Source organism: Lepidochelys kempii, chromosome 1, assembly GCF_965140265.1.
Source record: "Lepidochelys kempii isolate rLepKem1 chromosome 1, rLepKem1.hap2, whole genome shotgun sequence".
Lineage (NCBI taxonomy): Eukaryota > Metazoa > Chordata > Testudines > Cheloniidae > Lepidochelys > Lepidochelys kempii.
Window position 1 is genome coordinate 23,730,191 of NC_133256.1, and position 288,358 is coordinate 24,018,548.

At 42.5% G+C, this 288,358-nt stretch overlaps 3 protein-coding genes across 8 annotated transcripts; 2 read left to right on the forward strand and 1 right to left on the reverse strand.

Annotated features, from left to right (window-relative positions):
- The first annotated feature begins 83,635 nt into the window (after positions 1–83,635).
- LOC140908865 (glutamate carboxypeptidase 2-like) lies at positions 83,636–139,133 on the forward strand. Of its 4 annotated transcripts, XM_073336796.1 has the most exons (20): positions 83,636–83,835; positions 84,077–84,207; positions 86,771–86,879; positions 90,859–91,045; positions 92,589–92,690; positions 105,720–105,845; positions 107,897–108,083; positions 109,226–109,319; positions 112,440–112,538; positions 114,876–114,961; positions 116,334–116,453; positions 118,365–118,447; positions 120,726–120,789; positions 121,372–121,439; positions 127,535–127,626; positions 129,016–129,106; positions 129,681–129,945; positions 131,433–131,514; positions 133,300–133,392; positions 134,482–139,133. In XM_073336796.1, the coding sequence occupies exons 3-20, from the start codon at positions 86,839–86,841 to the stop codon at positions 134,669–134,671; spliced, it is 2,070 nt and encodes a 689-aa protein (XP_073192897.1). In that variant the 5' UTR covers positions 83,636–83,835; positions 84,077–84,207; positions 86,771–86,838; the 3' UTR covers positions 134,672–139,133. The 4 variants fall into 4 exon arrangements, with proteins under 4 accessions (XP_073192897.1, XP_073192906.1, XP_073192889.1 ...); XM_073336805.1 differs by lacking the exon at positions 84,077–84,207; XM_073336788.1 differs by lacking the exons at positions 83,636–83,835; positions 84,077–84,207 and adding an exon at positions 84,440–84,740.
- Positions 139,134–141,899: 2,766 nt separating this feature from the next.
- Positions 141,900–197,224, forward strand: LOC140908873 (N-acetylated-alpha-linked acidic dipeptidase 2-like). Of its 3 annotated transcripts, XM_073336829.1 has the most exons (20): positions 141,900–142,192; positions 144,188–144,299; positions 147,694–147,880; positions 150,619–150,720; positions 151,611–151,736; positions 152,781–152,967; positions 153,635–153,728; positions 154,245–154,343; positions 160,286–160,371; positions 161,188–161,307; positions 161,798–161,880; positions 164,823–164,886; positions 167,769–167,836; positions 173,951–174,042; positions 176,441–176,531; positions 177,087–177,242; positions 178,941–179,205; positions 185,459–185,540; positions 186,737–186,829; positions 188,325–197,224. In XM_073336829.1, exons 1-20 carry the CDS (start codon positions 142,111–142,113, stop codon positions 188,512–188,514), a joined length of 2,379 nt encoding a protein of 792 aa, XP_073192930.1. In that variant the 5' UTR covers positions 141,900–142,110; the 3' UTR covers positions 188,515–197,224. The 3 variants fall into 3 exon arrangements, with proteins under 3 accessions (XP_073192930.1, XP_073192949.1, XP_073192940.1); XM_073336839.1 differs by lacking the exon at positions 177,087–177,242 and having other exon boundaries at positions 141,914–142,192; XM_073336848.1 differs by lacking the exons at positions 154,245–154,343; positions 177,087–177,242.
- Positions 197,225–202,807: 5,583 nt separating this feature from the next.
- Positions 202,808–229,746, reverse strand: CHORDC1 (cysteine and histidine rich domain containing 1). Its single transcript, XM_073336861.1, has 11 exons — positions 229,545–229,746; positions 223,064–223,113; positions 219,651–219,707; positions 218,160–218,320; positions 216,159–216,259; positions 214,780–214,838; positions 213,169–213,239; positions 211,774–211,879; positions 208,940–209,059; positions 208,178–208,240; positions 202,808–207,392 (listed from the first exon to the last, which is right to left on the reverse strand). Exons 1-11 carry the CDS (start codon positions 229,606–229,608, stop codon positions 207,240–207,242), a joined length of 1,005 nt encoding a protein of 334 aa, XP_073192962.1. The 5' UTR covers positions 229,609–229,746; the 3' UTR covers positions 202,808–207,239.
- Positions 229,747–288,358: the final 58,612 nt, after the last annotated feature.

Genomic DNA, 288,358 nt, shown 5'->3' on the forward strand with positions numbered 1-288,358 from the left:
GAGAAGTTATCCAGCATACTTTAGGCAGGATGAGCAATAAGGCCAGTTCACACTGCTGAGGGACTTTTACTTTTGAATGGCCTTGCTTTTGTTAAATTCTCAATTGGAATAGATTTTCATTTAATTTCATTCTTTTAAAGAAAGCGAATAAAACTTTTAACATGGAAAAAAATAAAAGAAAGGACCAGGGTGCACGAACAATTTGTATAGTGGGGGTGCTGAGAGCCATTGAACCAAACTCTAAACCCTATATATAATGGAAACCACTTCAAGCCAGGAGGTGCTGCAGCACCCCCAGCACCCCTAGTTCCAGCACCTATGGAAAGGACCTGTACATTGATCTGACACTTCTTTTCTAACAAGTTCATCTGAAACAGTTTGTCACTGTTTATATTCTTTGTGTCTTGCTCTCCCATTTCTCCAGGTAGCCACCACAAGCCACCAAAGCACCAATCAGCATCCAGCCCCCTCATCATTTGTCCCTTTTTCTCCAGAGTCTCAAACCTTAAACCAATTTTCCTCATCATTCCTTGTTGAGACTCCTGATCAGAATCCCAATCTTCTGGGCAGCAACCCCTCCAAATCCTCATTCATTTGCTCCCTATCACCTCCACCAGCAGCAACCTGTCCCAATCAATTGCCCTCTTCACTTCTGCAGGCAGTCTCTGCCAGTATATCCGCCACCTTCAGTAGCAAACTTCTCAGCTCAGCATATTTACTGCAGCCCACTTTACAGTGACTTTGGCAGAGGCTACACAACACTCTCAGCAGAAATAGTCATTGTGGGAAGTTAGAATAACTTGATTCAGCAGGTAGCTTCTTTCCTTACAACATAGGGCTCCTCTGTCTCCCATCACTGGACTTATTGCTTCTCTTCTTCCCTCCTTGAAAGGCTCCTAGCCTGAAATGAAACATACTCTTCCCTACAATGAAGCAATAAATATCCCCCTTCTTATCACCCTGGTGCATATGCACTCACTCATGTGACCGGTCTCAATTGTTTTGGCTGTGAACGCCAGCAGGGTAGAAGAAAGGTTGACCAACACCAAAAAGAGATATTTCAATTTTGCAGAAACCATATTTTCTGTCGAAAGAATTCAGTGGAAGATTTCTGATCCACTTTAGTCCTTACTTTTGTAGAGCCAACAAAACTTCTCATTGTGCCATGCAAATGGCTCCGTCTGTGCAGCTCTTTACAGATATAATGCAGGTAAGATTTTAGGGAAAAGTTTTACAAACTTGGAACTAAATTCTGTTCTCATTTACATTGGCATAATCCAGAATAAAATTCGCCATGTCAGTGCATTTCACTGGATAACCACAGTATAACTGACAACATAATTTGACCCCTGGTGCTCAAGTTGTGTTTGCAGAATAGATTTGCTCACAGGTCCTTGTTCATCCAAACCTACCTTTGCACTTGCAGAAAGGATAGGTGCACATGCAATCAGATACTTGTAGGTGCATGTAACAGTTTTGTATGCCCTAATGGAAGTTTTGCACACACAATTATTTGTGATTAGGTGCCAGCGTTTGAAAATTAGAGAGATATGGCTGAAGTAAAAAAGTAATTTTTATTGGACCAACTTCTGTAGGTGAGAGAAGAGCTTTCGAGCTACACAGAGCTCTTCTTCAGGACTGGGAAAGGTACTATATCTGGCTATGTCTACACTACAGAGCTTACAGTGTCGCAGCTGCACTGATGCAGCTGCGCTGCTGTAAGATCTCTAGTGTAGCTGCTCTAAGCCAGCGGGAGAGAGGTCTTCCATCAACATAATTAATCCACCCCTAATGAGCGGTGGTAGCTTTGTCAGCGGGAGTGCCAACAGTGCTGTCCACACCAGGACTTATATCAGTGTAACTTATGTTGCTCAAGGGGGTGGCTTATTCATACCCAAGTGACATAAATTGTACCGACATAAGTGGTAGTGTAGACATAGCCAGAGTGTCACAGCTAAATTCAAGGTGGAACAGATGATTGAGCATAAGTAGTTAACACATATGCTAAAGGAGCATTCAAGGTTAAGAACCCTGTCAATTGTCTCTTGAATGGTCTCTTAGCATATGAGCTAACTACTTATGCTAAACTAGCTGTTTGACCTTTTATTTAGCTATGACATTCTGAAGACCTTTCCCAGACCTGAAGAGCTCTGTGTAGCTCGAAAGCCTGTCTTTCTCACCTTCAGAAGTTGGTCCAACAAAAGATATTATTTCAGCCACCTTGTCTCTCTAATATCCTGGGACTGACACGGCTACAACAATACTGTATACAGCCTTTGGAAAAGTTACCCTGAAATCACAAACGTCTCACAGCACATTCTCTTCTCCAGTAACAAAGTCAGATATCTACATTTCATGGAAGAGCTTTGTGTTTCATTTAAAGTTTCTAGGTTACCCCAGTTTAACAATGGTAGTGACCATTGCTTTTCTGAGGTAAATCACCGAGAAGGCTATAAAACATAATGGATGAATGTTTCCTTCCAGCCCAGATGTAAAGAGCAGTTAAACAAGCCTACACATTATATCTTAAAGTGCTTTCCTTACAGAAAGACTATATAACATCCCTGGGAAGTCACAAAAGGGAAGAAAAATACTGCTTTGCAGCAGCTTCAAAAAGGGAACAGCTGTGCTGCAGAGATGTAGGGATGAAGAGTCTTTAGAAATAGGAGAACAATAGATACATTTAGGATTGCATAATTCATACTGTGATAGATTAAAAGCACAAATACCACACAGGCGGACTATGAATCTGAATGAATGCAAGCTTATATATAATTATTTTCACTCAACTGTAGACTTATTGTTAATTATATAATTAAGGAGAGAGATTGTCACTTACTCCTCTGTATGAGTATGCAGACAGAGGAAGGGAGTGGAAGTTTCTGACTTAGTCCCCTTCCTGGGCTACCTGTATCATAAGTGGCATGAGCTCCAGGGGCCTGCTACCAATTTCTTGTGCATATATGTTGGGGAGGGGAGGACAGGGGGTAGACGGAGGCCTGGTTTCCATTTCTCAGTCCACAACACATAAGCCAGAGTAGCTGAGCCAGGGCAGAGAGGCAAGAATCTACCCCAAGTGTGTAGCTGGTGCAGTTTACTCTCCCTGGGGAGAACCAGAAACCTGAATTATGCAATTATAAAAATAACATTAAATTTTAGGCTTCGTCCTTCATTTCTTCTGCACCAAGTCCAAGTCGTTAAGAGTTTAGGGTGTACAAGTGTAACCCTTCTGCCAGGTGCAGCCGGCAGCAACTAGGGCCGGGTTCAATATCTAGGGGTTCCTTTTCAACAATACAACACAGAACCGGCTCGAGCCCCCATCCAGTAACCTGGGAAAATTACACACCACCCCTGGGCTCCTGTGAGAGGCAATACTTCTCCACACACAAGCACAGAGTCTGAGTGTAGCAAAGAAATTTTAATGAAAGGAGGGAAGTCACCAGGCATTAATTAGGGAAAATGACACAAGCAGGATTCATAATCATAAAACTGTGAGCAGGGCATCCACCCCGGTGTGTGTGGGGCAGAGTCTTCTGCCTCAGGTTCTTGAGTTCTACAACCAAAAGTTCCTTTTCTGTGCCTCTCTCTGCTCCCTCAGCACACCCCACTCACAGTGGCTGTCCTTGGTCAGTGAGGACCCAGGGTTCAGAGGTGCATCTGTGTGAGTTCCCCTCCCAGCTGAGGAAGAAGGCACCTTGTTTGCTCCACCATCTGGGCACTTGCTTGGTTGGCTGCCCCACCAACCGTGGTTCCTCTCCTATGGCCAGCCCACCAGCAGCCACTCTGCTCCCACCAGCTGACTGCTTGTTCAGCTCTCTCTGACCACTTGTTCGTTGCTCCGGCCGGCCGACTGCTCGCCATTCTCACTGGCAGTCCTGCTGCTGCTACCTGCCTCTCTCCTATGACCTCTGTAGGTCAGTCTCTTAGCGATTGTCAGCTTATAGCAGGCTGGGCAGAAACACTGTCCCCCCACAAGTAATTTCAGCTCTCATTTTAAACATTTAAATCAACAAAGGCTCCTAATAGAGCCTATTTAGCGCTATCTTTGAACAGTGAGGAGGATCAGGTTAAGCCAAACCAGGGACCCTTAGGGAGAGTCCACACCCCTCTTATTTTCACAGGGGTCTGGCATTCAAACACCTGGTTTAATGAGGTCCTTTCAGCTGAGGGTGACCCCCTCATTTTGGGACAGGTTAAGCACAGTTCTGCTCCCCTTTATTCATACACAAAAGACCACAACATTGATAACAACATTTCACTACCCATGCATTCAGAGATTTGTAAAGGGATTTCTAATCCAACACCAGCCAAAGTTGATCATTTTGAGCCATACTATGCTATCTGCTCGATATCTAAGCAGAGTAGGTGTGTTCATGTAAATACAGTTTGCTCCTGAACTCTCTCCCCCTCCCAGCTAGCTCGCAGGGGAGAGTTCATTCAGACCCTGCTTACACAAGGAAGGCTGGATCAGATCAATATTGTATATTTTAATGTAGGCTCATATCTTATTTTTACTGACGTAAATTCTCAAGCTCTGTAATATCTCTTAAATACTAAAATATTTGAAGAGAAAAAAAACCATGTATGAAAAAAGTGAGACTCAACATTCCCTTCATAAAGATGTCCCTGTTCATTAATATGATTTCTCTTGGCAACCAGATGGGTATTTGAACTTGAACTCAGAGTATTTATAAACAAAAACATATTCACTTGAACAGCCTCTAGTATCATCAGCATTGCTCAGTTACTTGTGAGCTGATTTTAACTATAGGCAAAGGGCATTTTGTGTGGGTGTGGAGAACTTTAACTTTGCTTTGCTTAAGTTTGAATATCTTTACAGTATTTCAAAGAAGGAAGTTCCAGCAGTGTGTAACAGGGATCAACAGTAGCACACGGCAGCAGAGCCTGGTGGACAGAACACTGGGCTTGGAACACAGGGGGGGCTTGGTTCTATGCCCAGATCTGCCGTTCACTCTCCATGAGACTGTAAACACATTATTTCATCTCTCTGTGCCTCGGTTTCTCTCTGTCAAAATGAGACCAATGACATTTATCCTTATTTAAACTCAATTTGAGTTCTGAGGGTGAAAAATGCTGTAACTACTAAGTATGTTATTATTCATGCCATATTTAGTGAATCTGTGCCTGGCCCAGCACAGTTTGTTCATGATCCTGTTGCTACCTCTGATACCTGAAAATATTTTGATATTATCGGATGTTGGTTCTATTGTTTGCTCCTCTATGACCTATCAAAGGGCACACTTTGCATATGCAGAATATGAATAGGAGGGAAATCAATTTCCATCTATTTTATAAAGAGGACTTGGGCCAGAATCACTGCTGGCCTTAGTGAATCTGCAGTCAATGGAGCTGGGTCAGCTTAAGCCAGCAGTGAATTTGGCCCTAGGAAGGCTGTATGTAAGTAAATACTAGAAGCTGTATTCTTCCAGTTAGGGAACAGATAAATCAGGAGAAATCCATAAAGCAAACAAGTGTAAGTAGGTACCATAAGCTCTTTGGGGCTGAAACGTTCTTTTTGTTCTGTGTTTTTACAACATCTAGCACAACAGGGTCTTGGTCCAGGATTGAGGGTCCTACAAGCAACTTAAGTACAATAATAATGAATGAGAGAGGCATAATCTACCTCAAAAAGAACAGGAGTACTTGTGGCACCTTAGAGACTAAGAAATTTATTTGAGCATAAGCTTTCGTGAGCTACAGCTCACTTCATCGGATGCATCCTTTTACTCCTTTTCTTTTTGCGAATATAGACTAACATGGCTGTTACTCTGAAACATAATCTACCTCGTTTCTGAAGTTTAAGTATACACAAGAAATAATCCTGATCACCAAAACCAGAGGAGAAATTTCAGTGAGGTTGAAGAAGTGTGGGGACTTGTTACTATTTAGGGGAAATATGAGTTTAAATCCTGGCACCTGACTACAACGAAAGTCTTAAGGAATCATTGAAAGTTAGGAACACCGGATTGTTCTCTTCTTCCCTCCTTGACAGGCACCTGGCCTGAAACGTACTCCAGCCTACGGTGAAGCAACACATATATTTCCTGCTTGTCTTCCTCTTGGTACTTGGTGATCAAGTTCACTGCCCTGCTATCGCAGGCAACCCCATCATACAATCCCATTCTATTTTTAAAATGGTTCGGATAAATAACCTGCCAAAGCCCAAGGCCCAAACAGGGGCCTTAAACCTTTAGCCTAATGCTATTTTTTTTTTAACCCCTGTGCTCTCTTTTACTACAATTTAACATTGTTTTGTCTTTTCACAAACAAGGGGAGAAAATGATCAAACCCAAGGTCAGGCTACTAAATTCAAATGCAAGAAGAGTAACAGAAGTTTCTTATCTTCAGAGTTCAGGTCAATAGTATCTGCAGGCGTTCAACATCTTTGAAAGTCATGCCAGCGCTCATACTTGGAGCAGCTCCCCAAATACTTTAAACTTTAGACATGCTCACCAAATATGCTCAAGCCAATAGGGTTCCAGAGCATGCTGATTTGGGGGAAAATACTGGAGCTATCAGCCTGTGGTGCACAGAGCCTCAGACACTCCCAATCAACACCAGAAAAATCCATGTTTAAATTGGAATTATTGATTTAAAAAGAATCTGGGGTCAGACTGTGACTGTAAGGCAGTGGTCTTGTTCTGTGGGGTGGGAACGAGGCAGACAGGGTAATGGAAGTTCTCTGAGGAATTCTGGCTGATTTACCAGGAATTCTTGCAGAAGCTCTGGGGAAGTGTGTGCCACCCTTTTGAAGGATAAAGCATGTGCTAATACACACATTGACCCAGCTCTACTGACCACTACAAAGAGGAGTAAGTTTATATTCCAGCTTCCTACCACTGCTTTGGGGAGATTAGTGCCATTGGCAGCAGTAGCTTCATGCATGGCCCCACCACAATCATGGCCTGGGGCACTGGGGCACAAATGATAGGGGAGAAGACTCCTTGCTCCCTTTCTACCCTAGCACACCAACACATGGTCAGCCAGGCTCCAGCCTTCAGTATTTGTTGATTACCTAGTGTAGTGGTCCCTCAGTCTCAATGGCTCTGCTCTCCACCCCCAAGGTGGGGCAGAGCAGTCAGCAGCGTTTAGCCTAGCCTCTTAGCTAGGACAGACAGCAATCACAGTCTGGGCCTGAGGGCCTACAGCAAGTGTGTGGCCAATCCTCATCTGTGGGGTTGGCAGCAAAGGGGAAAGGGTAGTGGGACACTTAGGGTGACCAGATGTCCCGATTTTATAGGGACAGTCCCGATATTTGGGGCTTTTTCTTATATAGGCTCCTGTTTCCCCCCACCCGCTGTCCCGATTTTTCACACTTGCTCTCTGGTCACCCTAGGGACACAGGCCCACCTTACTTGACCAGATCCCAGCCCAAGCCCTGTTAGTGGCGGGTAGTCCTACCACTGGATTGGTGGCCAAGCCAAACTCTGCTGCCTCATTTCCTGGCAGCATAACCTGACCAAAGTCTGGTTCTCTTGGGCTACTTCCTACCACCCTCCGTCAGCATGGCTTCATAGTCAGCAAGTCCTCAGTTGCTTCCAGGTAGACAGGCAGTGGCAGTCCTGGTAACTCCTCCCTGCTCTTGGTCTCCTCTGGTGGCAGGGCATGGCACAGCTCGGTGCCTGGTCCAGAGTCCTGCAGAGGGCTCAGGATATCTGCCTCCTTCCCTGGCTCAGCCGCAACTGAGCAATAGGACCCTTTTTTTTATACTTTCTGTCCTGCTCCTGCACTTCCAGCATGGGGAGTGGGGCTGGTTCGGGGGGGTGTAGTGGTCACTCGGTCTCAGGCTTGGAGGGAGGCTACTCTGCATCACTACACCTGTATATACAACATGTCATACAGTTTACTTGTCTGAAGTGTTAAGATTTGCTGTGGGGGGGAAATACATGAATAAGACTAAGTTACCATACTGCCACACCAGAATCAGTGAAAGCTGGCTTTAGGTCTCAGCATTAGATGGACGTGACTGAGGATTTTTGTGGAGGTGGTTGGGGAGGGGGAGGGGGGAACAGATTATTATATTTTATTAACAGATCAAAAGCTTTTGAACATGAAGAATTCCATTAAGTAACCCCACAAAAGAGAGTGGTATGTTTTAGTGATCTGGACTAAAACAAAAGAGACCCAGCATTATGGTAAGTGGTGTCTGCAGAGGTCTGTTCATATTCAGATTAAAACTATTTAGCTAGGTACTTAATTCACTCTGAGTCCACTTACACGATTTCACTAGGCAATTACTCGGGCCTTGTAACTGAGCTAATGACAGGTTAGATTCATGCCCAATGCCATGCACACCATCTACCTCCCAAAGCAGCAGTAAAGTTTTATGCATTTTTTCCTGATGATCAAATAGAATTCCACTGAAACAATACCTATTCATTGGGTCCAGTCCAGAGGGGGGCCCCAAGGAACATTCAAAGAAGTGAGGACTTGGGTATTCATTATTGTTGCCATTTGCCTTTCTTCCACCCCCACCAATGGAACGATTTTAGTGCGGGAAAAAGGTACAAGGCTGACGGTTCCAGAGTATGAAAATCTTTATGTACAGGATGGGTAGTGATAACATTGCAACTGAAGGACTGGTCTAAGACTTGGGTTCAATTTCTGACTCTGCCGCAGACTTCCTATGTGATTTTGGGCAAGTCCGCTAAGTTCTCTGTGCCTCGGGTTCCCATTTGTAAAATGGGAACATTAGGTCTTTCTCAGGTATTAATATTGTCCCCCTTACTGTAGTATTTGAGCCCTTCAGAGTTTTAATATAGGTATCCTGACAATACCCCTCTGAGGTAGGGCAGTGCTAGTATCCCCACTGTGATGTGTTCAAGATCATGCACAGAGTCCATAGTGGAGCAGGGAATTAAACCCAGGTCTCCTCTGGTCTAGACAAGCACCCAAACCTTTGTACCACCCTTCCTGTCACACAACTGATGCACTTCTTAGGATGGTGCATTTCCTGCTTCCCTACTTCACTTGGGTGTAACAAGGATCAACCCATGAATGATCATGATACAATAAAAAGTCAGACACTATAGTGATGGCAACTGTGACAGGTTCCCCCCAGGGTGCCACCTAGAGCTGAGCCCTCTGACCCACCAGCCTGGGCTCCCTCTCACACTGTACTGCTGTGACAACCTGCAAAGCATAGGAAGGCTACAGCCAAGGCAACTCCCAGCTCCCCAGGCATGCACCCTCTCGGAGTATAAACCCAAAATTATACTGTCTTGCACTGCACGGGAAACTGTACAGAGTAAACTCATAAAGTTCACCCCCTCCCTCAATGTGGAGAGGAATATGCAACAGCCTTTGCCCCTTGCTACGATTCCCATACACTTCACTCTAACTCACTAGTTTAGATAAAGCAAAAACGAGTTTATTAACTACAAAAGATAGATTTTAAATTATTCTAAGAGATAGCAAACAAATCAAAGCAGATTACCTAGCAAATAAACAAAAAATGCAAACTAAGCTTAATATACTAAATAGGTTGGATAGGATGAGAATCTGCTAATTCATAAGAGATGATACAAGCAGGCTGCAGATTCTTAAGGGCAAGCTGCACTTGCTTTACAGCCTGGAATCCCCAGGTGTTTCATTCACAGGCTAGAAATCCCTTTAGTCTGGGTCCAACACTTCCCCCAGTTCAGTCTTTGTTCCTCAGGTGTTTCCAGGACTCTTCTTGTGTGGGGAGTGAAGAGCCAGGTCACTCCCTGCCTTATATAGCTTTTGCATATGGTGGGAACCCTTTGTTCCAAAGCTTGGTTCCCAGACCAGTCTGTGGAAAAATATTGACATCCCAAGATGGAGTCCAGAGACATGTGGTCTGATCACATGTCCTTGTAGAGTCATAGCAGCCATTACTTACAGGCTGTTTGGAGCGTTCTTGGGAAGACTCACCAGGTGGGAGATAAGCTTCTCCTAAGGCCTATTGTTTTTCCTAGTGGCTCATTTCCCTGAGTATGCCCTTCCCAACCAGCTATCTAGACTGAAAGTATCTTACTACCCAGGTGTAACTACATTTGAAATCCAAATACATAGTCAATATTCATAACTTCAGATACAAAAATGATACATGCATACAAATAGGATAATCATATTCAGCAAATCATAACTTTTCCAGTGATAACTCACATGACTTATCTTGCATAAAATATATCATAATTATGCTATAATCATATCATAACAATATCACTATGAAGAATTGGGGTGCAGTGTCACAGCGATCATCTAAACACCTAGACAAATAAGTAAAAGAGCCTTGAACTACTTCTTCAACCTACTCTATCAGTGACCCTCAGCCCTGAGCTGCAGAGACCACACTTGGTGTTACTCCCTGTTCAAGCCTTGACCTCTTTTTTTACATGGCTCTCACAAGTTCATTCACACTAACTGCAAAGTGGTAATGTCTGCGAGGGACACCTTCCTTCCAAAGAATGCCTCGTCACCAAACCTGTGCCTCAGTGTTCTTGTCATGGTTATTAACTTTCAAACATTTAAAAAAAACCCAAAACCTCTCTTGCTCGCTCTCTCATGCACACTTTTTGTTGTGGTTACTGGCTAATACTTTATTAAACATAGTTAAGTTAGGTGACTTTCTCGGGAAAACATGCGTGGATGTAACCACAGTCACATGTTAATAGCCTGAGGTTTTCAAATGGCTAGTTGATCTTCTTGCAGTAAAATGATTTAAAAAACTAGATTGAAGAATTGTGTAATTGTCTTATACATAATGGTTTGTTGTGGTGGTACCATGCCATTCAAAAGAGAATATAGCAAGAGAAGATGACAGACTATTGATGGTTGATTGACAATATAAAAAGTCTATTTTCCTTGTAATTTCTACATCAAGTTTTTCTATATATTGCTTGAAAAGAAATTATAGCTGCCCCATTCATATCTGCCTGCAACATAACAGTTACTTCACGTGATACAATCTACAGAATGTTTCCTTGCAGAAGGCTCATTACCACCATGCTTTCTGAGAATACAATATTTGTCTTAGAAATGTAAATATATCTTTCTTATAGGACCTTTACTAAAATATGATGAGAGACAGAATAAAGTAGCCTTTAGGCTCCAGGTTAGCCAGGTAGTTAAACTTGAAGCATTTGAGGTGTTCACTGATGTTACACACTGTTAATCAATGGTGCTTCCAATTAGGCACATGTGTAAGTACCTTGACAAATCAGGGATTTAATAAACAAAGCAGCAGTGAGAAGAAAATCAACTGCCCAAGTGATCAATTTGTAAAGTTTTGGGATGCAACAGATGGCACTCTTACAGATATTTTCCATGGTCTGTTTAACTGAATGAATAGGCAACTAGATCTGAGAGAATACACAGTTCTTTCCCTCTCGTAAGCACCAAGTCTGCATATGAAAACAAGGGGCAAATTCTATTAGGAGAAAGAATAGAGCGTCAGCTTGGGAACACACAGCAACAATATTTCTATCTGAAAGATAAACTCTCCCATGGTAACTTTGGGAGTAGACAATCAATGCTGTTTCCCACCCTCTGGTGTTAACATCTAATAAGTAAATGGCTTCTCTCTCTTCTATCCAATAAACCCCACTCAAGGTTTTGTATGAGTGGGTAGCATAGTCACAGACTTGTGAGGGTCACTCTAGCTGGCCTATCGCCAGGCCCTTGGAAAGTGCTGTCTGCTCCTGTCCTGAGGCTTCACTACCTACTCAGCTATAGTAATTTCAGTTTTATTTAGTGGCTGGGTAGGAGGAGCCTCCCCAGAGTTCAGTCAGGTCTGCTGGTGTCCTCTGTGACTTTGATGAAGAACTCTGTGTTACATCACCTCAAAAGCTCTCACAGCAAAGTCCTCAGTCTGCCAGTCTCTCCACATAGAGTTCTCTCAAAAGGGCAGGACGTTCCAGGGAGAAGAACTAGTGGAATATAAAGCCCTTAATTGGACACACCCTCCCCCCTTTCAGTTCCACTACCACACCAGTTCAGACCATGTCTATAGTGATGGTGACTCCCAAAGTATCGCTACAGGAATTCTAGGTAGAAAGCTTAGATATATGAAGCTCTCCCTGCAGCCATACTCCCCCACACCTAGGAGGATTTGTAGGACTTGAACCAAGGTCCGCAGCATTACCACACTGCTATCAAGCAGCCTGGGCACATCAATGCACCACACATTCTGGGAGACCAATCATTGCAGGAAATGCTGCCCATGGTAGAGATGACCAGCAGCCCCTCCCATGACATCTGTTTGACCCAGATCTACTATTTAGACCTGAAGAGAGAACCAGGAAGTCATCTGTACAACAAGGCAGATCCCTGACCTGCTGCTGAGACAGACTCTGCTTTGTTCCTGGTTCCTGCTTTCTCATCTTGTTTCTGGTAACTTGCACCTGTCTCCTCACCCTGCCCTCTGATTGTTGGCTATTGGCTCTGCCTTGACCCTTGGCTTCAGCCCTTGACTATTGATTCTGGCCTGACCCTTGGCTCTGGACCCCACCTGCCGACTTTGGCTCAATGCCTCAGGCCCAACTGCCTACGGCTCTAACCACTGAACCTGACCGCGCATGGCCCAGTTCTTGACACCCACTGTTCACTAACAGATTGTGGTAGAAAGACCCTTCTCCTCTGGAGTTTCTCTATGGCTAGCTAAGTAGCTTATGCAGATGAAGCAGCTCTGTGCCTGTCCTTCCACTTGCTCACCAACAAACAGGAGCAGAAATACCCTTGCCCTCTTGAGCTTCAGGCCACAGGGCTTATGTAGAAATCTTGCCATCTGCAAAGCAACAAAAATGTGATACTGAGTTTTTCCTCTTCCTCTTTCTTACCTATCTTATGCACCCAAGTGGTCTGGTTCATGAATTAAAAAAAAACAATCAAAAATTTACATTTAAAATGACTGAAATCTTACCCCCATGTTCATGCATATTCAGCAGAAGAGGAAAACCCAACAGCATGGGATTACTGAAATTCAATATGTTCCACCAACAATAAAATAAAAATCAAAAGGAAGTACAGGTCAAGTGTATTTATATATGCTGATTCAGTTTTTAACACTGACAGTTAATTCATTATCCAGGGGAAGATATTAGTCGTTCTCCAAAAATCTTTGATCATCCATTAGCAGCATGCATCATTAAAGGATGAGCATATGATATTATCGTCAGGAAACGCAAATGGCTATGCTAAACGAGCAAAATCACCATTTGATAGGTTAAACACCGCATCCAGAGTGCTGGGAACAATATCACTATGACACCGAAGCAGTAACCTTTTAGTACAAAGGACAGGTTCGTACACAAGAGTTACTGGTATAGTTAAAGTGATACCACCGCCCTAGGGTGGATGCAGTTATACAGATGTAAATGTGATTGGATTGGTATATGTGTTCTTATACCAGAATAGCTGATTCCTGAACAGGAAGGGAAATAAGATGTACAGGTACAAAGCACCTTTATATTTGTATAACTGTGTCTACACAAGAAGAACTATCTCACTAATAGAGAAATAAATAAATATCACACCCTTAATTAACATAGTTATACAGGTGGAAAAAGACCAGACATACAAAAAGAGATACATAAAGGATAATATCGAGCACAAAAATGGAGAGTATGTGACATTTAGGAATCAAATATGACATATCAGGTTCAGGATAAGGAAACCTTAACTCTTGGCTGTTGTGTCCTTTGCTTGTTCCCCCTCTGGCCAGGGGCTAGGATGACGCATGGACCAGAAAGCATAGACTGGGAGCCAGGAAGCCACAACATTTTGATATTTTGGGTTTGGGTCCACACACTCTGCTAGGATCAAGAACATGTGTCTTTATTTCTCTTTAGCTTATCCCAGAAAGAAGCAAAGTTACGCATTGATTGATCCATTGGCATTATTCTGCACTTTTGCTCTCAGATGGTTTGGTTAGAAAGTCATTCCAGGGAGAGTCTTTCCTCGAGTTAACACTTTGGATTGGGTTCCACATGTTCAACCAAAAAGGAAAATCCACAGGAAAAACAGTGGCATGGACATATGGAAGGGGAAAGTATCTGCAAGGAATTATTTCCTCTATGTCCATCCTATACCACTATCTTTCTCTCTTCCCCCACGACATGCCATGCAGAAAAAGGGGCAGTGTTCAAAACTGGGTTGACTGATAGATAAAAGTCTGTGGAAAGGCCCAAGCTGGCATTGATGTCTATTGAATGCTCTCTTGGTATCTCTACACAGCAGTTGGGAGGTATGATCCACAGCTCAGGTAGACATACACATGCTAGTTCTGCTCAAGCTACCGTGCTAACAATAGCAGTGTGGCTGTGGTGGCATGGGCAGCAGCTCGGGCAACCTGCCTGAGTACAGTCCCCCCAGTCCCCAGGGCACATACGTGGGCAGCTAGTTCAAACCACTGCCCAAGCTGTCGTGGCCACACTGCTATTTTTAGCGTGCTAGTTCAAGTAGAATTACTGCATATACATGTACCCAAGCAGGAAATTACACCTGCCGTTGTTGTGTAGACATACCCTCTGACTCTCCTCTAAAGCATCGCAGAGCACAGCTAGAGACTGGTGACCAACAGCAGCATGGTTACTTGTGCTGTACAGGTGGGAACGGATTAATGCAGTGAAGGGCAGAGAAAGAATCCCTCCATGCTACTGGTTATGTTCCACAGGTTTGGGTAATCCTTCATTGTCTTACTAAGCCCTGTCCCTGGGTCTCATGGAACTGGGAGTTGTGGGCTAGAAGATTCTGACTGCTGTACATTAGTTTCCCCTCTCGTTCTGTTTTGTGGGAAGAGAATCTGTGGGCCATAGTACTACATATAATTTATACATATAATTAACTAGTTATACTTTCCTAAAATCTATTTTTAATGACATTGAGCACTGTTCACACACTTAAAATACCTTCTGGGTAATAACAATAAATTGTCTTTAAGCATTATATAAATGAAGACTGGAAGCAACTGCATAGTTATAAGGAAAACCTCACATTAAAATGAATGTGCAAGGGGCTACTCTAAACTGCAAAAAGTACAGGATAATTTCTGGGTAATGAACTAATCCACTGTTAGAGGGAAAAAGCAGGCAGCTTTTTGCTGGGCAGATAATATAGTGGTCTACCACATCTACTGTAGTTAAGGAAATTTTAGCTGCATTGTTGTGGTTCAAATACAAGACAGAACAAGGTTTAAGCAAGCAAGCAGGCTGGTCTGCTGACAGGCTGCTCTCCTGTCAGCTTTCCATCCTCTCTTTTATTCTTTCTCTCCCCCTGCGCATTACATACTCCAACAGATAAAAGGAATACACTGACTTTGTTTAATATTCTTATTTACCAATATTTATCTACCACATTCCTTGCTCTCGGGCCTTAAGCCCAGTCCTGGGAGGCTTCCCACAGTTCATGTCATCTGGGCGAGATTCCAAGGTTCATGCCCTTGAGAGGAGCCATGTGTGCACTGCTCCTACACAACACTCAGGGTGTGCCCTGAATGTTGCCAAGTGCATGAACCTTGCATGAATGCTACACTGCATAATTAAGAGGAAGTCACTGTGGGCTGAGATCCCTCAGAAGTTTTAAATTGTGCACCCCTTAAGTCCAATGGTGGAATCTCCTCAGTGGTAGTTGCTAAGCAAAATATTATTTGTATTATGGGACCCCATTATCTTTGGCTGTACAAACACAGAGCAAAACACAAAGCACTTACTGCTAAACAGACAAGGGATGGGAGGGGAAACAGAGACAAAGGCTAAGTGACTTGACCAGAGTCACACTGCAGGTCCATGACAGAGTATTAAACATTCTACAGGCCAAATCAGTGACACCTGTGGAACCCCTGTGCCTTTACACAAATGTAACCGAAGCTCAGTACAGTAGAACTTCAGAGTTACAAACACCTCAGGAATGGAGATTGTTCGTAACTCTGAAATGTTGGTAACTCTGAACAAAATGTTATGATTGTTCTTTCAAAAGTTTACAACTGAACATTGACTTAATACAGCTTCTTTACTACGCAGAAGAAAAATACTGCTTTTAACCATCTTAATTTAAATGAAACAAGCACAGAATCCGTTTCCTTACCTTGTCAAATATTTTTTTAACTTTCCCTTTATTTTTTTAGTGGTTTAAGTTTAACACAGTACTGTCTAATATTTATTTTTGGGGGGTCTCTGCTGCTGCTGCCTGATTGCAGACTTCTGGTTCCAAATGAGGTGTGTGATTACCCGGCCAGTTCATAACTCTGGTGTTTCACTATACATAATTCTCTTGATGTACAAGAAGAAAAGAGACTCAGCTTGATCCCCCTTGTTATAAAAGAGAAGGGGCAGCAGGCAGGGCTTTCTCTGTGAGGACTCCAAGACTCTGCAACTTGCACCCCTGCTTAGTCTGAAATAGCCCCCATTTGGTGACTTTCTGCGCATGCTGTGAAAGACACCTGCGTGGTAGGATCTCTGGAGAAGGCTGAGGGTGTACTTCTGAGATAACAAAAGGGGGTAAGTGACCGGCTGGCTGAGTTCCTGTGGAACAGATTTTAATGCTGCTGAGACTAAATTTAATTACATTCATTGTATGTTGAGACACATAGATTTAAAATAAGTTGCCCCTCCAAGGCTCTAAGTAAATAAAAATAAATACATACCACTCCATTATGGACTGACTTAAAACCCATAGAAAAGAGCCTGATTCATACTGTTTTATTCCATTTTTACACCAGTGTCACTCTGTTGATCTCACTGGAATAACACAGGGGCAAATCATGGCCGGTGTTCTCATCTAATATTACTATTAGCCTCAACAAATGACATCATAATAACAAAACATGCCCTATAGCATAGATTCTGCATAATAGAAAGTAGCTTGAAAATCCCACTTCATAACTTAATGTACAACACTTGCCTTGAGTTTCAGCCACTTCCTTTCTGAGGTTCAAACACAGTAGAAGCCATTTCTAACCTGAATCTCTCAGGACAAGGTGAAACAAAAATCCATTTCTCGACTATGTTCCCTGGTTGGTTAATGCTGCAGCTGAAGCTGTATGGAAAGAGCAACAACTGTAAACAGAGAATTAGGCTGTGAAGGATTCTGGATTTACAGACAGTGGCACATGGTGTGAACAAAACTAAATAGTTAAGTGCTCTATTCATTCAAGAGATCCTTTGGCAGCTATTTCACAAGGGGAGAGGAGAATCAAGCCATGTCAACTAATTAAGTCTCTAAAGAAAATCTTTTCCTTGGCAAGTTTTCTGCTTTTAATTCACACTGTAGCACTGACAAATTTTTGAATGGCACCTCCAACTCCCCAAATGCCTTTTCGTCTTTTCCCGTTCCTTGTCCATTTTCTGTTGACTGCTCTGGCACAAATAAGCATTGCCAGGTGCTACTATAGTGTACATTACTAAAACAAGCCATTCACACAAGGAATTACAAGATTAGTAACATGTATCAAAACATTGCTAGAATAATTTTGCTTAGGCAAATAGGCCATTGTTGATAAAGGAACAATTCTCTCTCAGCTCATATCTGATCCAAAATCTATATACTGAACTCACTATCGTCTCCGTCAGCTTACTGAAGGAAATGCAGCAGATTGTTATTACAGTCTTTTCACTCCATATTTGCGATATACAGTTCTATTCTTTTATTGATCTTCACTAAATATTCAGGTCTAATTTTTTTTTTTAAGACGTAACTAGTGATTTTTGTTGACTCAGTTTCTGAGTGTCCAGGAAGGAACATCTTAAAGGACTCTGACTTTCAGAGCGTGCTGAGCACCCCCCCTCTGGAATCCGGATCCTTACAGTGGTCAAGTTGGGCATCCAAGAAACTGAGGACCCCCCCCCAAAAATCACTAGTCACTTTTGAAAATATAGGCCTAATACCTGGAAACCTGTTGAATGTCAGATGCCATTTCTCATTCTTTCCTTTACCTGCAGTTCTTTTTAAAGAGTTTTTTTTTAAAGAGGGTGGTTAGGAAAGGAAAATGAAGGACGTGGAAGGGATTTGGAGACAGTGGACCAAACTGAAACATGTTCTAAGCACTTTATCCAGTTCTAAATGTGCCCCCTGAGAGGAAGCATAAGGAGAAAAGATATACACATTGAGCAGAGCTAATTGATTCCCTCTCCCCCCCCCCCGAGAAGTTTTTGAAGAAAGCTACTTGCTCATTTTGTTCAATTTCCCCCCCTCCATTTTTCAATGAAAAAAAGTATAAGATGAAATAAAAAATCTCTTTCCCTTTCAAAACAATTCATAAAACATTTTAAACCTAATAAAAATACCCAATGATAACACTCTGCTAAGACTTACCATTACTGAGGGACACAGCTTCAATTAAATATATCTGCAGTGAGTAATAGCAGACTCTTTGGAAGGAACCCTGGAAGGAGAGAGGTCACTAATGAAAGGCCTATAACAACAGACTACAACCAGATCAAAGAACAAACCTGCTCCCTAAGGTGTGGGGAAGAAAAGGTTTTTCATGCTTGATCTGCAAGCTCTTTCTACATGACTTAAACCAAGCAAACAATGGCAACAGCACAACATTGTGATCCAAAGATGTCAGATTTCAAATGAAGAAAGTCCAATTACAGAATGAACACAGTTCATAGGAGGGTACCCCATTAAGATACTTTCCGCCCCTTCTTCCTTGCCAGTTTGTTGTTCTGTGCAGTCAAGCATGCAACGTCTCTAAACATTCCCCTACACATTTTTCCAGTAGGTCAAGAAATAATCCTCAAAGGAAATGACCTTTCATTAGGAATCATAAACGCAGTCTGGTGATCAGAGCTGGCATTTGAAATCAGATACTGGATCAGACCTAAGAAAAACTTTAGATTTACCAAAGATTAGACTGGTGCAATTTATAGAGGCTAGAACAGTGGGCATCATGCCAACTCCTATTCATCAACAGCATTGTTGCTTCTTACACCAGAAGAGAATGTAGCTGTTGGAATGCAGAGACTCCTGGGTCTCGCCACAGACTTGTTCTGTGACCTTGGCCAAGACGCTTTGTTTTCCTGTGCCTCAGTCATTTGGCAAGAGTGCTGGGAGGCTTAATTAATGGTTGTGAAATACTTTTTGAGATGCCTGCATGAAAAATGCAGCAGATTGTTATTACAGTCTTTTCACTCCATATTTGCGATATACAGTTCTATTCTTTTATTGATCTTCACTAAATATTCAGGTCTAATTTTTTTTTTTAAGACGTAACTAGTGGTTTTTGTTGACTCAGTTTCTGAGTGTCCAGGAAGGAACATCTTAAAGGACTCTGACTTTCAGAGAGTGCTGAGCACCCCCCCTCTGGAATCCGGATCCTTACAGTGGTCAAGTTGGGCATCCAAGAAACTGAGGACCCCCCCCCAAAATCACTAGTCCCTTTTGAAAATATAGGCCTAATACCTGGAAACCTGTTGAATGTCAGATGCCATTTCTCATTCTTTCCTTTACCTGCAGTTCTTTTTAAAGAGTTTTTTTTAAAGAGGGTGGTTAGGAAAGGAAAATGAAGGACGTGGAAGGGATTTGGAGACAGTGGACCAAACTGAAACATGTTCTAAGCACTTTATCCAGTTCTAAATGTGCCCCCTGAGAGGAAGCATAAGGAGAAAAGATATACACATTGAGCAGAGCTAATTGATTCCCTCTCCCCCCCGCCACCCCGAGAAGTTTTTGAAGAAAGCTACTTGCTCATTTTGTTCAATTTCCCCCCCTCCATTTTTCAATGAAAAAAAGTATAAGATGAAATAAAAAATCTCTTTCCCTTTTGAAGAGTTTTTTTGTTTGGAATTCCCCATCCCCTGCAATTCCTACATTTTTACATTCACCCTTCCTTTTCCAGGGCAGGCTGTAGGGAGGAGAAGGAAAAAGTAAAGAAGATTTTTGTCTCACTTTTTCTTTTGTCTCCCCTTTTCTAGTGGGGAAGAGAAGAGGGGAAAGTAAAGGTATGTCCCACTAGGCACTCTACACACGTCTAGCAGTGCAGTTACCCCCCTGTTGTTCACACTCAATCCCCTAAAGCACATCTCAGTGTGAGTAGATGCCATACTAGCTAGCTCACTGAAGTGTGGGTAAAGGCACATGTTAGCTGTGGCTAGCCCCATACCTGGCCTACTTTGCTGTGTGGAATGGGGAGAGGAGTGGGTCCCTAGTCTTGAGTTTCAGTAGTTCTCCATTCCCATTGCCACAATGTACTGTACCCATTTCTTCCTGAGCCTCAGACAGTCTATAAAGGTCCGTTCCTCCTGTATGCCATGGTAATTGTGTGCTGCGCTGACCAGATCTCACTTGCATTCTGCTGCAGCCTGGAAAGTTCACTATGACAGATGAAAAAGGCTACAGTTCTGAGGGCAACTATCTGGCTCCCAGAGCATACCGGAGTTTCAATAAAAGTCTGGGTAGAGTACAGCATCCTGCATGATTTTGGCTATAGCAGCAGGAACATCCACATGTACAATGACACTGAGGGAAACTGGAGGAGTCGGGCATTCACCAGACTGGTATTCAGTGCCCGGAACGGATGAAGCACCGAAGGAAAGCCCATGATGCTACCACTCAGTCCACGAGGGCTCATGCCACATGCCCGTTTTATGAGGAATTGGACCATGTGCTCTCACGGGCCGCCAGTACTGAGCCCACCGCGGCTCACTCTCCCCTGCTGAACCCAGCCAGGCTGACCATCCGACAGGACTGTGATGAGGGCGAGGGTGAAGAGGAAGTGGGGAACATCAAAATCCCGGAAGGTGAGGAAGAGGTGATTCTTCCCAGAGGTGCAAGTTGAAGAAACCCTCAGTGAGAACCCTGAAAAGGGACTGGTATCTTGACAGGGACCAGAACCCCACACTGGTAAATTGGAACAACCTACCTCCACCCTGCCCCCAAACTCCTGCCTTGTGTCGGTGGCAAATTTCAACTTTTAAAACCAAGGGTATTTGAATTTATGTGCACACTTTTTCCTCCCTGGATAATAGGCCATGCATTGCTCTGTGTCTCCGTGTATATGCAGTACAGTGCTGAAGCCACGCCACTGTCCCACCCCATGCCCCTACAAATCTCCTCCACCGTTCCCCCTTCAGTCAGCCCCTGCTACACCGGGCCCCAAAATGATCCTCCGGCAAGACAGGTTTCTCAAAGACTTCTGAAGAACCTCAGTTACAGGGTAGGTGGCTTGCCTTGCAGACCACATTATGTAAATACTTTGGAAAGGAAAAAGAAACAACAACAGTGTGACTCTGTGTCTGTCCGTTTCTCAGCCACCTGTCAGGCAGCAAGAGTCTCAGGTGTGTGGCTTAAGTTTGGACCTTTAGAGCTGGCTGAGGGAAAGATTTCCACTGCCGTTCTGGGTCACAGGAAAGTTAGTAAAGTGGCAATGTCTCACCCTTCTATTCCCTTTCCTTCCTGGCAGCAAGGCAGGCTTCTGGGGCCACGTGGAGAAGGGGAGTTACAGTCCAGTCTCATGGTGAAGCAGAAACCAGGGTTTAAAGCTGTCTGAGGGGAAGTTTTGCAGCACTATAATAACTGTCCTGGGACCCAGAAAATTTGCAGTCTGTCATCCCTTTCCTCTCCATTTCTTACAGTGGTCAGTCAGGCACCCAGGCAGGGATCTCAGGGATGGGTAGGGGATGTGTGTGGGTCAAGTCTCCTCTTGGATGAAAGCCCCCCATCCTAGTGTAACCCACACACCTTCTGGGTGTGGTGTTCTGTCCCATCTAGTGGCACCAAGACCACTTAGAGTGAGATTAATGAGTCTGCTCTACAGCCTTAGGTAACAGCCATAGCTTTTAGCTCATGCAGTAGAGGTTCATGCATTTAGCTCCAGAGGTCCCAGGTTCGATCCTGCCTGCCGATGATGGGGGTCTGTCAGTGTTACGCTAGCACAAAATTATGTTGATTTCCAGTCTAATTTTCTCCCAGTCCTGGAAGCCTGATCAAGCAAATTTTCATTCAGCATGAACTCTTAAGTGGTCCTGAAGGGTCAGTGGGAGGGCAGAACTGTTTGGGTACCTTTATAACTCATCAAACCTCTCCATTCATTAACATGTAATGAGGGGAACATTCTCACAAACATCTTCCTGGCACAGATTGGGGGATCCCCACCACAGGATTTGAACAACCACTTCTGTTTTCCATTCAGGTATTTGAAATAACACTGTATCCTCCAAAGGTAGAGCAGCCTTATAGGGAAAATATTTAACAGGTAACAGAGCCCCAGGAAGGAATCATCACCCTCCACCCCTGACCCCAGCACCACCACTCCCCGATGATATGGTGAGCATTTAAATTTGTTAAAAATTCAGCGTGTTTGTATCTCATGAGCAGCCACAGCGTTCTAAGGATCAGGGCACAGATTGTGGAGATGGATTGCATTCCTTAAATGTTTAAAGGTATCAAAATCGTGGTTTCCTAAAGCAAAGTTAAGTTATATTAACATAAGCGGCCATACTGGGTCAGATCAAAGGTCCATCTAGCTCAGTATCCTGTCTTTTGAAAGTGGCCAATGCCAGGTGCCCCAGAGGGAATGAACAGAATAGGTCATCATCAAGTGATCCATCCTCAGCGCCCACTCCCAGCTTCTGGCAAAAAAAAATAAAAAAAAGTCCTTAGATTGTTGGAGAAAGTCCTTAGATTTACCCCAGCCCAAAATATAACGCTCTCTTTCTTATTCAATTGGCAATGCCTTCAACTCCTGAAAGCGAAACCATCCCACCAACAGGGCAGGAGCAGAACTCCAGAGAGGGCAGAAGACGACATAGAAGGGCCATGTTTACTGCGATAGAGCAGAGAAATCAGGAGCGGTTTGCGTTCCTGAGGGTAAGAAGAGCCGGTTCTGCAGCAGAAGAAGAGGTTTGTGGCCGTGGAAGAGGAGAGGCCACGTACAGAATAGGAACATACTTTTATGTAACGGCTAATTGGACTAGGGTGACCAGATGAAATGGACAAAATACCGGGACACCTGGGGGAAGGGAAAAAAAAAAAGCTGCCAGAGTTGCCAAAACAAAAAAAAAGGGGGATCCGGAGCCGAGTTGCCAAAGGAAAAAAAAAATGCCGGAGCGGCCAAAACCGCAATATCAGGACAAATGGCGTCCTGATCAGGCGTCGGTCAGGACGCAGGGCAAAGAACTAAAAATCGGGACAGTCCCAGTTTTATCGGGACATCTGGTCACGCTAAATTGGACTGACGTGCAACAGAGTCCAGTATCTGCTTGCTAAGGCCCCAGGACCAGCTCATGAGTCTCCTCTTCCTCCTCCTCCATTTGCAGGCCACGTTGCAGCTGCACTAGGAGCTCTGCAACCAAACCTCCCCCTGACCAGGCAGGAGGACAAAGCTGGGCCTGCAGATGTGCTAGAAAATCCACAATTACCAGCATCTGCAGTCCCTTTTCAGAGACTTCCAGAGCCATCCTGCCTCACCATTCTCCCAACTGACTAGGAGGTTAACTATTCAAAGAGATTAAAATTTCAGGGCAATTCTCAGTTGATATTTTTCTCCTTTGGAAACGAAGCAACATAAAAGTTCTCAAATTCTTGACTTCTGACACAGTGTACAGAAAACTGCTTGTGAAATTGTTTTGTTGTTTTTTTAATACGCTGGCCTGAGAAATATTTTGCTCTCACTGGGACATCTGTGTGTTTGTGTAGTATTGTGATATCTTCTGCCTGTCAAGATTGAGTTGTACACAGAGGTTCTTCTACTTATTCGTCTTACATCTTTTTTTTAAACTAACACATTTGACCATCTACCTCACCGTTTCAGTAAAATTTATTTCACTGCGTGTGTCTTTTCTGTCTTGTGTATGGTGAACGGATGTCCTTGGTTGTAGAATGAGACTCATTGAATGGTAGAGGAAATTTTGCTGGGATGACGGTGGAAATCTCCCCCAAAGTTGAGAAATATCTTAGGGCTTGTCCACACTAGCACTTGCTTTTGTATAACTTAAGTCACTCAGAGGTGTGAAAAAGCCAGCCCCCAAGTGACGTAAGTGACACTGACCTGGTGTAGTGTACCACTAACACCGCTACAGCGACACAGCTACGTCAGTATAGCTGCACTGCTGTAGCAGTTCTAGTGTAGAGTAGCCATTAGTGATACACATCAGGGATGGGGAAAGTTGTGGGTATGTTTTCTGTGCTGGAACACACCCTACTTTTCAGCAGAGCTAATGTCCACCAGCAACTTTACAGAGTTTGCAAATCAAAGTGTGCTGAGCCTACTTGTCATGGAAATACTCACCTTTACCTTCACAGATGTTGTGCAATGCTAAGCACGGTATAAACAGAGCTCTCCACGTTGCCGACAAACCCCGCCGGATGCCAATGCCAATGAGGCTGGAGCCTGCCAAATGTACACTCCACCACCATCCGACAGCTACCGAGCTTGAAAGTGAATTTTCTTTATCCAGGATTACCAACGCAGAGGTATGTTTCCATGAGTAAGCAGGGCTTAATAAAAAATAAAAGTTGGCACAGATACACCTTTCATCACAATATCATCTCTGGGGAGTAAAGTCCCTGCTTCACCCTTCAAGTACAGCCTGACCCCCTCCGCGCCCTGGCTTTCCTGTGCTCCTGACAGGTATTCATGAATCTCTCTGTGATCCACCACGCCTTGCAGAATGATGGTAATGAAGCCTTTGTGGTTCACATGCTCACGGTCTTGACTGGGACAAGGGTGATCAGACCAAGAGTAGAGGATCAGGCCATGTCACGTACCAGGAGGTCCAAGTCCAAGACAGGCCATAGGGCAAACCGAGAGTCAGGCATCAGGAGGCAGGCAGGGTCAGGTTATCAGGAGATCAGGAGATCAGGGCTAGGTGCCAGGTTACAGACAACAATCAAAGAGCAAAACCAAGGACAAACCAGGGTCAGAATCCGGAGTCTAGGATCTATTGTGAGCAGGGTCTGGAGCAGAGACAGTCAGGCAGTCTGCATTGTTGCTCAGACAGCTTCCCATCATAGCTTTCTGGTTTAAGTATTGATACCAACCAATCAGTGGGCTGCAAGGGGCTGCCACTCAAGTCTTGCTGGGTGGTACTTTTCACTAAGCCCAGCCTAACATGCTCTCCTGTGGGAGTCTAGCCTGAGCCTCCACTGGTGATGTGGTACAGCGGTACAGAACCCTCATAGTCTCAGGTTCCTGCCCTGCAGATTCTTACACTCAGCCCTTACAGCAGACAAACTATGGACACACGAGAGCCACTGATGACCCCTGCACAGTTCGGGAACCCCATACTCTGAAAACCAGTTATTAGTTCAGGTATGTTTCTTATGCCAAACCACAGTGTTAATTGCCTCACAAACCTCCACAACCGCAACTCCAGGTGATTTGTAACAGACCTGCAAGCTCCCTGGTGTAGCTAGCTTTCACAAGGCAATAGCAACCCACTTCTGAACTGGCCTGGCTTCCCTAAATTGAGTGTTCCAACACTAGAGGCTTGGTGCAAAAGCTTCACATAGCTCCATGAAGGTCTGTTGCCTCATGCAGAAGTTCCGCAGCCACTGCTGGTCATCCCAGCTCTCCAGGATGATGTGATCCCACTACACCCGTACTAGTTCTTCTGCGCCAGAAGCTACAATAAACCAAAACAGATTCCATTACAGTAGCGGCGTTCAACATATCTGTCCCACTGTGTGATAAATGAATTTTCTTTCTCCCTCCAGGAATACTGACTTGGATGTGTCACAAAATGCTGCTGAAATGCCATCCAGTGTTTGCTGAGCACCTAGTCCACTGCATAAACATTGTCCTGAAATACGGAGCAGGACCACATCATCCAACTGATCCATGACTTCAACTCACCTTTGCACGGTTAAAAGTGAGGGGCAACGTGATCCGGAGGTGTCAACAGCAAATGTGTGAAGGCAGGGAAGAGTATCAACAACACACCACAAAGCTGTTCCTAGAGTGTCTCCATGTAATGCACAGGACACTAGGATATGACCTCTGAAGAGGTAGCACTAACCTCGCCTACCTAGAACAGCAAGTGGGAAGACAAGTGTACACAGTATTCTGTGTGTTTAGCAAAGCAAACCAATTGGGACTCTCAAGGCAGGTTTGGCTGGCATGAGCCAGCACGAACATAGGCTAGCACTCGCATACATGCACCAGTGTAGACATAGCCTTAATGGAAAGGAAATAGGAATTCTGCTCTTTGGAAACAAAATTTTCCTTTCAAATATTTTTTCTGAAAAAATAATTCACAATAACTTATTTCAGAAAAAGTGTTTGAACCCCCCATTTTTGGTGGGAAAAAATTCGGATGAAAAAATTTCAAGCAAATCTAATATTAGTGAGTAGAAGAAGAAATTGTCCCAAGGGTGGAGCTCCTTCAATTTGTTTTCCTGTAGCTGTGCTTGCCATGATGTTGCTTGTGAGAATGTGTTCTCTGAGGTGAGCCAACATGTCTTAGAGCTAACATAGTGATTGGTCTCTTTTAGTTTTCTCTCTATGACCCTATCATGTCAATGAAGGACGAAATGACAGGATCCTGAAAAGATTTTAGTTTCCAGTTCTACTGCTCAAAGTACTGGTGTAGGTGCTCAGAGAAGGGATGAGATGCTTTGGAACTTCCCCCAGGAGTGACCCTTTATGGAGGGAGTCACCAGTTGGAGCTGTTACACAGTCTTCCAAGTTCTTTATCTTAGTATCAAGGTTCCTTCCCCACTCTGAACTCTAGGGTACAGATGTGGGGACCTGCATGAAAGACCCCCTAAGCTTATTCTTACCAGCTTAGGTTAAAAACTTCCCCAAGGTACAAACTTTGCCTTGTCCTTCAACCCTATGCTGCCACCACCAAACGTGTTAACAAATAACAGGGAAAGAGCCCACTTGGAGACGTCTTCCCACAAAATATCCCCCCAAGACCTACACCCCCTTTCCTGGGGAAGGCTTGATAAAAATCCTCACCAGTTGGTACAGGTGAACACAGACCCAAACCCTTGGATCTTAAGAACAATGAAAAATCAATCAGGTTCTTAAAAGAAGAATTTTATTTAAAGAAAAGGTAAAAGAATCACCTCTGTAAAATCAGGATGGTAAATATCTTACAGGGAAATCAGGTTCAAAACATAGAGAATCCCTCTAGGCAAAACCTTAACTTCCAAAAAGACACAAAAACAGGCATATACATTCCATCCAGCACGGCTTATTTTACCAGCCATCAAACAAAAGGAAATCTAACGCATTTCTAGCTACTTACTAACTAACAGTTGTAAGGCTGCATTCCTGATCTGTTCCCGGCAAAAGCATCACACAGACAGACCAACCCTTTGTTCCCCCTTCCCATTCCAGATTTTAAAGTATCTTGTCTCCTCATTGGTCAGTTTGGTCAGGTGCCAGCGAGGTTATCTTAGCTTCTTAACCCTTTACAGGTGAAAGGGTTTTACCTCTGGCCAGGAGGGATTTTATAGCACTGTATACAGAAAGGTGGTAACACTTCCCTTTATATTTCTGACACTTAGTGTGTGAGCAAGTTGTTAGCCTTGGAAGAAATGTTCATGGTGATGCTAGATTTTGTTTGTACAGCATTCTGTGTAGTGGGAGCTGTGTGATCAGCAAGATATTGTTCTCTGACGCTTTCTCTGATTGGAGTCAATTCTTGATGCTGACTTGCTCCCTAAGAATCAGGCAATGGTGTTGGGCTGAGATTCCTGAAATAAGGGATTTCCCTGCATATTTTTGACCACACCTCTGCCAGGACTGAGAATGTGTGTGTATTTGTATGTGTGTAAATAAAAACAAGATATACTTAGAATATACGCAATCTGTGCATCACCAATTTCTCTTCTAGTGGGAAGCCAACCTGCAATGCCCTGGACATCGCTTATTGCTTGGCAGAGGGTGATCACACTGGAAAAAGGAGCAACCGACCCTACTCGTGAGTGGCACAAAAGCCAAGTGCTCACATTCAGGCCAGTGCCTGTTATGACTGGAGATAATAAAGCTACCTTCTCTCCTAAAAAAATATTTTCAGATAGAAACTGACACTTCTGAATTTAAAACTGACCCCTTTGTACCTTGCTGGTATTAAGCTATTCTATTTGTGCTTCATTTAACATTGGAATGTTTCTGAGGCTAGTCAAGAATTTCGCAAGTTCATTACTCTTATCTGGCTCTTCTTGTTCTTCTTCACAAAGTATCTGGTAAAATGTAGCAAACGCTTCAGTAATTTACTTACTGTCTTCATGAATTTTAAATGATTTAGGGAGTTTTATTTTTACCATTCTATAGTTCACTTGCTTCCTTTTAGTAGACCAGGCCCTTCTGCCTTTGTTGCTATATTCAAAATATCATTGTTTAGCATATCGGAGTTGTTCACTTTTATTGTTTGATATAGAGAAGAAATGGTTTCTGTGTTTAATATAAGATTCTAAATGTTTCCAGGTCTTTTTGGTTTCTGATCCCATAATGTTTTTCTGATCCCATAATGCCCCCTGTCTGGAGGCATAACTAGTTAGTCCACCCCTTAACATAGCTTTGAGTCCTTGACATTACTGATAATGGTCTTTTTTCAGTTTTTACAAGTTTTTCTGAATTTTTTTTTGTTCTAATGAGTTTAAGTGCCAAGATTTAGTTGTTGATTTGAATTTGGTCATCAAATTGAGCAAGCTCTTTAGGGCACAGATTGTTTTTTGATTCTGTGTTTGTACAGCAGCTGGCACTTTGCAGTCCTGGTCCATAACAGGAGCGCCTAGGTGCTACCACAATACAAATAATATTAATAAGATAACATATTTATGATCTGATAAACCCAGAGACTACAGCTGTACATTCTTCCACTCCAGATTTTGTTTACAAATATCTGAAAATAGTTTACCCTCTTGGGAGTATTATCAACTATTAAATTAAAAGATGGCAAATTCAAAACTGATAAAAGGAAATACTTTTTTCACACAATGTGTAATTATACTGTGGAACTCATTGCCACAGGAGGTTGCTGAGGCCAAGAGCTTGGCAACATTCAAAAAGGAATTGGAGATTTATATGAATAACAAGAAGACCAATTTATTATCATTATAAAATTTTTCAATAGGATATTAAACCTTGTGCTTCACTCTCTAATTATTAGAGACCAGGATGAGACCTAATGTGGGAGCAGATTATCCCTTGTCTGCCTAGTGCAGGCTTCTTATACCTTCCTCTGAAGCATCTGGTGCTAGCTGTTATGAGACAGATACTGGATTAGAGGGACCTTGGGTCTGATCAAGTGTGTCAGTTCCTATGTTCCTATTCATAGTTTATTTTAGAAAGCTTCCTGCCTCCAGTTATCAATACAACCTACCAGTTATTGTGCAATTACACTGAATAGGATTTTGAAGGAAAATGCGATGTTGATTGGGACTGGTCTATCATTAAATGTATCTTACAGGGGAAAAATCATTCTTTTGCTAAACACCTACCCAAGGCACATGCCCTACTGAATTCCCTTTGTGTGCTGCAGCTTCTGCAAAAGGGGAGGTTTCACCCATAGAAAGCGTTATTATTTGTTCATTTGAAATTATCCAGTAATTATTCTGGGCTGTTGTTGCACTGTAAGAATCTACATTTGGGCTGGTTGAAAATTTTCCACCAAAATTATTTAGACAGAAAAATTGGGGTTTTGACTAAACTATTTTATTTTATTGGTGAAATGTGTCCGCTTTCCATGGGAAGTTTCAACATTTTGTTGAAAAGTGAAAAACCCCAAACATTTGGAGGCTTTGGCCGAAAGCTGAAAAAATTTGATTTGGAAATGCCAACATGGTGCCTCTTGGGAGGTATAATTCAGATGCCTCATGCCCACATTCCCCTCTTTGGACCCGGTTCCCCAGCTGAACTACATCTCTCATGAAGTACCATGGCCACAGACTCTCATGATATATCTGGGTGTTTCAGCAAGACAGTGGTGGATCATGGGAGATGTAGTCTGGCCACAGAGGAGCATAAGGTGCCCAAACTTCAGCTCCCATGAGGCACTGCAGCTGCATTTCTGAAAATAAACTTTTGATTTTGAGACCAAAAAAATCAACATTTTCCACTGAAGAAAAACCCATTTTTTCAACCAGCTGTAATCGACATCTTGATCCGTCATTGAAATCCAGAAACTGATGTTATAAATATAGTGGGATCAAATTTTTAAATCTATAATGCATAGGGCATTGGTATATTCATCTGGGAATCCCTTTTTGGGGCTCTTCTTTAGGGTTCACAATTGGTAGCATCCCATGATATTTAAAAAATTAAAAAGGAAAGTGATATTTTTCTTTCTACCATTTTCTTACAGTTTGTAATTTTCTTCACATTTCTTTCTTCCTTTGAGAAGAACCATACAGACAAAAAACAAAATTTGGAATAAGATAATAAAACAAAGTACAAACTCAATTTTTTCCAAATCTCTTTGCCTTCTTCCTGCCTATTCCCAGTCTTTGAGCAAGCTTCTATTTTTGCCCCTTTTAGCCTTATTTATTTTATTTTTAGATTGGGATTCTAAATATTATCAGAAACAAAAACAAAACCCTAACAAAGGAAACTAAAGTATGTCTCAAACTCAAGCTTGATAAATTACAGACCACTTTAAGTAACCTTATAAAGATAATTCCATGCTTCATCTTAAAATAGAAACATTAGAAGGTATTAACAAAAAACCTCAATTAAAAAACAACCCTCAATATACTCAGACTAGCTGAAGGACCAAAAGCCATGTGTCCTTCAGAGATCCGACCTGTCATCTTTGAGTCTGTAGTTCAATTTCAGTTTATCTAACTCAAGAAAATAATGGAGGCATTTGGCATCCCACTAAATCCATCATGAATCTCTCTACTGTGGGGGAGGGGTAGCTCAGTGGTTTGAGCATTGGCCTGCTAAACCCACATTTGTGCGTTCAATCCTTGAGGGGGCCATTTAGGGATCTGGGGCAAAAATTGGGGATTGGTCCTGCTTTGAGCAGGGAGTTAGACTAGATGACCTCCTGAGGTCCCTTCCAACCCTGAATTTCTGTGATACGTACTCAGAAATTAAGTGTCTTTCTATTTTATTATTGATAGAGACCAGATATTAACTCTGGTTTGAAAACAACATAGTAGCTTCAATCAGTGGTAACAAATACCAATTCCTTCCCCAATTTAGCAGGCCTGCTCAAATCCACTGAAAATTGACTAGTGGCCCTTGAAATGGAATTGGGTTCTCATGAAATGGATATAGGGGCTTTGTTTCTGGTGCAGCAATTCTTTCTCACATTGTTTATCCTTTTCATTCCACAGTGTGGTCCATCATTTCGGAGCTCCAGTAATTCCAGTCTTCTGAGTAGAAGGCAAGGTATGGAGAAAATCTGACCAGTGCTAATAATGGCTAATCCCTGCAGACCTAACAGAGGTAAAATTCCCATTGGAGACCTGATGATGTCAGTACAGAAACTAAAATTAGTGTAACTGCTAATATTGCCATTAATCATGGAAACTTCTCACAGGCTCTTTAGCAGCTAGTGTTTGTGGGCTAGATTCTCAGATGGAATAAATCAGCATAACACCACTGAGGTTAATGAAGCCATGCTGATTTACTACAGCTGATGATCTGGCTCTATGCACTTATCTGCTGTAGTTATGTTCTGAGTGCTAATCAGAAAACTACATGAATGCAGTGGGATCAAGAGAGTACATAGTGGAAAAAATAATTCAAGAAAGAATGGGAAATAAGGTCACTGTCCTTTGGCCAAATAAAGCAAGCAGTAAGAAGGATTGGAATCTTTCTTCCACTCTGTTTACATAGAACTAGATACACATAGTAGCCATTTTTTCCTTTCATTTTTCCTTGTATTCCAAGTTCTTCCAATAGTATCTTGAAGTCCATTTTAGTCATATGTTCTCTTAGCACTAGATATAAAGTACAAATCTCAAATCTCTAAGTAATCCAGGATCCTAAATCCCATTTTCAGAAGTGATGTTATCACGTAGGAACCTAAGTCTCACCGAAAGTCAACGGGACTTTGTGTGTCTGAAGTGCCTGGGTCACTTCTGAAAAAGGGACATAGGCATTTTTGAAAGTTTTATCCATGACAAATGCATTCAGAAAAGTCAGATGGTTTGCAATACATCTAGGAGAAGTGTTCACAATCAGACAAACCTCATTGCACCTGCTTTCAGATTCCTGTGTCAAATCTCAGACGATGTATGTCAAACAGTTCATTAAAATTCCCCAACTTTCTGAGTGCACCTGGGTCCAATACTGAGTGCATCTGGGCTCATTTATGATTTTGCATTAAATCAAGGGACACTTGGCAGTTCTGCTTGAGATTTTGATTTTGGATTTGAGATTATTTGAGCACCTCTGGCAGCATTCAAAAGAGAGTTGGGTTGTAATTTTAAAATAGATGCTTTAAAAGAACTAGTAATTCTATGGGCCATATTCTGCCCTCATTTATGTCAATGCATATTCATAATGACTCCTTTGACTTTGTGTGGAGTAATTTCACTGCCCACTGGATTAAGCAAGAGCAAAATTTAGCCCAAACACAAATTTGTAAGGGGCAATATTTTGTTAACTTTTCCACTATGATAGAAGAGAGATTATTAAAGTCACCAAACCTCTGCATACACTAATGCCCGGACTTGCAGATGTGCTGAGCACTCGACTCCAGTTGAAGTCAAGGACAACGAAAGCTGCAGGTGCTCTGAAAATCAGGCTGTAAAACGTTGGCGGTTCTGCTAACATTACACTACTGGAACACTGCTCTCCTGGATTGATAATGAAATCACCAAACCCCAGGGAGGGAATCTGAGCCTTGTTATGCATGTGGGGCAAATCAGTCCTTTCACTAATGTATTTAGAACATATGATGTAATGACCATGCCTATTGTCACATCATCCATCAAGAAACTTGAAGCATCACATTAAAATAGAGCATTGCTCAGACATCTGTAGACTTTATTTTAAGAAAAAAACAAACCATTTTCTGAAAGATTTGCCTAAGTGGCAGATCTTAACTGTTTGGTTCTCAGAGATGGGATTTCTGGAGGCAAACTACCAAAGTGAAACATTGGTAGTAGAGCAAGACTAGCAGGTGCATCTCTGGGCTGAATATTATCACTAGCTTCACTGCATATTTTCTCAGTCCTCCTCCCTTTCAAAAAAGCTGACATCATAAATAAGCCCCATGTTGAAGACATACCTATACTTTAAAAAAAAAAAAGCCCACGTGTTCAGATATTAGCTTAAACAAAATAATAAAAGGACTGCGTTTTTAAAAGATGATATGCAAACAGAAACGCTTGTTCTTAGTGACGTCAGCACAGGGCTGGGAGGCAGAAACTCCTGTGTTCCATTTAGAGCTGGGTGAATAATTAATTTTTTAGTTGAGTGGCAGTTCCAAAAAATGTGGGAAAAAAATTGGTTTGGGCTGAACCAAAATTGAATTTTTAAAAAATATTTGGTGAATCAGAAAAGTTCTTGTTGTGTCAGCTCTAGAACGGGGATTCAAACCTGCCTCTGCGACAGCCCCCAGGCATGCCCTACCCCTGGGGCTCAGGACTATGATTCAGGGGGAGGGGGAGGTAGAGCAGCATCACCATTTTGTGAATGGTCAGAAATACATATACCAAATTCATGAATAGTTTTGGATTGACCAAAACTGCATTCTTCAGTGAATAAACTATTTGTCTGAAACATTTCACCCAATTCTAGTTCAAAATACACACTCTGACTTCCTATTGACTTGGGCAAATCATTTCACTTCCATCCCTCCATTTTCCAGTCTGGAGAAGGGCTATCGTAGTGCTTGCTTAACTTCCTCACAGGGGCATTTTGAGGATTCATTATTTAAAACAAAGCATATTAAAATATTTGGGGAGCTAATGTGACATTTGACAATCTCTTTGTATTTCCGTAGAACCAAAAATGGCTAGAAGGGACTTGAGCAGTGGCGGATTTAGAGTTAATGGGGCCTGTGCTCAGATTCATTTTTGAGGGCCCCCCACGGGACTCAGCCAAGAAAAAGAACATTCTCTCTTATCTCCCCCAACCCCTTGTTTTTCATACTTTTTTCTTCATCCTCCTCCTATATTATAAGTAATAGGAAGTAAATGAAAAGTGAGGTACCTTGATTGTTTTTGTAGTCTAATTTTTTTTCACAGACCACTTGAAAAGTGCTGAGTGTCTCGGCCGACCACTTAATGATCTTCTCAAATATTGTTTGTACCGTTAGCTATTGTAAAGCGCTTTCGATAAGAGTGCTTTATAAAATAAACATCATAACCTTTCCTCGGTCCACCTAAATGGAGTTCTCAGACCACATTTTGAGAACTTCTGGTCTAGATGAAAGCTCGTATTTGCATTACAATAATGTGAAAAATGTGTAAAAATAAAAAGTATAGATGATGTATGAACGGAAAAATAAAAGTTAACTTCCTCTGAAGAAACTTATTCAATTTGAAAAAAAAAATTTACTTAGGTTGCTTTTCTATACTTTTTCTTACAAAATCATCAATTCAGTCATCACAAGTAATATTTTGTAAAGAGGCACTTTCAGTTGTATCTAGCAAAACCACAGCTTGTGTAGTCACGGCAGAGGGCTGGGAGAGAGCTCTCCCAGTGCTCTAAAAAGCCCACCTCCACGAGGGGCGTGGCTCCCAGCGCTGATGCTCTGTCTATACTGGTGCTTTACAGCACTGAAACTTGCTGCACTCAGCGGGGTGTTTTTTCACACTGGTTCCGGCGGCCAGCCCCATCCCCTGGCTGGCCCACCCCGCTCGCGGGCTCTGTGCCAGTTCCGGCGGCCAGCCCCATCCCCCCGCCACCTCCCACGTGGCGAGTGGCATGAACACAGACTCGAGGACTCAGGAGAAGCAGGGGGCAGCCACACAGCCGGTGGCTGGAGAGAAGCAGCTGTTTCCCCTTACTGTGTGGCTGCCCTGTGCTCCTCCTGCATCCACTGGCCCACGTTTGTGGCACTCACCGCCACCCATACCTCCCACCTGCTCCCCGGAGGCTGCAGGTCAGCCTCCCTCCCTGCTCTCCTGCCCCCCACAGCTTCTGCCCCTGCAGAGTGGGCTGCCCAAATGAATGGCCAGGCGCCCCCCTGTTGTTGGGGGCCCCTGTGCCAGGGCACGGTAAGTTTCACGGTAAATCCACCCCGGGACTTGAGAAATCACCGAGTCCAGCCCCGAGCACTGAGGCAGGACCAAGTAAACCTAGACCATCCTGATGGGTGTTTGTCCAACCTGTTTTTAAAAACCTCTAATGATGAGGATTTCACAACCTCCCTTGGAAGCGTATTCCAGAGCTTAGCTATCCTTATAAATAGAAAGTTATTCCTAATGTCTAACCTACATTTCCCTTACTGCAAATTAAACTCATTACTTCTTGTCCAACCTTCAGCTGACATAGAGAACAATCGATCACTTTTCTCTTTATAACATTACTCAACATATTCAAAGACTGTTATCAGGTCTCCTCTGAGTCTCCTTTTCACAAGAATAAACATGCCCTGTTTATTTAACCTTTCCTCATACATCAGGTTTGCTAAACCTTTTATCATTTTTGTAGCTCTCCTCTGGACTGTCTCCAATTTGTCCTCATCAGCCTTAAAGTGTAGTGGCCCAGAACTGGACACAATAATCCAGCTGAGGCTTCACCACTGCCAAGTAGGGTGGGACAATTACCTCCTGTGTCTTACATACAACACTCCTGTTAATGCATCCCTTTTCTCTACCCTTTGTCTATCTTGTATGTTTAGACAGTAAGCTCTTTGGGGCAGGGATCATCTCTCACTACACATTTGCATAGTGCCTAGCCCAATAGGATCCTCATCTCAGTGGGACTTCTAGGCATTACTGTAATAATAAATAAAGTAATGTTTGCAAAGCACATCTAACTCAATATGCAAGAAAACCATATGTGGTATAATTAGAGAGCATCTTTCATTGCTTGGTCATTATATGGCATGTACTGCTGCTTTCCTCAAAATGCCCAGACTAAGTTTTTAATCACTGAAAATAAGAGCTTAAGATGTAAATGAACTCAAGTCAACCATATGTTGCATTTGTAACCCTTCTGTCCATCAGAGTTGGCATCAACAAAGGCCAGGTTCCGTATCTAGGGGTTCCATTCCAATAACACAATGCAAAACCGGCTTGAGCTCCCACCCAGTGACCTGGGACAAATATATACTATCCCCGCTGGGCGCCTCCAAGAGGCAATACTTCCCCTCTCGCAAGCACAGAGTCTGAGTGTAGCAAAGCCTTTTAATAACAGAGAGAAACAATGCGGCATTATGTTGGGGAAACACCACCAACAGGATTCATGACACAACCCATGAACAAAAAACCCACCCCAAGCAAACTGGGGCTTGTCCTTTCCCTTTGGTTCTTGAGTCCAGCAACCCAAAATCACCCAAAGTCCCAAAAGTCCAACACCCCAAAAGTCTCTGTCCCTGGTCAGGGCAGCCCCAGAGTTCAAAAGTTTATCTGCAGAGTTTTACCTCCCAGCCTGGGTGGAGATGAGGGGAGGTTAAGGTGCACCTTACATGGTCCAAAGCCCATTCTCCCTCCTCTCCATGGGACTCTGTTCCGCTCCACCAGCCGTTCCACGAATCGCTCCACTCTGACAGTCCTCCCATGAGCTGCTCCAGCCGTCCCGCAAAATACTCTACTCCAAGAGCCGCTCTGCTCTGCCAGCTGTCCCACAAACTGCTCAGCAATATATCTTCAGGCTCCCCCACTACTTAACACAACACTCAGTGATTTCACCTCTTAGTAAGTTTAGCTCTTCTGTGATTTCAGCTTGTAGTAGGGGAGCCTCAGTGCTGGTGCATCATTGGCCCAAAGTGAATTCAGCTCAGCAGCCTGTAACTAGATTCCTAATGGAATCAAAATTAGCTCTGATATTCCACAGTGGAGAGAGGAGGAAGTGCACTTAGCATTTCAGCCCTCACCATGGGGCCCATACCACCAGGTATTAATACCTATCCCCAGCCTCTCTCAATTCACTGAGTTTCGGAGCCTAGCGAGTGCTATTTAGTTGATGGTGAGTCCCTCCATCATAACAAAAGGCCAAGTACAGTTCCGCTGTCCTTGATTCACATAATCAAGATAATAACCATTTATTCTTCCTGCCCCAATAACAGAGAAACTGGGGATCCCACAGCAGCCAAAGTGACCATTTGGGCAGCTATGGGCTCATGCTGGGTGGGGTGGGTGTGCCTATGCAAATGAGATCAGCCCCTGAAGTTCTTTTCCACAACTTGGCACAACTCACCACCAGATGTCAGGGTGGAGCTCATCCTGACTCTGCTTACACATTCATTACCTACCATATCATTACAAACCCTACATACCATCCTCCCACAGCTTTTGTCTAAAATCTAATCTAGACATGGACTAGAACCATGAAGTTCTGGCTTGATCTAAATTGTAAGGTTCAAGGCTGCCTGGATAGAGGGAGTTGGTTTGGACCACGCACTGTTTAAAAGAATTTGATATAAGTATTTGGTTCCATGACCAAGTTACTTAAAATTGGCAAACTGGCATTGAACAAAATACTCTCATTGACATTCGGTAGCACTGTATAGCATAAAGGAGAAAATGCAGAAGCATGAGAAGTGATGAAGGAAGTGGAAAATCAAGATAATGATGCTACATCCTCTCAATGCAACCCCTGCTCTATTCACACTACAGAAAGCAGCTAATACAAAGTGTGTTCTCGCAGATGACTCTGCAGTGGCATGTGTACAGCTGTCCAGATCTGACTGAGGGGTTTCAGCTGGTATTTCTCAGCCAGTTCTCAGAGCTCTTGCTGAGAAAAAATATTATGCGTGATATTAAGGGAACGGCTCTTGCCGGTATCACTGACTTCACTGCTCCACTCTGCCCATAAACACATATCTTAAATCATTACCCGATTAGCTATCCTTAATGGGCAATCTGCAGTCCCAAGTGGGCAGTATATCATTAGTCTGCATGACATTTAGAGCCCATTTGCCTGACTGATAACACAAGCTCTGCAGATCTTGCCAGCTCTTCATCTGCTGTTAGTCTTTAGATAGGCTGTTTAGTGACAGGGAAAGAGTGATTTGAGCAAAGCTTGGGAACCAGAACTAATAGGCTCTCTTCCTGGCTCTGTGGCCTTGAGTAGGTCACTTAACTTCTAAAAAGAAAAGGAGGACTTGTGGCACCTTAGAGACTAACCAATTTATTTGAGCATAAGCTTTCGTGAGCTACAGCTCACTTCATGGGAATCTTTCTCTGTTTGCTGTAGAGGATGTTGATCAGGTGGTTCTGCAGTTTCTTTGAGAGCGTGTGGCACAAGCTGTCAGCATAGTCTGTGTGGTATGTAGATTGTAATGGATTTTTTACCTTCAGTCCTTTTGGTATGATGTCCATCTGTTTGCATTTGGAAAGGAAGATGATGTCTGTCTGTATCTATATGAGCTTTTTCATGAAGTTGATAGATTTCCACTCCATACTGCTAAATTCCGTGCCTTGCATAATGACAGGTTTCAGAGTAGCAGCCGTGTTAGTCTGTCCGCAAAAAGAAAAGGAGGACTTGTGGCACCTTAGAGACTAACAAAAAAGCAAACAGATGGACATCATACCAAACGGACTGAAGGTAAAAAATCCATTACAATCTACATACCACACAGACTATGCTGATAGCTTGTGCCACACACTCTCAAAGAAACTGCAGACCCACCTGATCAACATCCTCTACAGCAAACAGAGAAAGATTCCGATGAAGTGAGCTGTAGCTCACGAAAGCTCATGCTCAAATAAACTGGTTAGTCTCTAAGGTGCCACAAGTCCTCCTTTTCTTTTTGTGGATCCAAACTAACACGGCTGCTACTCTGAAACCTGTCACTTAACTACTGAGTCTCAGTTCACCTCTCTGTAAAGAATGTACAATATCATTTTTACTGGGGGAACCGAGGCTGGATTATTTAATATCTCTAAAGTGCTTCAAAATATTTAGATCAACGGGGCTATGTAAGTGTATAGTGTAAGTATAAGTGTACAGCGCTGTATTAAATGTAAACTACTAAAAAATTAAGGGAAAGCAGAATTTGTCTTCTGCATTGTCAAGTTTAAAAACTCTGTTAAGTCAATGTTCAGGTGTAAACTTTTGAAAGAACAACCATAACATTTTGTTCAGAGTTATGAACCTTTCAGAGTTGTGAAACGTTACCTCCATTCCTGAGGTGTTCCTAACTCTGAGGTTCATAGAATCAGAAGGGACCTCAGAAGATCATCTAGTCCAAGCCCCTGCTCAAAGCAGGACCAATCCCCAATTTTTGGCCCAGATCACTAAATGGCCCTCTGAAGAACTTAACTCATAACCCTGGGTTTAGCAGGCCAATGCTCAAACCACTGAGCTATCCCTCCCCCTGATAGGTTCTGCTGCATTCTGTTTTCATTTTGACTAAGCTTTGCTATGTATGTCCTTTAGAATGTGAGCATAATTTGAGGAGGCAAGATTTTCCTTAGCTGTAGAAACATGAGTCAAATGTTGATGTGAAAAGATTTTTATTGATACCTTGTGATTCATCTGAACCAACCTTTATCCAAGACAGCCAGATGCCCAGCAAGAATAATCCTCTTTGCCCCCTCCCACAATGAGAAATAACAGAGTCCTCCTTACCTACAACTCTAGATTTCAAGGCCAGAAGGAATCAATATAATACATATTGTCCAGCTTCCTTCACAGAATTTTACCTTGTAATTCCTGTATGTAGGGACATATGAGTGAGAGAGAGAGAGAGAGAGAGAGAGAATACATATTTTCACAATAATTGGGGACCAGAAATATCCACAGTATATATCACAAACAAGACCCAAATCTCTGCGCTGTAACTCTATTGAAATCTCTGTGCTATGTTGTGACAAGAAGGTGCATTCTATAATGGCAAGGTAGGGATGTGCTAAACACGTGCAGATCCCATCTGCACCATTTCCACCATTATTAATACTTGGTGTGTACATTTACTGTGCACGCTTACTTGTCCCGGGAGTTTCATTTCCCTAACAGCATATTCGCCAGATATGGGTTGGTGCCACACAGTAAGGAATGGGACATTACTCTCTTCTCTCTTTCTCCCAATAGCATCACCCTCACCACTGGAAATCAAGTCTCATTGTGCTAGCACTGGCAAGTGAGGCAAGAGAGGAGATAGTAGGTGCAGGAAAGAGCATAGAGAGCAGCTCAAGCTAGAGGAAAGCAATCTTGTTCTCAGGAAAGGCAGTGATGCTGCTCAACATTTTGCAGGCACACAGTGAAGTACTGTTGTCCTCTTTAAGCTCCCTATACATTTGTAACGCTGTAGTCTTCTTTCTCTATAGCTTAAGTAAGAGACAATGCTCAATAGAGATTTCCACTGAAGCAAACTGTCATATTTGTAAGCCTCTATACATCCCGTCTCTTACGGTTGGTAACGGTAAAACAAGAGTGTGTACTGTAGCTAACATAGTATTGCAGTTTGTAATGCTGCTGTAGCTGTGTGAATCCCAGGATACTAGAGTGACAAGGTGGGTGAGGTAATAGCTTTTATTGGACCAAGTTCTGTTGGTGAAAGAGACAAACTTTTGAGCTAACACAGAGCTCTTCTTCGTGTAGGATGGAAAGCAGATGTAGTAGAGAACCTACACGTGGGCTTAGAGAACATCATCGAGGTTTTTTAAGATTGTTCAAAATATGAGGTTCACAAAAAAAAGCCTAGCATAGTATTGGAGTATTTATACTGTTATCCATATTGTGACTTCCAGTTCATAGATTACATTAATTATAGTGACAACAACAAAGCCTCCTTGGCGCTATTTATGCACAGCTTGATTTAATTGGCACCAAGCCGGCAGCAACAACAGTGCTTCATCCAAAGTATAATTTAATGTTTTGACTCTTTGATTTCAAGACTCCCCATGAGTGAAGGAAAGAGACAGAGTGAGTGAATGTGTGTTAGCAGGGGGCCATTCTGCATAATAGCCATGAACTTCAGCACATAGCTGTCTAATTAATTCTCATTGTCTTCAAATGTAATCATGCAGAAGCACTAGATAAAACACCTGTTCTGTATAAGCAGGAAAAATATTTATATGGCCAAATTCTGTTCTCAGTTACTATGATGTAACTCAATAGAGTTACTCTAGATTTACATCAGGGTAAATGAGACCATTGTGTCTGTTCAGTGCCATAGGGTTTATCATGATGTGAGTAGAATATAGGTTTTATGTTGCCTCTCTGTAGCAGGTGAATTTCACCATGAGAGTTTACTATGGCAATCATGAGTGCTGGTGGTGTCTTCTCTCCATTCCAGTTTGGACAAAAAATAATATACACAGTTTGCATTTAGTTACCCTAGATTAAAAAAAATAGACTGGAGTTCGTTTTATTTTATATTGATTCAACGAGATCTTTCCAAGACCTTTATTCTAAATTGGCTTTCTGATTGTGGCCACAAATCAGGTAGAGGTGCAAACTGTCTGATTTGGATTCGCATTTTTTTGTATGTGCATCGTAACAAAATACCCCAGGGGGAATTATCAGCAGCAGCGATTGAACTAAAAAGCATAACCTCTACTGCCCAAGCTACAAGATCTATGTTACAGCTATGGCTAGAAGGTTTTTAAGGCCTGGTTTGACAAAGCCCTGGCTGGGATGATTTAGTTGGGGTTGGTCCTGCTTTGAGCAGGGGGCTGGACTTGACCTCCTTAGGTCTCTTCCAACCCTAATCTTCTGTGATTCTATGATCAAAGGCTGTATAGATTTAAACCTCTATATGGGCCAGTCTAGCACTCATTGGGATTTTTTCCCAACATATTTTCATCTGAAAATGTCTCTTTGTTGAAAATGAACCTTTTGGCTGTAGCGTGTCATTCTGACAAACTTTTCATTGTGAAGGTTTGTAGGTACAGGATGGAATTTCTGGTGAGAGAGAGAGATAGAGATTGAGTGAGCAGGCACATGCCTCCCCCTGCCCTCAATAGTCCAGATCACTCACCTGGGAAGTGAGGGACCCAAGTTCAATTTCCAGCCCCACATCAGGCGAAGCAGCAACTTCAACAATAGAGTCAGACAAAAGAACATAAGAACGGCCAGACAGGGTGAGACCAAAGGTCCACCTAGCCCAGTATCCTGTCTTCCGACAGTGGCCTATGCCAGCTATCCCAGAGGGAATGAACAGAGCAGGCAACCATCAAGTGATCCATCCCCTATTGCCCATTCCCAGCTTCAGGCAAACAGAGGCTAGGGACACCATCCCTGCCCACCCTGGCTAATAGCCATTGGTGGACCTCTCCTCCATGAATTTATCTAGTTTTCTTTTAAATCCTGTTATAACCCCAGTCTCTCAATCTCTTATGTTGAACTGTTCAACTTTTTTATAAAGTGAATATTCATTGGTCCAGAGAGACTGACTCGATAGCCTGAGCCGTAGGGTGCTGTAGAAGACCCAGATTCAAGCCTCTGCTCTTTCACAGCTTAGGTGAGTGCCCCAACCACTTCGCTTTTCTGGGGTGAAGGTCAGTGTCGGTCTCTCTCTCTCTTTCATTTGTTCACAAAAAAATTCAAAAAGTCATTTTCATTTTGATGCAGAATGAAAACCAGATTCAAAAATCTAAGGGGCAAGTTGCAAAACAAAATTCTTGTTTCCCACCTACCCGTAGTCCAGGAATCCATGGGAGACAGAGCACCACACTGTATAAGCCTGGGTTACATGCAGGAATGCAGGTTCAAGTTGCACCTGTGGAAAGGGAGACCAAACCTCAAGTGGCCTTGTGATGATATATCCTTTATATCTAGAGAGTGTAATATCATTCTCATTATGACTCTTTTATTCATTTCACTTTCACATAAACACAGGCAGTAATAATTCATTTCATTGCAGTGTTGTTTTTATCCTTTGCCAGGACATGTTACATACACTCAGAGTGGTTTTTCATACAGCCACACAATGTAAGAATGTGGTTTTGATTTTGATAGGTTCCAGCCCTTGTACATTTCCATTTTTGAGAGTGCATGGCTGTCAAAGACAACACCTTATTCAGCCCAGTTCTCTTATCTTTGTAATATGATGCAGTAGCCCCTATGGTCCCCAGAGCTGGATAAGATCCATCATATTAACAATTACATAACAAAAACACTGTGCCTGCCCTACAAAATTTACAATCCTAATGTAAACTGGTAGGTGGTTTAATCAGCCAGGGAATGGAAATAAGATTGTGTTATTTTTCACAGCATACAAACAGAGATGTTAAAGAAAAACCTAAATACTCTTTCTGAAAGGTTGCAAGATAACACTACTTTATTAAAATCCATAACCTTAACACACAAAGAACCAAAACCAAACAGAGACAAAGCAGGCTGCTCCTTAAAGCAGAGAGGCATGACTCAACCCATCTTGTTCTAGGCTGGATCTTTGCAGCCTGACTCAGACTGAACACTTTTCTACAGAGTCCACTAGCCTGTAAGCAGGACCAGGAAACACCTTACATTTGAAGCTTGTAATTTTTAACACAGTTTACAATACACTACAGGTTCCATTCCTCAGTCCTTTTAAGGCCCTTTCCTCACAGGGCAATAATTCCCCAGAGGCTTTCCTTGCTTTAGCCAGCCTGGAGAGGAGAAGGTACACCTTACCCATTATGCCCCTTTGACCCAGTTTCCCCTTCCATTTACACTCTGTCCTAAGCAAACACGTGACCAGCTGGGACTTCCTAACCCTTTACAGGCTGCAGCTTCTCTACCTTGTCACTCTACTGATCTCCCTTCTTACCGGTTTTCCGTGAAGGTTTCCCCATTGGGCTCAGTTGAATGACTCCCAAACTTACACTGATGGGAGAGGAGACTCAGGCCCCAGAGGTTCCATGTGGCTCACAAATGAGTTCCAGGTAGATGCGCTCTGACTCAGGGGAGAGCACATCCCAGTTTGAGCTTCAGGGATCAAACTGTCACTTGTTCTATTGCACGTGGAAACTCAGCAGCTTCTCAGCTTTTCTTGTTAATTCAACCAAGTTAATAAGTAATTATTGCAAATCAGAAAGTTCTCCTCCCCCTGAGTGGGATGCATCTCATCAGACTGCAGAACTTTTAAGATAAATCAGGGTAAGAAAACTAATTCTTTCGCCTTTTAACACATATTGAAGGAAAACATGGCTTTTCACCAGGGGGCTAATTCCACAGTCGTCAGCTCATGAGCACATTGCAGAATGGACCCAAACTCCTCCAAGACATCTGAGGAATACAGATCCAAATCTGGCTATTCCTATAGTGTGTAGCAAAGTTTAATTTTAACATGACAGTGCTACATAGTGTGCTATTTTCTAGCAAAAGTATTATTAAGTTCTTTATTTCACTTCTTAAAGAATTTATGCTGCATTAAAACAAAATTTACAAACATTTTTAGGTTCTTTACAATAATAGAGTAGTGAAAACTCCAAAAATTAAAAAATCATGAGTTAGATCCCCAAATCTCATGAGATTGTCTTAACAATAATGAGATTTTTTATTAAATGATGAATCTGGAGCCCCTTTTGTTTGCCTTCTGGGTTTTTATGAGCTTCTAAGGCACACACTCGTCATGTTTTCAAGCTTTCCTCTGCAACCATAAGGGCTAGAAACATCTTTAAAAATGGAAACAAAGACGTGGGAGGGATAGCTCAGTGGTTTGAGCATTGGCCTGCTAAACCTAGGGTTTTGAGTTCAATCCTCACATTTAGGGATCTGGGGCAAAAATTGGGGATTGGTCCCGCTTTGAGCAGGAGGTTGGACTAGATGACCTCCTGAGATCCCTTCCAGCCCTGATATTCTATGATTCTAATGTTCACATAATCATTTGACACCAGGAGTTGGGACTTCAGGAAAAACACCAAATATCCATGTAACTCAGGATAAAATCATGAGAGCTTGCAACATTGTAGCAGGAAATACAATCTAGGTACAACTATGGCCCTCCATTCCCACAGAAACAAAGTATTCCACAATGTTTGATATACGTATCCTTACAACACTCCTGTGAGATAGGGAAGTAATTATCATCCCCGGCTGACAGAGGCACAGAGACTAAGTGAGTTGCCCAAGATCACACAGAAAGCCTGGTGGAGCAGGAATTAAATCCTGGCTGCTCAGGACACAGACCAGCACTCTAACCACTGTTTCAGAGTAACAGCCGTGTTAGTCTGTAGTCACAAAAAGAAAAGGAGTACTTGTGGCACCTTAGAGACTAACCAATTTATTTGAGCATAAGCTTTCGTGAGCTACAGCTCATCACATCCGATGAAGTGAGCTGTAGCTCACGAAAGCTTATGCTCAAATAAATTGGTTAGTCTCTAAGGTGCCACAAGTACTCCTTTTCTTCTAACCACTGTGCAATTCTTACATTCTTCAGCTGCTTCCATTTTTTGACCTCATAGCATTAAGCCAGGTTTCACATAAACCTGGATCCTGCAAGTTGCTGAAACGGGGGCACAAAGATAAAATGAATTTCATAAGAGCCAGGGCTAGAGCCCTGGTATTCTGCCTCTCACTCCTATGCTTTTAAACCACAAGACAATCACTCACCCTACAGCAGGAGCAGAGCAGGAGTGACATGAAGAAAACCATGTTCTAGTAAGAATATATGCATGACTTAAGACTCACTGGGTAAAGTTATGGGTCTCCAATTGAAGTTCCTGTTAAGCATATGATATTACTCTGTATGGCAGCAGCTTTCAAACTTTTTGAGCTGAGCCCCCACTTTGAGTTACAATTTTTGGTTGCCCCCCTCCGCCCTGAACACTGACAAAAATAGACACATGCAAGGCTGTATGGCCTGCTGAGGTGGGTTGGAGGTGAAGGTGGTGCTCCCTCCCCGAACCCCCACCCAGAGTCGCTGCTTGCCCCCCACCCCCAAGCATTCCTCGGCACACCCCTAAGGACGAACAGTCCACAGTTTGAAAACATCTGCCATATGGAAAGCCCCTTGTGTGAAAGCAGAGTGTGATTCAGGCAAGGGCGAAGGTGTATGGGCCAGATCTTATAAAGGGAGGTGGCAGGGAGCTAGGAGATCTTGTTTCCAATTGCAGCTCCAACACCAGCCTCTGGCATGAGCTTGTGCAAGTCACTCATCCCCTCTGGGCGTCCATTTTATCACCTATAAAATGACACTTTTACAAAGTGGTCCAGGATCTATGGATGAAAAGTGCTGTATAAAAGAAATTAACATTTTTAATTATGAAAAAAACCTGATTAAAATAGTTCAGTCATCAATAAAAGTGCATCCCATGGTCAAAAGAGACATGGACTATCATACATTTAACCACTTTACAGAGTTTACATTCTAAATATTAAGATTCTTATAGGATGATTACATGGGATAAGAATGTGTAACCCAGTGCCTTATGGATAATTATATTAATTATGAATTTGAAAGATTCTGTAAGTCTGCAATTCATTGTTTTGAGCTTTTGCTTTCAGTTTGTTGCATGCCTCCTTGATTTACAAGTGGTATTTTATATTTTATTTCTCTGCCTGCAGAAACATAATGGACCCCTCCAGGGTCAGTATGTTCATATCATGAGAGTATTTATATTGAAGCTGACTGCCTATAACAGTCTGGTCAATTGTCCTGGTAGCTGAAATGGTCAAAAACTCCTCTGCCACTGAGGCAAAAATGACCAATGAAACCTTGTGAAAGGGCCATTCCTGTGTGTTGGTGGCAAATGTAAAATTGGTACCTAGCACATTTTAACAATTATCTGGAACAGCTAAAGCTGTCTTCCCTACCAAGATGAGGAAATTGGTACCTTAACACCAAGCAATCATTGCCATTAGCACTGGTTTGGTTTTGGTGGCTTTCTTGATATAGCCATACCATTAGAATGTAAGACCAACGAATTCTGAAGCACGTGAACCAAGGAAGGCCTCTGCATGGCCAGCAATCATGTGGATGCCAAAAGCTTCAGGAGCAGAACAGGCTTGCCAGTGATTGAGAGAAATTGAATATCCAGCCAGACCACCTTAATGACCTAGCGAGGGATCGATCCCGGTGGCACTCGAACTGCAAGGAGGCCACGTGCCTCTGGGATTTGCCAGGATAATGATAAACATAAAGGAAGAAAACAATTCAGTGCCCGTGCATGCGTGGGGTATAAAAGCAGGAAGATTTTGGTTTTGCTGGCAGGAAGATGAAACATTCTCAATGCAATTTGCAAATAGAGACATTACAAAGGTAATTAGGTAAAAACTGTCTAGAACTTTTGCTTCATTAATTGCTTAATTATCCAGAAATAATTTGGAAACAAGCAAACGTAAGAGAATGTTTCCCTAGTGCTAAACTGCAGAAACCCTCTGGTAATTCACACGTACATATTTTCCTGGTCTAGGTCTTCATGCATCAAGTACATTGAAACAAAATATTATTGCTGAATAAAAAGGAGGACATACTTTTTGAAGCAAGTGTTTACTATACATGAGGGTCTGCTGTTATTGAAAATGATGGGTTTCAGAGTAACAGCCGTGTTAGTCTGTATTCGCAAAAAGAAAAGGAGTACTTGTGGCACCTTAGAGACTAACCAATTTATTTGAGCATGAGCTTCTTTTACTGTGTTCAGTGGGAGCAAGCTTGGGCCATTATGCTTTGATCCCTCAAACACTTATGCGTGTGTTTAAAATTACTTATGAGCAGTAACACTGTAGTAAATGTGAATGCCACATGAGTGTTTGCAAGATCAGGATCTTAGAATCCAAGGCCAAAATTACCCAGAGCAGTGTGTAATTTTGAGTGCCTGCTTTTCAGAGTTGACGAGGGTCGGTAACTCTCCTTGAAGTCAACAGAAGCTGTGAGAGCTCAGCACCTCTTGAAATCAGTCTAAAGTGCCTGGAGCATCCCATAAACAGAAGCACCCCAAAACTAGAGGTTACTCTTGAAAAGTCGCCTTCGGGTACTAGATACGACATTTTCTTTTCACTTCAGAGACTGTTAATAGGACCCAGAGCCTTTCATCGCTACGCCATCCATTCAAACCCAGAACAGAGAGGCAGGAAAGATGGATCTTAAGTCAAAAGTAAGTCTGAACATTCCTGTAGGTCTGCATCACAGACTTGTTCAAAGACGTAGCATCAGAAGAGGCACTATAAGGGAAGTGGGAGATATCTACAGCTGCCGCATGTGCCATGGTAGCAACCAACCCTCACCTCACATTGTGTAAGGAGCTGCCTGTTTGTTTCACCAGAGGCTGACAGCCCAGAACTGTAACACACCTGTACAGCAAACTCTTATGCCTTCGCCAAATGCAGAGATTGTCTATACCATCATGAGTCACCTATTACCCTTTTACTTTGCATTAACCCCAGGCTCCCTCTCTGGCACAGCCAGAGCTTGAAGGGTAGCTTGCGTCTGTTTGCTTGCTTGATTTAAACTTGAAAGATGCCTCCCTGATCTAAATCGCCAACAGTTATTTACAGCCAAGAAATCCAAATGCCAGCAGAATTGTATGGACTGTCTCAGGAAAGAGAGGGTATGAATATCAACGGAGAGCCCTGAAGTATTATACCCAGATTTTAGTTACAAATGGCAGTAAAACAAAGATGTCCCCAGAAAGAATGAATGTATGGAATAAGGCTATGCAATTAGTATAATGACAAGCATAAGTGAATGCAAAGAAAGGATACAAATAATTATGTAGGAGTCAGGAGGGGTGGAAAGTAAACTTCTGAGCATCATTTGTTGTGAAACTGAGACAGACACAATGCAGGAAAATGATCATCTAGAAATATTTGTACTTACTTAAGGAAACAGCCAACACAAAAACACTTAGAATAAATAAAAAAGACAGTAGCACAAAATCTTTAAATGAAAAGCGAAGTGGGACTGATGCAAATAACTTGGTCAAATTGAAAGACCCCTTGTACCACAAATCAGTAAGTGCATCATGGTACATAGCATGTGTCTGTGAGGGCTTTAAAATAACAAGAGCAACAACTAATTTTAAATTAACCATCATGAAGGAGTATCATGATCCCTGACCTGAGAAAGCCTTTTAAAAAGGAGGAGGCTATCACAGAGCCGTAGCTGTAAACTATGGCTCAGCACAAGAGTTAGCAATGTTAAATATTGTTCTGCAGTCCGACTACTCACTGCAGAGCCGATAGATTGCCATAGAATCTTACCCATACTTGACTGGTTAGGTATGCTTGAACGGAATAATAGTCACCATCCAGAGTTGCTCTGATGTGGCTAGATAGAGCATTTCTTCCATTATACGCAGTACATCAGCAAGGACATCATTGGGCAAATGGTTGATGAACTTGTTGGCCAAATTATGCTCATATTTATGCTGGATTTATGCCAATATAAAAGGAGAATATGCCCTATGTTTCCATGCAATATTCAGAGCCAGGAACTCCTCAATTCCACTCTGAAATACATGGATGCAACTCCCACTACAGTCAATAGGAACTGTATCCATGTAACCAAGAGCAGACTTGGGCCTCTGCAGTTTGCAGGGGGCTAGACTGTGAGCTCCTAACGCACAGTGTGTAGTACCTTACTGTACAAGTTGCCCCATCGATTTGAATGCCATGACTCAGGGGGCAAGATACTATTCAACATGAGTAAGGGCGTTATAATCTGCCCCAGAGTAAGCTCACTATAGTGTCCTATCCCATCTGTAACAAGCAACTTGTCTGTTGGTATTACCACCCAGATTAGAACACCATTAACTGACGGATAAAGTTATGCAGACCAAATCCTCCAGAAGAAACAAGTAAGAACTGGATTTCATTGTATTCCTGTCAAACAGAATAACCAGTCCTTAACCTTTTCATCAAGAGTATATCACGTATACAGGGCCAAATTCTTTTCTCCGATATACCAGTGTAGATCCAGGGATATCAATGGCATTATTCCAAGTTTGCAATGGTTAAGCCTGGCCTCTAGTATTCAGAGACAGCACGAGTTTTGGCAAGTCTAAAAGTTTCCACAAATTTACAGTAGGAGACTGTCAGTTGTGACTGCAATGCCAGTAGTCATCAAATCAAGACATTCAAAGGTACATCACTTGCCAAAGCAAAACACTTTCCTTTGCACAAAACCAGAGAGAGGTACGCTCCAATTGGCCAGACCCCAATTATCTCAAATTTGCAGCTGAAACAATAGCAAAATAAGCTCATTTATTTTCAGTCACCTCCCTTCATCTAATAATGGGAGCACTGATTTCAACTATTTTTTCCTGAGTCTGATACAAAATGCATGCCTCAATTACCTTGTCATTCAGGGCAGAAAGTTTAAGTTTAATATGATACATGGAGGCAGCATAGGGTGACCTGCAAATGAACCAGATGTTGCTGGTTCATGATGATCACTGTGCAATGTATTTGTATATGGTTCTCATTCATCCAGCAGCAGCTGGAAAGAACAGCTGGTGCTGGGAATTCATCAGCCAAATGTCATCAACACACTTTCTAACAGAATGTTACAGGACTGACTGTGAATGCTGATAGGTTTTCACTGGAATTAAGGGAAACTACAGTAGGTAACTGGAGTAGGAGCAGACAAAGATTAACCAAGACCAATTAACACAATAAAAAGATAATCCTTCCTAGTGTCTTGAAAGAAGGAAGTAGAAAGATTCTTTGAGCTGAGGGGTAATTATTGTGAACCAATTCCACATAAATAACCTCAGCAAGTCCTCTAACTGAGCTAAAAGAAATAAAGCAGAAAACACAGTGATCTAATGGCAATCAAAGCTTTACAAACAGCAGTCAAGAAACATCTATATTAAAGCAGGCCTCGGGCAATACTGTCGCTCTGGTATTAAAGGTATAAATGTTCCATCATATTTTTAGGAGGTAATTATTTGCTAGAGAAGCCAAATATATGACTATGTAAAGTGAAGTCTAGTTGCCTATGGGCATAAGAATAAAGTTTCATATGCACACGTAATAAAGAACAGTGTGTGCATATATATAGAAATATACAATTAAGTGTGTAAACGGTCAGACATTCAAATCCAGCCATGCTACAATTTACACACACACAATTTTAACTCTGCTCCCTTGTAGAGATACATTTCAAGAATCTTCAAACATATGATCACATACTGCTTCACAACCAGAAGTAGCCAAAGCAGGGACTGCTACACTGGAAGAGTGGTGGGGGAATGGGTCCTAGCCAGAGCCACCCCTCTCCATACCACCCCCTTAGATCTAGAACCCCAATGCTGGCCCCAGACCATTTCTTAAAGCTTTGAATACCTTATTTTTTGTTGCATTTGTACTGCATTTCATAGATATCATAGATATCAAGGTCAGAAGGGACCATTATGATCATCTAGTCTGACCTCCTGCACAATGCAGGCCACAGAATCTCACTCATTTCATGACTTTGATGTACGATTTGCATGCATGATTTATCCCTGTCATATAAGACAATAAAGTTGCACGCTAGGGTCTGTAAATCTGTGTTTATTCATGACATATATAAGCAAATAAAAATTGTTTCCTGTAAGCGTAGAGAAACTTTTTAATTTTAAGAATAACTGAAATGTACTAACATGAAGAAATTGAACTGTGCACCAACATTGGGTAGACCAGGATTACAGTAGGTGACAGCCTTAGAATGTTAACCCTAGTCCTTTAGTTCAAAAGGTTGCTTTTTTCGCCTTTGCCCTCGCAAACTGAAGCACTGCATCAGAAAGATCCAAAAACTGGCCAATGACATTTTCAAGTGATAAAATAGCAAGCGACGTCAGTCTCTCCTCAGCCATTGTCTATCAAAGGTATGTTTTAATGAGCCTGAACTTTGGAAACCTGCGCTCGCCACTCAAGGCTGTGACCAGCAGCATGAGCTGAATCCTCAAAGCTATCCACACATTAGGAAAAGTGTCCTTCACCTCTGCATCATGAATGAATTAGAGAACTCATCATAAATGAGCGGAGAGCGCTTCCCATGTGGCAAAATGTGAGGGATGTTGTCCAGTTCAACGTGGAGGTGTTTATCTTTGACGTCCAAACATTCCCCATGTGTCAGTGTCTGGTTAAGGTCCATACAATTGTTCAAGAGTATTTTCCTTTCTGCCAGCATCTTATTAAGGTCATACAAAATCTCCCCTCCCTCCCCCTGGTCTTTTTATGGTGCATCATTTGTCTGAACCTTTCTTCAATGGATACTTGAGCAGTCTCAATGAGTGAGCAAAAATCTCCCTCTTAAATTTGTCTTCCGAGCTTCCCTCACCTCATCTCTGCCCTTGTAACCAAACTGCCACTTCTTCCAATGAATACAAGTTTCCGTGAAGACAGGCTCAACTCCTAAGTTTTCCACCATTTCTTTGGCTGCAGTGGTGGCAACTTTGAGTCCATTAACTTTGTAGGCCACAACGAAATCGAGGAAGCTTTTCATCAAAGTAGTAGCAGCCACAAGGTCCATCCTCTGAGTTTGTAATGCCTTGCTTACAACATTTAGTTGAAACAGGATATCATTCCAAACCACAATTGAGATCAGAGATGCTGAATCTAAAGAAGATGACGCTGCATCTGACTCAACCAGGTTGAGGGAATGGCAGCCATAAGGCACGAAGAAAGCTTTTGGATTCAGCACAAGAATCCTTGCCTGGACGCTACTGTTCCTTCCCTTCATGTTCATGCCATTGTTGTAGCCTTGGCCGCAGCATTCCTGAAGCTTTATTTTATTGTCATTCAAAACATTCATAAACGGTTCTGTTAGGCCTTTTCCAGAAGAGTTGTCCACAGACCAGAAACAGATAAAGTGTTCCTTTACTTGGATATAACCATCTTTGTCATGAACAAATCTTACTGTAAATGATATCTTTTCACTGAGACTAATGTTAAAAATGCAGTCCGTTATTACGGCATAGTACTTTGCTTTGCCGAGCCGCATCAATATGCTATTGAGTACCTTCCTTGCCATAGGCTCAATCAATTCGTTTTGAATTGTGTTGCTGCAGTAATGGCTCATAGCTTCTTTATGAATTACTCGACAAAGGGGAGCACGCATGACATTGTCGTATTTCCCCAGGAGCTCTACCAAACCGAGGAAATTACCGTTATGTTCAGTAAACAACTTATCAGACAACCCCTGGAAAGCCAAATTATTCTTTGCAAGGAAGAGAGTAATATTCTCTTTGAGCTGGGACTCAATTTCCATCAATTTGGAGTAGGCCGTAAAATGGCCAGGTGACTTTTTATGCTGATTCATGTTGATTCAGAGCATCAGCTAAGTTATGCCAGTAACTGTACCTCAAAAGTGCAAGCAACGACTTGGCATTCTTTTCAAATATTTTGCAACAAAACCAGAACACTTTGTCAGTTGATTTTGAGTAAACTAGCCAACGCCGATTCAGTTTCTCACCATTCTCGAGCACTCTTTTGCAGTGTGACTTTGGGAAGTGTCACTTCTGCTCATTTACTGGAAACATCATATCTTCCATTTAGCCCAACCCATTCAAAATTGCATGTTTAGGCTCACCGGCCATAAAGCAGGATCTGATCATTGATTTGTGGTGTGCAATTTTTCTCACTGCTGTTTCTGTCATCTGATTCTTCTTTATCGTTTCTCTCCTTTTCATGTAAACCAGATTTTTCTTTGTCATAACTCTCCTTTACAGAAAATACACCAGGAAAACTGGACAATTTTCCACCATTTTCCTTATATTTCCATTCCTTATCTTCAGATAAAGTGGCTAGTTTCTTCATAGTAGGACTTACATAGTTTATATTTCGCTCCTCAATTTCTTCTGCACTGGGACAATCGCTACTGCCTAAAGCCTGTATATGTTGTTCTGTTTCAGATATTTTTCCATCAAATTTGCCCCTTGTTGCAAACTAGATTGCAGTTGAGCTTTTTGCATCCTATACTGAGCTCCTGAAGGCTTCTTCATGGGGCATCTTTTATTTTCTATAAGGGGAAACAGACCGTATTAGGGAGAGCAAAAGTTTATGTTCTGCAGTCTTAGAAAGTCATCAAACATTATGTGTTAAGCATGGCAAAAGAAGTAACAGTATTTCTTTTATGTTGTTGCATAGATAGGGGTTTGATAGGTATTGTGGTCAGATGTTGGCTGTGTGTGTGTTCATTCAGTGTGCTATCCCAGCTCTGCTCAGATAGAGGAAATACCAGACCTCAATTAAACTGCCCAAAAAATCCACAGACTCGGTTTTACGAGACGGCACCCAGCCAGGTTTACTGTCGATGAAGCATGGTAATAGCACCTGGCAGACTCTAAGAGGATACTAAAATACGTATGCCCATAACAATGGACAAAGCTCGGTCAGTGGCGGGACTTTCCACTGCTCCTTAGGCTGGCTAAAGATACTCCCTCTAAGATACATCTTTATACCCTGATGCAAACAAGTTACATATTGTCATCCTGACCTTATCTTTTAAGAGGGGTCAGTGTGTATCCTTGGGGCATGTTTTTGTACCATCCTTGATATTGGGATGTTCTGGTACCACTTAATATTGGGATGTGTTTGCGTGAGTACTTTGTGACTAGCACTTCTTAGGAATGTGTATTTCTGCAATATCAGCCCTGTTCTTGCCAGATTCTGTGAGCAGGTCCTGCCTCATATCAGGCCTCTAATACAAGAGCTTATGTCTCAGGCTGTTTTCCTATTAAAGGTGTCTCTGGTGTCTCATTAAATATGTCCTTTATTAGTTGCTACTAACACTCTTCAAGTCTTAAAACACAAGTACACTTTCACAATTACACAATAAAACAAGGTTCACAATATCGCAGCTTGGCTCTCACTTCACTTCGTTCTTCTATCTCACTGACTGATTGGCAATGCCCCGTCCCTTGTGAGGGCATAGCTGACAACATTCTTGGAAGTTTGAAGAAAATGTAGTTCTCAGAAAGTGTGGACAGTTTCGCGAGATTCTACAAAGGTCCAGAACATTCTAGGAGGTTAGTGAAAAATGAATCCACATACGGAATACCTGGAACATGTTACTTCAAACATTCTATTTTCCCTTTTGTCGCTAACAACAAAAACAGCACCCCAAGCCCAGCGCCCCCAACGCCTGGCACCCCAGGCAGTCTCCTGGGTCTCCTGCCCCTAAATCCGGCCCTGCAGAACCCCTCCACTCTAAAAGCACTAGAACCCAGGTGGTATCTCCCCTCCTTCCCATTGCCATGTGGCCTTGGAAGAAAACTGCAGAAAGAAGCCAGCGAGAGACGCCAGTCGGTAGAGGAGCAGAAGCAGACAAAGCAGGGACATCTAGATATTCAGAGCACTTGCTGCAGTTGTGACTGGTCTTGATCTGCCCTCTGCTGGGTGGCTGATGCTCCTTTCCCCTCCCTCACAGTCTCACTCTACACCTGCCCCTGCCTCCACCCCTTTCCCCTCCTTTCCCTTTTCTTTTCATTTAGCTGATTTCACATGGTGCTCCTGTTTCATGTGATTGATTAACACAACGAATGTCCTCTAAAGGCTGCCGGACATCGATTTGTCGATCTCGCGATATAATTAGCAATGTGAAATTTGTCTGAATATTGCTAATCACCTCTCTTGCCATACAAAAGAAGAAGATAATCCCCTCCTAACCAAACCCACCTTACCACCAAAAATACCCTGCAACTAACATAACGTTTTCCACCATCACTGTGCTTCCTCTGCTTGTGTATTAGACCCATTTTCCCACCCTTTGCCTGTCTTGTCAATGTAGATTGTAAATTCTTTGGGAGCTGGGACCGTTTACTACTCTGTGTTGGTACAGTGCCTAGCACAATGGAGCCTCATTCTTGGCTGGCCCTTAAGCACTCCCATAATAAACATGGTTAATGAATTAATTCTCAAATGCAATATTGCATAATGCAATCTTTTCCCATCACCTTACATACACGTTTCTCAAATGTATTAGACAACTTTATCTCCCCCGAACCCTGCACAGTTGGACTCATGTTAGCTGTTTTTTCCATACAAGCAATAAATCCCCACCCCCAAAAAGTAAAGCAACTTTAAAAAGATTTCCCCCTGTAAAATAAATGGTACAATCTCCTGTATGTAAATGTGCAGTATCAGTTTTACCTCAGGAAGGGAGGGAGCCATGACTCATAAGAAATTAAGCCCTCTTGTGGGTTATGAAACTTATTTTCCCCCAGGCACAGAGGATAAATCTGGTATAACACTGCCCACAAGACACATATATTGTTTATGCTAGAGGGAATTCTGAATCATTGCTAACAGCAAGAGGTTCTGCAGTAACGCTACTGTGGATGGTAAATCACAATCATTTTGGTTTTAATTAATTCACAAATAAGTTATCAATCATCCTGCCTATCACAGTCAAGCTTACGGCACAGCATCCCAGCTGACTAACGGTCTTTTCAATCTGAATGACAGCCAATTGCACCTGTCCAGACCTTAGTTTATATCTTCCACATCTAAGGACCAAACTCTGTTTTAACTTACATCCCACGTAACTCTACTGAAGTCAGTGGGATGCCATGTGGTGAAGTCAGGGCAGAATCTGGCCCCAATAATTTAGAATTCAAGATCACAGTGGGCCAGAGCCTCATATTTAAAATCCAGTCATAGACTGATGCAGTTGTCTGACAGTGATTGACAGCCTTATGGGCCATCTCTGCTTGGGTGAACCTCAGCACGACAGCTAGCTGGACTGATGGAGTGCAGTCAATGATTGTGCATGCATTTCAACTTTACGTACACATGAATCTGAATCCTTCCTGCACTGTCTGATGCCACTTAGGGCATGAACAAGGTTCCACCATCCCCATCTATCCTAAGCCATTCTTCGCTTGTCTTTCGTGTTCTGAAGTCCTATAAGCTTTCTCTCTCTAAGCACCGTTTGACAGGAGGATTGTTTCCGTTGGCCCCTATGGCCTGTTCCTCCAGCTGCAATGGCAGATGCTCCGACTTCATTCTTAGCATGTCCCAGCTATTCCCATCTTCTTTTCTGAATAATTTTAGAGATAAGAGGTTGTGGAATTATCTGCTGAACCTCAGCGTTTGTTATGAATTCATTCCATTTAATAACTAGTATTTTTAAGGCATTTGCTTTCAAAGGCATTTTGATATCTGTCTGTACCTTTTGGTGGATTTCCAGCTTTCACATCCGTAAGAGCTGAAGATCCATAGTTTGATCATTAATTTGTAGATTTTCAATCACCAAATCATGTTTCAGCTGGTGAATGCAGCTGCTGTCTTACCAGTTCATGACATAATTTTCTTCTGGACATCCCATTTGGCTTGCAGGTTCATATACGTACACTTATATATGAAAAAACTCAACATGGCCTTGTCACAGAGTCATGACAAGTGCTTTTGTTATACAGTGGTATATCTAGCAGCAGCTAGTGCCTGAAAAACCATTACTCCATGTACAAAGCAGGGCAGTTTTGAGTAGACTGGAACAGAGATGTACTCAGATGCTGGAAGCATGAAGCAGGAAACTCTTAAGACACTCAGTGCTGTACATCCTACTCATTCTGATACTTATCTTAACTCGAAAAAAACTATTTGTTTGTAGTTTTAGTCCCAGAACTTGGAACACAAGCCTTATCCTCATATTTCTAGTAATCATACATAACACTCTCACCAGCAGATGTTATCTATCCTGACAATGGGATGGATTCTTCCATCCACGAAAGCTACTTTGTGCTGCAAACATAGGACACGGTGGCTGGAGAAGGTCAGGGGAGGATTCCTCCTGTGCAGTTCTGCCACATTCCACACCAGCTACCTCTCCAATGGCATAAGGGAATGGAGAGGGATGTGGCAGGGTTATGGTGGAGCAGAGCTTTGCTATGCCTGATCGTCCACTAGTGTAAGGTCCATACTTTGGATTGGTCCTAAACAGTTCCTAAGTTCAGGAGCCACAACCGTTCCCTGTGGCCACCTCTGCTAGGAGTGCATGGAGAATCACATGTGCAGAATGTTACTAAGTCAGGAAAAATATACTGCACTAATATCTACCATAATCAATGCGTAGTCTTTTCAGCCCCTGGAGGCCTTCTCACTCTAATGGGCACCCTCAGAAATAGTTTTTTGTTACTATCAGATTGGGCATTCCAGGACATTTGGAGAGGGAGCCTTATCTGTAGAACATGGGACTGGGTTTCATTCCTAATTCTGCCACTAACTAGCTGTGTGACCCAAAGCCATTTAACTTCTCTGTGCCTCACTTTCCGTGTACATTCATGGATAATTATTGGTGATGACCAACTGAGCAGAATGTCATTCACAAGAGTAAGACTGGTCCACACCCAGTTTGTGTACTGGTATAGATATGTTGGTTGCGGGGGGAGGGGGTGATTTTTTTCTACCAAATGGTCATACCAACACAACCCCTTGGATGGAAGCAATTATGCAGATAATCAATGTATTTATACGGTATATATAAATGTATAGCTTCTTCCCCTTCCCATACAAAAATAAGTTGTACCAGTAGAAAGCACCTTTATACCTGCATCCCCACTGAAGGGGAGTGTACCACTTAAACTATACCAGCATAGTTAAGCAGTACAGTTTTTATTTAGGCCTTAGATTTTCCTTTCACCCATTTTACCTCCATGCTAATCTTCCCTGCCTAAATTCTGGGTATATCAGACTTTAAAATATATCCCAACTGTATGTCTTTGACAGAATAATACATGCTTTCCAGCTACAGAAGCAATTATCTTGCAATTCCCACTCTAGCTATCATCTCTCATTCACTACAGAGATGTTGACTTCTCTGACTGGCCAATGACACCAGCCTCCATTGTTTATTTGTTACATTTTCAAATGAGCACCATTGTGCTTTCTCTCATGCTGCCCTCACGCTTGGGAGAAACCCCTCATAAACATCTGCAAAGCGACCTCATTATCCTCCTAAAAACTCTCCTTTGCCATCATGCCTACAAAAAGCCTGACAGTGGTTAGTCCACAGATATGCTGAGATGACCTCATCATGCTGACCAATATTGTCTCATGGTTTCCTTGTACTCTCCCAGCTGTTTATCTCATCAAGTTTTGTTTCATCTTACACTTTGATATCTAAGCTCCTTGGGGCAGGGCCCATCATTTGTTCTTTTCGTACAGCGCCTGGCACAAAGAGGTCATGGTGCATGGTTAGTGCTCCTAGGCTCTATGGGGAATACAAATAATGAATTTGTAATTTCTCATCTAAATCCCAAACTGCCAAATTTCACCTGAATTAGAATTTGTTATAGGAAATGTAAATCTGCTCTAGTATTTATATTTCATGTAGTAGAAAGAGAGAGCCTGAAGCATGGGCCTGGTGCAAGGCCTGAGGCCTGAACCAAAGTCAGCAAACGTTATGCTCTGAGCAAGAGTCAGGCCCTCCCAAAAGCAGCTGCTTGCCTGTAAGTTAGGGTCCAGTACACGGACCCGGCACCACCATTGCTAGCATTGCTAAAACACCCTGAATATGTGTGACCACATTCGGGCAGGCCAGCACAAGCACACCCCGCCCTAGCACACGATAAAATGCTCTGACAAAAGTGAGGAATAGGTATAGTTTGTCTGAAACATCAGGAGAAAAGTACAAGGGAAGGTAACAAAAGTCATGAAACGCATGAGGTGATACGTAAGTTGTTTATCCCAGACTGTTTGTCTCCGTCTATAAATGCTGAGATATCTCGCTTTAACCCTTCGTCTGACCTAGGGGCCGTGGAAAGTCCCACCGGTGACTGAGCTGGTCCATTGTCAAGGGCATATGTGTGTTAGTGTACCTGTAACCACTGAGCTGGGGCATTAGCCCCGTGCTTCATTGGCAATAAACCCGACCGAGTTCCTTCGCGACTGAACAGGTCTGTGGTTATTGGGTAGTTCGACTGGAGCCTGCCATACGGGCTATCTGGCCAGAGCCAGTGCAGCAAGCAAAGAGAATGCACACAGGCAGCCAAACATCTGACCATGCGTACCTGCTTCACCATAGTGTTTTGTGTCTGCCCTAATTAGTGTTTAGAAGTGGCTCGAGACCCTTGGATGACAACGGCAAATTATGATTAGTTTCTGACTCTATCAATTTACACCCAACTGCCTCTTTGCAGCGGTGCAGAGGAATGATGCCTTCACAGAAAATATGGAGAGGCAACCCAGGAAACAGGTTCATCTGCAGCCCTCTGCTCCCGGTCAGGAGGATCATAACCAGGTACAGTGGAGGAACATAACCCACAAAAGCACCACATGTCCCTCCAGTTCGGAAGCCAGCGAAGCTAGCCAACATGGATGATTTTTTAAACTGAGCAGTGAATTCAGAACTGATACCTAACAACCTAATAACAATGTCCAACCAAGAGGGGAAAGCAAGCCATTTAAGGCCTACTGTAAGTCTTTCCTTTGAAAAAGTACCAATTTAGACAGCTAATGGTTGATTTTCCAGGGTAAGGTAGCCAGCGGGATGATACAATATGTTGTATTATTGCTTGATCAATGAGTGGTGAAGTTAACAACCTGTCCAATATGGGTTTAAAACATATAATGACCAGAAATACCTCAATGCCTGACTAACACGGAAAGATGACAGCGTCTATTTTGCAGATAGCCATGAAGAAATACAACCTGCAATGGTATTGCCATCATCAGGTCAAGGACCCCAAGAACATATATCTTTGTACTGTACAAGTGACAGGCTGGCAAGAACAAGTAATTGCACTGGGCACTGGAAAATTTGCCTGCACAAAAATATCCTAATGAACAAGCTTTTCATTTTCATATGTGGTCAAACAACTGAACCAAAAAAAAAGTTTTCTTGACGTTTGATTTTATACACTTACTAAGGACTCTTGTCAAAGGTTTAGATACTAAATTTGATCCACATTAAGACTGTTAGAAGTCTTGTTTATTTAGTATTATAGACTATCCATTTTATTTAAACTACCTTTCTGATAAATCCAGTTCTGGTTACCTGGTGCATTGTTTTTGTTGGGTCTATATTATTTCAGGGCTTAGGTTGCAATTTCCTTTGGCAAGGACCACATCCTATTTTGTACAATACAAATCACTGTCATCATTCAATAAGGGCTGGATTGTGTCATTTAGACAGAGCCTTACAATTTTGTCTAATCTTCAAGCCCCACTTTGGAGTCACTGTTCGCCCTCATGAAAGTTTGGATGAATCTACATAGGTAAACGAGAGAAAGGGTGGTCCAGTGGTTCAGTCACTAGCCAAGGACTTGGTAAACATGGGCGCAACTCCTTACTCTGCCACAGACTTCCTGATGGACCTTGGGCAAGTCTCTTAGGACCAGATTTTCAAAGGTATGTAGGTACCTAAATATGCAGCTAAGTGTCTAGTGGGATTTTCAACAGCCCTGAAACAGCATAGGTATTGCTTAGTCATTTTTGAAAATTCCTCTGTCACCTGTCTGTGTTTCACCCTGGTGACAGTACAAAGTCCTACTACTTTAGAAAGAGTAGCCAGCTTAAGATCACTATTCCCAAAGCCATACTTTCAGTGTGGATGAGGCTGATGCACAAACAAGAGGGTTTTGGCTCAAGTGGGTGAATCACTTCAGATTTAAAGAGACACAAATCTTCATCCACAACTCACATTTGAAAGCACCAGAAGGACAAGAAATGCATATGACAAAAATATCAGGCAAGAGGCTGAGTTGGGATCTTTCCAGCTCAGCTGGAACCAGAAGAATCTAAACATTAATGAAAAAGCCTATTCTGGTGAATTTTCCTGCCTACTACTACTTCACATGGGGCCCAATCCTGCAGTCCTTGTTCAGGCAAGTATTGACTGGTGTATAAATAGTGCACCCTAAGAATATTGTGGTGTGTTAATTCCACTCGAAATAATGCTAACTACTAGAATGGGTCAAATTATTCATTGAAAATAAATTATCCCACAAAATTAGCTATTTCTCTGTTTGCAAATTGTATAAGCTGAGCCTGATTTCAGGACTTTAAAAAAGGCGATGTAATTATAATGTGACTTATTTGTGTACTACTGCATTCTTTTGGAAGGATGCGGGTATCATTCTTTTACCAGCAAAAATGACAGAAAGGGAATAAACAATATTTGCAAAAAAACTCGCTTAAAGTATCTGATAAACTGGGACCTAAGCACATGCCCAGTTTCAAGCATGAGTAGCTCCATTGGGCCATTTGTGCTTAAATTTAGGCACCTGCTTAAGCACCTTCCTGAATTAGAGCCCTAAAAAACAACTTCAGAACAGTTCGTCCAAGGATTTTATTATTAGGTGCAATGCAATGTATCCAGTGAAGAGTGTTTTTGCTAGAGCTGAAGAGAGTAAAGAAAGAGAACATGCTTTTGTGACCATTGTCAATTGTTCTGAGGATTTGTCTTGACTAAGGGAAAGGCTTTGGTTAGAAGGGGTTAGCACATGTTAGCTAACTAATACATTCTAAAACTCGGGAGTAGACAAGTTGTACTTTAGCAAGTCTTAGCTGGTTGAGTTTGAACCGAGGCTCATTAGGAAAGGAGGCACAGAGAAGTTAACTGACGTTCCCAAGGCCATACGGTGAGTCACTGATAGAGCCAGGAATTATACTGAAGGCTCCAATATTGATAGATGTGGGGCACGGCAGCACATTCAACAAAAAGAATACAACAAATTACATCTAATCCACTTACCAAAAAAATTTGATAAATCACACCAGAAACTACACATAATCTCAGAGAGCAGGGGTGGGAACTTAGTCGGAAGGGCATAATGTGATAGCGATGGCATGCTCAGTTTTTGGGTACACTGAAGAAAGAGTGGGGTTGGCCTTCCAAACCAAAAGTGTTGCCAGGGACAAATCTCTGAATCAATATTATCCTTTCCAGGAACAGTGTAATAACAGGAGCATGTTAGACCTTCTGGAAGCATTTTTCACTTGCACCTTTGCCACCTTACATGTACAATCCCACATGATGTAATATAAGGCTTGCCCAATGGATGTCACATTGTTTTAATGTAACATATTTCATAATGGAATCTGTATACTTTTAGATGTGGGTGGCTGTGTGTTTAGGTGTATCAGGGACTTAATGTGGGGCAACTGTTTGCATAGCTCAGGTTCACCTCTACACGGGTCATACATCCATTACAGATACCATACCTGTTCATTTTACCATGTTGCCAATTTCTTACTAAGGCAGCCATGTGCTTCATTACTAACAACATGTGTATCAATTAGAAAGACACTGCAGATAGGCAAATATTGTACTCTGGGTGCAGCACTATAAGACATGATACACAGCATTGTCTGTATACATTGACATCCAGGTCAGATGGGCATTTCTTCTATACCTCTGATGTGTTTCAGTTTGTTATAGGTTTTTCTCCTGGTTCTGATTTGCATTTCCATTGCCTACTTTGCTTTCACCCCTGTACTGTGTGTTTACCTGCTTCTGCTGATGCTATCAGCTGCCACTTCGCCTGTACTATGCACAATAGATATCTCTGTGATGGTTAGAGAATATGCAATAAGTGCTGGTTGTCCAGGAGTGGCAAAGGATGGTGCTTTTGCAGCATGTTGGTAAACATTGTTAAATGTGGAACACAAACCTTCATCAAAGCCACCGTCCCTAGTTATTACTGGATTTGGTGGGATGACAAGATGGATTTCATATTTTCCTGTTTTGGAACACATAGGAAGGATAGTCAGGCTCTAGGAGTTCCTGATTCCCAGTCTCCTGCCCTAACCATTAGATCACATAGTTCAATATGTAAATATTGGCAGTAGAGTTGACTATGTCCTGTGTAGATAGCCATTACTATAAAAAGACCCAACCTCATTTAAACCTGGGAACTAAACCAGATTTCTAACGATCGAAACCATGTCCATTCACTGACTTACTAGTAATAGAGAGACAGACACCCAAATGTACTTCGCTTAATTTTAACCAGAGAAAAGGGTAAAAGAGACCACTGTGGTTAAATAGGGATGTAAAGAGTACAGTAAGCAATAAGCTGAAGGCTTTTTAAAAACCCAGCTATCTAGTATAGAGCAGGAGTGAGGAAAATCCATATATAAAGCAAGAGTTGACAAGGTTTTTATTACAGAGAAAGAAACCCTACACCATGAGTGAGAGAGTGTTTCAATCAGCATCATGAATCTCAGACAGTCGCTCAGCCCTTTAATTTTGAGTAGAAGTTACCTTGAATGGTTGCATGAAGGCTATAAAAATCAGCTGTTCCATTGTGACTCTCCAGGTGCAAATGAGGGGGGAAAAAAACTGGAGAGAGAAGAAATCCAGAGATCAGGCAAATCCCGAGTCTGACTGTCTTTAGGGAACACAGCAAAACCTTCTAAAAAGCCTTTCCACCATAAGAATGACTCACAACACTGCCACCATCTCCTGCTTCCCTAGACCCGTATCGGCTGACACCCTTCCCTCTCCAAAAAGAGAGAAAATTAATTTTTAAACATGTAAATAACCTCTGCCAAGCAGAGTTTGGACCCCAAATGGGAAGCTGTTCCAGAGACTCCATGCAAGCTGTTGATTTTACATGGAATGTGCCTCCTGTACATTGCACACTGTTAAATGTCACCCAGGTACCTCTGTATTAAGTCCAAAGACTTACGGCCAAAGCATTTCTTTCCTCAAGAGACTAAACTATTGCATACCCGGGGCAGAGAACAGGAAAGACCAAGGTGACCTCAATGTCTGAAGCCTCTGCAATGACAGGAATTGTTTTGGTGAGATAAACCTAGATGATCCCAGCATGTGAACCCCACCCCATGCTGTGGACAGGGCTGCATTGTAACCCATCTCTGGACCCGAGGCAAACATACGGTTTTGGACACTTCGACTGGCCAACTAAACTAGATGCTCCCGCAGTATGGATGCTTTTATATTAACCCTGCTCTGGCCAGGCAGCTACTCTAGGGATCTATTAATGAAAGCACGCCTGGCTCCCACTACAGCGATGTTGCTTAGTTAACCCTTGCCTATCCAGGTCACAGAGGGTACGTCTATACTGCGAAAAACAAAAGAAACTGAAAATACAAAGCATTGGAAGCTATTCCAATTAGAGCTGGATGAATTAATGTTACTATTAATTATTCATCATAATTATTAGACAAACAGTAAATTCACCAAAACATGCATTTTGTGGGGGTGGGGGCACTGAAACTATTTGCCAATGGAGGTTGGATTTGGCAAATAGTTCCAGCTGAAAAATAGTGACCTAAAATGAGATGGCAGCTCCCCTCAGCGCTGGGAGCAAAGGGCCGGCGCTTGTCACATGATGGAGCACACGGTGCTGCTGGGAGCGGGCACAAAGTGCCAAAGGAAGCATGAGAGTCCCTGGTGCAAACTAGAGGTGTTGCCTCTGGAGGCACCCCAATGAGAACCTTCATGCAAATCACACCAGTAGGAAAAAACCAAAACCCCGAGATCTGAGAAGTCTACAGTCAGAACATGAGTCAGGCTTAACTTTACGTAGAAATCGCATCTCTCGTGATAAATTTGCGAGAGTTGGCGTGTCTGCAAAGACCTCATGACATGACTCAGTGCGGCTTGGCCTGCTGCTAGAATCAAGCCCCTCAGCAAAGGGTCCTTCGCTCAGACTTCTCCTTGGGTCTGACAAAGCCCAAGCTTCAAGGTACATGGCAGTGATTGCTTATTCAGCCAGTCTCTACAGAACGGGGCTGGTTTCTTATTTATTTTTGTTGACATGGGGTTGCTGTGTTGTATTTATTATTGGTTTAGCTGATGTTATTGATTGTAAATGTATATAAGGGCTGCTTGACAGGTCCAGTTTACAACTGGAGAAAACTAAATAGTTAATTGTATGGGATTTAGTAAGAGAACTTCATGGGAAGCAATAGATTCTTCTAAAACCATCTAGAGTGCATGTGATCTTTCTCATCGTCGCTTTCTTTGAAGATACGAGGCTTTTATCATGGTTAAAATCAACGATGTTACTCCAGTGTAATGGAGAATCAGGCCCATTCAACTGTTTCCATTATATTGTGAGCTGAAGATTCATGCTCAAATTGTTTTACAAATGCTCATTCACCCTCTGAGATAATTAGATACTATACCCATATTCCAGAAGTGTTAACAAAATAAGACAAGTGACAACCTCCAGCAAGTCCGTGTCAGAGCTGGAGAAAGACCAAGGAGTGAGGGCCAAGATTTGGCATGATTTTAGATATCTGTCTCAAGATGCTGTAAAAGGGCCAGATTTTCAGAGGGAAAATACTCAGCACTGTCTGCAAATCAAGCCCTTTTGCAGTGTCTCAGATAGTGCACCCAAATCACTAGTTACTTCGGCTATTGTGGACCAATGACTCTGATGCAGCGCTATCCAGTAACAATGCTCCCTCCCAGATGCTGACATAACAGCTGAGAATTATGTATGTAATACGTAGCAGCAAATAATGTAGAAATTCTATTACTGCTGAGCCATTTTAACGTGTGATCCCAATGATAGCACTAACATGTTACTCATCTGGAAGATAAACAGAAATCTTCTCCAACAGAAACAGCATAACCTCATATTATTACAAAAAACAAACCACCAATATGCAAGAATATAATACAAAGAATTTCCATCTAACATCTGGTAAATATAACCACTTGAGCTCCTCTATTGCAGGGTCCGATGTTCCCACAACCCAGCAGTCTCCCACCACACCACGCACAAGGATCCAATCCTGCAACCTTTAGTCACATGAGTATCCCACAGAAGCACACAGGGCTGTTCATATGAGCCAGGGTGGCAGGATCAGGCCCCAAAATATCAGACGGACAAAGTTCAAATGGTCCTTCAGGAGCTCTGCCCCTAATTGAAGCAATTTTCTGCCTGAGCACTACTGCTAACAGCTGTAGATCATCCCTCACCAACATATCCTGTGTCCCTTTAGGACTATATAATATCTCAGCAGCCAGGCAGCTACAAAAAATATCACAGGAGTGATTTTTTTTCCCAAAAGTTTAATGATGTACAATGGCAAAACACACTTAAGCAATGGAGAGGACATTGCCTATGTATAGAAGGAGCATATACTGTAGCATCATAGGGTAATCTTCTTTTCAGCTTTGGCTTTGCAAGCAGCCATGAATAAGCAAGGAGGAGTGATCACTTAGGGAAATGATTTAGTGTTCCTGGTGTGCTGTATAATTTCAGTTCCTCTGTAGTAATAGCAGCATAACATGCTCAGCTCCTGTCCTGCATATCTGACTAATGCCAGTGAAAGAAGTCTGTAATGGAACTGCCATTACAGAGCTAGAGATCAAAGAAAAGATATATTCATGCATACATCTATATGTGGCAGCAGATTAACATATATATTTCACACATATATATTCTTTTCCACCACTTCTCCAGTGTGATACTGTCTTCACTAGAATCACAGTTTTATGTTATGAATACTAATGTTATTTCAAAGTATGGGGGTGGATTTTACCCCTCCACATTTTATAAATTTACATTTTTCCGTTTTCTGGAAATGCAGAAAATCTTAGACAGTTACTAATTGATAATCCCTGGCACTGTAATGGTTTTCATAGCCAAGGTTCAGCCTCTAATTCCATGTTGCCCTTGACAGTGTGTATATGGGCAATGGCCATTAACTTGGTCATCCGAGATTGAACGTCAGACCTCTAGGCCTAGACCCTGCAGTGCAGGGATTACCCTTTGCCCATATAGAGCCCCACTGAAGTCAGTGGAGCATTGTGCAGATGCAAAGATTCACCTGCATGTATCTCATTGCAAAATCAGGGCCTAAATCACAGATGCAAGAGCTGCAGCAGACATATCCTCTTTGGGTTACATGCAGAACAGGGGAAGGACCACAATACTGAACAGTGGATTACAAATGCACATTACACTGGGACTCAGGCAGCGTTACTTTCTTTCCACCCCTCTTGACTGGCTACACTTGAAATAAAAATAATCATCAGCTGTTTGTTGCAGCGTGGAAATGGGGACTACTGCTGCTCACAGGCTATTAATCCTTCTAGACCCATGTATGTGGAGTAACAACAGTGCAGGAAGTAGTCTTCCAGAAGGGTTTTTGAAACCAATAGCAAAATGAACAGCAGGCTGATATATGACTTCCCATGTAAAGCATTTCAGGCGTGTAGGATGGTCCTCCAGCCAGAAGAGAGAAGCAAACTCCACACCCACATCCTTGTCAAGGCTCTTTCCTCAGGGAATTTTATTGTTGTCTTGCTTGTGCCCCGTGTTATAAACAATAAACAACTCAATTGACAGTGCTGGTTGCAATCCATAGAAGCTTCCCTGCCTCACTCAGCCAGGGCCAAGAGGAGATCCTTTTCCTAGAACCCCATGCTTTTATCGTGGTTAAAATCAACGATGTTACTCTAGTGTAATGGAGAATCAGGCCCATTTAATTATTTCCATTATATTGTGAGCTGAAGATTCATGCTCAAATTGTTTTACAAATGCTCATTCACCCTCTGAAATAATTAGATATTATACCCATATTCCAGAAGTGTTAACAAAATAAGTCAAGTGACAACCCAGTTCACACAGCAAGTCAGTGTCAGAGCTGGAGAAAGAACAAGGAGTGAGGGCCAAGATTTGGCATGATTTTAGATATCTGTCTCAAGACGCTGTAAAAGGGCTAGCTTCCTCTTCCTTGTGTACCCACCCCAGCCATGTGGTAGGCAGGGATTTAACCCTTTCCAGGCTGCTGCTTTTCCCTCGTCACCAGGGTCCAGCATGAATCTGGCCAAGCACAGCTCCATTCTGCACTCTATATTCTATGCTATAAATCCACGGGCTGTAGAGAACCGGTACAGTTACTAAATAGTAATGACCTGGGGTGAGAATGCTGATTGACCTTGTAGCTCAGAACATGATCCATTGGGGTGCAGAGTCAGAGCTCCATGTAGACACCGGGGGAATGAGTTGTAGGACAGGGGCCTTAGCTAGAACTAGCAGGAACACCTTATTCTCTCTGCCCACTACAGGACACATTCTCTCATGAGTGGCCTGTCATTATTAGAGCTGGTTGAAAAGACAGAGACAAATTTCAGCTTTTTACAACCAGCTCTTATATCTTACATGATATAACCCTCCCATGTACATTAGGCAACACACATTCCCAAGCATTAGACATGCATAGGTTTTCACATCCAATCGTTTATTATCCATCTGTAATGAAACCATACCATGCAGGCCATAGAAACAGGGACAAATTCTCTGCTGGGCTAGATTGGTTAAATCCCATTGCTACCACTTAAAGTGAGATATAAAACAGTGAGACATCCATTGCTCTCAAACCAATCAGCAGAAAATTTCACATCTCCATCCTAATAGAAGCATTTTAAACAAAGCCTGAGTTGGTGTAAATTAGCTCTCGATGTCAATGTGATGGCACTGATCCATACCAGGCAAGGGGTGGCCCCAAATGTCCTGTGTGGTGTCTTACTGCATTTTGTTAATCCACTTATTCTCAGAGGGAAGGTGTTCTTAAAACAAGGTAATATTTTATCCATTGATTTTGTTGTGCCCACCATATCCACCAGAGCTGCCATGAAGACGTAGAGGCTCCTGATATCATTTAATCCAAATGTATTTGATAGTTGCTAATACATGCAGCTTGTTTAGTATTCTCTTAAACCTTAGTTTCTCATAGTCCTCACTCAGGGATTGCCACTGCAACATATACAAAAACATACCTGTATTCATTTGAGAAAATTCATTTTCTCTTGGATTAAATTGGGCATGCGACATTTCAGAGAGGGATCCCAAATTCTGCCCAATTTAAAAAAAAATTAAAAGGAAAATAATTTGTTCTAGGCCTTTATACCACATTTATCCCCATTACTGATGTCTGTCAATGTATTGAAATCTGATGAGGTTCAACAAGGACAAGTGCAGAGTCCCGCACTTAGGATGGAAGAATCCCATGCACTGCTAAAGACTAGGGACCGAATGGCTAGGCAGCAGTTCTGCAGAAAAGGACCTAAGGGTTACAGTGGACGAGAAGCTGGATATGAGTCAACAGTGTGCCCTTGTTGCCGAGAAGGCCAATGGCATTTTGGGATGTATAAGTAGGGGCTTTGCCAGCAGATCGAGGGATGTGATCGTTCCCTTCTGTTCGACATTGGTGAGGCCTCATCTGGAGTACTGTGTCCAGTTTTGGGCCCCACACTACAAGAAGGATGTGGAAAAATTGGAGAACATCCAGCAGAGGGCAACAAAAATGATTAGGGGACTGCAACACATGACTTATGAGGAGAGGCTGAGGGAGCTGGGATTGTTTAGTCTGCGGAAGAGAAGAATGAGGGGGGATTTGATAGCTGCTTTCAACTACCTGAAAGGGGGTTCCAAAGAGGATGGATCTAGACTGTTCTCTGTGGTAGCAGAATGAGGAGTAATGGTCTCAAGTTGCAGTGGGGGAGGTTTAGGTTGGATATTAGGAAAAACTTTTTCACAAGGAGGGTGGTGAAACACTGGAATGCGTTACCTAGGAAGATGGTGGAATCTCCATCCGATGAAGTGAGCTGTAGCTCACGAAAACTTATGCTCAAATAAATTGGTTAGTCTCTAAGGTGCCACAAGTACTCCTTTTCTTTTTGCGAATACAGACTAACAAGGCTGTTACTCTGAATCCTTCCTTAGATATTTTTAAGGTCAGGCTTGACAAGCCTTGGCTGGGATGATTTAGTTGGTGATTGGTCCTGCTTTGAGCAGGGGGTTGGACTAGATGACCTCCTGAGGTCCCTTCCAACCCTGATATTCTATGATTCACTGATGAAGAAAACCCTCTACAATACAGGCCAGGCTATGGGCCAGACTGAAAGCCCAATGAAGTCAATTAGGATGAGGCCCAGTGAGAGAAGTGCCTCAGACTTTCATTGAAAGCTTTTTTATATTTAAGAAATAAAACTGTTCTCAGATTGCCACTGCTGAGGCTGATCAGAGTCCAATTGGATTTACATTTCCCCCAGTGTAAATCCAGTCATTCTATTAACACAAATGGAGTTGCTCTCATTTTACACTTGTGTAATTTGGCCTCATTTGAATTTTCATCTGTGTCTGTGATGCATTGCTTTCCCACACTGCCATCCTTTGGAGCAGGTAGGGGATTAAAATCTCGTTTTTTTTCTGTATGCTCCAAACATCCTGCCTGCTCAGAAGAACAGAGCAGACAGGCAGAACAAAACCCAAGCAGAAATCACAAATCTGCAGACTCATGGGGAAACTCCGCTCCCTGGCTTTGTTATTCTTGTGGTTGCGGTTGCCCGGCCAAGTAATTTCTATATTAATATCTGGCTGCACGGAAGTTACAGCATATTTTCAGATCTTAGGAAAATAATGGGACTAAATGTTCTTTGTTTAATAAAATGTTAAAGGTCCAAGTTCAACTAAGGCAGTGCAGCCTAGAAGATAGAACTAGAGTCTCAAGTCTAGTGCACTATTCCTGATTCTGCCACTGACCTACCATGTGACCTTGGGCAAGTTGCTTCCCTGCTCCGTGCTTCTGTTTTCCTTCACACACCGTTAGTCTACCTTGTCTGTTTAAACTGTAAGCTCTTCATGGCAGGGACCGGTGAGTTTGTAGGATGTCTAGCACAACGAGACCCAATCTCTGTTGGGGTCTCTTGGCTTTCCAGAAATAAAACAATTAACTCACAAAATTAGAGAAATTAAAAATTGAGGTTTCCACTGTCAACACACCCGATTGTGTTGGTGCATATAATACAGCTCACAGTGATTACAGACTCCTGTAAAGCTAGCCCCTGATTCTTGGTTGTATTAAGTCAGTCCAACTTCAGTGAATGCAGAGCTATGTCAGTTTGCACCGGCTGAGGATCTGTCCCCTAAAAGGTCCAAAAAAGGGTGTGCAAAGAATGCAACCACAACCTTGACACTGAGTGTCTTTACTCTTTTGGATTTAAGGTTGTTACATTAACATTGCTTTACGCTGACAAGGGTCCCGTGGGCCTGATCCTGCTCAGGCTGTGGAGTAGCTCTAGTGTAGATACAGTGTAAATGAGGGTAGAATCTGGCCCACTCTACTCATTTTACGGTAGCATTTTTCTTTGTATAGATCCTTGAAGGACAAGAAGCTCTGTTTCTCCTCTTAGGTCAAATTAGTTAAATAGGAGATAAATGGGATCAGTTTAGTTGATAGTCTTCTGATGCCATCTGGTGGTTAAATCTAAGTACTACAGACAAATAAGAGAAATATCTTATTTACAAATCTTTTTATCGTAAATAGTGAATTTCATGTTTTCTCATTTTTTGCCTTCAGTTGCTCCCAGAAAACATTATCACTTCTACAGTTGTTTTCAACCCACTCCACCAGTGACCCTTTTTTTGCCACAACACTCATCCTATAATTCACATACCACCAGCCACTTTACTATGGGCCAGGAGTACTGTTTGACTTTGGGTAGAGAGGCCTGGAGCTTGGGGCACTAAGTAGTGTTGTGTTGGAAAATACTACAAAAGCTATCATTTGCTATTAAAGTCTAAGAGTTTTTTAGAGGGGTAGTTATAAACTGTTTAATTTACAGTCATTATTTCAAGTCTCAATATACAAGTTTTTCATTTTCTCCCTAATTGGTATGTGGGCCTATCAAAGATTATTGGTCTTTTCCAACACACTTCTTTACCCAGGCTAGGTGGAGCCCTTTAAGAAGTTTTCATAACTTCATGCATAAAAATCAGTTACTACTTTACTAGGCATTGTTAATCCTTATAGATTTTAATCCCAGAAGGGACAATTATGCTCATCTAATCTAACCCCCTACCCCTGCAGAGTAGAAGTGAAAGAACCTAATCCAGTATTTTCTGTATCAAGCTCATAACTTCTGTTTGAGCTAGAGCATCTTTGTGAAACACATGTCCAGTCCTGACTTGGACTGTCAGCAATGGAGCATTGAACACACCTCTAGGCAAATTGTTCTAATGGACCCTTCAAAAGGCATCTGGGTGGTATCTCATCACATGCACTATGTGGAGTAGATTCTAGTATGTTAAATGACTTCTCTTCATGGCTGAACAGTAAGAACCTTGGGGCAGGGACGCTTACTATATGGTTTTACAGCACCAAGGACAACAGGGTCTTAAACTCAGTTGGGGCCTCTAGGGCATTATTGTAATACAAATTAATAGGCAAGAGGATGTAGGTGGTATAGACAATATGAAATTCTCTATAAATTCTAAAACAGGTATAATCCTTGATAAAATGTGGATGGCCACCTTTAAACAATAGCAACAAAGAAAACTCTAATACCTTAAAATGGTTTATCTTGGAACTGTCACAAGAAGAAATTCCTTCAAACCACAGACTGGATTTACTTTTGCCTTTAGAGATGCTGAGAAATGCTTTATTGTTTTTTGGGTGGGATATGTAGAAAGGCCAATACTGGGGTACTCTTCCAAGCACGCAAACCAGCTACTGAAGTTTGTTTCAGTCGCTATATTAGTCAGACTCTTCTGCACCCCTCCAGCTAGGACATGGCTGTTTCAGAGGAGCCTGCATGGTCTTTTTTGAGAGACTTATCTAGACGCCATGTCCGTTTCTCAGGTTGCCATTAGTCATTTTGTTTCTCTAAAGAGCTTCCTAATTGTTTCATTCTAATGATCCCTAAATGTGTCCATTCCCACTGAGTCCCCTTCTGCTGTCCGTGTATGCTTGTCACCTGGGCTCAATCATTGAACATAGCATCAGTTCGGCCATTTGACTTCAATGGGAGCTGGATCAAGCCTTATGTCTCTTGCATAGCAACAGCAGCACCTGGTAAGGACTCCTTTGGCAGCGATTTCCTACTTGAAAGTGAAATAGGATAGTAGCTCTGAGCCATTGTGCCTGCCTTGCATATCAAGGAAATCATCTGTCGAGTGACTGGTGATATGAAGGAGAAGGCCGACAAAGATGAGTCTTCACCCTATGCTGCTACATTGGCAGCCCAGGATGTTGCCCAGAGGTGCAAGAAGCTGGGCATTACTGCCCTTCACATCAAGCTGTGAGCTACGAGTGGAAATAGGACCAAGACTCCTGGACCTGGTGCCCAGTCAGCCCTCAAAGCTCTAGCTCATTCTGGAATGAAGATTGGACGCATTGAGGATGTCACCCCCATCCCCTCTGAGGACACTCACAGAAAGGGCGGTCACCGGAGTCATCATCTGTAAACAGTGGCTGGCTTTTGTTTCATCATTAAACCTCTCAAAGAAAAAAAAAATCACAGAAGGAAAGCAGGAAAGTTTGACTCTCTGCATAGTCACTAGTTTGCATTGATCTTCACTTGGAAGCAAAGAGGTGTATAGCAGCACCTTCAGCTGTCTTACTGAACCACAGGAGAGCTGAAAACATACCTCCCCACCCCCCCTTCTCTTCTGTGAAGAGCCTCCTCTCTAGCAGGAAGAGGGAGGGAACTATCTACATCTGAAGTGATTGATCTGGCAATGATTAAGGAAAGAAGTGGACCCAGAAGAAGAACTGATTTCCAGTCACCCTGCAAACTCCCAGAGCCTCATTTCAATTAATCTGTTTTATTGCTCGATTCACCTCTGCTGTAGGTTTAGCAATGTGCCTTTCAAGGATCAGTAGAGAGTATTTCCTTCCACTCCTGGACAGAGCAGCCTGTGTACCTAACTAGCGGCCCGATCCCACACCCATTGAAACAGGTGATTGTGCAGCCGAGGATTTCGGTTCCCTCTTGTCTAATACACTGATTCTACCTGTGTAGCAGCACTATTGTCAGATATTTACAGAGCTCGCCTTTCAGATACTGTCCAGGAGGTACCCCTGGCTCCAACTCCTAGCCTTCCCCAAAGGCAGGAGGAGCAAGTTGTTTTTCTTCTACCACATAAGTTTTGTGACAGTTATTTTAAAAGGATTTAAATTTAACCCTTTCCTTCCCTTTGTTTTCCTTCTTAACTGCACTTGATCCTCTTTTATTCTGCTCTACCTTTATATTTTCTTTGATCAGTCTCTCAGTTGCATTTTTTTTTTAACCCAGGAGGCTGCAAGTTTGTCTGGTTGTACCTAGCACACTTATTACGTAAAGGCACAAAGTCCCAGAGCCTGATTCACCATTGCATTGCTCCAGTTTCATACCTCTGCAACTCCCTTGATTTGAGTGGAGTTACACCAGAATAAAATTGGAGTAGTGTAGCAGTGGATCAGGCCCCAGTGTACAGATCGGGAAATTCATTTCCCTGAAGCATTCAGATTCCTGCTGAAGGTTCAGTCCATTCTAGACAGGTTTCTGAATCATGAAGTTTGGATCCAGACTGGAACTTCTCCAAATTTGGGAGGATGATTTGGATCTCCCATTCTGGACCCATCCTTAACAAACATATGGACCCAATACTATTTGGTCTTAAGTCCATGTAAATTTGTCACCTGTTTCAACGTGTGTGGGATTGGGCTGCTAGTTAGGTGCCATTATGTACCTATATCATTTGAAGCTTGTGGTGGTCTGAGACCTAACTATGCAGTAACATCAGGGGGCTCTATATGCTTGTTCTTCCTCAGCTACTTATCGAATGTGTTCAGTTTTCAGGGAAAAGAATGTTTTCTTCCTGTAACTCCTACTACTGCAAACTCATCCTAAGATCTGAAAGTTGAGCTTTGTCCCTGTTGCCTCTCTCTTCCAGAAACGGAGATCCAGCAGTTGGAACTTTGTTGGCAATATTGTTGTCAGTGCATGAGGACAAGCAGAACTCAGCTCACTTTTCCAGAGCTGTCCTGTCTCTATAACAACAGTCATAATACTAGTTTCTCAGTCAATTTAGCAAATATGGGGAGCAGACTGCTAGACCAAGGAAGGAGTCACTGTGATCTTGTGGACCAGACACAGGCCTGGAAATCAGAAACCTGGGTTCTAGTCCTATCTCTTCCAATGGCTTTCTCTGAGACCTTTGACAATTCACTCTAACTCCGTGCCTCAGACTCAATAAAGAATAAGAGAGTTGCCCTCCTTGATATATTGTTTCAAGATAGATGGTTGAAGAGTGCTACAGTAAGAGCTGAATCTAATTACGTATAGTCACTTTTCAGACTACAACCACACTAAGAATCTCAATCTATAGTCTGTTCCTGAATTCAGGGACGAGTGAGACTGAAGGAACAAATATTCATTCTGAACATGTTTACCATGCTGACCATATATAATTCCACTGAGATGTGTCATCTTTGCTTTGAAATATTAAAGAAGGTGTGATTAAAAAAATTCCATTTCACATTGCATTGCAATCACACAGCAAAATAAAATGAAAATTTAAAGTTTCATACATTTTTAACTTGTTTTCAATTTTAAGGTCACGATGCCTTGTTATCCCATACAACAGAAATGGATCTGTGCTTCTGAGTTAATGCAGCAAAGCTGCTCAAGATGTGGCTACTCTGAGTGGAAGATTTAAGTGGGTAAATGTTTGCTATCAGATGAACTTGTTCAAATACATATGAAGGTACTAATCAGACAGGTAGCATCCTAGCTAATATATATGTAAGCAGGGTCTGAATGAGCTCTCCCCAACATCTAGTGATGAACTGGGGAGAAAGACCTCAGGAGCTGACTGTACAGTATTTTCATAGACACACTTACTCTGCTTGGAGATCAGCAGATAGTCCTGCATTGCCAAAGTGATCAATTTTGGCTGTTTTGGGTTAAAACTCATTTTAATATGAGAAGCGCAGTCAGGAAAGTAACTGAAATACTTTCCTCATGAATTGTATTTTCTAAATGGACAACCTACCCTAAATTCTCAATTACTGAGGGACAACCTTCACTCATTGATATATTTTGCTTTCCACAACCAAATCTCTGTACAACTTTTCATGGGTGATGTACCCAAATACTTGGATGCTAATTTCTAAACTATATTCTTAAATTTATTCAACTGAATATGGGTTATTGCTGATTATGTACTATATGTATCATATGACTTTTAAAAACATTAGTTTTAATAAAAGTTTTAAATGTATTGAATGCAAGAGTAATGAAATATTGTTATCCTTATTGTATGAGTAAAGGGCAGCACAACTCTGCTTAGCAAACCCTAATTCAGGGGATCACCCTAACTTGAACATCACTTGCTAAATAGGGGGTAGTGATACCAAATGCAAATAAGAGTTAAAAAGGAGAGGAGCTGGGGGTCCGAAGCTGTTGAAAGGGCCTTTGAAGCTATTTGCAAGAACACATCTATGGGGCCAGTTCATTGTGGCTGTCATTGGAATCACCTGCAAGCTTCCCATTGACTTCACTGAGAGAAGTACTGGGTCTAGTACATGTGGTGTTTAAAAAGTGATAGAGAACGCCGTGAAAGAACCTGTTAAAGGAAAAATAGTCCAAAGGAGAAAAGCAACTGGAAGGAAGATGAGTGAGTAGTAGCTACCATAAAACTGATCAGCAGAAGTGATCATATCTTCTTTATTTTATATACGTAAAATCTCTGTGGCTGAGACTTTATCATTGCAATGAAAGTACTCACACTCTCCCAAGCACACACCATGAAGGGTAGAGGAAGGCAAATAAATATGACTTCTGAAAAACCTAGGAGTGAAATTAAAATCAGGAAGTTATTGACCAGGTTGATTTTTATTATTACACAAAGCTCCCCTTAAAGCACCACAGGCCAAATCAGCAGCATTCCTGCTTCGGCAGGTTGAGAGAGGCTCTGTTGGAAGAAATGTACTAATACAATTTAACATTTGTTTGTAGTGCCAGAGGTGTGCATGGCACTTTACAGAGAGAATACAGAAATGGGGCAACATTTTCAGATGTGCTTAAGCGACTTGGGCACATAAGTCTCATTGGTAGCTGTGATAAATGAAATGAGGGGAGGGTAGCTCCCTTTTATGGATGCCCAGCCAGCCAATTAGCTATAAAGTCCCTCTTGGTAGTTGTTCTCTCCTTGCTTTACCTGTAAAGCGTTAAAAAGTCTCCCTGGCTAGGTAAAAGACAGGGAGTCGGCACCTGACCAAAAGAGCCAATGGGACGGCTAAAACTTTTAAAAATTGAAACAAGACTCCCCCTTTGTCTGTTTCAGAGTAGCAGCTGTGTTAGTCTGTATCCGCAAAAAGAAAAGGAGCACTTGTGGCACCTTAGAGACTAACCAATTTATTTGAGCATAAGCTTTCGTGAGCTACAGCTCACTTCATCGGATGCATTCAGTGGAAAATACAGTGGGGAGATTTTATATACACAGAGAACATGAAACAATGGGTGTTACCATAAATACTGTAATGAGAGTGATCAGGTAAGGTGAGCTATTACCCGCAGGAGAGCTGGTGTGGGGGGGGGACCTTTTGTAGTGATAATCAAGGTGGGCCATTTCCAGCAGTTGACAAGAACGTCTGAGGAACAGCGGGGGTGGGGGGTTGGGGGGAGAAAGGGGTTCCTCAGACGTTCTTGTCAACTGCTGGAAATGGCCCACCTTGATTATCACCACAAAAGGTTCCCCCCTTCCCCACCAGCTCTACTGCTGGTAATAGCTCACCTTACCTGATCACTCTCCTTACAGTGTGTATGGTAACATCCATTGTTTCATGTTCTCTGTGTATATAAATCTCCCCACTGTATTTTCCACTGAATGCATCCGATAAAGTGAGCTGTAGCTCACGAAAGCTTATGCTCAAATAAATTGGTTAGTCTCTAAGGTGCCACAAGTACTCCTTTTCCTTTGTCTGTTGTTGGTGTTCTCCGGGGAAGAGGGGAACAGGGCAGCAATTATGCTATGAGAAGCTTTAAACCAGGAATGAAAAATCATCAGATTATGCCTAGAACTACTTATTTGAAACCCCCAGATGTGTAAGTGGATCAGGAATGTTTAGAAAAATGTGATTAGGTTTAATTCTGTTTATTTCTCATGGCTAGTGGACTCCTCTGTGCTAACCCAAATGCTTTTGTTTTGCTTGTGACCTTTAAGCTGGACCTCAAGAAGGTTATTCTTGATGTTTAATTTTTGTAAGTGGGATTTTTAAATCTAGCAAAAGCCTAAGATTCAGATGCATTTTCTTCCTTTTTGTTTTTAATAAAATTTACCTTTTTTAAGAACAGGATTGGATTTTTGGTGTCCTAGGAGGTTTGTGCACGTGTTGTTTAATTAGCTGGTGGCAACAGCTGATTTCCTTTGTTTTTCTTTCTCAGCTCTTCCCCGGAGGGGAGTGAAAGGGCTTGAGAGTACCCTACAGGAAGGAATTTCCAAGTGCGCCTTCCTGGGTCCCAGGGGTGGTTTTTTTTGCACTTGGGTGATGGCAGCATCTACCCATCCAAGGTCAGAGAAAAGCTGTACTTTGGGAGTTTAATACAAGCCTGGAGTGGCCAATTTTAATTTTTAGAATTCATGCAGGCTCCCACCTTCTGCACTCGAAGTGCCAGAGTGGGGAATCAGCCCTGACAGCAGCCAGTGGGAACTATGCTCCTAAATCACTAAGTACTAATCCACAAAGAGTCTTAGGCACTAAAGTGGTCGTTAGGCACTGAAGTCCAACATTTAGGAGCCAGTGAGATCCCCCAAACCCATACTCAGCTGCCGCTTATCCACATAGGTACCTAAATTCCATAGGCACTTGTTTCCACTGGTAAAGTCCTGTAGGTGCTAATGTTTCTGTCAGGAGGCATGCACAAAACTGTCAAGCTCTTTGGCACCCTAGCTCATGCCTAGATTCACAAGCTAGGCATTTCCCCACCTATTTCACACACAAGCCACACAAAAGATGTGTGGCTGTGTTTATATCCAATAGCCAGGGCACTCCTCTGAGAGACCCAGGATCAAGCCCCTGCTCCAAATCAGACTCAGCAAGGATTCAGACCTGGGTCTCCCACAGTCCAGGCAAGCACCTTGAGTATTCTGGCCTGGGTCTCTCTCACTCTTTCCTGTTGAAGCTGCTCCACTCCGTATAAATAATTCACTATTCATTAGGGCAGAGAGAGAATGTCTGTACAGCCCCTGGGATGGGAAGACCTAGCTTCAAGTCCTTCCTCCAAATCAGGCAGAGCTTGGATTTGAAAACAGATATCCTACATCCCAGTTGAGTGTCCTGACTATAATGGTGTGGGGCCTCTCTCTTTTTTTGAGGGGGTGGAGCTGGGGAGAAAGGACTGACCTGACTTAGTCTCCTAATTCCAGGAGAGGGTTCATAGCTGTGAACCCCAAGTGGAGAGACGTGCCTCCCTTCACCCCAGAGTTAGGCACCGACTACCTTTGAAGAGTGGGGCTTAGGCATTCCTTTTGGCATTTCCTGTTGGCTAGCTCAGCTTGCTGTCTTCAGAGAATCCCAGTCTTAGGCACCTAATTCTCCTGTGGGAGCCTGGGCATCTTCCTTGGGGCTGTGGATTCCACTAGGCAGCAGGGCACCTAAGCACTAGGTGTTGCAATGATGAGTCTACATCCTATGGACAGATTGAGGTCGTCCCCCCCCCAGGAGCTTACAACCTAGGTTGTAAATACATCAGGAAAGGGATATGGAGTGAAAAAACCTGCAAGTAAAAAAAAAAAGTCACCAGTTGCTTCAGTGCCTTCTGTTGGACAGGTACAAAATGGGAGGTGGGTGGCTCAAAGTTGGTTGAGGAAGGGTAGGAGTATGCGTCCCCTACGTTTCATTTCCTGCTGTCCTATTGACACAATCTCTATACACCTCCATTAACTCATCCACAAAGCATGTAACAATAACCTATCTCCCAGAAGAATTGTCAGGTTTAATTAATGGGCTCTTTAGGATAATACTTGGCACTTACAGTGCTTTACATTTACAAAGTAAATTTAATCTTCACAACACTCCTGGGAGATGGGAAAATACTTGCCTTTTTATACACAGGGATACAGGGCTAGCTGCTGATCCTGACTGCAGGTTAATGGTAGTACATTACTTCATAAATTGCCCACAGAAGTAAATGGAACTACTTGAGAAACTACAATTCAGACATAGACAACAAAAACAAACTCACAGCCTCTTCAGCTGACTTGTTTGTGAGGGCAGAATTAACCTTTCCAGGCTCCCAAAACAACCTCTTGTCTCCACACCCGGCAGCTGATAGAGGGTATGTCTACACTGCAATTAGACACCCTGGACTGGCCTGTGCCAGCTGACTCGGGCTTGCAGGGCTCAGTTTAGGGGCTATTTAAATGCAGGGTAGACATATGTTTACTCTTCCTTAAATGGGCTGCAGGCGGGCGAACCCTAGGCTTTTCTATTAACCTTGGCCTTTCTGTGGAGGAATTCTAGAGCGTCTTGCATTCGTCACCATCACCAGTTTAGCTCTGGAACTCCAGTGGGTGGTACACTCCATCAGAGAGCCCCCATAGAGCAAAGATTCGTGAACTTTATTCAGAGTAAATCAATGCAATAACATGCTCATAGCCACAACCTCTACCAGAGATTAAACTAGAAACTCTGCAGCCACTGTAAAGCAAAATTGCAGACTTTTAATTAGTTAATTAATTCCCTATATATGTTATATTATCTGTCTGAGGAGCACCTAGTGCAATGGGGGTCCTAGTCTATGACTAGGCTCCTAGATACTACTGTAATACAAATAAACAAATAATAGAATTAACCAGAAGTGGTTTTATTTGTACTAGGGAAAACTGCATCATGCCAATGACACCAGACTGAATGATCCCAGCTAAGAGATTATCTGTGTCCTGCATCTTAACAGACAGCAGGGTTTTTTGCCCTTCAAACTACTCAAGCTGGAAAAAATAAAGGGAAAAAAAGTCATTCTGCCTCCACCTCCATGTTTCACTAACAAATTAGAATAGCTGGTAGAGACTCCTCTTAGATCGCAGGTGGAGAAGAAATATTAAATTCCCTCATTCTTGTGCCAGTTCCACCTATCCAAATTATCTGTATGGTTTCACATGTGAACTCTATTATCCTGAGTGTAATATATCACACTTTTGTACTTACATAACACCTTCTGCTTACGAGCCTCAAAGTGCAAGACAAATATTATTGAATTAAGCTCATAATGCCCTTGCGTTCTATTTATTTTGTTTATTCAGACTTGGTCACTGCACCTGTCTATGGCTCGAGACGCATTACAAAATTTGATATAAAACAGCTTCAATGCAATATTAGCACAGGGCCCACAAACAGGCCTGCAGATCATTTGAGAAAACACACAGACCTGACAACCCCAGGCAACATCCAGAATCCAGCTTCTCCTCCATCAGATTACACCACTTTACATGATCTGGGAGTGTTTGTCTAGACCATTGAAACACCCTGGTCTGCATAAGGGGAATATTTAATGCACTTGCATCCTTGTGGCTTTTGTGTAGTGAGAGCCTGATCCCACTGAGTTCACTGGGAACAGGACCCAAACCTGACTACAGTGGGGAGATTTATACAGTGCTCCTGAGAACCTTGCAATATCACAGCAAGTGAAGCTTTACTGCTTTGTGCTAGTTTTCTCAGAGTGCTGGGACAGGTGACAGCCCTACAACTGTTCCTCCCGGAAATTTCCCAAACCATTGGCTGCAAGATCCCCTTTGCCAGGGATTGGCTGTGTCCACATGTCTCAAACTGGTGGAACGAAATGCGTAAGATTTCAAAACAATTAATGGATCTTAAGAGCTGTGACGAGAACACAGCAGTGCTGTCTCTCAGGTCTGTCCTCGGTCCACTGGTCTGCAGCTGTTCCAGTGTAAAACAGCTTTCTTCTTCTAGAGGGTTGGAGCTCAGTAAATCAGACAGTGGAGGATAATTCTAAAAGAGAATGGAGCTATGAGGGTGAGAATGTTATGATATCTGAAATCACAGTCCCCAAACATGAGGTGTTGAGTGAGGAACACAGCTGCAACTACCCAGATTTCCACACAGCTTGAGTCCCAGCTTATTCCCCTTTGTTTACCAGGGACTATACCCTTTATGGAATTCCATACCGTACACAGAGACATATAACCCTAGGGGGTGTGGGACCCGGGACGTAGGCCCTTAGTTTCTAATCTGCTGGGGGTGCTTCTCCCCCAAGGTCCACCCAGACCTCACCCCCACTCCACTCCTTCCCCCGTGGCCCCACCCCCTTCGCGCCTCTTCCTGCCCCACCTCGTTCTGCCCCTGCCCCGCCTCGTTTCACCCCTCCCCAAGCATGCTGGGCCCTCGCTCCTCTCCCCTTCCCCGCAGAGCCTCCTGACACCGCGAAACAGCTGATCCGCAGCAGGCGATAGGCGCTGGGGGGGGGGAGGCACTAATCAGCGGGGCCCGCCAGCAGGCAGGAGGCGCTGGGGGGAGGGGGAGATTCTGGTAGGGAGGCTCCTCTTTGCCCCCCCACCCACCTGCCGCTAGCCTCCCCACCCGCCTCCTCACAATTTTATCGAAGCGCAGGGCCCCCCAAAGCGCAGTGCCTGGGACGGTCGCCCCGATTCGCCATACCCAAGGGACGGCTCTGCACGTAACAGCCCATTAATATACTGCAAGTAAATTTACGATAATGAGAAAATAAAGAGAACATAAGAACAAAAGAACGGCCATACTGGGTCAGACCAACAGTCTGTCTAGCCCAGTATCCTGTCTTCCAACAGTGCCCAGTGCTGGGAGCTCCAGAGGCAATGAACAGGACAGGCAATCAAAAAGTGATCCATCCTCTGTCGCCCATTCCCAGCTTCTGGCAAACAGAGGCTAGGTCAGGGTGCGCAAACTACAGCCCGCGGGCTGCGTCCAACACATCAGAAGTTTTAATCCAGCCCTCGAGCTCCAGCCAGGGAGCGGTGTCGGTGGCTTTCCACACGGCTCCCGGAAGCAGCAGTATGTCCCTGCTCCAGCTCCTATGCATAGGGTCAGCCAGAGGGCTAGGCACACTGCCCTCGCCCCAAGCGCCGCTCCCTGCAGCTCCCATTGGCTGCGGTTGCTGGCCAAGGGGAGCTGCGGGGGGTGGCTCTTGGGGTGGGGGCAGTATGCGAAGCCCTCTGGCAGCCCCTACACATCCACGCAGGAGCCGGAGTGGGGCATGCTGCTGCTTCAGAGAGCTGCAGGAGTGTCTGGCCACGCCTCCACAAAGGAGCCAAGGGAGGACATGCCGCTGCTTCTGGGAGCTGCTTGAGGTAAGCACCAACCAGAGCCTGCACCCCTAATTCCCCCTCCCCATGCCCCAAGCCCCTGCCACAGCCCTGATCCCCCTCCTGCCCTCTGAACCCCTCGGTCCCAGCCCAGGGCACCCTCCTCCACTCCAAATCCCTCATCCCCAACCCCACCCCAGAGCCTGCACCCCCAGCCTGAGCCCTCAACCCCCCAGTCCCCAATTTCGTGAGCATTCATGGCCCACCATATAATTTCTGTACCCAGACACCATCCCTGCCCATCCTGGCTAATAACCATTGATGGACCACCTATCCTCCAGAAATTTATCTAGAGGCAGAAATGAAGCCTGACGGAGTGGACGCACAGACATAAACAAGTGGGATGTGAGCAAACAGGTAAAAGGAGGGGAAGTGGGGTATGTAAAACGAGGGATCTGTAGAAAGAGCCGCTCAGCCACGCTAGCTTCGCACAGTGACACCCCCAAACCCTGTTCAGATCATCTTCTCCCTCTCCCGCATGTCGGTCTCCCGGCTTCTTTTCAATTCGCAAGAGGCAGAAGCTGCAAAGTCTGGCTCGGGATCCGGATCGTGCCAAGGGCCTTTGAACCGGGGTGGGGCTGATCTGAGCCCGTCTCTAACTGAAACACGTTGCAAATTCCTGCTCCCCCTAAGAGGCCGGAGACTTGCGGGGCTGCCTCCAGGGAGGCGCCGTAGCCCGGAATCCCCCTTCCCTGCCTGCGGGAGCGAACCGGACTTCGCCCCGCCCAGGGCCGGATCGCCGGGCGGCGCAGAGCGGCCAGACCGGGCCAGCATGTGGGCCGCGCTCCGGAGCGGCGCCGAGCGGACCTCGCCGCGGGGCAGCCGGGGTCGCGTCTGGGCCCTGAGCCTGGGGGTGGCGGCCGCGCTGCTCCTGCTCGGCTTCCTCATCGGTACTGTGCTAAGCAGCGGGCTCGCCAGCCTGGGCGGCTCTGCTTTCCCGGCCCGGGGCGAGCTCGGGGCCAGGCGGTGGGGAGGGGAGGAGGGCTCTGGCTGGGATAAAGGGGTGGGGGCCCACTCAGGGAGTGAGCCCCTTTAGATCGGGTGAGGTTTGTTTGCGCTTCTCTAGGCCAGTGGTTTTCAAACTTTTTTTTCTGGCGACCCAGTTGAAGAAAATGGTTGATGATGCCCCGCTGGGCATGAGGGGTTTGGGGTGCGGGGGGTGAGGGCTGCGGGGTGGGGCTGGGAATGAGGGTTCAGGGTGTGAGAGGGGGCTCAGGGCTGGGGCAGGGGGTTGGGGTACGGGAGGGGGTCAGGGCTCTGGGCTGGGGGTGCAGGCTCTCGGGTGGGGCCGGGGATGAGGAGTTTGGGGTGCAGGAAGGGGCTTCGGGCTTGAGGGGGGGCTCATGGCTGGAGCAGTGGGGTTGGGACATGGGCTTACCTCTGGTGGCTCCTGGTCAGCAGTGCAGCCTGGGTGCAGAGGCAGGCTTCCCACCTGTCCTGGCACCGCGGACTGCGCTGCGTCCCGGAAGCAGCCAGCAGCAGGTCCGGCTCCTAGGTGGAGGTACACAAGTGGCCCTGCACGGTTCTCCCCCAACAGGCACCGTCCCCCCAGCTGCCATTGACCGATTCCTGGCCATTGGGAGTGTGGAGCCAGTGCTCAGGGCAGGGATAGTGCGCAGAGCCTCATGGCCCTCCTGCCCAGGAGCCGGACCTGCTGCTGGCCACTTCTGTGGCACAGCGCGGTGTCAGAACAGGTAGGGACTAGCCTGCCTTAGCTGGGCAGCACCATCATCGGGACTTCTAACGGCTCAGTCAGTGGTGCTGACCAGAGCCTCTGCGACCCAATGCCTTACATTCCACGACCCAGTACTGGGTTGCGACCCGCAGTTTGAAAACCACTGCTCTAGGAGAGCAAGCCTGCTCCACTTTGCTATCGCTCACTGCGGGGGTAAAGTGCCCTGTATAACACCCTGGACCGGGGCAGCCGGATCAGCCCCTGATTCGCAGCAACTGAGCTCACAAGCAAGCACTTGGGGGGGGGGGGGGAAATTGGTGTTTAACCGGAGAGTTTTAGGTGTGATTGTTTTACACATTTACTGGGGAGAGGAATAGCAGAGACAGGGCCAGAACAAAAGACAGAAGAGAGACACACACTGAAAGAATGAGAGAGACACACTGAAACAAAGAGCCCCAGATGAATAGCCACAGACTGGCTGGGAGAGAGCACTCGCTTTTTCCCTTGGAGGGAGGTTTTTCTTTTAACTCCTCATCTTCCCTACCACTGAACTGAGCATTTTCCATCGGAAACTTCCATTTCCCCCCAGTTCCACAGGTTAAAAGGGAGCAGTAATGGAAAAAGGTATAAGAAAAGGCCCCAAAAGCCCTACCTTTAATCTTGGGGGAGTGTCTTTGTCGTTTATTCATGGTTTGTGTCCCTAGAAAGCCTTAGCTGAATTATTTTCAGAAATATCAGAAGCAAAACAATCATTACAACAGTTAACTTTTGTTTAAGGAGACATTATAATAACAGATGTTTCATAGGACAGACGTTTGGAGTATGCAGAGACCAAAGTCACAGAGATTTACATGTCACTCCATGAATTTGCAACCCACGTCCTTTGCTTCTGTGTGTCTTTCTAAAGATGTTGTCTTTCTGCTGAGATGAATTGAACCAACATGCACTAAGGTGATTAGTCATTTGGTGGCCTGGTGCTTATTGGACAGTAGATGGAACTCTTCAAAATCCACAGTCAAGTAGGGTTGCATTCCGGCTGTCTTATCTATCCAGGCTATAAGCTCTTACTTTGTGTTGGCTCAATGTCTCGCACATCAGACTTTGATCTTGGTTGGGTCCTCTAAACACTCGTGTAATAAAATCAACAATAAAAGGCATGATAAAACCTTGATGTGATACTGAAGGATATTGTCATGGGCCATAGAAATAATGTTTTCTTAGTGCTCTTATCATTGTGTTTTGCAGGCTGGTTTACAAAACCTACTGATGAGGTAACAGCCACTAATTCTCATGAAAAGGTGAAGAAGGCATTTATGGCTGAAATGAAAGCTGAAAACATCAAGCAGTTTCTATAGTAAGTGAAGTCTGTACTTACCTATCCACAACATTCATCTGTGATCAACTAGTACAATGACTAGGTTTGTGAACAGACTTTGGGTTATAGCCTGTGTCTAAAATACCCATGTGAGTCATATTTGACAGTGGAGCCCATCACAGGTCCTCCTGTTGCTTCTTAATTTCTGTGGAAAACAGTGGTCCCTTTATAGAGAGCAAGGACCAATGATTTCAGAGTGGTCAGACCCTCACTCTGTGCTTCTCTGGTGTGGTAATCAATTTAAGAGGACTCAGAGGTCAAGGCTGTCACCCCATCACAGCCCAGCCTTCCCCACTGCAGCCAGGTTCCATTTGCAGGGGAGTGTTCACCGTGCATCAATTTTCAGGCAATGCTCTGACTTCAAAGGGAGATATACAAGTGGATCGGGGACCTAAATCAGGAGTGACTCCACTGAAATTAGCGGAGTTACACCAGTGTAAATGGGAGGAGAACCAGGCAGCAGGTCCTTGCCTTCCAGACTATTTGCAGGTTAGCCCCTCCTACCTGTCTGCTCTTGTCTCCTACTCACATTTGCTATGTCCAATCACATGTCCTTTTTATTTTCGTCTGCCACTCTTACTCTGGCGACGCCTTCCATGTGGACCCTATGTCTGGAATCTCCTTTCTGACATGCCTTTAAGATCTACTCCTTTGTGATGCGAATAATTTATATGGGAATCTGGAGATGGGGTAGATACCAGCTGGTCAATTTAAAATCTGACCAATTACTGCAAAATATATCTGTGGTTCTCACGCCTTCAAGTTCCTTCTTAAGGATACATTTAATCCAAAAGGCTTATTCCACTCACCCATCCCAAAGCATGTTAACTAGGAGGGTAGGCTCAGATCGTCTGTGGTATTTAGGCTCTTAGCTCCCACTGATTTCAGATTTGAGGATCTGGTCCATAATGTTTTAAATAATCTTGTCCTTGTTTTAAAGCCCAGCTGGAAGGCTGTTAGCATCTCCTGAAAATTCAGACAATGATACAAGGGGGTGGGGGGAGCATAGATTTAAAAAAAAACATAGTAGTCCTTAATTTCCATAATTTATTCTAGAAACTTTAATTAGGGAAAAGTTGAGACACATTTAGTAATGTATATGATGTGGTTGGGTAAATTTATTAGTAGTCTCTTAATGGAGTCCAGCATTTGTTAGAAGCTACTATTAATTCCAGTCAGGAACAGACCAGAGACCTCTGTTTATTGCTAGTAATTAACTTTCAGTGTAAAAAAGTATCAGTGATTTAGGGATTCTGCCTTACATATAACTCCCAACCTTTTAAAAAACACATGGTTGTGCCTGGGTGGAAATGTTCTTAGAAAAACAATCTCACTGGATGAGATCATGGCAAATCCACTGATTTAATGTTAAATGCATTTGCCACAAACCATTGCAATTATTAAATTACCCTGGACTAAATAAGCTCAGGCTAAAGGCCCAGGATTGTATCGGAAATAAAATTTTAACCCAGGATTTGGTTATTACCAAAGTAAGATGGTTGCTAAACATTCTTGCGGTGGGATTGCTTTATGCCATCAGAACTCCCTGTCTCTATGCCTAACATTGCTGCCTCAGCTTTTGAAACAAAGGCAGCTCTGAGGTCGGCTACGGCAGGAACACAACAGTAATACTGAACAGCAGATTGGTGCAGGAAATGAACCCAACATCCAATAAAAACAGCAAAGGGAATATAAGGATGGAGAATTCAATTACTGTGTTTGAAATGGATCATAGCCAGGAGGATCCTGGGAGTTAAACGTTCCCAACTCTAATGAAAAATGCCACTCTCTCTTTAATGACCACAAATGGTCCGAGCCTCAGTTCTGCATGTCACCTCCACCAGAACAGTCTCCCCCACACCATGTTAGGACATGGGCTTAATATTAACTCAGGGAATATTGGGTTATCCACAGACATTCTTTGTAAAAGTAGAGGAACACAGGTCTTCCAGAGTGCTCACTTTGCCAGCTCTGTTCTCATTGATCTAAGAAGCAAGGGTCAAAGTTGTTCTCAATCATACCTCTGTAGTTCACATAATATTGCATGACTGAGTCATATAGTGACTCTAGGGCTTGGCTAGTAACTGCTCTCTGTAAAAGTTGCATTGCCTGATCTTCACCAGAGTGCTAGAGTATCAGGAATTCTCCCCAGGTTAGGGCTCATATGCCACTGTACACAAGGGTGCCCTAAATGTGGCAGATGGAATGTACTTACACATACATAATCTAGTATTTTCAAAAAGCAATATCAGTGTAATGAAAAAAGTAAGTATTTAATTAAGTGATGTAAAACAAAGGAAGCACTAGATACATATGCACATTGGTAGGCAGCCTCCCAGACTACCATATTTTTGTAAAGGTTAAATAAACACTACATTTAATTCAGATGTTACATCGGTAACATTTGCAAGACAGGAGGAAAAGCTACAGTCCTTTCAGTTTAGTGGACTGATCTGAGGTCTCATGTCCTTTGTCTGCATCCAAAAAAAAGCTTAAGGCAGGCAGCATGACACTATCTTCAAAGGCAGTGAGGAGAGCAGAACTGTTTGAACTGGTTACTTAGGGTAAAAATGTCTGAAGTGCCTAAGTCTCTTAGAACTTAAAGTCCCATTTTCAAAAATGACTTAGGTTCCTAACTTTCACTGAAAGTTAATTGGAGTTAGGCTCCTAAGGACCAGATTTTTAAAGGTATTTAAGCCCCTAAAAGTCCAGACAGGATTTTCAAAAGTGCCTAGACACCTAATTCCAGTGAAATCAGTGGGAGGTAGACATCTAGGTGCTTTTGAAAGGCATGTATGTGCATCTTTAGGTGCCTAAAGACCTTCAATATTTTGGCCTCAGTCATTTGAAAATGGAACTGTTTGTGAATCACTATCAAGCTGATAGTGATTTCTTCAAATGGATTTGTTATAAATACTGGCCAAATAAATATCTGGATACTTGTATCACCCCCCTCACCATAGTATCGGAGTGCCTCACAAACAGTAGATGAGTTTGTACCCACAGCCCCACTGTGAGCTATGGAAGTGTTTTTCCCATTATACAGATAGAAAACTGAGGTTAAGTGACTTGCCCAAGCTCATATAGGAAGTCTGTAGCAGAGCTAATGTCTCTTTCCAGTGCCCTAACCACAAAGCCATCCTTCCTCAATCGTCTCCATAAATAATATTTCAGAACTATGGTTGTTCACAACCTTTTTTCAGACTGTTCATTCTGTCTATTCGCTGTTCATTATTCATGATATGCAATGGGTCAGCTAGGTCACAAGGTACTGTTTTTTTAATCTCTGATTGGATGACTGAATCTTTTTAAAGAGGCAAATAGCAATAATCAACTTACAGGGTAAATTTTTTTTGGACAAATAAACATTTGTGCCAAAATTCATTAAGACTTGGGAAGAACATCATGAATATTGCATATCATATGGCCCCCTGAACAGTAGCAAATCAAATATAGAGATCAGATTTTCAATAAATTAGTAAATCAGTGTTTCTTCAGTGTTTGGCTGTAGTACAGGGGAATAATAATAATATCTAGTTCTTATCAGTAGATCTCCAAGTGCTTTACAAAGGAGGTCAATATCATTATCGCTGTTTTAGAGAGATGGTGAAACTGAGTCACAGAGTGGTGAAGGCCTCATCCAGCAGGCCAATGGTAGAGCTGGGAATAGAACCCAGGTCTCCTGAATTTCAATGCAGTGATCTATTCACTAGGCAACACAGCAGGGGGCAGTAGTAGTAGTTGAGAGGAAATTGAATTCTTTGATGTCTATGTTTATAAAACTAACTTAAAACCATAGGTACAGGGATGACAGAGTAGCTGGTTTATTCTGGGTAGTTCTGATGGCTTTTTATATGTTTTAAAATGTACTTGTTTCCAGTTAAATCAAGGTTGCTTCTAATTACAAAGTCCAGTTCCTAGTATTGACTGCTAATAAATGCCCATTTCTTTTCCCCAGTAATTTTACACAGCATCCTCATCTCGCAGGCACAGATGAGAACCTGCGCTTTGCACAGCAAATCCAAGGCCAGTGGAAGGAATTTGGATTGGATTCGGTTGAGCTGGCTCACTATGATGTCCTGTTGTCCTACCCTAATAAAACGAATCCCAACTACATCTCAATTATTGATGAGCATGGAAATGAGGTAAAGAAGACATCAGGTTTTGCAACTCATATTTGTCTACACAGGGAAGTTAGTTTAGATCAGAGTAGGATGTGAATTTAAAGTGGAATAGTTAATCCTTATTAACTCACTCTGTGGATGCTCTTTTTCTGGATTGGGAGTGATTTCTTTTGAATTATCTTAGTCCATTGAAGGATTAAGTGGATTAAGATAAGATTAAGATAATTCAGAATAAGAGTGTCCACATAGATAATTAATCAGGATTAGCTCCCCATGTAGACAAACCCTAAGAGGAAAAACTCACTTTCATATACTTTGGGATAAGAAACTGTGGGTTTGGGGAGGGGAAATTCTATCCTCCACTCTGCCAGTGTTTTACTGTATGAAAATCATGTTGGGCCCAAACCAAAGATCATTGAAGTCAGTGGTAAGAGACTGTCACTGACTTCACCAGGCTTTGGACCAAGACTGAGACCTTAATCTTTTTGTACCTTAATTTCCCCTACTGTATATTGGGGATGATAACGCTTGCCCATATTTGTAGAATGTATTGAGATCTATGGATGGAAGAAGTATTACATAAATGCTGCTTATTACTGTTTTATTTTAAACTGCCATGCCAAATACAAGGAGAAAAGAAATTGTGACAGGTTTCAGAGTAGCAGCCGTGTTAGTCTGTATCTGCAAAAAGAACAGGAGTACTTGTGGCACCTTAGAGACTAACCAATTTATTTGAGCGTAAGCTTCCGTGAGCTACAGCTCACTTCATCGGATGCACAGAATGGAACATATAGCAAGAAGATATATATATATATACATGCAGAGAAGGTGGAATTATTATCCTGCGTATAATAGCTCATCTTAATTAATTAGCCTCTTACCGTTTGTATGGCAACTTCCACCTTCTCTGTATGTATATATATATCTTCTTGCTATATGTTCCATTCTGTGCATCCGATGAAGTGAGCTGTAGCTCACGGAAGCTTACGCTCAAATAAATTGGTTAGTCTCTAAGGTGCCACAAGTCCTCCTGTTCTTTTTTTTTTTTTTAAATTGTGTTCTGCTTCATTATTCACATACTTACAGTGGAGGTAATTGTGCTGTGTTCAAACTTTGTAGTTCTAAGGGTGGCAGTGTGTGTCTAGGGCTAGAGCGTGGACCTAAGGCTGTATCTACACAAGCAAAAACTGGATGTGTAGTTCACCACCAGTGCAGCTCCTTTGCTGGTGGAAGCTGTGGTGTATACAAACCTTAGCCCTTTTTACCACTGTGTTGTCTAACCCTGGGTTGCATGTTGTGCAAAGAGAGCCCCATGGGTGGGCCACTGGGCCTGTGCATATTTTATTGAGGCTCCATGCTCGTGCAGGGTCTACCGATTTAGTTCTCTTTGCAAGATCGGGGCTTAAGCCTGCAACCTGAAGCGCATGCCCAGTAGCTGGGCAGGAGGAACCCTGGGTTAGATAGCAGAACTAGATTAATCTAAACCATAACCATCTGAGAAATATGCTCGTTTGGACTGTGCCTCTTTCTAATATTATGTCTTCTTTTTCTTCTTTCACACTAGATCTTCAATACATCATTATTTGAGCCTCCCCCTCCAGGATATGAGACTGTTACAGATGTTGTGCCACCATACAGTGCCTTCTCAGCCCAAGGGGTACCAGAGGTAAAGAGTTTAGAACTCTGAAATTCCAGGCTCCCAGCCATACACTTGGGTTGCCAGTTTTGGTTGGACATATTCCTGGAGGTTTCATCACATGACATAATCTTAAAAGTTTAATCTTTAATTCCTGAAGACTCCTGGACAATGCTGGAGGGTTGGCAACCCTACCCTACACTTATACCATGAGACCACATCATCCCTAAAAAGTGTTAGCCCTTGTGTATTGGGAAAATTTTGAATTAGGAAATTATATTTTCCTGCTTAAATTTTGCCCTCTAGCTTCAGATGGAGAGATGTTTAGTGTTGTTGGCTGCTATATTCCATCCCAGTGATCACTGTAAACTTAGTTTAATGTTTTCAATCTTGGGTAACTAGTCAGGATCCTAAATCCATATTTAAGTATCTAAATAAATAACACTTTTTTCAAAGGTGTTGTGTACCCACAGCTTCTATTGACATCAATAGAAATTCTGAGCTTCAGTATCTCAGAAGATGGTCATATAAACTTGCCATATAAATATAAGGGATCCTGGCCCCATTGAAGTCAATGGGAATTTGCCATTGACTTCAGTGGGGACAGGATTTCGTCCATGGAGAAACTTTGTAACTTATGGGCTTGTCTATTTTGGGAAAACATGTCATGTTAGAAATTGTGTTAACTGACGTGTTTTAATTAGCACAGTGTTAAACGCTACTTTGTCCTTAGTGTAGACAAGGACAGCCATATTTCAAAACAAGTTAGCTTAACCAGCAAGCACAGGTGACTAATATGTATTAAAATACCATGTGCTAGCTAGCACATGTTAAGATACATATTTTTCCTAAGGTAGACATGGAGGTAGATATTCAGAAGGTCAAGTGGCACATAGGTGCTTAACTCCCATTGAAATTCAATAAGAGATAAGTGCTTAAGTGTCCTTTATGCCTCTAAAAATCTACCCCACGGCCTCTCAGGGCAAATTTTTTTTACCATCATGTTAACTAAACAATATGAGTTTAATAACTTTTCTAACATGATGCATTTTACCAGTAGACATGCTCTATTATGAGCAACGAGTATTTAACTGGACCCCAAGTCCTTCAAAATACACTTGTATGAAACATTAGCTGGTGATGAAATGCTCGGTACTCATGGGTATCTGTGTGGTTATACTTTAATCAGCCACACAATCTATGGACCAGTTTCAGAGTAGCAGCCATGTGAGCTCACCTTACCTGATCACTCTTGTTACAGTGTGTATGGTAACACCCATTGTTTCATGTTCTCTGTGTATATAAAATCTCCCCACTGTATTTTCCACTGCATCCGATGAAGTGAGCTGTAGCTCACGAAAGCTTATGCTCAAATACATTTGTTAGTCTCTAAAGTGCCACAAGTCCTCCTGTTCTTTTTACAATCTATGGAGTAATGCCGGGTGCCTTATTGCTGTGCTGCTTCTGAAAGTACCGACGTTTCTGTGAATGCTGCCACAGTGCTAACCCGGCAATATCTTGTGCCACTGTCACTGCCGTGTCATTCTTAGAAAGCTCCACATTTCCAGGAATGATGAAAAATCATTTGGCACTCATCATGGGCAAGATCCTTCATTTCTTATGCACCCAGAACTCCCACTGACGGTGGCTGGAGTATAAGGAATGCAGGATCAGACCCCACTGTGGTGTGGGAAGTTTTGGTTACAAAAAATTCTAGGTAAGCTATCCTTGTCTTAGGGTGAGTGGTTCCTTGAAGGCACTGACCATACCAAATGGATCTGGAAGTCATTGTGTATGAGGGAAATGTGCATACAGCACCAGCTCTTAGGGTAGTGTGTCATGCTGCCCTCTGCGTCCAGTCAGTTGTCCTGCCCTGCAGAAGAGGAGCTAGGGAAAGCTTTTTGTGTCTTTTCCCCCTCCTGCACACATGGGCACGCATCGGGCACAATCTGGCTCTTGTTAAATCCCAGTGCTTCTGTGTTAACGGACGTTTGCACTTTAGAACATTCCGTGGCGTATTAATTTGGGTACCTCCTGTTTTACAGAGGGTTCCAAAGGACAGAGGGTTCCTTGTAAAACTGGTCTGTAGAGCAGGAGCTTTCCTGTGTTATGTCCTTACCGCTCATTAGCGGGTTTAGTCAGCAATTCGTAAGATTAGAAAAGATTTATTCGTGCACAATACCTTTCTTGACTATTTAATTCAGGCTGTTAATTACTATTTTTTTGCAGTTTAGTAATAGGCTGCTCAAGTCCAGAAAATTAAAGGTATCCTGCTCACAGTTTGGTTTAATATTCAGAGGTAGCTGGAAAATCAGACCAGATAATGTCTATTCACCAGGGAATTTTCAGTTAATGAGATTTTGTAGAACTGCAGCAGGACATTTGGAGCATGGTGTATGGGCACATGCATGGATTATGACCTCCTGTCATAAAATAGTATCCTGAGAAAAACACTATGACTGTGTCATTCTATTTGGTCTCTGGTGAGCCACAATAAGTGATAGAAAGTAGGGGAACAATACAAATAGATCTGAAAGGCTGAAGCCTCCTTTTCGAAAAACTAATTAAAATTAAATACATGAATGTTATCTGAGAGAAAAGAATGATGCCTGAGAGACACCAGACTGTCTCTTCAAAGAATCGGATGCTAATTGTTCCTTACTCGTGATCACAGTGTTGGCAAAATCTTCATACTTCTAGCTAGTGCTATCAACAATAAACTATTCCAATGGGCTGCTCCATTACATATCAGAAACTTCCAGATGATGGGTTTTCTTTTTATACTAACTATACGCTTTTACCCTCCCCTCCATACAGTTAGTTTAGTGCTTGTGAGAAGTCCCAAGTCAGCAGACCTGGAAGCTTGAAGTCTTTAGTTTCTCCATACAACAGATACAGTACGGTCTACATCAGTGCCAACTGCCCCACCCTGTTGTTTATTATTAGTATAATCGTATGACGTAGGGGCCCCAAACACTATCAGGGCTCTGTTGTGCCAGGCACATAGTAAGAGACAGTCCCAATCCCAACGACGTTACAATCTAAGCAAACAAGGCAAACAGAGGGTGGCAGAAAGAAAGAATTATCCTCATTCACAGGTGGGGAACTGATACACAGAGGGGAGTGACTTGCCTGAGGGCAACCAGGAAGTCTGTGACTGTCAAGAATTAACAGGTTTGGTGAGTCCTAGTCCAGTGTCCCAACCACAAGACCATCCTTGCCTAGGCACAGTGGCCTTCCCATTAGTCTGAATACTATCACTAATAGTTTCTGTATCAATCATGGAACATTATGGAGTAGGCCCTCAAAGAATCAATCCTGAAGCACTTACATGAGAGGAAAGTGATCAGGAACAGTCAGCATGGATTCACCAAGGGAAGGTCATGCCTGACTAATCTAATCGCCTTCTATGATGAGATTACTGGTTCTGTGGATGAAGGGAAAGCAGTGGATGTATTGTTTCTTGACTTTAGCAAAGCTTTTGACACGGTCTCCCACAGTATTCTTGTCAGCAAGTTAAAGAAGTATGGGCTGGATGAATGCACTATAAGGTGGGTAGAAAGTTGGCTAGATTGTCGGGCTCAACGGGTAGTGATCAATGGCTCCATGTCTAGTTGGCAGCCGGTGTCAAGCAGAGTGCCCCAGGGGTCGGTCCTGGGGCCGGTTTTGTTCAATATCTTCATAAATGATCTGGAGGATGGTGTGGATTGCACTCTCAGCAAATTTGTGGATGATACTAAACTGGGAGGAGTGGTAGATACGCTGGAGGGCAGGGGTAGGATACAGAAGGACCTAGACAAATTGGAGGATTGGGCCAAAAGAAATCTGATGAGGTTCAATAAGGATAAGTGCAGGGTCCTGCACTTAGGACGGAAGAACCCAATGCACAGCTACAGACTAGGGACCGAATGGCTAGGCAGCAGTTCTGCGGAAAAGGACCTAGGGGTGACAGTGGACGAGAAGCTGGATATGAGCCAGCAGTGTGCCCTTGTTGCCAAGAAGGCCAATGGCATTTTGGGATGTATAAGTAGGGGCATAGCGAGCAGATCGAGGAATGTGATCGTCCCTCTCTATTCGACATTGGTGAGGCCTCATCTGGAGTACTGTGTCCAGTTTTGGGCCCCACACTACAAGAAGGATGTAGATAAATTGGAGAGAATCCAGCGAAGGGCAACAAAAATGATTAGGGGTCTGGAACACATGACTTATGAGGAGAGGCTGAGGGAACTGGGATTGTTTAGTCTGCAGAAGAGAAGAATGAGGGGGGATTTGATAGCTGCTTTCAACTACCTGAGAGGTGGTTCCAGAGAGGATGGTTCTAGACTATTCTCAGTGGTGGAAGAGGACAGGACAAGGAGTAATGGTCTCAAGTTGCAGTGGGGGAGGTTTAGGTTGGATATTAGGAAAAACTTTTTGACTAGGAGGGTGGTGAAACACTGGAATGCGTTACCTAGGGAGGTGGTAGAATCTCCTTCCTTAGAAGTTTTTAAGGTCAGGCTTGACAAAGCCCTGGCTGGGATGATTTAATTGGGGATTGGTCCTGCTTTGAGCAGGGCGTTGGACTAGATGACCTCCTGAGGTCCCTTCCAACCCTGATATTCTATGATTTTATGTGGGCTCCTTTAGGAGGGGCAATGTAAGATATGATTGGTACAACTGCACAAGATACAGAGCCCCTTTTCACTTGTGAGTTATGTTTTAGCCAGGGATGACCACTCCATTATCAGCTCATTATATGTATGGGCCAAATCCTGCTTGCTGTACTTCCCTGACATGCTCTTGGGAGCGTGTTCAGATCATATTATTGAACTGAAGGAAAACTTGGGGTGACTGCCTTGTTTCAGATAGAATTCTGCCTTCTTTGGGTACAGTACGACCACCCCCATCAGGGCTGATGCATACCTACAGTACATAAAAATATTGTTGATGAGGAAATTTATGCTACTTGTGAATTTGGCCCCATGCACGCAGCAGAAGAAGAAGATGGCAACTTGCTCTTTGTGGGTATAAATGGGACCTCCGCCAGGAAGCAGAAGCTCATGCAGCTTGGAGCAGCACTCCCCCTAACCAACAAACGCAGGCAAGAACACATCATAGCTAGAGCCCTACCAAATTCATGGTCCGTTTTGGTCAATTTCACGGCCATAGGGTTTTAAAAATCATAAATTTCATGATTTCAGCTATTTAAATCTGAAATGTCACAGTCTAGGGGTCTCGACCCAAAAAGGAGTTTTTTGGGTGGGTTGCAAGGTTATTGTAAGGGGGGTTGAGGTTCTACTACCCTGACTTCTGTGCTGCTGCTGGCGGCAGTGCTGCCTTCAGAGCTGGGCGTCTGGCCAACAGCTGCTGCTCTCCCGCCGCCCAGCTCTGAAGGCAGCATGGAAGTAAGGATGGCAATACCATGACCGCCCTAAAATAAATTTGCAGCCCCCCCCCCGCAACTCCCTTTTGGGTCAGGACCCCCGATTTGAGAAATTCCGGTCTCCCCCGTGAAATCTGTATAGGATAAAAGCACACAAAAGACCAGATTTCACAGGGGGACACCAGATTTAACAGTCCGTGACACGTTTTTCATGGCCGTGAATTTGGTAGGGCCCTAATCATAGCACTGTGCTGAGAGCTCCACTGCCAGCCTCCCTGTTGCGGGAGTGACTAAGATCCTGGTCCACAAGGCACTTTAAAGGATGAGTGCAAGCTGCTTCAAAGACCACCATTCATGACCTCTAAAATAATTGTGCTTTTCAGGAACATTACAACTAGATGGGCTCACCAGAAGGCTCTTGTGTGCAGACAAAGCGCAGTTCAGTATCAAGACTGCAGCTATGGAACAGAGGAGATCATAGGATTGCCATATGGGATCAGATTTAAGTCTATCTATTCCAGTGTCCTGTCTCTGACATTGGTCAAACTGGACAGTCTCTACGTAAAAGAATAAATGGACACAAATCAGATGTCAAGAATTATAACATTCATAAACCAGTTGGAGAACACTTCAATCTCTCTGGTCACGCAATCACAGACATGAAGGTTGCTATCTTAAAACAAAAAAACTTCAAATCCAGACTCCAGCGAGAAACTGCTGAATTGGAATTCATTTGCAAATTGGATACTATTAATTTAGGCTTAAATAGAGACTGGGAGTGGCTAAGTCATTATGCAAGGTAGCCTGTTTCCTCTTGTTTTTTCCTACCCCCCCCCCCCCCAGATGTTCTGGTTTAACTTGGATTTAAACTTGAAGAGTGGTCAGTTTGGATGAGCTATTACCAGCAGGAGAGTGAGTTTGTGTGTGTATGGGGGTGGGGGGGATGTGAGAAAACCTGGATTTGTGCAGGAAATAGCCCAACTTGATTGTCATGCACATTGTGTAAAGAGTTGTCACTTTGGATGGGCTATCACCAGCAGGAGAGTGAATTTGTGTGGGGGGGTGGAGGGTGAGAAAACCTGGATTTGTGCTGGAAATGGCCCACCTGATGATCACTTTAGATAAGCTATTACCAGCAGGACAGTGGGGTGGGAGGAGGTATTGTTTCATATTCTCTGTGTATATATAAAGCCTGCTGCAGTTTCCACGATATGCATCTGAGGAAGTGAGCTGTAGCTCACAAAAGCTTATGCTCTAATAAATTGGTTAGTCTCTAAGGTGCCACAAGTACTCCTTTTCTTTCTGTCTCTGACAGTATCCAGTGCTAGATCCTTCAGAGGAAGGTGCAAGAACCCTTTAGTAGGCAGATGTGGAGTAATCTGCCCCCATGTAAAGCTCATCCTGCTTTTGAATAGTTAGAGATTGGCTTAAACTCCAAAACATGGGGTTTAATAGTCTTTCCAAAATTTTTGTTATTAATCATAACGCTGGGTATTCTTGGTATCCATATAAATATCCAATTCCCCTTTTAAATCTTGTTAAATGCTTTTTCTCAATGACTTCCTGTGGCAATGCATTCTACAGTTTACACACATTTTGTGTAAAATAATTTCTTGCGTTTCCCACCTTTTCATTTAATTGAATGTCCCCTTGTTCTTGTGTTCCAAGACGGGGACAGAAGTTCCCAATCTCCCTTCTCCAGGCCATTCATTATTTTATTTACTTTTATCATGATTCCCTCGTATTTGTCTCCTTTGTAAGGTAAATAATTGCAATCTGTTCCCTGTCTTCACAGGAAAGTTTTTCCAGACCTTTGATCATTCTTATCACTCATCCCTGAACCCCCTCCAGTTCTGCAATACCCTTTTTCCATGTAGATGATCAGTACTGGATACAGTATTCCAGATGAGGCCACACCATTGATTTATATAAAGACATTATAGTATTCTCCATATTATTCATCATTCTATTCTTTATGCAGCCTAACGTCTTCTTAGTTTTTCTGACCATGTTGAGGGCTAGATGCAAGAACCACCTCTTAGAAAGGGCCTCTTCTGAGGCCTGGTCTACACTACAGCGTTACGTCGACGTAAGGCATCTTACATCAATCTAAGTCTATAAGTGTCTACACTAAAATGTAGCTCCCACTGATGTAACTCGTCCTCTACACCGACTTAATAACTCCACCTCTGCGAGAGGTGTAGCGGTTAAGTCGATGCAGTTAGGTCAACACAGTGTCAGTGTAGGCACTGTATTGCTTACATCGACTTTCAGAAACCATCTCACAGTGCTCCACGCTGGCAGTTAAATTGGTGCAAACACCCTGGTGAGGAGGTGCACTGCTGACACAAGGAGTGTAGTGTGGACATATAGTTGAATCAATTTTACTGCAGTGTCTGCATATCAACATCATTTAGGTCGACTTAATTTTGTAGTTTCAGAGTAGCAGCCGTGTTAGTCTGTATTCGCAAAAAGAAAAGGAGTACTTGTGGCACCTTAGAGACTAACCAATTTATTTGAGCAGAAGTGAGCTGTAGCTCACGAAAGCTTATGGTCAAATAAATTGGTTAGTCTCTAAGGTGCCACAAGTACTTCTTTTCTTTTTAATTTTGTAGTGTAGACTTGTCTTCAGTAACAGTATCCTACATCTTATGAGATCTGAAGAGAGGAAGTACTATAAAAGACAAGAAAACAAAAAGAAAAGAAAATAATGAAGTATATACAATGGGCATAAGGAAGGGGTGAGAATTGCTGTTATCTGTTCTTGGAAAATGAGTAGCGTTTTAAAGCGTGTTACATTTTTAAGTATCATTTAACACCATAACTAGTTACATTTTACGTGACTGTCTTTGTCTGCGTGAGGTTCTGAGTGGTGTTAACAGGGTGGCCAATAAGATCGGGTGAAGATTTTGGAGAAATAGAAATTTTGCTGAAAAATCCATTTTGGAGTCTGAAATTCTTAGTGATTTTGGGTTTAATTCAACAAATAGCTTCTCGGAAAAAAATTCTAAAAAATAGAAATGAAATATTTTCAATATTTTAAAACATTTCATTTTGATTTTTTTTTCTTTTCAAAATGTTTCAATTCAATGAAAATTTTCAAAAAAATTCATTTTGGTTCAAATCAAACCAGATCAATTATTCACTCAGCTCTAATTACCAACAGCAAAGGAGTCAGGTGGCAAAAGAAAGGTAGTGTCCTACCTCAGTAGGATAGCAGAATTGGGCTTACCTGAGTATTCACTGCTAGGCCTGGTCTATGCTTAAAAGTTTTTCCAGCATAGCTATGTCAGTTAGGAGTGGGGGCAGAGGTGGAAAGGGATTGCACCTCTTACAGAAATAGCTATGCTGGCAAAAGCCCTAATGTAGTTGTAGTTATTCAGACAAAAGAAATCCAGTCAGGAAAGGCTGGCAGAATCAAACACTGAATTTGCAAACAGGTAGGGTAGAGGGTACCTGCCAAACTCATGAGCTCTGTCATTAAATTTAAAGAGTCTTGCAAAACTTTAGAACTGAGTCCACAATTAACTCTCACTATTTGCATAATTTTGCATGTTTTTGAAGGGCCATCTCTATAAACTCTGATGATTTCAAAGTATTACAAGCAAATACCAGTGTAAATTATCACAGTATTCTGAAGGGATCTACACTCGCTGTGCAATTCCCAGTGGTATTACTGAAAGCCCTAGTTTTGTTACATATGGAAGTTCATTTTATAGAAAAGATAACTATCTTTTGAAGGAGCCAGGAGTCCAAGTAGGCACCGGTCTTACTAGGGTATAATCGCATATGGATTTTTTTCTTTTCACCCTGCGTGCTCCCAAACGTCTAACATGAGAACTGTATTTAACAAGACTCCTGTTGGACGAGAGCAGTGGGATGTTTTCAAAAAGCACAAACCATTTGAAAAATATGCTGCACCCATAACAATTTGAGTCCTCCACCCATATGACCAGGAAGCAGCATACCACAGTTAGACTTGACTCGACTCCTGGTTATCACCAGGAAACTGTTTGACTGTATAATGTTCCAAAGTGATTTTCTTTGTTTCTGTAAAAAGTGCTTGCTTCAAATCCACAGTTAAGTATCATTAGGAATGTGGGGGAATGTTCGTTACAGCATGTGGCATCATAAATTCAACAGAGACCATTACAAACCTTCCCCCCGCCAAGAAATCCTAAGGCACTTCACAGCCGAAACTTTAAAAAAAAAGAAGCGGGGAAGAGAGAAATCAGCCATTTACATGAATTCAAGGCTATAGGTCCAAAATACATATTTATTTACGCCAGTGTATGTCCATTGATTTAAATGAAGTAGCTCCAGATTTACATCAGAAAGCAGAGTTTGTCCCTGAAATTTGCATAATCCCAGATGTAAACAGTACTGAAAATTAGCCTGTTTACTTTTTACTTGGTGTATTTAACTGAATCCCAGTAGGAAGGATAAGAGAAAAATATTAAAACCTCTAACAGTGCAGATGCTGACCAGCAGGAAACATAATAAAGGCTCCACCGTAGCCTGGCTGAAAGCACACAGAGAAAATTAGAATTGAAAGACCTAATCTAAAACCCATTGAACACAGCTCCCACCCACCCACGCAGGGGATTCTGCATGTGGGGCACTTGCAAACAACCCCCGCCCGCTGTCCCTGCCCAAGTACTATGATGGAATGACAGCAGTGAGGGCCTAAACACACCTAGAGTCCTCTGTGAGGATAGTACAGGAGGGAGTGCTCCAAGAGCAGCAGGTTTCAGAGTTTAGAACTCATTAAAATGAATAAAATAATTTACAATTCTTTGAGCTATTGTTTCAGGCTCTCTGCAGACTCAGGTGGACACCACTGCGTTGGCTGTTCTGGGCTCACATTTTCAAAAAATCTTTGTAATCAAGAGGGATAGAAACATAAGACCAGATGTGCAGCTGGGGGTAAATCTCTCTGTTTTCAGTGGAGGCATGTAATTTAATCTGCTGATACTGGGACCTTATTTCATTTAAAAATGAAAACTGAGATTCTGACATCATCATATAACTCCAGGAGCTGCCAATTATACCTATGCCTTAATCCTGCCCTGCTCTCCTTGATTTTAAGAACAGATATCAGGACCTATGGAAGACCTGCTTCATTTTTGTTATTATGGTATCCATCTGTGTTCTTACTAAATAAAAAGGGTGTTCTAAATTTTTTGGATGTCAAATAGAAATCTTTAATGAAAAACAGGCAAAGCAATGATGTGAGGACATGTTGGGCCAAATTCTGCACTTATGTACACTGGTGTAAATCTGGAATACCTCCATCAGCATCACTGGTGGTCCAGTTCTGCTGCCTTTACTCACCTGGAGTAAGATTTTACTACACAAGTAGTCCCAGTCAGGAAAGGCAGGCAGAATCAGACACTGAATAGGGAAGCAGGTACCGTAGAGGGCTTTTGCCAAATGAGCCCTGCAATTAAATTGAAAGAGTCTTGCAGGATTTTACAACAGAGTCCACACTGAATTCTTACCATTTGCATAATTTTGTGCATTTTTGAAGTGACATCGCTATAAACACTGGCAATTTCATTTTATTACTAGCAGGCTCCGGTGTAAATTATCAGTGTTCTGTGGGGATCTACAGTAGCTGTAAAAAGAAAAGGAGTACTTGTGGCACCTTAGAGACTAACAAATTTATTTGAGCATAAGCTTTCGTGAGCTACAGCTCACTTTGTGACTCCCAGTGGGGTTACTGAAAGGTAAAGCTGGGATTTTTCATAAAGAAATCCCATCCTAAAATGTATTTTTAAGTAATGTGTCAGAGATGCCTGAGCATTCAAATAAGTGACTCTTTTTATTGTACTTAATTTTCCTGATTGTATTTCTTAAAAAGTGGGATGTTGCAGTGAATACCTTTGCTTAATCAAAGAATTCATAAAAATGAAAAGCTATAGAATAGTATGAAAAGGTTTTAACAATAAATTTTAACTCATATGGTGACTTGGCTTATCCTTTCACTGTAAAACAATTTCCCTGATTGTGGAAACCCAGCAGGCTGCTGTTAATTGGTATAATTACAGCACTCCAGTTATGATGCACACAAACAGCATTTTTGTGTTGGCTGACAAATATGGAGACGTATAAAATTGGGGATTCTGTACTCGACATTCTATAGAAATAATGATGAGAGAATGGGCCAGATTCTTCTCTCACTTACAGTGGTTTGACTCCAGTGTTACTCTGTTGACTTCATTGGAATTCCTGATGATTTGCACTGGTGAAAGCACGTGGAAACTCAAGCCCATGGCAGGGTTTCAGAAAGCTGTTACAGAAAATCATCTTAGTTTGGACATACGGTTTGGTCTGAACAAACCAGGCCACAATCTCGAGCAGGTGTAAATCAGCTCCACTGACTTCAACAGAGCATCACTGGTTTACACCAGCTGAAGATCTGGCCCATTGTGTCTGGCTTAAGTAGAGTCCACTCTTTGTATGGAGCAGTGCTGAAGTCACGGAGCGGTAAAATTGTGTAAAACGTACTTGTGGAATGTGCTAACTGATGTAACACAAGCCCAAATGTATTTGTAACAGGATGATCTGCCACTCAAAGGGCCAGAAGGCCTGGGGCCAGCCAACTAGCGCTGTGAGCCCCTTTAAGAATAGGTGATTGGGCCTTGTAGAAGGGATTGAAGGCTCAAATGAAGAAGAGATCTCCAAGAAACAGATTAGCTCCTGGAGCAGGGGACTCCCAGGCAGACAGCCTGGAGGAGGACTGGGGAATAGTTTTGTTTGAGTTGAGTTCAAATAATAAATATCAGAGGGGTAGCCGTGTTAGTCTGTATCCACAAAAACGAGGAGTCCGGTGGCACCGTAAAGACTGCTATACTGTGGGTTTTGTCGGCATAACTACATCAGTTACAGGGGTAGGTTTTTTTCACACCCTGACCAATGCAGTTATGCCTATATAACTTTTCAGTGTAAACCAAGCCCAAATGACAACATAAAGATTTATAGCACACCCAGAATACATATACTGTATCCATTTTGCCATAAACCCACTTACAAATGGCCTCAAAGCTACTGGAAAATTGCACCAACTCCTCATTTTCTGTAAGCACAAGAATACTAGGATCCACTGTTAACATGAATCTGCTATGACTCTGTTATTCTTGAGTTCATTGAAAAGAAGGAGTTGGTGCAATAGCTTTGGGACAAAGATTTCAAGCATTTTATCAACCCACCCACAGAACTAATGTCTTCTAATGTCTTTGTGAGAGTGTGCTTTAATTACTAAAGCAAAGCCAAAAGCATTACCTTAGTAAAAATAATACCTAGAAACGCTTATGGGGTACTTTTAATCTTCAAGTATTAATTAATTAAGACTCCCAACATCTTTGTGAAGTAGCTAGGTATTACTGTCCTCATTTTACAGATGGGGAAACTGATGGGGTTTCAGGCTTCGTCCTGTACCACTGCAGTTAATGGAAGCTTTGCTATTGACTTCATTGGGCACAGGATCAGGAAGATAAAGAGCTTGAATGTGAGTTGAAGGTGCTCAGAACCTCACAGGTTAAAGGCATCTTCACTTGCCTGTGGCCACAGAGGGAAACCACATCAGACCCACGGTTATAACTTGAGTTCCTTGCTCCCAGATTGCCCCTTATTAGAGCACATCTCCTTTCTTATGTTCACTGATATCCCTGTTCTCGGTGCCTCTCATCTACTAGGGTGAGTTGGTGTACGTCAACTATGGCCGTACTGAAGACTTTTTCAAACTGGAGAGAGAGATGGGAATTAATTGTACTGGAAAGATTGTCATTGCCAGATATGGGAAAATCTTTAGAGGAAATAAGGTAACGTATCTACTCTATAATTGATATATATTCTCAGTTTGTGCTTAAGATATGACATGTCTTGGTGACTGATGGCCATATTTAGAATCTCTTGGTGATCTTAGCGTAATAGAGTTGTTTATCAGACTATGCTCAAAGATGCTTCTTGAGTAGGAGATATATACAAGCATATCTACGACAGTATAAATAAATAAATACATTTGTTTAAAATTACTCCTTTTGACAGATTCAGCTGTTCTTTAAAATGTATCTAACATGTTTCTATTTAAAGATTTCCCCAAACTGGGCAGGGATTAGCCCAACACAGGGTTTTTTAGTTTAAAAAAAAAAACACCTATGGATTTCCTCAAATACTTTAGGCCCTGATTCAGGAAAGTTCATAAGCATATGCTTAATATTAAGCACATGTTTAAAAGCTTTCTTGACTAGGGATGCTTTCCTCAATCAGGCCCCTAGCCTGGATATGTCTGTGATCATATTTCTCTTAAAAATCCAATTGACTTCAATTTGAATAGGATTAGACCTTACATGTCATTTTACACAGTTTTCAGTTAACCCAGCAATCCTAATGCTGAATCTTTTAAAAGGGATGCCTAGATTGGTGATATTCTCTTGAGGAATATTTTGTGCCCATTGAAGGGACAACTGGCTCGTGTCATTTTCATAAGTGAAAGATAATATATGTAATACTCTATAGTGCTGAATTGTTTCTAGAACACCAAGTGGTCAAGAATCCAGCTGGATGGGAAAGGCTCATGAAAATGAGAGAGAGGATTCCCATGTTTTGTAGCATTCTTCTGTGGCATGCAGCACTCCTAAGGCTCGAGAGTGACGTGGACTTATTGTCACTAAAAGGAGCAACACAAATTCATTCTTGTTGTACTTATTGGAAATGCTGCATTCCTACTGACAAATTAGACAATATATATCTTGTCCAGTGAATTCCATTGGTTGATTATATTAAGTTTGCTTCTACAGTCCCACAGGATAGGATGAAGGGAAATATTGTATGTCCTGGGGATGGCTATGATAAGTTTTGACTAAAATATCTGGATCTTACAATCTCAGTTGAAGATTATTTGTCACTCCGTTACTATATTGATCTGTGTTACCTGCAGCAAAATAGATTAGGAAGCAAAAATGAGATCTGTAGCATCTTAAAGCACTATCTGTGGGCCAGAGTTAAACACTGATTTTGTTTGCCAGAAACACAGATATGAAAACCCTTCCCTTTGTTAAAACAGCACAGAGCTGATCTGATGCCCCGGTAAGCCTAAAGATAAACAGTTACTCTTTGGCTTTATGTACATGTTCAAACAAATGGCAGATTCAAGTCCTGGAGTAATACATTTTTCTGTCTCGTATGGTTTACGATTCTGAACCCCTCCCCTCCCTCCCCCCCCCCCCCCCCCGGAGATATTGCATGTAAATCTCTCACTTAACAACTAAGATTTCAGGTTGTATTAACACTTGTCAGACTTTTATATTGTGCACTGAATATTTCAGTAATCAGCTGCTTGTTTTTGTCAGAGTGACAGGAAACAAACTAGAATTACTTGATACAGTAGTACCCTGTGAGTGCTGTTTCCATGTTATTGCACATATCTCCTGCCTAGGATTCTAAGTAGCACCAAGTCCCTTATGCACATGCTATATCAGGTTTCTCAGCAGGATACCAAACCTATTGGCTGCCAGGAAATTGCATGACATGAGAATAATTATGGGCCAATTTCTTATTTACACTAAAATCCCTTTAAGCCACTCGGGTAGTGTCAAGTGGCCTTAAAGTGGGTGTTAATGTAATTTATAGCCCTTTACAATGCCAGAACGGTAATAAATGAGATTTGGGTTCTAGGACTTGTCCTCATTTTCAGCCCTTCGTTGAGAAATCTAAAAGGGGATGCTGCTTTAACCAGTTCCCTCAATGCAAAGAATCAAAGTCTATTCTGTGAAATGTCAGGTGCCCTCCTCTTGGGACCATGGCCTGGAGAATTCATGCACAGGTGTCAAGCTGTCAAGGACTGAACAAGGAAACGGGATATGCTTTTTAGGTGAAGAATGCTGAGATGGTTGGTGCCAAGGGAGTTATTCTGTATTCAGACCCTGCTGACTACTGCGCCCCTGGAGTAGATCCCTTTCCAAATGGCTGGAACCTTCCTGGAGGTGGAGCCCAGCGCGGGAATGTGTTAAATCTGAATGGGGCAGGGGATCCTCTCACGCCAGGTTATCCAGCAAAAGGTGAGTGGTGTTGAGAAGAAGCCATTGCCATGGCCCAAGCTCTGATGAGAGCCAGGTGGTCCCAAAGGGGTCTGGTCTCAGAAAGAGTGGGAGAGGGTGACAGCATGTTCCTCATTCCTTTGGAGCAGATGTATGTAAACCCACCTGTTCTTGCCATTGCATGGAGGAGGCAGCTTTGGGCTCCTCCTGCTAAGAGTGCTGCTGCATGGGACCCACAAGAGGGAGCAGGATGCTGTCAGCGGATTCAGAGTGGGCAGCGTTGTGCTACTGAAGCTCAAAGTATTCTCACTTCGAGAGAACAGTCTGCATGAGGGAATAACACTGAGGTTGCGACTCTTAACATTCAACAGCCCAAATACTGGTCTGGGAGGGGACCCCCTCTTGCTGGTACAACTCCTAGCTCACTGGGGACAGCTGTCAAAGGGCAACATGCATATGTTTTGTTATGTTATATATATGTATGTGTGTTTATACAGATATATGTATTAAACCTTCTGTCTCTTCCCCTTCATTTCTGCACACTAGGGGTGACCCAAGACCACTTGCATAATCCCCAATGAAGGGGGGATATCGTTAGCTCCGCGGCTCTACAAGGCTGGGTCTGTTTCCCTTTCAGCCACTTGGCCCTTCGATTGTTCCGCATTTCCTATAAAGCTGTTTGTGGCCATCTCTCCTCCTATCCTTACTGTTGTGCCTCTCGGTGCAGCAGGAAAAGATAGTGGTGAGAAAGTAGGAGATCAGCCACCATCCCTGCGCTAGATCCAATGATATTCTCTGCAAAAAAGTCCCGTCTGAGCCAGGGTCCTTCCTACTCCCATGTTAAGGAAATCCTTCTCTCAGACATTCTGCAAAGGAACCGTATTCAGAGATGGTTTCCAAATGTGGAATTTTGCACACACACCAGACTGGAATTTTGCACACACCAACCAGGGGTTGCAGGGTTGTGGACGCCCAAGGAGTGTGTTGAGGCCTCTCTGAAACTGTATTTATGTCGTGTAGACAGCAGCGTTCTTGTAGAAATCTCGGCCTCATTTTTAGCACAGCAGAGTAATTATTCCTGACGTCTATGTAGAACTGTGTTATGTGTTGTATGAATCGCTCTCAAAAGTCAGATAAAATAAACACCAACCTTCTACCTCCAGAGTACACCTATCGATATGAGGAAGCCAGGGCTGTAGGTCTTCCAAAACTTCCAGTCCATCCCATTGGTTACAATGATGCTGAAAAGTTATTACGGTAAGTAAATGGAAGACAAGGGGAAGCTTCATAAGAATGTCTTGTGAAATCCATGGAGGTATTTGAAAGAAGGAGAGAAAATAATTCATACTGTTCCTCTGGCACATTTACTAAAGTAGCTTGTTTGCTGTTATGGGGACCTCAAGGGAAAAAACATATGTTGGGTAAGTGCCCAGAGCATTTTAAATAAATCAAAATAAATAAATGTTTTACTGAAGCTATAAAATGTACCTTAATTTGAATAAGTAATCCAAGTGTAATAATTAGCAGGGCTGTCAAGTCGCCTATTTTTGGGAGGTGGTACCCCTAAATGAGTCAACCATTCACCCTGTGAAACATTTTTCTCTCATGTCTGGAGGATGGGTAAGGACCTGTGTGCCATCCCCACATTGTTAGATGCTGGCAATCTCTCACAGTGTATTAAATCAGCTGAATGTGAAATGATGCCAACAAGCTAAAACTTGGACCCAGTGTTCATCTAGCATTTCTCATTCATTCAGCAAAATTATCACCTTCTTGTAAGGCAAGGCTCATTTGTTGCCAGCTCCCAGACTAAACCTGTCAGGTTAGTCGTACTCTGTGTGCAGTTACACAGTCAAAGCTAGTGACCATCAGGTTCTTTGTTTAGTCAAATAATTCTCCAGAATGTTCATTCATTCGCCCTGAGACCAGGTGGAGGGGTGAGTTTAACGATCAGCTTTTGCTTTTAGATTTTGGTAGGATGTGCGGAATTATTATTACTATTTAATATTACATTATTTAATATTGATGATAGTGCTCAGTGTCTGATGGTACTGTGTATTGTACTAACAAGCCCCAATCCTGCAAACACACACAGTAACTTTATGTACATAAATAACCCTGTTGAACTCAATGGATCTACTCACATAACGTGACTCATGTGGGTAAGCACATTTAGGGTCAGGGCAATAAAGGTGAACAATGTATGTATAAAAAGTCTGTGGACCTGTCTGTCTTAAAAGCTTTATGATAATTAATCTGTGAAATCTGAGCCTCAGTAAACTTAAAACAATAGTTTCTAACTTGGTTGTGCATCAGAGATCATTCTAGTGAGCAGTGGCGAAGGGGACACTGTGTGCTGGTACAAGTTCTTTAGTTTTTTTCTTCTATTTCCCTGCTCTACAAAAGTTTTTTTCTCTCTCTCTCTCGCCTCCCTCCTCCCCTCTTGCAGAAATCTTTCTTTGAGCCAGAAATAAGCTAGTGTTCAGTGTTGAGAACAAAAAGGTCAAAGATCACATTCACAAATACCTTGGCAAGAGTATTTGAACAATTAGAACATTAGGGTCATATGGGCAAGGCTGACATGAAAATTCTGGAGCCCTGGAGCTACTGTAAAGTTGTGTGCTCCCTTCCCCCTCCCCCTTTCCCCCGCATCCAGTTGTAACTCTTGGATATTTGGTTTGTCATAATGGAAGCATGAAAAGACATTTAAAAAATTTTTTTTTGAATCAGCGACATAAACTTCTTTTTTTACTTCCTTCTCTTTCGAAAATAATTTCAGAAGTGTCTAAGTGACTTTAGTGTCCGTGGACTTTCAATGGGACATAGGCTCCAAAGTCACATAACTGCTTTTGAAAATCCCACACATTTATCTTTTTGCTTTTCTACTTTGTACATCAGTTGGGCATTAATCTGTTGATACAATAGTTTCTTTTCTCTAGTAACACATAATACAATTCCTAGCTTCTGACAGGGAAACGCCAACATATTTGATTTTACATCTGTTTAAGCCATCTGAGATACAATGTTAAAAGCTACACAAATCCAAAACTTCTGGCAATTTCAGACAATGTGCATGATATTGCCCATTTCGGGTTTACATAGAACTTGCATATAACTGGTCTTTGCATTTATTTTAGGCATTCTTTCTGCACTGAATTATTCCCCCAGCTGTATGTGCATGTCTTTCCCTGAGCAAATAGGAGCTGTCTACCTGCATAAGATGGCACAATTAGGCCCTCTTTGGATGAAGTTTAAAAATCAGTCTGTGCCTAGCTTTCACTGAACTGATCCTAGTATAAGCACATATTTCAGGCCAACCTGCTAAGGAATACTATATTCCCAAATCACTTTCCCACAAAGCTTTATGCTTAGTTCATAAAAAAGCGATGTGAGTTTGAAACTTGCTTTTTATGATCGATGAGCCAGTCAATAGTTGGCAGTGTAGCACAACTAGTAATTTGCCTTTAATTGAGTTGTAAATATCTAGAGAGTTGGTTTTAAAAACATAAATGAAATATATATCCTCAATAGACATTTGGTTCTTATTTTCATGTAAACCTTGAAAGATCAGAATGCCTAGTTCTTCCTATTTATAAAACAAATGCATTTTCTATAGATAATCTCATCGTGGGCATAAAGCATATGCTTAATAGCTTTGCTGAATGTAGATGAATTTATACAGATGCTTAAAATAAAGGGCACGCTTAAGTGTTGTGCTGATTTGGGGCCAGAATCAGGGCCACCTTCTGACATTCATAGTCCCTGAAGCTTACCCCAATTCTTATAAGCACTTAGCAAAATATTTAAATATTTTAAAAAAGAGGCTTGGATGCTGCAAAGGCATCTACTCACACAGGCAGCTAAGCAGGCCCTGATTTTTAGCGACTTAGTTTGGGGATTTAGATTGTTCACTATTTAGAATAAGGACTGGTCTTAGTCTGGTTTTTTCAAGACCCTAGGACGTTTTGAAGCTAAAGAAACTACATTCATCACAAGTCCATGTGTATCACTGAAATGTAATTTCAATTGAATAGCCAAAGCATCAGTTAGTATATCCAATTCTGATGTCATTCCGCTGGTGCAAATACTTGGAGTTACTTTGGACTTACCAGGGTGTAACTGAGACCAGGATCTAGCCCATAGCCAGTGGTGCAAGAAAAGATCACTTGAATCATCCAATCGAATTCCCCTCCATTTTAGAAGCCTATTCAATACATTTTTTGTTTTAAAGCTTAGATGGTAAGCTTTTTGAGGTAAGTGTGTGTGGGTTTTTGTTCAGTGTTTGTACGGTGCTTAGCACAGTAGAGGCTTTGTCCATGACTGGCACTACACTTACACAAATAACAAATACTAAAAAACAGATTTTTTTTATAACAGTAACATGGGAGGACCTGCTCCACCAGACAGCAGCTGGAAAGGAAGCCTGAATGTGTCTTACAACATTGGGCCTGGTTTTGTGAGCAGTTACTCTACAAGGTCAGTTTTGCATGACATAAAGCAAGTTTTAATAGATAGGGAAATATAACAACAGTTGGTGAAATCTTTGAACTAGAGCTCTGCAAGTTTTGACATTTGGGGGTCATTGCCAGTTTTTCCTTGGTGTCAGGGCATATGGCATTGTTTCTGGGCTAAAGTGAACTCAGAGCAAAACATCAGCTCAGTTTCTCCTAGTTTTGATGCAAATTCATACATTGTTCAAGGTTCAAGCAATCCAGGGCTCGAATTCATTTGCAAGGTTTCCAGATCTTAGCAAACTCTCTGATCAATCAGGACTGAGTCGAAGGCCTCACAATAAAAGTTCCACTCACGTCTATTTTGAGCTAAGCTGTCTTTAGCTTTGGGACTATTTGTTGCATCATATAAAATAAGGAAGATATTAATCTCAAATGTACATTGTTCTGAAAATTCTAATGTAATGTGTTATTCCTTACATTAGAAAGCCTCATTTTTGCTTCAGGTGGCTATGACTGAGGCCACATGATCTACTGAATTACAGCCAATGGCTAGAAGCCACATGTTGAACTAGTCAGACTGAACTATTGTAATGACCTCAGATGAACCACTTGAGCTCCTCTTCCTCCTATAGTCAAATCATCAGGAAAATGAGATTAAAAAAATACAGGACTGCACTGAGAGTCAGATGCTGCCCCTTAGGTTGGCTGGTACATAAGTGAACAAAAGACATGTTCGTGGGCTTTGTTCCTTTCCCGGGCCGGGTGGTCACCTGATTCCTTTGTTCTCCAGCCCTTTGGCTCTCGCCTTGCGGGGGGGGAGGGGCCCGGGCCATCGGTTGCCGGGAGGCAGGGTGTCGGCCGTTCTCTGTGTCCAGACTCCTGCACGCGCCTGCCCTCTAGGGCTCTGCAGTGGTCATGCACCCTTGCCCCACTCCCTGGATGCTTGGGAGCTGCCTGGGGGAAGCTGAGGCGCCCCCACACTATTCAGAGGAAACATTGAGAACAGTCCCACTTCGTCACACCACCTTTACCCAGAAAGCTCTGGGGCCGGGGACCCAGGGGAGCTGGGAATGGCATGCCCTGGGTGGAGGGGTGTGATGAAGTGGGAATGTTCTAAAATGTTTTCTCAGTTCTGCGGAAAAGGACCTAGGGGTGACAGTGGACGAGAAGCTGGATATGAGTCAGCAGTGTGCCCTCGTTGCCAAGAAGGCCAATGGCATTTTGGGATGTATAAGTAGGGGCATTGCCAGCAGATCGAGGGACGTGATCGTTCCCCTCTATTCGACATTGGTGAGGCCTCATCTGGAGTACTGTGTCCAGTTTTGGGCCCCACACTACAAGAAGGATGTGGATAAATTGGAGAGAGTCCAGCGAAGGGCAACAAAAATGGTAGGGGTCTGGAACACATGACTTATGAGGAGAGGCTGAGGGAACTGGGATTGTTTAGTCTGCAGAAGAGAAGAATGAGGGGGCATTTGATAGCTGCTTTCAACTACCTGAGAGGTGGTTCCAGAGAGGATGGTTCTAGACTATTCTCAGTGGTAGAAGAGGACAGGACAAGGAATAATGGTCTCAAGTTGCAGTGCGGGAGGTTTAGGTTGGATATTAGGAAAAACTTTTTGACTAGGAGGGTGGTGAAACACTGGAATGCGTTACCTAGGGAGGTGGTAGAATCTCCTTCCTTAGAAGTTTTCAAGGTCAGGCTTGACAAAGCCCTGGCTGGGATGATTTAATTGGGGATTGGTCCTGCTTTGAGCTGGGCGTTGGACTAGATGACCTCCTGAGGTCCCTTCCAACCCTGATATTCTATGATTCTATGTTACAACTTAGAATGTGTCCTGATGTTCTGGGTGGGCCTGATGCCCCACTGACTCCCGCCCCTGTGATTCCATTCTCTGCAGTGGTGTTACCCCGGAGTTACACTGGCTAAATGACAGAGGAACCAACCTCTAGATTTTTAACAAAATATTTATAAAATATGTTAGTTTTCCTTTCTCCCTCCCAACTTTAAAAATCAGCTGCTAACAGAACATCATTTTAAGGTCAGAGCTTTTAGTCTGTTGCCAGTATAAATCATAGCAGCAATCAATATAAATAGCACGTTACCAATATAAGTCATGCACCAACAATGTGATTAGGTAACTTTCCAATGCCAAATTGTGTCCTCAATTTCAATAATATAAAGCTGGTGCAACTTCAGTGGACTTTTCCCAGATTTACATTTGTTTAAGTGAGAGCAAAATTCTGCCCTTAATCTCTTACTATAAACAATATATACCTTATGCATTTTTAAAGCATATAATGTTTTATTAAGTGATCTGATGAGTTCTCTCTTTACATTTGCTTTCCAATGCATTAGGAAGGTCAAAATGCACATTCACAGTAGCAATAAAGTGACAAGAATTTACAACGTGATCGGTACCATCAGAGGAGCAACAGAACCAGGTAAAGCCATTTGTCTTATAAATTATCTGTGGGTGCAGGGAACTGCAGATACACCTAATTAAGCATAGTAATTAAAAAGAGAGGACGTGGAAGAGGGTTTTCTCTATATTCTACTTGGTGAGCACGTCTGTTTGTACACATTGGGGATTTCCTGCAGGAGCACTCACACAGTTTAGGTTATGTCAGCACTTTCACTGTAAAAACTGGTTTTCCAAGGGGAACGTAACCTAGACATAAACATTTGCGTCCAGGCAAGCAATATTGCAAGTACATTCTCTAATGGATTTTTTTTAATAAGAGAGTTGTGGGAATTTAATAATAAATGGAAGTTTAGATCTTTACGAGTTTGAAAAGACATTCATGTTCTTGCCAATGAAATTGCTTCACCCCTTAATGGCTTATGTGTACTATATTATGGCATCTTTTATCCAACGTGATCTGAAAGCCCCTAAGCTGGTTTTCAGATATTTATAGGATAGTAAGATCTCTTCATCCGCAACCACAATACAGCCATTTCTGGACTGAAGCACAATTGTAACAACATCAAGCAAGACAGTAGGATTTATTCTTTCTTCAGTGCCATATCATGTCAACTGCATCTTCCATTGTGACTTGGTTAACCCTCATTGTAATGTACCTATCACCTAGGGCAAGAAAATACTACTTCAGTGTCTTTAAAACTTGTTGAGTTAAGAGCACTCAGGATGTAAAAATGTAAATACTGGGCCAGTTTTGACCATCAAATGCACCATAATAAGGTGTATGATGGAGTGTCTGTCATAGCAAAGGAAAGTTTTAAGGAGGGATTTGAAACAGAATAATGAGGATAAATAGAAACCCAGAAGGTTATTGGTTTTGATACAGTTTTTAAATGTGTGCAGTTTTATTTTAGAGTTGGTGGTTTGTACAGTTTTTGTTTGCTTGTTCATGTGACTTGATTAAACTTCAGGCAAAGACAGCATAGAAAATCAAAAGCCCAAATGATGAATATTTTGGAAAATGATGCATGTCAGAAAAAAGGGGTTAATAATCGCAACAACTTTAAAAATGTAGACTACAGTTGGAACTAATTATTGTTATGGTGTCTGTTATAAACATCTTTTGGAGTTAAAGTGCTACTAAGTTTAGAACTTCTACAGATGCAAATATAAATAAGCCACAAACCAGCTGCAGTTCAGCGACAAACTTGCCTGTAATTTTTTTCTAAAGAGATTTACAGTGGCTCCTGCCATTCTGCCACATGTGAAGTAAACTATTAAAGTGATGTATTTGTTGCCTGCAAACCTACATAGACTACATCGCTACTCTCCATTGACACTATTACTGCAGGAAAGAGATCCTCCAAATAAACCCCTCTGATTAATTTCTCCAGACAGATACGTCATCCTGGGAGGCCACCGTGACTCCTGGGTCTTTGGTGGAATTGATCCTCAGAGCGGGGCAGCTGTGGTTCATGAGATTGTGAGAAGTTATGGGAAATTGAAGAAGGAAGGTATGTGACTAAAGAATAAAGCAAACAGAACCATTTAAAGATTTTTCTTAAACTAAGGGTCAAATTTCTGCTCCCAGTTGATTTAAGTTAAATACAGGCTTAAGTGCTCTGCTAAATCAAGGCCACAGTCCTTCATATTTGGAATTTGCTGTCAACTCTTCAGTTATCTATTGTAGATATTTCAAAGTCCCTATAATGATGGTATCCAAAGGTGTGATCCATGAAGATATATAGGCATCTAAGTCCCATTTTTAGGCATCATTGCAATCCACAAAATGCGGCTTGGCTTCCGCCTAACCACGTAGGTGCCTAAATTTGCTCAGGGCCTACATTTTTGCTTGTGAGCATGCACACTGCAGCCTCATTTTAGGTGCCCGAATCTGTATCTCCCGCCTAAGCCCCAGAACAATTCACGAACCAGGGGCGTTAGGCATTCAGCAGCCTAAGTTGCGTGGAGGAGTCTGAGCCGACAGACGTGCTCTACGTTGCAATTCCTAAGTCCGTTCGTGGATCTTGGCCTACGTGCCTCTTTCATTCATAGTGTGGTAAATTTGCTTTGGCAAGGATTTACAGTATGTAATTATAGAAATTACTGAACTCTTGTATAGCAGTTTTCATCTTTACAGTGCTTTGCAGCTGCTAATCACTGTTATCTTAACTATAATGAGTTAATCAAATTATTGATGTTATGACACCCTTGGTTTCCAAGATGGTGATGGGTATGGAAGGTTTCATCTGGGGAAGAAAATCAGGCAGCGTGTGGAAGATTGGGAAGTAAATATGATGTACGGGGTAACTGGTTAAAATTCTACAGTCTGTGACACAGAAGAAGTCAGACTAGATCATGTAGTAGCACCACCTGGCCTTAAAAATCTATGGAACTGTGCCATAAGAGAGTAAGCAAGAATCTGAGAAGACAACATTTATAGCTTCCAGATCAGTTAAGTGTTAAACCAGTGTGAATGGGACCCGGAATACGTACAGGATACACAGTGAAAAATTAATAGGAGAACAAGTTTAAAAATACAAGGTTCCTAATATACTTAAGGGTGGTGAGGAATGTCAACACCATTAAAAGTCAACTGCCAGAACAAGTGGAGTCTTCTTTTATTGAGTTGGAAATCCTGGAGACAGAGGTCCTGACATAACCGGAACACTGTGCTCCAGTAGCTTTCTTTGCCCAACCACAGCATTTAAAACCTGTTAGAGGTTAATTTTGTTTCCTTCACTGCCTAGTTACCGAACGTAATAGGAAACAATGTTTAGTGAAGCCAACCAGGAACGGGAGTAATAGCAGTGGCATGAAGGAGAGCTTGGATAAAGTAGACACAGATAAAAACACATTGCAATATATCCTGCTCCAGATTACCATGGCTTCAAGTCACATGCAAAGCTTTTTAGAGCGAAAGATTATTGTTTAGAGGTGGATCTATCAAAACCACACAGGGGATTTCTCGATATTTGAGAGTTGGTGTTTGGGAAGAAGGGGGGTCAGGGAAAGCCTTTATGACCCTAGACGTGGAACAAGTACTAAGATGTATATTTAAATGAAAGAGGACAGTAATTTAGTGTCTGTACTGAACGGAGCTGGTTGTAAAAAATCAAAACACTTTTGCAAAAGTTCTTCCCCGGTTATTTACCAAAATGTTGAATTTAGGAAAATGCCAATCACCTCAGGTACTGAGCAAAGACAAAGGTCTGTATCAGGCATAATACTGCAAACTATGAGTAAAATTACAAAAGATTTTGGGGTAGATTCCCCAAGTGTGCCTTTTACACCACACATCATTCTTGCAGCTGAGATCCAAACTGTTGTTACTCATGGTATGATTTATTCTCAGTTTGATATACACTCACAGTGTATTTCTCTGGAGTAATTCTCCTGTTGCTTTAAATCTTTTATTATTGTAGGATGGAGGCCCAGAAGAACAATGATCTTTGCAAGCTGGGATGCGGAGGAATTTGGCTTGCTGGGATCTACAGAGTGGGCTGAGGTAAATCAAGAATAAGTGATCCAAGAGAGTTCTGCACAATGGTAGATCTTTCCCCCACTTTTGGAACCTGCTGCAGTGAGGCATGTTCATATACACACAAACACATGAGAGAGTGTTCAAGGTTGTATTGCTAAATACCAAAAAACAGTCCCGCAACATTCAAGTAATAACTAGGGCCCTACCAAATTCTGGGTCCGTTTTGGTCAATGTCATGGTCATAGGATTTTAAAAATCGTAAATGTCATGATTTCAGCTATTTAAATCTGAAATTTCAAGGTGTTGTAATTGTAGGGGTCCTGACCCAAAAAGGAGTTGGGGGGTTGTCACAAGGTGGTTATAGGGGGAGGTTGTGGTATTGCTACTGTTACTTCTGCGCGGCTGCTGGCGGCAGCGCTGCCTGCGGAGCTGGGCAGCTGGAGAGCGGCGGCTGCTGGCCGGGAGCCCAGCTCTGAAGGCAGAGCTGCGGCCAGCAGCAGCAGCGCAGAAGTAAGGATGGCCTGGTATCATATTGCCACCCTTGCTTCTCTGTTGCTGCTGGCGGGGTGCTGCTGTCAGAGCTGGACGCCTGGCCAACAGCTACTGCTCTTCTGCCACCCAGCTCTGAAGGCAGCATGGAAGTAAGGATGGCAATACCATGACCGCCCTAAAATAAACTTGCAGCCCCCCCGCAACTGCCTTTTGGGTCAGGACCCCTGACTTGAGAAATGCTGGTCTCCCCCGTGAAATCTGTATAGTATAGGGTAAAAGCACACAAAAGACCAGATTTCATGGGGTGGGGGTGGGGGAATCAGATTTCACGGTCCGTGACACTTTTCTCATGACCGTGAATTTGGTAGGGCCCTAGTAATAACCCTTCCCCAGGAATACAGTAAATTATTCTCGGCTTTAGCAATGAGCAACCTCAATGTGAATTTCATCTGAAGAGGCCACTTGTGCTACCCACAGTATGACCAAAGTAACAATGCTACATCCCAAAACAAAGTGTGTCTGAGACTATACCAACCTATACTTGCAAGTAGTGACCCAGCAAGTTGGAGATATTGGGCTTGATTCTCCTCTCAAACCAATTTTAAATGGGTGTCATTCCATTGATTTCCATGGAGCTGCTTGAGATTTACACTGAAGTAAACGAGATCAGAATCAGATCTGTTGTTCTGGTTGCTGCCCTAGGTACTTTCTGATTCGTACTGAGATTGTGAATACCCGTGTCATAAATCCATCTGCATTAATAATATTCAGAATCAAGGGTACCATGTCTCTGTACAACCACTTAGAGGAAGACACTAGTTCATTGACTTTAAAAGCACCCACAAGGTCAAGCTAAAGGCTATTCTAACTCAAATCATTCCAAAGAAGGCCCATAAATCTTGCACTGAAGCTTCTTTTCAGCATGTGAAGTATGACTGGCTTGCTGTTTTATCATCCACAATTTTCCTTACTGCAAAATCTCCTTGTTTTCTCTTGGATGGCATGGTAATTATAAGTCAGAAAAGTTCACAAAATAATGAATGATCTAGAAAAGGTAGATTGGGAACTTCTGTTCTCCCTTTCTCATAACACCAGAACAAAGGGACATTCAATGTAACTGAAAGGTGGGAAATTCAAAACTGATAGAATGACTTATTTTCATATAGCACACAGTTAGCCTGTGGAACTCATTCCGACATGAAGCTGTTGACTCCAGAAGTTTAGCAGATTCAGATGCAGAGCTGTAATAGTAAATATTAAAGCAGCAAAGAATTTTGGAAGGCATATAAATAACTGCAAGATTTATGGCATAAGCAAACCTCTGACTAATGGGATTAGGAGGATATTTCCCTTGGTGACAGATTATCCCGTAACTGTGTATGGCAGTATTTCTTGCACTTTCCCTGAAGCAGTTGTTAATGGCCAGTGTAGATGATGAGATATTGAACTAGGTGGTTTGATCCAGTACGGCCATTCATATGTTCCTAACCGTAAAGAAGGCATGAGGTGCCGTCTATAGTAGTTCAGAGCATCTGCTCCATTTAACTAAACAAAACCTTGTGTTTAGTTGGAATGGGCCCCAAATCTCACCTTTAAATACTTATCCAGAAACTCTTGTGTGCAGTTCTCCTTGCTCTGAAAGAAACTGATTCATGTGCTCTGGGAGTCAAGACTGACGTGTGAGTCCAAAAGTACCATATGGACTGGATTGTGGTAGTTTGGAATGCTGCAAGATTCTACATCGCAAAATTTACAGTGTTATTTTGAGGGGAAAAGTTAATCAACTTGTTTTTTTTTCCCCCCACCACAGGAAAATGCCAAACTATTACAAGCCCGTGGGGTGGCGTATATCAATGCCGATTCCTCAGTTGAAGGTGTATACTTGTGTTTCTATGGCAGTGGCAGGTGGGAGGTAGATAAAATTGAGACAACTTCACTTGAGGCTCAGTGCTGGCTTTGCCATGGGCCCTGAGAAAAGTGCATTGTTGCGTTGGCCCGTGAGCAGCTTGGGAGGGAGATGGTGACCCAGAGTTACAATTACCCTCTTGCTTCGGGGAGGAAGTATATTATGCTGGGCATAGAACTACAGTATCTGACACATGGTGTTGGGGGGAGGAAGGAGAGATGGGGGTAGAACCAAGGACCTACCTGCTATACATCCCTCCCAGTAGCTCTGTAGAGTCAGCTTCCCCTCCCGTGTGGCTACCCGTGATATGGGTAGTGAGCACGGGGTGTAAGGCAGGACCCCTGAGCTATTGTGCTAGCTGAAGCACAATTTAGCCCAAATCCTAAGCCAGTGTGAATGCACTGAGCAGCCTACAACTGGCAGCCCGATCTACTTTGGAGATCCTGCTTTTCCTCCTGGTGTCTCCTCTTATTACAGACATGTCTCCTCCCTCCACAAAAACACAGAGTAGACTTGGTTTTCTATTGTAAACGCTGACCCTGTCTTTCAGGAAACTACACTCTGAGAATTGATTGTACTCCGCTGATGTACAGCCTGGTGTACAGCTTGACGAAAGAGGTAAAGATACACTAAAATATCAACTGATGTAGCAACAGTAACTACCCATAGGAGCTGGTTATTGTACTGGATGTGAAACTGTTCTCATTACAAACAGACTTAGGCCAAAATTCTGCACAGTTGTCAGGGCTTCTGTTGATAGTAGTAAAATCTGTTATGGGCATCATCAAATAGTTAGGCCTCAATGGTCATATTCCACTCTCATTTACCTCAGTGCCACCAGTGTGGTTGACCAGATGTCATGAGAGTAGTATTTGGCCATCAAGAGTTCAGTTTAATAATGTCACCCATTCACATTTCTTATATACTGGTACTATGGAGGGGTCAGTAGTGACGCCATAGTTAAGGTTATGTTGAGTTTTTCCCTTAAAATGTGTGTGAGGGAGCAGAGAAACTGGTGTTCGGCACAGCAGGGGTTAAATAAAACCTTTGGGTTCAGCTAGCCCCACCCCACTAGACCTACAGCCAAGGCTTTTCTGGAGGGGGAGAAAAGAAGGGAGCCTGGCTCAACTGGAGGCTGACTGGCTAGGAGCAGGAGTGCTCTGTCTGCCTGCCTGCCCAAAGGGATAGATTAGTGACCTGCCAGCCAGCGCAGCCACTTGTGCCAAGTAAGGGCTCCCTTGCCAAGGAGAGGCTGCAAATAAGCTCCAGCACTTGGGGCAACTGGACTAGCGGGGCCACGCCCCAAATTGAAGAGACTTGTATGAAGTAGCCCGGGGAAATGGGTCTTGACTTCCCGCTGGGAGGGAGACCCCATCTCCCCTGTTTAGGGGTTGATCTGCACAGGGTCCTGGACTGGGGCCTGGTAGAGAGGGCGGGTCTGGGTCCCCCTACCCCACAGCCTTACAGACCAAAAGGCCAGCAATCTAGCCACTAGGCCACCTGGAAGACACTATCACAATATAATTCAAGTCCCACAGTTTACTGGCTGAATGCAGCTTGAGTGTGACTGGTGAGGAATTGGATGTGTACTAATTGGGTGGTCATTTGTTGAAAGTGAAAGGGAGTTTGTTGTGGAGATGCCTGTGTTTGACTGTTACAATGTTTGGCAGGTAAAACCTTTGAACAGAGCTTGGTGTGGATGTTAGGGTTGGTTGAACTGGGGATTTCCTTGATTTTTAATGACTGTATTAAACAAAAATGCACTTGTGCAACCTTTATTCCAAGTTAACAATATTTTGTGTGAAACGTTATTAGAAGAGTTTCAATCTGTAGACCATGACTTATCTAGTTATAAGAATGATTTACAGCAGTAACAGCTAATGTGAACAGGTTTTCCCTTCTGCGAAGTAATTCTGCTAAACTTCAAAATTTCAGTGGCATGCTACAGTATAATGACATTTCAGTTTCTAATGAGTAAATAAAGGTTTTATATACACCTTTGATCAATATATATATTAAACGTTCCTCTCTTCCCCGCAAATAGCCATGCCAGATAAGTTGCAGCAATTATTTTGCAGCCATGCGTGCTGTGAAATCTGTCTATTCTGGTACTTTTCCTAAGCACTAAGACTTTTCAAGGCATTCCAGCCTGCTGCATTAAACACAGTGTGACAGATATGGCCAACATTAAAGCCAAATGTCGAAAACAAGATTTATGAGGTTGAAAAAATTGGGTTTGTTTTGTCTGGAGAAGAGAAGACTGAGAGGGGACATAACAACAGTTTTCAAATACATAAAAGATTGTTACTAGGAGGAGGGTGAAAAATTGTTCTCATTAACCTCTGAGGATAGGACAAGAAGCAATGGGCTTAAATTGCCACTGAGGAGGTTTAAGGTGGACAGTCAAAAAAAAAAAAAAAGTCTAACTGTCAAGGTAGTTAAGTACTGGAACAAATTGCCTAGGGAGGCTGTGGAATCTCCATCATTGGAGGTTTTGAAGACAGTTTAAACAAACACCTGTCAGGAATGCTGTAGTTATTATGTGGTCCTGTCTTGAGTGCAAGGGGCTGGACTAGATGACCTATTGAGGTCCCTTCCAGTCCTACACTTCTATGATTCTAACATGTCCAATTTTAATTTCACCTAGCATATATTCATAGGGCCAGACTGTGATCCTCTTATTCTGTCCCAGATTGAGGTCTCAGTAGAGGAAGTTTTAGAACAAATTGATAAGTTAAACAGTAATAATTCATCAGGACCAAGTGGTATTCTCCCAAGAGTTCTGAAGAAATTCAAAGATAAAATTGCGGAACTACTAACTAGTAACCTATCATTTAACTCAGCCTCTGTACCTGAAGACAGTTAGCTAATGTAATGCCAATTTTTTAAAAAAGGCTCCATAGGCAATCCTGGTAGTTACAGGTTGGTAAGCCTAACTTCAGTACCAGGAAAATTGGATGAAACTATAATAAAGAACAGAATTATTAGACACATAGATAAACAGAATATGTTGGGGAAAATTCAGCATGGCTTTTTAGAGAAATCATGCCTCACCAATCTATTAGAATTTTGTGAGTGTGTCAACAAGCATGTTGACAAGGGTGATCCAGTGGATATAGTTTATTTGAACTTTCAGAAAGCCTTTGATAAGGTTCCTCACCAAAGGCTCTTAAGAAAATTCAGCAGTCATGGGATAAAAGGGAAGGTCTTCTCATGGATCAGTAACTGGTTAAAAGATAGGAAACAAAGGGTAGGAGCAAATTGTCAATTTTCACAATGGAGAGACACAAATAATGCCCCTCCATCCCCCGCGCAAAAAAGGATCTGTATAGGGACCAGTGCTGTACAACATATTCATAAATGATCTGGAAAAGGGGGTGAACAGCGAGTGGGCAAAGTTGCAAATGATACAGAGTACTCAAGATAGTTAAGTCCAAAGCTGACTGCAAAGAGTTATAAAGAGATCTCACTAAATTGGGTGAAGGAGCAACAAAATGGCAGATAAAATCCAATGTTGATAAGTGCAAAGTAATGCACATGGGAAAAAATAATCCCAACTATACGTATTCAGTGATGGGGTCTAAATTAACTATTACCCCTCAAGAAAGAGATCTAGGAGTCATTGTGGATACTTTTCTGAAAACATCTCTCTTTGTGCAGCAGAAGTCAAAAAGGCTAACAGAGTGTTAGGAACCATTAGGAAAGGGATAGATAATAAAACAGAAAATATCATAATGCCACTATATTAGTCCATGGTACGCCCACACCTTGAATACTGTGTACAGTTCTGTTGCCACACCTCAAAAAAGATATAGTAGAATTGGAAAAGATATAGAAAGGACAACAGAAATTATCAAGGGTATGGAATAACTTCTGTACAAGGAGAGATTAAAACGAGTGGCACTATTCAGCTTGGAAAAGAGGCAACTAAGGGGGTATATGATTGAGGTCTATAAAATCATGAATAGTGTGAAGAAAGTGAATACTGCCAGCAGATCGAGGGACATGATCGTTCCCCTCTATTCGACATTGGTGAGGCCTCATCTGGAGTACTGTGTCCAGTTTTGGGCCCCACACTACAAGAAGGATGTGGAAAAATTGGAAAGAGGAAAAATTGTTGCCCAGCGGAGGGCAACAAAAATGATTAGGGGACTGGAACACATGAGTTATGAGGAGAGGCTGAGGGAACTGGGATTGTTTAGTCTGCAGAAGAGAAGAATGAGGGGGGATTTGATAGCTGCTTTCAACTACCTGAAAGGGGGTTCCAAAGAGGATGGATCTAAACTGTTCTCAGTGGTAGCTGATGACAGAACAAGGAATAACGGTCTCAAGTTGCAGTGCGGGAGGTTTAGGTTGGATATTAGGAAAAACTTCTTCACTAGGAGGGTGGTGAAACACTGGAATGTGTTACCTAGGGAGGTGGTGGAATCTCCTTCCTTAGAAGTTTTTAAGGTCAGGCTTGACAAAGCCCTGGCTGGGATGGTTTAGTTGGGGATTGGTCCTGCTTTGAGCAGGGGGTTGGACTAGATGACCTCCTGAGGTCCCTTCCAACCCTGATATTCTATGATTCTATGAATAAGGAAGTGTTATTTATCCCTTCACATAACACAAGAAGCAGGGGTCACCCAATGAAATTAATAGGCAGCAGGGTTAAAACAAACAAAAGGAAGTATTTCTTCATACATCACAGAGTCATCTTGTAGAATTCATTGCCTGGGGATATTGTGAAGGCCAAAAGTATAACTGGGTTCAAAAAGGAATTAGGTAAGTTTATGGAGGATGGGTCCATCAATGGCTAGTAGCCAAGATGGTCAGGGATGCAACCCAATGCTCCAGGTGTCCCTAAACCTCTTACTTGCAGAAGCTGGGACTGGACAACGGGATGGATCACTCAAAAATTGCCCTGTTCTGTTCATTCCCTCTGAAGCATCTGGCACTAGCTGCTGTCAGGAGGCAGGATACTAGGCTAGAGGGATCCTTGGTCTGATCCAGTGTGGTCGTTCTTATGTTTATGTTCTTTCATATACTTATTTAGATTTGTACAAAAATAAGAACGGTGACTTTATTCCCTAAATAGTCCCAATGACTTGTGCTGTAAGGTGCTACGCATCACAAGTAAGGATATTCCAGTCTGGTCCACATTGATTTTTTAATCTGGTATTTTCTATTCATCTGTAACTCAAGATGTCCATTTAGGAATACTTGGTTGGACTTCTACATGTAGAATGTCCATCTGCCCTTTTAGACCAAGAATCTCTCATTTAATATGCCACATCTTGGCAGGTAGCGCAAGGGGAAAATCAGCTTGTGACCAGGTTGCTCCTGGTCTCGCAACAACCTACGGCTATGTCTCCAGTTGGGTGCAAAGATAAAGGGTTTTATTTGGCTGTCAATCCCCTCATGAAGGACACCCCCTGCAGCAATCTTACTCAGCAAGTCACTGGTAGTAAATCAGAATAATAGTCCCACATCAGAGCTACCTGCCCTCATACTGGCACAGTCTCTGGTCGGTCCCTGGTCCCAGGCACAGTCTCTGGTCAGTCTCTGGTCCCAGGCACAGTCTCTGGTCGGTCCCTGGTCCCAGGCACAGTCTCTGGTCAGTCCCTGGCCCCAGCCAGGCCTCTCTCACAGAGTGGGAGCAGGAAGTCCGCTCTCCCTCCCATCCAGTTCCCACATAGGTTGGGTTCTCCCCTTTGAGCCTCTCCCTCCAAGGTGTAGCGGGGCAGGGCTGACTGAGCCCACAGCAGTTCATTAACCCTTTCCAGGCCAGTGTGGGGTTTGTCTATGTCATCACACAAATCAACATAGTCATTGCTGACAACTGAAAGACAGTGGCCCAGATTTTCAAAAGAGCCTACTTACAGTGGGTGCCACAGTTTTCGGGTGCCCAACTTGAGATAGTTCTGGTCTAAATTTCATTGATGTGGATCACCCACAGCTTCCACTAAAGCCAGTGGAAACTGTACGTGTTCAGCACTTCTACCAATCAGACCAAAGGCATCTCAGATTGAGCACCCAGAACACTTTTGAATCTGTTGGCCCAATACCTAACAATGAACCTGATTCCATAACCCATACTCAAACTGTGTACCAGTAGCAAAGTACACAGGATTAGGCCTAGTGATACCACAACCTATTGGTTGCTAATGTCTGAGCAATACTAGACTTACACCACCCCTATCCTGGGCCAATACGTGACAAAATGCTTTCACAACATTACTTCATGAAGAATCTTGAACTTGACCTAAAGAGGTAAATGCAAATACCTTTTCGGTGCTGATTATTATTGTTGAGTAATTCCTTAAACAAAGAAATAAAAATGTAGCAATCCTTGAGGGAAAAAAATACCTATAGCTGTTGAAACTGCCGAGTAAATCAGAGGACAAACTAAAAATAGAGGCGTGACATCAGCTTAATTATTATTAATATTTGTGTGTCTATAGCACCTGTCATCTGAGCACCACAAACTACAGCACAAACAATAATTAAGACTCACTGCACTGTTGTGAGATAGGTAACTATTTTTACACCTTTTTTTCAAATTAGTAGAAAGTAGCACAGAAAGGCTGAGTGATTTGCTCATGGTACCTGAGTCAGTGGCTTAGTCATTGTTCTAAGTAGTCGACTTTATGTCATATCTGGTTGTGAATTTGTTGCTCAATAAGACTTAAACTTGTATCTCTCTGTCTTTTTTTTTTAATGTATTTTTCTAGATACCAAGCCCAGATGAGGGGTTTAAAGGCAAATCGCTTTATGAGAGCTGGTATGAAAAAAACCCGTCAACAGAATATAAAGATGTCCCCAGGTAAGTGACAAAGGGTATGTGCAGAAGTTAGTGTAGGTTGCAAAATAGGTTTTCTTTGTATTTTTAGCCACATGGAAAGCTGAACTCTTAAAAGAAATAGTGGGGCAGATCCTCAGAACTGGTGTAATTGTCAAAGATCCATGGACTTGCGATAATTTACACCAGCTGTGGATCTGTCCCCATACTCAGAATTGGAGGAATTACATATGACAGAGTAAATTGTCAGTATAGCAGGGCTTTAGTCACACGATTCCTCATAGGTTCCAGGATGCGTCTAACTCCCTAGGAAACCACAGCTAAAATGGGATTATCTGCTTCCAAAATATTTGTGGGTATGGTGTCAATTACAACATAGCCCATCTGGGGTTGAAGTCAGAGCTAAGTGTAAGTGTTCTATGTTTAGAAGTAGGAAGCAGCATTTTATTGTCATTTTAGTCTTTTTTCCGAGAAAGCATAACTAGTGTGTGAAAAGAAACAGTGATCCTTATTGTTATAGGTTTAGCAGTCCTTGGACTCTGCATTTTATTCAGTGCCTGGAGGAAGTAAAACTAGCCAGAATTTTTTGGAGCTGGTGTTTTGTTTTGTATGGTTTTCTTCAGTCTGGTCACATCAACAATTTTTCATCTTTCTCACTTCATCCTTTCTTTGTGCCTCTCTGAAAGGCGAGCTCAAGCCCTAGAGCCCCCCATAATCTTCTCGGTAAAGGTCTCTGCAGCTAGCTGAGTAGGAATAGAAATCTTTTCTCAAATGGAAAAAGCCCAGAAGTTAGGGGGAGGTGGATTGGGCCAATACAGCATCATCCCCTACCCTTTACTGCCAACCACATGGAAAGCCTTAGATTCTGTAGCCTAAAGAAGACACTTTGTCTGGGTGAGAATGGGTCAGGGCTGCTTTTTGTAGCAATATCGCCCTTCAGATCTTCAGGGATTGCCCCTCATAACATATAATGCTGATCCTGTTAAGTCATGACTAAGAGGTGCTGGGTGATGGGTCGATTCCCCTAGACCTGTCAGATGAGAGGCAGGGATTGACCAGGGTTCAGTAGAGACTCCATGTCAGAGAGGCTCCTAAGTGAGTGAGAATAAGGAAGTGGATTTGGAGCCAAATTCTTCCTTGCAGTAACTCCACTGAGTTCCATGTGATGAGTCTGGCCCACTGTGAACAGCAGAGTTGCTAGGAGATGCACATGGTGGGTGATAGGCGACTCAGGAATGACAGAGATTATGTTAAGGAGATGTTTGGAGGAAGAGTGTGGTGGGGAATGCCCTGGAATGGGGTGAAATAGGCAAGAGACAGGAGTGGGGAGTTTATTAATATGGTGCTTTGAAACGTACTAAAAATTGTACTTAGATACTTTACTCAAGATTTGTTCCCTTTTCTTGTCAAAAGAATAAATAAGCTGGGTTCTGGCAATGACTTTGAAGTCTTTTTTCAGCGGCTTGGCATTGCTTCAGGCAGAGCACGTTACAGCAAAAACTGGGTAAGTCTGTCATCACACCATCTCATCACTGTCCCTCATAACCCACTGAATACCATCAGCTGGGATTCAACAATTATAAGCTCTTTGGGTCTGGGACTGCCTTTTTTGTTCTCTGTTTGTACAGAGCCTAGCACAATGGGATCCTGCTCCAGGACTGGGGTGCCTGGATGTTACTGCAATAATTCATACATAGTGATAATAATAACTGTGAACTTGGCATGAACCAACGGAAACATAAAGGCATTTAGTTCAAAGTAAATGATAGGGTAATGACACAGAATTGTTTATGGCCAGTTGCTCTAAGAAAGCTTTGAATGCTGAAGTGATTTTTTTTACAATCATGATGGCTTTGATTCTTTCTGTGTCCACATTGAGAGACATGCGCAATTACAATAAGATAACAAGTCACAGTCTATTAAGCAAGGTCTTCCCCTATGAAGAGGAGTATTGAAAATATGAACAAAGAGGATTGCTGTGACCCAGCCACACAAAAGGGAATGTTTTGCAGCATAGTCAAGCTGTCCCAACCAGCATTATAAGTAACACATTTTTTCATTCTTTTTTTTTTTTTCAGAGAGTGGAAAAATACAGTGGCTACCCAGTTTACCACAGTGTCTATGAGACCTATGAGATTGTGGAGAGATTTTATGATCCGACTTTTAAGAATCACCTGACAGTGGCACAGGTACGAGGTGGGCTGGTATTTGAACTGGCCAACTCCGTGGTCCTTCCCTTTGACTGCAGAGATTACGCAGAGGCTTTAAGAAACTATGCTCAAGTCATCTATAATTTGTCAAAGAATCATCAAATGGAACTGATGACATACAGTGTGTCGCTTGGTATGTACCGCCCTCCACCAGACCCTTCCTCTTATTATTATTATCTGTATTGTGATAGCATGTAGGATCCCCAGTCATGAACCATTATGCTAGGTCCTGTACAAACAGAACAAAACTAGTCCCTGCCCCTAAGAAGATTACAATCTAATTAAAATAATGATTTTATTTTGATTTTTTTAAAAAGCAACCACGTGCACTAGACCCTTTTGAATATCAGTTAAAATAAACCTCTAATAATACAAAAGGCCCAGCCCCCATTACGAAATGCAACCATACAATCAGAGCAAATGAATAAACAAACCCCCATTCTCTACAGGTCACTATCCATAGCCAGACGTCCAGAGAAATAAGTGGGCTTTGCACTGTGGCCCTGAAGGTCAACAATTGTACGCTAATCTCAACAAATCAGGGGGAATGAATTACAAAGTTGAGTGGCCAATTCTTGTGGTTTTTATCATGGGTCTCATTATATTTGGTGTTTTTCTCAAAGCTCCATTTGCTGTCATCACATGACAATGGGGGAAATCTCAACTTTCATTTGAAATAAAAAGTAAGTCTCTAGCCCTGATGGTTGCTGAGAAATCTTGAAAAAGCTACTCCTAAAAGCTCGAACACCAGAAAACAAAGTGATTACAAGATTGATTGCTCAAAAAAACCCAACCCTCATGATTGGTTTTAAAATCTCATGATTGTGGGGGCTGACTCAAGATTTTTGAACTCTTGGGGTTGGAAATACTGAGGGTCCCTCACAGGAAAAAAAACCCACTGCCAGCAACCGTCTCCTGCTTAAATTAAGCACCATGCCCAAGGAATCTTAAATCCTGTCCTGCATTGCCCTTTGCCTATCTTCAGTGGAGCCAGGATTTCACCCTGCAGACTCATAGATGGGCATTTCTGTGGGATGGAAAAGGAGTCACCACCTGGGCAGGCAGTTTCCATACCCCAATGCCCCTCCTGGTTGCAATGTTTGGAGATACAAATATACGCTACCCAAGCTGCAATGCATCCCATAAAGCCAAATTAGTGCAAGTAATAAGAGCGACTGCAGTGCTTTGCACCAATTAAACTCTTGCTGATAAAATGCAAGGAATACATTTGTAGTGCCAAAATGACTCACCTGTACAAGAAGGGAAATACTCTATATTGGCATAAGGCACCTTTATAACTGTGCTCACACTTGGACTGGTTCTGGTATAATTATACTGGTACAAAATCCGTGTGTGGACTAGGCCTTATTTATTTTGGTAAATAATTCTTCAGATAACCCAACACAAAAACAAAACCTCTCCCACATCTTCATGTGAGCTCTGTCAGCGGGCATGTGCAATCATGTGATAGTGAGGACATTTTTGCTGTTTGAGTGTCTGAACTGTACACACATACACACACTTCAGTTTGCCATTTGTGCTATGAGAATTAACATGTTGGTTCATTGCCAAAAGCTAAACAGAACTCAAGGTTAAGCTCTTCCTTCCCCATCTCTGCAGACTCTCTCTTTTCTGCTGCAAAGAATTTTACAGAAGCTGCCATTGACTTTCACAGGAGACTGCAGCAAGTAGACATCAATAAGTAAGTTCTACAGGTTCCTTAGCCATCCAAATAGTTAAATTTGTCAGGCCTAATGGGGCAGCCTTCACTCATGCTATGAGCACTTATATAAACTATCTCATTAACAAGTGCCCACTAATGGGCGTGAGGGTTGTACCAATTATGTCCCTTTAAGGGTTATAATAATCAGGTCACCGTTAAAGTCTTCTGTTACACTTATAGTGCCAGATTCTCGTTTACACTAATGTCCCTTTCTGCCACTCATGGTCTCATTTTCTGACCCACAGCCAGAGTGGTGAAACGGGGCCTTACTGCAAATGAGAAGCAGATCCAGAATAGATAGTTGTTGGCCTTTTAATGGTGGCTGTTCTGAATTTAAATAAATTACAGCATTTGACTTATTTATACGAATTTGTGTGATTATCATCTCTTTAGTACCAGGACTGCTCACAGGGCTAAAGATGCAAGATACTAACTCTAAAAGGCTGCTGATTTCAACGCAGCATGCTGATGTATGCCCGCTGAGGATCTGGGCCCAATATTAAAGCTGGGTGTAATTGGTCAGCTGTTTCTTTTACATCCCATTTGCACATAAAAATGTTGCGGCTTTCTTAGTTCTCTCTTTTCTTTCTTATTTTGATTTTTGTAGCACCTCTCCCTAACCCTAGGAACATGAATTTCTGTTAGTTATCAGTTATAAGGCTTACACTTTAAGATTCACCCTTTGTAAATGGCTGGATTGTTTTTATTTAGCTGGTTGGTTGGTTTTTGTTTTTTTTCTGAATCACTGAAATACATCAGTACAAACCAATGAACTCTACCTAAACTTTGTTTCAGCATTTTTAAAAAAAATGCTTGGTGTCTTTTTTTAAGATCAGAACGCTAATTATTATAATTATGAATCATTCCATATGGCAAATAGTTTTCTATGTGTTGTTGAATGTTCCAACACAATATCAAATGGGATACCTCAGTTCAAGAGCAATTACATTAACAGAATTTTAGTTGAACTTAAGCCATGACCAAATTCTGCTTTTGTTTATACTGGTGTGAATTTGGAACTGATAACGGTGGAGTTACTCCAGATTTACACTAATGGAGCTGAGATTTTGCCCTAGTGATTCTGCTGCAAAGCTCAGCAGTATGTCACACTGTACACGGGTTTCCAGTCCCATTGGTAAATACATTATTTATTATTTGTCACGCATCAGTGGAGTGCTTGGCGCTGTACAAAACACACAGGTACACATAATCTCTGCTCCTACAAACTTACATTTAAACAAGCACACAGAACAATTCAGGCAACACAATTCAAGGACCAGCCCAAAAATTATTCTAACATTGCAAAGTTCCTTTTTTAAAAAATGCAGAGGTTTTTTACATATAAAAATACCTGCATTTTTACTGAAGTTGCTTGACTTTGACAGGCTTCATGGAAGAAATGAGTATTAAACAAGAATTGTATGGCGAGGGAGTGGTTGTCTTGAACATGACACTGGGAGAGAGTTTCAGATATAAGGGGCAGCTTGGGAGAAAGTATTTAATTATCCATTCCTTCTTACAGCACATTCCTTAGCACCTAAGAACAGCCTTACAGAACCTTCGCATTATGTGCCAGATCCTCAGTGTAGATTGATATAGGTCCGTTGACTTCTGTGATTGGCTTCACAGGTGTTAGACTCATTAAATTCTACAAGCTGTGTTTAGATATGTATTGTAAATCTGAAGCTGTGAAAGTTTTAATACAGGATGCACATGTTCAAAGTACTCTGAGGCTAAGATAGTCCTCTGTTGCTTTCTTTTCAGCCCAATCGCTGTAAGATCGTCGAATGATCAGCTCATGTTTTTAGAAAGGGCTTTTATTGATCCTCTTGGTTTACCTGGCAGGCCATTCTACAGGTAGGAAAACGTTATCTAAAACAAACTTTACTTGTTTTTTGCCTAATAACTCTAAGAAATGTCAACCATTTATGATTTACAGGTATCTGCAGAGTGTGAACAAGAATGGAAAAGTATTATTTAGCACGGGAAAAGGGGGCATAACTAAGAATAATAGGGTAAGAAAAAGAAAGGGAAAAATTAGTCTGAATATTAGGATAAAATTCAGTGATATTGTATAAGGACCTGATCCAAAGGCCATTAAAGTTAACAGGAGTATTTTCACTGATTTCAGTGGGCTTTGGATCAGGTCGTGAGCATTTGATCCTGTTCCCATTAAAGTCCAATCCAAAACCTCAAAGCAATGTAGAATCAAGCCCTAACATTCTCCTAAAAAAAAAAAGTGGGGGGGGTGCCCTAACACATGGAACAGTTAACCTTAGACTGATCATAGTGGTACAAAATATAGTGAAAGACCATCACTGCAGTAGTAGGAAAATAGATTTGCTGGTCTCTAACATTTTAACCAAACCATTGAATCTTGTTTTGTGGGCAGACTAGTTGAACCTTCTGTATCCTTCTCTCACTCCAGCATAGTGCAGAACATTCACCTTTCCTGAAAAAAGCAGCCTAGCAAGAGAAAACAGACATTAATATTGACAATCGTTGTACTTTTAACAACTCCTGAATAAATATCTGTCAAGGCCAGTTTACTGACGCTTTAAGCGTCAGCCTTCCTAACTCAAAGTACTCTTCAGGGCCAGAAACCATGGTTGGTTGTTTTTTTCCTTTAATCAAAAACATTGGGAAAGAAAAAAACGTTTATAATCCATGTCGCCACTCCTCCAGGACACTGGCATTCACATGGACTAATTTAGCATGTTCGTAGGTGTGCTTAGAAGATATCTGGGGAGAAATGGGAATTTTAGTTGTTTGGTTTTTTGCTTTATATAGTATAGTGTCATTGCTAAAAGAACCCTATTTATGTGCATTCCTGATACTAAGGATTCGCTTTGACAGCTGATATATTCATTGGATGAGGATTTATTCAGAAAATAAACATTTGTTCTATTGTCATAATGTGCAGTATTTTTTTCTCTTTCCCCACAGACACATTATTTTTGCTCCAAGCAGCCACAACAAGTATGCTGGAGAGTCATTTCCAGGGATCTACGATGCCATGTTTGATATTGGAAACAAAGCAGATCAGCGCAAAGCCTGGGAAGAAGTAAAGAGGCAGATCTCCATTGCAGCCTTCACTGTGCAGGCTGCAGCAGGGACGCTGAAGGACCTCGCGTAAACATATAAGCAACATACTCAGAAGGGAAAGACTGTAGTTGACAGCTGTGGAGCCCTCAAAAACAGAGCATTTACAGACAGGAGGAGGATTATTTAAAAACCTTGTTCTTTGCAAACAGTCCAGTCCTGTCAGTCTCCCTCCCTCACTTCCATTACATTTAACAACATTAAGGTATGATCCCTCTGAAACTCTATTAGGAGAGAGTGGAGTTGAGATCATTGTTCAAGTGAGATACTAAATTAAAAGACGTTCATTTCAAATAGCCACCTCATATTTAAAAATAACACACCCCCCCACGCGCACAGAAAAAAACCCTGGTTTCCTTTCCACTTAACATGCTAAATTGCAGAAATCACAATTTTTATAGTTTCACAGTTGTGCAATGTAATTAATCTAATATATTAGCCTGATTGTTCTGATGATTATCTTGTACTACTTTTATCAGTAAAACAGAACAGTCATCCTTATTTCCAACACTTTCTAACATATTAGTTAACTTTCTAGTATTTTCTACAGGGTTGCATAAATATACTCTAGGTGATGCCCTTACAACTCCCCTATTGCACAAGGAGTCACACAATGAGATGGGAATATCTCCTTAAAATGGTGTCACAGATGGCATGGGGGAAAGGTAGTGATCATGGAGAGTTCTGGGCTGAGAGCTCAGGTGACTCATCTATGTTACTTTTCTCTTAGCATCTTGACGCCATTTAAAAACAACAAGAAACCTCTCGGTCACTATTAATAAAAAGGTGGATGGGAACAATAAATGTCACCCATGAAATGGCCTCGCACAAATAGGCTTTCCGCCTGAGGATGAAGATCTATTTATCTGTGCCAAAGGTATTCCTAACTAAATCTATTTGTTTGTCTGTTTTCAAGGTATTTCTAATGCACAAGCAATTAGAAGCAAAGGAGACACTGATGACTTTGAAAGAGCCAAACTATTACTGTCTTCCTTAGACTCTCCTTTCAAGTTTTGCTATAAGTACAGTACACCTGCCATCTGTAAAATTTGTAGAGAAAGAAAAAAGTGGGACAAAGTACAAATTTAAACATGTATGAGTCTGGCATGTGGTTTACTCATATGATCAGCAGTGGCTGGCTCCACTGAGCACACAAGCCAACTCAAATCAGAGAGAGAAAAGACTTTCAAAGTTAGGTCAGCTCTCCAATCCCTGCCTCTCGGATTTTTCCCGATGGTGTAGTTCCTTGTGCTTTGTCCTGCCAATTTTAAATGACCCAAGAAATGAGGCTTCCAGCAGTTTTCTTGGAAGATTCCTCCACGTTCTCGTGGTTCTCACTGTCATGATGACATCCACCACCCTCCCCAAACGTTTTGTTGCACCATAAACTATTCCTCTCCTTCCTTCATGTTTGCATCCTTCAGTTACATGGTTATTATCCCCTATAGCAGTGGTGGGCAACCTGCAGCCTGTCAGGGTAATCCACTGGCAGGTCGCGAGACAGTTTGTTGTGACAAACGTGCTGGCCGCTGCCTCCCACAGCTCCCATTGGCCAGGGACAGCGAACGGCAGCCACTGGGAGCTATGGGTGGCCATGCCTGCGGACGGTCAACGTAAACAAACTGTCTCGCGGCCCGCCAGCGGATTACCCTGACGGGCCGCAGGTTGCCCATTACTGCCCTATAGTCATCATTTGGCCCAGCTGTGCATATTTAGCTCTTCCTCTTTCCTCATAAATCAGTCCCTCAGATACTGCAGCTAAAAAAAAATAATGGAAGTGGTCTGGCACATTACATCATCCAGTTGGTTTTCAGATTTTTCTACATCTGATTTTTATCTAAAGCTTTGATTTATTGAGCATTCTTTTTCTCTGTTTCCCCCCAGCTCTCTATAATGCTCTCAGCCGTGCTAGCACCAGAAAATGACACTTACTCCTTAATCAGTCTGATGTTCTTGAATAATTTTTTTTTAAAGTAAAGGGTCAGATTATGGCCAGTCCTGCAAAGTTTCCCAGGGAAATATGGGGGGGAGTATACAAAGAGCTGTCCCCCTTCTCTAAACCGCCTCTTGCTTGCATCACTGTACAAAGTCCAGACAACAACAGCACAGTCCTTGCTTTCCATAAGTGATAGCTCCAGACTAGTGTGAGCAGTGGCATTATTGGACACAAGGGCAGAGCCATGGCTCCTCTTCCCTTCACAGCCAGCTTGTGCTTAGTTGTCTTAATCACCCTTTGTTTGGCAGCTCCTTTACACATGCTGCTGTGGTGGTGATGTATGCTTAGGAACAACCGGGAAAGTAGAGGAATGAGTGCTGAGTGCACTGAGTAACTTTCTGTAGTGTGCCTCCTTTTCCAGCACTGCTGTCTAAAGGGAAAGAATGAGGATAACATTTGACCTTTATAAACCAAGAAAAAGTGTGGCAAGGCTTAATGTTTGACTTATACCAGTTAATGGCGCCATCTAGTTAGGCTATGCCTGGGATGCAAATAATTAGCATACACTTACCAAAACTTGCCTGTTAATATTTGTGAGTTTCTTTACATTAGCGGTAACGTTTATGGTCCCTTGATTATAAAAACTGAAAGCCAAACGAGGAGATTTATTACCCAGGTGGGGAGCCCTGCCTAAATGGATTTTCCTGGCAGTTTACTAAGGGGTGCTTCCTGAAAATGGATCTGTGTGGACACAGGAATGCACCCACGTGGATCCATTTGCAGAACGTAGGCCCAAGGGTGAAATTCACTGTGGTACAGGGGTCCAGTGCAAGTCTTATGTACTAATTACCTTTCACTTAAACAACCTAAAGGCCTTTTGTTGGGCTTCTGCACTGAGGAATTTCACTCTCAGACATTGTCAGGCTCTATTTACCAGAGTGACAGTTTTGGTTGTCAAAGTGCAGAAATTCATCATCTCAGATTAACAAAGATGGGCAGCTGAGTTAAATCACGAATTAAACCAATTTCTTAATCATTAAAAGGGCTCTAAAACTCTGAATAGAAAAGTTGCCTATGGCCAGGATCCACAAAGGAATTTACATGTTATGATGGCTGAGTATTGCACATTTGCTCTTCTCAAAATCCCCAAAGACAAACTCACCAAGCTTGTTAATCCAGGCATTGATTTGTACACCCACAGTTACCAACAGATTATTTTAATTGTAGTTAGTGTTTTTAAAAGCACCTGCCAAAAGGCAGAAGGAACCCAAGTATAAATTTAACCAGTTATGAGGAAACTTTAACTAACATTGTTCAGTGCTTCCTTTGTTTTGAGCAATGGTATTAAAGAATGTGGTGGCGACTTAGAAAAACAACAGTGTTTACTGAATATTAATTTACAAAATATGATCAAGAGATGGGATGCTGTCAAGTGTTACCAAGAACTCCTGTCTCCCCAGAAGACTATCCATCTTGCATATACACCGTCTTAAAGCAGACAGGGAACACAACCATGCATGAGATCAATAAAATGACACAGGCCTCCAACATACAGCGGAAGAGAAACTCTGTTTCTGAGAAGGGAGCAGCATATTTGTAGGGGAGAAAATACGAGAGGGAGAGAAACGAGGGGAAAGAATGAGAAAGAGACGGACTGAGAGAGAGGAGCCGTGTGATAGGGAGAGACAGAACAAGGGAGGAGCACCTTCTCCCCAGTTTAGGAGCAGGGAAAGCTCGACCTAGTCCCCCCGCCTTGGGGAAAAAATGTTGCAGCTCCAACTGCTCTGCTCCTGTCTGGTTAAAGAAATGATGGTTTTTTGTTGGCTGTTCTCCCTCCTCCCTTCCAGAGAAATAGAAGCATCTCCAGCCCCTCTCACCAAGCTAAAATTTCTCTTTGTCCCTGGGAGAATGGGTTTTCCTGAGGCCTGTATATGTTGACTCTGTTGTTTTCCCACGAGGCAGCTATGTGGGATAACGACTTAATGTTTCAACACAAGGTTCCTCAGTGGCATTCATAGACAATTTGTGTGTGTGTGTGTGTACATGAAGATGTTCTAGAGTGATCCACTGGGAAGAAGAAAGATACGTGCTTGGTGTGTGACTCTCCTTATACAGACCTCCACCCCACCCTTTTATTCTAGACACAGGACAATATTTTAACATATTACACTAATAAATGGCTAAAGTGCATGTGGCCTTCTAGTGGCTGGTCCACAGATAAGAGTCTACTATAGCTCTCAGCTAGAGGAATTAAGGCTGTAGCTGAAGTGACAGAACTACTTTTACACTTGAAGGTCCTAGGTTTAGTCCCCACTGTTGACCCCTAGTACTGGTTGTGACACTGAATGGACCCATACATAGCAATAAAATCACATCATACTTTCTAACTGGTGCTCGTCTCATTCTCATCCTCCTCTCCCACTCCCCTGTTCATCATCACATGCAGTATTATGTCTAACTTCATCTGTTAATGCCTAAAAGCAGAAATCTGTCAGTTTGCTGTCTGTTAAATGCCACACATGCACCTGCGGTGCTAAATAAACGCTAATAATACACCATGTGTTCCCAGCTGTCGTTTCTGTAGGTGGAATTCCATCTGGCATCTCAAATGAGCTACTGGAGTGGAAGGTTTCTCTGTTCTGAATTCTAGTGAGAGCTTTGCAAGCTGTCATCAAGTAGTTAAAAACAATAATAGTAATCACAAAACTGGACATGCTTCTCACTTGTCCAAGAAAACAGGCACAATCTGACTAAGGTGCTAAAGCCATAGATGTGAGTGAGAGCAGAATCCCCAAGTGATATAATTGTGTTATCAGTGTCTGTTCTGAAAAGCCACTGCCAAGTTCCTAGGAAGTGATCTAAACATTAACCAGATCTTCCACCTGTTTTTGAATGGCTTCAGCTCAGCTGCCTGTATTTGAGGAAGGAGTTTTATGCAGAGCACAGTCATTTCTTTTAGCATTCCTTGCTGGGCTCATCCTTTCTGTGTGGTGGTGAAACGAGAGCTGAGGTCATGTCCAGGGGTCCCCAGGAAGCTTTCACACCTTCAACCTTAACCTATAATCTGATCTTATAATTGGATCCAGTGTGGATAGGTCTTTGTGCCCCTTGACTTCAGTGAGGCTCTGCACGGAAGTAAGAGTCCACCTTCAGGATCAGGGTCCTAATAGGCTTTAAAAAGAAAATGTGCAATTGACTAGCAACTTTCCACTTATCTTAGATAAGATGTCTGAATCCTTGTGTAAGTGGGGGAACTTTCCTGGCTTCTGCACTACCCCAGTGAAGTGGGCTAGTGAAAGGATCTGAGTCCTCACTCCCACTTCCTTTACCCAGTGGCCTCCCTTCCCTTGAGGACTCCCCTTCCACTCTCCTGTCTGGAGAGTCCTCGTAACCCCAACAAGCCTGGGCCCAGGATTCCTGGGGGGCTCAACCCCCAACCCTGCTGTGGTCACCTAGGACAGGGGCTAGGGTGTCCCCACTCCGGGGTACTCTCTCTGCACTGGGCACTTCTCTGACCCACTGACCATTATATACAAGTTAAAGCAAATGCAAGTTATTTAATCAACAATTAATTTTAAAAAGAATAAGGAATAATGGGAAAGGTTAAAGGAAACACATCAGCCCGCTCTGTGGCAGGGAACATCACAAACAGTGTCTCTGGAATGTCAGGGCAGTTCACAGTCTGTTCCTTGTGCGTCCCAGGCCTTCTTCTCAGGCCCTGGCTGTGCTGCAGGGATGCTGTGGGTTGGACACTTGCTCTGGTGTGGCCACACGCTCTCAGGCTCTAAGTGGTAGGACCCTTCTTCCCAGTGTCGCCCCTGCCTTGTCGGGGTTACGATCCAAGCCTGGCCTGCAAAACCTCTTGGCTGAGGCGTCTCCCTGTGCTGGGCCTGCTGCCCAGGGTCCCCCTTGCTCTCCCCAGCTGCTCACCGCACCCAGCTCCAGACTGCTCCAGCCCCAGCTCCACCACTCTGTCTCTGCTGCTCTGCGTCCAGCTCCCTGGGCTGCTTCTCTGGTCCCTCTGGCTCTGGTTGCTGCAGCTCTCCTCCCAGGGCAAGTCTGCTCTCTCTAGGCTGTGCCTCTGGCTTTGGGGCTGCAGCTCTGCTCCCAGGACAGGGTCTGCTCTCTCTGGGATGCTTTTCTGGTCCCTCTGGATCTGGCACAGCTCTGCTCCCCAGCTCAGCTTGGGCCCCTGCTCTCTCCTTAGCTCGGCCCCACTCTGTCTGACCCAGGCAATTCCAGCTCACAGGGCGGATGGGATCTCCCTGGCCTCCTGACTCCCTGATTAGCCTGCCCACCCTGTCATTCAGGCTGACCTGGGGCATTGGCCTCTCCCCATTGTTCCTGGGGGCTGTCAGTCTCAGGGTCCTGATTGCCCATCGACCCTTCCCCCTTTTTAGTACTGGGAGCTAGCCAACTAAAACACCCCCACTGAATGTTAGTAAGGGGGCAATAGTCCCCTTACACGTGGGCCTGTCTCACAGCATGCTGTACTTAGCAGTACAAATCCATGGGAAGAAGTTCCATGGGAGATTTGGCTAAGTAAGAACTGCAAGATTTGCCTGTAAGAGCCTTTGGAACCAATCACATAAGCTATACAAAGCTGCTGATTATGGGCAACAATTTTGCAACTTTGGGTTTCAGGGTCAGCTTAATTGGATGAGTTTTGTAAATAATCCCAGAGACAGTGGAAGTCAGTTGTATTTAGAGCTGGTCCAACTATTCATCAGGGAGCCTGTTATCAACTTGACAATAAATAACAATAAAGAATCAGCAACAGCCCTTTGTGCTTCTCCAGCCTTTTCTTCCCTTCCAACGCATCAGCCTAATCTCCTACTGTAGCCCATTCTACCATAACAAATGGGAAATGAATATAGAAAGAGTAACTTTTAAATAAAAGCAGGGGAGAGAATTGTCACAAATTGTCCTTCAGAACAACTGCTCTCCTTTGTGTTGCTCTGGGTCCATTTTAGATATAGATATTTTCTTGCTACTATTTTCTGGTCTGTGGGTGTAAAAGAAAAACACTTGTTTTATCTTAAAATGTCCTTACAGGGATAAAATTTGCCTCAAAGTCTTACAAGGGACCAGGGGCACAGATTTAGGGGATCCAGGTTGCATCCCTGCTGCTGCCACTGACAACAGCCTAACCTTGGGCATCATTTAAATCTCGCTGTGCCTCAGTTTCCCCACCTGTAAAATGGGGGTGATGACGTCCCCGCTGGTGGGGAGCAGATTGAGGGTCTCGGATAAAAGACGCTGCTGCTAAGCCTTATAACAGAAACAGCCCGCAACGCAAGCACAAGATTTTCCTCCTAGCGCCTCCCTTGGTGGAGCAGCTGCCCTGCCGCTCGGCCTCGCTTGGCAGCTCCGCTCCCTGCCAAAGGGGACGGGCCCAGCGGGCCGCGGCTCCCAGCGTGACACATCACACATGGGCTCGCGCTCCGCTCGGCCAGGGCGCCACGCGCGGGGAGCAGGGAGACCCGGCGCGGGCGGAGAGGGGCCCTGGCCCCGCGCTGTGCCTGGGGGCTGGAGCCATGGGCGGGAGGCAGGGCGCCCTGCGCACGGGGCTGGGCTGCGCCCTGCTGCTGGCCCTCTTCCTGCTGGGCTTCCTGGGAGGTGAGTATGGAGCGCCCCGCGCGGAGACCAGCTGGGGCCCCAGAGCTCAGCCAGGGATTGAACCGGGGATTTACAGACTGTTCACACACACACTCGCAGCGTCACACACACGCCCCTCATCTCCTCCCCATAACACACACACATTCCCCCATCTCCTCCTCCCCCACACACTCCCCCCCTCATCTCCTCCCCATACACCACCCCCACCCCCCATCCCTCCCACTGCTCCTTCCCCACCCCAGTACATAGTCTCCTTCTCCTCTCCCTCTTCAAATATATGCAACCGCTTTTCCCCCACAGACACATAACCTCCTAGGCACTCAGCCCTCCACACCCAACTCCCCGGGTACTATTCTATAGACATACCACCACTTCCACACACCATCCTCCACCATACAGTCCCCTTTATTATTTCCATCTCCCAAACATTTACCAGATCTGCACTTTAAACTTCCCTACCCTGTGTAAAGAGAAAAGGAGTACTTCTGGCACCGTAGAGACTAACCAATTATTTGAGCATAAACCTTCGTGAGCTACAGCTCACTTTATCAGATGCATGCAGTGAAAAATACAGTGGGGAGATTTTATATACACAGAGAACATGAAACAATGGGTGTTACCATACACACTGTCTGAAACCTACCCTGTGTATGTGTGAAGGTTAAGAATAGCACCCAGAGGGATTTTACTGCTTGTCAGCGACTTCCAAAATATTCACCTTCTTTAGAGGGTTTCAAAAAAAGGCTGTCCTTTCCTTCCATTCCCAGCCACCTGCATGACTGGGGTGAGGGTTTATGTGTGTGTGTGTGTCCATGTTTACTGCTAAATTGGCGGAGTGAACTGGTAGCTTCTTAACAAGGAGTCTGATTATCTGATTCAAGAAATACAGTTTGGAAATTACAGAGGGTTGTGCTTTTCCTCCTTGTTTTATTGTAAAAGGTGGGGATGCGGCTTCCATTTGCTGCCATCATAGAGTTTAAGGTCTGAGTAACTCTGAACCTTTGGGTTTTGAAATAAGGGACTGTCAACTGACAACTCACAGGTGGGTTGCTGCACTCCTATGGGATCCCCATTTACTCCAGTGGGTCTTTGCATGGGCACAGAGGTCTGACTGTACAGTCACTTGCAATATAGGGCATGAAATGCTTAAAACTGATCAGGCTAAACATTAAAAGGATCTGGTCAATCTCAAACAAACAAACCAACCCAATACTTCTGCCCTTTTTCAAAAGAAACTTTTTTACAGAACACACTTAAGATGACTATTACTGAAAGATCCTAGCGACAAAGAGTCTCTTTCAGTTTTCCATTGTGCACTTGACATCACTGTTGTGGATTGTCAGTTTCATTGAAGTCATTTTCCATGTTTATGTGGGTTTTCTGCTACAGAGGAGCAACACCACAAACATTTGCAATGAATGACAGGATTTGACAATGCAGTATTTGAAAATACTTTTAACTTTCCCCCTCCTCCCCTGAACACCAAATAACTATTATGGAGCTGGCGGGAGGTCATGGAATCCTGGGCTTTGGTCCTGAAAATGCTCATGCACATGCTTTAAGTTAAATACCTGAGCAAATTCATTCAGGAAGGGGTCAGTCCCTCTCACTGTTCAGCAAAGGTTCACTGTGAATATGATGGGTCCGATTCTCCTCTCATTGTGAACTGGTAGTACTCCATTCAAGTTACAGGTCTAAAACTGCTGACAGAAGAATCTGGTTAAACGATATTCTATATTTATCATGTGTGCTCATATAAATACAGGAGTGACCTGTCACTTCATCATGATCCAGTAACAATAAACATTTTACTTTGTAATTCCTTTTATATTTTAGGCCACGGTCCAGCAAACACTTAGGGATCTGCTAAAATGTCAGCATGTGAATAGTTCCATTGACTTTAATGGGATTACTTGTGTTTAAAGTTAAGCATGTTCACAAATACTTGAGCATTGTAGGGCTTGGTAAGTATCAGACTTTAATGATATTTTTCAGGCTGGTTAATGAAACCTACTAAAAAAACAACTAGCTCAGCAGATGCCTATCAAAATGTGAGACAGAAACTTGTGGCTGAAATGAAAGCAGAAAACATCAAGCAGTTTCTTGGGTAAGCTTTATCCTTTTTGGTTTTCAAATAATTATATCAGCCACAAAAGCCATAAGTTGTAACATTAGCCCCATGGCAGAGCATTTGTTGGCTGTGCTGTTATGATATCTTTTATGTTTTGGGATTACTTGGTTTGTGCACAATGTTGAGAAAAGAAATAAAACATATGCTCTCATTTTAATGGTTTTTTCCAATAATAATTTTTAGAAATTATTGTACTCCAAAGTGTCCTTTTCTCCAAATAGACTGATAAAGCTTGAAAAGTAGAGGATGTGATATATATATATATATATATATATATATATATATAATATTTCTATTTACACAAGTTTTTTTTGTATACTTGCTATAAAAATGTAGATGTTAAAGGAATACATAGTGTTGCAAGACTGTGCAGACAAAACTTATCTACATGCAGACAATTGAAAAATCTATGGTTTGAACAATATGATTTTCTCATTGAAAAATTCATGCTGTTAGTTATGTTGCTTTTATTAAGGTTATCTATGCAGTTCTGTAAGTTCTCTGTTTTTTTTATACAAAAGCCTTTCCATTATCTGAACTCCAGCTAGTTTAACATTTCCCCCCTGCATCTTACATTATTTAAGTCCTAAGCTCAATAAAGAACTTTGCTTTAGTCTCGAACAGATACCTTAGAAAAGGAAAATGTTTTATGTGTTGCAGATGGACAGCTATTACATGATAAATAATATAGCTAGTGATTCATTAATCTCTGTATCTCAGCACCTAGTGACTCAATTAGCTGGGGTAAAGTAGAAAGCAATTTATCTTGTAGAAATATATTAATGTTACATTTTTAGATATTTAAAAATTCCTCACGTATGGCGATTTAAGAACCAAAAAGCTGGACATGTCTGGGAAAATACGGACGTACGGTAACCCTATGTATGAAGAGCAAAAGACACATCAGTAGCCTTTACTTCTGTCATGTATGTCACTGGAAATGAAAACAATGACTCTTGCACACGTTTACTTTTGGATAATGTAATCAAAAATATCCCCAAAAGCCAATATAAATCAACGTTGGTTAGTAACATATGTTGATATTCAGCATTTGACAGTGTGAGGATGCCTCTAGGACACCGTACAACTCATGACTAATTTGATTTCTATTTTATTTTATTTATTTTAAACCTAAGTGCTTTCACTTCTAACATGAATTAGAGAGCAAAAACTACATAGACCCTGTCTTGTTTTTTGTTGCTCACAGTAAATTAGAGAGTTGAGAGAGAGAGAGAGAGAGAGAGAGAGCATACAAAAGTCTAGGAAATGTACACACTGAAAACAGTGTGAAATTTCTCAGTAATTATGCTGAAGTCTCTGGGCCACAGGGAATTATCCATATCTAGTCTGCTTGTTTTCATAATGCCAGAACACCTTCTGTACACTTTAAAGCAGGAACTGCAGAAATTTTTACATTAATTCACTATCCAAAGACTATGTTAAAGGTGTTGTAAAAGAAATACAAAATTAAGGCTTCCACATCACACTCTCGTTCCCTCAAGCTATTCAATCTATTCTCACAGGGTAGGAGAAGCAAAACTTCAACATCAGAAAATCAGGAAATGCAGAGGTACAAGTAATACCTCCCACATCACATAACCTTAACTGTGCACCCATTTGATCACTGCTCTAAGGAGGAGAGTGAGACCACAAGAAAAAACATATGAAGTGAACCCTAATGTATCTTTAAAAATCACTTTAATATGGGACCAAAAGCGTTAATATGCAACAACCAAAATTGTATGGTTATTGAATGGAGCCATTAGGGGGCAAAGTTAAGGCTGTTTATGTGCATTTCTATACCTTAACATGTGGATTTCTTTTACATTTAAATTTAACTTTGAAGTTTCTGGCTTTATGGGTGGGGGGGAAGTGTTGGCAGGGGTCCAGCTCCCTCCTCCCTCTCAGTTCCCAAACACAGTTTGCCGGAAAATAACAGTTCAGAGTCCAGTTTGCAGGTAATTCAGTGGGTTTATTGGGGCTAAATAAACAAGCATATTCTGAAACCCTTCACACCAGCTGGACTATCTTTATATGCCGGTAGAGTTTTCCTTTTTCCCTTCCCCAACTACAGTGCTCTACGCTGATAGAACCCCCTTCTTCTCCTAATCCTTTGCTTCGCACGCCGGTGGAGCTCCCTCTTCTCCCCCACTCTTCTTGGCAAACTTAATTATACTTGTAGTGACACTCCCCTGGTATCACCCCTTCCAATATATGGTCATGTTCCGTTCTGGGGGTCCTGAGTCTGGGGTCGATAGGACCACCTCTTTTGTACTTGATAGGAGAGGTAAGGAGCGGTGTTTCTTTTGGTCATGGTTACTCTCTTGCAGACTCTGCATTTCCTCCTTACACCCTCCCCTCCAGCTACTTGGTAACCATTGCAACCTCTTGCTTGATTAGCCCCTTATCTTCAAGGCTACCAGCTCGGTGCGTGGGGAGGAGGGGTACAGTCTTGGGCTTTCACTTATATTCTCTTACTTGCTTATTTAGCCTCTTCAAATTAAAAGCAAGGCCAAAAGCAAAATTATTATTATTTAGTCTCTACCCTATTTACTTCACATTCTCCTAACTGGGAGGATAACCCTAAATTATTTATATGTAACTTAATGTAATGTGTTTTTTGTTTGGGAATTATAACCCCAGATCCATAAAGGTATTTAGGCACCTAAACCCCAGATTTAGGCACCTATATGTTGGATTCAGGTGCCTAAATCCCAGTTTTGTCTCCACAATGATCCACAAAACTGCTACCTAAACCTGTAGGCATCTAAATTCACTTTGCACCTAAGTTTCTGCCTCTAGGTATGCATGCTGCTGCCTCCCTCTAGGCGTTCAGCCAACTGTCTCCCACCTAAGCCTTAGAGCAAGTCACAAATGGGGGAACACATGCATTCGTCCACCTAATTTTCATGCAGAGCCCAATCTGGTTGGTGTGATTAGTGGCTGCCTCCCAAATGGAACCCCATTGAAAATCTGGCAGGTGGAGGTGTGACCCACTTTATATCTTTTCTCCCAGTGATTAGAACACTCACCTGGGATATGGGAGACCCAGGTTCAATTCCCCCCTCTCTGTCAAACGGGGAGAAAGGATTTGAGCAGGCGGTCTCCCTCTTCTCAGGAGAGTGCTCTAACCCCTGTTACTCAGAGTGAAAAGCTGAGCTGATTTGTCTTAGCACAGCAGGAAAGATCTCTTTGCACATTATCCTGCCCCAGGCTCTGGTAACTATGTTGTACCGCTCACCGTTTCATCTAAGGGATTTAACCATAACAACTTACTTCTTGCATGTGTTATGAAGATTAGCCTACTTGGACTCCTCTGTCAAATGCTTTTCTGAACTCTCTGCTTACCCATGACTCTGTTTTATTTTAGTTCGTTTACAAAGTTTCCTCACCTGGCAGGAACAGAACAGAACCTTCACCTTGCTAAACAAATTCAAGCCCAGTGGAAGGAATTTGGATTGGATTCAGCAGAGCTGGTTCATTATGATGTCCTCCTTTCCTACCCGAATGAAACTCAGCCCAACTATGTCTCAATTATTGATGATCAAGGGAATGAGGTGATCTTATTTTAGTCAACTGTATGTAGAATAGCTCTTTCAAGAAATGGGGTCAGGTTCTGCCCCCACTCACACCTGTGCATCTTCATTGTGTTTTATAATCTGATGAAAAGCCTCTTTATTAGAAAGGGAAATCCAGTGCTGCTGGATTATGTCACCCAATCTCTTGGACTAATGTTTAGAAATGGTTTCTGCCAGGACAGATCAGTGGGGATTGCTTACATCTTGCAAACACAAAAAAGGAATCCACTGCCTTATTGCGCCCTCCTTGTTTTGCTGTGCAGCAAACCAAGCACAAGGCAGGTTTTGTGTATGGCGAAGCCATCCCCACCCCAAGATCGAATACCAATATTTCACTGCTTTTCAGGTACAGTTTTGACAACTCCGTATGTTTGGGGGTTTTTTCCTTCTGGCTTCCTTCCTCAAAGTGCCTAGTGCACTGAAGTAGACGTAATGATGCATGAATGCATTACATGCCTACCTTCTCTGCAGAATGCAATAATACAATGCAGGGGCTACATGAGTCATCTAGAATTAAGATTTTGGAAAGAATATGGAATATCGAGTAACCATGCAAATGAAGTGAAAACTTAGTTTATCCAATTTATTTGTTATAGGAGGGGCAGATAGCACTGCCATTATTTAGGTTGCCCAACACTTCCCATTCTAGGATCCTCTTTTCAGTAACTTACACCATTACCAAACTGTAACCATCTGAAATTTGCCATGCCGCATGTCTGCCTCACGCTGAATTTTATTTTTTTATTTTTTTAATTTCAGCCAAACAAGTACAGCTGTTTCTGAGAATGAGGTTAGGGGAAAATATATTGTTTTGCCCACGTTAAATTCTGATGACCTTTTATCTAAGAAGCTCTGTAGTCCTCGTGCTTTGGAGCAGAGACTTGGAATTTGGCAGGGAGGTTGCCTTTGTGACAGGGATGTACCTTTTGTTCTCCCTCTGAAAAATCTATCCAAATTTGGTCAAGTTATAAACCTCTGAAGAATTGGGGTTTGCACATGATCAGTAGCTACTTGGTAGAGCTTCACAGCTAAATTCCCAGAAGATTCTGTACGTATTGAGCATACTCCAGCCTAGGGCTGAGCAGGAGTTTCCAGGACTCTGGGCTGCTGCAAGCTGGGCACCAGGACTGAGAGTAGGGCAGCTGTCTCCTCTGTGCTCACTGGGCTCCCTCTGCTAACATCCCAACAGGGAAAAAGGAAAGCCACTTGAATGGAATGCAGAGTGGACAGGAGCCAGACGAGGGCAGAGACAGGGAGAGGAGATTGGGAAAAGGAGCCTGTGGGGTGGAGAAAACTGGAACTGAGAGCTAAGGTGGGGGGTGACTGAGATGAGGAGCTGGTGATGAGGAAGATTGGGACTGGCCACAAGTGAGGTGGAGGGGAAGTCAGCATTAACAAGGAACCAGGGTGTGGGAGAAGCACTGGCAAGGAGACTGGGATAATTAAGGAAGGGAAGGGAAGACCGTGAGTGTAGGGAGACTGGGATGGAAAGTCTAAACGGAGGAGACTAGAAGTGGCTGGCATGGAAATGGGGATTGAAATGAGAAACTTATGGAGCAGAAACTGGGACTGGCTAGGTGAGGAGAATGGGACTGGAATGAGGAACTTGGGTGGGCAAGAGGCAGGACTAGGACAGGTATAGGCTGAAGGGTGAGGGGCCGAAGGGGTGAAGTTTGGGGTGAATTGGCAGGACAGTGTGTGCCCACTGGAGCACTATCCCCTCCAAGCTATGAAATTACACACACACACACACACACACACACAAAGAACATTATTGTGGTTGCAGAGTCAAGCACTGAAAAGTTAGGAAATGCCAGAATCCTTAATTCACTCCCATGATGCATATGTATTATGATACAGACTTTAATTACATGATCATGTTATCTAGTATTTCCTAACTTTTCAGTGCTTGACGCTGTGACCTTAGTGTGTGCACACGCGCACCCCACTGTTCTGCCAAGTGGACAACCAGTCCCAAAAAAATCCATCCTGAAAAATTCCTGGACTTTTTTTTGTTTAAATAAATACATAGATAAACAAACAAATAAATAAATAACGTCTTTGCAGAACCCCTTGTAATATTAGTTATTATTTGTAAGTGTTTGTTGATTTTCTTTTACATAATAATGATCGGATCCAAAGTAAAAGCCTATCCTGCCACCCTTACTCACATTGAGTAGTATCTTACTGGGTGAGTAAGAGTGGAATGGGCACTAAAGATATGGGACGATTTTGGGTAGTAACAAAAGGTACTGTACCTAATCAGAGAGTAGATCAGCTACTGAAGTAGTAGGAAAGGAGCAATAGTCTAAGTGGGTGTAACCACTAAATTACAAAAAGTCTCTATAATAATAGGGACAAACTAGGTGTCTCTAATTATCACCCCTTTTCAGCACTCTGCCTGAATCAAAACAGAAGAATAACTGAAGTGATTCATAAAACCTTACACCCACAAAAATATCCATCTATCTTCCTATCTGTCTATCTTCCTACTCTTGTTCAGTTATGAAGTTCTAACAATGTATCCCTCTCTCATTTTAAGTTATACATGATTTCTTTTTCTGATAATATTTTTTATATAAAATGGCACACTGTTCTTAATAACTAAATTTAATGCACAAAATTGCGCCAAGACTTCACTGAGCTTGCCCAGAGGAAGAATCTGACCCAGAGCTTTTTCTAAAGTAACTGTTTTTTCTTCTTGGCTCTTTTGGTAGATTTTCAATACATCTTTCTTTGAGCTGCCCCCTCAGGGATACGAAAACATTACCGGTGTGCTGCCACCATATAATGCTTTTTCAGCACAAGGAGTGCCAGAGGTAAGAAAACAATTCTTATGAGTCCTGATGGTTGAAATCATATTTTGGGAAAGAGTTACCATTGGTGTATTGTTCTGACTTCTTAAAATATTTTTACAGTGATCTCAGTTAGGTGACAATACTGAATTTCATTATGCTATAGCCTAAGGGACAGCAACAGTATGTACTGGACAGAGTAAAGTCTAGAAGTTACCCATTTAATAAAAATGCTCTAAAATTGTTCAGATCAGAAATTGCTATTTCTAGTTAGAAAGATACTTCTGGGTGAGGTTACAGCTTATATGGTTCCTTCTAATGGGGAAACCTAAGAGATGGGGTCAGGGGAAGTAGTCTGGATTTTATCTGCTTTATTCATTAAGAGTAAACCCTCTTGTTTGTTATAAATCTGAAGCACACTCAAGTTCTGAAAGATCACACTCTCTAAAGTTAATCTGATTGATTCTTCTATGATGGATAATCCCAGACAACAGTCACCACACATGTCACATCACGTGAGTGGGCAGAAATAAGTAAAATAGGAAGTCTACCTATCGTGCAACAGCATGTTAGGAATAGCGCTCTTTTCTTTACTCATGCCATCAACAGCTTGCACATGCTTTGCCAGAAGAACAATCTAGTGTTGTAGTTTTTAACATCAGATAATGAGGATGCTTCTAAATATGGGATTATGTAGAGAATTCATCAATGAAACAAGCCTTTCTAAAAAATAATTTGGGAGAGTTTTGCCATTAATGTCACTGGGAGCCGGATCAAAACTGTAGAACTGCAAATATTGAGTACTATATAACAGATGTTCAATAAATAAAGTTGCATGATTCTAAAAAGAGATCCTTTCAAATGGTTATGACAGTATAATTTCTAGTTTCTGACCTTCTTTCTTCCCTGGATAGGCAGATCTGGTGTACGTGAACTATGGCCGCACAGAAGATTTTTTCAAGCTAGAGCGAGAGATGGGAATTAATTGTACTGGAAAGATTGTCATTGTCAGATATGGGAAAATCTTCAGAGGAAACAAAGTGAGTGTTGTGGGGTTTTTTTTGTTTTGTTTCTCTATCTCAAATCAGAATTAGATTAGTAAATTAAAGGTCTGAGGCTCCTTGCATTGCTGTCAAAAGGAGTGTTGTTATTGATGTTAGTGGGAGCCAGATTAAGCATTAACTTCCTGCTTCAGAAGCCAGAAGTTCCTTCCAAATAGAGATTTTTCCTTATTTTACTGTAAACCAGAACATGTGAGTGACTGGAGCCAGCTCTGATCCAAAAACCAGGCCTGCAGTATATGCTTATCATGTGTATTAACAGGGACTGGCAAAACAGTAAAGTGAGATGACTGTATTGGAGTACTGAAACGTTGACTGAGATGAATGCAAACTTCTCAGAAAGGGCTTGCAAGAGATTAGTTTAGGGTAGTGGTTCCCAAACTTGTTCCGCCGTTTGTGCAGGGAAAGCCCCCCGCGGGCCGGGCCGGTGTGTTTACCTGCCGCATCTGCAGGTTCGGCCGATCGCGGCTCCCAGTGGCTGCAGTTCGCTGCTCCAGGCCAATGGGAGCTTCTGGAAGCAGCGCAGGCCAAGGGAAGGACTGGCCACCGCTTCCAGCAGCTCCCATTGGCCTGGAGCAGTGAATCGCGGCCACTGGGAGCCGCGATCGGCCGAACCTGAGGGCAAGGCAGGTAAACAAACCGGCCCAGAATTTAATAGCCCATACAACCAGTAAACACTACTGCCTCTTTCAGCCATAGATCTCAAAGCATTTTCAAGAGGTAAGCGTCATTATCCCATTTTGACAGCTGGAGAAACTGAGTTAGAGAGGTTAAATGACTTGTCTAAGGTCATACAGCAAACTGGTTATGCTGGGAACAACACCTGGTTCTTCTTATTCAGTCTTATGCCTATTGTTTGAGATCATGCTGCACTTCGACGTATGCTTCCCTTGGGTCATTGATTTCAGCTCTGCCACGTGAGCGTTCTGAAGAGTCTCCCAATTGGTGGCGTGTTGCAGAGCCCGGGAATGTCTTAGCCAAATACAAACATTTTGACATTTCTTAAAACAAGTCATTTTGCAGGTTAAAAATGCCATATTAGCTGGAGCCAAAGGGATTATACTGTATTCAGACCCTGCTGACTACTGCGCCCCTGGAGTAGATCCTTATCCAAGTGGCTGGAACCTTCCTGGAGGGGGAGTCCAGCGTGGGAATGTGTTAAATCTGAATGGAGCAGGGGATCCTCTCACACCAGGTTATCCAGCAAAAGGTGAGGGACAGATTTGTAGCTCTAAACATCTTACACCTTCTGGTATCGAAACGGGTCTCGTCACTAGCAATTAAACTGTTTTTCGTATCCATGCAAAAAGACTTGCTGTTTAAGAGAATTTCCAGCAAGAGTTTATTTTCCTAGTGTGGAATAGGTTCTACCTGCCTATCATTCCAACTGGCCTTCCCCAAGCAAAAATAGTTTCCAGCCAGTATCTCTCTGCGTATGATCCAAGCTTTACAGCACTTGTAAATCAAGATGTGGATAGGCCATGCGGTAGAAATGAATTAGGATTTACTGAGATTTGCAAGGAACTATGTTTCTCAAGAGGACTAGTTGAAACTGGATTAATGCCTACCATCAAAGAGGAGTAATAACCTTGCTTGGATGTATATTTCTTTGCTGATCATAAATGCCAGGTAGAAAAACACTGCAAACTTCTGTTTATATGGAGTGAAATTTCTGCATTAAAACTAGCAGTAGCCACTGGAGTCAGTGGGACTAATCCCTGATGTGTGACAAGATGCTGGATGACTGGAGGGATCAGTATACGTTGATCCTAGATGTGACTGTGGGACTCTTAATTATTACACAAACAACTCCAATTAAAAGGCAAGGTGCTGAGGACAGCAAAGTTTGATATTCCAGAATATTCTTGGTTTCTCAGAATACATCTTCAGGTCTGAAGTTGATGAGGGAGTGGGAATTCCCAAAATCCCAGTTCATCCCATTGGATATCATGATGCAGAAATATTATTACGGTAGGTAAACTTCAATCCTTTGTATTTAGCTTCAGTATTCGTGTGCACACTGCAAAAAGCCTTTTTTACATTAAAAGATAGTAAAATTGATGCCCTTTTTATTGCTTTTGTGTAGCACGCACACACACACACACAGAGAGATATAATAGTAGCAACATACGCTACAGAATTACAAACCACTGTTGGCTGTGAGTCTTTTACTGAAAGACAAATTGGAGCACAAGTGTATTCTGTAGATTTGCCACGGAAGGGATACAAGACCGGGAGTTTGTTTTATTAGTCTCTCTGCTTTAACTCTACACTCATTTTAGCTTATGAAATTTCTAAGCACTTTTAATAGGGTTTATGCTAATTTACAGGCCCTCTTAACAAACAGTAAATGGTTGCACATACAGTTTGTGCAACACAATCTTTTAGAGCTTTGTAATCCTTCCTCACACCTCATTTTCAGGTGTGCTGTTCCACTGGGGAGACTTCTACTTTTAGCAAATTGGCCAACTGTGTTTGTCTTGACAGCATCCTGGGAGGACCTGCAGCACCAGACAATAGCTGGAGGGGAAACCTCAATGTGTCTTACAACATTGGGCCTGGATTTGCAGGCAGCTATTCTATAAGGTCTGTTTGAGCCCTTTTGCCTATTTATTGATCACTGAAAAACCAAACCAAACCTTTCAGAGTAGGATTCTGAAGAATATTACATCTCGGACCTTAGAGGGTGTCAAGGTTCCTCCCCCACTCTGAACGCTAGGGTACAGATGTGGGGACCTGCATGAAAACCTCCTAAGCTTATCTTTACCAGCTTAGGTCAAAACTTCCCCAAGGTACAAAATATTCCACCCTTTGTCCTTGGATTGGCCACTACCACCACCAAACAAATACTGGTTACTGGGGAAGAGCTGTTTGGAAACATCTTTCCCCCCAAATACTTCCCAAAACCTTGCACCCCACTTCCTGGACAAGGTTTGGTAAAAAGCCTCACCATTTTGCATAGGTGACCACAGACCCAAACCCCTGGATCTGAGAACAATGAAAAAGCATTCAGTTTTCTTACAAGAAGACTTTTAATAGAAATAGGAGTAAATAGAAGTAAAGAAATCCCCTCTGTAAAATCAGGATGGTAGATACCTTATAGGGTAATTAGATTCGAAACATAGAGAATCCCTCTAGGCAAAACCTTAAGTTACAAAAAAGATACACAGACAGAAATAGTTATTCTATTCAGCACAATTCTTTTCTCAGCCATTTAAAGAAATCATAATCTAACACATACCTAGCTAGATTACTTACTAAAAGTTCTAAGACTCCATTCCTGGTCTATCCCTGGCAGAAACAGCATATAGACAGAGACCCTTTGTTTCTCTCCCTCCTCCCAGCTTTTGAAAGTATCTTGTCTCCTCATTGGTCATTTTGGTCAGGTGCCAGTGAGGTTACCTTTAGCTTCTTAACCCTTTACAGGTGAGAGGAGTTTTCCTCTGGCCAGGAGGGATTTTAAAGGGGTTTACCCTTCCCTTTATATTTATGACAGAGGGGAAACTAACTTCCCTCTGAAATGAGCAGTATGTTTGGATGAGAATCTTTAGGATTTAAAGATAAAATGTTAAAACAATGGGCCTGCTCGGTGACTATGAGAACACTGCCATTGACATCAACAGTCATTGAATGAGGCCATGCATATCTCCTTTCTCAGGTCTTTTATTACACTTTCTTGACACTTTCAAAATTTAACTCTGATCGACTGTAACTAGCTTTTTTATTAACTGTTTTTCCACTGTCAAGTGAAAAGCAAATGTTTTAAACCCTTTCTGTTTCTGGGCCCTTTTCTACCCTTCTGTTTCTGAAGGGAGCACAACTTCTGCAGTGGCTCACTTGCCTTCACCTTTTCCCGAGTCCCATGGAAGCCTTCTATGAGAATCTCTTGGAGTTAGAGCTATGGAGTATGGGCGTGACTGGGGCCCACAGATCAGCTATTCTCCAAAGTTTCTAGCCTTCCTAGTTTCAAAGCAAAGCTTGGAAATGTGGACCTAAGAAGACAAATAAAAAGAACCCAAAATATACTAATTTAAAAAAATCTACTCATATTTTTGGGGCTGTGACCTATGATTTTTGAATGCTTGGGGTTTGCAATACTGTATTTGTGTAATGCCAACAGACCTCAGTCATCGGTGCGTGGGATTGAACCGGTGATCTCTGGAGCTTAGTGCATGAGCCTTTACTGCATGAGCTAAAAGTCAAGTAGCTTTTAGCTAAGGCTGTAGAGCAGATTTTTTTAACTCTCTCTAAGTGGTCTTGGATGGGACAGAACACCACACCAAGAAGGTGCATGGGTTACATTTGCTCTTAATACTTCACTCAGCTTGTGTAGTGAAACAAAACTGGTCAGTTTCATTTTCTGGCTCTCTGGCACTAGCAGAGAGGGCCACAAACCATGGGCCATGGAGCTGATAGTCTGCAGAGACCTATCTGGTCACATGGTGATGCTTCCTTTTCCTAGCTTCCAGCCACTAAACTGCATTAAATGAAGCTAAAAAATGCATTACTATGGTAATGTGCCATGTGGCTGTCATTGACTGACAAAGGTACAGTATTCCGTTGCCAGTGGGACAGGAGGTGGTTTGAAAGATCATGAACAGGAGGGTATAATGATGTGTTTTTTCCAACACTGCAAGGACATGTTTAAATTTTAAAAATTGAAGTATTAATTGGATTTTTTTTTCGGGTGTATGTTAAAACTTACTGAAGATTTAGAAAGCATACAAACAAAAATGTCAACAGAACAAATTTGACACTTGCGATAAAGGGGACTGTAAAGGATCCAAGCAAGGGGAAGCCAAAACAAACTAATAAAACAGATGCCCCCTTTAAGAAGGTCTCAGGGAAGGAGCAATCTTAACAAAGTTCATAAGGCCCTTACTGTGGCGCCCTGGTTCAGAGCTCCTGAACTGAGAGTCAGCAAATAAAGTCTCTGGGCCTGGTCACGCTAGTCCCCGAGACCCTAAGAGAAAGACCAAGACCCATTGCAATCTGCATGCCTACTCCTCCTTCTTCTTCATCTGATGTTTTATGACAAAGCAGACTCACTTGTGAAGCAGTCTTTCACCTTTTCCAATATTCTTTAAAGAGTTGCAATATTGCTGTATTGCTGTATTGCCTCATTTTCCTGATGCTCTTAATAGGCACCGCAGTGAGAATTTTGATACTTAGAGGCCTTAAAGTTTTTCATATAAATACTCCCTTTTGATGATACATTCTTCACACTCCCAAAGGAGATAATCAATTGTTTCCTGGATCTTGCATGTCCCACATTATCTATCTTTATGTTTGTTAGTAACAAATTACTATCTAAGCCACAATGGCCAGTTAAAATTCTAAATAGAGCCACTTCGTTCTTTCTCTCAGGGCTGTGGAGTATATCAGCATTTTCAACTCTTGGGAATATTTCACGGAATATTTTTCCATCCGTTTCTTTTCCCATATTTCCTTCCATTCCTCTCTTAAACTTATTTTTAATTAGATTTTTAAATTCCAGTTTTCTTAAAGGGATCGCTAAATCAGCTTACTGGTGTTTGACAGCATTTTTTGCCACTTTGTCTGCCAGCTCAGTGGCCAATATCCCTACATGCACTGAGTCCATGCTATTACTATGCTTACACCCAACTGTTTCAAATCAGTTAACAGTAATATTTCATTAAGTATATCATTTCTGCTCTCTGAAGCTGCATGCCTTCTAGTTTCCTCCTCCTGTTTAAATAGGCCAGGTTACGGCAGAGGGATCCTTGAAAGTACCCAGACTTGCTTCAGCTATAAGCGCCAGACTATTCCTTAAGGGGTAGTACCGCTTCCAGACAAAAGCCTAGATCCATAAGATATTTAGGCTTTTATCTCCCATTGAAATCAGTGGGAGTTAGGCACCTAAATGCCTTTGAGGATCTGATCCAAAATGTTTTGAGCACACTGGAGAGCAATAAACTGTATAATGAGAGGTAAAACAATATGAAAATGAACAAAACTTGTATTAAGTTGCTAATCACATTTCTTGAGGACATACTTATTCATGGGGTTTTTGACACCCTAACCTACTTGATAGTGTCCTTTTAAGTCAGTTCTTGGAGACTGTCTCCATGTCTAGTTGGCAGCCGGTGTCAAGTAGAGTGCCCCAGGGGTCGATCCTGGGGCCGGTTTTGTTCAATATCTTCATAAATGATCTGGAGGATGGTGTGGATTGCACTCTCAGCAAATTTGCAGATGATACTAAACTGGGAGGAGTGGTAGGTACGCTGGAGGGCAGGGATAGGACAGAGGGACCTAGACAAATTGGAGGATTGGGCCAAAAGAAATCTGATGAGGTTCAATAAGGATAAGTGCAGGGTCCTGCACTTAGGACGGAAGAACCCAATGCACAGCTACACACTAGGAACCGAATGGCTAGGCAGCAGTTCTGCGGAAAAGGACCTAGGGGTGACAGTGGACAAGAAGCTGGATATGAGCCAGCGGTGTGCCCTTGTTGCCAAGAAGGCCAATGGCATTTTGGGATGTATAAGTAGGGGCATAGCGAGCAGATCGAGGGACGTGATCGTTCCCCTCTATTCGACACTGGTGAGGCCTCATCTGGAGTACTGTGTCCAGTTTTGGGCCCCACACTTCAAGAAGGATGTGGATAAATTGGAGAGAGTCCAGCGAAGGGCAACAAAAATGATTAGGGGTCTGGAACACACGACTTATGAGGAGAGGCTGAGGGAGCTGGGATTGTTTAGTCTGCAGAAGAGAAGAATGAGGGGGGATTTGATAGCTGCTTTCAACTACCTGAGAGGTGGTTCCAGAGAGGATGGCTCTAGACTATTCTCAGTGGTGGAAGATGACAGAACGAGGAGTAATGGTCTCAAGTTGCAGTGGGGGAGGTTTAGGTTGGATATTAGGAAAAACTTTTTCACTAGGAGGGTGGTGAAACACTGGAATGCGTTACCTAGGGAGGTGGTAGAATCTCCTTCCTTAGAGGTTTTTAAGGTCAGGCTTGACAAAGCCCTGGCTGGGATGATTTAGTTGGGGATGGGTCCTGCTTGGAGCAGGGGGTGGGACTAGGTGACCTCCTGGGGTCCCTTCCCGCCCTGAGATTCTAGGGTTCTAGGGTTCTAGGGTTCTAGGCTCCCATGGTTTCACTGTACTACAAGCTCAGGGCACTGACCCTGCAAGCACTTGTGCACCAACTCTTTGCAGGCTCAAGGCCTTGGGCTTAGCTTCTCTTCTGGGCAAAAATCGATTAGGTGTGCTGAAGAAGGTGTTGGTTTTGACAGCTAGAGAGCTTTGCCATTGAGAAAATAACTTCAAATGAGACCCCGTTGGATTTTTGCCCAGGGCAGACAAGTGTGTGTTTTGTTTCACAAAGAGAGAGAGGACTGAATATTCCCTGTCTTTTACAGAGTTTCTAATAAATGAATGATTTTTTAATGGTCTGGCAAAGCTTGGTCACTTTGATCGGCTGTTGTAATGTTCTTGGAGAAATACTCAATTTATTCAAATGTTTTCACCGTTCAGTTGTTTCATGCAATTTTAATGACAGTTTCTCCAGTTACCATATAATTAAACTTACTCATCATATTTCTATAAAGAAAAGTAGCATGTTCTTATGAAATTTTTAAAAACAGATTCCCATAATTAAATATTGTCCAATCGTTTGGGCTAAAATTTAATATGCTTTCAGATACTACTTTTTGTTTTTAGCATGATCTGTGGGCCTGCTGTTAATCTACCCCATCTTAAAAGTATTGCAAGGAGATATTATTGGCATGACTCTCTTTGAAACCATTGTGACAAATTTCATAAAGAACTTTGAAAGTTTAGGAATTGGTGTGTTTGGTGGAATTTTTCTTGTCATCCTTCAGTTTCAAATAAAAATAAGGAACTTGTACAGCCCTGGTATAGATCCTGTAAACTGATAATCATGTTTAGTACATTGGCCATGTATAAGTAATTTCATTCATAGATTGCAAAACAGTTTATTACAGAGATAAGGTTTCATTATTCCTATTATACAGAAGTTGAGATGTTTGCCAAGGTCACATAGCAAGTAGCTGCGAATTGGTTGACCAGTGTTGCTGGATTATAATCTTAAAGCTTTAACGATAAAATTGTACACATAGACTGTGTTCTCAACTTTTATATTTTAAGTTTCAATTGGTGTTTTCTTGAGAGTTTGACAATGGTAACTAGTCCTCTCATTAATTTCGCCATTAAGAGAATCATAAATATCTAAACATATTTTTTCTTACCTTGGCCTAATTCATTCCTCGCTGCAAAAACTCCATTTATTTTGGGGAACTAAATGGGTGATTGAAATACAATTCATCCCCTCTACATGGAGATAGGCTACAACCCAACCCTTTTGTGGATGCTAATCCAGCCTCATTCCACTATGGTGTTTAAATGGCTATTGTAAATGTACAAGAGCTTGTTCTAACTGTGTTTGTAAAACATGTTTAAAATTGGTTCATCTATCACAGTTCCAACCCTAGCAAATGCCTCCTCAAGTCATGGATCACGACTTCATTTTGCTTTTGTTTCAGAAAGGTCAGAATGCATGTCCACACTCACAACAAAGTAACACGAATTTACAATGTTATCGGCACTATCAGTGGAGCAGAGGAACCAGGTGAGCTTTTTGCATTTGGTGAAGATGTTCTTAGGTGGCATGAGGTTTAGCTTTTCAGAGATAATCAGATAGAATTTGAAACTGGAAAAGACTTACTAGGTCATCTTGTCCCTCCCTTCACAGTGTTCCTGCAAAGAAATCTATAAGTGGTACATAAGAATGCTACAATAAACAGCTCACTGGGACAGCCTTGCACAAGATATCTCATTTTCTATAGGGTCTCTAGCACATCATTCATACAGTCTTACACCAGCATATTCTAGTGCAACACAAAGTGATGAGCTGAACAAAGTGCTGGATCCCACAACATCCTGAACTTTGGAGATTCAGGATATGAACCAAGGTCTAGATCCACATTTCTCAGCTGCTTGTGTCTTTATAGTGGCCTAAATTGAAACCCTGGATACAAACTTTGGGGTAGTTGGTATTTAATTCTGTGTTCTGATTTGAATTCTACATCTGGGTTCCATCTCAAAAGCACAGAGTCTAAAATTGCTCAAATCGTCATTGAGCAAACAGATCCGGGTAATTTTATTCTAACAGTGGTTCCAAGATAAGGGATGAAAAGATTCTTAAAACAAGTCTATGTAGGTACAAAGGTTGTAAACCGGAAAAAAAAAATAAAAAAGCATTTTTGTGTCAGATTGTAAACTGCAACAAGGTCAGCAGGGCTAATAGGCTGGGCTTTTTAAAACACTGAAATTAGTTTTCATTGTGGTTTCGGAAGGTGGGAAATGAGGTTAAAGGGAAAGACTGAATTATAGGTACCCCAAGTGTATTCCGAATTAAAGACTGATTCTGTATCTTTGTTTCCAGACAGATATATTATTCTGGGAGGACATAGAGACTCCTGGGTATTTGGTGGGATTGATCCAACCACTGGCACAGCTGTTCTTCAAGAAGTTGCTCGGAGTTTCGGCAAAATGGCAATGGAAGGTAACTTATTCATTATAAATGGAGAAGACGAAACACAAGTGCTATGAAAAACACTATTTTGATAAATTGCGTGGAATTTACCAGTAAGCAGATGCATAGACTTTATTTTTGCCCTATGCATAGGGTTGAATTTCACATAATAGGCATTGCAACTTCTTATATGTGTGTGCACGTGCATGTGAGTGAGGAACTGGGGGAGCTCCTAAACATATATATCTGCAATGAGCTTAACATCACATATGATGTGAGTTGCTTGAATTTCTGCTGTCCTTGCCTGTGTAATGTTATGTGCTCTGAGAGTTTTTTCTTTACAATAAAAATATTGCAGTGGATGTGCTAATCTGCGGAATTTGGGGTGAAAAAATTTCACTGGTACATATTATACATCATTTTCCATGATGTACTAATTTTTATTTAAGTGACTCAGTCAACTGTGGCAGTCTCTATTACAATTTTTCTCTTTTAAGTCAAATTCTACTATGTATTACAGGTTGGAGACCTAAAAGAACTATTATTTTTGCTAGCTGGGATGCAGAAGAATTTGGACTATTAGGTTCCACAGAGTGGGCTGAGGTAAATAAAGAATAGTACAAAAGCATGACGGATGAACATGTCCAGGCCTATGTCTGCCTATATGGCCTAATCCTGCAATGGAGTCTATGTGGACAGACCCCATTTAAATTAATGGAGCTCCATGCAGATTCAGGGGGGTCTGTCTATACAGAGCCCATTGTAGGATCAGGGCGCAGTTGTTTGTAGCACAGCAGGGTCCTAACTGGGGCTCCTGGACACTACCCTAATATAAATGCTAACTAACTAATAACAATGGTCTGCGTGCACTAGCTCCTCTTAAGATTTAAAAACCACAGGACTGTCGGCTTTGAATCAAATACACCAAGGAAGAGTATGGTAAATTGCTGTCCTGCTTGAAAATCTGTTTCTTCAGCAAACCAAATGGCCTCTACAAATTGAAAGTTAGATCATGCCCTGGTGATCCACAGACATCCACAGAGCCCTCTGCCTGTAGAATTCAACTCTCCTTTGCAAAGGAAAGGGGCCAGATATCTTTTTGTGGATGGCTTTTGCCTCCTGTGGGTCCCAGAGATTTGGGTGCTAGTCCCAGAGCTAATTCAGTTGTGGGAGCCCAGACTGCCTGACTCTGAGTTTCCCCACATCTCTCCAGCAGAGAGAGGGGAATCTATGGAGTTTTCCTCCCACTTCACTCTTCATAGGGGTTCACCATGAGCGAGGCAATCTGGCCCTCAGTTCTTATGCTGCAAGTGGATTGGTCAGTCCTACTAAGAAATATAGGACTTAATCAAAATTTATCTTAACTCACTGACAAACCCGAGGTTAAAATTAGAGTGGAAAATTTTCTCCATTGGAAAATGTTGGTTTGTTGAAATCAAAAATGGTGGGCAGGGAAAATTTTGATTTTGATGAAATTTCATTTTGAAACAATTTATTTAGAGACATTTTGATATTTTTTTTGTTTCAAAATAACTTTTCATTTAAAAAACTATATTCTATTTTATGCTGCTGTATAACATTTAAATTCATGTGCCTACATTCATAGAATCATAGAAATGTACAGCTAGCAGGGACCTCCAGAGGTTATCTAGCCCATCCCCCTGCGCTGCCATTGGAACAAAACCAAAAACCATAGAATACTGTGACAAATGACAATGGACAATGTTTATTCCTAATGTCCAAAGGAATCCTGTTTCCCTGTTTGATGGCAAATTTGAGGCTCCCACTGCCCTTGAACTTCTTTCACAAGTACATTTTCCAATATTCAACTGAAATAGACTCACCTGCCCACTCTGCTTAATGCAGAGGAAGTTTTGTCACTAACAAGAAAACCAAAATTTAAGTGTAACACCAATTGACTCGAGGAAAACTAAACTCTGGGGAGTAAATATTCATCCCAACTAAACTCCAGCAGTAAGAAGCATAAAAACTCATAGCTAACAGGACTGAGCTCCAGTGAATGTAAAACATTTAAAAAACACCAATTCTCATCAAGCACGTCTGTTTCTGCAGGCATATAATAGAATTTCTTTTTGTGAATCATTGTGCTAAGGTACTTTGGGTTTGATAATTTAATACCCAGTTATCCATTGTTCACCCAATGGCAGAGTTATACTGAATCTCTGGACCCTAACAACCTCTCAGACTTTAGCCCCAGTGTCTCTAGTTCATTGCCTTTTAGCTTCATTTTGGTGCCATCCATTCTCTCCCTCTGAATCCTGGATTAGACTCTGACTCTAGATATGCTAGTCAATGCTCACATTAAAGATCCTCTGCAGTCATTTACCTGGACAATCTTTCATCCACTGAGTCTTGAGGAAAACTAACCCTTTGCTCATTAGGTGAGGGTTGTGAACACAATATCCAAAAATGTATCAGTACCCCCTAGTTATGGAAACATCTGTTCATAAATGAAGTGATTCATTCAAATCAAGTGGCTAGTGAATATATATACATGCTCAGGCCTTCCCTTTCTTTCTCTTTTTATACAGACACTTTGTCTCTCTCTCAGACACACACACACACACACCATTGGGGAAATCCTCCATCAGATCATTTATTTTATAATATATTTATTTTTACATTTGATTCTTATATCATTTGTATACTATACTACTTTACAGTAGAAAATTACCAAATAGAATGATTACCAAAAGAAAAAAAGATAGAATATCAATTGACAAAGCCAAGTACCAATTATAAAACCAAGTAGAATACTGAGTACCAAATCACCACTTACAATCAGAATACCAATTTCAAAACCAATTACCAATTTGTAAAATAAAAATAGCGACATTTAAATAGTCAAAATGAGAATGAAACATTTTGATTTACTTGAAACAAATTTTTTTTTGTGAAACTTCAACCTTTTGTCTTTTCATTCCAATTCAGATTGTGTGTGTGTGTGTGTGTTTTTTTTTTTTTTTAATGTAAGAGTTTCCTGTGGAACGGAAATTCAAAATTTCAGCAGCTCTAGTTAAAATGGAGTTAAGGCTGAGAGCCCATATCAGTAATTCAGGGTAAGACACAGGAGAGGGATATTGTAATTATCCCGAAACCAAGTGTTGCAAACCCACAAAATTCAGAATTAATCTTAATCTTGAAAGAAATCCGGACAAGTCAAGCGATGGAAATGCACAATTAAGGCACCCATACCGGCTTAATTCTGTCCTGTGGTGACACCATGCAATTATAGTAATACCACCAATAGCCTCAGCCCCGCATCTTCTTTCTGATGGAGGTGCAGCTGGCACCTCTAATATTTCATGAATGGTTTGAAGATCAACTTTAAAAACACCACAGCTAGCACAGCTGAATTTCACGCTCCCTGACCACTGGCCAATCTTATTCATTACTATAGTTAGGCATTTATATAGTACCTCTCACCTGGACTGATCCAGAACCCCTTTGTTTTTTATAGTATTAATGTTGCATGATCACATATTATCAGTAAAGTAAACATGTTTCCCTTTTCACAACTACAGGAGAATGCTAAAGTTCTTCAGGAACGAGCCGTTGCTTACATCAACACAGATTCTTCTATAGAAGGTGTGTCTAATAATTTTTTTGTCTATTGGCTTCCTAGATGTAGGTTAACATTTTGCTGCATATTTATTACTGCATCAAGGATTTGTGATGCAAGGTACATAACAGGATATTGAGAATGCACAGGGCAGAGGCAAGTTTAGAGGAGAGTGGAGAGAGAATCCAACTCGGTTCTCATACTATTTTCCCACAGCAAATAGCACCATCATGAGCTATGTACTCGGGGAGAGATCTTTACGCCAAAGGCAGGTGATTATAGAAATATACCTTAAATATGTCTCCTGAAAAGGTCAGGGCTTAATATTGATATTTTAATGAGTTCAGCAGTTTAACTTGGTTTTAATCTATTTCATCACTACGTTTGGTTTGATATCCAGTTTGCTATGTAGTTTATGGAAGACAATGTTCACTGTACCAGACTGACTCCTTTTACTCAATGGAGTTATGGTATAATGTCTCATGGTACAGTACTGTAGTATCACAAGACAACTCATGTTATCGCTTTAAGCTTTGAGTTCACTGGGGATGGAGTTCACCCTGTGGCCACAGACCCCTGCCATGAGCTATGCCACGTGTTCTGTCTGTGCAGAGATGAGCCAGGAGAGCCCTTGCATAGGCTGTGTGCACTGGGGTGGGCTCTCCATGCCAGCAACAAGAGGAGGTTGAGAGTGGCCCAGAGGGGGAGTGATCCACAGCTGCATGGTTCAGCTGGCCCTACCTCACCACTCAAGTGCTGCAGATGACGTATTAAGATTCTGGCACAGGAATGCTGGTAAGAAACTGGACTTTATTTCCCGCCACGTGATCTAAGTCAAGGTGATGACGTCAGTACCCCCATCACATCCCAGTGTTCAGTGACACCAGTGATTATTGTTGGGGATGCAGCGACCATTCCATCCCCGGGGTAGCAGCCAGAGGAGAGTGGGTGCTGTGCTGCACCGTGGCCTCATTTTGTTAGAGGGTGCCACATTCTATCTAAACTTTGTCCATGTAAACCCCAGTTACTCTGGTTTCTTTGCATGAGTGAAGTAGGTTTCACCATGAATGTTTAATAGCTCAGTTTTGTTTGGGTCAGCAGAGAATTCTTTTCATCACACAATGACTGGAAACAAAAACAAAATCTGCTTTCTAAATGCTCAGTAAGAATCGGGGATGGGGGCGGAAATCAGAGCTGTTCCTTCAATTACACAGCCTACATGCTGTGTAAAAGTAGAGCAGACTTTTAGCCTATATTTCACGCCTACAGAAGATCTTGCTGCTGAAATAATAGCTTTATCAGCTACTTCATATTCACAGTGTGTATTGTAACACATCTATTGGAGATGATTTGGAGCCAGCATGCTGTTGCAGTGCCAATTTGCTTCCAAATCTTGATTATGCAGTGGTGCCTTTGTTTACATATCTAAGCGAAATATGAAAGTAAAGCATTGTGAAACCTATAATAAACAAAACTGGTGCCACGCTTCAGTGCACTGTTTTAAGTGCATTAGCCCTCTTTCCCCTGACACCAGGCATTTGAATCCCCCATGGTATGATAGCATCTATATTCCTCGGAGGAATCAGTTAGTACATCACGGTACGTTCTGCACTATGCCAAGTTCAGTACAGCACATTTATCTTATTCATTGTCCTTTCACACAGAAAATGGTTGGTGTCCTTTGCGAATGTTGCCTTGCATCTAATTTCCAATGGCTAGATACACAAACTCCTTGGCTATGCTAGCTAATGTAACCCCGGGTTCTTTTCCATTATTACATTATTGTAGTTGTCTGACTAGTTTTAATGTGAATCTCATTTGTCTGTTCAGCCAGAAACAATAAACTGCTCTAAAATATTACCAAAATCTGCTAACAGTTCTAACAAAACATAAACTATCAGATACAGCAGAGTTGTTATATATCCCTATGTACCCACCATTTGTTGCTAGAGTTTACTGTCTGTGGGTATGATTGGATTCTCTCAGCTGATGTTAGATGATCATCTAACATTTTCTAGGAAGGCCGTTTTGCGCTTTTGTCTGGTTAGAAGATAGTGACAGTTTCTTTTGGCTGTGGACCTTGCTGCCATAATCTATGCCTTTGTCACCTGAATACTGGCTTGCTGTAGTATGTTCTATCTTCACTTAAATCAACTTGCAAACTAACAGTGGTGCAGAATATGGGAGCAGACACCTGCTTGTTAGGCAGTGCATTTTGTGGCAAGCACACGACAAGCAGCCAATGCAGATTGCAGAGCACTGCTGTTTTCTGGATGAAGTTTAGGGTCTTAATTTTTACATATAAAGCTCTAAAAGGTCTGGGGATCGCTTACTTGAGAGCTGGTCTCTCTCCTAATATCTCACTGCTATAGTTGCGGTCAGCAAAGGCATTCATTATAAGACAGAAGCTAAATCCCTCATTATAGGAGAAAAGCAGCTGCTGGCAGGATTTCTTCTGTGAGGGGACTTCCACACTGGAACTTGCTTTCCCTCCTCCCAATCCAAAATAGCACAGATCTGCTGATTTTCAGGGCACATTGCAGGGTGCATCTGTTTACATAGGCTTTAGGGAAAGAACCGAATGGGGTTGGTATATGTGGTGAGGGCGTAATTTTTTTTGGGGGGAGGTGGGTTGAGCTTGAGGCTCAATGCCAGGTCTAATTTTTATGATTGTATTTGGAATCTGTGACAAAGATGCGTTTAGGAGAAGTGCTTTATGTATTGTAAATCTAACTAAACAATCTGTATTTGTAATTGCTTTGCGCCAAGACCTGCAGTCCTTACTTAGCTAAAACTCCTCTTGGAGTCAATGAGAGCTTTGCCCAGGTGAGAACAGCAGGGTTTGGTCCATTAGCAGGGAGTCAAAGCCATGTATAAAAAGATTTCCCTGTCTGTGTTTGGTTTTCAGGCAACTACACTTTAAGAGTTGACTGCAGCCCCCTTCTCTACAAATTGGTGTATAATCTGACAGAAGAGGTACAAAAGCGAAGTGTTTGCTACATATGACTTTCTGATAACTGAAGTCACAAACTTACTGCAGATTAGTTTGTAGCCTGCAGAGGCACTGATCCTACTCCCCTTGACGTCAATGGCAAATCTTCCATTCATTAGGAGATGATCCAGGCCCACAGTTGCTCTTCAGTGGTCTATGAAGGATCAAGAGTATTACTGAAGCAAACAAAACTATATTACAGTGTATATTTTTAAAACACCAAGAATAAGATAGTCAACCCACTAAAAGCTAAGTTATTGGACAAGTGGACAGGAAGCTGGAAGGAATTAAAAATGGTATTTAAAAAGAAATCCTGAAAATGGAAAAGATTTAAAAGAAATTGGCTTGGTGCCCTCCTTACTCTTCATCTTATCCCCCTAAATCTCTTCTCATTCCCCCTCCAAAATACCTCAGTATTTATCAAAGGATTAAATTGTTCTTCCAATGGGTCAGATATACCCAATTTGTACAAATGATGTCCCAGATCGCTATCGTTTTCTCTTTCTTTCTTAGTAATGCTCATTAGATCTTCTGTTACTGTAGATGGCAGGCACATTAAAGGATGCTGCTTCTCCTTGAATGCATATAAAATGTGGCTCTTCAGGAGAATTCATTCTACTCATTTAAGAATGAGAACTGACAGTTTTCAAATATATAGAGCAAGCTTCATCTTGCCATACAAGTGTCTTTTGTATGAATTCTGGGCTTGTGAATAGTGGAGTTTATCACCAAAGTGCCTCATCTTGAACCACCTCCAGAGACAGATAGGTTAATTCACTTTCCATCTCCAGTCGTTGACATTTCTGCTCGACATCTGTTCACTGGGAACTGGACTGAGATCACCCACTCATTGGTCCCTGCAGTGGATGTCATCTATTGGCACAGACACAAAAAGTTGACCCCCACTGAGATTTCTAGTGTCCCCTGCTATGAAAGACTCTTCCTAGTCTGGGTTGTTCTCAAGCGTAAATCATACTCCTTTATGCACAAAATAGTGCACAAGGTTTCTAGACTATGTGCTTCTTCATCTTCAACTGTTTCAACTTTGTGTTTCCTACTTGTGCGTTCCCCTCCCTTTTCACCTCTTCCTGGTTTTTTTTCCTCTCTCTCTTTTGAGGAGGAAAGGGAAATGTTTGTGAGATTATCAGCACAGCAGTAACACTTCACACAATGAAGGAAAGGCTGTTTCACTTGCAAACACTCCTACTGCTGAAAGAAACAGATTAGGATTCCTCCCTTTCCTCATTCACCCAGGGAGCCATCTGTGAAGAGAAACAGACCAAAAATGCTTTGAGTGAAAAACATTGTTAGTGATGCCTCCACCATTTTACGTCACACCTTAAGTTAGGCATCTGTGTTTAGCCAGGTAACTTCCAACTAAATACCATCAGATGGTTGAGAGGCCTGAGCATGCCTTTTTTGGAAAAAGCCCCTCTGTTAAGAGTTTGAATAATACATAAGTGTAGCATAGAACAAGGAAGGGCCTCAGGAGCACTCAGTAATTGAATGCTCTCTCGGTATCAAGGAATTCCCAGTACTATGTTATATTCATTCATGTTTTCCACTACTTCATTTATCATGGGGATGCATTTATTGTCATTGAAAAGCCCTGTCTATTCTCTGACATGTTTGAAGTCAGTCTTGGAATGATCTGGGTTTCTTTTTTGTATTAGTTTGTAGATAAAAGACACAACTTTATTCTGATTCTTTTCCTCTCTCTGCTTTTTGTCTTCATTCAAAGAGCAGTTTCCCCAGTTTTTGTTCTGTTCTGCTGTCTCCATCCCCGAGGTAATCTAATGGCTCATCTCCTATTTCTCTCTGTTTCTGATTGCTTTGTCGAAGTAAACTGGAGAATGTCCTCACCCTTCTCGAGGATACGGAAGATTATGATGCTTGATGTATTTATTCCTCCAGTGCAAATAAAGCTGTTCATCGGACCCTAAGGAAAGCAGTTGTCTTTTTATGTCCTGGAAGTGACTGTTTTTTTTTCTAATGCAGTTATTCACCTTCCTAAATTCCTTAGGGAGGGACTGGCCAAAAACTTGTGTAGCTTGTGGAGAGCCACATTTTCACTTCTTCATTCTTCTAACTGCAGGACTGGTGAAAATCAACAAACGACGAGGCTTGAGCCCATTACATCTTTACAAAGGTCAAAGAGCCATAGACAGTCCTATAACCAGATGCACAGAGGCACTTCGCCTACATGCTCATTTAGGACTTCTCCTCTTCTTCCAGATGTATTTTAAGATCTTCATTTAAAGTGGTGGAGGCTCATTAATGTCCACCAGTGGCCACGAGTAAAGCTGTGTGAATAATGGATTTTTCAGTTCACTGGCAATTTTGAGCTCTGCATTCCTTTGCTAGCATTACGGTCACAGTTAAGGGCTCAGCATCTCCGTCCTGAAGAGCTCTTAAGGCAGTAGGGCATGGAGGCAGCAAGAATGGGGTGGAATAACTGGCTAGGCAGTAGTACTGCTGAAAAATATCTGGGGGGGTTATAATGAATCACAAATTGAATATAAGCCAACAGTGTGATGCAGTTGTGAAAAAGGTTAATATTACTCTGGGGAGTTTTAACAGGCATGACATATGTACGACACAGGATGTAATTGTCCCACTCTGCTCAGCACCGGTGAGGCCTCAGATGGAGTACTGTGTCCAATTCCAGGCGTCACACCCAGGGCAATGGAATAGGGGCGACCAGGGGCCACGGCCTTCCCACTTTTCAGCATGTGCCTTGCCCCTCCCAGTCAGGCCGGCAGCTGGAGCCCAGCCATGGAGCCCGGACAGTGGTGGGGCGCTACGCCATGGACCCTCCACCAGACTGGGGTGGGAGGGTTGAGAGCAGCCACCAGCCCATGTCCCTGCCCTCCCTTTCACCCTCCAACCCCAGGGCAGGAGGATCCATGGATCCCCACAGCAGCCTGGACATGGTAAGAGCCTCATGGGTAGAGGTGGGGAGCTGCGCCGTAGACCTTTCTGCCCTGGGCAGGGGGAGGGGGATGAATATGGACAGGGGCCGGGGGCTGCTCTTGACCTCCTCACCCCGGGCAAGTGGAGGATCCATGGCGTGGCTTCCCACAGCTGCCATTGTGGCTCTTACCATGGCCAGGCTGTGGTCCCCCAGACAGAGCCGGGTCCAGGTAACAGTCGTGCATGGCGCGCAGGCAGTTGTGGGGATCCACAGACCCTCCTGCCCTGGGTCCACAGCTCCCAGCCTGCTCTAGCTTCTGGCTTGGTTGAGGGTGGGGCTTGGGAGGAAGAGGAGGAGCAGGGAGGGGCCCACTTTTGGGCAGGCTCTGCAGTCCTTGTGTCACACTTTAGGGAAGATGTGGACAAATTGGAGACAGTCCAGAGGAGAGCACAAAAGTGATGAGATTTAGAAAGGCTGACCTGTCAGAAAAGATTAAAAATACTGAGTATGCCTAGTCTTGAGAAAAGAAGAATGAGTGGGGAGATCTGATAACAGTCTTGAGATATGTTCTTCAGTTGTCCTCCATGTCCAGTGAAAGTAGGACAAGAAGTAATGGGCTTAATCTTCAGCAAGGGAGATTTAGGTTACATAGTAGGAATGACTTTCGATCTATCAGGTTAATTAAACTTTGGAATAGGCTTCCAAGGGAGAATATGGAATGCTGTTCATTGGAGGTTTTTATGAACAGGTTGGACAAAGACCCGTTGGGGATGGGCTAGGTTTACTTGGCCCTGCATCAGCTCAGGGGGCTGGATTTGCTGATTTCTTGAGGTCCCTTCCAGCCCTACATTTTTATGATTCTATGAAATTCAGAGAACAAGCACAGACAACCTACCTCCTAGTTATCCTTAGAAATTAAAGATTGCAAAAAGCTGCTCAATTTATACCTTTTTTAAATACCAATCTTTTATTTTTGTTATCTTAATTTATCTCAAATAGTGACCTCATTTATTTCAATGAGAGACTAAGAGATCTTCTGTCCTTTCGATAATAGTGCATGTAGCTCCCTTTGAGCTATAAAGGAGCAACTTCAGTAGTGATTGGAAAATTGACTCAATGAAAGCTTTCCACAAAAGTATAGACCATTGGGATGCATAGGACTAGGTTCATTAGTGTTGAAATGCTAATTAAAATGTCATTGCTTTGAGGAAATAATTGCGAAGCAAGAAAATGTACCACAAGGCCCTGATTCAACAAGTCCTTGCCTGGATTGAAATACTATCCTATGCAGGGGGACAGCACAAAACCTTTGCACCTCTGCAGTCTCCACTAATCCTTCAAAACAAGGGTTGAAGTGGAACCTATGTCTGGTGCTGGCCCTCTGTGTAGGGTTGAATTTCCCTCCATCCTTCCCCCCCAGCCCCAAGCACAGCAGGGTATGGTAGGTTGTTGCACTTTAGTGCAGCTGTGAGTGGAGGCTATGGGTAAAAGCAAGGTGATGCACTCGGCATAATCCTTTACGCTGGGCTGAAATCAGTCTTAAGGCCCCTTTATCCCATCTCCCTTACACCCAAGAGAGCAAGTTATAAGGAGGAGTGTGGTGCATGAGGTAGAGATTTCTGAGGAGGGATGGGCTTAAGCATGATCCTCAGCATGGAACTGAGATCCTTAGCTACTCCTCTCTCTTTGGCCCTACTGCAAGGCAGGAATAATTTAATAGCCACTGGCAACACTTGCATTAATACAGGATTGGGTTCCCTTGTCCTGTTCGTCACTTTTTATCCTGTGTTTATATCTGCCAAACTCGGCATCTGCACTATGTAAGATCAACCCTGAAGGTATGAGAGTGCCTAGGATTGGATTTAAGCCACTGCAAACATTAGGTTATATTAAGCTATTCCTGTGCTATGGAAAAGACGAAAAAATGGTTTTTACGTTACCTGGTAATGGTTTGGCCGATAATGTCAGGATAAAGTCTGTACTGGAGCACGGAGCACTTCACTGTAGAGTTCAGCTTGCTCCTGCTGAGTTCTCATTTTGAGTTTAGCCCCCAAACCTGACCAAAGTGCTTGGGTAGTGATAGCAGCCAGGCAGTTATTTCACAAGCTTGTTTTTCTGCTAGCTTCAGACATAATCTCAGAGGTCAGAACCCTAAAGATTTTCAGTTTGGAGTGTATATCTTTATAGCTATAGCTATTCAGTGTAGAAAGTGACCCCCTCCAATATTCTGAAACAGTTCACTCCCAGCTTTGTAGTTCTTGTGTTTGTGAAATCTCCAGCTTTCCAGGGAAATGAGTTCAGGCTGCTTTTGCAAGCTTTGCTTGTCAAATCTCTTTGGTTTTGGAAAGGTATTGAAATGGACAAGATTATCTTCAGTCCTCCCTCTTGAAGGACAGTCTGATGGTTGGGGACCTGGGTTCAAGTCGCAGCTCTGCCATGCATACCCTGTTTGACCTTGGGCAAGTCATTGAATAAAATCTCTCAGTTCCCCCTCTGTATAATGGGGATAATAACGCAGACTTTGCCAGTCTTGTCTATTTAGATTCCAGATACTCTGAGGTAGGGACTATCTCTTACTATGCACAATGGAGCCCTGATCTCAGTCAAGACTTCAAGGCACTTCCCTTATATAAATTATTATTATTATGGTCCAGATCCTGCCTTCCAGTGCATCTGCTTTTCACTCCTCCAGTACCACAAAGCACCTGTAATGCAGGCTCAACCTGTGTGGGGAGAATATCGTCCCTGGCTAGGGAGAACCTTGAGTGGGCTAGGGCTGTTGTCTCCCCGCTCCTAGCAGAGAGGGCATTCCCAAGGGGAAAGGAGTGTGGTTGGGGCATCCCAGGCTGCCACTCAGAGCATCCCTAAAGGCCATAGTCCAATGGGCATAAGTCAGAGCAACCCTCAGCACTGCTCTAATTTACACCAGTGACTAGACTGTGCTCTGGCCAGCCCCAGCATATGGCTGGTGCCAGGAAGCCCTGCTCCTTCAAGTTGTTCCAAGTGCGGGATGTACGCAGCTCAGGATCGGGACCCATAGATTGTAAATGACATGCGTAAAGCCACATATTTGTTAACATTTGAGATCAAGAATAATGCAGATTAACAGTATGCATCTTCTTCTGATAAAGTTCAACTGGAAGCGGAAACACTTCCATTACGAGCATGTGCTTTGCCTCCCCAGATTGCAAGCCCTGATGAGGGTTACGAAGGCAAGTCTCTCTATGAGAGTTGGCTTGAAAAGGACCCCTCAACAGAAAGTAAAAGTCATCCCAGGCAAGTTTATGAAACTGTGTGTGTTTTTTTCCCCTTCCCTCAAGTCAGTGTTTCAAATGCATCACTCTGTGTTGTTTTTAAAAGCATCGTTGCCATTGATAGTGATCATACAAAAGTGCCTAGTAGCAGGTGAGTAGCTAGCAGTATCGATGACTTTAGGAAATGTTTTTACAAACCCACATTGGCGGTACCTATGCCAATTGGTAAACAAAAGTTTAAATGTCCTGTTAATAACACTTCGGAAAACAATCTAGTGCTGTATTCTTGTTAGGATAAACAAATGTTTTGTTAAAAGAAACTACCACAGTAGTTAAGAAGGAGGGTTGTTCTTTCTTTTTTGATGCAGTTGACTATAAAAGGCCATGACCTACTATATATATACAAATGTGTACTTAAATGCCTTTAAATATGCAAGGTGATCTACAGTAAATGTTGCTATCTAAATTAAAACATCCCCGTGGAAACTATACAGTTGTTTACATGCTCCTGCCTGCCAAGGCTAAATCCTTACTCACAAGATGGGACTAATTATGTCAGTAAGGTAAATGGAATTTAGCCCCTAATGTTACTTGATTCAAGTTTCCCAAGTCTGTTGCCCCAATTCTGTAGCCCCTGCTCACATGAATTCAGTGAGGTTTCTCACCTAAGTAAGCACTAGGATCAGACTTCCTGAGCAGATCCTCGGCTGATACATATGGTTTTATTGGCTTCAATGGAGCTACAACCATTTGAGGAGCTGGCCTTTATTAGATTTAATTTCCTAAAAGCATGTACATGTACAAATAAACAAATCCAATCCAGAATGCCATGCTTCTCCCCTCCTCCATATACTTGTGTGTTTCAGAGTAACAGCCGTGTTAGTCTGAAATTTAAAAAAAGAAAAGGAGGACTTGTGGCACCTTAGAGACTAACCAATTTATTTGAGCATAAGCTTTCGTGAGCTACAGCTCACTTCATCGGATGGATACTGTGGAAAATACAGAAGATGTTTTTATACACACAAACCATGAAAAAATGGGTGTTTATCACTACAAAAGGTTTTCTCTCCCCCAACCCCACTCTCCTGCTGATAATAGCTTATCTAAAGTGATCACTCTCCTTACATCCAATGAAGTGAGCTATAGCTCATGAAAGCTTATGCTCAAATAAATTGGTTAGTCTCTAAGGTGCCACAAGTACTCCTTTTCTTTCTGCGAATACAGACTAACATGGCTGTTACTCTGAAACCTCTGCTTACAATGTGTATGATAATCAAGGTGGGCCATTACAGGACAGGCCTAACAAAGAAAAAAACAGAACGCCACTAGCCATCACCTTCAGCCCCCAACTAAAACCCCTCCAACGCATTATCAAGGATCTACAACCTATCCTGAAGGATGACCCATCACTTTCACAGATCTTGGGAGACAGGCCAGTCCTTGCCTACAGACAGCCCCCCAACCTGAGGCGAATACTCGCCAGCAACCACATACCACACAACAGAACCACTAATTCAGGAACCTATCCTTGCAACAAAGCCCGTTGCCAACTGTGCCCACATATCTACTCAGGGGACACCATCACAGGGCCTAATAACATCAGCCACACTATCAAAGGCTCATTCACCTGCACATCCACCAATGCGATGTAGCCCATCATGTGCCAGCAATGCCCCTCTGCAATGTACATTGGTCAAACTGGACAGTCTCTACGTAAAAGAATAAATGGACACAAATCAGATGTCAAGAATTATAACATTCAAAAACCAGTCGGAGAACACTTCAATCTCTCTGGTCACTCGATTTCTGATCTCAAAGTGACTATCCTTCAACAAAAAAACTTCAAAAACAGACTCCAATGAGAGACTGCTGAATTGGAATTAATTTGCAAATTGGATACAATTAACTTAGGCTTGAATAGAGACTGGGAATGGAAGTGAGCTGTAGCTCACGAAAGCTTATGCTCAAATAAATTGGTTAGTCTCTAAGGTGCCACAAGTACTCCTTTTCTTTATACTTGTGTGTGTTGTTCTCATTTTCCTTTCCTCTGTGTTGCCGCATCTGCCCAGCAGATGGCATTATCCACTTGAAATTAATGCCAGCAACAGCCTCTTCTGCAATGGAAACTATTTGCAAGGTTTTGATTATACAGTCATCTGCCACCTATAAACACATCTTTATATAGTCTCCCAATTGATTTCAGTCAACACTAGATTATTAATGTTTGAGATCACCAAGATGCCCCAGGTGCCATTCTACAGCACTCTCACATCAGGCTCCTTACACACACCGTTATGACCTTGCTTGTCAGAAGCCTTGTCCACAATGCTTTGGAAACTCTGCTAGCAACACCTTGCATAATCATTCATACTAGGTCTAACGGTAGCCTCATTTTGATACCTTTTCTTTCCTGCATGTAGAATAAACAAACTGGGATCAGGCAGTGATTTTGAAGCTTATTTTCAGCGGCTGGGAATCACATCAGGCAGAGCCCGTTATACAAAGAACAGGGTAAGGCATCCAGATTTCCTGAAAACAACTGATACCAAGGTTTGGCTTTATTTTGAGAACAGTTACTGTACAATTGGGATATTCAACAATATTTTTTGTTTAAAAAACCCTGTTTCATAGTGTAGGTCCAGGGTGGCCAACCTGTGGCTCCGGAGCCACATGCGGCTCTTCAGAAGTTAATATGCGGCTCCTTGTATAGGCACCGGCTCCGGGGCTGGAGCTGCAGGCGCCAACTTTCCACTGTGCCAGGGGGTGCTCACTACTCAACCCCTGGCTTTGCCACAGGCCCTGCCCCGACTCCACCCCTTCCCGCCCCCTCCCCTGAGTGTGCCATGCCCTCGCTCCTCTGCAGTCTCCCCCAGAGCCTCCTGCATGCCACAAAACAGCTGATCAGGAGGTGTGGGGAGGGAGGGGGAGGTGCTGATCGGTGGGGCTGTCGGTGGGCGGCAGGCACTGGGAGCAGGGGGGAGGGGCGGGAGCTGATGGGGGGGGGCTGCTGACGTATTACTGTGGCTCTTTGGCAAAGTACATTGGTAAATTCTGGCTCCTTCTCAGGCTCAGGCTGGCCACCCCTGGTGTAGGTCCTGTGTGCACAGAAAGGCAATTTTTGAATTTGTGAAGAAACAGACTCTGGAAGGACAATTCACCCATGATGGTGATGTGTACATTCTAAGCCCTCTATTTACACAAAGAGGGCCCTCGATAAAGAAGGTTAGATCAAGTCAGCTACTGGTCGCAGCTGTCATATCACATTGTCCCCTTACATGTAGTATTTTCTTTCGTTCTATTGACACATCATCTCATAAGTGAAAAACCACACTTGTAACCCACTGCAGTAAAGGATTGTTCAATTTTTCTTTTAGACTACAGTTTTATGTTTAAACCAGTTTACAAGTGTTTCATTAGCACTAACGGTCAAGGTCCTACAATCATAGAATATCAGGGTTGGGAAGGGACCTCAGGAGGTCATCTAGTTTAACCCCCTGCTCAAAGCAGGACCAATCCCGAATATTTGCCCCGATCCCTAAATGGCCCCCTCAAGGATTGAACTCACAATCCTAGGTTTAGCAGGCCAATGCCCAAACCACTGAGCTATCCCTCCCCTCCAAAGTCAGGGACAACTGGAACTTAAGACTGAGGCTATGTCTAAAAGTTTTGTCATTTTACCCATACGGGCATACTGAAAGCTGCAACTCTCTCTTGCTCTCCCCTCCAGGTATAAGCACAATTACACTGACATAAAAGGGTTTATATCTGTATAGCTTATCCTGATTCAATAAAGCAAAATGATCCAAACAGATACTGGTATGTAGTAGCATAACTATGTCAGCAAAATATCACACTCCTTATGGACATAGTTAAGTCAGTAAAAATATTTAAGTATAGGCCAGGCTGAAGACATTTAGTAAAACTGGACCTTTTTGGAGGAGAAAAATCAAGCTGAGATGCAGAAGATATATATCTAAAAATCCTAATTAAGGTCTTTTAAAGATTCTAGGATCATTATTTGTCAGGCTCCATGTGATTGCATGATGCTTTACAGAACACAGAAGACTCGGGGCCTGATTCTTTACCAGTCAGTATCCATAGCCATTTTAAAATGTGTAAGATGGGCATGAAGTACTTCCAAATCAGAGCTGTAGGGTTTTTTTTAATACCCACTTAGCACAAGTGTAAGTGGTTACACAGGATGGAGTGGACAATCAGGCCTTAGCTCTCTGCCCTGAGGAGCTAATCTATGGTTTTGAAATATTCTGTTAGTTCAAGAGCAGTTGGGAAGAGACACTGTCCATAAAGAGATCAAAGTTAGAAAGAGGTCAACACTGGAGGCTGTTTTTTTGGGGGAGGAAGCATGCATTTCAAGGAGGAAGGCAACTTGGCCCATGAGAAATGGAAGGTAATTCTAACGGTAGAAGGCTGGATGAAAGAAAGCACACAGAGGAGTGTACAAGGACAGAAGACAAGAATAGAGAATGGAAAGATTATAGTCTGGTGCAAGATGAGGAGGAGGAAATGAGAGAAGAGATGTAGGTGGTGACTGAATTGCACAAGATCCAATGGGACTACAGTTTTGCACTTGTGCTACTCTACCAGATTGTTTTTGTTTTTTTATTGCAGTGAGTCAGTGGGTATTAGAGCTCAGGATGGGGCCAGAAAGAGGCTACCATAGACAGAAAGTAAGGATTGCTACACACTTTTGTTCTGCCATAGTACCCCACGAATTTGGATTGCTTTTTGCCTCATAGGAGCCTCACACAAACAGCAGTAAGGACTGTAATTCATCTGTGTCTGGAAAAGAGCTATCATGATACGGAAGTTGTAGTGATCTATTGTTGGCCATTTCTGACCAATTTCATCCCTCAAACTGGCTTAGTTAGAACATCTGAGATGTTGTTTATTCTCTTTCAGAGAGCAGACAAGTTCAGCAATTACCCAGTTTACCACACCGTCTACGAGACCTTTGAGTTAGTAGAACAATTTTATGACCCCACATTCACAAAACAGCTTACCATTGCCCAGTTACGAGGAGGACTGGTGTATGAACTGGCAGACTCCCAGGTCATTCCTTTCAACTGCCAAGATTATGGAGAAGACTTAAGAAAATACACAAATAGAATCTATAATTTGGCCAAGAAACATGAAGAACAGGTAGAGACTTATGGAGTATCATTTGGTGAGTAATGACCATGCAGACATTAAATGTTTATTTGTCCTGAGTGCATCAATTAGAAGTACACAAAGGGAAGAAATATGGTTGTTATATCTATGAAACTGGACTTTGAGTTTCAGTGTGCCTTGTAGCGGAATAAAACAACTGATTTTAAGATCTCCCTAAGAAGTTTCTCAATATAATAAAGGTTTAAAAAATTACTGTCAAAATGTCTCTTATAACACTGTATATTGCCTCATTCTTTACTTAGGGCAGACTCTCTAAAGGTTGGGATGCTAGCCTAGAGCTTGAAACATGGGTTCAAATCCCTACTCTGCTGTGTTTGACCTTGGACAAGTCACTTAGGGTCAGATTTTTTAAAGGTATTTTGGTGCGTAACTTCTGCTGAAATCAATGGAATTTAGACATCTAAATACCTCTGAGGATCTGTGCTAAGGTGCCTAAATACCTTTAAAAATCTGGGCATTGGCCTCTCTGTCCATCAGTAAAATGGGGAAATAGTACTTCCTACCTCATGAGGATAAATACATGATGCTCAGCTACTCTGGTAATACCTTAGATAAAAATATTAAAGCACAAGCTTGGGCAGGAGTTCTCTGGAGGATTACAGAAGAAGGAATCCTCCTCACAGGCCACAAAGCACCAGTGGCCTTGTAGTCTGTCACTACTGGTCTTATGCCTTTGAGACCCTAGGTGTCCAAAGATGAGGGGCAGGAACTGGGTCTTAGCTAGTGAATGAGTGCATATGCAAATATCTTCAGGTAGCTGAAAAATAAAAAATGGAGCCAGTTTGCTTATTTAAATTTTTATTTCAAAAGTTACTCTAAAACATTTATTATAAAAAATAAAGTTTCTAAAATATGTTGTAAAAGGCACTTTCCTCAATGAATTCCTGTTTGAACTGGAGCATATCTATTAGAAAAACATCCAGTCTCAATTTACAAGTTTCCAGTGATGGAAAATCCACCACAGCCCTGTTCCAGTGGTTAATTACTCTCATTGTTTAAAATGTGTGCCTTCTTTAGAGTGTAAACCTGTCCAGCTTTAGCTTCGAGTCATTGCATCTTTTTTATTTTTGTTTGCTAGACTGAAGAGCCTTCTACTACCAAATTTCTGTTCCCAGTGTTGACGCTTATAGATCAAGTCATCCCATACCCTTCTTTTTGATAAGCTAAACAGATGGAGTTCTTTGAATCTGTTACTGTGAGACAGGTTTTCCAGTCCTTTAATCATTCTTGTGATTCTTTGATTCTTCTATGAACCTGCAGCAAAAAATTTTTGTGATCAGCTTTAGCAATCTACTGAAGGTTATTTATTGTTCCTTTTGTTTTACTCTATCATAATAAAGTATCCAACAGTCCTAATTTATAGATAGTTTTCACAATATTATGCAATAAAATTCATCCACAATTTTGACCGTGGTTGCTGAAGGGGCCATGCTGAGATTGCTCAATCAGAGCAAACTGCAAAGAACAGGGGAGATGATCCCCAAAGCTGGTGGTTTATTTTCACCAAACCAGTAACCAAACAGCTTCTGTAATATCTTACTCATTATCAAGAAGCCAAAATACAGTTCCCTTTAAGCAATCCAGCCTTTGGCTCCCATCCAGACAGCTAAGTCTAATATAGCAAGGGTTACTAAGACCTTATTCACCATATATAAAGTTCTACCAATCCCAAAAGACTGGACACATTGCCCAGCAGGTCAATGAATATTTCAGATCTTACCTAAATACATGCTTACAGCCAGTTCTTATTAACTATACATCTAAGATTTATTAATAAAAAGAAAAGAAAGAGAGTTGCTACAGTTAAAGATCATTATACATACAGATATGAATAAAGTTCTCAAGTCAGTTTCATGGCAGAGATGGTGAGGCTCCTGATTTGTAAAAATCCTTCTGGAGTCAATTTAAAAGGCAGTCCATGTGCAGTGTTTATTCAAATTCTTCCACGAGAATTTGCAGAGTTAATTCAGCATAGACCTGGAGACCTCAGTCTTGCAGGCTTAGACTTTCCCTGTCAAAGTTTAAGCAGATCTGAGATAGCAAGGATCAGGCCCCACACTTTCTTTATAGTAGGGATCGGTAACCTTTGGCATGAAGCCCATAAGGAAAATCCGCTGGCGGGCTGGGATGGTTTGTTTACCTGCAGCCTTCACAGGTCAGCTGATCACAGCTCCCACTGGCCACAGTTCGACATTCCAGGCGAATGGGGGATGCGGGAAGTGGCAGCCAGCACATTCGTCGGCCCACGCCGCTTCCCGCAATCCCCAGTGGCCTGGAACGGCAAACTGCAGCCAGTGGGAGCTGTGATCGGCCAAACCTGCAGACGTTGCAGGTAAACAAACCGTCCCGGCCCGCCAGCAGATTTCCTGACGGGCTGGGTGCCAAAGGTTGCGGATCCCTGCTTTATAGCTTGAAACCAGTTGTGGTCACAACATGCCTTCCTTGGCTGAACAATAAGTAGTGCATACTGTTACTTTGAAGCTAATCTCTGTTTCCTAGGCATATACCCATAACTAGTTACATTCATTAGCATGAGTCAATTAACCATTCAAAGAGTTCACAGGAAGTTTACTATGTGGAATTTACAAGTTTCAAAGAGAAATGAGGACAATAATATTATTACACTACAAATTCCATCTAACTGATAATATTCCCTTTTGATCTCTGAATCAATAGACTACATTAATGAAATCATTAGAGACAGGAACAAAATTTTAGCATCTACAAGCTAATTAGATCACGTTGTTAAACTTCTAACAAGGTATAGATAAACACAGACAAATATGACAGTAAAACCGCAAAAGTTATGAACACCAGAGTAACGAACACCAGAGTTATGAACTGACTGATCAACCACACACCTCATTTGGAACCAGAAGTATGCAATCAGGCATCAGCAGAGACCAAAAAAAAAAAAAAAAGTAAATACAGTACAGTACTGCATTAAATGTAAACTACTAAAAATAAAGGGAAAATTTTAAAAAAGATTTACAAGGTAAAGAAACTGCTTCGGTGTTTGTTTAATTTAAATTAAGATTGTTAAAAGCAGAATTTTTCTTCTGCATAGTAAAGTTTCAAGGTGTATTAAGTCAAAGCTGTAAACTTTTGAAAGAGCAACCATAAAATTTTGTTCAGAGTTACAGACAACCTCCATTCTTGAGGTAACTCTGAGGTTCTACTGTAGTATCTATTCTTGATTCTCTAACAGTACAAGCCTACACATCAAGGGTCTATCTACAAGGAATGACCCTGTTTACCATTTCAGTACTCTTCTAATATGTCCTTAAGGGTTGCTTTTAAGTCACTCAGCCTACTGTAAAAAGAAAAGGAGTACTTGTGGCACCTTAGAGACTAACCAATTTATTTGAGCATGAGCTTTCGTGAGCTACAGCTCACTTCATCGGATGCTGTGTTGCTTAACCCGCATTGGCTCAGCCTCACAATAGTATTCTGGGATGATGCATTTACATGACTTTGCTAGCCTTTGTCATAGCATTGTGATGTTGCCAATGCCAAACATTCAAAGATCATAACTCAGGCCCAGTGAACTCATGGGATTGGCTTAAAATCATTATTGAAAATAAATAAATAAATTGAGCTTATTTGCCTTTTGGGTTCAGGTTTTCAAGTTTTCCTCTGCAACAATGAGGGCTAGAAACTTTTTGTTTTTTAATACAAATTTCTCTCATAATCACATAATTCCAGAAAGTGGAGCTTAAAGAAACAGAAATATTGTAAATATTGTGATTTTAAAAAAAGAAGTAGAGTGAACAACACTGGTATTGTTTGTGATAAGTACACATGTATGTTTTCAGGAGACCTTTTCCCTGGTCAGCCCTCTCCTTCTGCTTGTGAAACATGAGCTGTTGCTAAACTGTGGCTATAATATCAACAATGGCTAAACACTGTCCTTGCACATACACACAACCAGTGATGAGCTGCCAAAATCTTAACAACGGGTTCCCTCCTCACCCCACGAGGGGGTCGTTACCCACCCCTACCCCCCACAACTCCTGCCTCATCCAACCCCCCCGCATTCCTTGACGCCCCCCCCAGGACCCCTGCCCCATCCACCTCTGTCCCCTGACTGCCCCCAGAACTGGGCAGGAGGGTCTCGTGGGCCACCGTAGTGGGTGCCCACACCACCCTAAGAGCCAGGGGCACCTGCCAGGGGGCGAGGTGGGGAGTCCCGGAGGCACTTACCTGGGGCAGCTCCCAGGAAGCATCTGGCAGGTCCCTCTGGCTCCTAGGGGCGGGGGAGTGTAGCTGGGGGGGAGCAGGGGGAGCAGCCGCTCCCCCACTCATCACATCAAAAGTGGTGCCTTAGGTGCCGACTCCCTGGGTGCTCCGGGGCTGGAGCAGAGCTCCCCGCCCTGCGCCCGGCCCCAGCTCACCTCACCTCCGCTCCCCCTCCGCCCCTGAACATGCTGCCCCGCTCTGCTTCTCTGCCCCCTCCCCTGGCTTCCCGCGAATCAGCTGTTCAGCAGGAAGCCGGGGAGGGCTGAGAAGCAGGCGGTGGCTTCCCGCTCAGGCCGAGGGTGACGGAGGTGAGCTGGGGCGGGGAGCAGTTCCCCTGCGCACCTCCCCCCACCAGGGTTACCTGCTGCGGTGTGGGCGGCCCTCCTCGCGCCCTCCCTCCCCCCCGACCCAGCTCACCTCCGCTCTCTGGGCCTGAGCGGGAAGCCGCCGCTTGCTTCTCAGCCTGCCCCGGCTTCCTGCGCGAACAGCTGATTCGCGGGAAGCCTGGGGGGAGGGGGGGCGGAGAAGCAGAGCGGGGCGGCGCGTTCAGGGGAGGAGGTGGAGGCGGAACAGAGGTGAGCTGGGGCCGGGGGTGGGGCGGGGAGCTGCCAGTGGGTGCTCTGCACCCACCAAATTTTCCTCTTGGGTGCTCCAGGGCTGGAGCACCCATGGAGTCAGCGCCTAAGGCGCCACTTTTGGCCGGTTAAATTTAGAAGCCCTTTTAGAACTGGTTGTCCCTCATGGAACAACGGGTTCTAAAAGGGCTTCTAAATTTAACAACCGGCTCCAGCTAACCACTGCACATAACTCCGATTCAGTAAACAGAGGCAGCCAAACACAGAAACTTGACCTTGGGGGGGTAATTCAACTCTCTTGATATAAACAATCAGAGGGGCGATGGCTTTATAGGGAGGGAGCTACTTTAGATTAGCCAGGATTTTCTGAAACTCATGGTTAAATTTGAAATACTCTGAAGCTTCCCTTTTGCCTATAAAACTTGTATTTTTGGCAAGGTTCTAAAGTTTCCCTTTTTTTGCAAGTTAGCCCCTGTTGCTCAATGAACCGGAACCAATTTTCTTTTTTTTTTTTGGCAGCGGAAAGGGAGGTAGGAAAATTAGCTGTAGGAATGAAATAGACACCATTATGGAAGTCCTGTCCACCCTGGCTGCAATGAAACCAGTACAGGTCTGCGGCTGTGTAGGGAGGGCCTGCCCCCAGGGCCGTGGCTGCCCTGTATGCCACAGAGCTCAGTTCCATGGGGACTTTTGCCAGTAGCTGCTAAGAAGGCTTGAGTGTGTTGCCAGGGAAAGAGTGGGGACGAGCTTGGGGGTGTCTGTGTTCTGCAACTTCAATGATCCACTGGGCCTGCGCTCCCACATAATGGGAGACAATCCAGGTATTGAGTAGCAGCGGTAGAATGGCTCTACCATCATCCTTGCCTTGGCCAGGAGGATTCCTCCCCGATGGGATCTTGCTACTCCAAGTCTGTCTTGGTATGGCTGGGGAAAGAGCTCACATAAAACAAGCAGAGGGCGGGGTGGAAATCTCCTCAGGTGAAAACGGTGCAGTCCTTGCACAGGCAGGCAGAAGTGCTGGAAATGTTGCTACATCTCAAGCTTCTTCATGTAAAGTCTACAGTAAACTTAAAATTGCAGATCCAGGGTTTTCCTCCTCCCCATCCACCCCAATCTCAGAACTTTCTCTTTGCCAGAGGTTCCCCAAGAATCATTCTCAGCCTATTTCAATGAAATATTATTTTAATGCCGCTTTGTAGAAGTTTTATTAGACATTCTTCCTCTGCACTGCGGCCATGGTTAAAATAGGTTTTGCATATTACGAGGGGGCACTGCAGCCCTTTAAAAGTCAGACCCAGAAGAAATGGGGAAGCCAAGGATTCCTTGTCAAGTCACTAAATAAAATAAATACGTGGTTTTCCTCAATAAGTGAACTGTTTATTGTTCAAGACTCTATGTGTGATGCTGAAGTAAACAAGGACTTTCTATTTCTAGGTCCCCTTTTTTCTGCTGTGACGAATTTCACTGAAGCTGCTGCCGATTTTCACAGAAGACTTAAAGAGGTGGATGTGAATAAGTAAGTTAAAAAGCCCAGTCTTGACAATTTCACCTCCAGGCTCCTCAACTTTGTTTGCTGTGGGCCAAGTCTTGCAATCCTGAATCAGGCCTTGGTCAGCGAAAACTCACTTTGAAATCAATAGGACTTTTGCCTGAGTGAGGACTACAGAATTTGAACCTCAACACATTCTGTTTCTTGGGCGCACTCACTAGTGAACTGTATGAGCTTAGTGATAATTTTAGTGAATATCTTATATAATGTAATGAACATATTTTTCATGTAAAGCAGCAGCTATCAATGAAAAGCTAGTGTCTTCTTTCTTTGGTGGGCTCTTTCTAGTACTGTTTAATAAAACACAGGTTTCCGTTGTTCTGAAAAGGATGCCTCCCCTTTTGTTGTTTATATAATGAGAAGTTCCCCCAGTCTAACATGCAGATTTTATCCTTCAAGTTTGTGTGAAGGATAATCGGTCTGAAGCAGCATCTTCTGGAATCAGCAGTCCTAATTTGAAAGACGATGTGATCTAATGGAGCACATGATGACGAGCAGGAACTCTTGAATTCTAATCACAGTTTAGAGTCCATCGTCTTCTGTAGCGCTGGGCAACACATGTAACGCCTGTGTGTCACTTTCCCCATTTATGTCATGATACTTGTCAGCCTAATCAGGTGCACAGGAAGGAGTAACTAGCTAATATTTGTTTAATGCTTTGTAAACTAGAACGGGGCTGGCAATGGCTTTCCTATCCCAGAAATATTTTTGAGAGTTTGGAAATTTTTATTGTTGTGTATCAGAATGAAACGGAGACTTCTGAAGTTTTTCAGTGAAAAGGCAATAGCGTGGTAGTTAGGGCATTCACCTGGGCTGTGGAAGAACTGGGTTCAAGTCACTGCTCTGCCTAATTTGGAGCAGGAACTTGACTCCAGGTCTCCTACATCCCAGGCGAATGCCCTAACCACAAGGCTGTTGCCTATTCTGGGGTTTGGAGGTATCGCTCTGGTTTTGACCAAAACTTCTCCTGAGAAACCATTCTTCGTGAAAGTTTCATCAAAGCCAGTATGTTCCCAGGAGCAGTTTTGGTTTCACCTAATCAGCTTTTCTGACTAAAAGACAATGTTGAAAAATTCCCAACCAGCTCTATTAGAAAACCATGTAGTTCATACATTTTCATGCATTGTTGTTGTGTGAAATGCTTCTATCTTCGTCCCCCACAGTCCAATTGCTGTGCGAATCATGAATGATCAGCTGATGTTTGTGGAAAGAGCTTTTATCGATCCTCTTGGTTTACCAGGCAGGAAATTTTACAGGTAAGGCAACAGGTTATGCAGACTACTAAAAAGCACTGATTGCAAGGCATAGCCCTATGGCTCTTAGGGTGACCAGACAGCAAATGTGAAAAATTGGGACAGGATGTCTATATAAGCAAAAGCACCAAATATCGTGACTGTCCCTATAAAATTGGGACATCTGCTCACCCTAATGGCTCTTGAACTTTTTCATATTGTGAACAGCTTCCTAAAACAGAGATCCTCTTGTGAACACCTCCTGCACCTTCGCTGTGGCAGTGAGAGTGCTTGGTTACACGGAACAGTAACTAGGACAGTGCTAAAAAGATAAGATGAAAATAACTGTGCTGGTTACAGCAGTGTGAGGACTTCCCCCTGCTGATTCCATCCCTCCTGATGGTGGAGCAGATTTGGGAGAAGGAAAGACGCCGAGGTTGTGATCTACATCCTTTATTGAGCTTCTCCTGTTGGGCATAGGACTGTATTTTTAGTAGTATTAAATGTCTCTGAATTTTGCTCTTAGATTTCAAAGCATTTCACAATCTTTAACACATTTATCCTCACATTTAACACATTTATCCTGTGAAGTAGGGAAGGGCAGTTATTGCCCAGTTTTTACAGCTGGGAAACTGAGACACAAAGAGACTAAGTGACTTGTCCAAGGTCACACAGGACTCATGGTGAAGCAGGGATTGAACCTAGGTCTTCCCAACTCCTGTACTAACCACTGGACCATCCTTCTTGTCAGCTAGTAAGGTTTGCTTATCTCCGAGGAGGATTTTCACTTGAGCGTAGTAATGCTATTCTGTCTTACAAGGAGAGTATGTTGTAAGATTTATAGTTATAAGGCTTTGGTGATAGAGCAGTTTCCCTCTTTGGTGTCAAGCATATGGCTCTACCTCATTTTGCCCCAATGCCTCCGTTTCATTGAAGTGCCCAGTTATCTGAGAGAAGGGGTGCCAGTGATGTGGCCCTCTGGCCAAGTCAAAAGTCCTCCAATCCCAGGGCACACAGAAATCCAAAGACAATCTTTAGCTCTTTATAAGCTAAATAGTGTTCAGGCCTCCTCAGATGCAACAGCCTTCCAGGAAGCAACTGTTCACCCTCCCACTACTAAATCCTTTCCCGTGCTTGCAAGGGTTTCAGCTCGAGCTGCTCAAATTTTTTTTTCCACATAGTGACAGTTTTTGGACAGCTCAGGTTTTTGCATCATTCAAAGTGTACTGCTCTTTCATCTATGCAGAAAAATTCAACTTTGGGCAAACATTTTTCATTTTCCCATGAAAGGGAGGAGCCAAAAGTTTTTCATTTTGGCCAAAAAATGAAATAAAAATTCACTGAAACTTCAAATGATATTAAATTTACTGAAAATTAACTTTTTTTTTAAACAGCTCTAGTTCCAGCACAATTTTTGCTCTTTCTCTCAGGGATTCCCCCCCAGCTGTGTCTCAGTAGCTCCCCTTTTCTCCCTTGTATCCCTCCCTCCTGTCTAAGGCTTTTTTCTCTTTCCCCACAGACACATTATTTTTGCTCCGAGCAGCCACAACAAGTACGCTGGAGAGTCATTCCCAGGGATCTACGATGCCATGTTTGATATTGAAAACAAAGCAGATCAGCGCAAAGCCTGGGAAGAAGTAAAGAGGCAGATCTCCATTGCAGCCTTCACTGTGCAGGCTGCAGCAGGGACGCTGAAGGATGTAGCATAGGAACAAGGCACCAGCAGGCTTGAACACATGGCTAACTCTTAAAAACGGCAGTGAATGTACTCGAGTGATGCCATTTCCACTTTGTGCATAGTATTTACTAGGGTTGCAATATAACCAGCGTTTTCCATACAGAAGTCCCATGGGAGTCAGTGAGAGCTGTTGGCATTATGGGACTGATGGTTAAGGAACCAGTGTTAGTTCTCTGAGACTGGCATAACTGCTGTGTTTAAAAAAAACAAAACAAAACTCTAGTAAAAAAAAAATTACTTGGCCTTTTTTTTTTCAAAAATGTCAGTTAGAACGCTTACATTTTCCAAAGGATCCACTAATTTTGGGGACCTCAGTTTTTGGGTTCCTGGCACTTCTGAAAATCAATCTCCTAAGCTACATCTGCACTAGAGAAACTAGACCCTGCTACTGGTGCAGCTTTGTTAGTGGTAACACGTGGAAGCCATAATGCAGATAGGACTCAGGGGTTTAACACCATGTCTTAATGGTGTTCTGAGCAGGATTAAACAACATGGTAAGAATGCCTGAACTCTGTCCACACGAGAGCTTCCATCACTGAGGCAGCTTGTGCATTGGGTCTGATCCACTATGGCCATGCCTATGACCTAATTTTCCCCAGTGTGGACAATGATTTAGGGCATAGGAATTGCAGTACTGGATCAGACCCATGGTTCATCTAGTCCAGTATCATGTCTCTGACAGTGGTCAGCACCACATGCTTCTGAGAAAGGTACAAGAAACTCACAGTCATCCCCTCATAGAGATTGATTTATACCCTGAATTATCAGGCTTTATCTCCCTACCCATAGTCTTTGATTGTGGGTGTGATTATAAAAGATGGTGAGCACCCACAATCCCAACTTACTTCAATGTTATTAGGTGTTCTCCTCCTCCTCTGAAAACTCCAGCTCTAGGTGTCCCATGCTGCACACCTATAATCAGTGAACAGTTGACAATGTAGGTCCAGATGCTTTTTATGCCATTTTTATTAATCAAATGAAGTACTAAAAATAATCTATTTCTATGCAGAAGTTTTGAAAACCCTCAGGCTGAGATTTACAAAGGGGATGGGGGGAGTTAGGCATCCAAATCCCTTTTTGAAATTTTCCTTTTGAAAATCCCAGACTTACGCAATATCACTACCCAGGTATTTTTAAGAGGAAAAAGGGCCAGTAGAGAATCACCATCCCTCCTGTGATGAGCTATCTGCTCCCTGTGTAACAAGCTATCACTTTCCTCTCATCAGCTGTTATTCTTCATGCCCTCTTTAATTGGGAAAGCTATTTTATACCATGCTCTCACCCACTACCTGATGTCTGATGACAGAGATGGAAAATGTTTTCCCAGAATGCTATTAATTACTGTTCTGAGCAGAAGGGATGGAATGCTCAGCATTTCTCCTTCAACTTCTACAGGACTAAGTGACACACAATTTTTGTCTTCTAATGTTACCAGTAAAAATTTTAATGTGAAACTTACAGTTATTTTAAATTACAGGGATGAAGGAAGAAAGTAAAATGACCACACAAAAAGGAAACTGAAACGCTTTTCAGAAACCATACGCCAGATATAAAAAGAAGAAAATGTTGTAAGAGTGGGGATTTTCCTCAGTGGCTTGGCCAACATTCCCTCTCTTCCCCTGGGTGTGCAATACGGCAGCTTACTGCTACCTTCAGTTCCAGAAGTGGCTGCATTTCTGTGGCTCTGGCTGCATATAAGGGTTATGAGGTCTTTCAGGCTGTCCATATAAATGGATAATATTAAATATCACTTACACTGCCCTCCACAACTCCATTTACACAGTGCCCATGTTTTGATTCATTTATTCAACCTGTCTGAAGCAATCTGTGGGTCATGTAGCTGAACAGCATCCAGTCCTCAGCATTTAAAGCCTAGCATGGGACAATAAAGCAGTTTGACAAAATTAAATTTGGATGAAACTTGATGTTTGGTTTGCTAGATGTAACTCAGAAAAATAACTTCAGGGAAACACTGCCAAATAGTTTAGCTCTGTCATTTAAAATGGCCAGTCAGGTTTTAATTCATTTTCACTGGAAACCAGGAGGAAAAAAGCCTTACTATGAACGGGGTGGGTGGAGATGCTAAAAGGCAGGTTCAAATCCAACCCAGGTTGACAGCGATCAACCATTGAGTGGCTATTTTAGTGGCTTTTGTCCAGATCCTAGAGGACAGGTGTCAACATAAGAAAAAATTCTATCAAAACTAACTTTTAATTACCATCTGTATTCTCAGCCTTACAAGAGAGACCATAGCTTGAAGCACGTTAGAGACTGAGCTATCTTGAATGAATGTGTTCAAACAAGGGTTTAATGCAGTTACGAACATAAGAACAGCCATACTGGGTCAGATCTAAGGTCCATCTAGCCCAGTATCTTGTCTTCCAACAGTGGCCAATGCCAGGTGCCCCAGAGGGAATAAACAGAACAGGTAATCATCAAGTGATCCATCTCCTATTGCCCATTCCCAGCTGCTGGCAAACAGAGGGTAGGAACACCATCCCTGCCCATCCTGGCTAATAGCCATTGATGGACCTATCCATGAACTTTAGTTTTTTTTTTAACCTTGTTATAGTCTTGGCCTTCACAACATCCTCTGTCAAGGAGTTCCACAGGTTGACTGTGCATTGTGTGAAAAAACACTTCCTTTTGTTTGTTTTAAACCTGCTGCTTATTAATTTCATTTGGTGACCCCTAGTTCTTGTGTTATGAGGAGGAGTAAATAACACTTCCTTATTTACTTCTCCACACCAGTCATGATTTTATAGACCTCAATCATATCCCTCCTCAGTCATCTCTTTTCCAACCTGAAAAGTCCCAGTCTTATTAATCTCTCCTCATATAGCAGCCGTTCCATACCACTAATCATTTTTGTTAACCTTTTCTGAACCTTTTCCAATTCCAATATATCTTGTTTGAGATGGGGCGACCACATCTGCACACAGTATTCAAGCTGTGGGTGTACCATGGATTTATATAGAGGCAATATGATATTTTCTCTTATCTAACCCTTTCTTAATGATTCCCAAGATTCTGTTCACTTTTTTGACTGCCATTGCACACTGAATGGATGTTTTCAGAGAACTGTCCACAAAAACTCCAAGATCTCTTTCTTGAGTGGTAATTTAGACTCCATCATTTTATAGGTATAGTTGGGATTGTTTTCCAATGTGCATTACTTTTCATTTATCAACATTGAATTTAATCTGCCATTTTGTTGCCCAGTCACCCAGTTTTGTGAGATGCTTTTGTAGGAGCATTTCATTATTGAACTCTTTGGCGCTGGTACTTTTGCATCTTTTCAGCCTTATCAAAGTGACTTCTGTCTCCCACAGAGCAACAGCTAGTAAGTAGTAAGACATACAGCCATTGGGCAATAATTTATTCTTGGATCAACTTCACAGAAGCCTCGAGGAATTTCACCAGTGATTAATTTAGTCCGCTGCATCTTAGCCCTGAAACCATTCCCAGCTCTCACAGGTGAGAATAAAAAGTAGCTCCATCAAAGTAAAGGAACAACACAGCAGTAAATCTAGTAAGAGATCAGGCTCGAAGCCAGGTACAAGGCAATGTGAGTTACATCAGTAAGTCCCTTTAAGCAGGCGAAACTTACATGCCCTAAATGGTTCTGTACCTACGTACCACACAGCCTGTGTCTGTACATGCTACTGCCAGGGCTGATCCACGTAGGTAGGTTGCTGACCTATTAATCCTCTGGTTTAAAAAAAAGGGGGGGGTTGTTGGCAGGGGATTTTTCCCAGGATGTATTCTCTACATTAAAATGTTTCCTGTGAGCGGTGAGAGACTGAATTCATTGACCATCAGGCCACGCTCTAAGGCTCATCTATTTCCTTGGTGAGGGTTGAAAACTATAGGTTTTCTGGACACTTTAATGAAGGAAGCTAATTCATTATTAGATAGTCCATTATTTCTCTTGCAAGGTTTGGCTGATTATTTCTAAATCTATTGTGAGGTGTTTCAGAGAGGAGTTATATACTTCTAAATAAACACAACTCAGAAAGAGAGAGAGTAGTTGGAAAAGCAGCTCACAGGAGGCTGTCAGCTCCCTTTTTTTTTTTTTTTTTATCTGATATCCTACTGAGAAATGCTTTTCTTGCTTGCACCGGCTCTTTCTGCCCTATAGGCATGTAAAGTCACACCCAGTTACAGTGGCATACTGCTGTGTTATTTATGCAACCATTTTCATCATTTCTAAACTAGGCCATATTTTTAGAGTGAAACCTGAGCCACAGCCCTTGAACTGTGGATACTGATAGTACTCCCCTTTCCTTAATCCGTAGGCAGCAGATTGTCAGGGTAGGAAAGAATTGCTACCATCTACTAGTGCCCCAAAGAAAAAAGTCTGACGTTGAAGCCTATGTGTCATCTGAGAGCTGGAGACAGTCAAAACTGGCATATTTTTAATGCAGTGATGTATGGACGTCAGTCAATGATTTTGAGTGGCTTTGGGAGAAACAATAATAGAGCAAATTGATTCTGGTGTAATTCCATTGACTTCAGTGGATTACAACACTTATGAATTTGTCCCATTCATTCTTGATATTAAAACCCACTCTAATTAACTTGGTTTACTACTATGCTTTTCACTGTGAGGAGAGGAAGAGAGTGAGTCTTAATATTATAAAAAAAGACAATCTAAAATATAACAAGACTAAAAGAGGAGGAAATGATAACAAAGGAAAGGACATCAATTATGTGGTCACTCATTCACGGTGTCTAAATTTAAGGTAGGCCGGTTTTGTTTTGTTTTTGTTTGTTTCGTTTTTTTTTTACACTGTCTGGAGATATTTGTAATACCTTATACCTAAGCACAATGGAGCAGGCTTACGTTTGGACAGGATTTCCTTGCTTTGAGTGGGATGTCAGACTCCTTTCCATCCCCACTTCAGTGCTCCTATGTCATACATTAAAAGATGCATGTGCAATGCATCTAAGTGTAGCAGTGCTATACAGATACACAAAGCAAGATAGGGAAGAGTTTTAGTTTTATAAACATGACAATACACAATTGAAGGGGTTTTTTTTGTTTCTTTTTGTTTTTAACTTAAGACTATTCCCTTCTGGAGCAGTTACATTCTACTGTATTAACCTTGAACATTGGCACATTATCTCAGACTCCATTGTATCTTTCTGTAATTATGTTTGAAAATTCTTGCCACTTAAAGTTTGGAAATAGATCCATAGATTCCAAGGCCAGAAGGGACCCTTGTGATCATCTAGTCCAACCTCTTAACACAGGCCACAGAACTTCCCCAAAATAATTCCTACAGCATAGCTGTTAGAAAGCCATTCAATCTTGATTTTAAAATGGTCAGTGACGCAGAATCCACCACAACTCTGGGTAAATTATGCCAATGGTTATAGCTATTTTATTTGCGCAGCATTTTAATATCACTCCTCCCTAAATGGTTAATACTGCAGATATCACGCTGGAATGAGTGTTTCTTTGCAATTTATAAACCCTTTGAAGCCAGCAGCTCATCATGGAAGTGCTGACATCCTCTTAATTTGTGCCATCATCATTAAAGAATAATTCTGAACCAATGCTTTTACTATAGGTAGTTTTCATTAGTGGGTGCCCTTAATGTTAATTACTGTCACAAAAGTGGGCATAAAGGAAATTTAATGAAGGACATGTAGAGTTTTGGTTAAAATGTTTTCTCCATTAAGCACAATATCATTTGATTAAAAACAATTCCATTTATTTAAAAAGCATTAGATGCTATAAAAAAGTCTCTACACAGGAAACTCTTGAAAGCAGAAAGGCTTATTTTGTTTCTGAACAAATACATGACTACAGTTTCTCTAGAAAAAAACCATATAGATCATATTTTTGGCTGTTAGGTTATGGAACATTTTATACCAAAATGATATTTGCAGTAAAGTCACCATAGATTTGATGATTTATAATGTGTTTATCAAAGCCAAAGCTGTCCTAAAATACATAACTTTAGGCTAAAAATATTTTAATTAAGTAAAAGGTACGGCTATGCTGAGATTCAGCTTTGAACAACAATGGCTGTAATTTTGATATTTAACCATGGAATAATTTTTCAAATATAAATGTTAAGTAGTTTGTGAGGAGGACATGGTACCTTCTTCTACCTGCAACATACGGCTATTTAGCAATCTTCCTCTTTCTGGCCAGCTCCCGACACCCCCCCAGCAAACTGGAAGTATGTCTCCTGCCATCTTCCTGGTTCCACTGGTGTCTCTGCATTCATGCAGTGGAGGGAATCATCATGCAGAATGGTCACACATACTGAGGAGCCAAGTAGAAAATGTTAATTTTAAAATGTTTCATATACCCATAAGTTAATGGGATGTCTTTACTTTTCCAGTCAAAAACCGTTACTAACCTGTTCAGTAACTGTTGTTCTTTGAGATGTGTTGCACATGTCCCTTTCTCCTCTGGGTATGTGCATGCCCTAAACACAGCTGTTGGAAATTTTTCCCTCAGGATACCTGTCGATGAAGATCAAGCATCCTCTGCTGCCAAGTGCCACTGTGTGCAGACATGAAGGGTGGAGCCCACCTGATCTCCCCCCCCCAATTCCTTCTTGCTGGAAAAACTCTGATGCAGAGGGGATAGGCCAGGTCGTGGAATGGACATGTGCAACATCTCAAACAACAGTTACTGAACAGGTTAACAACTGTTGTTCTTTTGAGTGATTACACACGTGCATTCCACTCTTGGTGACTCACAAACCATGCAAACAGGTGGTGGGATCAGAGCCTATCTAAACAAAAACTGATGGACAACTTGCCCAAATCTGGCATAATCTCTAGCTTGCCAAGTGATGGCATAATGGAAGCACGGGTGCACCGAAGACCAAGCTGCCACCTTACAAGTGTCTAGGATAGGAGCCTTAGCCAGGAAGGCTGAAGAAGCCACTTGCAATCTTGCTGATATGCGGTCTCTCTGCGTGGCAGGATAACATTAGCCAAATTGTAGCACAGGTGAATACATGAGGCTATCCAAGATGATATCCACTGAGCAGAAACTGGGAGCCCCTTCATCCTTTCTGTGATTGCTACAAAGAGCTAGGAAGGAACTGGTTGGACCTGTTGTGGTAGAACGCCAACATTCTCTTGACATCCAGAGTGTAGCCTTTCCTCATTTTTATTCAAGCGTGGTTTGGGAAAGAATGAAGGTAGGTAAACTGCTTGGTTGATATTGAATCTAACCACCACTTTTGAGACAAAATTTCAGGTGAGAATGCAGGTAAACTTTGTCTTTAAAGAAAGCAGCATTAAAAGGGCCAGACATCATGGCCTGCAGCTCATCTAACCTACTAGCACAAGTGATGACCATCAAAAATGCTACCTTCATTGAAATGTACAGTAAAGAGCAAAAGTCTCAAAAGCAGGACTCGTATGCTTTGACAATACCAAATTTAGGATCTTATACCTAAGGATACAATTTTTCCAAACCTTTCAAAAATCTTATTGACATTCTATTAGAAAAGACAGAGCAGTTATCCACCTGAGGGTGGAAGGCCAAGATAACTGCTAGGTGACCTTGATGGAACTAACTGCCAAATCTTGCTGTTTTAGGTACAAAAGATAGTCCAAAATATGCTAGATTTGCCATTGCATTTTTCAAACTCCAGACAGATCAAATAGAGAAACACTTCCACTTAGAAAGGTAAGAAGATCTAGTAGATAGCTTTCTACTATTCAGCAGCAGATCTTGAACCTCTTTTGAACACGATTCCTCCACAGGATCTAACTATGGAGCATCCATGTCATTAGATGGATTGCTTGCAGGTTTATACAGAGCAGGCAACCATGGTCTTGAGAAATTAGATGTCCGTCCAATGGAAGCAGTTATCAGCTCTTTCACCAAAAGGGACAGTGCTGTCTCAGCCATACTAGGACAGTTAGAATGACACAGGCGTGATCCAGTCTGATTTTTAGTAGTGAAGGAGTCAAATTGGGGAAGCGTACCCTGGGAGAGCAACTTCCTGTATCAGGAAAGCATCCATTAGGGAACAGACTGGAACCACATACAACACAAAATGCCAGCAGTTTTGTTCCCTATCTCACTGCAAACAGAGCTACCTGGGGAGTCCCCAGGACTAGAAAATGGACTGGCTACATTCAGATGAAGGGACCCCTCATGGTTGACTCGTAAATAACTTTCTTAGGTGATCTGCCAGCTTGTTCTGCACTCCAGGAGGGTAAGAAGCTTTGAGAGCGATAGAGTTGGCAATGCAAAAATCCCCTAGGTGAACTGATTCTTGGCAGAGCAGAAATGAGCAGGTGCCACCTTGTTTGCTGAGATAGAACATTGCCGCTGTGTTGTCTGTGAGAGTAAACAGGTCTTTTCCCCTTCATAAGAGGGAGGTGTGATGTTGCACTCCATATGTTTTATGGAAATATGCTTGAGTGTGAATATGATGTAACTGGAATATGCTTTATGCAAAAGGTCTCTTGTAAGGTATCAAAACAAAGGTTATAACCTACTGAATATATTCCTCTTATTTGTATGCCTGTATCATTCTTTTATCTGAAACTAGAAATATGAAGTATAACTCTGAAGTCCTTTTGTAATTATGCAAAGTCTGGACCATTCATGGTGGTTTGGAATCTTGATGGCTCCCATTGACTAGGACAATTGGTTGTAAATGGTTTATTTACCTGCACGCCTTCCTGTGTACGTGTGGGCCAACCCAGAAAGAATGGAGACTAGGGGTCTTAAGGTGACATGACCATGTTACATGATACTGGAATCCATCTTAATCCTTGTACTTTTCCATTGATGAGGCGGGGGGTGGGGACAAGCACAGACAAAAGATTCCCTCCTTGTGCCACAGCTATAAAAGGGGGTGGGGAGAGCAGGACAAAAGAGGCTGCCAATCATGAGAAAACCCCTACTTACCACCTGAGATGTCTGCTGGCTCTAACAAAGGCTGTACCAGGGGAAAGGATTGGGCCTAGACTAGGAGGGAATCTAGTCTGTGAAAGAAGTGTACTGGAACATCTCTAAGGGTGATATATTACCTGTAATCAGTTTCTTAATTTATTAGACTTAGACTTGCGTGTTTTGTTTTATTTTGCTTTGTGACTTACTTTGTTCTGTTATTTCTTGAAACCACTTAAATCCTACTTTTTATACTTAATAAAATCACTTTTGTTTAATAAACCCAGAGTAAGTGATTAATACGTGGGGAGCAAACAGCTGTGCATATCTCTCTATCAGTGTTATAGAGGGTGGATAAATTTATGCGTTTACCCTGTATAAGCTTTATACAGAGTAAAATGGATTAATTTGGGGTTTGGATCCCATTGGGAACTGGGTGTCTGGGTTGTGGAAACAGGTAACTGAAAACAGCTCAGCAATTTAAGTCTGCAGCTTGGGGACGTGGACCAGACCCTGGGTCTGTGTTGCTGCAGGCTAGCATGTCTGGCTCAACAAGACAGGGTTCTGGAAGTCCCAAGCTAGCAAGGCTCAGAGGTAATTTCAGCACATCAGGCGACAGTCCCAAGGGGGGGTCTCTGTGACTGAACCCATCACAGTATCCATTGCGGACGATTTCCTGGACCCATTGGTTGGATATTATTTGTTCCTAGTTTTTGAGGAACGAAGCAAGGGGGTACCTAAATAGGTGTGATGGGTTCGTCAGCTGCAGTTGGTATTGAGGGGAGTGGTCTGTCAGTGCTTCAACCAATATGGAAAAACTGATGTTTTGAGGTGGATGGTTGTGACAGCAAAGACTGGAGGCCTCATTGTTTAATGTTTAGGTAATCTAGATTTTTTCCTCTGAGGCTCAGAGTAGTGTTGAGTTGGAAAATGCAGTGTGGGATTTATGCTGAGGTTGTGGACTAAATTTTCTTTTTTGTCCAGGAGTATAAATCCCTAATGAGTGGAGAGCAGCCCTGGAGCGTTTAAGCATATGGAGGGATGCCTCAGTCTTCCTGGCAAACAATTTGGTGCCTCTGAAGGGAAGGTCTTCTACAGTCGTCTGCACTTCCTTATGGAAACCAGGTAGGTGCAACCAGGATGCTCACCGCACAACCACCACTGTGGAGATGAACTGGGCTGCTATGTTGGCTACATCAAGTGCTGATTGGAGTACTGTCTTGGCCAATAGTTGTCCCTCATTAACAATGGCCTGAAACCGTTCACAGGACTCTTGGGAGCTGATCAATAAAAGTGTTAAGCTTGGGGTACTTGATGTAGTTATACTTTGCTGTTAGAGCATTATAGTTTGCAATTCTGAATTGCAGTGTGGCAGAGGAAGAGGCCTTTCTCCTGAGTAGGTCGAAGATTTTCCAATACCTCTCATAGGGAATGGATCTCATTTGGTATTGGCATGGGAGTTTATGGCATCCACAACAATAGAATTAGGAGGGGGGATGGGGAAAAAATCCCATATCCCTGTCTGGGATGTAATATTTTTCATCAGCCCATTTGCAGGTAGGCATGACTGATGCCAAGGTTTGCCACATAAGCTTGGCTGGGTCCAGAAGAACCTCCTTGATGGGGAGGGCTATTCTGCAGGAAGAGGAAGGCAAGGTGTCCAAGAGCTTATGGTGGGAAGGGATCACACTGCCTCGTCTGGACAGGAGGAAAAGATGGTCTTTGTTATGACTTCCTCTTCAAATCTGCCCTTCTATTCCTTCATGATCTCCTCTGGGGTTTGGAGGCTGTAGATGCTATGGCTGAGGGAGAATGCCTCAAGGGCTCATGGTGGGTCTTGCTGGATGCTCGGGAAGCGGGAAATCTGTATGCCATCCAAGGATGGCATACAAGGTGGTGGGATAGGTGCCAATGGCAGCGCCCATGGTTGGGCATACCATGGTAGTTGAGGAACAGACGGAGGGTATGACTGAAGGGTCCCAAGTTGACAGTGGCCACCATAAGGAGCGTGGAAAAAGTGGTGAGAGGTGACCTGCTCCAGCTCACTTTCTGATTCACCACTGGAGAATGGAGGTGTGTGGCACAGTGCCTGTAAAGATTCCTGTTTCTGAAGGAGACTTGGTAAGGGGAGACCAAGGGAGACTGGTATGACACATACCATAAGTTCTCTTGAATGTTTGAATTCCTGCAGTACCAACTGAACCGGTGCCATGATGGTGATGGTCGGTGGGTTGACACAGAGGGGATCGGGGATCTTGGCCATACCAAGGACTCCAAGGTTGGGTGCTCACTGTTGAGTGCCTATGGTACTGCTTGTACCGGCAGCATCTTATCAGTGGTTTGACCTTTGTCCTTCTCTTTATCAGCCTGTCCCATTGTTTTGGTGCTTATGCCCAACAGGTCTTTAGTACCTGCCGCTCCAGACCCTTGTAAGCTATGGGTACCATGTTTGGACTGTTTCAGTATTGACGATACTTAATGTGCCAGTGATCTTTTTTGACTAGCTCTGGGCTCAACCTGGGGACTAACTGCTCTCTTTTTGAAGCCTTATGTGAGGGGTCTGCAGCTATTTTCTTCAGTCCATGGTCCCTAGATGTTGAGGGCTGTGGGGAAGATTCGTGCCATCTGGGTGACTCCTGGTGTGGCTACAGGCAAGGCTGAAGAGCTGTCTCCATAAGCATGAGTTTTTGTCTCAGTTCTCTGTCCTTCTGCTATCTGGGCTTGAGTTTTTGGCAGAAACCATCTTTTCAGGAATGTGGTTTTCCCTGAGGGAGCAGATACAGTGAGAATGCTTATCCACTACAGAGATGACCTCCTTTCACAAGAGGCATGTCTCTGGGAAAAAAACGGACAAGGCAAAAATAAAAAGGGTTTTTTAAGGTGGCAGGGGAGAGAAAATAAAGCTCTACAACTAAGAGAAAATGGATTAACTAAACTACTGAAATGCTAAGAGAGAGAGAACAATCCAATGAATAAACTGCTGATAGTTCCATCATGTTTGCTCCCATGAGGTTTGTGGAAGAAAAAGGGAAGATGGAGTGGTTGGTTCAGGTGCAAAGAGGAGGATACTTTAGGTAAAAATTTAGGGTGAGGTCTTAGGGTAACCTTATCTTTGCAAAAGATGTTTTAGGTGGATGCACCATGAGGGCTCCTAACTCTCCCACTCGTCAGGTGGACATGATAGTGACTAAGAATGCCACCTTCATTGACAGATGTGTTAGAGAGCATATTGCTAATGGTTCAAATGTGGCCCTGGTAAGGCAGCGTAGTGCCAAGTTAAGTCCCAAGGTGGGGTAGGTACTCATATTTCAGGGTAGACATTTCTGATGCTCCTAAGAAAGCGTTTGGTGGCAGGATGGGCAAATATCAATACACCATCCACCTTGTGGTGAAAAGCAGTAACAGTAGTGAGGTGTACTCTAAGTGAGCTAAGGGATTGGCTGGAGTTCTTTAGTTCCAGCATGTATTCTATTGATAAGGGGGCAACAACAGGTCAGGCTCGTTTGTTTCGGCACCAGACTGTGAATTTCTTCCATTTATGCAGGTAAGTATTTCATGTGCTTGTCCTCCTACTGTTTACTAATATGTCTTTTCATCTGTTCAAAGAAGCTCAGTTTGTCCTGCTGGAGGCATTTAGAAACCATGCTCTCAGGTGAAGTCTCTCTAGGTTTGGATAGTAAACCTCTCTGGCATCTTGTGAGAGAAGATTCGGCAAGAGTGGAAAAGTACACTCTGCACCTACCACCATCCTCAACAGGTACGAGCACCAAGTCTGTCTGAGCCATGTGGGGCTGTCAGGATGACTTTGGCCTTGTTGGCTCTTATTTTATGTATCACCCTTACTAACAGGGGGATAGGTGGGAATGCGTATAGCAGAGGCACATCCCATTTGAGGAGAAAGGCATCACCCAAGGAATGGGAACCCAATTCTGGTCTTGAGCAGAACTACGGGCATTTGCAGTTCTGGGAGGTTGTGAAGAAGTCTATGCATGGGTGACCCCAGTGCTCGAATATGTTGTGTAGGACTGTGTTGTTTAGCTCCCACTTGTGGTCCTGGAAGAATTCCCTGCTCACCTGTGGTATTTTGACATCCTGGAAGGTACAAAGCTGAGATGCTGACATTGTGCCGGATACACCAGTTCCATAGTTTCATGGCTTCGGTGCATAGGAAGTGCGACCTTGTCCCTCCCTGTCGGTTTATATAAAGCATGCAGGCAATGTTGTCTGTCATTACCAGTATAGTCTTGTTCCTGATCAATGGCAGAAAGTGCAAGCACGCGTTGTTAACTGCATGCAGTTCCAGGAGATGTGTGTAACCATGTCGGTGGGAGACCTCCGGCCCTGAATTGTGTGATAATAGCCCTCCAGCCTATCGAGGCGGCATCGGTTGTGCAAATCATTGAAAGTGGAGTCAGTGTGAAAGGGACTCCCACGAACACATTGTTGGGTTGCGTCAACCAGCACAGCAAGTCTTTGAACTTTAAGCAGCATTACAAGGTGTCTGTTTAGGCTGTGTTTGTGTGGTATGTAGACTGTTCTTAACCCAGCCCTGAAGGCCGCGCATGTGAAGATGCACGTGTTGCACCACAAATGTGGTTGCTGCCTAGTGGCCTAATAGTTGAAGGCAGGTCCGTGCCGAAATCTGTGGGCTGTTCAGTACAGTGGAGGTCAGACTGACTATGGTGAGGAATCTGGTTGGTGGTAGTGATGCTTTGGCCTCTAGAACATCGAGATGCACTCTGATGAAGTCCAGTTTCTGCATGGATGTCAGTGTTGATTTTTGTACTTTGAGCTGTAGTTGCAATCGTGAGAAGAGGGTGATTGTGTGTAGTATCCATGACATCTGCCTGGCTGGGTGTTTTTAACAGGCAACCGTCCACATAGGGAAAAATTGTGATTCCGTTTGCAGAGATGTGCTGCCACTACAGTGAGCATTTTGGAAAAGCACCTGTGATGCTGTCAAATAGCCAAATGGCAGAACCTTGTATTGATAGTGTTCCAGTCAGACCCGGCATCATAGCAAGGGTACTTCCAGTATCCTCGGGAAGAGCCCATATATTGATTCCTCATTGTTTGCAACTCCAAAAAGTTGGTGCTGAGCTGAAATTCCTTGAGACACCACCTGCCTCAAGTCCCGTCTAAACTCCCCATACTGAAAAGCTGGTAGCAGCAGTCTTAATTTGAAAAATACTGTTTACTTTTGGTGGTTTTTAAAAAAAAATCAGGGAGAAAAAAACTCCAACACAGGAGTTCTAGTCTTCATACTGAAATACACTGTAGAAACAGAACTTGAGTACCTAAGAAATGCTGTATTGTCACTGAACAGCAGAGCCAAAGAAAGTTCTCCCTCAATACAGAAGTAACCAGAAACAGACAAGTATAACCGGCATGTAGTAAGAATTTATTCAAAACTAGAGCATGAAGACATGAGCATACTAAGAAAAAGTTCACATAACCAAGTTACATGAATAGGACAAATCAGACACCCATGCAGAAGAAAACATGGACAAAACAGTAATGCACATGTTTTTCGTAATTCCAAAATATTTAACATCCTAAAACAGTGTTCCAGACACCTAGAATACTTCATTAATGTACAAGGTCATTTTTCTGAATGTGGATAAGTGCAATTTGTGGTAGGAATATGGAAAATAAACAATGAATTTAACAGCTACAGTATTTATCAATCCTCATGCCATGTTTAAGAATACAAGCAAAGAATTACATCATTACACAAAATAAGTGAATGTCTTTTCAAGGCAAAAAGTTTCTAGTAAAAACTACTAAACTGCTGAAATAATGATTTGATAATATAAATGTTAAAAAAAACCAAAACCCCCCTCATCCATGGATGGGTACTTTTTATAAAATTACACTAATATTCTGTAGAATCAAAAAGTTATGGTAACTGAATGGTCCGGTGCTCAAAACAGTAATCAGATCTTGAAAAGAATAGTTCTGAAATCTGACAGACTACAGAAATCATATGTAACATTAGGCAGGCAAAAAAGTAGGGAAAAATGTAAATCTCACTTGAGAAACGGTAAGTCTATACTATAGTGGTATTTTCATACTTTAAGAATTTTGAGGTGAACAGCTTTACAAGCAACCGTATAGCCAAGTCTATGACATAAATATACAATAAATACGGTATAGTTTTGTAAGAGTTCTGTGTATTATAAAAATATAAAACTAATTTCCAGATTGCAGCAGGCAAACCAACCTGTTAAAGGTAGCACAATGAAGCTATGAGATATGGCAATCTTGACTGCCAGGAATCATTCAGACCAAGCTGATTTTGGTTTACATTAGGCAGATATTTACAATTATAATTTAATAATTAAAAAAATCTATTTGTTAGAAAATAAATCCTCTTCAACCTCTCTTACAAACTTTGTGGTTTTTTTCCCCCCTCTAAATACAGCTTTCTGAAGTGTTAGCTAATCGTTTAGTGTAGTAATTATAATCTCAATTCATCTTCCCTTCCTCCTATTTGCTGACAGAGTTCAGAGTCATACTAAGAGTTCCACTAAAAAAAGGCAACCACCAGATCAAAATCTTTTTATTTTTCTAAGACACAACCTACCTGCAGTGTTATAGTTTCTGGGCACTGGCAAGGTTTGTTGAAAACCTTCTAATTCTCAATCAAAGAGGATATAGCTCAATAGTATGCTGCTGGGTGAACATGCAGAAGAGTAGAAAAAAAGCTATAGCTTCAGATAATTTTAAGAAAAGAAACTATGTTTGAACTTCCTTAAACAGAAATATTTAAAAAAACCCTAATTTCTATTATATTGATGGGCAAGTTTTGATTTTTGTCATTAATAGAAAATTGTAGATACTTTAGAGCTCGATAAAGACATGGAACACAAGAAATAACTCCTGACTTTCCTCTTAGTTGTGTTTCAGAGTCTAATTATCCAGCTGAGTGCAAAAGGGAAGCAGAGGTGGAATATTTACTAGCTAACGGCTTGAGGAAAATGCTATCATCAACTTATTCCGCGTATTACCAGAACATAGTATAAACATGGTTGGGGTGAAGAGGATAATTGTTTAGACCCAAATTCTGCACTCCAATCAGTGGGAATTTGGCTCAGTTCTGTCTTATATTCGCTAACACAAACTCCCTAAAATGAATTTTACATGATGCTTCAACTAATAATGCAGTGAACTGCAAAGATTTAAAAAAAATCCCAGGTATTCAGTTAAAGATATAGAAATTTAAAAGAATGTGTGTAAGACTATTACAGATATATGCACATTGACTTGCCCCCCAAAACCAGAATTATATTTCGGTAGTTATACAGTGCTTGTCCCTGTTGTATCCAAGTTCAGAGTTCCGCTTAGGTCTTGCAACAACTGCTATTCCTAACACATAAAGCAATGAAGACGGTAGAGTTGCAGATGAATGGCTAGCATAGCTTGTATATTTGCCTCTACTCTTGAGGTTTCTGGAATACTCCCCCCAGTGAAGTAAGTAATGCCACAATATATTGACTTAGAAAAGCATGCACTTGTGTGTACACACAATGCCTGATGAGCTCCTACAAGTTTCCACATGCAAAGAGTACAGATTTATTTTCATGTATATACTTTTGAAAGCCTGGACACTACTACTTTAAGGCATTTTACATGGTATTACGTTAAAACAAGGCATAGATAAAAGAAGTTAACTGTACAGTTGTGTGCAGCACCTAGAGCTGGGGTTTTCAAAGGGGCCTAAGGATTCAGTCATCACATTCCCATTAAGTCAATGAGAGTTGAGCAACTCACTTTTTCAGCCCCTTTAAAAGTCCCAGCCTCAAACACGAAGGCAGTTTCTCTGTAAATATATATGCATTATTCTATATTTCCTACCCGTTTTTCAACATTAATTATGTCTTTAAGTATTGCTGTAGATGGAACCCTGAACTCAAGTCTACACAGGTAAAAAAATTAAGCCCAGCTGAAAAAACCTTAAAGATTAGTTAAACTATCTTTATTTTTAAGCTTTTGAAGAGGTTTTCATTATTATATACATAAAACCACTACACACTCCCATCTTGCCAACTGTAAAAATTATTTCAGCCCCCCTTCTAGCTCTGTCAGGATGGAAAAAATGACTATGCATCAAGGTATCATAAGAATTTGTGGTATTGAATTCATTGAACCAATGAATTGCTTACGTCCCTGCATGAGAGAGGGTATGTCTATCCTGGTGCTGGAAGGTGTAGTTTCTAGCTTGAGTGGACATACCCACGTGAAGTGTAGCTGTGGCAGCAGGAGAGGCTAGCCACACCAAGTACGATCCTGTCTGAGACCCTTAGCACATTACACCTTCCAACTCCAGTGTACAGCCTGAGTCTAAAGTGGATTGGGGCTTTAAAGTTTTCTATGATAAGTTTTAATTAGATAGAAATTGACCTACACATACTGTGATATGAATAGTGATCTGCATTGTATAGAGTTGTTTTTTGTTTTTTTTAATTGCAGCCCCAAACTTACTTTTATAGATGCAATTTCAGGCAGGGAGAGAAGCATTACTACATCAGCTATGGCCTAGAGCTCAGTCACATATTTTCACAATATCCCAGGTTTTTGGCAGCAAAGCCTCTACCCTTGAACTGAAAACAAAAATATGCAGTGAAGTTTTCTTCTGGAAGTACTAACCAAAAGAATTAAAAATAAAAACATTTAAATAAGCATCTTTAAAAAGGGTGGTTTTTTTTTAAAAAGGATAATCCAGTTGTGGTTTGTTTTTTTTTTAAACTTTTCCTTTAGTGAATTTAATACTCAGAGAAAGACAACTAGCCCTCAACAGCTAGACTTAAGCATACTGCATGCAAACATTAATCTTCCCCACATAGCTTAGCCAACATATCAAATACACTAGCATCTCCTGCTTCAATATTTACAGTCTTAGAGACAGACTAACAACTCTGAGCATTTTGGGGTGGTAGCTAACAAATATTAGAGACCTTGCAAAATCCCTTACATTAACTGGCTTAGTGGTTTTGAGATGGTCTTTAATGTGTAGGTTTCCAGAGCTGGAAGGCTAAGCTATCAAACCACTACCTTGCTCCATTTCCTTTTGTTCTAGGATTATTTAAAATTCAGAAATCAAAACGGAGGGGATAGTGGGGGGAAATTTTCACAAACTCCTCCACTCCTTGGCTCCAGTTACAATAGAATTTTTTGGCAAGTCTTCTGCTGTTGCATTTTTACTGGTAATGGTGCTAGTGCACCTGTGCTTTTACCAAGTGTAATCTAAAACTGCTCAGAGCAGATCCAAACAAGATGCTGAAAAAGCTAGTAACTACCTGAGCCCTTCAAAAACTAATGACCTCATCAGTGCACAAGTGGAATATGCAGCCATTCCTGACACTTTCACATGGGAAAAGGAAAGAATCTGAGTAGCACCTACATTCTTTCTGGATTTATTACTGATGTCGAAGACCAAATTTATTTATTCTAGACCACTGGAATCATGTTGACCATTCCACAGACTTATATCTTGTGTCCTTTTTACAATAAGATATATAGCAAACCGTATGTAGTCTCACATCAATTACTCTGGTAGCTCCAGTCTGAATAGGATGCTTGAAACGTTAATGCACCGTGTGGTCTGAGCTTCAATAAATTTACAATAAATCTTGCATTCCAGATCAGGGCAAGCATCAGGTTTTTACATAATGGAGTGCTTATCCCCATCTGCAATGCAAGATGTATTGTAAAAAAGTGATCTTATATAAAATAACATCTTAAAAGGAAATGCATTACAATAGCAAGTCACCACTTTCACGATAGAAAACAGTCTGCATATCTTTAGGATTTCATTCTTGATCTGTAATATCTTCATTTTGTTTTAGCTGTGTTTTAGGTATTGGTAGTTCAAGGTTTGCCCATAACATGGGCTCTGCTTTCCTCATAGTGAGCTCAATCTTCGTAGCTGTCATGTTTACATAACTCCTCTTCACATCAATTACCTGGAACAGAACAAGTATGTTTCACTTAAATTTAGGAATAAGATTGTTGGAAATATGTAAACAATTACTATATGCTCAGCACGCATTATGGGAATTTTGCAATCTCCAAATGTTTGGGTCTGGCAACAGTATAGAATGGAATTTACCTAGGACAGTTCCATCCCCAAGTATCTGCAAAATTAAAAAAAGGAGTAAATCTGTAAAACATAGCTGCCCCAGAGGGAGAGATCAGCTTTTAAAGTGCAGTTTCCTCTGGGTTCTGGGGAAAGTTGTGCAGCCTCAGCCCTTTCCTACACTCTAATCAATTATTTTTTGTCTAGGTCCAAATTTCTTGATCAAGCTATAGCCAAGGTCCAAACTCCAGAGAAAAATATAATAATTATTGTTATTATTTTTGTAATTAAGCCATTCAAAAGCATCTGGAAGTCCAGATTTGACTTGTGGCCCACCTATTAAGTATCCTTCCTCTAATCTATGAAGAGAGAAATTGGCATGCATATGTATGGAGAATACAACTGTATGCATGCACAAGTTTGGCATATGAAATTACATACAGCTATAATTGGAAAGGTCCGGCCCTAGAAATTTTTGGCAATACTCATATCGTAATTATGCTTAGACTGGTAAATCCTGCATAAAATGAACTTCTCTTGATAATCCAGACCTACAGAAGTGTGGTGGTTTTAAGGGGGGTGGGGGGGGAAGAATATTCTATTCTGAAAAAGCTATGGCTGAGGGTGAAACTGAGTAAGGCTTAACAAAACATTCGAATTTATTATACTTACTCCCCACAATATCACATTGCGATCAAATTCTTTATCTCCTTCAAATATAATATGGATATTTAGCTAAATGAGAAAAAATACAGAAGAGATTTATTAATGTCAATTGATTAAGTTTAAAATAAAAGTATGACATTAACACCCTAATTCTACATCACTGAAGTCACTAGGACTCTACACAGAGGCCTGTGCAAATGGATCCTGATGCAGGATCAGGGCCAAGTGTGGCAACATGTTGTACCTGTAGAAGAAGGTATCAATGAAAATGCCGGTATTGGGCAATACAATTTTCCAAAGTGTGTTTACGGAATCACAAATTAGAATATTTCAATTGTAAAATCTGTGCAATAGCGCAGTTTCTGTGAAGCTACACATCCTAAAAGAGTCTGCTTGCTTTTAAAAAGATAGAATAAAAATGTAGAAAATATTTTGGTAGTTAAAAGAAGTTTACATAACTTTAAGTTTTGTAAAGATTTAAATTTAAGAAGTTTGACTAAAGGAACAAAAAGGCACAAAATACTTAGGAACCTGCAAGTCTACTAAGCTTAGGAACCTGCAAGTCTACTAAGACTGAAAAGGTCAAGAAGATTTATGTCTCACAGGAGAAGATTGTTACAGCATTTTACTTTTGTTTTCTTAAAAGAGCAAAGAGATTGTGTTTTAATATTTATGCACAAGAGTACATCCAAGCAACTTATATTATGCTATACTTAAAAATCAAGTTTTAAAAAAAAAAAAACTATTTAAAATAAAACAGATACTCACCATTGTGCTATTTGCTTCTACATGGCTAAGTTCAGGAAGTGAATTTTTCGCATATATTGAAATAGTCACTTCACCTCCAGTTTGATGCCAATCATGCCTACATGGAACTACTTTTTTCCCCTACAAAACAAAGGTGTATTTTGGAAAACTACAGTATTGGAACTCTACATTCAGGATAGATTTTAAAAAAAACTGCTCTGAAAATTGTCATATAGGACAACATTTTAACGAGAATAAATATAACTAGAACAGGACTAAATTCTGCATTTAGATGTGTGCGCAGGAACCCTACTAATGTTAAGGAAAAACTACATAACGGTAAGTGTTTGAGGGCCCTCTCCCATCCTACAAATCAAGATTCCATTCAGAAAGGATTATAGCTCTACCTTCTAGGCAAAAGTAAAAAAATTTCAGTGGAGAAATCTTTCTTTAGCAAGGAGCCACTTCTTAACTCTGTCATTTGACAAGCAGACTCGAAACTTTAATATTAGAGATAAGATGTATATAAAAAAAGCAAGGATTATAGAAACAGGGGAGGAAAGTATGACAGGTGAAGAAAAAACTATCTAGTATATAGTTTTGCATTGTCAAATATCTCCATCCTATAGCATTAGGGAGGCATCCCATCCAGCAAAACAGAAGTGACATGAACTAAAACTTGTCTAATAGAGTATGACCCCCATCCCTTTTATAGCCCCGCTCTCTAGAAGTTCAGAGTCACACAGTCAGGGGAAAGAGGTGCAAGAGCACTCCAATGGAGACGACTACTAGAACGCTCCACCAGTTCAAGCTACACTATTGGCATATCTCCTAGATCGGGAATGTACAGCGGCTAGCTGAAGAGGAATTTTTTATACTATCTACGAAGTACCCATCGTGCAAGATGAGATGCTCAGATTCATACCCTTTCTAATGCTTGAAGGAAGTATTAGTGGAAATGAGAAAAATCTCACAGTAATTGACTGGACAGCTTGTTGTCTAAACTTGAAACAGGTAGTAAAAGGGCACTGGAGAGAGGGCTTCATATTACTGCTGCAACAAACAGGTCACAGAACACTCCGCAGTGGCCTCTGGTGGGAACAGTACAGAGAACGGGACAAGGGAAGGAAGGAGGAAAGCCACACATTAAAAAAAAGGAGTGTCCAGGAAGGAGGAAAGATTAAATCCATTCAATGGCATCGCAGAACAAAAACAAAAAATCTCTTGGCTCCCTGAACCTGGTACTTTCAGTTCTAGACAGAAGGAAAGGAAACCAGACTCCCAACTCCTTTGCTAAAGAAAAAAACCAGTTACCCAGGGAGAGATGGAATGTGGAAAGAGGTAGCAGGTGGGAAACAAACCAAGGTTTTCCCAGGGGCCCATCTTTCCTGTTTTGTGGGAGGGTGAAGTTAAAGAAGAGAAAGAGGATGCTAGACTTACACTTTGCTGGAAGAAAGAGGAAAGAAGTTTGAGCACAGCACTGCAGACCAGTGGACTGCAACATGGCTACCTTGAACTAGAGCATCTAGTACAGCTAATATACTGTGGTTGGCCCAGTGAGGCAGTTGCTAGGCTGTATGAAAGCATTAGGGACGGCATTTCAGCCACCTCCCCACAGCAGAGACCAGCCGGCTGGGAATACAGACTGCCCTGCAACACATGATTTTGCTACTAGCCCCACTGGGCTACGAGCCAGCTATTTTAGTAAGTTGCTACAACTAAAATTGAGGTTTTAAAACTTTTTCCTTTTCCACCCCCTGCATACACACTCAAGTCCTTCTACCCTCATTTTTCTAGAAAAACTGAGCAATACAGTTACTATCAGGAAGTGACAGAACTGACAAAGATTCTGTGTTCCCAAGAGATTAAATGGGCTTGGGGGGGTGGGAGGGAAATGACTAAGGGAAGAGAGAGCACCTAGCTATACCTCTTTTCTTCCTTTTAACAATGCTACATTTGCTGTATTGATCTTATTTTGTAGGTCAGAAGCGGAGACTATATTGACAATGGAGTTGTATATACACATCTAAGAGCAGAACATGACTGGATAGTATTATTTCTAGATTTGGAAGTGCTCAGCTACATTGTTTCAATGTAACACTCTAGTCTTGCAACATCCTCACACAACCTCTTTAACTATTATCATAAGTATTTTCCTTTGTTTTACAAGTCCAAACTAACCTGTCTGGTTTATTCGGAGCTCTGCTACGGAACAGCTATAAGCAAAAAGCACATTCTGTGTCCTAACATAAAAATAATCAAACCAAGCAATGCACTATGCTTTAGAGCAAAGAAAAACCCACTGTAAGAATGGCGTTTGGAAAAGATAGAAAAGTAATATTCCCACCAGTCCCAGCCCTAGAACACTCACTATTTCTGTGTGAATGAGATTTTGGAAAGCAAGATTATTTTAGTCTATTTAAATGTACTCTGTTCCTAGTTTTAGGAAGATGTTTCTCTAAAATTTTTTTGGGGCTCTTCGTTAGCGTATGCATAACATTTATAAGTGCTGGGTTGGAAAGTCTATCACCTAAAAAAGCCTTACAGAATTGTTTAGAAATGTGTACAAACAGTGGGTTTATTTTATTTTATTTCACAATTTATGGTTCAATAAAAGGTGTGGTTGTATACAGACAAGTACAGTGTTTCACTCAGATTAGTTTTAAGATCCATTATTAATCTCAAACTGCTCCCAACACTCATCAACACATATTAGAGAAATTGTATAATGGTGGAGGTAGGGGGATTATTATTCTTTGTTTAAATAAAGCTGCAATTCAGTCCACCACTATACTTTCTTAATGACTGGGAAGTTTAAGTAACCAACTACCAATGGCAAAGTTAGTACTACTTACAGCATCCTTTTTAGTCCACACATGTGTTCCCGTTGTACAGCCTTCTTGAGACAAAAATGTATTAAAATCAGAAGTTTTTCTCTTACAACAGCTCCAATACTTCATCCTTTGAAGGAATTTCAAAAGAAAATAATTTAACAAGCCATAATTGAGGCGAAAATTGTGTCAGAGAGGTCATGGAAGTTACAGAATATATGATTTCCAGAGACCTCGGACATTTTCTCCTTCAGCTCCCAGTCACCACGGGAGATCCCTGGAGCTTGCAGACAGCAGGTGGACCTCAGAGCTCCCCATTTTGTCATTTTTTTTAAGTAAAAAAGTCAGGGACAGGTCACGGGATTCCATGAATTTTTGTTTATTGCCTGTGACGTGTCCATGACTTTCACTAAAATAACCTTAGCCATAATACATACACAAGTCAAATATTTAGAAACATTTATCACAATCCACAGTTTTAACAGTGTAAACGTCTTACCTTTTCATAGAATCATAGAATATCAGGGTTGGAAGGGACCCCAGAAGGTCATCTAGTCCAACCCCCTGCTCAAAGCAGGACCAATTCCCAGTTAAATCATCCCAGCCAGGGCTTTGTCAAGCCTGACCTTAAAAACCTCTAAGGAAGGAGATTCTACCACCTCCCTAGGTAACGCATTCCAGTGTTTCATCACCCTCTTAGTGAAAAAGTTTTTCCTAATATCCAATCTAAACCTTCCCCACTGCAACTTGAGACCATTACTCCTTGTCCTGTCCTCTTCCACCACTGAGAATAGTCTAGAACCATCCTCTCTGGAACCACCTCTCAGGTAGTTGAAAGCAGCTATCAAATCCCCCCTCATTCTTCTCTTCTGCAGACTAAACAATCCCAGCTCCCTCAGCCTCTCCTCATAACTCATGTGTTCCAGTCCCCTAATCATTTTTGTTGCCCTTCGCTGGACTCTCTCCAATTTATCCACATCCTTCTTGTAGTGTGGGGCCCAAAACTGGACACAGTACTCCAGATGAGGCCTCACCAATGTCGAATAGAGGGGAACGATCACGTCCCTCGATCTGCTCGCTATGCCCCTACTTATACATCCTAAAATGCCATTGGCCTTCTTGGCAACAAGGGCACACTGCTGACTCATATCCAGCTTCTCGTCCACTGTCACCCCTAGGTCCTTTTCCACAGAACTGCTGCCTAGCCATTCGGTCCCTAGTCTGTAGTTATGCATTCGGTTCTTCCGTCCTAAGTGCAGGACCCTGCACTTATCCTTATTGAACCTCATCAGATTTCTTGTGGCCCAATCCTCCAATTTGTCTAGGTCTTTCTGTAAAATAACCAACTGCATAAGTATTTATAAAAAATGATTATAGAGAATTTATGGAAGGAAATCCTATTAATTACATAATACTAACCCTTCGTGGAATATAGGTACTCCAGAATGGTATATACATATTTCTTCTGTGCTCTGTGGTCCTTCAAATGTCTGGTGAAATACAAAACTTTTTTAAAAAATGATCTCTCTTCTTAGGAAGTAAAAAATAAACTATTAAAACAAAACAATTAGCAAAACAGTTTGCGAACACTGACCAATATGTATTAATGCATTTTAAACAAACCAAAAATATGCTCTTTCTTCCTCTGTGCTGCAAAATAAACTCAGACACATTCATTCCATCTTCATCAAAAGTGCCTCCCCACATCCACCTTAAAAGTATCCTTTATATTGACTCTGTGGGATATCAGGATACTATCGCTATTAGTACTCAAAGGCTAGTTTAACCTCTTCTTACAGAGAAATCCAGAACTATTCAACTCTGTTTTCACAAATGAACCAAGTGTGCTCGTGTACACACACAGGTAATGAAGTGATATATTTGGCGCATTATTAAAAAACTGTAAGCTTAAAATGAGGTGATTCACCAATGAAAAAGTCACCAAAACGAAGCACCATAAAAGGAAGCAGCCCAATGTACTACGAGGTGCTTAGCAACACAAGGATCTATTAACTGAAATACCAGTCCCTCGTAATCCAATTGACAGGACTACTGCAATCCAGTGGAGAGGATCACAAACTCTTGTGCAACCACCACCCTCACCAGGTGACTCTCAATGATAAAGAGCAAAGGATCCTTCAGACCTTGTGGTTGCTACAAATGTTTAGTTTGCATCCCTCCTGTTCAGTGGAAGGTTGTCAGGGGAAAAAGTGAGGTATGTCTACCCTGCAATTAAAGACACCTGTGTTTGGCCCACACCAGCTAAATTGGGCTCACAGGGTTCAGGCTAAGGGGCTGTTTAATTGCGGTGTAGACATTTTCTCAGACTGCACCCTAAAGTGTGGGACCCTCCCACCTCACGGAGTCCTAGAGGCCGGATTCCAGCCCAAATGTCTACACTGCAATTAAACAGCCCCTAAGCCCGAACCCAAGTCAGTTGGTATAGGCCAGCCGCAGGTTTTTAATTGCAGTGTAGATGTGTCCTGAGACAATTTGGGTAGGACTGGAAGAATGGTTTCATGGTTGAAAATGTAAACTGTGGTTGCTTCCTTACTCAGCGTTCTTCAAAGAGTGTTTGATTAGTAGAAACAACGAGTCCAGTGGCACCTTAAAGTCTAACAGACTAGTAGGTACGGCATAGACTGCAGCAGAACTTCACTAGTTGCCAGGAGCAATTCCAAGTATTTATCAATAAAGCCCCTCAGTTTGGTACCACCTCACTCTGCCTAATTTTTAACTGCTGGAGTAAAGTATCAGAGATGCTGACACTGACAAACCCCTACTTTTTTTAATTTGGGGCCCAGAAACCTTAGTGATGGGCCTCAACTCTTGAGATTACTAACTCACTGGTCCAAAAGAATCTACATTTTGACCTTTTGAATAAATTGAAAAGTATATCTATTTATTCAGACTTGTGGACCCTGTGTGGACTTTGAATTACTTTATAATGTGTTTTAAAATATTGACTTGTTCATGTTCTTAGGATTCTATAGTTACACTGTAAACAGAAGTAATAAAACAGCTATTTACCTTCAAACAGCCTCCATTTTTACACGACGTCCCAATTTTGATCTCATCACTGTCCTCTTCTGTAAAATGAAGGTATATAGATATCTTTAATATAAAAATGCCACTTTATAAATATCAAATATTTAGTTTACTTAAAGATAAAGTCTAGATTCTGACAGACCCTTCCATATGTCCATAGGTGGGAGGTGAAAGAGTACAAGGAGCATCCCTCATTTTCTGCACCCTACACAAAGGCCTGTCAGAAATGCATACAGAAATTACTTCCTATATATTCCCTAATGTGAGCAGAGATCAGATAGGACCATGACCCCAATACACTTTTGTATCTGCACACTGAGCTGGTGTGCTGAGGGAAGCATTGAGCACCACATAAGGGAGCACAGCAGAGGGTGCACTTGCCTTGCATGCTGGAATGTTCAGGGAGGAAGAACACAAGCAGTTCTGGAGGTTATTGGGAGTTGATGACTGCTCAGCACTTTAGGAAAAACACACACACAGGTGCCTTAATATGAACTCCTCTTTCTGAAAACTGTGACTATGTTGTCTAGTGTGCTACCATATTAGAAATAATTACTTGATACGGCTATCCCAGAGTTTAAAACTCTCCAGTATTTAAATTAATAGTTTCTGTTGATAAATTAAAGGACTTTCTTCTTTACATTATATATCACATACATCCATTTTGGAGTCATTAGGCAATGATTTAATCACAATAGATTTTTAAAACAGCCGAGACAGCAGTTCTAGGAGACATTATCTCGACAACTAGAACGTCTATGAATATTTTTTTTTTAGAAGGGCAGGGCCATTCCCCTTGGAAAGAGGGCTTTAGTTCTGGAGTAAACAATATGGGAACATCCACAAAGAGACCATACAATTTTAATTCCTAGATTCTAAGGCCAGAAGGGAGCATTGTGACCATCTAATCTGAACTCCTGTATAACAGGCCATAGAACTGCCCCAAAACAACTCCTAGAAACTATCATTTAAAAAGAAATCCAATCTTGATTATCTGGGTCTATCTATTTTCAATTACTTGGAATGTCTATTGTTCCAAGTGAAAACAGTTTTTCCATTGAAACGGTTTGGAAAAATAAGCCAGGGACAACATACCTAACTTCCTGAAGTAAGTAGTATACAATACACACCATTGACTGTTTGAATAAACTGCTTAAAGAAACATGTTTCTCTCCTGGTGTCAGTTTCAATTTAATTGCTGCCTTCTGTGGAACTAATTTGCTGGAATATGTGGTTCTTGAATACATTTGTAAAGTCATTAATTCTGAAACACTGGCGTGTGAGACATTCTACCATTTATCTAAGGATATCGCAACAACTGCATCTTTGGCATCTCGTTCTGTTTTGTTACAGATTCCTACCTTTTTTTTCTTCTTCATTCTCTGATAGTTTCAGTTTATCTAGTGCTTGTTTCAGGGAAGCGGATACTTTCAGCTGTAAGCTTGTCATTGGCTCATCTGGGCTAAAATATTTAAATGCATTCACGTTATCTTGGTCAAAATAAATTATGTAATAAGACAAAAGATACCTTTCAAACCTCTGCTGTGACAAGATTAGAATACGCGTCACCATCATTCTGACATAACAGGGGGAAAAAAAAAAGCCACCTCATTCAGCCACTACAAAATACCTTTCCCACAAAATAATTCCAGGGAAGAGAATGAAGTCTTATTATGAAATTGTACAATTGATGATGGCAACCTGGCTGAGTCTTAATTCAGTCAAGATGTTAGTGGGTTGGGAAAATCAAGTAGAAGAGTTGGCAAGGCAATATCTGTACTCTAGGTTGAGGGACTTCATCTGCTACATGTGACTCAGATTCCCGATCTTGCCGTTTTTTAAGAGCCAGGGCTACACTCAGAAGATCACACAGCAGCTGTACCCTAAAAGACGTTTTCAGAACACTGCTACAAAGATAATTTACCCAGGCCATCGCTTTGGCCATGTCACTCCCTCTTTGAATCTCTCCACTGGCTCCCCCTTCTCTATCGCATCTAACAAAAGCTGCATGTCTTCATTTTCAAGGCCCTGCATGACCTCTGCCCACTCTCTCATTCAATAATGAGATGCTGACTCCTCCCTCCAATAGGTGCATGAGGCCATCCTCCATTAGCAGACTGAAAATTTTCAGACAAAACCTTCATGCTTTCTCCCATGCTGTCCCTCATGCTTGAGCAATTCCCTGTAAACATCTGCAGGGCTACTTCATTAGACTCCTTAAAACTCTCCTTTGCCATAATGCCTACAAAAACGTAACAGTTAAACCACTAGTGTGCTGAGACCACTGCTTATGCTAACACATTAGCTCACGGTTTCCTTGTACTTCCCTATCTGGCTGTATTCCTATATTGTCTTGTCTTACACTTAGATTATAAGATCTTTGGCGCACGGTCTGTCTTTTTGTTCTGTGTTGTACAGTGCCTAGCACAATGGGGTTTTGTTCCTTCTCTATGGCTCCTAGGCACTATGATAACATTTATTATTATTTGTATTATCTGTCACCTTATCTACAAGGAAGCATCTTAAAACAGAACAGTTGAAACCCAAGAGTAGACACAGCCCATATTTTAATCACAGGCATTAAGGAACCTGTGGTGAAAGTTAAGAGTGATTTAAATAAAAGTCACATTATCTGATTTGGCAGAGTGGCTTTACCTCTTGTGGCACAATGCTAAATTGACAAATTTTAATAACGTATGTGTTTAATTTATCATTGTGTGTTTTCAGGGCTGATTAAAGTTAAGAAATAAATAAAAATTGTATATTCCAGTAAGAATACCACAATACATCAATATAGCTCTGTTATCAGTACTCTTGACCACAAAGTTCCACACTAGAACTTTGATTCCTATACAATGACAACACTGAGGGGTTCTGTACTATGTTTCTGTTCTTCAGAGGAGATGCTACCCAAGGTCCCTTTATGTCCACATTTCAGGCACGTCCAGATCAAAATTAGAAATAACTTCAATATTGTTGCCAATTATCCTATCAAGACATCTAAAACAGCGTACAAGCTATTCTCAAGTACACAATGGTCATTCGATTTGCCTATGCTTCCACAGCATGTAACTAAATACTTTGAATTAATTCACATAAGAGATGCCATATAAAAACAAAAGCTGTAATTTAAATATGGTCATTGCTAGGTTTGAAAAAAATGTCTGACTTAATAAATTAATGTCCACTTGAAAATTATGTAATATATAATGAAGGGTCAGAATATCTATTTTAAGATCTAATGCTACTTCTCATCATCATAGTACCTTCCAAATAAAATCAATAGCAATAACCAAAACAAGTTCTAAGTTAACCACTGAAAACAAATTTGGCACAAATGCCAGTTCAATAATATACCGTACCTTGGCCTATTAATGGTTTCCACTGGCTTTGGTGCCCGAATTATATGCTCCTGAAATTTAGGTTTCAGTTCAGCTAGCTCCTTTCGCTCAGAGGTAGTTTTGATTTCAGGTTTCACAGGCTCAGGGGGTTTCTCACTATTATGGAGACCCTTTGTACAGCCCTGTTGTAGATGACATAGAAACATATGTGGAAAAACAAAACACTTCATGTGCAAAATCCAAAACCAAACTATTATCCAAGTTTAATGAATTAATGCATTTTGATTCTTCACCCGCATCCTTTGCTCAGTTCTAGTGACTGATTTGCAACAAATGCTATAACTGAAGTTGAAAAATGACATCCGTGTCTCTTGGTTTTCAGATATATAGACAAACAAACTTTCTGGAACACTTAAATGAAGTGTTCTATGCTTGTTAAGAGGCTTTTTTTTTTTTTTTTTTTTTAAAGTTTGAGCAAAATCTCTTTAGTTGTTTATGATTTAGACCAGTGGTTCTCAAACTTTTTTTTTTCCCCACAGACCACTTGAAAATTGCTGAGGGTCTAGGCGAACCGCTTAATGATCTTTCCAAATGTTGTTTGTACCATTAGCTAACTATTGTAAAGCGTTTTGGATAAAAGCGCTATAGTAAAAAAACAAACTTAACTTTTTTTTGTTCTACAAATAAAAGCACACAACTCATATTTTAATATCAGTAGTCTTACCTTTCTAATGTGATGGATGTGCCCTCTCTCCCCGGTCATAGCAGCCCTGGAGCTAGGGCTGGGAAGGAGAGGGGTTTCTCCCTCTCTCCCCTGCTGCGGCAGCCCCTTGAGCTAGGGCTGGGAAGGAGGGCTGTCTCTCCCTGGCCGCCACAGCCCTGGAGCTGGGGAAAGTAACCTCTTTCTCTGGCCGCCGCAGCCCTGCATGTCCCATATTCACCCCACCCCATCTTCTCATCCCACTGCCCCCTCCAACCTGCGCCCTATGGCCACCACTGCACCTGTGCGCCTTCTCCAGGGTCCAGGCACCTAATCAGTGGAGCCACGCTTGCGCAGCTCCACTAATTCAGGTGGGTGGCCCTTCATTCTCTTGTGTGTAGCCACCCAGGTGCACACCTTGGAGGGAACTATCCATGGACCACCTGAATGGAGCTCGCGGACCACTGGTGGTCTGTGGACCACAGTTTAAAAACCTCTGATTTAGACAAATGAGTGTAAAAACACCCTCCTTTCTTTTCGTGGCCTCATAGTTTTACAATATTATAAGCACATTTTGACAGAACCAATTAACAAATTGCTGAAGTTTAGAAATTGAAACTTAACATCTAAGTAGTCTACAAGGAGAAATAGTGACGCAAGGCACTCTGATTCAAAATGATTTTGGTTTAACAAGATGTATCCATTTAAAATTTGCTTAATGTAACATCTAATTCTATGATTTTTTGATACTGTAACAGATAAGCTATATAAACTGCAATAATCAATTTTTTAAAAAAATCACCAATACATACCGCAATGCTTAAGAAGTCAGAGAAGTCTGTTGTTCTTCTCTTACAACATGACCAGCCCTATAAATTTGGAATAAAATAATGAGACAGATGCAAACACCCCACTCAGTAATCTTATTAGAAGCAAAAGGTTAGTGATAATTCTTTCCAGCACATGCTACTTTATAGTCTTAACACTCTCCTCTCCCTTGGAGGCTACTGATCATCTCTGTATTTTTGAAAATGTAAAGACTTCTACAGCTGCTATTACTAGTCAACATTTGCTGATGTCATCATAAAGCACCATCAAAACTTACTGAAACAATACTCCTATTCTGTGCAAGGTTCTGATTCAATATGAAAAAACAGGCAAACACACACAGTTGATAAAATAATTTAACTAAAATAAATCTCTCTGAGGTTGAGTTCACCTGCTAATGTTATGGACACAGTCTCTATTTTCAAGAGCAATATAGCATGGTCAGAAATTTCTTCCTTATCTTTGGAGAGTCATAAATCTATTTTATGTTAGTCTCATTCATTCCCCATTGTCCAGTGTCATCTTTGCCTTAGGCAGTCATCGGCTCAAATTAGGTCAACTCAAAACCAACATTTATTATATCAAATGAAACAGTCCTGATGCTAGAGAAACAGATCTTACTGCACCACACAAAACAACTTATCTGGAAACTCAAAGAACCTTTAATTTGGTATTAAAAAAGATATTTCGACTAACAATGTATTTCTGCAGCAGATTAAAAGATGATGATGGGAAACGCTTTCTTTCTTTGAAATAGGGAGCATTATTTTGCAGTGTTTCCTCTAAACATTCATCCCTTACACAGCCAATATATTGTGAACAGTAAGACAGTATTTATTGGTTAGCTTATTTGGGACACATATTAGAAGGAAAGTTATACCTAATGGGACTCACTATAAATGAAGGGAGGAGAAAAAAGGGAGGTAGAATATGTTTTTTTGTAACAAGTGCTGACTTACTTTTTTCTTTAACCGGTGTATTAAATAATTTTAACATTAGCTTTAATAAAAAAATTGTCTATACATCTATAATGCTTAAATTATACAAAAGTATAAAGTTTGGTTTAAAAATAATAAAATACATATAGTACATAATCTGCAATATCCCAAATTGAGGTTAATAAATTTAACAATACAGTTAAAATATTAGCATCCAAACATTCGGGTACATCACTCGTAAAAAGTTTATTAAGAGTAGCTTGTGGAAAGCAAATATATCAATGAGTGTAGGTTGACCCTCACTAATTGAGAATTTAGGATAGGTTGTCTCTTAGTAAATACTCTGGATATTATTTCTGTCTAAAATTCTGGTATTCAGCTTCTGCCAATCTATTTTTCAACAGCTATTCACAGCCAGCTAGTAAGCTGTGCTGCTCACTCCTATCATTACCAAGGAAGTGTTATCTTGGGCATGTCTATCCTCTCAATCACAGCCATTTCTTATGATGCCTCAGCACAAAATTGGAAAAGAGGAAGGTTTTGAGGAAATTCCACTCCTCCACCTTCTGGCTTCTCCTCACTGGAGAACTACTGCTTCTCACCTCTTCCTTATAGCAAGCTGATGCCAGACAGTCTCTTTTCAAATCCTCTCTCACACTGTATAATCATTCACAAATTCATGAACCTTACAGGTTTGAGATGTTCTTATTATGATTTTTTTCCATTCCTTATTTCTTGCAATCAATATTTTAACTAAAAGGAGTACTTGTGGCACCTTAGAGACTAACCAATTTATTTGAGCATAACCTTTCATGAACTACAGCTCACTTCATCGGATGCATAAAAGTGGAAAATGCAGTGAGGATGTTTTTATACACACAGATCATGAAAAAATGGGTGTTTATCACTTCAAAAGGTTTTCTCTCCCCCCACCCCACTCTCCTGCTGGTATTAGCTTATCTAAAGTGACCACTCTCCTTACAGTGTGTATGATAATAAAGGTGGGCCACTTCCAGCACAAATCCAGGGTTTAACAAGAACGTCTGAGGAACTGGGGGGGGGGGGGTTTGGAAAAAACAAGGGGAAATAGGTTACCGTGCATAATGACTTAGCCACTCCCAGTCTCTATTCAAGCCTAAGTTAATTGTATCCAATTTGCAAATGAATTCCAATTCAGCAGTCTCTCCCTGGAGTCTGGTTTTGAAGTTTTTCTGTTGTAATATCGCAACTTTCATGTCTGTAATCACGTGACCAGAGAGACTGAAATGTTCTCCGACTGGTTTGTTATAATTCTTGACATCTGATTTGTGTCCATTTATTCTTTTACGTAGAGACTGTCCAGTTTGACCAATGTACATGGCAGAGGGGCATTCCTTGAAGTGAAGTGAGCTGTAGCTCACGAAAGCTTATGCTTAAATAAATTGGTTAGTCTCTAAGGTGCCACAAGTACTCCTTTTCTTTTTGCGAATACAGACTAACACGGCTGCTACTCTGAAAGCTGTCAATATTTTAACTATCATTTTGCCACTTTCAAACTTCACATTAACTTCGTTTAGAGTCAGACAGGCAGAATTCCTTAATGAAGACCTTGTCCTTTATATAAGCCAAGAATTCTCAGATTTTTCCACATAGTATCTCAATGGCAACAACACTAATTGCTTACCTGGGCAAATAAAAATATTTAATATATTTTGGCTGTCTTAATGAAATTTAACTTCCAAAATTGAGGAGAATCAACACCATGTGACCAGCCTGGTTCTTGCAGGCCATCAACAAATGCTTGCTGGACCACCAATGATCCACAGATCACAGTTAAGAACTGCTGGTATAAACAAGAGACTACTGAGAAAAAGGTCTAACCTTTCCAAAGCCTATTAGTCAGTTTTTGAGCAACATAACTTTCTTTAAAAATGCAAAAAGAATACAAAGAATAACAAACTTTAAATTATGTGTACTGAAATTCTAAAATGTCTATAATCGAAAACAGTTCTACATGCCGTGCTTTTTACCTGGCTGTGGTAAGGCAATACATTTTTCACAAAACGATATAGGATATGTAATGCTTAAACAACATGCTCAGTTTGAGAAGAAAAATAGAAAAATAATAATCACCTGCTGCAGTGAGTGGCCAAACAATGTACCTGTTATTTATTGCTTTTGCTATAAAAGCTTTTATTTTGCTATAATTTTTAATAATTTATAAATATAATATAATTATTATTATATTATTATAATTATTATTATAATGTATTATTATTATATTATAATATAATTTATAAATATTTTTTACAATTTTGCTATAAAAGCTTTTATTTATTGCTTTTGCTATACATTTGCTACATACATTGCTATACATTTGCTACATCATTGACTGAGTTGGCGTACAGCATTACTGATACAAAGAGACACTACCTAAGGATTTAAAGAATCTTTCACTATCTATATCCTGGCATACCCACCTTTAGAGCATCATGAAAGACTGGTACACCTGGATGATATGTGCATGAATCTGAAAGAAAAGAAAAATGCAGTTGTCATAAATATAAAGGGAAGGGTAAACCCCTTTGAAATCCCTCCTGGCCAGGGGAAAGCTCCTCTCACCTGTAAAGGGTTAAGAAGCTAAAGGTAACCTCGCTGGCACCTGACCAAAATGACCAATGAGGAGACAAGATACTTTCAAAAGCTGGGAGGAGGGAGAGAAACAAAGGGTCTCTGTCTGTCTATATGCTGGTTTTCTGCTGGGGAAAGACCAGGAATGGAGACTTAGAACTTTTAGTAAGTAATCTAGCTAGGCATGTGTTAGATTATGATTTCTTTAAATGGCTGAGAAAAGAATTGTGCTGAATAGAATAACTATTTCTGTCTGTGTATCTTTTTTGTAACTTAAGGTTTTGCCTAGAGGGGTTCTCTATGTTTTTGAATCTAAATTACCCTGTAAGATATCTACCATCCTGATTTTACAGGGGGGATTTCTTTATTTCTATTTACTTCTATTTTTATTAAAAGTCTTCTTGTAAAAAACTGAATGCTTTTTCATTGTTCTCAGATCCAAGGGTTTGGGTCTGTGGTCACCTATGCAAATTGGTGAGGCTTTTTTATCCAACATTTCCCAGGAAAGGGGGGGGAGGGTGCAAGTGTTGGGAGGATTGTTCATTGTTCTTAAGATCCAAGGGTCTGGGTCTGTAGTCACCTAGGCAAATTGGTGAGGCTTTTTACCAAACCTTGTCCAGGAAGTGGGGTGCAAGGTTTTGGGAAGTATTTTGGGGGGAAGGACGCGTCCAAACAGCTCTTCCCCAGTAACCAGTATTAGTTTGGTGGTGGTAGCAGCCAATCCAAGGACAACGGGTGGAATATTTTGTACCTTGGGGAAGTTTTGACCTAAGCTGGTAAAGATAAGCTTAGGAGGTTTTTCATGCAGGTCCCCACATCTGTACCCTAGAGTTCAGAGTGGGGGAGGAACCTTGACAGCAGTACTAAATGAAAATGTAATTAAATGAACCCCAAACCCCTGCAACTATTAATCTAAACAGAATTACAGCCAGAGCTCCACACATTTGAATCTCACATTGCACATGAGCTCAACCTTCCACCCTTTTCCCATCACTCTTTGAAGAACAAGCACTCAGAGTATATATGGAGCCACATACAGCCTATTTATTAAACTAAGTTTTTTAAGGTAGAAACTTTTTTTTTTTGGCCATATACACCACAGTGTACAACAGAAGCACACAAATAAAATTACCCTTACTACATTTACCATGGGATCTTTTGGGGACCATGATCAGCATCATATAGAGCTAACCTTAACTGGTATCCCAGTAGAAACACAGACAAATGTCAGCCTGGTCCATTTGAAGGGCACTGATACAAAATGGAGTTGAGTAACACCCAACACAACTATTTACAGTTGTTTGAGAGATGGATTCAAGCCTCCTAAGCCAAAGGCACCTAAGGTTCTACACTGCCTTAATTATCTGGTGTTCACAAACTTGATTAAAGAAGATTGCAAAGCATGCCATATAGCCAAAGACTCAATGAACTCCATCTGTTTAGCTTAACAAAGAGAAAGTTAAGAGGTGGCATGATCACAATCTGTAAGTACTCAGGTAGGGAAGAGATATTTGATAATAGAAGGCTCTTTAAGCTGGCAGAATCATTGGGAAGCTACTGAAACTGAAATGATAGTGTGCTCAATTTACATCAAGTATATTTCACCCAATATTGTATTCCTAAGATAAGGAAAAAATGCAATCCAAGAGCTCCAATTTGCAAAGCATTCTGCTGCATGCCTAATGCAACAGATTCAATTACTTGTTTCATGTACACACACACGATACAATATCTGGCAATATTTTTAAGAATCTGTAATATACTCATGTACCCTTACAAAAAAAGGGAAATAATTTACTGCAGGTTCAAGCCCTCAGACTTACACCTGTAAAGGTAAACGCTCAATAGTTTGGATCACAGTTTATTAGGCAGTAGCAGACCACTCTAACCTTACACTGCTCTACTATAGTGCTTTGACCATGTTAGTGTTCACTGGGTGGTTCAGTATCCATACCAACAGCCACCAACTTGTTTCAGTTAAATCATCACAGCCATCAAATGGATAGTGGCTTGTCAGCTGCCATGGATTTTCCAGGCTTTCTCCATTTGGTGGGGCACACCCATCTCCTCCAGCAGTGGTTTTCAACCGGGGTATACGTACGCAGAGATCTTCTGGGGGTACTCAACTCATCTAGATCAGCATTTCTGAACCTGGGATTTGCAGCCCCCAGAGGGAGTCACGGGATGGGTTATGGGGGATTGCAAGTGCAGGGCTGGCATTGGGGGGATGGCAAGTAGGGCATCTGCCCAGGGTGCCACACCACAGGGGACCCCATGAAGCTAACTTACATGCTTCCGCCACGTGACCTGGGCCTCAGGCTTCAGACAAAGTTCACAAGTGAAAAACAGGCTCAAGTATCACATTGAAATGTAAGTACAATATTTATATTCCAATTGATTTATTTTATAATTATACGGTAAAAATGAGAAAGTAAGTAATTTTTCACTAATAGTGTGCTGTGACACTTTTGTATTTTCATATCCGATTTTGTAAGCAAGTATTTAAGTGAGGTGACACTTGGGATATGCAAGACAAATCAGACTCCTAAAAGGGCTACAGTAGTCTGGAAAGGTTGAGCACCACTGACCTATCATAGAATCATAGAATATCAGGGTTGGAAGGGACCCCAGAAGGTCATCTAGTCCAACCCCCTGCTCGAAGCAGGACCAATTCCCAGTTAAATCATCCCAGCCAGGGCTTTGTCAAGCCTGACCTTAAAAACCTCTAAGGAAGGAGATTCTACCACCTCCCTAGGTAACGCATTCCAGTGTTTCACCACCCTCTTAGTGAAAAAGTTTTTCCTAATATCCAATCTAAACCTCCCCCACTGCAACTTGAGACCATTACTCCTCGTTCTGTCATCTGCTACCATTGAGAACAGTCTAGAGCCATCCTCTTTGGAACCCCCTTTCAGGTAGTTGAAAGCAGCTATCAAATCCCCCCTCATTCTTCTCTTCTGCAGGCTAAACAATCCCAGCTCCCTCAGCCTCTCCTCATAACTCATGTGTTTCAGACCCCTAATCATTTTTGTTGCCCTTCACTGGACTCCCTCCAATTTATCCACATCCTTCTTGAAGTGTGGGGCCCAAAACTGGACACAGTACTCCAGATGAGGCCTCACCAATGTCGAATAGAGGGGAACGATCATGTCCCTCGATCTGCTTGCTATGCCCCTACTTATACAGCCCAAAATGCCATTGGCCTTCTTGGCAACAAGGGCACGCTGCTGACTCATATCCAGCTTCTCGTCCACTGTCACCCGTAGGTCCTTTTCCGCAGAACTGCTGCCTAGCCATTCGGTCCCTAGTCTGTAGCTGTGCATTGGGTTCTTCCGTCCTAAGTGCAGGACCCTGCACTTATCCTTATTGAACCTCATCAGATTTCTTTTGGCCCAATCCTCCAATTTGTCTAGGTCCTTCTGTATCCTATCCCTCCCCTCCAGCATATCTACAACTCCTCCCAGTTTAGTATCATCCGCAAGTATCAGTATCAGACCTCCAGTACTGCTGGCAGCCCCTTAATTCATAACTAAGGATATGATTTTGTCATGGATTCTGTGACTTCAAGAGACCTCAGTGACTTCTTCAGCTGGGTGCCCAGGGCCCCCAGAGCGGTCAACTGCTGGGTATGTCTACACTGCAATTATACACTGTTGTTGTAGCCCAGTTGGTCCTAGTTATATTAGAGAAACAAGGTGGGTGAGCCCCTGCCTTAGAATTATAGGACTGGAAGGGACCTTGAGAAGTCATCTCGTCCAGTCCCCTGCACTCATGACAGGACTAAGTATTATCTACCATCTCTGACAGGTGCTTGTCTAACCTGCTCTTAAAAATCTCCCATGACAGAGATTATACAACCTCCCTGGGCAATTTATTCCAATGCTTAACCACCCTGACAGCTAAGAAGTTGTTCCTAATGTCCAACCTAAACCTGCCTTCTCTGCCTTCACAGTCTTCTCTTCTCCAGACTAAACAAACCAAATTTTTTCAATCTTTCCTCATTTTTCAATCTTTTCTAGACCTTTAATCATTTTTGCTGCTCTCCCCTGGACTTTCTCCAATTCGTCCACATTGTTCCTGAAATGTATAGCCCAGAACTGGACAATACTCCAGTTGAGGCCGAATCAGCACGGAGTAGAGCGAAAGAATTACTTCTTGTGTCTTGCTTACACCACTCCTGCTAATACATCCTAGAATGGCATTTGTTGCAAAAAACAAAAACATAACCCCAAGTGTTAAGCTCTTCACTGATACTTAGCTTGTGATCCACTATGACCCCCAGATCCCTTTCCACAGTACTCTTTCCTAGGTAGTCATTTCCCATTTTGTACATGTGTAACTGCCTGTTCCTTCCTAAGTGGAGTACTTTGCATTTGTCCTCACTGAATTTCGTCCTATTTTCTTCAGACCATTTCGCCAGTTTGTCCATCATTTTGAATTATAATCCTATCCTCCAAAGTACCCTCCCGCTTGGTATCATCCACAAACTTTATAAGTGTACTTACTATGCCATTAACTAACGGCAAGTCTACACCACAGCGCTACACTGGCACAGCTGCACTGTCCACACGAGCAGTTTAAAGCCCACCCCCCACCCCGAGACAGCAAGTTAGAGCACTATAAAATGTAAGTGTAGACAAGCCCTAAGTAATTTTTAACTTGTTCTTTCCCTATTTTAGCCTCTGATTCTACCTCATTTCCACTGGAATTCACTATGTTAGACGTCCAATCGCTATTAGACCCTTTTGGTGAAAACTGAAACAAAGAGATCATTTAGAACTTCTGTCATTTCCACATGTTCTGTTATTGCTTTCCCCCTGGTTATCAAGTAATGGACCTACCCTGTCTTTGGTCTTCCTCCTAATGTATCTGTCAAATGTTTTCTTGTTATCCTTTATGTCACTAACTAGTTTAACCTTGTTCTGTGCCTTGGCCTTTTTAACTTTGTCCCTACAGACTTGTGTTATTGGTCTTCCCTCCCCCGCCCCAGCTCCCCCTTCCCAATATCAGCACATCCCTCCCCCTTGCTTACCAGGCTCCCCACAATCAATGCAGGTCCCCCTGCTTACCAGGCTCCCCTAATAAACAGCACCCCCCTTAACAGGCTCTCCCTGACCACCCTCCCCCAAACCAGCACAGCCCCCACTTTCCCCTCCCCCCCAGGTTCCCCCCCCAAACAGCGCAGCCCCTGCTACCCTCCCCCCCCAAACAGCGCAGCCCCCGCTACCCTCCCCCCCCGCAGGTTCCCCCCCCAAACAGCGCAGCCCCCGCTTCCCTCCCCCCCCAAACAGCGCAACCCCCGCTTCCCTCCCCCCCCGCAGGTTCCCCCCCCAAACAGCGCAGCCCCCGCTTCCCTCCCCCCCCCGCAGGTTCCCCCCCCAAACAGCGCAGCCCCCGCTTCCCTTCCCCCCCGCAGGTCCCCCCCCCAAACAGCGCAGCCCCCGCTTCCCTCCCCCCCCGCAGGTCCCCCCCCCAAACAGCGCAGCCCCCGCTTCCCTCCCTCCCCGCAGGTTCCCCCCCGAAACAGCGCAGCCCCCGCTTCCCTCCCCCCCCGCAGGTTCCCCCCCCCAAACAGCGCAGCCCCCGCTTCCCTCCCCCCCCGCCGGTTCCCCCCCCAAACAGCGCAGCCCCCGCTTCCCTCCCCCCCCCGCCGGTTCCCCCCCCAAACAGCGCAGCCCCCGCTTCCCTCCCCCCCCCGCCGGTTCCCCCCCCAAACAGCGCAGCCCCCGCTTCCCTCCCCCCCCCGCCGGTTCCCCCCCCAAACAGCGCAGCCCCCGCTTCCCTCCCCCCCCCGCCGGTTCCCCCCCCAAACAGCGCAGCCCCCGCTTCCCTCCCCCCCCCGCCGGTTCCCCCCCCAAACAGCGCAGCCCCCGCTTCCCTCCCCCCCGCCGGTTCCCCCCCAAACAGCGCAGCCCCCGCTTCCCTCCCCCCCCGCCGGTTCCCCCCCCAAACAGCGCAGCCCCCGCTTCCCTCCCCCCCCCGCCGGTTCCCCCCCCAAACAGCGCAGCCCCCGCTTCCCTCCCCCCCCCGCCGGTTCCCCCCCAAACAGCGCAGCCCCCGCTTCCCTCCCCCCCCCGCCGGTTCCCCCCCCAAACAGCGCAGCCCCCGCTTCCCTCCCCCCCCCGCCGGTTCCCCCCCCAAACAGCGCAGCCCCCGCTTCCCTCCCCCCCCCGCCGGTTCCCCCCCCAAACAGCGCAGCCCCTTCCCCCAGCCAGCCTCCCCCTTCAGCGCAGCCCGCCTCCCGGAACCCAGCAGGACCCGGCCACCCCCCTTGAAGACCTCAAGCCAGGCGCCCCCAGGTGCGCAGCCGCCCCCGGCCCCGGCTCGTACCCTCCGCGTTGGTGCTGGGGTCGAAGCGCTGGCCGCAGCCCCGGTTGTAGCAGAGCTGGGACATGGCGCGGGGAGCTGCAGAGCCGGTACCCGCAGCACCGGAGCCGGCAACAGCAACGAGCCGGGAGACAGGAAGCGGCAGCGCAGCAGACGAAGCCTCCGCCTCGCTCTCGAGTCTCTCCGGAAAGAGCCGAGCGGAACCTTCGGAAACCTTCGCGAAATTTCGGGACAAAACGAGAAGCCCCTGGGGTTTCGCGCACGCGTAGTAGCTCGGGGACGGGGCGAAGGGCGGGCTCCGGGAGGGGAGCGCAGGCGCAGCAGGTGAAGTATATAGAAGTTAAGGGGTGGGGCAGAGAAGAGTGGCCAGAGGGAGGGGCTAGGAAGAGGGGAGGAGTTTCCGGCGAGGACAAGTGCGCAGGCGCGACGTGTAGCAGCGGAGGGAATGGAGTGGGTACGGTTTCCCGAAGGAAGGAGGCGGAGCTTCGAAAGGCTTCGACGGGGCATTCTAAAGGGAGGGGCTAGAACTTGGAAGAGAAAGGAGGAGAACGAGCTAGACAGAACGGGACAAAGAGCGCATGCGCAATGAGAACACTGGCAAGGGCGGGGAGGAGCGCTTCGAAGGGGGTCGGAAGGAAGATTTCTAGGAGACTGCAACACGCGGTGTCGGGGGCGGGCAGGAGGGGAGGGGGGTAATTAAGACATTGAGGGGGCGCTGAATACAGCCCCCTGTCCTGCTAACAGCCCCGGGCAGCTGCTCTCCCTGGCTTGGGAAAGTAGCCTTGCCCCCCCACTCCCTGGCCGGCTCACCCGGCTGGCGGGACAGGCAGCGGAAGAAGTCAAGGGGAGGGAGTAGCAGAGGGGGAGAAGGAAAGCTGAGGGCAGAGCCTATGAAAGATTTCAAATGTCCATCAGCTCAAAACAAGGCTTAAGTACTGTAGGAGGAGCCAGCTCATAATAGAGACAGACCTAACTCATAGATGGCTGTACCCAGAGGGCCAGATTCTGTAATAAAGTAGAGCCCTGACCATTAGGCTTTTCCTCTAGGCTTTTAAAGATCCCGTGGCCCTGTTGCAACCAGTTGCTGCCTGCCAAAATTTAAAAAATTCTGCAAATCTACAAAGCAGCATTTGTAGAACAGTTAAATCCATTCCAAGGGGTACAGGTTTTAAAGCAGAGTACAAAGTCTGTGTCACTTAGATTCATAGATTCATAGATATTTAGGTCAGAAGGGACCATTATGATCATCTAGTCTGACCTCCTGCACAACGCAGGCCACAAAATTTCACCCACCACTCCTACAAAAAAGAAACCTCACACCTATATCTGTGCTATTGAAGTCCTCAAATCGTAGTTTAAAGACTTCAAGGAGCAGAGAATCCTCCAGCAAGTGACCCGTGCCCCATGCTACAGAGGAAGGCGAAAAACCTCCAGGGCCTCTTCCAATCTGCCCTGGAGGAAAATTCCTTCCCAACCCCAAATATGGCAATCAGCTAAACCCTGAGCATATGGGCAAGATTCATCAGCCAGATACTACAGAAAATTTTTTCCTGGGTAACTCAGATCTTATCCCATCTAATAACCCATCACAGGCCATTGGGCCTATTTACCATGAATATTTAATTATCAAAACCATATTATCCCATCATATCATCTCCTCCATAAACTTATCGAGTTTAATCTTAAAGCCAGACTTAGCCACTCCGAGTCTCTATTCAAGCCTAAGTTAATTGTATCCAATTTGCAAATGAATTCCAATTCAGCAGTCTCTCGCTGGAGTCTGGATTTGAAGTTTTTCTGTTGTAATATTGCAACTTTCATGTCTGTAATCGCGTGACCAGAGAGATTGAAGTGTTCTCCGACTGGTTTTTGAATGTTATAATTCTTGACATCTGATTTGTGTCCATTTATTCTTTTACATTGCGCTGAGATCTGACCTAGTCAGCAAACAGTGCCAGTGAGCTTTTAAACATCCAAAGGCACATTCTACCACCATTCTGCACTTGCTCAGCCTATAGTTGAACTGCTCCTTACTACTGTACAGACTTCATGAGCCATGGGAGCAAGGGGTAGGCTGGGGTAGGTGCGACTGCGCGGTGCTGCTGGCTGGGAAAGCAGCCTGAGGGAGAAGCCTCCAGCTCACATGATATTCCAGGCAGGACTGAATCTCCATGAGACAAAACCTAAAGACGAGAATGACCGGGAGTCTCTGGCTCCCATTCTTTGCTCTAAGAGGAGAATAGACAAATATGTCCAGGTGCCCCGATCGACCTCACCAAGGTCTGCCAGGAGCACCCAGGAGACGTATAGTGGTTATCAGTCCTACTGCACCATCTGCTGCGAAGGCAAGGAGCTGCTGCTGTGTAGCAATGTAGTACCGTGTCTGCCAGCAGCATCCAGAAGACGTATGGTGAGAAGACGGTGAGCTGAGCGGGCTCCATGCTTGCTGTTGTATGGTGACTGCACAGGTAACCCAGGACAAAAGGCACAAAATGATTGTCTGCCATTGCTTTCATGGAGGGAGGGAAGGGGGCCTGATGACATGTACTCAAAACCACCCGCGACAATGTTTTTGCCCCTCAGACATTGGGAGCTTAACCCAGAATTCCAATGGGCAGCGGAGACTGTGGGAACTGTGGGATTGCTACCCACAGTGCACTGCTCTGTAACTCGATGCTAGCCATGGTAGTGAGGATGCACTCCGCCAACTTAACGTGCTTAGTGTGGACATATGCAATCGACTGTATAAAATCAGTTTCTAAAAACAGACTTCTATAAAATCGATCTAATTTCGTAGTGTAGACATACCCTAAGTCCTCATGCAAACAATATGCTTTTTAAGGATCTAGTCTGCCTTACCCTCTAGACTGCTGGAATAGGGTGATCTCAACAGCTGCTAATAGAGAAGGAGTGCTCTGTTCATTGATGGGATCTCTATATATGAAACTGAGAAGACTGAAAACTGCTTGGCATTTGGGAGTGGGAGCTCTGAGTTAGCTTCAAGCTGTTTTGGAAAGTAATTTTGTTCTGTGTGTGAGCTGCCCCAGAGACTTGGCAACAGAGTGTCACTTCATTGAGGTCTGGTGCATCCTGCTAATAATATGTTATATCCTGTCCTGCTCAAGACTGGAGACAATTCAAAGCTCAGGAAGCAGCCTTTTAAAACCACACCCATATGGACAAGCACTACAAATTATTCTTAAAGGAACATTGGCAGATTAAAAATAATAGCTTATTTTTAAAAATAATTTCTTTCCTGTGTTCTTAATAATACTGTAGCATATTAAAACTGAAGGAATTTAGAAAAAAATTGAATTCTTCTTTCACCATTTACAGTTTGTTTAAATTTTGCTTTTCACTCAGCTTGGAGTCAGCCAGTGGAAGATTGGCTACAAATTGTCTAGAAACTGATTACCCTTTTTCACTTTCAGGCTGGCAAGCACTAGTATGAAGCTGCAATGTTTGGGTTGAAAATAATGCGAGGAATCTTTATACTATTTTTTTTAAAACGATTGGAACAATGTTTAAATTTTGGGCAAAATTTGGCCTCATGGTATCTTTCATTATATCTAATCCATTTAGTTTGAGTTCTTAACTGGTTATGTTTAAGTTCATGCATTTGAAATTCAAAGTCACATCTTTGAATTGCTACAACAGAACAAAAACATTCTCAAGAGGATCACTGGCTACTTTTTCATGTAGTTCACAAGAAGCGTAGGACACCAGCTTTTAAGACACATGCAGTGATCGACTATATACACAAGCATAGAGTCATTATTTGCAAATGGGTTAATAGATCATGGCATTTCCCTTTCATTGTTTCAAAAAAACACACATCCTATGGCTGGAGGGAATTTCAGTTACATTCATATCCAGTTCCCTCTAAACAATTCTAATTCCACTGTTTTCCATTTTTGATTATCTTTTGCTACCCACACTCTATGATTTATGGGCTCCATCACAGTCTGATTAATATTGAGGCCAAAAGCTGTAATGGGGGAAACCATGTTATTTCTCCCCCGACATGAGCATAACAAAGACTGTGATTTCTTCTGACTCCTTGCTATCAGTGAAATTTACCTTTTTTCCATCAGGACTGTAACTCCCTTTCAGTTTGGGTAGAATTTTACCAAATAATGCTTATAATAATAATAATACCCCACTCGTCCCATCATGGATCATATATTTTGCCACATCAATTATCCACACGTGCATTTGCATACATGCCAAAGAAACATTAATTTAAAGGGTGACAGTGATCTTTTTCTTGGGATTGCTCCCACTCTTCTAGAATACGTGCCACCTGGTAGCACAGAGAGCTTAATTGGTCGAGTGATACCTTGGTAGGTATAGTAGCTAAATCTTTTATATGAGTTCCCAATGCATTCATTATATTTGCCAGCACTTCCTCATCAATACTGTTAAGGACTGCTCCTCCCATTCCAAGTGCTTCTCATTGGTTCCCCTTTACCTTCCTACATCCCCCACCCGAGATTTTCAGTTTTGGGATATAATGTAAATTCCACTCAGTTTTTCCAACCTTAAAATTAGGGTGGGACAAATTGCTCAAACCAGTGTTTTTCTTACTGAGATATTTGTTAAGCTCAGGTCTAGATTGACCTTTTTTGAGGGAGTGGGTGGGGTTGATTACCAATTGTTTTTTGATGTTGGTTCGGACAACATAGATCCCAATTAAGTTGGTGACTGGGGACTCCATGACCCAAAAGTTGCAACTTTTTACCCTATGGGGCCCCTGTAGAAGCCATTTCCCCATCAAGTTAGGCTGCATGTTAGTAACATCCTTATGAGCACACCAGGCCACTCCCTGCACTGTGGAAAGTCCTCTGAAGGAGGCCACTAGGTCTTGATGGAACAGGGCAAGAGGATCTGCCATTCCGCTCCTGGTGTGACTATTTGCAGTTCTATCTTTTCCAAATTTGTCTGCTTGTCAATTACGGTGGTGGCATATTCTAATTTAAATTGGACTGTTTTGTTTCCAGGGGCTGCTTTCTCAGGCAGGTCAGTCCACAACTGAGCACATTTTGGCTTTGTCTGGCTGCAATTGTATAACAGCCAGTCTGTTCCCACCCAGCGACAACCTAATCTCCTATTTGGGCTTCATGGATAAACCTCAATTACCCCACCACCAAATCTCTCCCAAGTCTAGGGGGTATCCGTGAATGCATGAGGATGGTGATGTTTCTGCCCATCATTCTAGGATTCTGTAGCCGCCACAGTACATTATCATTCACAGTCCAAATTCTATGGACTTTGAGGTCCCACTTTGATGTTTATTCTATCCAGGTCTTTTAAACTCAAGTGGGGTAATATCCATTCAAAGGGCCTGTTGGAGACCCCAGGGCATGGCCACTAGTTAAGTTGAGGGGATGGAAGGCCATAAGGGTCGAGAAGGTCTCCCTGCTGAAGGCCTAAGGGCTTCTTCTCAACCCCCCTTAATAGAATTCAGGCCTGGCTGGTTTGAGTAAGCTCTTTTGCTGTTAAAACAATGTTGCAGCCGCAGTTAATGCCTTATAGTGTAAGGTTTGCTGACGCCAAGTTAAAGATAACAGGAGAGACAGCTACAAGGCCAGACAGAATGTGCTGGTTGTTTAAGTTGCTAGGAATGCTTGTTAGAGGTTGCAGGAAATAAATATTGTTGTAACCCAAATAAGGAAGGCAGAGTATTTGTGTAAAGTTTGGATTGGCTAATGTGTAGTGCAGTAGCATTAAGGAATATAAAAGTGTGTGTAATGACCTGCTCTGGTGTGCAGGCTTTGAGATTCTATTCTCCCTGTACCTTGTTTGCAGCTGCAAATAAACTTTTCTGCTTCTCCACCCCGTTGTGATTATTGAATGACGCACACCGGGTAATGAACCCCCTGCTGTTGTTCGCCTCTGGCACCGGGTGCCGGCAACAGGCCTAAAAGAGTGAGCCTTTCTCCAAAAATAAAGCTGGCATATGGAGCAATGTCGAGGATATCGTTCACTTTACAGTCTTCCATGCATTTCTCCCAGGTCTTGATTACAACAGCCTCTGGCACACCTATGCCAGAAGAATAGACTTGCAAGACCCCAGACAGCAGCAGACATGAGTAGGACCACATTGCCAACAGGGTTATCAAGCCACAAAACAGACATAAACTGTTTTCCCCCACTTCCTCCTGGAGAGACGGGTTATAAAGCAAGCATATAACAGCAGCTATGTCTGTGTGGGCTGGGAGTTTAAGTATCGTCTCAACCCTCTGTTGGTCGGGGGAGTGCCCTTCTTGTCCTAGAGTTACGCCGAGGAAATTTACCTGCTGGGAGCACAACTGGACCTTCTTTGGGCTTACCTTAAACCCAGATCCTAAACCTTTTGCAACGCTTTGTCCAGTACCTCCAAATTCTCTTATTCTGGTCTGAGTGCAGACCAGGATATCATCCACATAAGAAATCACAGGCATCCCCTCCCACATCTTGATTATATGAGCATGGCAAATAATTGGGGCATTACTGTGGGCCATTACTACTTACCTTTATCCTGAAAGGTGAAAACAAATTTATAGTTGCTGTCCCGGTGTAAAGGGGTAGCAGAGAAAGTGTTGGTCAAATCTAATACCAAAAACACTGGGCCATTCCTACAGTGGAAGCCATCACCACCTGATACTCCAGCACCAGAGGGGCTGTTGGCAGGGTAACCAAGTTAAGGGGTTGAAAATCTACCACGAGTCTCCAGGTCTTGTTGTCACGCTTAAGGACCAGCCATAGAGCAGTGTTATTGGGGCTTGTCTGTGTCACTAAAACTCCTTGACTTAAAAATCTGTCAATTGTTTCTTTTAGACTAGTTTCTGCTTCCTTGGGATACCTGTACTGTTTCTGATGGGGGGGATCAGGGCCTGTGACTAGGGTTGCTGCATCAATTTTAGGACATTCTATTTAATTTTTGGCCCACACCTCCCGGTGTATTTCTGCAATTGCTAAAACTTCTGGGGTCCAAGTGGGACATTCCAGTTCTTCAGATGCTTTAAGGCAGTGATGGGCAACCTAGGCTACTGAAGGGCCGCATGAATGGCCTCCTTCATCTCAGTGGGCTGCAAGATTAAAATCGGGCATGTGCACTAACCATGACCCCATGAATAAGATTAAATACATTTAATACATGCCGAATATTTCATAACAAGTTATAGAAATGCTTAGTTATTCATTTATTAATAGAACTGTCACCAACTTCAAATAGTAAAAAAAAAAAAAAAAAAAGGAAATATTTACACTTGCCTACATCATACTCAGTGCGACTTCTGGTTGGATCAGTCCTCCACAAGCTTTCTTAGATTAGGAGTAAGGGATGCGCAGATGCTTCGGAATTCAGCACTGAGGTTTCCATCCATTAGTCTGCTGTGCTTCTTGCATTTGATGTGTCCTATAGCAGAAAAAGTCTGCTTGCTTGTGTGTTGATCCAAAGATTCACATCAGCTTTGCAATGCAATGCCGGAGAACTAAACCAGGGGTATTCAACCAAAGTTCTCATATACCTTTCCTCTTTAGCTGGTTAATTTCGTCTTCATCCAGGACATGAACATGAATTAATTCCTGCTCAAACTTCCTTTTATTAACCCCTAGCCTTTGACATACTACTCCACATTTGCTCAGATCAAATTCAAATGGATCTGAGAGCAACAAGAGGAAGGGCTTCAGATCTCTCAGAGAAGAAAAGCCGTTCTCGAAATGCTCTGCCAGCGTAGACAGCGCTTTTAGGTGAACTGATGGATCATATTCATTTCCTTGATCAGAGTGTTTGTCTAGCGTTTTTTTTTTAAATGTGGGAAGTGAGTGTAGTCACATGAGGCTGGATTTGTGCTGGAAATGGCCCACCTGATGATCACTTTAGATAAGCTATTACCAGCTGGACAATGGGGTGGGAGGAGGTATTTTTTCATATTCTCTGTGTATATATAAAGTCTGCTGCAGTTTCCATGGCATGCATCTGATGAAGTGAGCTGTGGCTCACGAAAGCTCATGCTCAAATAAATTGGTTAGTCTCTAAGGTGCCACAAGTACTCCTTTTCTTTTTGCGAATACAGACTAACACGGCTGTTACTCTGAAACCTGAGTTGACATTAACAGCATGTGTAGCATGAATTTTCTGACATTAGCAATTAGTGTGGGCAAGAGGTGATTTTTCCCCTGCAACGACTCGTTCAACATGTTCAGGTGATCAGTGATGTCAACAAGAAATGCCACATCCAAAATCCAGTTTTCATCTAACTCTGGGTACACTTGAGATTCCTGAATAAGAAACTGCTTGATTTCTGGTAGAAGTGCCAGAAAGTGGTCCAGTAATTTACCCCGTCTTAACCAGCGTACTTCAATGTGCATGTTGAGGTTTCCATATTCTGTTTCAATTTGGTCCACAAGTTCCACAAACTGACAATGATGCAGGGGGCAAGAACGTATGAAGTTAACAATCTGTACCACTTTGTCCATTACAGCTTTCAGTCTGTCTCCCTTGTCAAGTTTAGCACAGAGCACTTCTTGGTTTATTATGCAATGCACACCAAATACGTCAGGTACACAAGCTTTAAACAAAGCCACAAATCCATGGTGTGTTCCTGTCATCCCTAATGGGGTAGCCTAATTTTGGCAATCAATTGATCTTCAACTATTAGCGGTAGATATACCCAATGGCCTGTGATGGGATGTTAGATGGGGTGGGATCTGAGTTACTACAGAGAATTCTTTCCTGGGTGTCTGGCTGGTGAGTCTTGCCCACATTCTCAGGGTTTAGCTGATCTCCATATTTGGGTTTGGGAAGGAATTTTCCTCCAAGGCAGATTGGCAGAGGCCCTGGGGGTTTTTCACCTTCCTCTGCAGCGTGGGACACGGGTCACTTGCTGGAGGATTCTCTGCACCTCGAAGTCTTTAAACCACAATTTGAGGTCTTCAATAGCTCAGACATAGGTTAGAGGTTTGTTACAGGAGTGGGTGGGTGAGATTCTGTGGCCTGCGTTGTGCAGGAGGTCAGACTAGATGATCATAATAGTCCCTTCTGACCTTAAAGTCTATGATTCTGTGATTCATAGAGGGGCACCCACCTGTTGTAACTGATACAATTTTTTCCAAAGGTAACTTGTGCTCTTTGAAAAAATCAGTAAATGCCTCAAAAAATACTGAGCCCTGTGCTTGGCCGTGTATTCCCAAGAGATCTAAAAATTCTTCTGTCACGTTCAAATCACTGTAAACACAACAAACACATATGTAGAGCTGAGCAATGTCGTTAAAATCTTTGCGTTCATCCAGCGCTACACTGATAGCCATATTTGAACGTACAGTTCTGAAAAGCTGCCCTGACAGAACGGCAGCTATATCTTGCACTTTGCGACTCACAGCACCTGCTGAGTTGCAGACATTTAACATGTTTAATAATTTCTGCTTGGTTTTTAAACCCATCAAATAAAACATCTGAGGATTCGATGATGCATTGTTTCACTAATTCGCCATCTGAGAATGGCTTTCCATTTTTTTCAAATAACCAAGCAATACGAAAGCTAGCCAAGGTCACTGCATCACTCTCATTTAATGCTCGTCTAAGTACCTGCTTTTGCATTTCCCTGGCTTCCTTCAGATTTGAAAGCTGTCGAGCATGTCGGGCAGAACCTACCAGAAATTTTGCTATGTGAGAGGAATGGCATGTTTCATAATGTCTCCTAACATAGTATTTTTTTAGAACTGATATCACTTTGTTGCAAATTAAGTAAAATGGCCTCTCTTTCTGTTCAATAACAAAATAATCCAGCTCCCAATTCTCTTTTACCATTCTGCCCTCGTCACCAATTTTCTTCTTTTTGGCTGCTACTTCTTCCTCTGTACTTTTTGATTTTGCACTTAATTCTCCTTTTTTATCATGCCTTTTCAACACAAAATGATCCATTATATAATTAGGGACAAATTAAATTACCGGGAAAAGTAACATATTAAAGTGCAATCTCACACCGGTGTTGTAACCAATACGGTCTCTCAGGATAGGGTAGTTTTGCAAATTGCACTTGCATGCCTAGAATTTGCGGGGTGTGCCGATTGAACCATAGCAGCACATTGATTGGATGTCACTTGTCTCGCGGGTCACACATAGAACCCTGATGGGCCACATGCGGCCCACAGGCTACAGGTTGCCCACCACTGCCTTAAGGGCTGCTATTCAATAGTTTGCTGAAATTTCCATAGGCTCCCAGGGTGTGTCAGGAGGCATTTCCCACAGAATACTCTTAGCAAAATCAACTAATACTCTCAATTTCCTCAAAACATCTGTTCCTAGGATTCCTCCCCCCACCCCAAATCCATCAAGCAAATTGTCCATTAGTTTTCTTTGTCCCCACACTATATGGGATTTTCCTTCAGAAGAGAACAATGCTTTCTGCCTCATTAAACCGCTATAAGGTTTTAATTCCAGCCAGAGGTCCAAACAGGTTCTAGTTTTGGGTACTGATTAAGGAATTAGGCGGCACCTGAATCTACCGATAACTGTTGTTCGAGTGCCCCTCCTGCAAACTCCACATAAACTGTCCTCCACCCATCGGAGTTCAATCATGCCACAATTGGGGAGACTCGGGGCATCCAGCCTCCCTACAGGATGACAACCAGTGGCACATTATTTTTCCTTTATGCTTGGCCAGTTCATGTTCTGCCACCTTCCCTAGGAGTTCGGGGTAGGCAGTTTGTCTAGCTTTTCCTTTGACTCATATTTTAAGAACCATTTCCAAATCTCCCCACATTGTGGGTCAAGGATCCTGCCCTGACCCTTATAAGGTCTGTCTCCTCTTTCTCTTCCTCTGTGGCCTTCCCTGAGAGTGTTACTCGGAGGGGCTATTATGGCCACCTTGTCAGGTTTCCTCTTAAGAGGGTGAATATCTTTTTGGACGTCAGAGGCCTGCAATGCCCTATCAATATTTCACCAGGGCCACATGAATCATGGGATCAAGGACTGTCTAAATGGAAGGGCTTAAAAATCTGGGTTAATGACATTTGCTAGTCTCAAGTGCCAACTTCTTCCTGGATGTATAACTTTCTGCTCCCTTCCCTGATTGGTTCATAAGAACAGACCCAATCACAACTGCTGAACTTCTCTGTCAATCGAAGCTGGACCTGACTGAAAAACTGCTATGCGTGACTGACCTCACCCTTCAGATTTTGGAGTGACCTTTACCTAACCTCAGCCTGCCTATTTGCTATTGGCTGAATTACTCCAAAACCATCATTTTAGTTTCTTTGGCTGTGATTGCCTGTGATTGCCACCTTGTTATTCCTGGCTGTAACTGCTCAAAACTATCTTTATTAATTATTAAACTTTATAACTATAAACTATAAACAATTACACGCTTATATGCATCTTAACATTATGATTCACTGTCACCACTCCATTTTTACTAATTTGAATAAGTTTAACTTTGATCTTTCCCTTGCTTCAGCTAGTGGTGGCAGCATATAAAAACATAAGAACAGCCATACTGGGTCAGACCAGTGGTCCATCTAGCCCAGTATGCTATCTTCTGACAGTGACCAATGCCAGGTGCTTCAGAGGGAATTAATACAACAGGTAATCATTAAGTGATTCATCCCCAGTCACCCATTCCCAGCTTTTGGCAAACAAAGGCTAGGGACCCCATCCCTGCCCATCCTGGCTAATAGCCATTGATGGACCTATCCTCCATGAACTTACCTAGTTCTTTTTTGAACTCTGTTAGTGTCTTGGACTTCACAACATCCTCTGGCAAGCAGTTCCACAAGTTGACTGTGCATTGTGTGAAGAAATACTTCCTTTTGTTCGTTTTAAACCTGCTGCCTATTAATTTCATTTGGTGACCCCTAATTATTGTGTTATGATCTTAATATTCTTAATTCTGTATTCCTGACACAGAATAGAGTAGCAGAAAAATCTCTCGTATCAGGAGGGGCCCACATTTGAATATCATAAGCAATGTTCCCTCTAATTTTTGACAGGCCGTGTGTGTAAAAAAAATTTCTTTTGTGTAAATTTTTGAAGCAGTTCAAATTTGTGCGCCATGAGGCAAATGCGCCCAAGCGAGTAAAATGCTTATACATTTAAAAAGTTTTAATTTGCAATTTGTGAGAATAATAATTTTTAAATATCATTTTTAAATACTTAGGTTAAATTTCCTTTTTCTTTCTTCATGAAGCAGAAGTTAGTTTTAAGTATTATGCTTTATGATTTTTTTATAGACAATCACGAGCATATATCAAGCACATATTAATCATGATCATTATCAGTCCATAGGTTTCTGCCCTTTGGTGTCCACTTTCACCTTTCATTCTATACACATGTCCGAAAAGATTTGGATAAACATATAATAAAGACAATTTAATAAGTATGCCATTATGTCAATTTATATGGGTTTTCAGACAGAGACATCATAAGTAAAAAAAGAAAAACAAGAGTTTGTGTTTTAAATTTAAAATTTTCCTAAAAAAATCAATAAATGATTATCAGCCAAGAATAAGATATGTAATTACAAATGCATTTTAATTTCCTTATTGGTCGAAATGTCAAAGGCTGCTAAACTAACCTTAATGTTTTTCCCCGCGATCTTTTTCATTTGCCCATTCAATATAAACTCTGTCCAGATCTATCAGTCCTCCATCCGGCTGGTAACTCTTAATACATATCAGCATGTCCAAATGATCTACTTGTAAACGATTCCGTAGTTTTTTTTAGAGTGTTCATTAAGCTAAAGCCATGCTCACAGTCTGCACTTGATGCTAGGAATGTTCCTCCGATATCCATCAACTTTGCAAGATCCTGAAACTGTTCGTTCTGGTGAGAAAATGTCACCATATCCGGGAAACTTAAAACCAATTGGCTTTTGATTCTTTCGGCTACTGCAAACTTGAAGTCATTGTACTGACTATAACAATCTCTTCAGCAAGAAAATCTTTGTATTTTGAACATAGGGATTTGACAGATGACGCTTTAAGAAATCCAATTTCCATACATTGTTCCACATTCTTCCTTTGAAAATTCTCCCGAAGGTCTGGCATCTTGACAATATACACAAACTACTCCGTTGTCCTCATCATATGTGAATATTTCACAAAGTTTAACAAGTATTACACTATGTGACTTTGGTGTAACCGTCTCTATAGTCTCATCCAGCCATCCAGATTTAAATGAAGTTGCTGTTCTTTTACGCGTTAAACCTCTAGACAGTGACTTTTTGGGATTGATTTTTTACCAGATTGGTTTATTTAAAATTAATACTTTTATTATATGGCTATTATTTCAATGCGCTTAACAGCATGACTCGACAAAAGGGCAAATGGGAGATCATTCAGATCAGGATACTGGAAGTTTGTGCATAGCTCCGATCACGTCCATGCATCTGCTGCAAAAAAACACGGGAAAATAGAGACGTGTGGGTCTGGACCATCCCGATGTGATCAACGTTCCACGTTTGAAATGCTGGCGAGGAGGGGTACAATTCATTGCCCTCCTTTCTCTTTCCCCCACTTGCCAGCGAGTAGAATCTGGCTGTGTTGATAGATGGCGGGCGAACAATGTCAAAAGTCGCCCGTAAATGATATTTCGGCCTGGCTCCGATGTAGTATTTCATTTTTTTTGCACGCGGTGTTTTGCCGTGTGCGTGGGGTTTAGGATCTGTGTGTGCGCGCACATGCTCACAGCTTAGAGGGAACAGTGACTGTGCTGTGTCCTTAATGTTAGTGCTGTCATCGAGAGCTAATGAAAACAATATAAAGCCTTCACTTCTACACTTTCTTGTTCAACTTAGAAGCCAAATGTTCATCAATCACTTCTACACAGCGAGTAACAGTTCTTCATGGCAAACTATATGTTCTCAAATTTGTTTTGGTATTCCAGGCACAGCATGCCAGAAACATCAACCATGCATTCTTTCAAAAACTCCCCTTCAGCAAAAGGCTTATTTTGTTTAGCGATTTTAAACACCAGAACGTAACTTGCCTTTATAGTGGCTGCCTGAACTGCAGCTTGTTGCACATAAATATTTTGCTGAGTTTTTAAGTTCATGGTGATTTTCTCAGCTTTTCTTGCCCTTTCCTCAGTTGTTAAATTGCTGCCATAATTAGGGTGTTTCGTTGAAAAATGGCTATTCAAATTGTACTCCTTGAACACCGCAATGCTCTCCTGACAAATCAGACATAGAGCCTTCGAGTTCATGTTTGTGAAAAAATATTTTGCATTCCATTCTTTGTTGAAAACCCATCACTCTCTGTCCACTTTTTTTTTTTTTTTGCAGCACTCATTTTTGGAAGGGAAAAGAAAATCCTAACTGTTGCCCTTATTTCAAACTGCTGTTTACAAGATGGCATGCACTGTGAAAAAACTGGGCCCTCGCTCTAGCCTGGATTTGTTGGGCATCAGTGCTCCTGACAATTTTGAGCAATGGCACTCTATCCCAGGACTCATGTGGAGAAGAAGAGGCAGATGTAAACTCACCTGTAACTTTATGCCTCCCCACAAAAATGTTCTTACTGTTGTACTTTGAGTTCTGTTTGCACTTTTGTGTTCATTAAAAGTTTGTATATAGTAAGGGATGTTACTGCAAGTGGCAAGAGGACTCATGAGGTGTGGTGCATGGTGGGAGGGGCTCCACAGGGAGGTACCAGGGACTCCTAGGGGCCCTGCTGGCAGTGTGACACCAAGCCAGCTGAGCCACGTGCAGAGGCACCTAGGATGGGAGCAGCTGCGACCCCTGGGTGGTTTCCCCCCATGCAAAACTCTCTACGGTGGGGCCATAGGAAACCGGGAGGGGATTTGGCACACTGCTGCATAGGGGTGGTGAAGTCATACCTGTGCAATGTAGCGTTTTGCGTGCCAGAAGAATCTTCCTGGAAGATGGTGCTCAAAATGAACTGCTCATCACTGAGGCGGGGACTGGGAGCGCTGGGCAGAGCGCAGCAAACCCCTGGCCCTGCTCCCCTGGCTGGAGCGCGGCAAGCATCCGGCCCCACTCCCCCGGCCAGAGTGCTGGGCAGAGCGCGGCAAGCCCCCAGTCCCGGTCCCCCGGCTGGAGTGCGGCAAGTCCCCGGCCCCGCTCCCCAGGCCAGAGTGCTGGGCGGAGCGCGGGAAGCCACTGGCCCCACTTCCCCGGCTGAAGCACAGCAAGCCCCCAGTCCCACTACCCCAGCCAGAGCACCGGGTGGAGCACAGCAAGCCCCCGGTCCCGCTCCCCTGGCTGGAGCGCGGGAAGCCCCTGGCCCCGCTCCCCAGGCCAGAGCGCCGGGCGGAGCGCAGCAAGCCCTTGGCCCCGCTTCCACAGCCGGAGCTTGAGGTCTGGATAAAAACATCCGGTGGGCTGCAGTTTGCCCACCTCTTGTCTAGTATGTGTTCTAGTGTTGTGATTGTTGAATACCCAGCGAGACAGGCTGCCAAAGGCAAGGCTGGCACAGCAAATTCTGTGCTGAATCTCACTGTCTATGTCTGCTCTCTATGAAAGATGGCTGCCAAGATAGGCAAAGTGTTCTACATTTTCCAGTTCTTCTTTGTCAATGTAGGTCTTCCTTGTTGGGTTGTAAGACTCCTCCATGACCAGATGATTGCCTCCATCCTGTGCAATGGCTCTACCTCTGAGCCCTTTGTCATCTGAACAGGCATAAAACAAAGGTGTGTACTGGCACCCACCCTTTTCTCCATTTTCTTAGCAGCTGTGAAAACACTAAGCCAAGACCGTCTACCACAGGGCATTGGCATCCAATATCGGATTGACAGCCACCCATTCAACCTTCCTCATCTCTGTGCTAGAACTAAAGTAATATCGACAACAATAACCCAACTCCAGTACGCAGATGATTGTGCTGTAGTTGCACACTCAAAGGAGGATCTACAAACAGCCCTTAATTGCTTCTCTGATAGAAATAATAAGGGTTACAGTAAAAAGAAAATGAAGTCACACAACAAATGAAAGATACATCAATAAAATAACAATTTTAGTTAACCCTATTAGGATATAACAGTATAATTATTCACTTAATATTCTATAACATAACATATAACAATATATCAGGAAAATACAAAATACTTAAAGCTAAACATCCAATAAGCGCTGGCTGGGCAGTTACTGGGAAGACCTCACTCACGCCACAGCCATCCATCTTTATTTACAGACAAAACCCATATATTCTAGAAATAAAAGGGAAAAAGGAAGACTAAACTTACAAAAAGCTTCCTTTTAATTCCCTCTGAGACCGTCTAAAGGTCCTTCTGCTTTGTCAAATATGGTTGGAAGCATTGTCCTCAATGATCGTGGCTGCTGCTGGCTGCGGTGTGGTGCGGCTGCCTGCTCCTGAGGTAAAAGCAGCTCCTCAGGTGGGAGAGACAGAAGCCTGCTGGGTAGCTGCTGTGGTGACCTCCTGCTGGCTGAACAGCAGAAATGGCCATTGCCCAGGGCAACATTGGAACTCTGGGTGGGCTGCTGCTGCTGCTGTAATGGCTGCTTTTCAAGCAGCTTTCTGCTTTGTAGGGTTCTGCTGATGCTTCTCAGGTGGCTTCTTCCACGCAAGCATCTTCTTCCTTGCAGGTGCCTTATATCTTCTCTCTTCCAGGTCCCCAGTCTCACTACAGGGTTTATCCTGCTAGTGGTTGCCTTTATATATGATTTGCTCTCCCAAGCTCAGCCAGTCAGCTTTCAGCTGGCTCCACCCCTGACAGGTAGCTCCTCCCCCTTCATAGACTTCTGTGGGGCTACAGTGTATCTCTTTGGGACTTTACTGAGTCATTCCCCACTGGAAATGATGCAACACCATGCCTTCATTGCATCACCTAGAAGTGGTGCAATCCTACCTCCTGATTGCATCATCTCTGTACATGCCTATGGGCTCTTATGTATTCCTATGGGGTTTTTCGTAGCTGAACTGTAGATGACCCCAGCTACTTTCTGTCTGAGATCCCCATGTATTCCTATGAGCTATAATGTATTCCTGTGACATTTTGCTAAGTCATTTTCCAGAGGAAGTGGAATTACATCACCCTATGGCCACCATTACTGAATTTTCTCATTTAAACTATTAATTTCTCTTTAATTAAGGCTTTATTTTTAAAATTAATCACTGCTTTAAGCATCCCAAGGGGTTCTAAACCAATCACCACTCTCTTTATGTACAATTAAGCAAGTTATTATTTCCACAGATTTAAACCCCTTCCTGAGGTTTTTCTGCAAACCTTCAATTTAAAGTATTACAAGGCATTTCAGGCAACTGAGGCAAAAATCTCTCACCACAAACCCACCAATCAGCTTCAAGCCCTTTATCTGTCACATAATTTGGCTTTTTAAAGTGTTAAAAAAAGTTGGAGATACCCTTTACAACCTTCAAACCCCATTGCCTGTGGGAGCTTGCTGAGCAGTTGTACTGAAAATTTTCCAATACAGAAATAGTAAGTAAGTAAATATATGTTGAATTCGTATGATTCTGAAATTAAAATACGCTGGTTTGGTTAGGTTAGTGAAGAAAGCACTAGTTTTAATACTAACTATTTCCGTATTGGAAAATTTTCAGTACAAACCAAACTATTCAGTGCGTGGGATGGAATTGCTTTTGACCAGACACTATCGCGGGGATATCTGGCTCGATGTTTGTGATCTTAAGACGAAGATGGGGCTCCACATCAATAAGACAATTTTGTTTTTTTTGTTTTGATGCCAACCAGTGCAGAGAATCCGATCTCGCACAAATACGAGGTGGGAAAAGGCAGAAGATACTTGACAGCTTTGTCCAATAGAGCTAGATATTCAGAGGTAACCCCCAACCAAAATGACGTCAGTGTATTTTGCTCAAATTTTGTTTTCAGGAAGCTATCTGAAGCCAGCTCCAAGAGCTCTTCTTCTTCTGAAGCACAGAGGTTATTTGGCAATGTTTGAACATTGATGATAAGAGGGTTCCTTATCCATTCAAAGGTGCTGTCCGGTTCAGGAAAATACTTACGAAGATCTTTCTGCAAGGTTTTCAAATGCTGCTTCATGGTTTGCAACACATCACTATCAAGTTCATTAGTCGAGTTTATTACTAAGTCATGAAGAGATGGAAAGGAATCCAGTTCATGACGACTAAGACATTTATGCCACAGTTTCAATTTTGCGACCATGGTGCTCACTTTGTCTTGAACATGGAATATGGATATGAGTTTCACTTGCAAGGATAGATTAAGGTTGTTTAAATGAGCAAAGATATCTGCAATATATGCTAGTTTGCATAGCCATTTCCAGTCATGTATACGGTCTCGCAGGTTAAAGGTTTCATCTAAAAAACGTTACAGTTCTTCTCGCAGCTCAAACAGGCAATTCAGAACTTTTCCACCAGAAAGCCAACGCACTTCAGTGTGAAATGGGAGTTGTATGTAGTCACTGCCCATCTCATCACAAAGCTGAGAAAACAGCTGGGTGTTCAGAGGGCGGCATTTCACAAAATTGATTATTTTCACAGCTTCATCCAGTACTTGCATTAGATCTGCCTGCATGTTCTGACTAATCTAATCGCCTTTTATGATGAGATTACTGGTTCTGTGGATGAAGGGAAAGCAGTGGATGTATTGTTTCTTGACTTTAGCAAAGCTTTTGACACGGTCTCCCATAGTATTCTTGTCAGCAAGTTAAGGAAGTATGGGCTGGATGAATGCACTATAAGGTGGGTAGAAAGCTGGCTAAATTGTCGGGCTCAACGGGTAGTGATCAATGGCTCCATGTCTAGTTGGCAGCCGGTATCAAGTGGAGTGCCCCAAGGGTCGGTCCTCGGGCCGGTTTTATTCAATATCTTCATAAATGATCTGGAGGATGGTGTGGATTGCACTCTCAGCAAATTTGCGGATGATTCTAAACTGGGAGGAGTGGTAGATACGCTGGAGGGGAGGGATAGGATACAGAAGGACCTAGACCAATTGGAAGATTGGGCCAAAAGGAATCTGATGAGGTTCAATAAGGATAAGTGCAGGGTCCTGCACTTAGGACGGAAGAACCCAATGCACAGCTACAGACTAGGGACCGAATGGCTAGGCAGCAGTTCTGCAGAAAAGGACCTAGGGGTGACAGTGGACGAGAAGCTGGATATGAGTCAGCAGTGTGCCCTTGTTGCCAAGAAGGCCAATGGCATTTTGGGATGTATAAGTAGGGGCATAGCGAGCAGATCGAGGGACGTGATCGTTCCCCTCTATTCGACATTGGTGAGGCCTCATCTGGAGTACTGTGTCCAGTTTTGGGCCCCACACTTCAAGAAGGATGTGGATAAATTGGAGAGAGTCCAGCGAAGGGCAACAAAAATGATTAGGGGACTGGAACACATGAGTTATGAGGAGAGGCTGAGGGAGCTGGGATTGTTTAGCCTGCAGAAGAGAAGAATGAGGGGGGATTTGATAGCTGCTTTCAACTACCTGAAAGGGGGTTCCAAAGAGGATGGCTCTAGACTGTTCTCAATGGTAGCAGATGACAGAACGAGGAGTAATGGTCTCAAGTTGCAGTGGGGGAGGTTTAGATTGGATATTAGGAAAAACTTTTTCACTAAGAGGGTGGTGAAACACTGGAATGCGTTACCTAGGGAGGTGGTAGAATCTCCTTCCTTAGAGGTTTTTAAGGTCAGGCTTGACAAAGCCCTGGCTGGGATGATTTAACTGGGAATTGGTGCTGCTTTGAACAGGGGGTTGGACTAGATGACCTTCTGGGGTCCCTTCCAACCCTGATATTCTATGATTCTATGATTCTATGATTCTGGGTGGTGAGTGCTTCCCTGTGAATGGAACAATGTGTCGATTTTACTTCTGGCGCAACAGCTTGAATACGTGCAACAATTCCTTTCTTCAAACCAGTCATGGCTCTGGCACCATCTGTGCTTATTCCAACACAACGACTCCAGTCCAAGTAATTGTTTTTGATAAAGTCATCAATAACTTTAAAAATAGCTTCTCCAGTTGTATGTGTTGGCATAGGTTGGCAGAACAAAATATCATCGTGGGCTTCATTATTCAGCTTGTATCTGACAAACAACAAAAGATTCAGCTCATATCTGATAAACAACAAAATTCACAATGTCAGTGGATTCATCCGCTTGCAGTGCATAGTAGCGACTCTTTGTACTCTTGACAATAATTCCTGCTTTACATTTTCGGCCATATCTGTGATTCTGTGATGAACAGTGTTATTTGAGAGGGGGACACAATCTATAGCTTTGCTAAACTTGTCTCCAGTCATCACTTGCACTCTTACTTTGGCTGCAGGTTTTACTAATGTCTCGCCAATCACTTCAGCAGCTCCGGACTTTGCAATTAAGTACACCACACTATATGAAGCTTCCAAAGCTTTCATATTTTCATCACGTTACGAATTGTTTTCTGGGACTTTTGGAGATCTTTGCGCCTACTGTCAAAGAATTCTACAGGTTTTCCCTTTTATTCTTTATGTTTGGTATTGAAATGGCATTTTAGGTTGGATGGTTTCATACTTTAATTTATGAGAGTCTCATAACAAATCACACATAGTGGAACAGGCTCCACCTCATCACCAGTCCACGAAAATCCCAGTTTAAGATATTCTTCAACATATGTGCAGGCTTTCTTCATTTTCTTTGCAGCTGATACGTTCAATAAACTTACAGATGGTTCACACAGTTCACTAATTTTGTCATAACAATTGTCTGATGTAGCCATATCACTGCATTTTTCGGCATAATTATCACTAACATTCGTATTTCCTTCATAATTTTCTTTTATACGTTTCAAACTTCCCATTTTTAGCCAGCGATCCATTGTAAATGGGTTTAACAAAAACAAAAAGAGAAATTTTGTATATTAATATACACGAAGTATGTACTTGCTACGATCTTTAGATTACTATGAGTAGTTATTCACTTTTATCTTTTATCTGTCAGTATGACTTCTGCGCTTGCCACAAAGACAAGTGTATTGCCCAAGTCGCAGTAACGTGCATGAGTGGTTTGCGTCAGTTCTGCTGTGCTATTAGATGTTACTGAACACATTATCATATTAGTTACAATGTAAACCTGTGTGCATTTCTACTGTACAAGTGTACACCATTCTTATATATTAAATTTTAGTGAATTGTTTTCTGCTGAAAAGAAAAGATGATAAAGTAAAATAAAAAAATCTGCCACGTACCCCTTGAAACCCTTTCACGTACCACCAGGGGTACACATACCACACTTTGGGAAACACTGATCTAAAGTATCGAATCTAAAGCTAATTACTGTTCTCTTCAAACTAAAACATTCTGATGCTGTCACTACCTTTGTTATACTAATTGGGAAAGGTGAATTGTTCATGATGTTTCTCACTCCCGCTTCTGACTGTCAGTGTCTCTATATGCCTCTCTGTCCTGGGTGCTGCAATCTTTATACAGGATCAAAGCAAGTAAAAATCTCTTGTAACAGAACTGCTGATATGGAATTTGATTAATAATGTTCTAAAGGAGGTAATGTAATTAATGCAAATCAACATGGGTTTATGGAAAACAGATCCTGTCAATCTAATTTGATATCTTTTTTTTTAATGAGATTTCTAGTTTGGTTGATAAAGTTATGAATGTTAACATAATATCCTTAGACTGCTGTAAGGCCTTTGACTTGGTGCCGCAGAACATTTTGATTAATGATATAAAATTAATATGGAACACATTAAATAGATTAACAACTGGCTAACTGATAGATCTTAAAATGTAACTGTAAGTGGGGGAGTTGTCTTCAAGCAGATCTGTTTCCAGAGGGGATATGCTGGGATCAGTTCTTCGTCCTATGCTAGTTAACATTTTTATTAATGGTTTCGAAGAAAACTTAAAATTGGTACTGATAAAGTTTGCAGATGACACAAAATTTGGGAGAGTGGTAAATAATGAAAAGGACAGGTCACTGATTCAGAGCAATCTAGATCATTTGATAAACTGGATGTAAGCAAAAATATGTGGTTTAGTGTAACAAACTGTAAATGCATACATCTGGGAACAAATAATGTAGCCCATACTTATAGGATGGGGGACGCTTTCTTGGGAAGCAGTGAAAAAAAGATTTGGGGGTCATGGTGCGTAATCAGCTGAACATGAGGTCCCAGTGTGATGCTGTCACCAAAAGAGCTAATGTGATCCTGGAATGCTGTGATATTACCCACTGTACAATCTGGACCAATGAACAGCTGTGTTCCCTTTATTCTCTAGCCAGAAGTGCCTTTTACATTGCTTTGCTGTCAGAACATCCATTCCAGGCCCGTTCACACAGCCTTCAGCATGCAAAATCACTCCCAGCTATATTACATGAATGCTCTGACCAGTCACTCAGGAATTACATGCAGGGTAACACCTGCAAATGCCTAGTCCCAGGCTTGTTCCCCAGAAATGTGCATCTTGAACTGCTCAGTACCCTACAATATGAGCTCATAGAATGTCCGTCATTTCATCAAAGGAAAATGATAATGCACCAGCCTTGTTATCCCAAATGGAATTTCCCCACACCCTTTAATCCAAATACACTGGTTAAGATAAAACAATAAATACATTTATTAACTACAGAAAGATAGATGTTAAGTGATTGCAGGTAATGAGGCATAAAAGTGAAAATTGGTTAAGAAGAAAATAAAAAGATAATAACACAAGCTAATACCTAATTAACAAGCTAAGTGAATTTAAAAGCAAAAAGGTTTGTCTCACCATAGCTTACAGCAGTCTGGCTGGATAGCTTCCAGGCCAGGACCAAGTTCAATGGTGTTTCCTTTGTGTTTCAAGCATTGTAGCTGCCATGAGTAGAGATGGAGGGAGAGAGAGGTGATTTGGAGGCCAATGTCTCTCATTCTTACTCCTCTCCCCTCTTTGAGAATTACCACCACCTGGGGTGTGGGCAACAAGCAGTCTTTTGTGATCATGAGGTTTGAACCATCCCTGTGATGAAATGTAAATTTCTTATTCACACCTTCCCCCTGCTAGAAAATGGCCACTTAAGCAAGTGATAGTCTTTTAACACCTGGCTGGGTTGTCACCCCAAGAACAGATTTAGGGTACCTCCAGCATAGCTTGTCTGTTGCCTCCTTCTGGGTTTTCCCAGAGATTTCCTTTAAGCCTATTGATTTATTAATCTGTTCGTGCAAGGTAAAAGGGGGACTGTCTTAGAGGTACTACTTGGGTTTGCTAGGGCTTCCCTTCTAGAAAGTTCACAGAATAGTTTAGATCAGGTACCCCTGGGAGGACATGGATACAGCCTTCCAATAAAATTGGTTGATGCACAGGCAGTATTTTTTCCAAAACAAAGTATCTTTTATTTAGCGTAAATAATCCTCCCTCACGCAAGTACCTAAACACGAATCCCTTTTAGTAGCGCAGTTCTTGGGTGAAAGCTAAAAGTATCGAAACTAGGGCTGTCAATCACAGTTAACTCATGCGATTAACTCAAAAAAATTAATCATGAGTAATTGCAGTTTTAATCACACTGTTAAACAATGGAATCCCAATTGAAATTTATTAAATATTTTTGGATGTTTTTCTACATTTTCAAATATGTTGATTTCAATTACAACACAAAATACCAAGAGTACAGTGCTCACTTTATATTATTATTTTTATTACAAATATTTGCACTGTAAAAATGCTAAACAAAAGAAATAGATGGAGTGAGCTGTAGCTCACGAAAGCTTCTGCTCAGATAAATTTTTTAGTCTCTAAGGTGCCACAAGTACTCCTTTAGTATTTTTCAATTCACTCATACAAGTACTGTAGTGCAGTCTCTTTACCATGAAAGTACAACTTGCAAAAGTAGATTTTTTTGTTATATAACTGCACTCAAAAACAAAACAATGTAAAACTTTAGAGCCTACAAAGCCATTCAGTCCTACTTCTTATTCAGCCAATCACTGAGAGAAACACTTTTGTTTACATTTACGGGAGATAATGCTGCTGGTTTCTTATTTACAATGTCACCTGAAAGTGAGAACAGACATTCGCATGGCACTTTTGTAGCCAGCATTGCAAGGTATTTACATTCCACATATGCTAAACATTCATATGCCCCTTCATGCTTTGGCCACCATTCCAGAGGAGATGCTTCCATTCTGATGACGCTAGTTAAAAAAATAATGTGTTAATTAAATTTTGACTGAACTCCTTCGGGGAGAATAGTATGTCTCCTCCTCTATTTTATCCACATTCTGCCATGTATTTCATGTTATAGCAGTCTCGGATGACGACCCAGCACATGTTGTTCATTTAAAGAACATTTTCACTGCAAATTTGACAGATAACAATATGACACAAAAGCATATAACAATGTTTATCAATTAAACATTAAATACCAAATCTGTAACACTAAACATCCAGTAAGCACTGGCCAGGCAGCTACTAGATGGGTATAGGAAAGATCTCACTCAAACCTCAGGTACTCAGCTTTATTTACAATTGAAACCCACATGCTCTGGGTTGTTAAACTAGAAGAAGATTGGACTTATGCAGCTCCTTGAAAATTCCCTCTGAGTCGTCTCAAAAAGATCCTTCTTATTTGTCACAACTGAAGGCTTAGCGAGTGCCGTCCGCTGTCAAATCCTGTCTGCTGTCAATGGCTGCTGCTGAGATAAAAGCTGGAAGCGAACGCTGCCCTCTGGTGAGAGATACGGAAGCCTGCTTGACTGCTGGGGTAGCTGCTGCTGCGGTTGCCTCCTGCTGGCTAGGTAGCTGGAGCGGCCGTTTTCAAGGCAACCTTGGAACCCTGGGTGGACTGCTGCTACGATAGCTACTGCTTGTAGCTGCTGGGGTAAAAGTTCTGCCAGCTGGGCTACTCACAAGAGCATAGCAGTGGTGACCATAGCTGCTGCTGCTTAGATGGCTTCTTCTCAGGGGTTTGTGAGCGCTGTCTGATGGTAGCGAGTGCTATCTGATGCTTGCACTTGTGGGCTACCTAGCTGTTCTGTTGCTGGACGGTAATAGCTGCTTTTGGTGAGCTTTCTTACCCAGCAGGTTTCCGTTGATGCTGTTGCCATTGTTCCGTAGGCGTTTTCTTCTCTTCCCTGGGTCCTGCAGTGTCTTCTCTCTTCATGGTCCCTGATCCACTACAGAGTTTTAGCCCGCTGGCTGTTGCCTTTGTATACAATTTGCAGCTCATTAGCTATAATTTATTGTTGTAATTCGGCCAATCAGCTTTCAGGGATTAGCATAGGCTAATTTGTCATGTTTACCGACATGTGACACTCAAATTCAGCCAATCAGCTTCCAGAGATTAGCATGTGTTAATTATATACTAATTAGTCACATGTACCAAGAGCTCCTCCTCCCATAGACTTCTATGGGCTCAATAGATCCCTATGGAGTTTTTCAGCTGATCTTTGGATGAACCCTAGCTATTTCAGGTGACCTGTAGATGACCCCTAGCTACGTCCTATTTAAAGATCCCATATATTTCTACGGGCTACAGTGTATTTCTATGGGATTTTGCTGAGTCAGTCCCCACAGGAAATGATGCAATATCGTCTCCTGATTGCATCATCCTGATACATTCTTACAGGCTTCCATGTATTCCTATGAAGTCTTTCACTACATAGCCTATAGCCGCCATTACTGGATTTTCTACCTTTAAATTACTATTAATTTCTGTTTAATTAAAGCTTTATTCTTCAGACTAATTACTAATCTAAGCATCCAAAAGGGTCCTGACACTACCGCCGTTCTGTAAACATTGGATGTAGAAAAACATCCAAAAATATTTACTAAATTTCAATTGGTATTCTATTATTTAACAGTGCAATTAAAACTGATTAATCACAATTAATTTTTTAATCACAATTAATTTTGTTGAGTTAATTATGTGAGTTAACTGTGATTAATTGACAACCCCATTGAAAATGCTTTGCTTTATTTAGCCAGCATGATATTTATTTGATTAGTAATCTAATAGCATGTCTCTAAACTTAGTGACTATATTTGATTTAACCAGTTGCAAACAGAGCTTGCAGCTGAGGGTGAATCCTCAGAACCTTTGGAATTTTCTAAAACACCATTCCATACCTTATTTTTCAATGCCTGACATGCAAATGTGCCCTTAGATCCCCCAGACACAGATCTGTCAAATATGTCTTTGTTTCATAGCTGAATCTACTATAGGATATCACATTAAAGTAAATGAAAAAGCAATTTAAAAGCTCTGTTAGTCATGAATCTTATCCCACAGCTAATCCCTTCTCTGAAGGTTACTTTTCAGAGCTATGCCTTTCTTCCAGTGGAGTGGAGGTGGGGTTTTGGGATTTTTTTGGAACACAGTACAAGCAAACCAAAAAATGAGTTATTATTTATGGCTTTTTGAAACTACATGTATTCTGCACACATAAAGAACTAGTAAGACATGCTGCAAACCAGTAGGTAGCCGATAATTATCTCATTTAAAACTTTATAGAATCAAATATGCCATTTCCAAGCCTGATAGGAAGCCAAAAGCCTATTATGAGATTTTCACCCCTGTTTTGAAAATTTAAGAAGGATGGATAAGGTTTAGATAATCATCTGTTTGGCTGCTTAAACAACCAAAGCTTTTGAGGTTGTCTCATCACTAGTAACATATTGTGGGGCAGGATTTTCTATTTTAGTTTTATCTGGAGCTGTGTATGTGTCCTAATGGTTCAACTGATTGTCACTGGTTTTGTTGCCTGCACAATCTGGGGCACTCTGCCTATACCCTACCAAGGGCTCAAGGCGTGACCTGGTTAATTTAGGCACCCCCATCCTTTCCCTTCTGAGGGCTCAAGGCATAACGCACCTAGCCTTACCCATGGGGCTCAGGGAGAAACCTGGTCAATTTAATTACCCGTCCTTACCCACAGGGCTCAGAGCTCTATGGATCTGCGGGACCTTTTCCCAGTGAAAGAGCCTTACACAGCTGTGCTCTGAACATCTATTTATTAGTAACACACAGAGAATACATATGCCAAGCAAATCTATTATGCTCACCACTCCCAAGATTCAAACAAATTACACCCGATGGTGAGTCAGGATCCATTTATCTGGGTGTTCAGAAAATGCACCCTTGCCTCTTTGGTTTCCCTTGGTAGTGTGATTTCAGCTTCGATCATCTCCTGTGGAAAACAGTGCCAATATTCATAATAGTGTCCCTAGGCACATGTAGTGATCCCCTTCTGAAACCACACAAACCCTTTGTCCCATCTTGCACCTTCCCACCCCGGGTCAAATTCACCGTGTTTACTGCTCTCACCATGATGTGTGCTTGCCAAGGGAAAGTGAGAAAGAGGTGTGTGACTTTTATGATTCAAGACTGTGAGTGCACACACAATACTGATTCTGTGTATTGTTTCTTTTGCTTCTGCAGATGTGCCATTGAGGGCCATCTCCTACACACCGGTTGAGCGCCTCCATCAGATAAGGAGGTGAACAAGGAGGAATAAGGAGCATGGGTTGGTAATGTGTCTGTGGTAAAAATTATGAGGTCCATGATAATTTTTTAAGAAACATTCATATTACAAGCTCTGTTGAAAAAAAGTACATGATTTATCTATGTACATCTTACAATTACAATGTAAATGGACCAGATCTGGCATCTACTGCTCTCGATAAAGTGACAGTGAAGCCAAGATTCTACAGTCACTATGGTTACTGTAGAATCTTGATGACACTTAAGAGGCTTTGTTATCCAGTCAGATAAAGCATTAGCTACGTTCAATGTTGTGTGCATTTCCCCCCTCATTCCAGTGGGGGGAAAAATGTGCACAACATGGTGGTGAATTCGAAGAAAAGATCATTCACTCCACCTTGAGAGAGAATATTTTATGTTCAAAAGACCCACAAATTATTTTATGGCGTGCACAAGATGTGGTCAAATAATGTGTGACAAAGTTCCTGCTCTACCTTGGTGGGACTTGCACTTATTGGCAGATTTGCTCGCCTTGGAGCTTCATGGTAGCCCTCAACTTGGCCGTTTTTCTGAACCCACAGTCCAGGTCGACTCCTTCTGTGTCTGACCAGGAGCTGGGAGGATTTGGGGGGAACCCGGGCCCGCCCTCTACCCCGGGTTCCAGCCCAGGGCCCTGTGGAATGCAGCTGTCTAGAGTGCCTCCTGGAACAGCTGTGCGACAGCTACAACTCCCTGGGCTACTTCCCCATGGCCTCCTCCCAACACCTTCTTTATCCTCACCATAGGACCTTCCTCCTGGTGTCTGATAATGCTTGTACACCTCAGTCCTCCAACAGTCTGCGTTCTCACTCTCAGCTTCTAGTGCCTCTTGCTCCCAGCTCCTCACACGCACACCACAAACTGAAGTGAGCTTCTTTTTAAAACCCAGGTGCCCTGATTAGCCTGCCTTAATTGATTCGAGCAGCTTCTTGATTGGCTTCAGGTGTTCTAATCAGCCTGTCTTAATTGCCTCCAGAAGGTTCCTGATTGCTCTGGAACCTTCCCTGTTACCTTACCCAGGGAAAAGGGACCTACTTAGCCTGGGGCTAATATATCTGCTTCTGTTACTCTCCTGTAGCCATCTGGCCCAACCCTGTCACAAATGATACAGCTCAAGTCAAATATAGCTCGCAACCGTGCGGAGAAGTGGTGCAAAAAAATGTCCAAGACTTCAAACATGTCGAGTGTAGAGAAGGACAAACTCACCGAGGAGGCCAAAGCAAAAAGAGGAAGCCAGGTAAAGTCAATGACCGACTTTCCTAACTGGGATGTAAAAGATACACAGAATGATCTTTGCCTTGCCTACAGTTTAGCAAAAGCCAAATTGCCATTTACAGCAGGCATTGTCTTCAAAGAAATTGCCAAAAAAATGACCCAAAATCTGCTCCTTTTCCTTTTCGTCCTTGTTGACAAAACCTGACTTTTGTTGACAAAACTGTGTAGTGTAGACCAGACCTAAGTCTCTCTCCCCCTTTTCCAAGCTCCCCTTGATAATTCTTCTCTTTAGTTTAGAAATCTACAAAACCAAGTTCCACACCATGCTGTAATGGCTGCAAGTGAAAGAGAACTGAGCTTTCTGAATCATTGGAGGAGAATTGGTTCTGCTGAACAGCCTCAGAGAGCGGAAGAGCATTTAATCAGGGCCAGGAGACGTTCTGCCATCACAGCCAGGCCCCCTTAAACAGGTGATAATTGGACTCTCAATGAGGCAAACAGCAAAGTTCCTACAGCTGACGTTTGTAAATCCTCCTCCACCTCCCCTCTGGATCAAATCATTGTAATTAAAAGCAAAGCAAAACAAAATAACCCCACAGTTGCAATAACGTAGCGTCACTTATAAACGAAACTCAAATTAAAGGGGGAATATTCACTAGCCTCAAAGCAGAGGGTCCTTCATACCAATCAGACACATATGACAGGTCATAGCCCTGGCACCTCTGGGTAGTGCTTAATTTGTGTGTGGGCTTGCCAGACTGAACCCCCCCGCCCCCGGCACCTCTTTCATCGCAAATTAAGCACTGGGCATACCTAAATCTCCAAAGTATCCTCATCCCAGTCCCATTCCCCTTCTTTGGATGTAGATGGCTCTTGATTACTGGGACATGGCTCAGGTTCCTGACTGCGGCTAGATGGCTGTTTTGCTTTAAAAGAGTAGGCTGCAGTTGTTCCTATTAGTCTTGTAACAGAGTCAGGAAGGTTGTAAGTGCAGCATGATTCTCCGAACAGTTTCAGTCCAGTTCTTACGTTTAGGACAGCGTTCACTGTGTTTATGCCCAGATGGTTACGCAGTTTGCACATGACAATGTTCATGCGACTAAACAGACATTCAGCTTCAGCGTTAGACGGAGGCAGTGAAAGTACTGCTCTTGCCAGTGAGCAAGGTCAGCAAAGGGATTTATGTTTCCTGCATCACAAAATGTATTGACTTTGGCCCAGAAAGCAATGGTCTGAGATGTGTTTTCCCACCCGGTAAAGTGTATATTTCTCCACTGGGTCACAATTCTGTCAATGGTCTCAAAATTGAATCCAAAGAGCTGGGCTAGCTCATTTTCTGCATGCCTTTATTTGTCTTAAGTGCTTCTTCAGAGCTCACTATTGACGTCATTTGCAGTGTTTTCATGTTCAGTGGAAGCTGGTGCTGAAGTTCTTTGCTGAGCTGGACAATAAAGGCAATGCTTTTTTTCCTGAGCACATCTATGTCTTCTGGTGACAGCCTGGACTCATTGACTGAGTTTTCAAAACTGAAGCCCAAGTAAGGTGATAGATCTAAGTGAGAGTAGTCAGAATGAGAATAGTCAGAACATCAGTTAGTGCTGTAGGGGTCAGAACTCTTCCACAAACAGACTTTAGGAGATTAATCAATTTGTCGAAAAGTTTAGCATGTTGCATTAGTTTGTCTGGCAGTGCACCCTGCTGTAAATCTCTTCCACTTATATAAGTAAGTGCTACCTGTAGAATATTTTCTACTGTGGAGTAGCACCCTCTGGACCTAGTCAGAACAAGTTAGTTCATCATTAGAGAGCCATAGAGAAGCCATGCCTTGAGATGTAGCATCTTTATGTTCAAATGTTGCATTTGACCATCCCGTTGTGTCAGTAGGTCTTTCTGGAGAGGGAGTGTGATTGATGCACATGCCAACATCCATGTTATGTACAGATACCGTGGTTGTCTTGGCCATGTTGGGGCTGTTAGGATGACTCTGGCTTTGTCAGTCCTTATTTTCTGTAACACTCTGGATAGCAGTGGTATTGGTGGGAACACATAGAAAAGGTCTGTGTTCTAACTGATCAGGAATGCATCTCCCACGGATTGCTTTCCCAGACCTGCTCTGGAGCAGAATTTTGGACAGTTGGTGTTGTGGGCAGTCGTGAATAGATCTATCCGTGGTTGACCCCACTTTCGGACTATGCCTTGCAGTATCACATCGTTCAATTCCCATTCGTGGTTGTGGGGAAAATATCTGCTGAGTTTGTCTGTTGTGGTGTTCTGGCATCCAAGTATGTATGAAGCTGAGATATGGATATTGTGTTGGATAGACCAATTCCAGAGTCTGATAGCCTTGGCGCATAGCGAGCGTGATCGGGCTCCCCTTGCCTGTTTATGTAGAACATGCAAGTGAAGTTGTCAATCATTATTCTTATGTTCTGGTTTCTTATGAACGGCAGGCATTGCGGATGGTACGAAGTTCCAGCAGGTTTATATATAGGCTTGTCTCGGTTGTGGACCATAGTCCCTGAATTATGCGATGTTGCATGTGTGCTCCCCATCCATTGAGGGAGGCATCTGTTGTGATCACCTGTGATGGAGGGTCTTGTGTGAACGGGATCCCGGAGCACAAGTTGTGTAGGTGAATCCATCAGGTTAGTAAGTCCTTGACCTTGGGGGGCATTGTTAATCTTATGTTTATTCTGAGTTTGTTTGGTCTGTATACAGTTACTGTATACAGTTACTAGCCATCCTTGCAGGCAATGCAGTGTAAGCGTGTGTGTTTGACCACAAATGTGCATGCTGCTATGTGGCCTAATAGTTGTAGGCATTTGTGGGCTGTGGCTTGTGGACTGTTGTATAGTGTGTATATAAATACATTCATGGTGTCAAACCTGTCTCGCAGAAGTGACACCTTTACTGCAATGGAATCGAGGTAAGCGCCGATGAATTCTATCTGTTGAATTGGTTGTATTGTTGATTTTTTTAAATGTTTAATTGTAGACCAAGACTCTGGAAACAATCCATCATAGTCTGGGTAGACCAGATGGCATCTGGATGGGTGTGTGACTTCCAGAGACAGTCATCCAAGTCAGGAAATATTATTACTCCCAGTTTTCTCAGGTACACCGTTACCATGGTGAGGATCTTGGAGAAAACATGAGGTGCTGTTGACAGGCAAAAAGGTAGTGCTTTGTACTGACAGTGGTCTGTATCCAAAGTAAATCTGAGGAAACGCCTATGTGCAAGATGTACCATGACACAAAAATAAGCATCCTGCAGGTCAAGGGCTGAAAACCAGTCCCCCTGCTCCAACACTGGCACTATTGTTGGTAAGGTGACCATCTTGAACCTTTGTTTTTTCGTGAACTTGTTCAGTCGCCTGAGATAGAGGATGGGTTGTCACCCTCCATTTTTCTTTTGTGTTAAAAAATAGTGGGAATAAAACCCCTTCCCCCTGTCTTGTACATGAACAGCCTCCACTGCCCCCAGTTGGAGGAGATGATCTACCTCTTGGCATAACAAGTGTTCGTGAGAGGGGTCCCTGAAGAGAGACGGGGAGGGGTAGTAGGTGTGGGGTATAGAGAGGAAAGGAAAGGTATAGCCCAATCGGATGACTTCCAGGGCCCATTTGGCTGTGGTGATAGTCACCCAGGTCAGGTAGAGTAGAAGCAAATGATCTCCAGATAGCTGGGTGGATGGTGTATGCATTGTACATGGGAGAGGTCTTCCAGACCGTTAACCAAGCCTTCAGATTTGCTTACTAGAGGAAGTAGGTTGAGACACTGCTGATGATGGAGGGCGTCATCATTGTGGTCTCTGTTGTTGCTGTTGTTCGTAAGGCCTCTGGTGGTGTTGTGTGTATGTCAGGTATCTAGGCCGCTGAAATGGTTGATACCTGTATTGTCTCCTTGTGGCAGGTGTGTATGGATGCCAAGGGATTCGTGGCCCACAAATCTTTCACTGTTTGCAGCACCTCATTGGTTTTGGCTGCGAACAATTTTTCTCCGTCAAAAGGGAAAGATCTTCAACTGTATTCTGTATCTCCCGTGGAAATGTTGAGGAGTTAAACTACAAGGCTCATCGCATGACAATGGCTGTAGCAGTGGATCTGGCTGCAGTGTCAGCTGCGTCCAGGGAGGCCTGTAGAGACGTATGTGTGATCATCTGTCCTTCGGAGATCGGAGATTTAAACTGTTGTCTCTTGTCCTGAGGGATGCCATTAATAAAGTCCATAAATTTGCCATAGTTTCTGTGGTCCTCCTCCTGCTATCGGTGCTGGAGCATGAAGATACTGTTGTTGATCATGGTTAGTGTTTCCTGCTACTTTCAAGTCTCTCCCTTCCCTTCCCCCACCCCAGGTGTCCCTCTTTGCTCCTTAGACCAGTGGTCTCCAAAGTTTTTGGATCGCGCACCCCCACAGTGCCGCCAAAGAAAGAAGATGGGAAGACCTGCCGCAGGCTTGCTGCCGAAGAAAGAAGACGGGAAGACCTGCCACAGGCGGGCAGAGCTGCCGCCGAAGAAAAAAAACGGTGGAGTGCCGTCTGGCAGCGCTCCTCCTGCCGCGCACCCACTGGGATCCTCTGGCACACCCCCTGGGGTGTGCTCACCCCACTATGTAGACCACTGCCTTAGACCTCTCCAGGCCCTCCTTCCCTACCCTATCTGACTACCCCAGCTGTCCCTGACCTCCACTCTCTGCCCCTCTAAGTGCCACACTAACTAACCCCCTGCTCCTCTAATTGGTTCTCCATCCCTGACCTATGTCTAGCTCTACCTGCTTTCTCTGTCTCTTGCTCACACGCAATACCTCTCTCATGCTTGTCCTATGCCTGTGGCCCCTATGTGTCTTTTATGCATGGGTTGTGCAGCCCCTGCACCTATTTGTGTCCAGCATCTGGCCCCGCTGCTGTGGGGGCTGGCAGGTAGTAGGTGTTAGGTATGGTCTGAGAATATCTACTGGATCGAGCCCCACGTGCCAAATAGACTGGGAAATGCCTAGTTTGAGGATCATGCCAAGACCAGAGATCTCAACCTGGCAAAGCTGTAATGTGAGGTTTTTTGAATACTAATACAATGTCACCAAAATGCGGGTAACCGAGCTGGGTCATTGAGGGGCACAGTCTTTTAGCAAAGCTGCCACCATCTCACATTGTTCCCCTGGCTCCACTGCCCCGGCAACGCAAGCTTCGACTCTGCTCCATACCACCCAGCTCCAATTACTGCCTCCCAACTGGCTGATCGTTTGGGAGCTGAGGTTCTGTCAGGTTCTGGCCAGGCCCTCCACCCAGCAGTGGGCAAGTGCAGGGCACACCTCCACCAGTGGAAAGTCAGACACTACAGCTGGGTGGTGTAAAGGCAGAGCCCCCCCTGCTGGCATGATGAAGGGATGGCCAGAGCAAATCTGAGTGCATTGTGGCCTGGCACACGGGCTTCTGCTACCAATCCCAGGCCTTGTGGTTTCTGCCATGTGCATGAGATAGGTGCAGAGCTGCTAAGCAAGCTCACACTTTGGCTGGCTGTGCACGTGTCACAGGCAGAAAACATAGGTGCCCAGGGACTTTAATGGTGTAAACTTAGACACCTAGGAATTGGCAGCACTGACAACTGAGCAGGATCTCAGTGGCACCTAATTGGTGAACTTGGGTGCCTAAGTCCTTTTGTGGATCTGGGCCTTTGTCTCTCTGTGCTTTAGTTCCCCATCTGGGAATAAGAGTGTTTTCTTCATCACTGGCATGTTGTGAGGATAAACACACTAAAGATTGAGAGGAGCTGCTCAGATAATAAGGTAATTGGGGGCCATATAAGTACCTAAGCTCGATAAATATTTTATTTAGCATTTTCTACAATGTTAAGAAAACAGTCTCTCCTTCTGCATATGTGTCAGCTTATATTTACCAGAGGTTTTAAATGTAAATACAAATTCTTGAAAAGATAAGAGAGTCTAAAGCCTGTAGAGATTGTGAGAAATTGTCCAGCTCAACTGAATGTGCTCAGACTTGACAGGCAGAACGTTTGAAGCTGTCACAGCTCAGGGAGAAGCAGATCTTTGCAGAACAACTGGCATTTCAAGAGACCATGGGCTTTTTGTTATTGATTTGTTGCCATTTTCTAAAATGCCAACTTTTCTGAGGGGGAGGGTAAAGAGCCCTTGCTTCAGATGACCCATCTGAATGTCTGATGCTAAAACAAAGGTTAGTTTTGAGCAGGAAGGTTGCGGCTGGGGTTAAGGAACTGCTCTGTGACTCAGGAAAGTGGTGGGTTAGTTTTTGGTGTTGCCCCACGAGTCTTGTGTGATCTTCAGAAAGTCACTTAGAGTAAAACTTTCAAAACAGCCTAGGAGCTTATGTCCTATTTTCAACAGTGGCTTAGGCATGTCAATGAGAGTTAGTCACCTCGATACCTTTAAAAATGAAGACCCATGTCCCTAAATCACTTTTGAAAATGGGATTTAACCTCCTAGGTCACTTAGGCACTTTTGAAAAAGTCACCCCTAATCTCTTTGTGCATCTGTGCAGAGGTGGATTAGGAGTTTGTGGGGCCCTGGGCCAGAGCAAATGGGGGCCCCTTCACACCCCTTCCACCTATAGTCCCCCTCACCCTCCCACGCTCCTGCCATGGAGCAGGGTCAGGACACAGGGGCTTGCCCCACTCCCCGGCAGCATTGACAGGCTGTCAGAGTGGGGCAAGCCCCCATGCTCCTGACCCCACTCCCCGGCAGAAGCGCCGGGCAGATGGAGTGGGTCGGGGCACATGGGCACCCATTTTTCCAGGGCCCCCCCAATTGGCCGGGGCCCCTCGGCACGGGCCCCGTTGGCCCCATGGCTAATCCACCTTTGTGCACCACCGTGAAGTATAATAATACTTCCTTACTTCATAGGGGTATTTTGAGGATAAAATCTTTAGTGTGGTCTACACTTCAGTCATTGGCTGTGACTGCAGCTTGTGTAGACATACCCAAACTAGCTTTAACGTAGCTAGTCTGGGTCCCAGAAAGTGAAACTGTGACATCACTGTCACCTAGTCATGCAAATATTATCCAGGATTCCAGGCAGGCTTGTAAAACCTGTGCTGAAGTGCATGCTGCCACAGCTTCACTGCTACCAGGACCTGAGTACTGATGTTTGCACTAGATTATAGCTAACTCGAGTCTGTCTACATGAGCTGAACTCTCATCCCATGATTGCAGTATAGACATACTCTGTAATAGGCATACAACATACTACAAGGATGGGCAGGGCTAGATGTCCAGATTAGTTGCCTATGGGCAGATCCCCATTTGGTGTAAATCATCATATCTCCATTGACACTTTACACTGGCTGGGGATCTGCCCCCTAAGATCAGATGACTATAGTTTTTGACCATAGGATCTGACACTTTTCATTAAGAAGTACAAATAGTTGAACTTCTTGTTTAGTAAGAAGGAAGCTAAGAAGGTGCTGCCATGCAAACCCTTTATAAGTCTCTCTTGCTTTCACAGAACTGGACAGAAACGGAACAAGAGACTGAAACCTTTAGCTGCAAAGCTGTAACTGTAATTAAAAAAAATATGCAAACGAATACCTTGTAATATACTTGCAGACATGCATAAGCTATAACAGTCTCTTCTGTCTGTTCCCCAGCCAAAACACTGGTGAAGTGTAATGGTATCTGGGAATAAATACAGACATGTACGCCAAGATGGAATTTAAAGAAGTATAACCCCCCCTACACAAGAGAAAATAACACATGACTAAAAAATATTTAAACAGACACAAAATATCCACATTGTGACCCAAAGCCATTTTCAGATGAAGCCACTGAGTGGTAGGAATCCATGCGGTAATAGAAATCAGGATCAGATCATAGACATTGGAAATGGAAAATACCTCTCCGGGGCCTAATTCTGCAACCCTTCAGTCACGTGAATATTCCTCATCACCAAGTATTTAAAAATCATGAGTCAGGCCCCCCAAAATCATAAGATTGACTTTCAAATCATGTGTTTTAAAAAATAATAAATATGGGGTTAACTTCTGTTTTGCTTTCTGATTTCCGAGCCTTTTAGGAACCCTCAGATCTTCAGGCTTTTCTCCTCAACCATTAAGGCTAGAAATTTATTACAAAAAACAAAACAAATCTGAGACTTTCATGTAATCGCATGACTCCAGGAACTGGGGCTTTAAGAAACCTCCTAAATATTCCATATAAACAAGAGAGTTTGCAACACTGTCTAGTCCCTGAGTCAGCAGTGGACTTGTTTAACTTTATGCACTGTGAGCAGTCCCAACACTCCCTCCCCCCCCCACAACACCCCAACAACTATCATGTTTGTTCTTGCTACCATGAAGTCAGTGGGAATAATACACACAGTGGAAAGTTAAACATGTACAGTCTTTGTAGAATTGGGGCTTAAGTGGGTAATTACCTTCAGTGGGATTATTCTCATGACTAATGATAGGAAGATCTAGAACTCCTGTGTGCAATGCAGGAAAAAATTACATCTACACCCAGGAAAGTGAGTATTGCATAATTTATTGAAAAATGAACTATATAGATAGTGCACATTTTAAAAAAAAATAGAAGCAAATAAACTTTAAAGCATAGGATACAAGATTAATGAGGACAGTGGGTAAAATAAATCAGTGGTTCTCAACCAGGGGTACATGTTCCCCTGGGGTACACAGATGTCTTCCAGGGGGTACATTAACTCATCTTGATATTTGCCTATTTTTACAACAGGCAACATAAAAAGCACTAGCAAAGTCAGTAGAAACTAAAATTTCACACAGACAAAATGAGAAAGTAAGCAATTTTCCAGTAACAGTGTGCTATGAAACTTCTGTATTTTCATGTCTGATTTTGTAAGCAAGTAGTTTTTAAGTGAGGTGAAACTTGGAGTATACAAGACAAATCAGACTCCTGAAAGGGATACAGTTATCTCGAAAGGTTGAGAACCACTGAAATAAATTATAAATGCCTCTGTCAACCAGAAGGTGGCAGCAGAGTTCTCGTTAAACAGCAGTCGTAGCAGACATATTAAGTGTGATGGAATTACTTCTTTAGAGAACAGCACTTCATACTAGCCAGGACAAAGACCATTGATTTTTTTTCTCCCCCCTTTGGCAGCCTCATTTAGTAGCAAAGTGCCTGCAATTGCCCCTAAGGTGCGTACTGGGAATGTGTGTGGGTTCTGTTATTTGCTTGTGTCTGTGATTATTTTTTTCACTTTTTTTTTTTTAATGCCAAAGGGGAGTCATTGATGGGACTGAAGTAATAAAAGATTTGTTTTGCTCATGGCATATCAGCCTTTGGAGAATGGAGATGCCACGAGATCAGATATTGCATTATTTCGTTTTCTGGAGCTCTTTTTCACATGCATCCATGTGTGTGTGCACACAGTAAACACATATAGCCAGAAACTTGTGTGGATTTGGGCTGTTGCAAAGCCCAGCTGCACAAAGCTATCGTGATTAACAAATGTTTGTACAATACTCTGAAGATGTCAAGGGCTAAGTATTAATTATTCTAATTTATTATTATGTACTGCACCTCCTGATAATGGTGAGAGACACAATAAGTGACTGCAAAGATCTGTTCTTCTGTCAGCAGTAAGATTCCATGGTGCAGAATGAAAATTGTGGGAGATTCAGACTCCTGAGCACAGCTGGCCCTCATTTCCTCCTGAAAGCATTGCATCAAACTTCTGATGGTGCCCTGTACTACTGTGTCTTCTTCAAGAAATTGTTCTGTATCTCAGTGATAGTAGTTTCTATGGTAACTATGTAATGTTTCTTTATTTAGTGGATAGTTTTGGGATGGGAGAAGAGTTTTAATGTGTCATGAGGAAGGAGCAAAATGATAAAATGAGCAGAGAAAGGAAAAATATTGCTCCATATTGTCTATTTCTCCCTAAATTGAAATGGCAATACCAGGGGGCCAGTCTCTCTATCCAACTCATAAGGCAAGCAGACCAAGGCTGCCAGAGCTGCAGAGGGAGGCAAAACAGAAAGGAACAGCCTAAAAGAAAGTGTTATAATTTTGAAACTGTGTTATAATTTTGAAACTGACAGCTTTTTACAGCTCAATGTCTGCTGCTTTCATATTTTCCTCCTGCTGATGTTCTGACATTCACCCAAGGTTACAGCAACGGAGTATTATTTTGTTGTGGGTTTTTTCCCCCCTTCTCCACAGAGCAAGTATCACATGCTTTATGGCAGTATGGAGAGAAGAGGGAAAAAATAATGAAGGGATTGGAGCAGTTGATTTAAAGCCCAAGAAGTGATTCAGTTAAAGTAAAGAATTAAATACCTATAGATTGGTTAAAAGACAACAAAAGGTAGAACCTATCTATCTGTCTGGACTGTTTCATTCTGTGTTTGTAGAGCATCCAGCCCACTGAGGTCCCAAACTCAATTGGATGCTAATGAAACAAATTGTATACAGTAAAATAATAATAATAATAGATTTCCTATGTGCTGTCTAGCAATATTTGAAAGGTGTAAACTCCAAAAAGGGAGAGGGTTTGCTTAATCTGGTAAAACAAAATAATGAGATGTACAGATTTAATCAAGGTTGACTATTGGGGGGAAATGGCTAACAGTGAAAACCATTAGATTGAATTGTTATTACTTATAACAAATGCAGAACCATGTTTATGGTTCTTTACTGCACAGATAGAGGCCAAGTTTTCAAAAAAATGCCCTGTGATTTTGGGTCTTGATTCAGCAAATCCCTTAAGCACATGCTTAACTTTAAGTATAGTTCCATTAACCTAAGTGGAACTATTCAGATGCTTAAAGCTGAGCGCATGCTTAAGTGATTTGTTGAATTAGCTCCATGGCCCCCACCTTGAGATGCCTTAAAAGGGGTCTGGTTTTCAGGAAGTGCTGGCTGCCCATTCTCTTAAAAAAATGAGCCAGGCCCCTTTAAGACGTCTCAAATTGGGCACCCAAAAAATTGGGATATCTGAAATGAGCCTAGTAACTTTTGAGAATCTTGGCCTAAATCTCTTGCTGCAAGCAGCTTATAACCTTGGTTAAGGCAAGACCAACAGGAGAGTAAGAATAAGCACTTGGGAGGCTAATGCTTACGTTATGGGAGTACTGATGAGTAAATTATTGTTGAAGGTACAAGAAGCTATATCTTATGAGGAAAGTAAGGGAAGCCCCATCACAGTCAAAGCTGGAAGGGATACAGCACTAGCAAATATGCCATAGGACACAATCATACAATGCCCAAGGGATGAACTAGATGACCCAACAGCTATTTTTTAATCTATATTTTACATAGGATACATGTTCCCCTTCAATGCATGACACAGAGGGAAAGGTGGATGGAGGAGGAGGCAGAGGGGGAAAGAAGTTATGTAGTAGTATCCCTCAGCTTTTTATGACTAAATATGCAAGCTATACTTGTGTCAGCTAAGGAGGAGAATAGGGGACGGGCAATAGCTCTATTGTGTGGCATCTTCCACTGTAAGATGGCAGTTTTTCATCTCCACAGCCTTCACGTGCCACAGAGGAGTACCCGTGGTGAGTGGGGAACCAATCAATGGCAGCCATGGAAACTTTGCAAGTAATATTTTCAGACTGATGGTGAAAAAAGCTTGGATCAGTGTGGCTGGGTCCTCATATAAGTGTCTCTAGGGCACCTGGAAAACCCCCCAAAGAACCCCTTTTTGATACCACTGCTATCTGGGAGGCCAGGAACAGAGAGCAATGCTGTGCACCTCTTCAGAAGTGGAGAGAGAGGACTTTAGTTGAGGGTGAACCTGCACTATCTATGATAAGTGAGGATATCTGTTGCATATTGTAACTCATAGCATCCTATCTACCGTAGAAACCTCATATAGCTGTTGAACAAGAGGAGTGACAGGATTTAGCCCTGTAGGATTTCACAGGTAAAGGTCCTCAGGTAAGAAGAATAGCTGCTCATCATCATTCTCTAGGGTCTCCTGAAAAGGAAAACTCACAAACATCTCAAGGAGAGTCCATTGACTTCTGCCAGGTCCTGCAGGTGAAACAGCAAAACTTCACGATTCATGGTGCGAAAAAGCCAGACAGCTAGCAATAATTAGCATTGAGGTTTGATCTTCATCCACAACAAGGAGGAGGTAGTCTGTTGGTTTAACCAGCAGTCTTGGGGAAACTGGGTGCACTGAAAAGGTTAAGGTTTGTAGTTGCTTGAACTGGAATATTGCCTTAATGTTTTGCACTATTCGCCTGTGTCTTGTTTATTGATCTGCAGAAAAGCACTGAGAGCAGCCTGGAAGATGGCCAACTCTCCCAGTCTACCAGCTGGAGGAAAAGTGATAAGATGGCCCCTGGCAACTCCATGTTAATTTTGAAGTGTGACACTATAATTTACCCTAATTCTATATGTGTTCAGTAAGCGTCTAGTCCTGAATAATGGCCTTCTACCACTGCAGTCAGGGTGCCCAGTACCCTTCAGGAGTAGCTCAGCACCTCATAGGATCAGGTGCTAATTTGGAACAGTGGCTCTGGTGGCTGATAGACCGTTCAGTGAGGTCCCGCTGCTTTGAAGATCTCTGAAGCGACATGCATAGAAGAGCAGCTGCCCTGGAACAGATCTTTTATCTAGGAAAGCTGATACATTAGATTAAAAAATGAGATTAGCACATAGGATTGGGAGAAATGTAGCTTAATTTTATATTTTTAAAATTTTTCTGTGTGGGACAGTGCCCCAGTGCTAGTCTCCACACCCGATGGCAGATTTCTGCTATTGTCTTTTCTGGGAGCTGCTGTTTGATCCTGTATGTAACTGTCAGTTCTGCAGCATTCAAATGTAAAATTGTGGCATTGATTAAAATGCTTATCTAGCCACTTCAGGCTATTTTCTGGTGATGCGGTGGGTAGCTTCCTTACAACAGTCTCATAATTTGAGTTTATAATTCTGCATTTGAAAAACATTCTGATCAGTAAGAGCAGAGAGACTTTCCTGTTCTCGTGGTTATGTTAATGACACCCTCCTTGGAAGTGAGGATTGCTCGTTAACCTCACTTTTACTGCCCTTTAAGACCCCACAACCAACACGGATGCCTTGTCTACACAACAGACTTATATCGGTATAACTGTGTCTCTCAGGGGGCGTGAAAAGTCCACACCCCTGAGCAGTGAAGTTGTACCAACCTTACCCATGGTGTAGACAGTGCTATGTTGGCAGGAGAGTTTCTCCCGCTCGTGGAGGTGGCTTAACTACACCAACAGGAAAAGCAATCTAGTCGGCGCAGGAGTGCCTTCACTTAAGCACTACAGCAGTGCATCTGCACGGTTGCAGCTGCGCAGAAGCAGCATTTTAAGTGTAGACCTCCCCTGACACTATTGACTATTCGAGAGACAAGGCGGGTAAGGTAACATCTTTTATTGGACCAACTTCTGTTGGTGAAAGAGACAAGAAACACAGAGGGCTTGTCTATACTTAAAACACTGCAGAGACTGTGCCAGTGTAGCACTTATCGAAGCCGTTATGTACGCTGAAGGGAGAGCGTCTCCAGTTGGCATAGGTACTCCACCTCCCTGAAGGGCGGTAGCTGTGTTGAAGGGAGAAGCCCTCCCATCAACATAGCACTTTCGGGGTTAGATTGGTATAACTGTGTTGCTCAGGGGTTTGGATTTTCACACCCCTGAGCAACATAGTTATCTGACATAAGTTTGTAGTGTAGACCAAGCTAGAGTGTCACAGCAAAATACAAGGTGGAGCAGATTGCTTAGTGTAAGTAGTTATTCAAGGGACCATTCAAGGTGACGAGGCCAGTTAACACCCTCCAGTTTTAGGGCTGGTCTACGCTAACACTCTAAGTTGACCTATGTTACACTAGTTCAGTTACATAACCGACGTCGACATAACTTAGGTTGACTTACAGCGGTGTCTACAGTGTGCTATGTCAACTGGAGATACTCTCCTGCTGACTTACCTTCTGCCTCTCAGGGAGGCGGAGTACAGACGTCGACAGGAGAGCACTCTGCCATCGACTTAGCTTGTCTTCAACAGACGTGCTAAATCAACACCTCTGCATCAATTGCAGCAGTGCCGATTTAGCCAAAAGTGTAGACAAGCCCTAAGAGAGGAAAGGAAGGTGGGTGGAGAAAAGCACCTGAGGGGGGGAGTTGTTGGTAGTTTATAGCTTGTTGTAATAAGTCATAAATCCAGTGTCTCTCTTCAGTCCATGATTTTTAGTGTCTAGAGAAGTTATGAATTTAAGCTCCCAAGCTCATCTTTTGAAAGCGTTGTGCAGGTTTCCTGTGAGGATGAGGATGATAGGTCAGATAAAGAGTAATCACATTATTGAAGCTGGTCGTGGTGCCCAGGAAGTTGATGCTGGTGTGGGTGTGTTCCAGAGAGAGTGTAATGGACAGGTGGTGGTTGTTGAAGTTGTGGTGGAAATCTATGAGGGAGTTTAAGTCATCTGTCCAGCAGATGAAAATACCATTGGTACATCATTGGTTTCATAGTGGATTGTCCAGAAATTCTTCTTAGGTGGACCATGAAGGGGTTAGCATATTGAGGGCATAATGGAACCCTACAGACAACTATATGCAAGAACCTGCCAATGGATCACCACATCTCCCTTCATAGATCCAGTAACCACCCCAAACACAGCAAGAAATCTGTTATAGACAGCCAGGCACTCAAATACCACAGAATGTGCTCCGTGGAGAAAGTCTGGGATATACATGTTAACGCACTCAAAATCACCTTCACAAACAAGGACATTCCACTAGAGAAGTAGATCATATAATGGATTGGGCTACCCAAATACCCTGAGAGAACCTGTTTCACCCCTACTTATCACCTGCTGCCCCACACTGGAAATATTATCAAACAACTCCAACCCATACTCCATGGGGACCCTATCCTGAAATAAATCTTTTCTAAACCCCTACTTCTGGCCTTCAAACAACCCCCAGCCTCTCCAAGCTCATCATCAGAAGCAAGCTTCCCACAGACCAGGACCCACCAACTCAAAGCGGCATCAGACAACTGCAAGAAACAACAGATGCTAAACCTGCAGACATCTCTCCACTGCTACAATGATCAACAGCCCCCACAACACACCTTTCGGTATCCATGCCAGTCACAGCACGTGGTGTACCTCATCCAGTGCACTAAATGCCCAGTAGCAACTATTGTGGGTGAAACTAGAAAATCACTGTGCTCTCAAATGAACTCACACAGGAAAATGATAAAAGACAAAAACACCATATGACTCATGGGTGAACACTTTTCACAAAGCGATAACTTTATATCTGACCTTTCGGTCCTCATCCTCAAAGAATACTTGCACAACACTTTCAAAGGATGAGCCTGGAGCTTAAATTCATAACTTTGCTAGACACTAAAAATCATAGTCTGAATAGACACACTGAATTTATGGCTTATTACAATAGTCTATAAACCCACTAACAACACACCACTCCTCAGCTGCGTTCCCCCTTCCTTTCCTCCCTATGCCTGGAGGGGTGTTAACTGGCTACTTAACTCATATTTCAAGGGACGATTCCAAGTGAACTGCTTATGCTAAACACTCTGTTTTACCTTATATTCAGCTATGACACTCTGTGTACATTTCCCAGGCCTGAAGAAGAGCTCTGTGGAAGCTCAAAAGCTTGTCTCTTTCAGCAACAGAAGCTGGTCCAATAAAAGATATTACCTCAGCCACCTTGTCTGTCTAATATCCTGGGACCAACACAGCTACAACAACACTACATACAACTATTGACTATAAGAGCTTGAGAAAATGACTGCCTACCACTTATAATGTCATTGCCTCTTCCAAGAACATACCTTTCATGTGTACTTCAGTTTAAGGGACATCACCCATTTTAGTCCCAATCTTACCTATATACCACAGAAACTTGGCAACCCCTTATCTTTTTTGTTGAAAATTATTGACATTAGAAACAAAGAATCATGGAACTGAGCTTTTGGAAAGAGTTGCTTATACTAAAAAAAGGACTCCCATAGCATCTTTTGTTAGGTATTTTGTTATGCCTTTTGTCATTTGTGCCAGGAATTGTGCCTATTTGTGTTAGCCCACCAATCGACAGACTGTGATTCACAGAACACTGCTGTAGGGGAGGCTTGACTGAGGAAGCAGAGTTTATCCTTTATGTGGCTATATTGTTTATGTAATGCAGAAAATTGTTTATAAATCTACAGAAAAGGAAGCTTTGCTGTAACACAGCTGATACAACACGGTTGCATCCTCTTGCAGCAGGCATATAGAAGGGCACAGCAAAGACAATGCTTAGAATGACTTTTAGTCACAATAGCAGCTTCGATATTATCATGATGGGTTGTAGCTTATAAAGAGTCATTATCACTAATGAAGTGTCTGTATTCAGAGATGGCTACTCATCATAGATGTTGAGGTCAAAAAAGACCTCTTGGATCATCTGTGGGTATTTTTGTACAGGGCATTTCTTTTCCTCTTAATGATTGATCTAGTCCTGAATGTCACCACTGATGGAACCCCAGCTATACCCGAGGCGAGTCCAATGTCCAGTTGTTCTCATAAGAATATTCATAATGCCTTGACTGAATGGTTTGCATGCTTTTATCTTTAAGCCATAATAAATACTTCCTACTTTAGCACTGTTACATAATGTGGATAATTTCCTTCCTTCCATGGTATTATTTCCTCCAAGTTATTTAAACTGTTTTATCATCTTGCCTCAAGCTCATTTTTTCTGACTGTATACATTAAGCTCCTAGCTTCTCTATTCGTATTAATCCTTTCATTTTAGTTGCCTATATCTTTCTGTGACTGTGGGGACCAATGCTACATACCAATTCCAACTATATTTTTAGTAGGGCAATATAAAGTCACCTATGACACTCAAGAGACCATCAGAATGCCACTGTATTTAGCCCTGCTAGGGTCATATTGGGCTGTTTGACTACATTAGACAAAATGTGGTGTTGTAGATGTCTCCACCACCAACCCCGATGATATTTTATATCTAAAATTATAGTGAAGTCATTTTTAAGCAGGCAAGAACTACAGAAATGTTATACAGCTGCCTATGCTTCAAATCAAAATAGTTTGGTGGGTTTTTAAAATGACTTGTATCTGAAATTGGTTTGACCAATTTTCTTCAGATGGTGCAGATTTGCTCTCCTTTGCCTACAGAGAAAGGCCACAGTCCTGCAACAGGATCTGCACAGGTCCACCCTTATATTTGGGGCCCACTCATGTCAACAGGACTCTCCCCAGGCATCAAGGGCTGCCTATGCAGATCTTATTGCAGGACTGAGGACTAGCTTTGGCAATCTAATCTCTGAGACTTCTAAAGACCCTACTATCTAAACTCCACATTTTTATAAATAGCTGCTTTAGACAAATCTTTAATATCAGGTGGCTAGAAAAAAAATCACACATGAAGAGCTCTGGAGGTAGATGACACAGAAACTGATAGGACAGGATATTATGGAACAAAAATGGAGATGTCTAGGACCCATATGGAGGAAAGAACCAAGCAACATAAAATGCACTGGACTGGAATATTCAGGGCAAGAGGGGAGTAGGTGGACCAGGGACAACCTGGAAATGTACAATGGAAGCAGACCGGAAAGTCATCAAAATGATATGGGAAGAAGCTAATATTACAGCAAGAGATCACCAGAGATGGAAGGCAGTAGTGAAGACCCTATGTTCTGCATGGAATAAAGAGGCATAATTCAAATAAGCCAGTCGGGCAATTCACAGACCAAGCCAATGGCATAGGGAGGCTACAGGTAAGCCTTATAACATACTACTGTTGCCAGTGGCAGATTAGCTACTGGGCCAATGGGACCCATGCCCAGGAGCTCCGGCTAATTGGGGGCCCCTGAAAAAATGGGCACTCCCATGCCCCACTCTGCCTCTCCCTGGTGCTCCTGCCAGGGAGAGGGGTCAGTGCACGGGGGCTTGCCCTGCTCCGCCCGCTTAGTGCTCCAGCCAGCGAGCGGGGTTAGAGCGGGGTTAGAGCGCCCCCGGCAGGAGCACCGGGGGGTGGAGCGGGACAAGCCCCCGCATCATGGCCCCGCTTCCTGGCTGGAGCGCAGGGGGAGCAGGAGACTGCAAGTGGAAGGGGTTGGGGACTGCAAGTGGAAGGCCCCACAAAGCCCTAATCTGCCCCTGCCTGTCACAACTTTAACTATGGAGCCATGATCATGTGTGTGAGGGAGATCCTCAGCTAGTGCAAAGGGACAAAACTCTATTGACTTTAGTGGAGCTATGCCAGTCTACACCAGCTGAGGATCTTCTCCATAGTCTCTATCACATTCTTAAATGTGTAGATCCTTTTAGAACAAAAAACAATAATACATGAGTTTTTCCCTACAGAAGTGTAATGCAATAACATTACTGTTATGAAAAGTATTATGATCACTGATCACAAGTTCAGGGCCTAAGGGCCAGATTTACAAAGGGATTTAGGTGCCTAAACATGCATATAGGCATATAGTGGGATTTACAGATTTGCTTAAGCAGGTTAGGTGCCTAATCTCATTGAAAGTCAATTGGAGTCAGTGTTTTGGCTCATCCGAAGGATAGCAGTATGGTGTCCCTTATGGAAAAGTCCTTTAGAACTTAATACAGATGACACAGATAGGGTTCTATAACATTTAAACTTAGAATTTATAGGGTTCTATGGCAATCTTAAAATCTATAGGGCTTGAATTTGGGACAGTTACTTGTGTCACAAGGCACTTACTGATGCAGATACTCTTTAGCAGGACTATATGGCATGTGAAATCTGAGACCATCATAGCACTGGATATTACAGGAACAGACCCATGTGAGGTAATTCAAAATGTTGCTATACTAGGGAAGTTTAATTTAACTTTACTCCATTATGAAGTGAAACAAAAAAAGGATGTTGATATATCCAGGGTAAGCTTGAAATTATATTAAGTAAACAATGTTCTGTTCAGTTAGTAGACAGAGTACTTCCAGATCTCAAAGAGCAGAATGTTAGCAGTCCTATGCAGCATGTTAGCTTCACAGGGCAAGGGTGTCCACACTATTTTTCCATTCTCAGTAGGAAGCTGAGTGGAGGAGCTATATTTTGAGTTGCACATCGATCTTCAATGCACTCTGGTCAGGGTTGGCCTTATCATGAGGTGAACTGAGGCGGTTGCCTCAGGTGCCAGACTGGGGGTTTTTGGGGTGGGGGTGGGGGGGAGGACTGCCACTAGGACCTAGAGTGTAGAAAATTGTGTCTGCTGCTGATGCATATGTATTTTCTCTGCTCTAGATGCATAGAGATGGCGGACTGCTGTGCTGGAGGAAGGAGGGCACAAGAGACATAACAGGCAGGCAGGAGAAAAGGTGAGAGGGAATAACAGAAAGCAGCAGGAGCTGCAGGGAGAGAGAGGAGGAGGAGCCCCTTAGGTACCTCTCTAGCACCCCCAGGAGCCTGGACTGATTAACACCAGCTTCTCAGGGAGTTTCCTGTTTCCTGCTGCTTCCCTGAACCCAAATGAGGAGAACAGGCAGTCAACTGAAGTAGTAGGAGCCAGTTAGGCCCTTAAGACGCTGATATCTTCCCTCACTCAGGCCCTGCTACCAGCTTGCTTATTTGTCCCCTTCAATTGAGTGTTGAGAGCCATTATAGCTGGCACAGAACAGCAGTCATGAGTGAAAGAAGAAAATGCCCCTCTGGGGCAGCATTCAGAAAAAGAAAGCAAGCAAAGGAAGCTTTTCTATCTAAGCAGGAAGGAGCTCTCCTGAGATACGTAGACACAAATGTTCATGGTTAGCCGTCCGGCCCCAGTGAGCATGTGAGTGGTGAGGAGATGCCTGATCTTCCAGTTAGTCAGAGTGCAGGTGACCTGGCAGCTACTGCAGCATCCATATCTCCATCTCAAATGGATGTAACCAGGCACATTCCTGAAGAAAAGTGTAGATCAGAGAAGAGTGTGGTGGAGGCGCAAGAAACAGCTGCTGCTGAGTTTAGTTCCTTAAGTCTGGATGATCCAGGACTGTGGACCCACTTGAGCAGTAGCCTGAGGGACTTCCTTGTACTGCATGGGCCACAGCAAGTGAAAAACATCATGTTCCCCAAAACAATGAAAATAGAAGTGTCCATCCGACACATTACTAGCATGAAATCCCCAATGATGACAAAGTGGAGAGGCCATGGCTTATGTACTCAAAAACCCAGAATGCTGCATACTGTTTTTGTTGCAAACTCTTCCAGTCTAATGTTCCAGCCACATTGGGTTCTACAGGAACAAAGGACTGGAAAAATCTGGCTAGAAATCTGGCATGCCATGAGAAGGCAGCAAATCACCAGAGAGCATTCCATAGGTGGAAAGAGCTTGAGATGAGACTCAGGTTAAAGGCCACCATAGATGATCAGCATCAAGAGAAGATTGCATCAGAGTCTCTTTACTCGCAAAATGCTCTGAAAAGGCTCATTGCCATAGTGAAAATGCTTGCTATCCGAAACCTATCACTGCATGGCACTTCAGATCAGCTGTATGTGCCAACAACGGAAACTTCCTTAAAATTGTGGAGCTGGTAGCTGAGTTTGATGCTGTACTCCAGGAGCATCTAAGAAGAGTCACCAGCCAAAAAATGTACACACACCCCTACCTTGGAAAAACAATTCAAAATGAGATCATGCAGTTACTGGCAACAAAAGTCAAAGAGAAGATTGCGGCAGATCTGAAGTCAGCAACATATTACTCTGTTATTCTGGACTGCACACCTGACATCAGCCATACGGAACAAATGACTTTAACAGTGCGTTTTGTAATAACAACAGAACCCTAGTGAAAATGTCCCTGCAATGGTGACTGTCAAAGAGCATTTTCTAGAATTGATTGACATTGATGATACTACAGGAGCTGGTATGACAAATGTGCTTCTTAAAAAGCTGGAAGATACGGGAATTGCGATAGCTGACATGAGAGGTCAGGGCTACGATAATGGTAGCCAACATGAGAGGAAAGAACAGAGGAGTACAGTCACAGATCTGAGAGTTAAACCCTTGAGCTATTTTTGTCCCATGCAGTTCTCATTCATTGAACTTGGTGGTCAGTGATTCAGCATCAGCTTCTAGTGAGGATGCTGAATTTTTTAATGTAATTCAAAGCATCTATGTATTTTTCTCTGCATCAACTCATCAATGGCAAATTTTGAAACAACATCTGGGAGCATCCTCTCTGACACTGAAACCACTGAGTGCCACATGATGGGAAAGTCGAGTGGAGGCGATAAAGCCTATCAAACACCAAATTGGGAAGATAGATGATGCCATAGTTGCCATTATGGAGGATAATGCTATGACAGGAACTGTTCATGGGAGAACAGTGGCAGAGGGAAATGGAATCACCAGAAACATACATAACTTCAAATTTCTGTGTGGCTTAGTATTGTGGCATGACATACTGTTTGAAATAAATGTTGTAAGCAAGAGACTCCAAGGTGTTAACCTTGATATATCTGGAGCAATGGAACAACTGGACAAAGCAAAGTCATACCTACAGTCTTACCGATCAGATGAGGGATTTCAAAACGTTCTGAAGAGTGCACAGAAGTTGGCAGAGGAACTTCACACTGAAGCTATTTTCCCACCCATTCAAGAATACAAGAGTCACCAAAGAAGAAGACTTTTTGATTACGAGGCATGGGATAATCCCATAAGAGACCCCAAACAACAATTCAAAGTTGAATTCTTTAACCAGATTGTGCAATAGAGTCAGTTGAAGAATGTTTCATGCAGCTCAAGGAACACAGGAGTATATTTGGGATGTTGTATGATGTTCCAAAACTTCTCACTATACCTGAAGAAGACCTGTACCAGCAATGCAGGGCACTAGAGACAGTGTTGACACATGATGACATGCGCAATATTTAGGTGATTAACTGAAAGCCCTTTCAAGATACATTTCAGCAGGATCAACTCCAACAGCTGTTCTGGAATATATGTGCACTAATAAGATGACCACCCTCTTTCCAAATGCTTTTGTTGCTCTGCGTATACTTCTAACACTTCCTGTAACATTTGCCAGTGGAGAACGCAGCTTCTCCAAGCTGAAGTTAATAAAAACACATCTACGCTCCACAATGACACAGGAGAGGCTGGTCGGCCTTGCAACCACCTCAATAAAGCATGAGCTGGCTCAGACTGTGGACCTTCAGCAGGAAGCAGTTCAAATCTTTGCAACCAAGAAGACACGGAAAGCACCACTTTGATTATTCAAACAGATAAAAATGCCAGTGTTTACTATGCAGACAACAAAAGTTACATTTGCTGTTCAGGAGTTTTAAAGTTAAGTGTTACTCTTAAAATTTTTGAACAAGACATTTTAAGTTGTTAGTTCTCTTTTATTGGGGTAGGTAGCAGAGCAGTACCATGAAATGAGTAGAACAGGAAGAAGGCAGAATTGAGACCTTTCAAAGTTTTGGCCCAAGCGAGGAGACATGGGGGCATCATTTGAGCTCCCCGCCTCAGGTACCAAAATGTTGTAGGCCGGCCCTGACTCTGGTTAATTTCTCAATCCAACCAGATGTGGTTAAATTCCAGTCAGGTATCTTAAGTACACAGGGAGCCACAGGGTAGCTGTTGATCTCTTTATTTATTTATTTTTATGTGGCAGAGACAGTTTTCAGAATGTCTAACAAACACAAAGAATGGGGAGTTGAAGGCTTCCCATACATGTAAAAATATGTACAATGTGTTTTCACAAACATTCAATATGTTGAAGTGAGGCGAATGCATAAGAAGAGGGACTGAACCATAAACTCACTGACAGATCAAGAAAAACTAACATGTATCCCAATGGAGCACAGCCTTCACAGTTGGAATAAGCTTTTTCAGTTTCTAAGGAGGAATTATAATGATATGTAAACAAAAGCAGGAGCAAAAGAAGAATGGAGTCACATAATGTTGCATGAATAACAATTCCATAGTTCTGAACAGAGAATACAAGACCATTTGCTTAGATTAACTTGCTGACATTTCTTGAAATATCCAATCAAACTATCTTTAAAATATTTTTTTCCAGAGAGCTTTAGACAGACTGTAGATTATGTTACAAGCATGACCTCCTGTCAGTCTCTTTTCACAGGGTATTTTAATGTAGATGAAAGAGATTTTTTTTTAGCTTGCCAAGAGCTCTGAAGAATTTTTAAACTATCTGTATTGCCATCTCTTTAGTTATATTTTACTTTAACATGGGAAGTCCCACCCAGTTATCTCGAGCTCTTTCTAAAGCATCCATCTGAGTTCCTCTGTTCAGGCAGTGAGTCTGGCAATTAAATATGTTGGTGATAAGACCTTAGAAAAATCAAAGAGGGCCAGAGTTGTTAGATAGCCTGAGACATGCAGTTGCTCACATGTCATAGCTGAAGACTAAGAGTATTTCTCAAATCTAATATTTTTCAGGGTATCAATGGACTTATTATTTGTCCTCTGGATAATTAATTTGATATAGTTAGCAGGTTTTTTTTCATGGGCAGTGATAAAAGTAATTGGACAGTCAAAAATCCTAATGGGGACTATCATAATAACCAAAATTAGATATGCTGTAAAAGACGGGCTAGATCGTTAGCTGATGAAAAAACAGTTCTCGATTGAAATCAATAGACCTAAAACAGTTGGCATAGAGAGTACACGGATAAAGTCTGCAGATGATACCAAGCTGGAAGGGATTGCATGTGCTTTGGAAGATAGGATTAAAAATCAAAATGATCTGGACAAACTGGAGAAATGGTCTGAAGTAAATAAGATGTAATTCAGTAAGGACCAAAGTACTCCACTTAGGACGTGAAAGAAAACAATTACTCCTGCAAAGAGAGAAAAAATGAATGTCGGCGGCTTTTATGTCACTTTGCCCAGCAATGCCAACTCTGGGGTTTTCCCCCAAAACACTAGCTCGAATTTTACAATACACCTAACCACAGGAAAAATCATGGAGCAGGTCCTCAAAGAATCAATCCTGAAGCACTTACATGAGAGGAAAGTGATCAGGAACAGTCAGCATGGATTCACCAAGGGAAGGTCATGCCTGACTAATCTAATCGCCTTCTATGATGAGATTACTGGTTCTGTGGATGAAGGGAAAGCAGTGGATGTATTGTTTCTTGACTTTAGCAAAGCTTTTGACACGGTCTCCCACAGTATTCTTGTCAGCAAGTTAAAGAAGTATGGGCTGGATGAATGCACTATAAGGTGGGTAGAAAGTTGGCTAGATTGTCGGGCTCAACGGGTAGTGATCAATGGCTCCATGTCTAGTTGGCAGCCGGTGTCAAGTGGAGTGCCCCAGGGGTCGGTCCTGGGGCCGGTTTTGTTCAATATCTTCATAGATGATCTGGAGGATGGTGTGGATTGCACTCTCAGCAAATTTGCGGATGATACTAAACTGGGAGGAGTGGTAGATACGCTGGAGGACAGGGATAGGATACAGAGGGACCTAGACAAATTGGAGGATTGGTCCAAAAGAAATCTGATGAGGTTCAATAAGGATAAGTGCAGGGTCCTGCAGTTAGGACGGAAGAACCCAATGCACAGCTACAGACTAGGGACCGAATGGCTAGGCAGCAGTTCTGCGGAAAAGGACCTAGGGGTGACAGTGGACGAGGAGCTGGATATGACTCAGCAGTGTGCCCTTGTTGCCAAGAAGGCCAATGGCATTTTGGGATGTATAAGTAGGGGCATAGCGAGCAGATCGAGGGACGTGATCGTCCCCCTCTATTCAACATTGGTGAGCCCTCATCTGGAGTACTGTGTCCAGTTTTGGGCCCCACACTACAAGAAGGATGTGGATAAATTGGAAAGAGTCCAGCGAAGGGCAACAAAAATGATTAGGGGTCTGGAACACATGACTTATGAGGAGAGGCTGAGGGAACTGGGATTGTTTAGTCTGCAGAAGAGAAGAATGAGGGGGGATTTGATAGCTGCTTTCAACTACCTGAGAGGTGGTTCCAGAGAGGATGGTTCTAGACTATTCTCAGTGGTGGAAGATGACAGGACAAGGAGTAATGGTCTCAAGTTGCAGTGGGGGAGGTTTAGGTTGGATATTAGGAAAAACTTTTTGACTAGGAGGGTGGTGAAACACTGGAATGCGTTGCCTAGGGAGGTGGTGGAATCTCCTTCCTTAGAAGTTTTTAAGGTCAGGCTTGACAAAACCCTGGCTGGGATGATTTAATTGGGGTTTGGTCCTGCTTTTGAGCAGGGGGTTGGACTAGATGACCTCCTGAGGTCCCTTCCAACCCTGATATTCTTTGATTCTATGATTCTATGATTTAAACAATATGTTACTTTGTTGCAAAATTTTAAAAGAAGACAGACCCGCACTCAAGGGGAGCCAAGGTGAGCCTGATGAATTACCCCATGGTCTCTATTTTCAGTCAGTTGGCTGTTACATTGGCCAAAGCAACAACTGTTATCCTTACAGGGCCTTTATAGAGATGGTGCTCAATTACAGCAACAAACCCTTGCCACACAGTTTTTCATCAGCCTGTTTTACAAAGACGCTCCTGGACAACACACTTTTCAGGAGTCAAAAAAAAAAAAAGGGCGTAGTACTGATGTTTCCTGATCAGCCCTGGTGTCTGTGGTTGAGGCCTTCAGGCATCCCAAAAGATCTCTGTTGGCTGTGTTGCCCATGACAGAAGATGGTACATTCAGCTCTGCCATGGCATTCATTAACACGTCCCAACCTTTAGGTGTGCATCTGTCAAGAATGGAATGTGTGTGGGTGACAGCCCTAGAATCACTGACAACCGAGCCTTTGTACATAAAGCCACTTCGTTCTTCCATGAAGAAAAGTTTTTATTCTGGACCAACTTATTTAGCAATACCACTGCATTTTTCTTATAATGGCTATTCACGTTATCCAAAACCTCCTGAGCAACAAAATCAGAATTCTTTGGTGTTCCTGGGAGTTTGGCAGTCACACTTCATTCCTGTTCTGGTAGAAACAGACTTATTTTCCCTTTATCTGCATTGCTGTGCCTCATGTACATCAGGTATCTTTGAAGCACAGTGGTATAGAGTAAAGCCCCTTTATCAGAGGGATAGCAAAACTTAACAGAGACCTGATAAACCCCCTGGACTGTTTTACCAGCTGCTTCTTTCTTTTAACTGAGACCCTTTCATTACACAGAGTTTTTATACATTTGCATCTCTTTTTCAGCACACGCACTTGATTCTGTGTCAAAGATACATTTCATTTTAAGGTACTGAGTGCTATTTCTGAGATGGCCACTACTAAATCATCAGACACTGAACACAGTATAGTTTTTCTTTGCTGCTGGGGTGATTTGCTATGTAATTCTGAAAGGGCCAGGTTTCTTTTCACACAGCTGGAGATTGTTTTGGTCAGTCGCTTCCACTTTAAAAAAGGGTCTGCTGATAATTCATCTCTTTTTATACCCAGCTGTTGTTCTTTTCAAAGAAAAAACCACTGGCCAGTCTGGAGGGAAAGGCCTGGTTCTTATTCTATATACCTCTGGTGTGGAAGCATTTAAACCCACCACCAGGTACCCATAAGTTCTTTTGGTAATGTCCTCAAAAGCCTCTGGAAAGAATTGTGCCTTTCTGGAATACATTTGCCAAGCAAGCATAGCAATTTGTAATTTATCCTGGGGGCTTTTAAACATGATGGAATCTCCATCCTTAGAGGTTTTTATGGCCCGGCTTGACAAAGCCTTGTCTGGGATAATTTGGTTGGTGTTGGTCCTGCTTTGAGCAGGGGGTTGGACTAGATGACCTCCTGAGGTCTCTTCCAACCCTAATATTCTATGATTCTATGATTTTTTCTCTTTACAGAATACAGGCCTTCTTGAATTTTGACATCCTGCTGACAACAGTAGGCAAGCTTTTTCTGCAATTCAAATGGCTTATATTGGTTGCCCCAATACCAGTCTCAACATTCTGCTTTTTTCCCAGGCTTCAGGCTGTCAATGCCATAATGCTCTACCCATGCATAGGCCCCACATAATTTGGCTTTTTAAAGTGTTAAAAAAAAGTTGGAAATACCCTTTACAACCTTCAAACCCCATTGCCTGTGGGAGCTTGCTAAGCTTCATAGGCAAGAAGTTTAAAGACTATGCAAAACGAATGTCCAAGGCCTTAACTTTCACATACATTAGTTTACTACCCTGAATTACCAGTTTTATCCATGTCTTTTCCTTCTCTAATTGTCTAACAATGAAATATACCTCATAACCTTTGGAATTGTGCATTATGAATGTGTAGTCCTGGAACTTTTTGCCAGTAAAGGTCTTTACAAAGGTAGAAAGGTTTCAGAGTAACAGCCGTGTTAGTCTGTATTCGCAAAAAGAAAAGGAATACTTGTGGCACCTTAGAGACTAACCAATTTATTTGAGCATGAGCTTTCGTGAGCTACAGCTCACTTCATCGGATGCATGCCGTGGAAACTGTAGCAGACTTTATATATACACAGAGAATATGAAAAAATACCTCCTCCCACCCCACTGTCCAGCTGGTAATAGCTTATCTAATGTGATCACCAGGTGGGCCATTTCCAGCACAAATCCAGGTTTTCTCACCCTCCACCCCCCCCACACAGATTCACTCTCCTGCTGGTGATAGCCCATCCAAAGTGACAACTCTTTACACAATGTGCATGATAATAAAGTTGGGCCATTTCCTGCACAAATCCAGGTTCTCTCACCCCCTCATCCCCCTCCCAAAAACCACACACACAAACTCACTATCCTGCTGGTAATAGCTCATCCAAAGTGACCATTCTCCCTACAATGTGCATAATTAAGGTGGGCCATTTCCAGCACAAATCCAGGTTTTCTCACATCCCCCCCCACCCCCATACACACACAAACTCACTCTCCTGCTGGTAAAACCCCTTCAAAACTGACCACTCTCCAAGTTTAAATCCAAGTTAAACCAGAACATCTGGGGGGGGGGGTAGGAAAAAACGAGAGGAAATAGGCTACCTTGCATAATGACTTAGCCACTCCCAGTCTCTATTTAAGCCTAAATTAATAGTATCCAATTTGCAAATGAATTCCAATTCAGCAGTTTCTCGCTGGAGTCTGGATTTGAAGTTTTTTTGTTTTAAGATAGCGACCTTCATGTCTGTGATTGCGTGACCAGAGAGATTGAAGTGTTCTCCGACTGGTTTATGAATGTTATAATTCTTGACATCTGATTTGTGTCCATTTATTCTTTTACGTAGAGACTGTCCAGTTTGACCAATGTACATGGCAGAGGGGCATTGCTGGCACATGATGGCATATATCACATTGGTGGATGTGCAGGTATACGAGCCTCTGATAGTGTGGCTGATGTTATTAGGCCCTGTGATGGTGTCCCCTGAATAGATATGTGGGCACAATTGGCAACGGGCTTTGTTGCAAGGATAAGTTCCTGGGTTAGTGGTTCTGTTGTGTGGTATGTGGTTGTTGGTGAGTATTTGCTTCAGATTGCGGGGCTGTCTGTAGGCAAGGACTGGCCTGTCTCCCAAGATTTGTGAGAGTGTTGGGTCATCCTTTAGGATAGGTTGTAGATCCTTAATAATGCGTTGGAGGGGTTTTAGTTGGGGGCTGAAGGTGATGGCTAGTGACCACTAACCCAGGAACTTATCCTTGCAACAAAGCCCGTTGCCAATTGTAACTTACAAATATAGATTTTTGTTACATAACTGCACTCAAAGACAAAACAATGTAAAACTTTAGAGCCTACCAGTCCACTCAGTTCTACTTCTTATTCAGCCAATTGCTCAGACAAAAAAGTTTGTTTACATTTACGAGAGGTAATGCTGCCCACTTCTTATTTACAATGTCACCAGAAAGTGAGAACAGGCGTTCACATGGGATTTTTGTAGCTGGCATTGCAAGGTATTTATGTGCCAGATAGCTAAGCATTTGTATGCCCCTTCATGCTTCAGCCACCATTCCAGAGGACATGCTTCCATGCTGATGACGCTTGTTAAAAAAATGTGTTAATTAAATTTGTGACTGAACTCCTTGGGGGAGAACTGTATGTCTCCAGCTCTGTTTTACCCGCATTCTGCCATATATTTCATGTTATAGCAGTCTCAGATGATGCACACGTTCATTTTAAGAATACTTTCACTGCAGATTTGACAAAACGCAAAGAAGGTACCAATGTGAGATTTCTAAAGCTAGCTATAGCACTCGACCCAAGGCTTAAGAATCTGAAGTGCTTTCCAAAATCTGAGAGGGACGAGGTGTGGAGCATGCTTTAAAAGTCTTAAAAGAGCAACACTCTGATGCAGAAACTACAGAAGCCGAACCACCAAAAAAGAAAAACAACCTGCTGCTGGTGGCATCTGACTCAGATTATGGAAATGAACATGCATCAGTCCACACTGCTTTGGATTGTTATTGAGCAGAACCAGTCATCAGCATGGACACATGTCCTCTGGAATGGTGGATGAAGCATGAAGGGACATATGAATCTTTATCGCATCTGGCATGTAAATATCTTGTGACACTGGGTCAACAGTGCCATGTGAATGCCTGTTCTCACTTTCAGGTGACATTGTGAACAAGAAGCAGGCAGCATTATCTCCTGCAAATGTAAACAAACTTGTTTGTCTAAGCGATTGGCTGAAGCAGAAGTAGGACTGAGTGGACTTGTAGGCTCTAAAGTTTTACATTGTTTTATTCTTGAATGCAGGTTTTTTTTTAAATATAATTGTCCATTTGTAAGTTCAACTTTCATGATAAAGAGATTGCACTACAGTACTTGTATTAGATGAATTGAAAAATACGATTTCTTTAGTTTTTTACAGTACACATATTTGTAATAAAAATAAATACAAAGTGAGCACTGTACATTTTGTATTCTGTCTTGTAATTGAAATCAATATATTTCAAAATATAGAAAACATTCAAAATATTTAAATAAATTGTATTCTACTATTGTTTAACAGTGCGATTAATCTCAATTAATTTTTTTTTTCATCGCTTGACAGCCCTATATCAGACACTATCTGAGAGTCAGCCTCCAAGGGGCCACTGTAAGGATCATCAGGAGTAGATGGGAACTTCTACACAGAGCCTTCTGGGGAATCTTCTAAATCAGACTCTGTGAGAGTTACCACTGCCCCCTCGCAGCCCACGGCCAGATTTAACTGGGAATTGGTCCTGCTTTGAGCAGGGGGTTGGACTAGATGACCTTCTGGGGTCCCTTCCAACCCTGATATTCTATGATTCTATGATTCTATGCATCCCCCTCATTCTCAGACATGACAATTTGAGAGCCTCCACTAGGGGGCA

Excerpts from the sequence above, each read along its gene's own strand:
- LOC140908865 (XM_073336788.1), top strand. The coding sequence starts at position 84,623 with ATGTGGGCCGCGCTCCGGAGCGGCGCCGAGCGGACCTCGCCGCGGGGC. Across the intron at positions 121,440-127,534 it reads TGTACAGCTTGACGAAAGAG|ATACCAAGCCCAGATGAGGG; the intron begins GTAAAGATACAC and ends GTATTTTTCTAG. Across the intron at positions 129,107-129,680 it reads CACGTTACAGCAAAAACTGG|AGAGTGGAAAAATACAGTGG; the intron begins GTAAGTCTGTCA and ends TTTTTTTTTCAG.
- LOC140908873 (XM_073336829.1), top strand. The coding sequence starts at position 142,111 with ATGGGCGGGAGGCAGGGCGCCCTGCGCACGGGGCTGGGCTGCGCCCTG. Across the intron at positions 152,968-153,634 it reads ACCAGGTTATCCAGCAAAAG|AATACATCTTCAGGTCTGAA; the intron begins GTGAGGGACAGA and ends TTGGTTTCTCAG. Across the intron at positions 160,372-161,187 it reads CAGTGGAGCAGAGGAACCAG|ACAGATATATTATTCTGGGA; the intron begins GTGAGCTTTTTG and ends CTTTGTTTCCAG.
- CHORDC1 (XM_073336861.1), bottom strand. The coding sequence starts at position 229,608 with ATGTCCCAGCTCTGCTACAACCGGGGCTGCGGCCAGCGCTTCGACCCC. Across the intron at positions 218,321-219,650 it reads CTGACTTCTTAAGCATTGCG|GGCTGTACAAAGGGTCTCCA; the intron begins GTATGTATTGGT and ends CATCTACAACAG. Across the intron at positions 214,839-216,158 it reads GAATGAAGAAGAAAAAAAAG|AAGAGGACAGTGATGAGATC; the intron begins GTAGGAATCTGT and ends TTCATTTTACAG.